At 40.4% G+C, this 288358-nt stretch overlaps 2 protein-coding genes across 2 annotated transcripts; one reads left to right on the top strand and one right to left on the bottom strand.

Annotated features, from left to right (window-relative positions):
- Positions 1-40092: 40092 nt before the first annotated feature.
- ANO3 (anoctamin 3) lies at positions 40093-208985 on the top strand. Its single transcript, XM_054390489.1, has 27 exons — positions 40093-40246; positions 137375-137587; positions 138539-138610; positions 145044-145180; positions 155851-156003; positions 156945-157045; positions 160770-160814; positions 164480-164611; positions 165963-166069; positions 167569-167624; positions 169944-170065; positions 171236-171370; positions 177839-177935; positions 180522-180582; positions 195667-195749; positions 197144-197284; positions 197634-197798; positions 199131-199167; positions 201100-201211; positions 202410-202467; positions 203465-203562; positions 203915-204060; positions 204168-204320; positions 205406-205553; positions 207000-207080; positions 207993-208098; positions 208803-208985. The coding sequence occupies exons 1-27, from the start codon at positions 40093-40095 to the stop codon at positions 208983-208985; spliced, it is 3096 nt and encodes a 1031-aa protein (XP_054246464.1).
- Positions 208986-218755: 9770 nt separating this feature from the next.
- On the bottom strand, positions 218756-232944 carry SLC5A12 (solute carrier family 5 member 12). The gene is made up of 15 exons (XM_054390488.1): positions 232588-232944; positions 230338-230403; positions 229278-229329; positions 227666-227733; positions 226516-226670; positions 225460-225600; positions 224500-224629; positions 224078-224166; positions 223610-223722; positions 222358-222425; positions 221946-222032; positions 220984-221162; positions 220291-220394; positions 219956-220077; positions 218756-218911 (listed from the first exon to the last, which is right to left on the bottom strand). The coding sequence occupies exons 1-15, from the start codon at positions 232942-232944 to the stop codon at positions 218756-218758; spliced, it is 1887 nt and encodes a 628-aa protein (XP_054246463.1).
- Between the last annotated feature and the right edge of the window lie 55414 nt (positions 232945-288358).

Below are 288358 nucleotides of genomic sequence, written 5' to 3' on the forward strand. Positions count from 1 at the left end.
AAATGGTGTAGAAAAAAGAGCTATTTTTGGTTCAAATGCTGTGTTTAGGAATGGTGTAAAAGGGGAGTTTGAATTGTATGAAGAACATTGTGCAGAATGTAAAGGCTGCATGCGTGGACAGTGTCTATGTTTTTATAGCTCTTTTCTTGTTAATGCTCTGCACAGTTTTAGAGTCTGCAAATTCCTTATCCACTTACATGAAGGGTTATGCTGGATTAAAATTATTAGCAGAGTTCTACCCCTTATCACCTTCTACAAGAACTCCAATTTGCCATATGTACTTAGTGGAAATGGTTTTACAGCCTAACACAAAGGAAAGGAATGCAGCCAGGTAACATTAAGTTATTTGGGTTGAACCCTCATTTCAAGACATCTAAACCACTTCTATTTTCCCAGTATTATGAAGGCTTAGTTAAGGTGATCATTTTTTTGGTTTTTAATTACGGAACCATTTCCTTTTCATTTGTATGTTTTAAAAAGCAACATGCAGTTTGACTGTAAAACTCAGTATTGTTCCCTCTGTCTTCCAAACAGAACAGGCAGATCTTTTGATCTGACTGATAATGGTGCAGAACAAGTAGTCTGACCTGAGTAATAAAGAACTGATCCAGCTGCAGGTCTTGTTCAATAGAAACTCTAAAGAAATGTCTGCAGCTGTTTCCATGAGAACCTGAAATAGATAACCTGCCTTCTGCTGCTGCTGAGGAGCATATGAAGTAAAGATTCTGTTAAGTCAGGACTGGTATTTTAGCTGAAAATTCACATAGCTGAACTAATGGACAATATCAGTTGCAGTAAGTTGTATCCTCATGTGTGAAAGTGAGTGAGAATTATATAACTGATAATGATTCAGAGAAGCAGAAAATATAACAGATGTGAAAACCTGACCCAAAACACAATGGATCAGTTTTGACAGTAACTTAATGGAATGAAACTATTCCTCACAGCAGTCTCAAATATATTCTGCATGCCTGAGGTAAACACAAACACCTGAGTTAAGCTCACATCTAGCCTTTGGAAAATGTGTGCAGTTCAGGTCTAGGGCTGAGGAATTCTAGCAGCCTCTGAAAACAAAAATGTGTGAGAGAGGAGAGAGACGGAGTGAGCAGGAACTGCAGTGGTCTGCTCAGCCTCTGTGCAAAGCCAGACAGCAGCTCTGGGCCTGATGAGCTCTATGTGACTAAGGGTTATTACGTCTTCTATGTGACCAAGGGTTATTATGTCTTCTGTGTGACTTGCAGAGCACTGTAACAAACTCCAGGATGTTGTCAAAGATGTTAAACTGGAAGCCATCTGCTAAAGGAAAAATAGAAGGAAGGGTTTTCAGAGGGATTTGTTCCCTGAAACAGTCCAGCTTTTTGGGAGCACATGTTACAGACTCATAAATCAGTATGAAGGGATCAATTACAGACAGAGATGTCTGTATGTGGTATGATGCTCACTCTGGGGTAGGGATCAAAACCCAGACCATTTCTGTGTGAATTGTTCCCTCATAGCTGTGTTGCATACTTATGACCCACCATAAATATTAAAAAGCTGGAAGGTGCTTCAAATCAGGTGGTGGAAGGAACTGCAAGTGAGATGATGAGCAATGAATTTTTTTCTTTTTCCACAGGAAAGATGAATGGGAGGCAGAGAGAAGCTGAAACTCTCAAAGCCTTGCATGAAGCTCATTTTTTATGGAGGGCTTGCAATTGGAGTTACCTTTCCAGCAGCTAACATATGGTTTCAAGTTTGCAGAACATCCTTTTTTAATGTAAGACATGAGGTGACAGCAGCTAAATCCAGCCAGCCAGCACCAGCAGCTTCGAGACACAGGTACCTCCAGGCTGTCCAGCACACCTGGGTGCCCCCAAACCCTCTGTAGCCCTTGGCAGGTCTCTTGTCACAGTTAATTTGTTCTGCACATTGCTGTTTCAAAGTCAGGTTCTGAATGCTCTGATTATTTTTTCTTCTCAGCATACTTTCCCCAAATAATCTGAGACAACAAATATAAACCACTTTGACAGTTCATTTGTCCTAGAAATCAATCAAGAAATCTCTAGTAACCTACACTAAATGTCCTAGCTCCTTACCAGGCTATAAATCTCTGCAGTGCCATTAATCCAAACAGACCACTTGTGTCAAGTCATCTGCTTTTCCTTTAAAAACACCACAGATATTTCCCACATTCTCCACATCTAGCAAAGCTCTTTAGCTTCATTAGAATCACATTCTTACCCCTCACTACTGATTTCAATGATCGTTTATAGCTCACCCTCTTGCAAAGGCAGAAAAGGGTTCTAAATGTAGATGGGAATTAGCAGAACTTGATATCAATTGCAGGTAATGTTGTACAAAGTTATTCTGAAGCCAACGAGAGACTGCAATTATTTACAGGAAATTATAAACTGATTGGGGCTGCAAAGTTGCTGTGAAAATTGTGTTGTGTTTGTTACAGTGTAAAAGCCCTTATGAAACAAACTCAGTAGCAGCCAGGCTTTTAGTGTTTTCACTTAGATCTCACTGGAAAATCTTAAACTGGAAAACATATGGAGTGTTCTGAAAGTGTGTATGTGGACAGCATGGAGATATGCAAGGACCTGCTGACAGAGTGTGCTCCTGTAGCATTGAGGCTTCTCTGAACTCTGGTCTGCACAGAGTGATTCTGTTCAAAACAGCTGCAGATAGATAGTTCAGCTTAAATTCCAGTTACATAGACTCACCACCTGAAAGGAGCTTGTAGTGAGGTAGGTATTGGTCTCTTCTCCCAGGTAATTGGTGATAGGATGAGAAGAATTGGCCTCAGGTTGTGCCAGGGGACGTTTAGGTTGGATATTAGGGAAAATTTCTTTGCTGAGATAGTGGCCAGGCCCAGGGAAGTGGTGGAGTCACCATCTCTGGAGGTGTTCAAAAACTGTGTAGACCATGGCAAACTTGGTAGTGTTAGGTTAATAGTTGGACTTGAGGACCTTAGAGGTCTTTTCCGACTTTTATGATGATTCTATGAGACATTTTTTTGTTCTCTCTCATTAAATAAGTACAAAATGAAAATAGGAAGGAAAGGAGGACAACAGTGTCTCTCTTTTTCAAATAATATACCATGTGAATGGACAAAAAGCTCAGATGGGACCAGAATAATTAAGTACAGATGTGCCTGGAAAGTAGATTTATGCAGATCCAGATAGAGCCTTGCCTTGAAATACAAGAAAGAGAAGAAAAGGAACATCCCACACACACTCTGCTATTTATTTTGATGCCTGATCCAGAGTATAAGCCTTGTATCAGGTCTCAGTAGAGCAGATAATGCCTAAACCCAGAAATGTGTAGAACTGTCCTTTGCAGCAGATAGTTGGTGATAAATTGCCTTGTCACTGGCTGGAGGCTTTCCAGGCAAAACTGTTCTGAAAGACACCCTGAGTGCAGAAGTTGTGGCACTTCCCTCTATGTATTGCACTCTGCTTTGCAGCCCTGTCCAGGACATTTTTCTCATGTGTTCTCCCTCTGGAGAAGAGCTCATGGAATTATTCATGAATTTATTTGATCGAATGGATTCAGTCTTCCCCTATTAGAGTCTGGCCTAGAGCCTTTAGAAAACATTGCTTGGGAGCTGAAAAACATTTTGATTCAAACTTTATTTAAAGAGAATTATAAAACTAGCCTAAAAATAAACTAGACTTTTAAAAAAAGTAAGAAAATAAAAGAAACCACATTATAAAATGAACATGGAAAATCTGCAGGAGTTCTCACAGACCATCCTTGGCAAAATCTTCTGGGTCCCAGCTGCTTCTTGGAGAGGACATAACTGGGACAAGCAACTGTTTGGGAAACCATTTGCCCAAAAGTCACCCTTTAAAAGGAAGAAGATGAACGTCAGCCAGGTTAAATGGGCATGAGGGAATTGTAGTTTGCTGGGTCTGGCACAAAGGAGAGGTGTCAGTGTGGGTCACAGGGTGTTAAGGGTTGGAAGGGACCTTCAGAGATCATGGAGTCCAACCCCCCTGCCAGAGCAGGACCATAGTATCCAGCACAGACCACAGGAATTCATCCAGATGACCCTGTTCCAGCACTCTGTGACCCTCACAGCAAAGAAGTTCCTCCTCATGTTGAGGTGGAACCTCCTATGTTGTAATTTACATCCATTGTCCCTTGTCCTGTCCTAGGATGCAACTGAGCAGAGCCTGTCCCCTCCCTCTTGACCCCCAGCCCTCAGATATTTATAAACATTTAGCAAATCCCCTCTCAGTCTTCTCCTCTAAACAGCCCCAGGGCTCTTCACATCTCCCCATAGGGCAGTGCTCCAGTCCCTTCATCATCCTTGTAGCCTTCTGTTGGACCCTCTCGAGCAGATCCCTGTCTCTTTAGAACTAGGGAGCCCAAAACTGGTTGCAATATTCCAGGTGTGGCCTCATCAGGGCAGAGTAGAGGAGGAGAAACCTCCCTTGATCTGCTGGACACACTCCTCTGAATGCACCCCAGGAGCCCATTGGCCTTCTTGGCCACAAGGGCACCTTGCTGATCCATGGAAAAGCTGTTATCCCCCAGGACTCCCAGGTTCTTCTCCACAGGGCTGCTCTGCCCACAGGGTCAGGGGGCTGTTGGCAGCAGCATAGGTGTGTGCAATGCCATATCCCCCACCTGCAGCCTGAGGAACCCAGCACTCCTGGTGGGGTTGTTGGTAACCCCCAGGTCCTAGAGCCTCTCAGACAAGGTGCTGAAGGGTACTGAGAAACTGGCAGGTGGCTATGAAGTTTGCATAGAATTCTAGCTTTATGGGTTATCTGTTGCACTGCTGATATGGATTGCAAATGTTTTGGTCTCTGGTTGCTGGCTAATTATGTCATTAATAAACTGTTTAAGTATTGGCTTAGTTTAAATTAGAAGAACTGAGCAGATTCTACCTGTCTTTCATGTTTGAGCTACAAGCCACCATTTCATAAATACTGATTTGCATATCTGTGTAAGGAGCCTCTTGCAAGTACCACTGAACATCCTAAGGTGGACAACAGGAACATTCTTGAATAACTGTTTCATTTTGAAGCTGATGTGAAATTAATGCAGAGCTTAAGGGAAGGGGGGAAATAGAAAAAAATTAAAATCTATTCAATAGGTTAAAAAGAAAAATCTCATCTCACATGAGCACCAGTCTGCTCTTCTTGCTGCTTGGAGGAATACCATTGAAATTCCACAAAACTCCCTCCAGACTTTTTAGTTTTTGGTAGAAAATTTGGTTTTACATCTCTGAAAATTCTCTAGTGAAGTTGTGTTGGAGTATGGGAGGCAATGGGCACTGCTGATGTCTGTGCACTGAACGGGAAAATTAAATTATCCTCTCATAAGTTGCTGTGCTCTGACTTCTGTAGAATATAGTTTATGAATGAAAGGGAATTGCTTTGTGACATTTGCACATGGTAAATCTGGCAAAGGTGAAATCTCCTACTCTGAATGACTGCTACTGGCCTTAGAAAAGCTTTAAATCAAATGGTTTAGGTATTGTCTCTGCTTGTGTTGAGGAGTAAATTGGGTTTGTGTTTTAGCTGGGTAACATGCAAGGTGAGGGACATGAGGAAGATTAGCCTTCAGTGGAGCAATGAGATCTCACCACCTTTGCTTGTGTTGAATCAGGCTGTCCTAGAGAAGGGAGGTCAGTGTCAGGCTCTGGCCTTTATCTCAAAGGTAATGTATGGACAGCAAAGTTATTTAAATCATATTGGAGAACAAAGTGCAGCAGTGAGGTTAAAATCAGCAGAAAAGGAAGGTCATTAGATCAGAAAGAGTAAACATGGAAATTTGATATGTAGTGTAAACCTGTTGGAAAATCAATTGCAAACTGCTTCCAACAAGGAACAAAACGATGCTTCTGCTGCTTTTAGTGAATCTCTCCTTTCCAAAGTGCACTGCTGTGGAGGCTGCAAACTCCCAACAGCAGGGTCCATCACTGCCTTCCTCCTACCAACCCAACACTTACCCTCTGAAAGGCAGCTTTACAAATGTTGGTGGAGAAACTCCTGGAGCCATATGATACCTCAGCAATAACACAACTGGGGTGTGTGTGGGGGAAAAAGTGCCTCTGTACCATGTTTGCTATTTTTTACCACCTCCCCAGTGGGGAAATATGTTTATTCATTTTGGTCTGTCTCCTGAATAACAAGCAGAAAAGTACTTTCTTTGCTGCTGAAGGCTATTGTACCTTTTTTCTCTGTGTTATGTCTAGACTTTAATTCCAGCTATCTCAGAGATGAAATTGGGAAAAAATGGGGTCTGCAGCATATACAGTTTGCAGCGTGTGCTGTCACTGCTTTCAAGGGCTGCATTTCAAGTGGAAGCTGCAGTGTTTGCTCTCCCCACAAAACTGGAGCAACTGCCTGTTGCTAGACTCTAATCCCAGTATGTAGAGATTCAGCCATTAATCTCCTATCAAGGTTAATTAAACTTTTGAAGGCAAAGGTTTGAAATGCAGACATGCTAGAGAGAAACACTTTTCCTCTAAGGATTAAATACAAGTCAGTAGCTGAAGCTCTTTTCAGCTCCCTGTTAATCCATGCCTTGTTCAGGTGATTTTTACTCAGCAAAATAAGACCTGAAGGGCTCAGGACAGACATTTGGTGAGCTGGGACCCTAACTCTAGCTGAAGCCCCATAAATTAACCAGAAGACGTCAGGCAGCAGAAAATGATCAAACAAAAATGTAACAATAAACTGTTTAACAATTCTAAGATAGCAATGAGGTAGGAATGAAAAGTCAGATAAAAATATGGAATATGACTTGAGAGATTCTGCATCATCTTTCAAAAACAAACTGAACACTTTTCCATTCAGGTTTGGTTTGGTTTGGTTTGGTTTGGTTTGGTTTGGTTTGGTTTGGTTTGGTTTGGTTTGGTTTTTTTGTCCCATAAATTGTTTGTCCAAATGGGGTAAATATTCATAAAAATCCATTTTTAACAACTCTATTGCACCAGCTTGGCCTTTGTAAAATGAAACTGTGGATTCAGCATTTGAAATATCAGAAGGAAAGGATATTAGCTAACTGGATGCTAACAGTTTCATTCAGATGTCTGCTTATCATACAAATAGTTTATTTGGATGCAAAGACATATTAGACTCCACTGATCAGGAAGTGAAAAATGGTAGCTGTTGCTTCATGCTTTTCCAGTGTATGTGATCAGAATTTCAGTGGCTTTTCTCTAGTACATCAGACAGCAACACTGCAATAAGCAGCAAAAAGGAGGAACACACAAACTGTGTATACAAAGGAGGCTTGATTTCCAGTGTAGTGGCTATTAGTGGTTGATGATGGGCTGCAGAACAGATGCCTTTAAATCAGCAGACCATTATGCACACATCTGGTAACAAGACAAAGCACCTAATTTCACCTACTGTACTCTTAATTTTACTCCTAGCATGCTGCTCACATGCAGATTTCAGTGTGACATTTAAAAGGAGGTCTCAGGTGGTTTATCAAGTACTTTACAACCCCTGATTTGCAAAAGGCCAACTACCTGATTTTACTTTTGAGTTCCAGAAAATAATACAGCTGATAGCCTTCTGTGGAACATGAATAGGTTTTCACTACATGTTAAATCTAAACTATTTCTTGACCTTTCCCTAATATCACACCTGTTATTTGCCTCTCTAAATGGTGCTCAAACCCTAAATATTATGTTGTGGTTTAAGCCCAGCCAATAATTAAGCACTGTGCCAGGAGGCCTGGAACTAGATGATCTTTGAGGTCCCTTCCAACCTTAATGATTCTATATAGTCTCTCTCTCCCTCCTCCCCAAGAAATGGGATAGGAAGAGAGTAAGGTGTAAGAAACCTCATGGGCTGAGATAAAGACAGTTTAATAGGACAGAAAAAGAAGGGGAAATAATAATAATAATAGAATACACAAAACAAGTGGTGCATAATACACAAGTGGTGACTGATGCCCAGCCGATCTCTGAGCTGTGGTATTTCCTGGCCAACTCCCCCCAGTTTATATACTGGGCATGATGCCTTATAGTCTTGGATATCCCTTTGTCTTGTTTGGGGCAGCTGCCTGGGCTGTGTCCCCTCCCAGCTCCTTGTGCACCCCCAGCCTCCAGGGGTAGGACAGAGTGAGAAGCTGAAAAGCCCTTGTGTTAGTGGAAGCACTGCTCAGCAACAACTAAACCTTCAGTGGGTTATCGGTGTTATTCTCATCCTAAATCCACAACACAGCACTGTACCAGCTACTAGGGGGAAAAGTAACTTTGTTCCAGCTGAAACCAGGGCACATTGGGATGTCACTTTTTTCACTATTCCTGAAGATGATGTAATCTACTTCTTGCTTTTTCATGGAGCTGTTGATAGGATGCACAATGAAGGCCCTCCATCAAGGATGTCAGCTGAGTACTGTATCAGATGCACATATCCCCTAGCAGATCACTGTTCTCTCTGTTCTAACCAGGCTGCAAAATGTTTCAGCTCCTGGACAGCACATCATTTATTCATACTAGAGCAAGTTATTTCTGAAGGCAACAGATGAAAGCAGAAGTTTGTTCCTTGACAAAGATGGGCTTTTGACTGGTGCAAGTACCTGAGAATAGGGAATAAAGCAATTCAGAGAGGCCCTTCTGATATTTCTGTCATTTCCTATTGAAGAGAACCACTCTGTGTTGCTATCTAGTCAATGTCGAGACAGTTTTGCTTTCTCTTCCTCCTCCATTTTCACTCACCAAAGCTTAATTCTCATGCCCTGCTCCACAGCAGCCTGCCACCACACCAGAATTGACTACTCTTGGCTGCCCATCACCAACATCGCCATCAGGGCAGCTGCACTGCCCAAACAGGATGGGTGCTTGTGTGTACCTCCCATATCAGTGCAGTTTGCCAAACCAGGGCTTTCTCCATGTGTCAGGGGTCCATGAGTACCTCTGATGGAAGGAACTTGGTTTACTGATACTTAACTTGCAGAGTGAGATTCTCAGTTCCTTGCAGTAGAACATCTTTCTGAGCAAGGTGAGCCTGTCCTGCTCACAGTCAGGAGCGCTCACGACTCCCCTGATCCCTTCAGTTGTACAGAACAAAAGCACTTACAGTATTTCCTCCTTGCTATGCCATTCATTTCTCCTGGACACAATAAAAATAAGGATATAAAGGAGATGGATTGTGTTTTACCTGCTCTGTCTATAAACACACCATCAGTCTGCAGGGGTTTTCCTTTGGTATCCATCACACTAAGCATGCAATGACAGGGCAGTGAACTGAACCAGTGAGAAAGGGTAGTGGCTCATTTATTAAATTAAGAAATAAACCATGAAGTTTTTCTTCCCTGGGAAGCCTAGAGTGGTGCTGGCTTCTAAAACTTGTTATTGGCACTGGCTCAGCAGATGGAATAAAGAAATACAGTGCCAAAAAGAATATGGGGGGGGAAAAAAACCCAACAAACTGAGAGCAAAATGTTTATATCAGTGGTTCTTTAAATAGAAAAGTAATGCCAGCTGCACTCTGCAATGTGTTTATAATTCACTAGTGCTTAAAGAAGACACATCAACCAGGGCTTTACGCACCAGAAACAATGCTAAACTGTAATTTTCTATATGATAGGCTATCCAATACAATATTTCTACTCCATCTCCAGTCCCAATTAAGGTAGCAGTCAACAGGAGATGGAAAGCAATTTTGTTCCTGACACATAAATAAATTTTAAAGTGATTCGATATGCTGATTAAGCTATTCATAACAAAAGAAATGCGTTCATTTCTTGTTAATTTTACCTTGAAGCACCAAAGTACATCCACTTGAGGATATAGAGAATTTGGGGTTTATTTATTGATATTGCAAGGCAGTGCTATAAATTCAATGGCTTTGGTACGAGGCATAAAATTCATCTGCAACACTCAAACTGCAAGCAGCTGTGGCTGCAGATTAAACTAAAGGACATACCTTTTGATTATCTCTATTGTCTTCTTTGGCAGTTCATGCCAGATCCAATAGATGCAGACAGCTTTGATGTGAATTCTAGAAATTGCAAGTCACTCACAGGCAAGAGTGATATTAGTTTAAAATATAAGTGGGCAGCAGCCCAGCATATTTTCAAGGAATCTTGGAAAATTTGGTCCTGAAGGTCCCATTGGATATCACAGAATGTTAGGGGTTGGAAGGGACCTCCAGAGGTCATTGAGTCCAACTCCCCTGCCAAAACAGGGTATCATTTGGTCCTGCCTGATCTGCAAAGCTGGGCCAATGTGAAAGCTGCTCAGCTTGTTCAAGGCATCATCCATTCTGAGTTTCCATAATGGAGATCGCAAAAGAGAGAAATTCCTCCTGGGGAAATGAGGAATCCTTGACATTTTGTGGATTTTTTTCCCCTTCCCTAATTGGAATATCTCTTGCTGCAATTTGTTTCATGCTTAACAGAATCACTGAATCACAGAAACATTCAGGTTGGAAAAGACCCTCAGGATCACCAAATCCAGCCGAGAACCCTCCTTTACAAGGTTCACCCCTAAACCATATCCCCAAGCACCACATCTAAATGACTTTTAAACACATCCAGGGTTGGTGACTCAGCCACCTCCCTGGGCAGCACATTCCAATATCTGACCACTCTTGCACTGAAGGTTTTCTTAATGTCCAGTCTAAACCTACCCAGTCATAGCTTGAGCCCATTACCTCTTGTTCTATCGCTCATTACCTGTGAGAAGAGACCAGCAGCAACCTCTCCAAAAGGTCCTTTCAGGGAGTTGTAGAAATCCCTAAGACTTTCAACAACACCTTGTGATACTGACAATATGCTTTCTCACAGAATATACAATACTCTGCATTTTCCCATCAAAAGAAGACTTCAGTTGACTGATTCCCATTCTACCAACACTAACACTTAATGTTGATTGCAGATTAGTGCAGAAATTGGGCTTACAGAGCTCCTACACCTACTCTGTTAGTATGATCACATAGGGTTTTGGTTTTGGATGCCAAGTTGACAATGTCTTTGGATGAATTAATTCTCATTCACTCAGAGAACTTTTTTTTGTTTTGGCATGCTATGCCCTGCAGTTTCCGTTCTACATCTTTGCTTTCTTCAAATTCATGAATGGTGTTTGGTTTCTAAGTACAACGCCCTGGATTCTGAAGGACTCTTCCACCTCAAACTGTGCTGGATCCTGTACCCATAAGCACAATGAAATTGAGACATACAGCTTGTAGGCTGAAATGAGTTTGCTGAGGTTTTATTTGCCACACATAGAGGTGAGTGAGTTCACTGCCTTGCTGGACCCAGAAAAAAGTATGAATCCTCTTAGGGAAGATTTGGACTCAGAGTACTGCCAAGGCTGGTTGATTCATGCCTGTTATGTACTGCAAGGAGGAAACATGTTCCTCACTGGTGCTCCTACCTATCTCACTGCAACTCCTTGGCTACCAGCCTGCATTCAGGACAGCTGCTAAGGATGGAAAAAAGGGAATGGGTGAAGAAGGAATGAGGCCTCCCTTTTCATTGGAAAATAAAATTGCCTTCTGTGAGAGGGAACAGCTGGCAGGAGGTTATAGCCGATGGTGGGGTGCAGCCAGATTTAGAGTTATGGCTCAGTTACAAATGTTTCTGTGAATTTATATTCTGCAGACAAGTTTTTATGGCTCTAATGAGAACCCATGTGCTCTACTCTGGAGCATTATTGTAATGTTAGCTAATAAAAATTGCATTGATGGTTCTTCCTCTTGCCTTGCCATGTGACTCTAGGATTTTTCTCTTTGTTTAGGCAGACACTCTGTCACTATGCTTGATGTTTGTAAGCCTCTTGCATTTCAGAGAAGAAATTGCTTCTGAAGAAGAAAGCAGCTCATTACCCATGGAATACAGCAAAACGAAAATTATATTTTTATGTCTCGAGGTGCTTTGTATCTTAATTGGCTTAGATACCACAGTCATATAAAATAAGCAATGCAGAAACAGTTCCAGCTACTTCTTTTAAGCTGTTTGCTTGCACTGGGCTTTCAGAAAGAAATGGAAGAATATGTCCTAATTCTACACAAACTTGTCTTATTTAAAATGTAATGGATGCTTATGAAGTTACACTTAATTAATATAAAAACAGATAAAAATATGCAGAGAGAAAAGTTAAATAAAGTTTAAGAAGTTGAGTAAAAAAGGAGTTAGAACTGGAGACTTTCAAGACCTACCTGGATGTGTTCCTGTGTGACCTGTACTAGGTTATATGGTTACATGGTCCTGCTCTGGCAGGTTGGGTTGGACTTGATGATCTCCAGAGGTCACTTTTAACCCCTAACATCCTGTGATCCATCTGGTGCCCCCAGCACAAGAGGGACATGGAACTGCTGAAGTGGGTCCAGAGGAGGGCCTCAAAGATGATCAGAGGGATGGAAAACCTCCTCTGTGGGACAGGCTGACAGAGTTGGGGCTGTTCAGCCTGGAGAAAAGGTGGCCAAGAGGAGACCTTAGAGCAGCCTTCCAGTACCTGAAGGGGATTACAACAAAGCTGGGAAGGGCCTTGTTGTGATAGGATGTGAGGCAATGGCTTTAAGCTTGAGCAGGGGAGATTTAGGCTGGAGATTAGGAAGAAATTGTTTACAGTGAAGGTGGTGAGACACTGGAACAGGTTGCCCAGGGAAAGTCATGGATGTGCCCTCCCTGGAGGTGTTCAAAGCCAGGTTAGATGAGGCCCTGAGCAACTTGGTCTAGTTGAAGTTGTCTCTGCCCATGGCAGGGGGGATGGAACTAAATGTTCTTTAAGGTCCCTTCCAACCTAAACTATTTTATGAATCTATGAAACTGAAATGTAATTTAACCTGAGCTGGAAAATACACACAATAACATTGGATGGAAATCTATTAAAGTGAAAAATCTGTAAATCCATCTGGTTATTTTAGTAACCTAATAAATTTCAGCACTTCTGTCTGAGAGTTTATGATGATTTAATATATCTGCCTTACCACATTTGCAGTCTAATTTAACAATGTAGCATCAATTTCTACAAATTATGTGTGTTGTAAACTGAACAATTCAAGAACTGGAACGCTTAAACAATGAATGGCATCAAGTTATTGTTTGATTTTGCTTTTCATAGACTTTCTTTTTTTTTCCTGAGACTGTGGGTTTCAAAACAATAGGAGAACTTTATACATGTATTTTTCAGTGTCTGATTAAAAATGTTATGATTTTTTTTTAAGAGAGAACAAGACTTTTGACAAGCAATATATTTTTTCTTGGTGAAGGACTCTCTCATAATAATATTTCTCTTCCAAATTACAGATTTGACACATCTTAAAAACAGACCACGAGATAGAAGAGCATAATAAATATCTCTTTATTTATGAGAGTGTCCTTTCAGTGAGTGACATCTGAACCTAGGGGGAGGTTATTTAAATTTCCTTGAGTGGTGAGCTGGGTAGTGCTATCAAAACCTACTTCTCTCTGTCAAATGTGATGTTTTTACCAATAATCTCTTCTATAACCATGCCAGTTTTCCCAGTTTCTTGGGAAGCATCTTCTTTGCAGAATCTGAATCTTCAAAGATTAAAGAAAACCACCTCAAAGAAAAAACATTGCTGAGAACAATTAATTGTTTCATTACATTAAACTGGAAGAAATTGTTATACACCCAGCACACAAAGGCATGTTTTATGTAAAGGAATTTTGTGTATAGAAAAGAGTTAGAATAGAAAACATCTGATTTATTAGTTTTTACTTGTGCTGTTGTGTGTATAGGTGAACTAAACTGGCTGGTTGATTCTCCTCTTTTCATAGAATCATAGAATGGTCCAGGCTGGAAGGGACCTCCACAAGTCATCCAGTCTGACCTCCCCACAGTCAGCAGGGACATCCCCCACTAGATCAGGTTGCCCAGGGCCTCATCAAGCCTTACCTTGAATATCTCCAGGGAAGGAGCCTCAACAACCTCCCCGGGCAACCTGTTCCCGTGTTGCACCACCCTCACAGTAAAGAACTTCTTCCTGATATCCAATCTAAATCTGCCCTCCTCTAGTTTGAAGCCATTGCCCTTCGTGCTGCCATTGCAGGCCTTAGCAAAGAGTCTCTCTCCATCCTTCCTGTAGCCCCCTTCAGGTACTGGCAGGCTGCTATTAGGTCTCCTTGGAGCCTCCTCTTCTCCAGGCTGAACAACTCCCTCAGCCTGTCCTCATAGCAGAGGTGCTCCAACCCCCTGATCATTTTCGTGCCCCTCCTCTGGACACACTCCATCAGGTCCATGTCCTACCTATATTGAAGGCTCCAGACCTCCACACAGTACTCCAGGTGAGGTCTCACCAGAGCAAATTGGCAGAATCACCTCTCTGGATCTGCTGGCAATTCATCTTTTGATGCAGCTGAGGATGTGATTTGCCTTCCATACCTCTACTTTTTACCTTGTTTCTTTAAGTAATTGCAGTCAGGATTGTTTCACTTTTATTGTCTAAACTTGCAGAGCCTGGTTGCTGAGTGATGTTTAGGTCATACTGAAAATAAGTAAAACTGCTGGGTGATCGGAAGTCTCTGATCAGCATAAAATTTTTACATTTATACAAGTACAGTGAATTTATATTTCATCAGGAAAGACATATTAGCAGTCTGGAACTGCACACAGAGGGGAAAATTTTATTTCAGGTTTGTATCCCAACAAGAAATAGCAATTAGTGGATGTCTTGTGAGACAGCATTTTTATCTTTGTATTTCCAAATCCCTGTTATTATATCAGAAATAGACAAATCAAAAGCTTACCCAGATAGGTAAATTAGGGAGTGAGTAAGAACTAATTAATTAACTTGCATACCAATCACACTGAAAGTGGCTTTACTCTCTGAAATGAAGGTAAGCCTTGTCTCAAGTGGCCTTCCACCAATAACTTTCATTCAAAAGTATAAAAGCCTCTTCATAATTTTGTATTGAAAAATCAAACAATGTTTCATTGAATGGAGACAGGACATCAAGTCATTGAGGAGTTCAAGTGTGCATTGTTAGGCTGGAGATAGAGAATTGAATCCTTTTCACTCTTCTGGAGGGTTAGATCGACTTCATGATAAGCCTGTAATGAAGTGCACTTCTCAGGAAGATGAAAAGCAGCAGTTTGCTAAGGAGAGTGAGTGGAGGAGCCTGACTCACAGGAGAAACATAGGGACTGGGAATTACAGTTCATGCAAAACAGCAGGTTAATATCACAGTGGAAGTGTATGAAATGAAGTGTTTCTCAAGCTCAGCTGAATGACTCATGCTGAATAAGCCTAAGCCAAATGATAGATTCTGATTTTATTCTCCTGCAGACACAGGGAAAAAAAATAATCTTGATTTTTGTAGTGTAGTAATTCACATGGAAAACATCTGCCCAATTCTGTCTTGATTTTGGTACTTGGTATTTGAGAAAACATAAAAACTACTGTATTTTCAGCTGTTTAATACCCAGTTGTGAGACAGGCTGCCTGTCACAATGTGTTCAGCAGAGGTATTTCAGCACCTGAGTCCTCAACACAGATGGAGTGAAGCACTGCTCAGGCTTTTTCCAGGTGGTTCTAGTCAACAGCAGATAACAGACTGAGCACATTCTACATCTGCCTTTGTTTTTCACTTATCCTTTTATTAGGATAGGATCTTCATCAAGGTTTAATGAACTATACAATTAAATAAAGCAACTGTGAAGTCTGTGGCCCACTTCCAAGGATCAAGATTAAAGTATTCAAGGTAGAAGTCTCTAAATTTCTAATTTCTTAGAGAGAAACACTTGTATTGTTGAATTGGAAATAACACATTTCTTCTGTGGGGATCTTTTTTCTTGTTTCTAATCTCAATGGTGTCTATGGCTTCATTTTTTCTTCCTAGAGCATCCTTATCTTTAACTGTTAGTCATCTGTAGTTCTTCTTATCCTACTTTATATTCAGGAAAGAAACTCTTTAAATGTCTTAGGAGATATATACATTTATTTTCCATCAGTTTATTCAATGATTATTCTCCTTATCTAGTGAAGTGGTATCAAAGCTATCAGCTAACTTAATTTTCCTAAAGTGTCAATTTTATTTAATACTGGTCTCCACTTGTGCTATACAGAAAGGACTGAGGGCACTCTCTTACATTTCTTGGGGCTTAGCTGTCATGCTGTCTCTAGCAGGAAAATGCTACTGGAAACAATTTCAGGCTCATGAATGGCAGGGATGTTAACAGAAGAGTGATAGAAAGTCCAAGTAGTCCTCCATGAATGGAGCATCTGAGAGGTGGTAGAAATGTGTATTGACTGATCTAATTTTGTAAAAGTGGTTTAAAAAAATACATTAATATATCTATTGTGTTATTCTGCTCCTGGAAAAAGTTCATACTGCAGAAATATGTTACTTGAGGAATTTTATTCTTTTTAAGAATGCCTGGATGAGATGATGTCCTATAATCATGCTTGATTCTCATTCACTCTTAAGCAGTAGATGCAGAGGAAAAGACATAAGTATTTAGGAGGGAAAAAGTGGTTTGGAGTAGAATTGAAGGAACTTTGCCCTCTCACCTTAGAAGGAAAAAGCAGTGAGCTGCCTTGCTATTTCTTCATATTGGTATTCTGGTGACCAAGCTGACATGTGGGAGCTTTTGCCTGCCTCAGCACAGACCTTGCTTTATATATGCATTCAGATTGTCCATCAAATCCCTTTAATCACTCTAAGCACAGAATAAGTATTGCATCCTCTGGACTAGGGATATCCTCTTTCCCTATAGCCTCATAAAAGATTTGAGAGAAGTGAAGACTGTGAATATTGAGTAATCTGCCTAATGTGTCCCTGACTGTTGGGACCCTGTGATGGCACTCACTTACAAACACAAAGACGACTTCTGAGGAATTTGAGAATCTGGACTGGATATGAATGTTGGTTTGTTTTTTTCTTTTTTTTTGCATTCTTGGAGCTACAAAGAACAGGTGCTTAATAACACAACTGAAAGAAAGGCTGTTTTTTAGTGTGGAGAAAGTACTGCTGCACTGGCACTACAACAGGACATTCCTTCAGGCTGAAGTCTTGCAGGAAAACAATCTACTAATACATGTTATAAAACTGATAATAAATGAATAGCAATTCTGCTCATTGGGGTGAGAAGGGAAGAAGTGAGATGAAATGCTTAGCAGGCATTTAAAGAACTTCATTCATGCCAGTGTCTTTGGGTTAAATGGGCAGAAAATAACTAACCAAGCAAATTGTATTTTTAAGCTGCTCTTAAATCAGTGTAAGGTTATGGACTCTTCAGAGGAGTGGCACTGGAAACATGTAACAGTGTTAGCAGAATGCCATGCTCTCCACAAAATATATCTGGGTAGTCTCGAAATTGCATTCAAAGAGTTCATTGGCAATTAATGTGAATGGAAATTTGTGCTTCATTAATGATATTTTGGGGGGAAATTGGAGCATGACAAACTGTCTAATAAATATCAATGTAATGACTTCTGGGTTTAGATACCAGACTAATGGGAAATGTGAGAAGGGAGACTGGGTTGTTATTCAAACTTTAGCCCATTTATTTAAACTCCAGATTGTTTTCAAGCATGATAATGCCTCAGAAGGTGATTAAGTTCTACTCATACTGAATTGTTTTCTACCCATACAGTCCAAAGTGCTTATGAACTTCATCACTGCCATTATCTTGGATACACAAATCCAGTCATTTGCATTTGTTGTATCAGAACCTGAACAATGTTGAAATAAATGTTCAAGCTTATATATGATGAAATTATTTTCACCAGTGCAACAAAGCACCTCCTAAAATACAGCCACCACAATTTCTGTCAAGTGGTACTGGTGTAGCACACAAGGTAAGCTGAGTTCAGTTCCCAATGAGTAACAGGTTCACTTTGTATTCAGGACATGGATTAAAATAATGTAAAAACTAGGGGGAAAGGGAGAGAAAAACTCCTAATCCTCTGTAGTTAATTTGATTTTTGAGATTACAGACCTTTATATTTTTCTTTTTACAGTGTTTCTTCAGGGCACAGATAAATTTCACAGATTTCATTGTGTTGGAAGGGACCCTCAAAAACCACTTTGTCCAGCTACCATGTAGGGGCACCTCCAGCTAGATCAAGCTGCCCACATTAAGTCATATGCCTCTGGAAAGCATCAAGTTGTTGTTTGCTTTACTGATTAGTTTATCCTAATTGCTTGATGATGCTTTATGGCATCAGTATTTATATATACTAAATTGACTGATGCTTTTGTATGTGTTGCTTTTCTTCCCTTCTAAAATAAGGACTTACCCAAAACATGCAATAGTGACTTTTTTTTCCCCTCTTAATCTAGAAATGCAAAGGTATTTCTATATGGATAACCAAAGTACAGGCTGTAAATAAGAGGAACATGTTTTGTCTGTTTCCCCTTTCCAGGCATTTGGGGATATTCAGAATAAATTTGTATTCCTTAGGCATTCCTCACTTGCCATGTCAAATGGAAACTGACCAAACCTAAAGGGAAAAAATATCTAGAAACTGCACTATAGGAATTAGATTTAGCAGGGATGTGTGGGTAACAGTCAGATTAGGGAGAAATAAAGAAAGAGTGCAATAAATTAGGTTTTATCCTTAAACTTCTTGAGCTTTCCTTCTAGGGAGCGAGATAAAGATCATTAGGTAATAAAGTTCAGATTCTGAACTTTCTGCTCTTTCCTGTGCTTCTTTATATCAAAGAAACTTAATTTTAATTAAGAATTTAGAAGTACAAGCCTTCTGTCATCTTCATGCAACTCACACAACATTATTTTCTACCTAGAGGAGCTAACATAAGATACAGCAAAACTATTCAGATCTTTGCAAAAATAGGGAAGAGATCATAGTGCATTCCTACAGAACATCTCAAGCCTAGCTAAACACCTAGTGCTTTTCACCTATTTCTTATCTCTCTTCAGGGGGAAAAAAAATGAAATGGCTGTGCCACAACGTGAATTAAGTAGTATTTTCTAATTTGTATCTTTTCCAGACATTTTTGTGTGATTGAAATTCAACTCATTGCTGCCTAGGGCACTTTTCCTTGCTTTTCCCTGTGAGCAGTTGTATTAAGCCTGTCTTGGCTCATTAGAATTACTGGTTAGGAAACTGAATTAAATATTTCTGGTTTGTATATAAATACTAAGTTCTTTATGTATTTTTTTCTTTTTGTGTTTGTTTTTTTTTTTTTAATATGAACAGATATCATGTGGTCTTCAAAAAATTCATTTTAAAAGTCTCTCATTTCCCATATTTTTTTAGCAGTGATGTGTGGACTTAAGGGACAACTGAAAGAGAACCCTTGCTAGACAGATCTGATGGCTTTTGCATACACATGTATGCCTAAGTCTCATCAGATGCAAGACGATGAGACAAATGTGCAACTAGGACAAAATGGATTTATTTAATGAACTGCAATTTAATCTCTCTCATTAAGAAGAGCAGCTGAAAGCCTGAATGTCAAGCCAGAATGGGGTAATGCTAATTGTGGGGGAGAATACTGAGTGGGTAAAATAAATCCTCCAGGAGGATACAAGAAAAGAGATTGCAGTGGGAGGTGTAGGAAAGAAATAGATGATGGAAAGGGAAAATCCAGTAGAAATGGTGCATGGTGGTGTTCTAGCAGTGTTATCTGTTGTGTTAATACTGATGCAGCAGCACAAAAGATGAGCATTTTTTTGAGTAACAGAGTGGGGAGAGGTCTAACTGGTGAATTAGAGCCATTGATGTAAAGAAGAGGTTGCCCTTTCTGCAATACATGTTCTAGTCTGTATGGGATTATTAGATGTATTAAGACAGCAATTCTGCTTGATTTTAGCTGCTCTTTTTTTTTTTTTTTTTTTTTTTCGTTTTAGAGAGATCATTCATTTGAAGAGTCTTCAGATGTTTCTGCAGACTGAGGAATCTCTAGTAGTTCACTGGAGAATTTAGGCTCATTCGACCATCTTATTCTAAAATTCTTTCTTTTCTCAGTTTTCATCTTTAAAAGTGAAATTAGTCTATTCACCTTATGATTCCTGTTATGAGAGGAATATGTTCCTGTTGTGAGAAGTATGACTCTGAGGAGAGTTCTGCCTAACAATGGCAATAATTAACTTAACCAAGAAAATGGTCATACCAAAAAGTCTTTCCATTGAAATCACTTCAAATGAGCACTTGGACTTTGCAGGTCAAACGAATCTCTCCTATGCTGACTGCAATGCAGTCATTGACTTAAAAGTTTGACTTGTTGGCACTTTCTGCAGTATCTTTCAGAATCAGAATAATTAACATGAAGTTTTCAAGTCTCACTTTGTCAAGAAAATGAATTTATATCCAACTGAATGTGTGATGCTTAGATAGGAATTTGAAAGTTTTATTAATGCATCAGGCAAAGTGTATTTCCTTATTCTGTCTGTAGTGCTGTGCACTCTGATAAGAGTGCTAGAAAGCCTGGAGAAAGAAGATTAATGGAACATAGAGCATCTCTTCCATAAAGTATTCATGCTACAGTGGAGGTGGTAAACTACAAAAATAGAAAGGCAATTGAAGATTCAAAGTTTTCTCTTCCTTACTGGTGCCAGGGGAAGGAAAGCTGTTTTATTTTTGATAATTCTGATGCATCTACACTGCCTAGGTACATTATCTCCAGGATAAAATACTAAATAACACTTGCTCTATCTTGTTTGCTGGCCAATGACTACTTTCCCCCCGCCCCTTTTCCCCCCCGCCCCTTTTCCCCCGTCCCTTTGCTTCCCTGTCAGTGGGTAACTCTGAAGAAAATTCTAAGGAAATACATCTTAAGATCTATCTGTCTTCCCATGCTATCTGTGCCAATGGCATCCTGGATTGCATCAGAACTAGTGTGGCCAGCAGGAGCAGGGAAGTCATTCTTCCCCTATACTCAACACTGGCTAGACCACACCTTGAGTACTGTGTTCAGTTCTGGGCTCCTCAATTTAAGAAGGACATTGAGATACTTGAACCTGTCCAGAGAAGGGCAATGAGGCTGGGGAGAGGTCTGGAGCACAAGCCCTGTGAGGAGAGGCTGAGGGAGCTAGGGGTGTTCAGCCTGGAGAAGCGGAGGCTCCAGGGAGACCTTATTGCTCTCTACAACTACCTGAAAGGAGGTTGTAGCCAGGAGGGGGTTGGTCTCTTCTCCCAGGCAATCAGTGGCAGGACAAGAGGACACAGTCTCAGGCTGTGCCAGGGGAAGTTTAGGCTGGAGGTGAGAAGAAAGTTCTTCACAGAAAGAGTAATTGGCCATTGGAATGTGCTGCCCAGGGAAGTGGTGGAGTCACCATCCCTGGAGGTGTTGCTTGGATGTGGCACTTGGAGCCATGGTTTAGTTGTCAGGAGGTGTTGGGTAATGGGTTGGACTTGATGATCTCAAAGGTCTTTTCCAACCTGGCTGAATCTGTGATTCTGTTGTGTGGGGTTATCTAAACCAGGACAGGGAGATACAGACAAGGGGAACAGGATAACAAATGACAGTATCCTGTGCCCTCCCCTTCGGACTCTCCAGCTCCCGAAGGACTTTTATCTCTGTGGTTTTATAATTAATCCTTAACCTACAACAGGGGTGGTTGTAAATAATGAAGATGCAGACTGCCAAATGACTCTTGCAGTAATGAATCCATGCTTCACACTGGAAAGCTGTTTTGTAAATTATTTATCTTCTCCCCATCAATTCTCTATGCATAAAATGGGGCAAGCTTGGCTCAGGTGAGGTCGTACCTCCAGTGTTGCAGGCTTTGCAGCAAGGGTGGTGCAATTTGTTCTCAACATTTTCACTCTCTCTTAGTCTGGCCCAGTGTTTCAGAGGTGTGGTGGGCTGAGATTCCCCCACAACATTAAATTGCCAGCTCAGTTGGATGCAAATGAAGCTGTATTTGCTAGCAAAACTACAGTCTAAAATGAAATGCAATGAATATGTACAAAATATACAATATTTACAGGTATTTACAATTGATAAACAGCACAAGAACCCTCCTGGACAAACCAGGGGAGCTAACAGCTTCCCCTTCCCCCCTCCCTACCCCCCTCCTGTACATGCCAGAGGAGAGAAAAGAGCAGAGAGTTGTTTGCTAAGATACTCAGCCACAACAAAGCAATGCAGCCAAGGTCAGCAAAGCCAAGCAGAAGCACAAGAGAGTGTCTCCCAGAGTGAGGAAGCCGAAAAGAGAGAAAGATATTTTACCAGTCTAAGTTTTATGTCTGGTTTTTGTCCAATGGGATTATTTAGAGCTTATCAATATTTTCCTTCTTACACCCAGGGGTGATTTATTTACATACTACTACTTTCTGTTCAAGATCTGTGGAAAATTTTCTAGGCACAGCCTGAAACTACCACAAGAGGAATTGTACTCAATTGCTTGAGGGCTAATGAAGCATGAGGAGTACAACTGCTGATACATCCAAGGTAAGGGAGTGAGAGGAGTTGCTTTCTCTAAGTGCATAAAGACACTGTGCTTGGCAGACTTGTCTTGCTCATTCCCTCTTTTTTTTTTTTTCTTTTCTTTTTTTTTTAATCCCTAGTCTATTCCTTTCTGCTTTTCAGTCTTTATTCTCTGTTCTGTTTGTTTTTTCCAGATCTTAAACCAAGGAAACCCACTTTCTAGGGGGAGGAGCAAAACCATCAAATGCTAATACTAAAGTTACAAAACTATGTTCAAACAATGAAATGGCTTTATTTGCTACTCATTGCTGTAACAAAGACAACTGCTGTGTCTCACTTGTCTAGGGGAAGGCAATTTATCTGTCTGTCATGATTTTCATCAAGTCAGACTGCTGTATCTTTAGAGTTATAAACTAATTAAAAATGTTCTCATTAGTCAGTCAGTTGTTAGGTAAGTGATAACATTTGTTATCTGTTTGGTACCTAAATGTAATTTCTGTTATTAAAATTGATCCTGTTGATTCCACTCTCATTAAAAACAAAACCACAAAATGGAAACAGCAGCTCTCAGCAGGGTTAAAGGATTAAGGTGATCTGAGCTTTATAATATTGCCTGTTAAAAAAAAAATTGCGGTGGTAAGGTAGCCTTTACTTAATGCTTCTTCCCTCTGGTGCCTATGAATTAATGTTAATTTTATAGTCCAGATGCTTATTACCCAGCTGATTTCTGCTCAGTATTGCTCACTCTACCATTTGCTTTTCTCACCCTTTCCTGTCCTCTTTCTCTGCAACTCCATGTTAGGTTTTGATAGCACAGAGCCCTGTGCTCGCCAGCCTGCTCACCTCTGATTTATCATGATGAGCTCCTAGCCTCTGCCTGCAGTTCTGAGCTCCTGATCCTACCTCAGATGAAAAGGGAGCTAAACCAGCAAATACACAACTCTTGGCCTCCCTTGGTCAGTGTGGTGATAACTGAGGGGTGAAACAAACCAACTGAGATGCCAGGTTCACAGGCAACAGGGTGCTCTGCTCATTCCTCTTCTGCTGTGTGTGATAATTTCCCTCTCACATACACTAACACCTCTCATACATAAATGACCTGTGGGAATTAGTGAAAAATAATTCTTTTAAAAAAAAAAATAATTTTTCTCTGAACATGAAAGCCTTCCTTGTTGTCTTGGACCTCTGTTTTCTAATGCTGCTGTTCACTCATTGCCATCCTCTGATGGGATATATGTGTTTGCTACTGATGTAATCTGTCACCTGTCATTAGGTTTTCCTTATTTGTGTTCATGTAATAAATTATTTGGTATTGTGAACGAGTTGTCTTTCTTTTCCCTGGCTTCTCAGTTTTTTTTTTTTTGCTCATCAAAATTTTGTCGAGTTGTTCAAAGCTGGGAAAGTTTCAGCAAAATTAACATATGAATCATGCATGTTCAGAGGCATGCTTGTGAGAGCCAAGGCCATGGCCATGCAGCCCCCTAAGCAGTGGGGATTTGATGTTTGGGACAGTGTGAGGCTCAGCTCTCAGCTCTTGGCTCTATGCTATGTAAAGCTCTGTGCTCACAGCATTCTCAAGGAGTCATTGTATTATCTCTGTGTTCTCTGGAAGATGTTTTCTGTTCTGTCCAAGCCCTTGGCAAGCTTAGTTTCTCAAATTTTCATTTGAGACATAAGGGCTGTGTGAATATTTAGCATCAATTAGCAAAACAATATTGTGTTTATTCCTTCTTTCACTCTTAAAGCTGTTCTGTCAGAGATGTGAATGTTCTTCCTTAATAAACCTGGTTTTAATATACCAGAAAAACAAATGAAAAAACTTGGCATGCTTCCCTTCTCTCTGTCTCAAAACAGTTTTATTTCAGGATATGCAGCTACTTTGTGGGGTTTGAACCTTCACTTTCAAATGCTGAGGAAGTACTTCGGAAGAAACCAACACGGCTGAGATGTGCAAAGTGTCTTGGTCCTGTCTTCCAAGTCAAAAAGTCACAATGGATATTAAGGAATTTATCCAACTAAAAATAGAAATTAAATAGCATTGTTCCCAGGAGTTATCAGCCAGGTTAAATGTGGGAATCTGGGAACAGGGCTTTATTGGTTCCTTCTTTGTTGGTTTGAGCTCCCTACCAGTAACAGCCAGGAAAACAGAATTCTGCCTCTCTGAGCAAACTGGCAGCATGCTCCAGCTCTGTCTTTACTTCTTTCCCTCTGGCTATGGATGCAGGGTTTTATACATCTCTTTTTAAAATACATGAACAAGATGATTTCCTGTCTTCATGCTTCAATAATGTTTGCTTTCTTAGCTGTACATACAGATTTGGGTTCTGAGGGAAACAGATGACTATCACTTTTTTTTTTTTTTTTTTTAAGCAAGTAAAACTTCAAAATGTTGCTGCCTTTCCCCCAGGGGTATAGCTGTTTGGCAAATGCAACATGAATACACTAATATCTTTGGCTGCTTTAGAAATGTCTTTTTACCTCCAATGAATAAATAGTTTGCCAAATGTTTATCCCAGTTGTACTTCTGGTAGTTTATGAATATTCTTTAAATTAGCAAAGTGCTACAGCAAGAAGAGTAGACAACATCTGATTTTCTTTTTTTTTTTTTCTTCTCAGTACTAACAATAAAGGAGGAGATAAGGAGGCAATATAGTTTGTAGGAAAATGCTCAGGGTAAGTCAAAACAACTTGATATAGAATCACAGAATGGGTTAGGTTAGAAGGGACCTCCAACAGTCATCCAGTACAACTTCCCTGCAGTCAACAGGGACATCCTCCACTAGATCAGGTTGCTCAGAGCCTTGTTAAGCCTGACCTTGAATATTTCCTAGCATGGGGCCTCAACTATCTCCCTGGGCAACCTGTTTCAGTGTTCCACCAGCCTCACAGTAAAGAACTTGTTGCTAAATCTGCTCTTCTCTAGTTTCAAACCATTGAAACTCCAGGCCTTTGGAAGAGGTCCCTCTGCAACCTTCTTGTACTGTAAGGTTGCTGGAAGGCTGCTCTTAGGTCTCCCCAGAGCCTTCTCTTCTCCATGCTGAACAACCCCAGTTTCCTCAGCCTGTCCTCATAGCAGAGGTGTTCTAGCCTCATGATAATTTTTGTGACCCTCCTCTGGAGCTGTTGCATTAGGTCCATGTCATTGCTGTGTTGAGGGCTCCAGAGCTGGACACAGTATTCCAAGTGATATCTTACATGAGCAAAGGGTCCAAATCACCTCTCTCCATCTGCTGGCTATGCTTCTTCTGATACAGCCAAGGATGCCATTGACCTTCTGAGCTGCAAGTGCACGTTGTTGGTTCATGTCCAGCTTCTCATTTTCCAGATCTTCCACATCCTTTCTGTAGAGCTCCTTTTTTTCACCTCATCCCCCAGCCTGTAGTTATAATGAGGATTGTTACAACCCAGGTGCAGGACCTTAAACTTGCTCTCATTGAATGTCAGAAGATTCACTTGGGCCCACCCCTCCAGCTTTTCTAGGTCCTTTAGGACAACACCCTGTCCCTCTTAGCATCTCAACAGCCCCACTAGCAGTTCTCATATGTCAACTGCTGTTACAGATAGGTGCCTTGCTGTATTCTTTTCTGAATATATACTGAAAGAAATGTGTCTGAAATTTTGTTTTACTTCTGCCACAAATGCTTACAAGTCTGACACAACAAGGAGTTTACATCGTGGATTCTTTGTCAGGTTAATTATGAGTGGATGCTGATCAGCTGCTTGCTGCTGCTCAGGTGCTGGGGAATAGGGAAACAAAACACTGTCCTTCAAATAAGCCTGCAGGAGGATGGTGAGACAAGCAAGAGGAGTAGAGCTTCAAAGTTCATATTTATGGGGAGTTTGAGAGTCTTCATGCTCTATGATTTCTTTCTCCATGATTTCATCTCTGCTCACATGACAACACAAAGGCAGGTAAGTAAATAATGCAAGGGCTGAAGACTTAATGAAACAATATTTCCTTATGTTCATTTTTATAATTTACTGCAGGATCTGTGTAAAATTTTTTCCTAAATCTGATTGTCACGTTTTCTTTTTCTGAATGCTTCTACTGCTACTGAGGCAGCCACTGAAATCTTGCTGTAGCCTCAGTTTCTTATTAGAACCCTTATCCAAAACTTCTTATCTCAAAACTCCTGGGTTAGAGAGGTGTAAAGAGAAATTGGTTGTGCTTCAGGGAAAAGATGCAGATCAAGAAACAGCCTGAAATAAAGGGCCAGTGAGGGTTGGGGTTATTTTGTTCATGTTGTTGGGGATTATTTTGTTGGTGGTGGTGGTTGGGGTTTTTTGTTTGGCTGGTTTTTGTTTTTCTTCTCTATTTTCTCTTTGTCTTTTTAACCAATACATGTGGTAACCTCCATTCAGTGACTGAAGTGAAGCACAGAATGCATGGTCAGACCCCATGGGCTGCACACTTTGTCTGACTATGCCAGAAATATTTTCACCTATCTTCCCAACTCAGTAGTATGCCTTGGAAGGGCATTTTAAACAAAATCCCCTCCACAATTTACTAAAACTGTAAGAAAGCTGTTAAGAAGCACGAAATATGGATTAACCATAGGTCAGTAGAATGACAGCTTGGTTGGAAAGAAAAGGAAAAAAATTTGTTCCAAAACCCACTGGTGGGATGTGAAATCACTCTAAGTGCAATTCTGAACCCTTTTAGATCAATGAGAGCTGCAGATTTTTATTTTTAGTTTTTTTAGTGAAAGACTCAATCTTGATTCTAGTAAAAAAGTTTAGGTCTATGCTACCCAGTATTCTTGTGAAATCTGTGCTTTGTTCTTTAAGAAAATAGATGTAATAGTTTGTATATGGGCCTCTGGATGTTCTTCATTATCTGCTCAATCCTTACTCAAGCAAAATTTATTTTTCTGAGTTTGCTGCAGTAATTGAAGTTTTAAAGGGAAGATTTTCCACAGGCTTCTGAGAATATTGGATAGATGTTTAAACAGCAGAAGAGATTTAAGGTTTGGATTGTAATAACATCTCCTGGTTTATTCAGTGCATAAAAGAGTCAAGGCACAAATGAATAGCTGATTGCAAGTGGGCTGTTCCACTAAGTATAGAAACTGAGTAATGCACAAATGAATGCTTGTCTATGGAAGTAACAATAAAACCATAAAATCACTTCCAATATTGGTTTTATATAATGAAAGTTTTAAGTGGGTGGCTCATAATATGAAAAATCTTAAATATTTTTGGAGAGAAACAGTTCAACAAACTTTACTGAACTACTACTTAATGTCTCATTTTTCTCCTTGTTAACAGAAGGGGGGGGGGTGGGGAAGAAGGCAGAATGTTTTATTTTATACTGGGGTAGCAGGATGCTGAATTTAATGGCTGTGATACTAAGTAAATGTGTGAGAACTGAGTGTGGTGTTCTCAACATCTGTGCAACAGGCAAAATCCAGAGAATCCTGACTTTGAGAAGGCTTCAAAAACTCAGACAGCTGCATTCTTACCTGGCTATTACTAATTTCTGCTGGGTTTTTGTGGGTTTTGGTTGTTGTTGTTTTTTTCTTTTTTAGTTGTAAAATATTTTCAGAAAGATAACAGAAATCTACAAAGATATCTTAAATGATGAGGTAGTATCTTGGTCGCAAAGGAAAGTCTACACTGAAAGTGTGTGGTGGGACAAGCTATTCCAACTGCTGCCAGTACTGATTTTATCCCAATGTTTTCATTCAAATGAAGACTGATATTACCTGCTGCAGTATTCTCCCTCTTTTTCCTTCAACTCCTAAATACTTCCTTTTCCCGCCCCCCCCTACTCTTTTTCTTCCCCTCTTGAATGTTTTTCACCTTGTTAACTGTTACTTGCAAGACTCATTCTTGTCCCACCAGTACCAGAAAAATAATTGCATTGAATTAAAAACCTCAACACTGTCATCTAGAGCTTTGTGTGTTGCACAGACACTCTATAGAAGTCCGCATCCAATATGTGATCTTCAGAACTGCTCCTGCTCTTATCTGGGAAGTTAATGTCTTCACTATGATTTTTTTACTTGGAAATCACAGCTACTGATAGCTGCTTGCACATCTTACATCTCTGAAAATTTGCTCCTTAATTTATTGTAAATTTGAGGAAAATACTCATAATTTGCATGCTCATTTTACGTGGTTTGGAAGGACTTAATTCTCTGCAATTCAAAAACAAAGCTGTAGTTCAGCTGCTGCAATTCTGTCTTGTTGGTTTGTTGTTTTTTTTTTTTTTTCTTCTCATCTGTGACACACTATTCCTGGAAAAGCAGTCAAACACTCTTTTGGGAATTGAACCAGTATCCTGTATCCCTGTGAACTGATTTTAATATCCTTGGTGGGGGTGTGGTTATCTAAACAAATTTTCAGTCTTACTGTGTAGTGTATCTGTATGGAAGCATGGTAAGAATCTTACACCTGAAGGTTGTTCTGTGCATTCAGCACTAACTGGGAACAGAGAGCAGCAAGATCAATTGGCAGCACAACTATTTGTCTGTTTATCTGTATTTCTCCTCCAGAGATGCCTGGTTTCAGGCATTAAAAAGAATTTACTACAAAAACAAACCCATAGTTTTGTGTAGCTAAGTTACTGCTTTTTTTTTTTTATTGTTGTAAGGAAGAAATTAATTCCACAAGTTTAAAAAAAAAATTCCTTCTGTAAAGAAATTAAACTGCAGAGACTCTGTCTTAAGAAGAATTATAAGTATTGTAGCAAATATACACACTTGTGACCATTACAAACTGTATCTCAAGTGAAACACATTAGAGCTAATAAAGCACACATGAGCACTTCTAAAACAAACCAGAAAGAAGTCACCATTTCCACTAGCCAGAAATATTCTTTGCTTACCACAGAGAATTCCTTTCAGAAGACAAGCGTGCCTGATCAGAAGGTTTGGGTGAAGAGACACCAGGATGAACTAATGTGCTGAAAGAAAGCAAATTTAAGTTCTGCACCTAATGCCAACATTTCAAACAGACAGATCTTGCTTTCAGGCCTGTTGCTGCTCTTTGGTTCATTTTAGTTATTTATGAGATAATTATATTCCACTTTGAGTGTGTAAAACAACAAACTACTCCCATGGCTCGAATAACTTAGTTTGGTTGCAGTTTAGCAGTCCCATGTATAGAGTGTGTGCTATCTGAGGCAGTAATTTGTTGTGTATTGTGTGGTTTTGACTAGCCCATAAAAAGGTTGTGCAGTCGTTCACAAATCCCTAGCTTATTTAGCCAATTCATGAACGGTTGCTGTTGTTTTCTGTAAGGCTGGATCACTGCAGCATGGCTGAAATGGGAACAAAAAGGGAGTTAAACAAATTTACCCAGAGAGATCTGTGGGTTCTCCACCCTTGTATGCATTTGAAAGCTTCCTGGGAATGATGCTGAGAAACTGACTCGAGGTGACCCTATCTGTGTAGGAATTGTTGGACCAAATGACCTCTGGAGATACCTTCCAGCCTGAAGTGTTTTGTGGTTCAGTGAAAGCAAACCATCCCAAACTGACAGCTGAAGTTTGGCTGTCTAGGACAGGGAAGAGAATTCCCAGAGCTGTTCTGTCCCCTTGAGTGCAAAATGGGGACAAGGCAACACAAGTGCTGTAGCTGTGCCTTGGCACCGGACAGGACGTGGGAGAAGTGGGATGTGCTGGAAGGAAGGCACAGACTGAGCTGCAGACCCTCTTCCAGCTGATTGGACATGGGCCTACTCTTGTAAGGATTTAAATTTCCCCTAGGAAAAACGTGCCACCAGATGATGACTTCTGTAATGAAGTCATGGTGGTTTCTTGATGAATCCATTGTTTTTGTAAGCTGAGAAATTTTATACAAGCTGTTTCATAATATACAAGATACTGTGTCTACCAGAATTACAAAACAGCATTTTCTTGCCTCAGCTGAGAATTGTATTTGGGATTCTCCCAGTGGAATCTGTTGTCAAGTCTTGTGAGAGGTCTCTTAGGACTTGAAGTATGATTACTACTTTAAATATAATTAGGAGCTATCATTTTTGCTAAGTACTTTCTAAAGGTGTCTATGTTCTTGCTGAAACTGCTAGGTTTTATCTGTAGTAAGAATCAAGTATTTAATTTGTCTTGGAATGCACCAGTATTATCTTTGAGTGGGACTCCCAAGATCTACTACACAAAGAGTAAATATTTTGCATGGGGAATCTGTCCCTAGGAGGATAATGAGGCCTTTAATACACTGAACTAAGACTCATTTAAAAAAAAAATCCATTTTCAAAAAATATTGATAGAATGTTTTCACTAAATAGTCTTTATGGTAAGGAAATGTTGCGCTTCAGCAGTCTGTCTTTTTTTTTTTTTTTGTCAAAACAGTTTAAATTATACCTTTTTGTCTCATGGTACATCTGTAGTGTCTGTACTTGATATGCAAAAGGAAGCTTTCAGATACCATGGTGATGAGTATAACGTGAAGTGATTGACAGGCTTTCTAAAACAGTAGTTGGCTCATGCATTGTTCTGAGCTAACAGAACCTCCTGAAATACTTGTACATCTGTCAGATTTTCAAATGAAATAAAAATATTGTTTCACAGTAAAATTACTTGCTGATTAAAAAAAAAAAAAACAAAAAACAACAAAACCCTGTGACTAAGATTTTTATAATGAGCCTCGTGATAGTGATAATGACAAAGAGCATATAAGAGAGGCTATGAAAGGGTGAAGTCAGGGTGGATGAGAGAGGCATGGGTGAGAGCCTCATTAAAAGTGTGACCTTCTCTAGGTGAACCTGGTTTGGCAGGGGGTGGACTTGATCATCTCCATAGGTCCCTTCCAACCCCTATCATGCTGTGATGCTGTGTAGAAGTGTTCCTTTTTCAAATAGCTGAATAATATTGATGGTAGAACTGAAGGCAGAATACAAACTATGGAGAGAAGGAGCTAAGTAACTTCATGGGTGAAAAAAACCCAAATAAATAGGTGAACTTTTGGAGAAAATTAAATTTTAATACGATTCCCTGCTATCTTCTAAAGGATGTGAAAGGGTCAGGGTGCGCTTCCTTGCACCACACGATTCTGATTATCTGTTCTCTTGTAGGAGTCAAGACAGGGTTATTCTTTGATATGTGATTATAAGATATGGTTCCTTGGTTATTATTTTACCCTGCCTCGTTCTGAAAACTGAATGTCAACCTATGACTTCAGGAGACTGGACTCGATGACTTGGGTGCTTTGTAACATCTTTCTTGGCTGACACTAACTTGTCAAACTCCACTTCCCCTTCTCTTGGCTTGAGAGATAAAGATGTAACTCTGAAACAGTTTTCAACAGTTGCAATGACCCTCTTGGGAGGTAACTTAGGTGTCTGAGTTTCAGAATCTGAAACTTAAGTTCCTTAGGCACTGGCTAGGTTTTTGAAGTCTCTCTGTTTCAAGTCTGTGATTGCCTAGGAGGCTGTTCTCACTGGATGGGGCTAGCTAGTTAGCTAAGCATATATGAAATGCCTTGGGCACTTGTCAATAAATATGACACAAGTCATAGCAGTTAGGTTTGCTTTGATTCTTTCCCTCCCAAGCTATTCAGTTTTGTGTTCCTGAAAGCTTTTTCCCTTTCTCATGCAAATGAGAAACCACATAACTGCAGCACATAATATATACTACTTTTGCTTCATAACCTTCTCTTCCTCTATAGCTCTTTGGCATGAAAAACGTTCTGTACCTTTTCACTGACAATAAAGGGGGTTGACACTGTCTGTAGGTGTCTTTTAGCTTCCTGTTCCTTCTGCTTACCTCTTATTTTCTGAAAAGCTATATGTCATTAAAATTTATTTTCTACCTTCTTTGCTTAACAAAGATCTCAGGTACACTCAACTTTGAAACCCTTGTGTCTTCTTTGATTTTACTTGTGCCCAAGGCATCTCTTTTTTCTTCTACAATTAGATAATTTATCTCCCTTCTGAGAACAAAAAGCATTCTATGAAAGGGAGTAATCAAGTTGATGGTTTCCTGATACGAGCAGTCCCTCAGTTGTTAGCTCTTCTGCAATTCATTTTCAGTATCCCCTAATACTAAGACTGAGTGAGAATGGAGGAATCTGGCCTTGTGTTTTGGGGTTGTTTTTTTTTTGGGGGTGGGGGTGGGTATTTTTTTTTTTCTTTTTTCAGCATGGGATCTGTGCCTGTGGTCAGAGTGATGCTCATCAAAGCCACAGAGACTATAGTGCAAGGGCAAAGTAAGGGGGTTTTGACTAGACTTTAGGACATCTGTGCATGGTACTAGGATGGTGTTGAAAACGTATTACTCTAACTACGCTCCCTTTTTAACTTCAAAAGAACCTTACCTTCAATGTAATTCTGGAAGTTAATATTAAAAAAGGGTATGTGCAATAAGGAGGAATAAAGGTGATTAGATCTGGCAGTTTTCCTGAGGCTTTTGATCTTTCCCTCACGCTTTTTCATTAAAATATTGAGCTCTAGCTGCCTGTCCAAAGCAGCTACTACAACATTGTTCCATGCTGAGAGTAAGGGAAAGCAGCACCAGTCTCAGGAAAACCCTGGGACACAGAGGCCTTGCCACCTCTCTTCGAAGTAGAATGTGGTTCTACAGTTGCAGCTCTGCTGTGGGCTCTGGAGGTGCTGCCCAGACCCTACTCTGTGTCCAAGCATGCTCTGGTGATGTTCCCCAGCCCCTGCCTGTGCCCAGTTTACAGTGGGAAGTACCAGTGCTAATGAGAGTGGGCTGCAGGCAGCAACACAGCCAGGAGACAGTCACAGTCGGGTTGGATGGGGCTCTGAGTAACCTGCTCTAGTAACCTGCTTACTACATGGCTGTTGAACTAGATGACCTTTAAAGGTCCCTTCCAACCTAGTGCAAAGAAGAATATTTGTCAAGTCTAAACTTAGGACTAAATCCCACTTTGTGCTCAAGTTTGAAATCATAAAACTCTGGCCAAAAGATTTCTTGAAATAATCATTGTCTATTGTTATCACCCAGCTAGTTGTGGAGATATTTGCCCCCACTTTTTTTTTTTTTTTTTTTTTTTTTTGCCAAGGTATAATATGTTTTAGTGGAGTTATTGAGTAATAGCACATTTAGTTAATTAACCATTCAGTGCTTTCTCTGAAGGAGAACCTGCTGTTAGCAGAACTGCTGTGCCATTTGCTTTGTGTACTTTCATTTGCAGAAGGATATCAACAGCAGAGGCAGCTAGGGTAATGAAGCATGAAAGAAAGGGACAAAATTGCTGGCACTACAATAGCTCTTTCAACACAACAGCTGGAAAAAAAAAAAAAAGGAAAGAAAGAAAGAAAAAAGGCTAATAGGGAATTGCTGTTCCTGTGCTTTGGGACTTATGACAACACCCCTGAAATACCAGGCCTGACTTTGACATTTACTTTTGGCTAACACTAAGTTCTCTTTCAATGGGTAGCTGTGACTAGTTCTGTAGAATTGTATGATGTCTTTCCTCACCTCCTTCATGTTGCCAAAAAAGGATTCAGACACAGGTACTGTAGGCTTTGCTGTTAGTAAGAGATAAAGCCACATGCTCTATGTTGATATATGCGTACATATATCTATATATATGTGTGTGTGTATATATATATAGGGGGAAAAACGTTTTCTTGAGGGTAAATTTCTTTCTGATCATTTTTATTCCCTTTCTCTTCAGCAACAAGCATCTATCCTATGATGCGAGTCAGACACCTAGTGTCTAGTCTGAATTAATTCACTGAGTCTGTAATTCATACACTAAACATGCTCACAGCTGTTGCAAAATTTTTAGATATGCTTTTCTTAAGGATTAAAAGTTACTTTGAGTAATCTCACAGGAAATGCAACTCTGGCTGATGCAAGAATTGACTGAATACAGTGAAAGTGGCATGATGTGGTAGTCTTAATCTCCCCTTTTTAAGCCTAAAATCATCACCCCTTGTTCTGTCATGACAGACACACTAAAATTGTCCTCACCATTCTTGTAGGCCCCTTTTGAAGTATTGAAAGGCTGCAGTAAGTTCTCCCTAGAGCTTTCTCTTCTCCAGACTAGACAACCCCAACTCTCTTGGCCCTTCCTCATAGCAGAGATGTTTCAGCCCTCTGATTAATTTTGTGACTGTGATTAATTAGTGCAGTCCTGGTGTGACGTTTCAACCATCACAGAGGCATCTGCAAAATCCAAAGCATCTCACTGTACAGATCAATATCTTCAATGGTATTTACATTTCCAAATCTACATTTAAAAACTTTTGGCTGAGTTTACTATTTATAACAATACACTGATTTTAAAACTGGTTTTATTAGAAGCTATGTTGAAGTATCATACAGTATCACAGTACGTTAGAGGTTGGAAGGGACCTCCAGAGATCATTGAGCCCAACCCCTCTGCCAAAGCAGAGTCACCCAGTGTTCCTTCACCCTCACTGTAAAGAAGTTTCTCCATATGTTGAGGTGAAATCTTCTATGTTCAAGCTTGTACCCACTGTTTCTTGACTTATTATTGCACACCACCAAAAAGAGCTTGGCCCCCTCCACTTGACACCTGCCCCTCAGATACTTGTAGACATTGATCAGATCCCCTCTCAGTCTTGTCTTCTCAAGATTAAGCAGCTCCAGGTCTCTCGTTAGTAGGAAAAAGAAAAACCAGGCATATATAATCTTTAAAGCCTTACCCTGTCAAGAATTGTAGAGGAAATTTGAGAGAAGGAATTGCTTTGTAAATAAGATGCATTTTGCTCTTAAACTTTGCCCCTGGTTTCCTCAGGGTTACCCTTTCTCTTTCCTTTCTTCATCTCTCAGTAAGGATGACTACAAGTAGATGGAGAAAGCTGCTGCAACATCTCATAAAATTCAAAAACTGTCTTGTTAGATGGTTAGGGAATGACTTGGAGAGGAACTTTCCTCTTTAATTGGGCGAGACCTTTTGCCTTTCCTATTGGCTTTCCAGCCTTTGCTTTAGGGTACAAGCAACATTGTATTGACAGGCACAGCACATTGCTTTAGCCACAGCAAGATTTTGTTACATGTTAGCAACTGCAAACCGATTTTATGCCTAACAAAGCAAAAGCCCTTCCAGTGCATCAGGGAAACCTATTGAAGTATCTGATGCCACAGTAAGCTCATCTAAACATGCATGGAGAGCTGGTGCTTATGGGCTGCCTTTCTCGTGTTGCCAGGTTTTGGGAAATAATTCTTTAGATGGCTCTGAAAAATACTTGTCAGACAAGTACTACTGGTGTAAGAGGTGATTTCTATGCCTACATTTATCTTTCCGATGTCAGTAGGTCTCCAGGAGTGGTGCCCCCTTTGCCCTTCTGAAAACCAAATAATTAATGGAATGGATTGTTTCAGAATGAAATAATAATCTGAAATTATTGCTATCTTATTGGTAACTCTGTCATGTCAAGTACCTCATCTTAAATCTCACTGTGATTAATAAACCAGCAATCCATTTTGCTGCATGTATTCAGCCCATTAAAAATGAAAGTGAAGTACATTTTAAATTGTATAGATGTTATTTGAGGGTCAAAATAAATGGCAGTAGTATGCTCCTAAGCTCAAAATTAAATATTATATGTTGCAGAGACTTAAAAATATGTTGCTTTGCACTGTAATGACAGAGCATTTCTGGTTTCAATTTTCTTGTGTGTTTATATATATATGAAAGTTATCTGTAAAGAAAATTTAAACCAATCTAACCTATCTTTAGATAATTTGTTCATACGTTTAGGAAGTCTAAAGATTAAACAGCTTTGATATTTTTGGATTGCAGGACATTAAGTCTGCCTCTATTAATCGAATTTCCTGAATTATTTTCCTGTTTTCACTTGGCAATATTTTGTGATGGAGTGTGCTGTCTGATTATTTCATTGTTTTGGTTTCTTCTTCCCCAGGGAGAATCATTGTCACTGTGTCTTACTATAGGATAAGTCTCAAGTCCTGCAAGTAATATCAAAAAGAGCAGTAAATTCTAAAGGAATTTTTAAATTACTATGGGGCAGTTAATGCAAAATTCAAAACTATTTCCTTTCAACAAGACTAAGAAAATGAAAGGTATAAAACCATGTTTTTGAGATTGATTAGTCAATATTGCTGGGAAAGCTATTGGCAAAATAGTGTTAATTCATCAGCAGAATGTAGCCAAAATTGCTTCACTCTTCTACCAGCTCAAAAATGATAGAGATTATGTAGTAAAATAATCAAATTCCACTTGTGCCTGCATTTGTTTAGCAGTCTGAGGTGCTCCGGGGTTGCCTACAGAAGATAAACATCATTTCCTTCCCTGCCACTCTCTATAACATGAATAACTGCTTCTGTTGAAATTTAAATGGATAATGCTTTAATTAATAGGAAAGATACCACCAAAAGGTGTACTAAATTATAAACATATTTTGCTATTTAGAAGCTGTCTTGATTTATTGCAGCATAACCTCTTTATGGTCTCTGTTTCTATTAGCTAAGGTAGGATTTGTTAAAATGCCAGAAGTAGAAATAAGATCCTACTTTTTAATATGAATTGGAAAATTCAGGTTGACGCCAAGCTCTTTTATTATTAGCATCCCAGTTTTTTTCAGAAAGCAGTATTTGTAGCAGGACTCTATGAATTCAGTTTAACTTGGTTTGGCATTGTAAAAGCTGAATGGTTTGTAATCTTTACATTTCTTATCTCTGAAAAGACTGTCAGTGCTATTAATGGTACTTTCAGGTACATTTCACAACATGCAAATTGACATTTGGGGGAGACAGCCATGTTTTCAAATATGGCAGGTATTTAGAAGCCTGAGTTAATGGAAAATCATTTAGAAATGTTCATAAGCATCTAATGACTAGATTTATTAAAAGTAAAGAGCAGCTTTATAGCAGTCAAATAGTTTAGATGGAGTATGGTGGAATGGCAGGTTCTGATGCTCTGGTTTGGTTACATGCTGCTGCAGCTGGAGGCACCTAAATGAAGTTCTGAAAGCCACGTATGTTCCCATGGTGTGTTCCCATGGTATGTTCCCTTGGTATCTTGCCAAAAGTGCCAGACTTCAATAGAGCAAGAAGGAAAACTAGGAGAACTCCAAACTGCTTGACAACTAAAGGTATGTTAACCCACAAAACAGATAAGATTCCCAGTTTTTAAGTTTATTTGAGAAGGAAGGGGGAAAGGCACCAAGTGGAGGTGCCAAATGAAACAGGGCTTAAGCTGCTCCCAGACTGGTTTAACTCACAGAGATGAGAGAGGCAGAGGTAGTATTTGCTTTAGCATAAGTGGAAGGGTCTACAATCACTTGCTGCCTTTTAGGTCTTCCCGAGATCATCACAAAAAGTATGGGTTATCATACACCATCAATAGAAAATTGCTTACCACAGAGCTGGAAAGTAAAAATAATAATTACATAAAATATACTTTACAGTACATTGTACTCTCCATCTTAAAGGATGACCCTTACTCTTCAGAAGAGCTGGTGGCATACACTGTATAGAGAATAGAACAGTTTGGGGATTGTCTGAATTGTCAAGGAGCAGCACCCTCTCCTTTGTGAAGCGTAAAGCTATAAAATTGAGGAGAGAAAACCAACCCCTTTGTACAAACTAAATAATAGTCATAGTCTGATAAAAGCTTAATATATCCTTGACTGAATTACATCTTCAGGGTTACATGAGAAAATTAATAGCAGCAATAGTAATGAGATACTTTTTTTTAAATTAAATCACACTGAGATTAATGTCACTGAAGAAACCTAAAACCTTCAGCTCAGGATCTGTACTGAAGGTAAAATTGCTCACAAACCCAGGACAAACTACAAGAACCCAGCTAAGGATAAAGTTCTTAGCACGGTGGGCATTTGAAGAATGATTCCCACCTGGGTAGCTGTGATGATTTGTCATTAAAGGATTGAGCTTCTGTTTGTTTTGATCCAGTCCTGATACAGGACTTAGTAAAAGCTTCATGCTTATTTATAAATGGTGAAGTGCAATATTAGATATGGATTTTGTTTGGGATACATTGATAGGTCTGCTACCTCCTGTAAAGCTTCCAACAAATCTAGCAGCCAGCATTGTCCTTTAGTGGAAATTTCCTTCAGAAGACCAAACCACCTTACTTTGGCCAGCAACAATGGCATAAGTAGACTGTACATACTTCAGAGGAACTGAAAGACTGGGCTATAAAAATAAGGATGTAATGTAAGTCTGTTTTGCTAATATTGCTTTTCCCTTGGTGTGAGCTGTGCTGGATTTGCCTTGCCAGCCACACAACATGGGTATCTAGCAGTAAGACAAGGTAGAATGGCCTTAATATGAGAGAGAGTGGGTTTAGACTGGCTCTTAGGAAGAAATTCCTCAGTATGGGGCTGGTGAGACTCTGGAGTAGGTTGCCTAGAATGGTTGTGGATGCCTTCTCCCTGGATGTGGCCACACTGGATGAGGCCTTAAGCAACCAAGTCAAGTTGTGAGGTGTTCCTACCTGTGGCAGGGAGGAGGACCTCTGAAGTCTTTTCCACCTTAAGCCATTCTGTGATTCTATGAACACTTTAAGTGTTATGACATTTTCACCAAGCTGTCTTTTTTTCCTGCCCTTGATGTACATTAATTGAAGTGAAATGAAACACAGACAACTGCTAAATAATGAGAATTCACTTCCATCAAGCTGAGTTTAGAGATTTTGGATTTGCCCTGCTCTTGTAGAGCAAGAGACTGCTTAGTTAAAGTTGCATGGTGCACAGATCTTTCCTGCGTCGTTTAGCCTTTCCTGCTGAGCAAGGAGATGCTTAGGAAGTGATAAGAGCTAATAGCAAACCATTGTGTCACCTTTCCTCTAGCAAAGGCTTGCTGATTTTCCTGGCAAAAACATCTCGTCTCGTACGTTTTCATAACGATAATTCCTGCTTCATCAGAGCAGCTCTGCTCTGAAGGGAAATCCAGAGCTGGCAGAGCACTGGCAAGGTTCCCAACGTAGCTCCCTCCCCGAGCATCTCCTGCCCCGCTCGGCCCCACGTCGGGCGTTCCGCAGCCCTGTCGTTTCCCAGCATCGCCAGTGGGTGACTCTCTTGGCACTGGTTATCGTCCTCCCGACGGGTTGGTGGGACGGAGCCAGGAAAGAAACGGAGCGTTTCTTGTCTTGAGTCCTGTTGAGGTTTACTGGTATCCAAGAAAAGGAAAAATATTATTTACAAACAAACCAACCAAACCAACCGATCAATAAAAAAAGCTTAAAGGATTAAACCACTTTCCTGAATATCACCAGCACTGGTTTCCCTAGAAAGAAACTTTTTAGACTGAAGACTCTAATAAATAGAGAAACTGAGAACCATTCCTGACTTGTTGTCAAGGAACGATGTAGCCTGTGGCCATTTATCTTGCTGCACACGTCCCAGACAAAGAGCTGAATGTTCCCGAGGAAGCAGAAGTGTGGCACCAGCAGCTTCCAGGGTGCAGCTGCCAGGCTGGGCACCGGGCTGGGTGTGGGATGCACTTGTTCCCATTGGCATTGCTTAGCTCCTCCCATCTGGACCAGTGGGTTGCAAAATGTGAATTAGACTCTTAAAAGAAAGTTAGTATGGCCACAACTCAGCAGGCATACAGATGTCTCCACTTACCCTTGCTATTTTTGTAGCAGCTACACAGAAATGCAGTAACATTTTTGTCACTACAGAACTTTTTGTAGAAGTAGTTTTGTACCTTAGAGAAGAGCTGCAATATTTAGCAAATGCTGCAGAGCTGAAAGAACAGCTTCATGGAAATACAGTTTCTGAGTCGTTGACTTAAACATTTTGCACTGTTACAGTTTGGGGATTTTTTTTTTTTTTTTTTCTTGATAGGAAGTTATTTTTCCCCAGCCTGGGGAAGCTGGAAGTGGCTGCTGCTTTTGTTCAGCTTTGTTTTTATCTTGAATTGTACTGAGAGGTACAATGTCAGCTGTCATAATTGAACTGGATAAGCTTTCTTCAGAGGAGATTGAGAGCAGAAAGGATTCCAAGGCCGATTTTAAGGAAGGCAAATTCAGTGAATCCTATGCTGACTATCATGGTTTTCAACTTCACTGCTCACATTCTGCACCAGCTGGTAAGCATGCACTTGTAGAAACTTTCCCTCAAATTTCTATTTATTTATGTGACATCTTGCAAGTGAACTGTGTAACCACTGAAGAAAACACAGGATTCATTGCTGTCACATGCATGCAATATATGAAGCCATTTCTATTTTATTTAAAGGCTAGAACATATATCTGGGAAAAAAAAATCCATTGTCTCCTGAACACTCTAGCACATAGGCTACTACTAGAAGAAGAGCCCAGGAGAAAGTTACCTTGGCATCATCTCAAAGTTGAGCTTTCCACAGAAGACATGGATTTGTGTTAAGTTAGAGCAGCCCCAGCAGCTGCTCTGATGTGAGACTTTGCAAAGTGTGTATATAAGCTGTCCTCTCTAGTGTTTAGCACTGGGGCTTCTCTTTTCTCCAGTATTTTTTGAATTATTATTATTACACAGGGGCTTGTAATGAAGGAGCTGCATATGCTGTAAGATTTTTGGTTGGGTGGGTTTTGCTTGCTTTTGTGTTGCTTGCTGTTGTTTGATTGTTCCTATGTTTTAGAGTTTTGGTAGTTGGTTGGGGGTTTTATGTGACCAGTGTGGCTCATTGAGTTTTTGTTGGTAGGAAGTGCATATAGCTATAGTAAGTCCCCCAAAGTGTCAATTAAATAGGCATTGTGAAATTTTAATTTCTCTGAAAATCCATAATCATGGGAAACACAGAATGTAGCTGCCCTGGATTGCCTCATATAACTAAGGAGACACATCTGCAGTTAATCAATGGATTCTCATTGATGCCCTTAAATTCTCCTAAAGTATTGGATGGTCATTCATCTAGGAAATGCCTTTTAAGAATGGCTCCTCTGATTTCTTGTGGAAATCAGTCTTTCACAACTCTCTGGGAATAATTTGATTTTGATCTCTTGCTTATGACCCCTGGAACAAAGCACAGAAAAGACAACTGGAGAATACCTGAATGTAAGTGACACTTTATCCTGTGAGAGTACAACCACCCTGCAGTGGAAGACTGCAACTTTCACTTGGCTGAAGTAGATGACTATGTAAATAAAACACTGATGCTTTGAACTCTGTAAGACAGTTTGGGGACTTATAAATTCAGCTCTTACACATTTAAATGGTTACAGGATTGGGATGCTATGCTATTTGTTCTTTTATAAAAAAGGCAGGTAACTTGTATTTTCCCTAGTTTCACTTCTTATAAAGCATTCACTAACTTTTGTAACCCAGAATTTTCTCAGTAGATGCAGGTTTGAAAGTTTCTCTTGTATGTTAGCAATTTTTTTCAACATCAGGAATCAGTATTTGTCTGTTTCCCTGAGATCCTATAACATAACTTTTAAATTGCTTCCCCAACCCCAGAGAATTGAAGAATTTATGTCTGTGTTAGGTGATTTGCTTTTCATTGTTCCCTAAATATCAGAGTAACCTGCTCTAGCCTAGCCAGTCAGTCAGGAGTAAAATGAACTTTCAGCATGAACATCATATTGCCTGTGGAATGATAGCATTCAGAGTTCTGCAGCAAAGAGATGACAAAAAATCAGACTCCTTGTTGAGGTGCTTCCATTTGGAAATGCATTTTCTTTTTAAAATAATCACATCTTGTAAGTGTTTGTTACACTCTTTACTATTTCTAAAGCAGGAACAGTGCTAGCAAGCATCTTTGAGAAGTGTTTCATCAGAGTTTGAAGGTTTACTTGTTTGGTGTTTTTGTACTACTGGAAGAACAAAATACTGAGGAAAATGTATCAGCATTTATTTTAGAGGGTTTATGAATTGTGACTTGAAGCAAATGCAATCTCATCATCTTCCTTCAAAATTTTTTCCTTGATATATTTATTTCACTAGTGTTTAAAGCAAGCAAGCTTTTAGTTTTCAGGGTTGGGTTGCCTTGGCTGGAGTCTGAATGGAACAGTGCAAGCAAGCCCTATTTGGCTTCCACATGCATTTCCTTAAAGGAACTTCTACTTGCTCAGCCATGACTGTTGGCAAAAATAGAGAGCTCTTGGTTATACCACAATGATGGACACTACTCCTCAGGGCACTGCACTGATATTTGCTAGGGTTGGCTCCCCTGTCCCACAGGACTCCACTCTCTACAACTGCAGCCTTGGGAATTTTACATGTTAGACTCAATGATTTTTACTGGGTTTTTTAGATTTTTTTTTTTTTAAAGAGAGTTTAAAGAACTCCTCTCTGAAGTTGCTCAAAACATCAGCAAATTGTAATGTAAGGTACATAAGTTATTGAAATGTAGGCAGTGTGAACCTACAAGAAAAGCAACAACAAAGATTATGTCCTTTTTCCTCTATTCAATCTGCTGTCCACATATTCTGAGAGCAGACCTTTCTTGTTTAAAACTTTTTGAGCTGTGCTTGTGCTATGGTTTTATAAATAAACCAGAGAACCCAATAGAGTTTTGTCACTTAAGAAAAACTTTTCTTGTGGCACTGATGTGTTAATTTTAAACATAACACCTAACGGTGCAACTAGAGAAAAGTGAATTGCTGAGAAAGTAAAATGGTGTCCTGAAATACAGTCTGATGGAGTGGAAAATAGAAATGTTGCTGGGACACAAGAATAACTATTTTTTTTTTCTTTAACCAAACTCATTGCAGTAGGATGTGAATGATAAATTACTTTCCTCCATCTCTCTTGTTAAATGAGAAGGTGTCATAAATAGCTTAACTCCTGATGTAAGTACCAATCCTGAGCCATACTTATGTGGGATCTGTAGAACTGTCAGAATATGTTGCAGAGGGTGATAATCCTGGAATAGCAACAAGAGTGTTGTTCAGTTAACAACACTGTTAACAGTTACAGAGTTTCCTTGTAGAGTGCCCTTTAATTCTTAGGGGGTTTATCACTTGCAGTGTAATATTAAGGCATTGTTTCAAAAAGATGAAATCCTGAAATGGATGACCAAGGGTGCCTGACAAATGCTCCATGAAAAGATCTGTGGCCAGTGTTGGTTTCCACAGCACTGGACTCCAGGTGAATGACTGAATGGAGGAGTGGGACTTACATACACAGGAGCTGATGTGGGGGTGATAGGTTTTTAGACATGCCAGAAAGCCTTTGAGAAAATAAAGCTTAATTTCATTAATCTGTTTCTTATCCTGCAAAGGAAATTTAATTCAATGTGGTATGAATAGAGTGTCACAGCTACAGCAATTTATCTTCAGGTCAGACATAGTATAGAAATATAGGACCTATTCTCTGTCTTATTTGTCAGAGTAGAATCATAGCCTGGCTTAGGTTGGAAGGGACCTTAGAGATCATCTACTCCAACCTCCCCACCATGGGCAGGGACACCTCTCAACCAGACTCAGCTGCCCAAAGCATCATCCAGCCCAGCCTTGAATGCCCTTAGGAAGCAAAGCTGGTCTGAGTATTGCAACTGTAAATACTTGTGTAGATTTCAACTTTGTTATCTCTGACACATGCTGTTCTGCTTCATCTCTTGTTAGTCTGGAAATGACCAAAATCCTTCAGCTACCATAATGGTCTTTTATCTCTTAATCTGTGTTTAACAGCTATAACACAAAGCAGTCAGAAACATTCTTCTATACGAATTCTCCTAATACATTCCTAAAGATGGTTTTGTTCAGCAACTCCTGGGCAAAGATAAAGAAAACTCTTAAAAACATATGCTAAAAAAAAATCATGAGACATCATAAAGGTCATGGTGGCATAACTGATGATGATGGGGTCAGAGTACAGCACTTGCTGTCCTGAAATTAGAGGTGCACTAAAACACATGGATTTGACTCTGACTTTTGGTAGAATGGCTAAAGAAACTTTGGGTTTGTCTTGCCTTTTTTTTTTTTTTTTTTTTTTTTGGTGACTATTTTACTGATGATTTTTTAGGGGAAAGGATATAGAAGCTATTTTCCAGAGAACAGTTGCTACGTTTCAGGAGTTGTTTTTACTGCTGATCCATTTATGATTTAGAGCTCCCCCATATGTTGTATGAGAACATAAAAGAAACAAAACGAAGTCTTAAACTCAGAGCAATTAAAAAGGGTTGCAAAAATTCCAAGGATATATTCCAGCAAAATGCAGGTTACAATTCAACTGAAGTCTTCAAATGAGCTCTGCAGGTTGCTGCGTTTCAATGCAGGACTTGACACAACTGCACTGAAGTAATTTTTGAGAGCGTTTACTTGAAGCAAACTGCAACAGATATCCCTGCACAAAGACCAGGTGGCATTTTTGTACTTCTCTGATTTCTCTTCTAAAACAAAAGGTCAAGAAATGGATTCCCCCCCCCCTGTCATTTCAAGAAGCAATTGAGAGACTCCTGTCAGGAAGATCAATATTCAGAACGAATCCTTCTACTGGTCATGTCACGTCAAGCCAAAACGTAGTTGAAAGCCACCAAGACACATAATTAATTTGATAACAGAGCAGTTCTTCAGCAGTTATTAGCAGTCTCCTAAGCTCAGTGCTACAATGTATTTCATTATTTTTGATGGATAACAATATCTTTAAATTCTAACTTCACCCTAGAGGCAGAATTTGTTGTGTCCAGATCGTGGAGGTTGTTGCAGGAGGAGAGAAAGCAGGAAAAAGGATATTTGTTTATATGTGGATGGAGGTTGGGATTCAAAGTTAGTTGAGTTGAGTTTTAGTCCTGGTAAGAGTCAGTCTTTGTGCTATTCATTCTAAAGATGTGCTGTGAACTACAACTGGAAGATCTTTCTTTTTTTCTTTTTGACACTACCCCTGTACCAAAATTTCATAAATAATACTCCAAATAAGCCTGTAGATAATGAATAACTCTGAGATTGCAGAGAGGCCTAACATATTGAGGCATCCACCTCTGCCCCTAGGGTCATGACTTCTATCCTCACACAGCTGCAATAAATGGAAACCAAGCTGGATATAGAAATTTAATTTTTCCCAGAGGCACCATTTCTTTTCTGTGCTCTTCCTTCTTTTAATGAGCTATTTACTTTCAATTCAAGAGTGGGGTAGGGCAACTAACTCAGAGTAAAGCCACTCTAATGATTTACAATCACAGATTTATTTCCCAGCTTCCCACAGTAGCAATAGGTGAAGTGTGCCTACATAAGGGATATGTTGCCATTGAAGATATTACTAAAACTTCCTCTGATTTGAAACGTGAAATAAATACTTGCAAAGCAGATCGATGCAGACTTGGTTACGAAGGTCAGAAAGTGGGGGAAAAGAGTCAGATCTGAATGATCTTCCTATAGCACAGTGTAAGTTACACCTGCAAAGCCTGAACACAGTAATGAAACACTTGTTTCTTAGTCTTTGAAAGTCCAACTCTATGCTTAGGTCTCCTTTTTCCCCATTGTATAAGCAATATTGACTGACAAGCATGTCTCTGGTATAAAATCAGATTGCAAGATGACTCTGTGTATGGGTGAGGAGGCCACTGAGGTACTTAGAGTTTCTTAAATTGAAGTCTGGGGATACATCTCTATCTGCTAGTAGAACAATGTGTGGTAAAAGGAAGGTCACAAACGTTGCAAGTAGACTGATGGCAATGTGTTGATAACTTTGATGCATAAAGGATGCTTCCCTGATGCAGAACACAATTGTATTCCATGCTTGGACACAGACTTTACTGTGTCTAGCCAGAATGCAATGAAAAAACATTCTGTTATTTAGTACCTGGTCTATAAGCTCTTGTTTACAATAACTTTCCTTTTCTTTTTTAATGTTAATAAACCAACCCATGTTTGGGTTTCTGTTACACCATCTTAAATTTATAGAAACTCTAGGAAATATTCTAGACCTTTGTGTTATTTGTATTTTAATATAGAATTGCTAGGGTTGGAAGGGATCTCAAGGATCATCTAGTTCCAACCCCCATGCCATGGGCAGGGACACCTCACACTACATCAGGTTGCCCAGAGCCACATCCAGCCTGGCCTTAAGAACCTCCAGGGATGAGGCTTCTATCACCTCCCTGGGCAACCTGCTCCAGTGTCTCACCACCTTTGTGGTGAAAAACTTCTTCCTAACCTCCAATCTGAATCTACCAATCTGAATATGACCTAAGTTAATTTGATTTTACAAAACAAACAAACTAACTTCCTGAAAACACAAATTCAGTAATATTTAGAAGTGACATGATGGGAGAGAGAGGATTATACACAGAGTTATCTATGCAGGCAGCTGAGTGTTATAAATAGAAAGAGTTTTGAGTGGTGCTGGAAGAGACAAGTGTGTTTTTTCCAAAAGTACATGGTGAGAAAGAATTTGGCTGCCTGTTAGTCTCAATCCTAAAATGTGCTGCTTTGCTGGTTAAATAATAAACTGTGATGGTATCTTTAGGAATTATGTATTTATATATGCAGAAGTATTAGTAATTATTTAGATCTTTATTGTTTTTGTGCTCCTGCCTTTCAAGAGGGTGGCATGGTGAAGTCACTTAGATCCAAATACATCAATCTCTTGAGCCAGCACAATTATGTCAAACCTCTCTGGCTATAGAGTTTTTGTGAAGAGAATCAGGCTTAGGTTTCTGTTTTAATGCTGTAAAAATTTAAGATGACTGTTTCTAAAATTCTTCTGCTCTTCTCAAAATGAAATAGAGAGCACTTCAGAACAGCATCCCAAATTCCATCATGTGTCTTTCAAGTAAGCAACAGCTTTCCTGATTTTACTGCTGTACTTCTGGTTTGCTCTGTAATGCAGTGTGCTTCATGAAAATTCATATTGCAGGCAGCTACTAATATTATTTCAGAAAGCTGCTAATGAGAAAGGCAGTGAAATGTTTAGTGAATGAATTCAAAGTTCAAAGAAACAGAATCAGATAGTCATAGATTCCTTGCTGTTGAAAAAGACCCCTAAGATCAAGTCAACCCAAACCAATACCACCATGCCTGCTAAAGCATGTCCTGAAGTGCCATGTCTACACTCTACACCTCCAGGGATGATGACACTACCACTTCCTTGGGTGGCATGTTCCAATGCCTGACCACTTTTTCAGTATGGAAATTTTTCCCAATATCCAACCTAAACCTCTCCTGGTGCAACTTGAGACTGTTCGCTCCCATCCTATTGCTTGCAAGAAGAGACTGATCTTACTCCAGCCTCCTTTCAGGTAGTCATAGAGAGTGAGAAGTTTTCCCCTCAGCCTCATCTTCAGGCTAAACAGCCCCAGTTCCCTCAGCTGCTCCTCACCAGAGCTGTTCTCCAGACCCTTCACCATTTTTTTTTTTTTTTGCCTTCTCTAGACCCACCCCACTGTGTTCATGTCCTTTTCATAGTGTGGGGCCCAAATGGATGCTCAAGATGAACTGTATCAGTCTTACCTGAGTCCTAAAGCTAACTTCTGCAGAGCCTTTTTATCAAATAATTTGAAACAAAATAATTTTCTTCTAACAAGGAAATTCTTTCTTACTTGCATCTACCTCCAAGGTTTGCTTCTGATAGTTGCTTAAATATTCTCTTCCTTAGTCTCCTCTTTTACTCCCATTCTTCCTTTGATAAGACACAACAGATAAATCATAGTGTATATGGTATTTGGACTATGAATCAGAGGTTAAAACTAATTTCCACTTTCCCTAGCTAGCTATTGAGAAAGGATTAAATATCAGAATTCCATGAAGTCACTAAAATGTCTAGAGTCAGTCCACACTGCAAGATTTTTCTCATCTTGGTAGATCTTGCCTTTTATATTCTGAATATTTTGACGTTGACACTCCAAAGCTGCTCCCACATCTCTTTCCATTCAAAAGTTTTCAGTTCTACAAGGAAGACTATAAAATATTCAAGGAAAACACCTTTGTATGTGCTTCCACAGTTTTTCCTTCACCCCAACAACCTTCTGCTGAACCTGAACAAGGAAATGAATGAATTATTTAAGTGAACCACCATCAAAATCTCACATTCCTATTGTCATAGATCTCCAGGTTCCTGCTGTCTGACATTATTTTGCCAAAGGATGAGGCGTTCAAGATCTGAACACTTTCTCTTCCACAATCTTCAGTAGGGGCACTCACTGCTGTTAGCTCAGCTTTAAAGAGACAAAAAATTTATGAATAGATGTTCTTGCTCTGTGGGCTTTGCCAAGTCAACAATATGTTGGGTTTTTTTTTTTTTTTTTTTCACTCAATGGTGCTTTGACAGACTAAAGACTGGGTTATGGTCATTCTTCCAGAAGAGCAATTTCTGATGTATATCAATCAAGAGTATAATTGTATTCATCTGTGGGTTTCCTAAAATTACTGTCTTGGAAAATGCATGGAGTCTGGAAGCTCTCTGAGAAAACAAAGGATGATGGAAAGGGTTGCCTAGTTTTGCTACAAGGCTTGAGCTGGCTGCTCTTAGTGGCTCTGAGGAACGTCTGGTATGAAGTGCCAATTGTCACTGCTCACTTCTATTGACCAGACTTGCTGTCATTTTAAAAATTAAACAGTAGTAAAAATAGCAAGTGTATGCTGGGAAAGCATTGCTGTTTGTTTTCTCTGTCAAGAAAAGACAAAAGATTGAGTCATTTAGGATTAAGGAACTCTCTGTCTCTGTATATTTATATGCCCTTTTAATTTTTGTTCATAAAAAAACCCCAAGGAGAACATAAATCTTCAGAAATCAAGGATGATCAGAACTAGGCTGAATGAAGTTTGTTCCAACTGTTGACATCTTATTCTTCTCAAGAGTGACTTGGCCTTGTTCTCTGCCTAATTTAACTCTTGATGTGACAACTGCAGGGGTTTGATTTGTCTGTTTTCCTGGATCTCTGGGAGAATGTGGGTTTGTACATGCTTTTCACACAGGATGCTCTACTGCCTTGTTCACTTACCTCAGGAAGGAAACAGCGAGGGCCATGCAAAGAAGTGCAGATAGGGGTCCTGTTGATAGACATTTTTGTCATTCTTGAAACTCACAACATTTAATACAATGTGGCTCTGGCATGCTCCAATCTTTTTTTTTTTTTTTTTTTTTTTCTTAAATAGTATCTCTTGCAGTAGGTTTAAATGTAATGACTCTGACTTTTAGTTTTAGAAAACCTTGCTTCCTAATGTTATAATTGTGATCTCCATATGCTTTCCTTCTGATTTTCTTTGCCTTGCTAAGAAAAGCAAAGCACAGAAGATTTGAGACCTCTGGGAAGGAAATGCTGTGGGTTTCTGTCTGTCAGAGGACTTACAGAAATTCCTGTACCAACAGGTCAAAATATACTTTTTTTTTTTTTTTTTTTGGTGTCCTGTTTCTGGCAGTGATCAGTATCTGCTATTTCAGAGGCAAGGAGAACAGGAAAACATCTTTTGGGCCATGTTTCCAGCATCTCCTCAAAGATATCATACCACCTGATCTGACTAAAAAGCACTGAAGTCCTGCAAGAAGATATAGCTTGGGGGAAAAAAACATTCTTCAGTGTCACAAATTCAGTTGTGAAGCTGTCACAGAGACTTCAGTTTAGTTGCTTGAGACAGAAGTTGCCAAAGCAGTTATTTCAAAATTGGGGTAAAGCATGCTAAAATGAGTCTGGGGACAAAATAAAGCCCAAACAATCCAGAGACTCTCTAGAACTCATCATCTTACGATTTTTACTGAAAACCCTTGTAATCTAGCAGTAGGAATTTGACTCGTCTTATTTTCACATTTAGGCACCAGTGTTGATTCCTTTCTAGGTATTTTTCAGGCTTTCACAAGATCTGTTACTTTCATTCTTCTTTGTAACCAGAACCTTTCTGCTCAAATTCCTAATTTTTTCCTTAGCCTTTTCACAAAGGTAGCTTTTCTCATCTGTCCATCAACACTTATGGTTTGCTTTCATCTTGCTTGGGACTTTTCACTTCACATGGCAAGTCTGTTTTTCACTTTTAGCAGCTGTTTTCTCACTCATTCCTTTACAGCTCCTGCTTTTATATCCATTCCCAATTATACCACTCTTTAAACACCAATCGTAATTTCCTTACTTAAAACCAATTGTATTACTTTCAGGTACTTTCAGTACTTTCACTTTTCTTACCCTACTCTTTTAACACTCTGTCTTGTCTCATTAATAAGACCCTTTGAGACTTCTTCTTCAGGTACCAATGGCATGATCCTGCTGATATTAATTATTGGGGTTGGACTCGATGATCTTCAGAGGTTGCTTCCAACCCCCAACATCCTGTGATTTCCATTTATTTCATGTTTTCCCCTTCTAGATTAATAAAAACAAACAAAAAATCCCCAATGCAAACAAACACCCCCTTCCTAACTTGTTAGTCTTTCCTTTACAAAAAATCTGCAAAACTATTTTAAATATAAATTTCTGTGGAGAAGGGAACTAAACTAAGGAGGGGAGTGCGAAGCTGATATTTCTAGCCATTTTTGTGAGGGCAGTTGACACAACTACACAAGAACTGACATGATCTACACCATCTATGTAAACTTGGATATCTCCAGTAGTGAGGAATTTTGTCCGGTATTAATTAGCAGTTGTTTGTTTTTTTTTAAAACTAGAATTAGTTATGAAAAGATTGAGTAGCCTCAATTAAAAAGACTCAAACACAAAAATTCTTCCCTTGGCACAGCTATGGGTTAGGGTTTTAAGCCCTTTTGGAGAAACAGATGCTGACAGATGTGCCCAAGACTATGCAGGAGCAAGTGAGCCATAAATTCTGTAGAGCTGCTTGTGGGTTTTCAGGAGGAAATAAAATAAAAATAAGTGAATAAAATTTGATTTTTTTTTTCTTCAGTTATATTATTACCTTGGCATGTCTTATAAAGCATACTGGGTGTAACTCAGCAAGAATAAAATTTAACATTTCCTACTTCTAAACAGGAAAGATATTTTTAAGGTATCAGTAATGTGTTTTCACAAGATGGCAAAAATATACATGGAATCAGGATAGGCTGTTAAGTCCAAAGAGAAGGCAAATATTGGAGTTTGAGTGCCATTTTGATTTCCAAGTGATAAGTGTGTTAGCCTTTATCTGTCCAATTTAAAAAGCAGGCACAGTAAGGGCAAGGTTTCCTGCTGCTGGAAGGCTGAGAGCAGCCATCCATTTGCAGACTTTTTTGCTTCAGCTGGGGGATTTACCTCCAATCTGCAGTGCAGACATATATAATTTTTCATCCTGTAGAATATTGCCAAAGGGAAATGCAACTGTGGTAATAAAAGCTGTCTTGTCTGAATCGTAGAGTGAAACTCTTGTGAGAAGTCATTTGGAGGAGGTGAAGAGGCATACAAAGAGTATTCCACTCTTTCTTCTTCATCAGAGAAAGCTTTTGGTGCAATAATGAGGTCTTTTACTCATATTGATATACTTAAAGCATTTTTCTGTTTGTTAAAAAAATACCATAAAGCAACTTCAGCTATTACAAAGGAACAGTTGAAATGAGTTTTAAAAAAATATTTTTATTTTATGGATTTTTTTTTTTTTTAATATAGAAATGCAGATTGATTTGTCTGGAGTCAAGTTTGTAGACAGCTCTGCAGAGATGAATTTGTAACTAATGGCTTAGAGAGAAAAAAAGGGTTTAGCTGTTTCTTCTGAAAAACTCAGAGCAAGAACTAAAGGAATCTCTTGGAGGTGCCAAGCTCACGGCAATGTGCTTTTTGAAGCATTTTATGTGGTGATTTGAGATCTTGTTAAAAGCTGGAACAACTCACAGTGCATATACATGTGTTGATTTCTTTGAGAACAGATTGGGAAGGTGACTGCTTGGCACAGTCACCATTGCTTTGTTCACTGCTGCTCGAGCCGTGGGCGCAATCCAGGCTACAGCATGGGAGACATAATCATACACCCTTGTGCTCCTCCTCTCCTTTTGAGGGGGTATTTAAAGATAAGGGATGTAAAACCCAGATGAATGTTACAGCTATGAAGCTGCAATGCCTTCCAAGCTGACTTGTTAGCTTTGTTCAAACTGCCTTCCTAAAGCTGGTTTGGTGATAGTGTCACAAATTTAATAATGCCATGAGGCAGTTTCTCTCTGCTGCTGCACAGGGCAGCAGGGCAAAAGTTTCCTCTGATTCATCCTTTATTCTAAAGTAGGGGGGGGAAGCCTTAAATATGCTGTTTGAACACAGGAGAGAACCCCCCATTTTGTTAGCTAATTAGCAAAGCTTCTGCAGGCTTGTTCTGCAATGTCAGCTTCTGTTAGTAAAGTTAGAGCAGCTTCTCAGTGCCAGGCTACCTGAGCAGAACCCTAACCAGAGATTTCCTTTACACGTTCAATTAATGTTAGGAAACAAGATCCATATAATGGCTAAAAACTTGAAATATATGTCATGAACCTGAAACAAATTTGTAGGTTTTGTCAGAACTTTCCAGCTGATAGTGTACTTTCCCCACAAGGCAATTACCAAGAAGCCAACTTCTTTCCTCTGTTCTCTAACAAAATTTCCAATATCAAAATCATCTCCAAATGTTCTTTGCTTCCTCACACTGAATATGACAATCAAACGTAAACAAAAGCTACTGTGTAGAGCTCTCTTAAGAAATCCAAACAGGTTTTGGAACATTTATAACAAATCAAGGGTTTGAGTGTTTACAGTCAAGCTGATAATTTTCTTCCCAGAGGGGAACACTACTATGGGCTCAAATTTTCCTCTTGTCAGGAAATGAAGTACATTTTGATATATTTTAGAACTTTAAGAAGCTCTCCGAAGGACTCGGATTCCAAGCAGGACTACAACTAACTCTTATTGATATTTGCATGGCAGGGGAGAAGACTTGGCTCCTGAAATCACTGCTGTGCATGTAGTCACCTTGGGCAGCATATTGCTAGCAGCACAGTGTAGTACCCAGGGCTGTCTAAAGCTCTTGCACTTCTCTGTGGCACTGTGTCACATATCTCAATGTTCCTATGAAAGGACTACTGAGCGGCCTGACTGCACAAAGTTCTTTGTTCTCCCCTGCTGCACTGGCACACACCAGCACAGGCTCTGACACTGCTTGTTTGAGAAACCCTGAGCCATGGGCTGCGTGCCTCTGTGTCAGCCTCGGGTAGCTGCAGCACAATATGAGTGTCACACAATAATTAATTATCAGAACCTGGTCTTTAAATATGGGTAGTTACACAAGAGGTCAAGAAGATTAACCAAGAAATCCTGAAGGCAAATCACAGAATCAATAAGGTTGGGAAAGACCTCAAGGATCATCAAAGTCCAACCTGTCACCCAAGACCTCATGACCACTAAACCATGTCACCAAGTGCCACGTCCAATCCCCTCTTGAACACCTCCAGGGATGGTGACTCCACCACCTTCCTGGGCAGCCCATTCCAATGGCCAACAAATCTCTCCATGAAGAACTTTCTCCTCACCTCCAGCCTAAACCTCCCCCGGCACAGCTTGAGACTGTGTCCTCTTGCTGATTGCCTGAATTTTGCCTTGGCCATGTTCTTACAGCACATGCTTAAGCTACAAATCTGATACCTGTGTCCTAAGGTGTGTGGCTGAAGTTAAACAATGTATAGTGGGAAGAGATGGAAGCTTAGGCACCTCAAGTTTGCCTTTTCTTTCATGAAGTCTTTGTTGTATGGAAACAAACAGTGTAAACTGCATCCTTTAATGGCAGAATAAGGACATTTCCTCAATAAAGCTTATTTTTACAAAAGTATAGAAACCCCCTCTCTGTTGGAGAAAAAGTAGTTAATGTGTTTTCAGGGAAGATAACTGGTTAAAAATTATCACTAACAAGGACTTCCACCAGTAGTGTGGGGTTTTTTGTGGTTCTTGACAGTGTAAATGCCTTTGCAATTCTAGCCTAGAAATAAGATGAGGTTTTGCAAGATACTTTGTAAGACAAGGGCATTTTAAAATTCTTCCCCAGCCTTTTGCAGATTGAACATACAACTCTAGGTTTGGCTTAAATAAGAAACCTTGATATAAATAAATCATTGGTGCCTTTAACACAGCAAGGATGTGGGGCTAATGGAGCAGGTCCAAAGGAGGGCCACAAAAATGATCAGGGGGTTGGAGCACCTCTGCTATGAGGACAGGCTGAGAGAGCTGGGGGTGGAGAAGAGAAGGTTCCAGGAACACCTAATAGCAGTCTTCCAGTACCTGAAGGGGGCACACAAGAAGGTTGCAGATGGACTGTTTGCAAAAGCCTGGAGTGATAGGATGAGGGGCAATGGTTTGAAATGAGAGGAGATTTATATTGGATATTAGCAAGAAGTTCTACACCATGAGGGTGGTGGAACACTGGAACAGGTTGCTTAGGGAGGTAGTTGAGGCCTCATGCCTGGAGATATTCAAGGTGAAGCTTGACAGGGCTCTGAGCAACCTGACCTATTGGAGGATGTCCCTGCTGACTGCAGGGGGGTTGGACTAGATGACCTTTAGAGGTCTCTTCCAACCCGAAACATTCTATGAGTCTATGATGTACATGTTTCATTTCAGAACTTATGTGCAATTTTCTCTTATTCAGTGATACTTTTACAGTGAGTAACAGAGCCCTTGGGTTTATTGGTGTTTGCCTGTGTGTTAACAAGGCTTGTTTCCTTGTATCACAGTATGGGGATCCTAAATGCACAGGAATTTTGTGGTAGTGCTGCAGTATGTGTCAGCAGTCTTTGAAAAATATTTGGAAATTCAACAGGACAGCAAAGCAAAGGACTTTCTGCTCCACAGAATTCACTCAGATGGCATTTATAGCAGAAACTGGACACTGCATACAGAGAAGAGAATTAATGACTAAGACATGGCAAGGTGTTTTGTCATCTTTACTGCTTCTAAACAGTTTAATCCACTTATTTAATTTGGGCACAGGTTAGTACTTACAAGGAAAATTATCAGACTTGCCTGTTGATGTAAGAATATCAACTAATTATCATAGAATTGACCAGGTGGGAAGAGACCTCCAAGATCATCCAGTCCAACCTATCACCCAGCCCTATCCAATCAACTAGAGCATGGCACTAAGTGCCTCATCCAGGCTTCTCTTGAACATCTGCAGGGATGGTGACTCCACCACCTCCGTGGGCAGCCCATTCCAATGGGCAATCACTCTCTCTGTCAAGAACTTCCTCCTAAACATTAAAAAGCAATTCCTTCAATCATTCCTTTGTGGAAGCTATTTATCATAGTATCTGGTTTCATATGTAGGATAGCTATTTACATGATGTATGTTCAAAACTACTACATTAGTAAGTTCTGTCCTTCTCTGACTAACCAGGTATAAGGTATAAAAGCTGATAACTTGGTGAGGAGAGTTGGTTTAGCTAAAAAAAAAAAAAACGGTAAGAGTTGGAAGATTTTGTTACTTCTGCAGCTATAAATTTGTGTGTGAGCACAGTTTTCCTTTTACATACTACAGAGAATCAAGGCTGCTGTGGTGCTACTGCTATTTCTGTATTCTAACATTACTTAGAAACCCTTACTAGATGTGATCACAGTTTTTCTTCCCTGATGATTAACTTTGGCACAGCATTCAAATAGCAGAGCTTCCCCAGAAACTGGGAGGCGTCGTGCCAACTACAGCTAAGAAACAACTGGACCTTAAGTCTTGATTTCCTTGTTTAGACTTCAGCCTTTCCCTTTGGCCTCTTTTGTGCTGTATCTGGGCTACTGATATGGTTGTTACTATTTTTCACATGTCTGACAGGAAAAACATGACTTGTGGAGGCCTTGTATTCAGCTTGCCATCCTGAGTCACCATCTGAAATGTTGAAATTCCTTTGACATTGATGTCTTCAAGGTTTGCTTCTTGTACCTGTAGGCACTTACGTGTCGTGAGTTGGTTTCCTTTGACATAATTTTATTTCCTGAAATCAGGCAGGCAGAGTAAGTGGTAGTGGCTGGGATGGTGTACAAAACAAGTGATGTTTGCATAATTTCTACTAACCAACCTATCAAGGGTGACTAATATTGAGAACAGGGTTTCAAATATTTTCTTGCCATGGTCTTGCAGTTGCACTGTGGATCATAGAATCAACCAGGTTGGAAGAGACCTCCAAGATCATCCAGTCCAAGTTATTGAGGTGGTTTCTGTACCTCCCCCTTCCCTCCCCCCCCCCCCCCGCCCCAATAGGACTTCTTTTCTTGCTTGCTTTTAATTCAACTCTGGTAAGTTTACTCAGAAGGTGAAGTTTTCCCCTGGCTGAACTTGGTAGCTCTGTGTGGACTTCTTAGGACAGAAGCAGGAGAGTGGTGAGAAAGCTCCTGCCTGTTGATGGGGAGGAAGTTCACCTTCAGCACTGTAAACAATGAATTCACAATCTCCATAACGAAATGAGCCTGTGATGTGTGTCACTGATAAATTCAGGAATCAACCATTAGAAATAAATCAGCATTGTGTCACTCAGCTAATGAAATACCTTGCTGTAAGTATCTCTTTATTTTTTAGATGGTCTTCTTTGATTTACTTTCCCAGAAATGGCTGTGCTAACGTGGTGGTCCTGAGACATTCAACCTTTGTTCTTCTCATGCAGTCTCTCTGCAGATCATAAAAATGATCAACACGGGCACATCTTCAGAGTTAATTTCTTTTCATCTTCTGTGTTCCTCTACCAATAACCTTCCTGACTCCTTTTCTACGTAATTAACATGATGGAAGATTTGTACCTTGAAATATGACAATACAGATCAATAAGTACTGGGTAAAATGTGCTTTGCCTGCTTTGTTTTCTGTTTGCAGTTTCATTGATTTATTCCCTTCTATGAACAGAGTGTTACAAGAAACAAAAGCTTGGCCTTTGCTTCCTTGAGCACTTGGAACAGGGAATTTCATACTCAGCTGATCTGTAGAACAAACCTGGTTTTCTCCAGAAGGCCACATTTGGAGTAGCCAGCTCTGCAATGTCCAAGCCAAGCAGAATCTGGGAGGGAGAAATTAAACTGCTATCCTCACTCAGAGATAGGCTATTGATTTTTGTATTAGAGGCTATTGGTTTTTGTATTAGAGGCTATTGGTTTTTGTATTAGAGGCTATTGATTTTTTTATTAAGTGATGTGTTAGTGGTCCCTGCTGTTCAGTGATTTCTCTGGAGTCCTTTGGGTTTGCTTTTTTTTTTTTTTTTTACATTTATTGAAGGGTAAAGGGCTGCTTCTAGTTTGGAGGAAGTTTTCTTTGTTAATTTGGAACTTAGCCTAGAGGAAATCTGAGGGAGATATCTCCACCAAATGGATGCAGTAATTTAAAGCTCTTTTAAAATGGTTTCCCTTGCTGTAGAGCCACAGAATCATTAGGGTTGACAAAGACCTCTGGGATCATTCAGTTCAGCCATCAACCCAACACCACCATGGCCATTAAACCATGTCCCAATGTTCCAAAGTGCACATCTACACATGTTTTTGAACACCTCCAGGAATGGTGGCTCCACCACTTCCCTAGGTGGCCTGTTCCAGTGCTAGACCACACTTTCATTACAGAAATTTTTCCTAATATCCTATCTAAACCTCCTATGACACAACTTGAGGCCATTTCCTCTCATCCTGTTGCTAGTTGGGAGTAGAAATCAACTTCCACCTCACTTCAATCTCCTTTTGAGTAGTTGTAGAGAGCAACAAGGTCTTTCCCCAGCCTCCTCTTGTCCAGACTAATATTATTCTTGCCCTAAATGTTCACATTCCAACTCCTGTCTTGCAATTCTCAGACTCCTTAGAAAGAATTTGAAACAGAGAAATTAAGTGATTGATAGTTCAACACACCCTCTTTAACATGAAGAATGAAAATGAACATTCATGCTTCAAAGGACAAATTTATTTTCTAGCAAAAAGTCTTTTGGGATCAAATCTAAATTTCTGCTGCAGTTGCATCTAATGTTTGTATAGCATTGTCAATAAGAGACAACTTCTTTAAATGTATACACATATGGTTTGTTTACCAATTTGTTTGGAAATTATTGATTCTGCATGTTCTGCAAAGATCAACCATTGGTCTGGTTTTAATTTTCAGCCTAAAATATAATGGCTTGCAATGTGTTACTGGATCAAAATGTGCCTGACCTCCTGTTTTGGGCAGTAAGGCAACAAGGTACACTCACTTCTATGACCTGCCTTTTATCTGTCATGTTGAAGTTTTGTATTCCTTCTCCACAATCACTGATGGTGTTCTGCAGGCAGAGAAAGAATGAGAAGGCTTCTTTACAGCTTCCAGGAATTTTTTTTATAGGGTCATGCCAAGAATGTGTTTGGTCAGGGCTGAGTAATGCTGAAGTACCAACCCAGGAGAATGCTGGTGGCATGGCACCATTAACATTCCTGGTTAGCTATTGCTGGCTCATGGTAATTTCTGAATTGTGCAAGGGATTTGCTGGGGGGACTGTGTCAGCCATTCAGCATGCCAGAGACTATTTTGATAGCTTTCTATGTTCCACATTGTTAATGACATCAGAACAAAGACCATCACATACTTCTGCCAGCAACTGTTTAATTTGCTGGTAGAGACATAGCCTCACAACCTTGGCAGAAAATGTCTTCATTCAACCAAAATGCCATTGCCAAGGATTCTTTCTTGTTGAGTTCCTAGTCTAGAAAGGATAGAGAAAGCAGTTGACTGGGGTTTGTACTCTGAAAGACTGTTGAAGGGACATTGCAAGTTTTGCCTCCTCTGCTACATTTTGTTCCACCTAGGTTTGAAGATGGATGTGTGGATGTGTATAATTTTTTTTTTTTTCAGATAATAGCTACTTTCCATAAGATATTTTAAGATACTCTACTCTTAAACCAAATACTTAAACAGTCCAGGAAGTTTGACTGCTAAATTCCAATTCTTACTGAGTAATGTTGTGTTTGTCTTACACTAAAGTCTTGCTTAGGGATGCTTCCATAGTATCTGGGGAAGGTTAGCCTTTTCATTTCCAGAATTTAAAATCTACTGTTTGTGTTAATGCATTCCTGCTTCACAATGGCTCAGATACCAGAGGGATTGAGTTAGAGCTCTTGTTCAAATCAGCCTTCACAGATTAAAATGGGTTTGCTTGCTCTCTCTCTACTGTCTCAGTCTTTGTTTAAAGTTATCTGGCAGTTTCCACTTCATAAACTTGAAGGATTTATTTGTTTAATCTGAAGGTAGAATCTGTTGATTATTCCACTTGTGCTCATTTTAGGGAATTGAATACTTTGTGCTAATCTCACTCTTGTGATGAAAGACCAAGCTGGGGATATTAAGATATTTCAGGGAAAAGCAGGGGAGGGGGCAAGTATTACCTGCTCTGGCAGCTGCTTATCTTCGTGATCTTCCTATGCATGCCCCACTGCACTACAGCTGAAAATGAGCCATCTCTGGGATCTCAAATTGGACATGAGCAGTTACCACTGCTCTGCCCTGCATGGTTTGCTCAGTGTTTCTCATGTTGATGTTGTTTTTTCTTAACACCAAGAATTTAAAAAAAAAAAAACATTCCTGCTTTTTGTCTCTGTCTTTTTAGAATTTTTGCGTGGAATAACTTATCTTTAAAAATCTGAAGATGAACGTTTTGGAGAAATCTTCCTCTTTTTTTTCTTCTTCCTTTCGTTAGGTTTGTGTGGAGGGTTTGGGGAGTTGTTTTGGTTTTGGAGGTTTTTTTTAATGATGCAATTATTTTATAGTACAAATATTAGCATATTTGCTTTGTAAGTCTCAGGTATCTGTTGCATAGAAATTATTTATTTTTGGATTCTTAACCTTGGCTTATTCCCTTCTTTAAACCTCAACCTCTCTCTCAATTTAGAATTATCACACAATTTATTTAGAAATATCACACAAGAATTATCATGCAATTTCAACTGTTATGGTAAACTTGCTTTTCAAGATGAAAGGACTATAATCTGTGAAGTTGCTCACATCTGCTTGAAATGGATCCCCAGCTGGCAAATCCCCAGATCCTCCTTCTCAAAAAAACTTGTCCAGATAGATTTCATAAGCCTTTACCTTTTCTGAATCTCTCCTTTTGAAGGATACTGAACCATTTCAATGGCCATAACTTATCAGTAAGTTAAAATGACTGTTAAAAGTTAATCCTCATTATATTAGGGTAATTTTTTAATTAGTTCTTCCCATCTTCACCTATATTTGATGCTGGTATATTTTGATCATACACCACAAGGAAGTTTGGAAAAAATACATGCAAACCTGTTAGCAAATGGGAAGGCTTTTACTGAAGCCATGTAGTACTTCACAGAGCAAAAAGACCTCAGTTCTCTTTTCTGTATGTGTTCTCCCAACTGAAATGAATACTGAAATGAACAAATACAACCACTTGGACAGCACTTAATTTTGGTATTTTTCTCATCCATCACTTCTGTTCCCAGGCTAACATGTTTATTTGAAGCACACATCTGTTCTGAACTGCACTGCTGCCTCCAGCTGTACATGACTACAGGTTGTGAGGGGCTAGTGCCAGTTCCTGTATTAAAGAAAACACAATTTATGAGGTGGTTTGTCTAGCTTACTATCAGTAGATCTTGATCATTCATCCCTGGAGGGCCTATGGTGGCCCAGAAAAATATCATTGGCAAAGGCAAAAGTGGTGCCAAGGATTAGGATGTTGGAGGGACACTGGTCCAAGAAGTGCAAGCTAGAAGTTTAATATCTTTGATACATCTTTGGTCCTATCACTAATGTAAAGTTTTCCCTGACTTTGGTTTGGCCTGAAGTTCTTTAAGTCACAGAGGTGTCTTTCACACAGAGGATTTTTCTGGCTCCCTTTTAGGATTAGAAAATAATACTTTGCATTTCCAGGATCTCCATCAGCCTTGACTGTGTTACCTTAATTTAATTTATACTATTAGATATTAAGTATTTACTAGAACTGTATTTTAGCCAAGCTTGAATAGTTTTGTGTCCAATGGCATTAAACGATGGATTCCATCACTTTAATATACACAAATGAGAACTGAAGGAGGGAGCAGTCCTTCATTCTGTGCTGATAAACCCAGTTTAGTTATGAAAAACCTCAGTTTTCTTCCTATGGCAACTTGGGATACAATGTTACAGCCATTTATCTGGAGGGGGAGAGGAAAAGCAAGAATAAAATTAATCCTCACGAAACTTCCAAGCTCTTTCTCAGGTGTAATTCTTTTTGTTATCTTTTGCTCTGAAGGTGAAACAGAAGAAAACTAGAATGATGATAGTTTGGGGCAGAATACAATGACCTATTTATTATTAGCATGCTCAGTATTGTTAGTGTTTTGGTTTTCAAAAAGGCATTTTGGGAGAAAGTCAGAATGTGGTTATATATTTAAGTCAAGTCTAAATGGATCTTTCTTCATGCTATAGTGGAGTTCCTCTCCTATGAGGACAGTCTGAGAGAGTTTGGGGTGGTACAGTTTGGAGAAGAGAAGGCTCCAAAGAGACCTTATTGTGGCCTTCCACTATCTCAAGGGGGCCCACAAGAAAGATGACTCAGGACTTTTTAGGTTGTTGGGTAGCAATAGGACTAGAGGGAACAGATCCAAGCTAGAGGAGGGGAGATTTCAATTAGACATTAGGAAGAAGTCCTTCACCATAAGGGTGCTGAGACACTGGAAGGGGTTGCCCAAAGAGGGGCTGGAAGCCCCAACCCTGGAATTTTTGAAGGCCAGGCTGGATGTGGCTCTGAGCAACCCACCTATGGCAAGGGGGGTTGGAACTAGATGATCCTTGAGGTCCCTTCCAATTCTGACAATTCTGTGATTCTATGGTAATATTTATTTGTTCATTTTTGTTTCTTATGGCTAAAAAAATAATGTGGTTCTAGACTTTTCCACATTGCGGTGGGTTTTCTCTAAAGAGATATATTTTCTTCAGTATAGCCCACCTTTATCTGTGTGCTACAGCCCTGGTGTTCACAGTATCACAATACAGTAGAGGTTGGAAGGGACCTCAAGAGATCATCAGGTCCAACCCCCCTGCCAGAGCAGCATCACTTAGAGTAGTCCACACAGGAATGCATCCAGGTGGGTTTGGAAAGTCTCTACAGAAGAAGACTCCACAACCCCCCTGGGGAGCCTGTTCCAGTGCTCTGTCACCCTCACTAGAAAGAAGTTTCTCCTCATGTTGAGGTGAAATCTTCTATGTCTCATTTGAACCCATTCTTCCTTGTCTTATCACTGTGCACCACTGAAAAGAGCCTGGCCCCCTCCACTTGCCACTCACCCCTCAGATATTGATAGACATTGATCAGATCCCCTCTCAGTCTTCTCTTCTCAAGACTAAACAGCCCCAGGGCTCTCAGTCTCTCTGAGAGAGCATCTCTAGGGGAGATGATCAAGTCCCCTAATCATCCTTGTGGCACTCTGTTGGATTCTCTCCAGCAGAGAGGCTGTGCAGCAATTTGAGCCAGTGTTAAGATCAGCTGTGGCTGATTAGCACATAGCACATTTGAGAAGATTGTCGGTCATCTGTAGTGCTCTGCTTGACTCCAATTTGCCTGGGACCAAGTTGATACATTTCTCAAAAGGACAAAGCAATGCTTGATCAAGCTACTTCTGTATGGCAGTAATTGGTTTTCTGGTTCATGTGAATTGATTTTTTTGAAATGCTGTCTTTAATATGTTATGCTCTCTTTTGTCTTTCAAATGCTATCTTAGTGACACAAATGGTATTTCAGGGTGCCTGTGCATCACAACAACTCAGTTTTATTGTTCAGAAGTCTCAGTTTTAAACTCTGGACTTTGTTACATATTTTTTTAAAGCATTTTCATGTGATTTTTATGCAGTTCTGCAGTTCTATAGCTTTTAATATTCCATTTGCTGTGTGGAATATATGCTTAGGGATATGGTTTAGTCAAAGACTCGTCAGTGTTAGGTTAATGATTGGATTTAATGGTATTAAAAGTCTTTTCCAATCTAGGCAATTCTGTGAATCTGTGAAGTAAATTTAATCAATTGTTTCAGTAGCAGCAGCCTTTCTCAACAAAAGGGATTTGAAAGCTGTGGTTTTACTAACAACTTTGCAGTTGCACTGTGTTGGGTACCAGTATGTCTCATGAAGTAACACAAAACATATTCTCAAAATTTGGAAAGGGATTGGAAAACTCTTTGTGGTGCAGGACTGATTTGCTCGATGGAAAGATAGATATTCTTTGGAAGTATTTTAGACATCAGAAAACCATTTTTCACTCTTTTTAAGAGTACAAATGTAAGTTTGTTTTTATTCCAGTGAGGCCCAAGGCAGTTAATTAGTATCTTTTGAGCCTATGCCTTTAAATTCTGAATTTCCTGCACATAGTATGAATTATCACAATTCATTTCCAGTTGTTATTTTTCTAAGAGTATTCTTTTTCTGAAAGAGCAGTTCACAGCTAAGGGACTTGAGGTTGAAGACTGTACCTTTAATTGACTGCCTTGAGAGTGTTCGTGTGGCTTTCTCTCTTGTGTTGTTTTGGAAACGTGAGAGTGACCTAAGAATGGATTGAGAGAGTACAGAAAGCTGCCTGGATGTCACCTCAGCTACAGCAGGACTGACCCAAAGTTTCTCTGCTGCCCCTACCCTTATTCCTTACCCAAGGAGAGACCTTGACTGGCTATCACTGACACTGAGCTATTTTCAGGCCCCTGAAGTCAATGACAGCAACCTGAAGGAACAAACACTGGAACCGGTTAGAAAACCTCTCCTGCTCAAGTTCCTCCTGACCCAGATGCCAGAATGAAATAACTAAGAATTTCTTGCTAGAGTATAACTGACCTTGGCTTGATAGATGTCATGTTTTAAAAGCCCAAGCCTGTCAACAGTTGATAAAATGCTGTCTCTGCCTTTAAAATAAACAGAAACTCTTCTGTGTTTAGTTCTTGAAGGGAAGAACTGAGTACAATTAACAGTTTATGCATTATATAAACCACATGTTAACCTTTTAAACCTTGGGGTCGCAGACTTTAAACAGTTTAGAAAATTTCTCAATAGAATTATCTGCTTTCTTTCCCAGCATGTAGAACACAGGGAGATAATTTTCTGAAGGGCACTGTTCTTGTTTTCTTGCACGCTTGAAACCTCAGCTCACCAAACCAAGCTTTTGTGCAGCTGCAAACACACAGGACCTTCACCTGCTTGTCAGAGTGGCTGCTCCAGCACTGCTTGGTACTTCCACACTCCCATGTTCCTGAGAGAGAGAGTCTTCTGCTGGGCTGGATCTCTCCATCTTGGGGAGCATGCTGCTTTTTGACTCGGGGTGAAGGTATGATCTGTTACAAACAATGCACAAGTGAATTTAAACCCTTCAATGGATTTTGGGTGAGACCCAACACACAGACATAATACAGCCAGAAATGGTTGGTGATGGGATGGAAAACATTAAAGAAATCCCCTGCCACCTGGTACTGTTGATAGTTTGTTGGCATGATGTGTTGCAGATGCCTGTAGACACTGCCTTTGAGAATAGATGTAAATGTTGGTCTCTGTCATTCTCATTACAAGATGTAAATATGCTTGCAAGGAAGGCTGTAAGAGTCTGACCAAGACCACTTATGTGCAGAGAAAAAGGCAGCAAGCTCTACTTTGAAGTAACCTGTAGCTATTACTTATTAAAAATTGCAGCTTTGGCAGTTAAATGTTGGCAGTGCTTGGTATATAGTACTGGTTAGTGCTGTTTTTCCAAATGAGATTATAAAACCTTCCATTTATATTGCTATACTTTCAGAAAGGACTATTCTGCATTAACAAAACAAAGAAAAAGGTGATGTCTCTGGCTAGTCCAAGCATAACTGCGTGGAGCAACCCAGAGTAAGAGTCTGAGTTTATAGGCCAGAGTGGAAGTCGTTTCTTTTTGATTGTGTGAGCTTTTATTATGATTGTACTAATTCATCAAAAAAAAAAAAAAAAAGAAACAGAGCTCTGAATAAGAAGGCAAACACATTTCCAAGTTCCAGTTTTATTAAGATCAATTGCTCCTTCTTACCTAGCCTTTGTGTTTATAGCAAAAGAATAATGTGTACAGAGGAATTTCAAATTCAGAACAACATGCTAGTTTCTGAAGTCAGAATTGCTTCATAAATTGAGTGCTTTCATTACTACTGATAGCAGGCTTAAAGTGCTCATTATTATTGTACAGCTGTATGGTGGGGAAGAGTTAATGTGGCTATTGTGATTTGTACCAAACCTACCTGACAAATGCCAAGCACCAGGTTCAGCAGCAAGCAGCTTTTAATCATTTCACCATGCTACATGCTTTGAAAGTACAAATAATTAATGTTGCAGATGCATTTTCCTCAATGAAGCACTTCCAGGGAGAGGTCAAATGTGTGGTACAGAGAAGCCAAACTAGAGGTTTACACTGCACCTTTCCCAAAACCACCTGCTGAATGATGTGCCTCTGCCTTGCATGAAGGGTAGTGCTGAGTTTAGGTTCAACTGCATGTGGAGGTGACAGTGAAATACTTTTAAGGACACCAATTAACTTGTGTGGAAACAGATCTATCCAGTGTACAGAAGCAGATTGGATGCAATGTCTAGTGCCTCAAGTCCAGGAAAGCAGCTTTCCTACGGGGCAAACATCTAGTGCATGCAAAAATGAAAGAATTACCATGCAGCCCAGAAGGCAAATTGTATCCTAGGCTGCATCAAGAGGAGTGTGGTCTGCAGGGTAAGAGAGGGGATTCTGTTCCTTTACTCTGCTCTTGTGAGAACCTAATAGTTCTGGTGTTCCCATCACAAGAAGGACACAGAACTGCTGGAGCAAGCCCAGAGGGGAGGCCACAAAGATCATTCACAGGCTACACCACCTCTGCTATGAGGATACACTGGGGGAGCTGGGCTGGGGGAGCTAGGGTTGTTCAGCCTGGAGAAGAGAAGACTATGGGGGGATCTTGTAGCTGCCTTCCATTACCTGAAGGGATCCTACAGGAAGGCTGCAGAGGGACTTTTCATAAGGCTGTCCAGCAACAGGATGAGGAGGAAAGGTTTGAAGCTGAGGGATAGTAGGTTTAGGCTGGATTTTAGGAAGAAGTTCTTCAGTACAGGGGTGGTGAGACTCTGGAATAGGCTGCCCAGCAAGGGTGTGGATGCCTCCTACCTGGGGGTGTTCATGACCAGTTTGAATGAAGCCTTGAGCAGTTGAGTCTAGTTGAGTAGCATCCCTGCCCCATGGTGGAGAGATTGGAGTAGAAGATCCCTAAGGTCCCTTCCAATCTAAGCCACTGTATGAATTACAAGAAAGTAGGAAATGAATTACAACAAAATAGGCAACAAAATGTTTGAGGTCTCTTTATTTGGCACTTATTTTGAACTTGGCATTTTTCATTATTTGATAAGGAAGAGAACTCTGTGTTGATGTTCATATGCATGTGTTCATGTACTTGTCTACAGCCAGTTATGCTGTCACTTATCAACTGGGGCAAAAAAATTATTCCCCTTCATGGATCTGTACCACAGACGTAACTTTGACACAGCTCCTAGCATTGTCAGACTGGATAGAAAATAGTTTTTCTTTCTGAAAAACAAACAAAGATTCAAAACACATAGGGTTGACTTACGAGCATTTAGGTCAATAAAAATAGTGTGGGGTTTTTAATTGTAAAAGTGTGTAATTACTTCTTTTACTGGGAGGGTGATGGAGCACTGGAACAGGATGCCCAGAGAGGTTGTGGAGCCTCCTCTAGAAATCTTCAAAAGCTACCTGGACACATTGCTATGTGACCTGTCCTAAGTGGCCCTGCTTTTCACAGGGGCTGGACTTGATGATGTCTGGAGGTCCTTTCCAAACCCTAGCATTCTATGAGCCTATGACAGTTGTAGTTAGAGGCTGTTTTCACTTCTCGAAACTAGTTGTGCACATTTTTTCTGCAGAAGTGAGCAATTCATTCTATTTGGTATTTCTTTGTAGCAGCTGATGAACTTCAGCATCTTGGAGTACTCTGTGTTCTTGAATTGTGGGCAGCAGTTTTTGCTGTGCTTTGCATTGTTTGAAACATTTTGTTAAGCCTCCAGGTTAATGTCTATTCACTTATGTCTGACAGTAACTGTCCTATGTAAGAGGACTGGAACATGGCTGAACAGGAATATTTGCTTGAATTTTTAGCTTGGATGGTCAAAATTTCTATTCACTGAACTGACTTTATGTAACAGAGATGAAGGTTCACTTAAAAAAAAAAAAAAACAAACAAACCAAAACACCAACCAAACACCTCAACAAAAAATAAGCAACAGAGCCCCAAAACTCAAATTCCTTAACAAGCTCTTTGTATGTTCAGCTCTTCCCTGACCACTGTGTTCACACAACTGGACTATCTCCTTACTAGTATTTTTAGGTGAACTCTTGTAGTCTTGGATAGAAAGTCATCCTTTTGAAACAGCAGCTCAGATGATCCAGAGGCATGTAGAGAAAATAGTACAATATGTCCTCCCACAATAATTTACTGGTACTTGTGATTCAACAGATCTGTTGGAAATGAAGCAAGCTTCATGGGAGCTGAGGGATGGCTCATGCAAATAGCACTGAAAAAACTAAGAAAAAAAGTCTTTAGTGATTTTTTATTGTGCTTGGAAGCAAAGAAGCCTCTGAACCTGGTATTTCCTCTAAGACTATTATGACCTCAGCCCAGTATCACTACAACTATTCCCATTTTTTTCCAATCCCATATAAGGGAAACAAGGGAAACCTAAGACCAGTAGCATTATGTAAGCTATCCAGGCTAAAATTCATTCCAAATGCTTTTCAATACAGCAAAGCATGCCTTTCATTTACTCAGTGACAATTAGAAGTGAAAGCTGAGTAGATGATTTAAAGACCATCTAAGCAATGTCCAAAAATGTTGTAAGCATTGATAGAATTTTTTTTTAACCCACTCTTAGCAGCTCCTCCAGGATTCTGCCTCCTTCATGTTACTCTCTAAAAATTCAAATATTTCATGTAGAGCTAACTGTGAAAAGGAGGAGGAACAACATTGTAAAATCCTGTGTAGTGGGATTTGTTTTTATTATTATTATTATTATTTTAGATGCTGTGCAAAAATCCTATTCCTCTTCAAGCATTTGCTTTGGAATGAAGAAACTGCTAAAGCAGAAAGATTTCCTCAGGAAAGGAGTGGCAGCAATCTGCATCCTTCATTCAAGCATAAAGGTGCCTGAAGTGTCTCAAAGAATATTAGAAATTTTCCTCCAAGTGAGCCTTGCACTGTGCCTGGCTAATAGTGGTTAACTGAATAGAGGGCTAGGATTTTGCATAACATCACAGAATTAAGATGGTGATGATGATGATAAGGACAACTCTACTCTTTTGATTGCTCAATTCATTCCGGTTTAATAGCAGCAATATTAACACAAAAGTAAAATTAATGAAAGCTCAATATTCATTCCTCTGGCAAGATGCCAAAGCCTTTGCAGAGCAGAACAATTGTGCTGTATCTTGTTGAACATTCTGGGCCTGGTTTTTTAACTTGAAGGCTTTACATTTACTTTTATCACTTCAATACAACATCATAAGAATATTATATGTAGCTCAATTATTTTTTCCCCTCTCTTTATAACCTCATTTAATGCTCTGCACTGTCCTATCCCTTGGGATTTCTTTAGATTGCTGAGTCAAACTGCAGAGCTGTTCCATTTCAGGTGCCTAGGTGAAGATACTGGCAAACCATGCAGTTTGTGTTAAAGATTTTCTCCCAAACTGTTGGAAACATTTAATGCATGCAAAATTACTGTAGAAATTCCACGGAATACATCTAAAACATAGTAAAGCTACCAGGTAGAAAAAAAAAAAAAAATCTGTTTTCATTATGAAAGTTTTTTCTACTAGTCAACTGATGCATGCATTTCAAACTTTTCCATTAGCTCACAGATCTTAAGGTAAAGAAGGCCTCTACTAGCAAAACCACATTGATGGAGACTAGGCATTTCCATGGCAAACAGTTGGTGTTCTATGGGGGGTTGAGTGCTGTTTAACGACTTTTTAAAACATAAATATGTATTTAAAACAACCCTAAGCCCCAAATAGGACCCAAAAGGTATGTTATCTTCAAAATAGCTTTGGAGGCAGGTCAAACCTTTAGGGTTTTTACTCTCTTGCTATCCCTATTTCTGCCTTTGAATGCAGGAGGGAATACGTTTACGGCAGAGATGTTCTCACTCCCCTGCCCTCCTGTTCCCTATGCTCACTCCCACCTGCAGCATGTTATGAACAAGTTCTCACCTGCAGTGAGCCCTTTGGTGAGCTGCTGCTTCATCTTGCAAACCCTACACACAACCTTCTTCCCCCCCCCCCTTTTTTTCTCTGCCAGTTTAATTTTCTGTTATGTTAGGTAACTGAAACAGCCCAGGGAGGAATTTGGTGGATGCCAGACCAAGAGCAGAGGATGCTTTTGGAACCAGCTGGAATGACTTACTGCTGCCAGAAGTGCACATAGCTTGTTCTCTTCCAGTCAGCATTCCCTCAGTTTGTGGCACATACTAGTGTTGACAGATTTTGGAGTTTCTCTCCTTAAGTTTGCAAGGAATGTTTTTCCTTTTCTTTCATTTTGTCTTATTTGGTTTTGGCTTTGCTTCTGAGGGTTTGTGGTTGTTTTGGGGGTGTTGGGGGGGTTTGGTTTTTTGTTTTGGGGTTTGTTGATTGGTTGGGTTTTTTTGTTTGGTTGGGTTTGTTTGGGGGTTTTTTGTTTGTTTTTTATCATTCTAGTGTAAAGTAAAATGATGATGCAGGTATAACAGAGTTTCTTTGGTAACCCCTAGTCTATACACAAAGGCACTCTTCTCCTCCCACTTTTTTCATACAATCCATAATCTCCAGATGGAACCCTGTGGTACATCAGTTCAAGTGGGTGGGCAGCCTGTGCATATCTGAGGGCTCTCAGTTTTGCCTGTGGAAGCTGGAATGCCTGCAGTGGGGGCTCTATTGTTCTCTCCACTATTTAGAGATTCATGCATCACACAATATTAAGAATGTTCCTGAACATTAACCATTTCTTGTCTTTTCCTACTCCACTGGGTTCAGAGCTCTCATATTTTCACTTCAGATTTTTCTACATACATGGCAGGCTAGAGCATTGCTTGAGCACTGGGCTATACTTGGCCCTTTTTACTGCCTCTTTCCATAAATGTGGGTTAATCAGGTGTGACTCTCAAGGAGTGGCAGGATCTGAGAGACACAACAGCAGAGATGGAAGCTTCTTCACAGAAATGTAGGAGCTCATATGACAAATTAACTGTCTTTATTAGAAACAGACAACTTTCAGAGAATCGAATTTCTAATCTCTTCTGGCATGAGGGAAGAGCTCTGCTTTTTCCTCAGTTTGTACAGAATGGTCACATAGCTCAGGAAAAAAAAAGCAGATTGTGTTTTTCTCTGTAGGAGAGAGAGATTTCTCCTTTTAAATGACAGAAATCTTTGACTCTCCCCAATTCTACAAAAGCTCTGTGTACTGCAGTACAATCAGAGCTGTAGGGGAGTTGATTTTGTAAGCAGCAGGCAGAGAGTGTAAGCGAATGTCTGTGTGCTCTGTATTCTGCTGTCATCCTGCCACCATGTTCCTTGCAGAGCCTGGATCAAATGTCACTTCAGTTCACCAAGGTCACAGAAAATTAATGTTAGAAGAGATTCCAGGCTTTGCTAAGCTGGTGTTTTACTTGTGGGGAAAAAAAAAAAAAAAAGGTCATTCAGGTTTGAATCTTGTCGGATAGGAAAGGAGGGTCATAAAAAAATGCTGTCACACTTTAAAAACAACTTACTGGGAAGGATCCAAAAGTGAAGAACCTCCATGGATGAGTCAGGTATGGTATTGTAGTCCCATGTGTCTGCTTTATGCTTTTGTGAGCTTTCACTGAGTTAATGGAAGCTTATATGCACACCACAGAGTTTTCAGCTTATGTAAAACAAGTAAGTGTGCTCAGATAAAGCAAAGATCCACCCTTCCTCACCCCAACACTGTGGCCAAATACCACAAGCAACAAATCAGATTCAGGAAAGAATATGACTTCATTACAGCAGACTATCTATTTTTTACAAGTACTTTCCTTACTGTGTGGTGAAATCTATCTGCAGCATTACAAAAAGTAAGCTAAATGTGCATGGGATCAGCACTTTGAGTTTGTATCACTGTTTAACTCAATTTAGGGACACACACAAGCCAGCCAGAATGTGTCTTCTCCATATGGGCAGTGTCATGCCAAAATTGGAAAGGAAAATCCTCTGCCTAGTAAGTTTGTAGATTAGATGCTGAATGTTTTAAATCTGAGTTTCCAGGCTTAAAAAATGAGGATATTTTGGGAAAAATCCCACAAAAATCAAGGTAACTTTTTCTTTTTTTGTTCCATAGTGTATAAAGGAGTGAGTCCAGAGGAGGGCCACAAGGGTGATGAAGGGGCTGGAGCACCTCTGCTATGAGGATAGGCTGAGGGAGCTGGGGTTGCTCAGCCTGGAGAAGAGAAGGCTCCAGGGAAACCTTAGAGCTGCCTTCCAATACCTGAAGAGAGCCTACAGGAAGGCTGGAGAGGGACTTTTCACAAGGGTGTCTAGAGACAGGACAAGGAGAAATGGTTTGAAGCTGAGGGACAGTAGGTTGAGACTGGATCTTAGGAAATTCTTCAGTACAAGGGGGGTTGGACTCTGGAGATAAGTTGCCCAGGGAGGTTGTGGATGCCTCCTCCCTGGGGCTGTTCAAGGCCAGGTTGGATGAGGCCTTGAGCAGCCAAGTCTGGTTGAGAAGCATCCCTTCCCATGGTGGGGAGGTTGGCGTAGATGATCCCTGAGGTCCCTTCTAGCATAAGCCATTCTGTGATACGTATGTGAACACCTCTGCTAGATCTGGAGCAACATACAGATCTGGTAGGTTATATTTCTATGTGGTAAGACCTACCAAGTTAGGGTTTATTTACTAGTAGCTAGCTGGCAGTCTTGTTTTTATAGTAGATAAATTTGTGAATGGCATGAAAAAATGCTAGGACTAATCTTACGCTGTTGCTAATGTGCCAGTGGCACTATGCCAGCTTTTAAATCAGCTGAGGATTATCCTGATGGTTTTGTGTTGTTCAGTGTTTGTTTCTGGTGTAGTTTAGAATCGACAGGCTCTGCAGAACCAAAGGCTAAATGTTTAAACACATGACTCAACAGGAGAAAAGGGATTTGTTGCATCCTTCAGATGAGACAGATGAATGCCTGAAGCTGTAACTTTGGCCCCATATTGTAAAATGCCATTAAAGGGCCACAAAGCTGGTGAAGGGTCTGGGGTACATGTTTTATGAGGAGCAACTAAGGGAACTGGGGTTGTTCAGCCTGGAGAAGAGGAGGCTGAGGGGGAGACCTCATTGTCCTCTACAGCTCTCTGAAAGGAGGTTGTAGTAAGGTGGTGCTGGTCTCTTCTCCCAAGTAATCAGTGATAGGATGAGAGGAAATTAGTTTAATCTCTAAGTCTGAGTCTAAGCCAGGGGAGGTTTAGTTTGGACATTAGGAAACCCTTCTTTACTGAGAGAGAGGTAAGGCATTGGAACAGGCTGCTCAGGAAAGTGGTGGAGTCAACATTCCCAGAGCTGTTCCAAAAAAGATGTAGATGTGGCCCTTTGGGAAGCAGTTTTGTGGTCATGGTGGTGTTGCATTAGCAGTTGGACTCAATGGTCTTAGAGGTCTTTCCCAAGCTTTATGATTCTCTTCCTATATTTATTAAGTGCAGTGAAATCCTGAGTACTACTTATGGTGAGGAACATCTCTTCCCACCACTAAAAAAAGGTGATGTATTTGGTGGTAAATAAAAGTTCATGTATTTGAAAGATGAAAACCTCTGAAGCTAATAAACTAAAAAAAAAAAAAAAATTAAAAAAAACTACATTTATTTAGGATATGGAAAAAATAAACATCAAAGACTAGACCAAAAAAATACTCTAGCTACCTTTTCTGATGTTGTTTGTCATTGAGAGTTAAGACTAGAAACTGAGTTGACACATGACTATTACAAAACCAATTTGTGTTTATTAAGTGCTGCATGTTTGGATTCATTTGCTTGTAGCTACTGATTTTGTTTGTACTGCAATTCAAACTTGATCAGTAACTGAGCATCTTTTAAAATGCTGATGAATACCCTGAGACAAAAATGATAACAGAGTCATTCTGGAGCAACATACAGATTAGTTTGCTCAGTCTGTTGCTAGCAGTCTGACTGCTTAACATTCATCTGTGAATCCATCACTTGACAAAAAGCAAAGCAGTGCCAGGGGGAAAAAAAGCAAATACAGACTAAACATGGTGAGGAACTTCCCATTTTCTGTTAGCACCAGAAACCTTGTTTCTCAAACCAAAGTCCTGCTCAGAAACCCAGATGAGTGTTATTGCAGGGGGGGGAAAAAAGTTGAGGACCAAAGAGAAAAGACAACTAAGCCATCCTGTGAAGTACTGTGTGCAACACCCTTGGTGTGCTGCATGGCCCTGGGTATGGCACCTGAAATACAACACAGCACACCCAGGAGTACCTGGGAAAGGGACAGAGCTGGAGAATTGCCTCTGTCACAGGGAGACAGAAAACAGCCAAAAGTGGTCACACTGGAAAAAGGAGTCATCAAGCTAAGACCAGGAAAACATGGCAAGCAGGGATCCATTATTTACTACTTTTATAACCCAGGGATTAGAAGATGCTCCATGACAGGATCAAATGTCCAGATGCAAGGAAAATTGAAACAGAGAAGGATATGCTTTATCTTGCTACTGCATGCTGTAGTGTTCAAGAGATCTGAAAGAATCTGTCAGGGGGACAGAAAACCTGAATGTTGGAGCTCTCTAGACCACCCTGCAGGAAGGCAGAGGGCCTTGCTAGTCAAACAATCTGTCTTCATCCAACCTTTTTCCTTGTACTCTTCTTGTGGTAACCCTGAATGGATGTCTCTCAGAAACATGGCATGAGCAACTTGTAGCTCTTTAACCTGAAGAAAAGTAGAGTGAGGAGGGATCCTATCAATGCATAGTTGTAAGTACTTCAAGGGTGGGTAGCAGGAGAATGGGGTCAGTGCTTTTTCAGTGGTGCCCAGTGATGGGATAAGAGGTAATGGGTACAAACTTGAACATGAAAAGTTCCATCTAAACATGAGAAGGAACTTTTTTATGTTGAGGGTGACAGAGTACTGGAACCAGCTGCCCAGAGAGGTGGTGGAGCCTCCATCTCTGGAGTCATTCAAAACCTGCTGGGACACTGTCCTGTGCAACCTGCTCTAGGAGATCCTGCTCTGGTAGGGGAGTTGGATTAGATCATCTTCAGAGGTCCTTTTCAACCCCTATCATTCTTTGATTGTGTGACACTGTGAAAGCCAACACTTCTGAGTCCAAAATTTGTGCCATATAGGAAACAGACAAAAGCAACTGGGAGTCTTCACTGTGTAGGAAAGGATTCTTTTTTAAAAGCATAGTAATGAAATTAATAGTGCATATAAAACCAAATCAGGTTTCATACTAGCTCTTCATGCTTTTATTTGATATTGCTCTTTTTAGAAGCAATGAGTTTATACAATGCCACTCAAAATCATGAGTACAGCTCTAATGAGTCCTCTTGTTCTGGGTTTGTCTGTGAAAATGAGATGGAGACATCATTAGAGCCATCAGTTAATTTTGACTGACATCACTGACGTTTGCAGTCTGAAGGACTAAAAAATCTGCATTTCCCATTGGAAAAATCTTCCTTTGGAGAAGCTGTAGGCTTGGCCCATGTGAGCTTTCTGACTTATGTTGTTGCTTACCCAATCTGCTGATGTTTTTGCTTCTCTTACAAAACCACAGGAAGACTTCCTACACCATTTTTCTTTTACACAAGAAATGAAATGGAAAAAAAAAGCTACCCACTTAAACAGGAGAGTATAGTTCTTATCAGGATAGACTTTATCATATGTATTTGTATTAAACCAATAAGAGCAGACCTTTAACAGGATCACACAGGAGGTTAGGGTTTGGAAGGGACCTCCAGAGATCATTGAGTCCAACCCCCAGATATTGCAAATCTTAACTGATAATCAGAATAATAAATTGCTGGGGTTGTTTAGCCTGGAGAAGAGGAGGCTCAGGGGAAACCTTATTGCCATCTACAATTACCAGAAGGGAGGTTGTAGCCAGGTGGGTGTTGGTCTCTTCTCCCAGGCAACCAGTGACAGAACGAGAGGACACAGTCTCAGGCTGCAGCAGAAGAGTAGGCTGGATGTTAGGAAGAAATTCTTCACAGAAAGAGAGATTTGCCATTGGAATGGGCTGCCCAGGGAGGTGGTAGAGTCACCATCCCTGGAAGTGTTTAAAAGAAGACTGGATGAGGCACTCAGTGCCATGGTTTAGTTGATTAGATGGTGTTGGGTGATAAGTTGGACTTGATGATGTCAAAGGTCTTTTCCAAGCTGGTTAATTCTGTGATTCTATGATTTAGTTTGACTGTATCAATGCTCAACACTTGGCATAAATATTCACGTTTTATGTCTGCTCCCTTTCTTATGAGATGAGCAATGATTAATATTCACAACTAATGGGACTGGGAGAGGTGAAATAATTTGCTTTATTGTATAGCATGTTCCTTGCAGAACCAGGAGAGGAACTCAGCCCATCTTCTAGAAAATAAACTAAAATAGCAAGCATATCTATTGGTTTTCATAGTCAGAATGAAGCAACTTCTCTGTTTACTGTAAATCATATTTACACATTCCTTTCTAGCCCCACAAATGCCATAACTGACCTTTAGAGGAACTGAAAGGCTCCTTATCTGCTAGAGCACCAGCTTGCACATCTGGGTTTTGCTGCATCAGCTGACAGTGGTTGCAGCATTAAATATGCTCACCAGACCCTCATTTTTTGTATTGGTGATGCTGTTTAAGATATCATTGCCACCTTAAACTCCATTTTGTGTTTGCTAAATAGAAATGAGCAAAGAACTCATCTTTAGAAACCAATTTCACTCTGCATTAGTTTTATTAATTATCTGGGAAATGAAATAGTTAATATCACCACAGTTCACTGCACTGGGATAAATTCTCTGCTCTGCCCTACAGACTGAATAGATTTTTAAGTTATAAATTAATATTAAAAAAAAAAGTAAAGCAAACTGCACAGAGTGCAAAAGTAATCAAAAACACTAACACAGCTGTACTCCTAAAATGCATCAAAGACTGTCTGCTGCTTCTTGTGGTACCTATTCCAACACTGTTACTCATTCAGAATATGAAATTAATGCAGGACCTCATGGATTTATTTTTTTTTTAATCTGAAATATTGTCAAGGAGCACTCTAAAGCTAGGTTGTTTTGTCTATCAGTTTATTTTTCTGTATTATATGTCTCTTCTGGAATTCTTTACTTTTTCAGCTTCAGAAATTCCTAGAAGGACTGAAAGCCTCTAGCAGTGTCATGTTAAAAGATTCTCTTTTAAGTCCTTAAGTTGATAAATATAACAGGAACTGTTGGAGTTACGTGGTGAAGTAGGATCATGCTGTCAGATCCTACCACTAAGAAACAGAAGTGAAAGAAATGATGAAAAAATGAGCTGTGGAGCAATTCAGCATTTAGAGTTTTCACTTTTATTTTTCCTGATTTTTTTTTTTTTTATTATCCTTTGTGTTCCCAAGGGCTATTGAGTCTCCTGTCAATTTGCTCTACTTTTAGGTGATCAGATGGTACTGTCACCAGAGGACATAAAAATAACTGCAGGTAGGTCTTATCAGTAGCAAAAACCAAGCAGCAACACGGGTCTAAGTTCAATTTTTAGCTTAATCTGCAGGTCTGCTGGAGTACAGAGCTGAAAAACTGAGTATTAGCTGAGCTTATGGCTAGAAAAAGGAGGAAAACAACAGCAAATGCACCTGGTGGGGCATTTCCATGTTCCTGATCCTTAGTTTACAAGCATTGAAGAACTTAAAACCCTTGGACTGCAGGGGAAGGCAGAATTAGGGATTTCTTAGGATGGATTTTGTTAGTCAATATGGAAAACGCTTTTGTATAATTCACTGAAAATCATCCAGTTTGAGATGCTAAACACAGGTTCTGTGTCAGTTTAGGTGGTGAGATTACTGTCTTGTGATGAAATCTGTGTGTGAGGTCAAAGGAAATCTGGTTGACTTATCTTCATTTCAAAATCAGTTTGATCTGTTTTGTTTTGGTTTTCTTTTTCTGAAGTATCCTCGGGTGTGGATGTTGCAGTCTGGTCACGCTCTTGTAGTTATTTGGTAATGCATGAGAATAAGAGACTGAGATGCTTTTAGAAAGTTAAAAAAGAGTTGAAATGATCCTTTGAAAAACAAAATGGCACATTTCTGAGTCTTCACAGAATGGCACTCAGGTGGTGTCACTGGGAAACAGCCTCTGTGCCTCACCCTTTGCTGAGGAAGGGAAATGCTCCCATTTAACAAGGGCTCCTTCCTGGTTGGTGCATACATTGTGTATGTTCTTTTCTGGCTTCAGGCTTTCTCATACACAAACCTAAAACTGTAGATCAGGAAGGATGAAAGTCATAATTAGCAATGTCTGTGGTCACATATGTGGCTGCATGGGTTCACTTCTCAAAAATGACACAGATAAACTTCTCTGGACAAAGGTCTGTATTTCAGAAAGGACTTCAGTCTGTGCCAACAAGAATTAGAAATTTCTATTAATTTACTATTGTGTGATGGGGGAGCACAAGCTCTGACTAGGTGTTAAGTGAAGTGATCTCTGCCCATTCAGCTACTATTAGACCATAGTAGACCAATTTCTTCCAGGTTCCATTTCTCAGAGGACGCTGTGAAAATCTGCCTTTTCCAGAAATGAGGGTGAAGATGGATAGCCATGGGCAGGTTTTTATTGACTGGTGGATAATTCTGCTCAAAATGTGTTCACCATCAATCTTTAATGCAAGCTGTTAAAGCCTAAATATCAAACTTCATTCAAATTAATCCAATGTATCAAATATATATATATATATATTTGAAAGCTAGAATTGCAATCCTTCCTTACCTCTGAATATTTACACATAGGTTCTTCTTGATCTGAAGTACCTGTTCTAGGTAACTTTAGTTAGTGAGTTAGTTATTGTAAGAAGCCTTTCATCTCTACCATTCTCTGCCCAAATACTGTGCAGTGATCCCCTCTTACCTGTCAGCAAGGCAGGAACTCAGGCAAGTCTTGTGCTATAACCTGAAGATGACTGAGATCCCTGGGGCTGTTTAGTCTCAAGAGGAGAAGACTGAGAGGAGATCTCATCAATGTCTATCAATATCTGAGGGGTGGGTGGCAAGTGGAGGGGGCCAGGCTCTTTTCAGTGGTGCACAGTAATAAGAAAACAAACAGTGGGTTCAAACTTGAACGTAGAAGATTTCACCTCAACATGAGGAGAAACTTCTTTCCAGTGAGGGTGACAGAGCACTGGAACAGGCTGCCCAGGGGGGTTGTGGAGTCTCCTTCTCTGGAGACTTTCAAACCCCACCTGGATGCATTCCTGTGCTGAATATCCTAAGTGTTCCTGCTCTGGCAGGGGGGTTGGACCTGATAATCTCTGGAGGTTCCTTCCAACCTCTCATATACTGTGATGGGTGCAGATTTTTTGTGTGTGTGTTGTGAAAAGAGGATCCTCAGTCCAGGAGATGCTTTGGTTTATGCTCTCTTTAATTAGCTACCTGCTCTTATTGCAGGCTGCTGTTGCAGTGGATTGGGATTATCTCTATCACAATGTTGCATTGCTCCAAAAATGTTTCCTGAGTTAGAGCAGAGCTGCTTTGCCAGAGCACTCCTTGGGAACTGGGATGCAGGGACAGGCAGAATTGGAAGAGTTTAGCTACAGAGCTGTGGACCTCTAAATGACTTTTGTTTTGTTTTCTTATCTCACTGCAAATTGAAGCAAAATCTCTGATGAAAAGATGGCATCTGGAAAGAAGTAGCAGCTTTTGCACTGTAAGAGTTTATACAAAGCTCTTTTAGTTTAGGGAATTTTAGAGAGTCTAAATCTGTCCCCAGGGAAGCCCTGGAGCTGCTCTGAACACATCAAGGACGAGTTTAAAGCTACAGTGGTTGATCATTTCCCCTAAATCATGTCTTCCATAACACTTGGTGCCCAAGGTGTAACCCAGACAAAAATGTTGTGTAAAAAAATCCTGTCAAAGATCTGTTTGGTAGGGTTGGAGAAGGAGTACCACTCTTATGCAACTACATTTTGCAGATGATGTTAGAAAATCTGTGTAATAGTTGAAATAATAATAATAATTCAGAATTATTCACTGGAATAATTCAGAATAATTAACTGGAATTCAGTTTATTTGATTTTGTGAATTTTTGAAGTTAATAGGAGACATAGAGGGTTTGTTGTGGGGTTGGGGGGGGGGATTTGTGGGGTTTTTTGTTTTTTTTCTTAAGGAAGAAACAAAAAGATCTGGAATAATTAAATCCAGAATCCCTTAACACACTGGATTTTTCTGAGATTTCTTTGGCAAATCAGGGCTAGTCTTCCATAGCAGAGGTCTGTGGCTATAAAATGTCAAGTTTTCTATCTGAGGCAAGGTAAAAATGAAATGATGGGGCTTGCCTTTGAATTACAGGGTTGGGGGGGAAGGAATAAATTCTCCAGCTAAATAGCAAGGTCTGTGTGATATTTCATAGAGTGAACCTGTGGGTTGGTTTTATTGTTTGTTTGGGGATTTTTTTGTTTGTGTTTTGTTTGATGTGTTTTGCTCAGTAAAGTAATTGCATAAAGAGGAAAAAACTGATTTGCGCTGATAAAACTGTACCAAAACAAACAATTAGAGCCCGTTCCCATCCTCGTTTGCTTTCTCTAGTTATAAATAAGCTCAGAGCTCCCTCTAGTGAGACTTCAAAATACAATTCTAGTTTGGTGGGGTTTTTTCTTTTGTACCAAGTTTTAAAATGAAATCAAGCATTTCATTAGATCATTAAGCAAAAAATGATTAAACCAATACATATTAATAATTTAAATAATTTAGGAGGGGCAAAAATGCAGGAGACATTTCCTCTGCAGTTCCCTGCTTCTCATTCCCCAAAATGTTGTAACTCATTCCCAGTCACAGTGTTTCTTGCTTTCCTCTTGACTGCTTCCATAAACTATTTATAAATGAGTTCCATAGCTCAGGTCCAGCTTGGGAATTATGAGCAATTTCTTTGACTCTTGTGGAGTACAGCATCTCAATGATTTGAGCCTGAACATTTGCCAGATGTGTTTTCTCATGAGTTTTCCATTATTTCCTGTCCCTGGTCATTATTAGCATGTGAAATGCCTTTCCTGTGATATTTTGGTGCTTCAAGGCCTGATCTCAGTAGGAATATGAAGAAGCACTGACAACTGTGAAGATGAAGAATGGTTAAGGAGTCCTTCAATTAGGTTAATTTTGGCTTTGCTTTGAGAAATGAGGGGGAAAGAAGGGTCAGATCATCAGCTGGTATAAATAAATGCTATTTTAGGCCCAAATCAGCTCTGTCTCAAGTCACTCAGTGGGAGCAGTATCCGGTCTGCTTATATCTAGTCTCTTTTTTTTGTTCTTTTCACTCTGGCAATGCTGAGAGAGCCCAAATAGTCAGACACTCACTATAATAGCAAAGGCTCATTCGTTTTGGATGACAAGTAACCAGTGCTCCAAAGTCCTCAGGAGCTAAATAGACAAGACCTAGAGGAAAGGAAAGAGGTAATATCCCATTTGATAGGGGAAAAAAACCAACCAACCAAACAAACAAACTTGGTACTATTTCTATGAAGGAAACAAAGGTTTTTCCATGCTGTTGGATACAGGGCCTGGCTATATGTTGCCCTGAGCTTCCTTACTTAAGATGATCCAGTCTGCTGGGAGGAAGGTACCCTCTGTTTGGACACAGTCCTCTGTCATTGTGCTTAAAAGTCTAACAGACCACAGCAGACTCTTGTTTTGCTGCCACAGAAACAGATGAACCAAGGTGTTCAATGACTGCATCTGACTTAGATGCTCTTCTCTGCTGAGAAGCATTCATTGGGTTTTATGCTACCAACAGTTTGTAGCCCTAGCTTAATCCTAAATCCAGACAAGCTGATTTCTAGCTGTCCTGACTGTGGGTTTTGATCATGCTGGCATTCATTAAGAAGGTTTTTCCTACTCAAAAACCTTGGTTCAGGCCTTTTTAGGAAAGTCCACAATTTAATTTCAGCTAGTAAATCACTGACACTGCATAAGCAAGCAGCTTCTAGAGTTCACTTGTAAAATAAAATACTGCCTGTGCCACATTAACTGTTTAAGGGTGACAGGAGATATCAAGAAGAGGTTCCGCTTGTACTCAGCACTGCTGAGACTGCACCTTTAATACCCAGTTCAGTTTCAGTCTCCTCACTGCAGGAAAGACATTGAGGTGCTGGTGCAGGTCCAGAGAAGGGGGTAACAAAGCTGGTGAAGGGTCTAGAGAACAGGTCTGGTGAGCAGCAGCTGAGGGAACTGGGGTCATTTACTTTGGAGAAAGGGAGGCTGCTTCTCTAGAGATAATCCAAACCCACCTGGATGTGTTCCTGTGTGACCTATTCAAGGTGATCCTGCTCTGTCAGGGGGTGTGGACTAGATGATCTTTTGAGGTCACTTCCAACCCCTAATATTCTGTGATTCTGTGAGGGGAGACCTTCTGGCTCTCTACAACCACCTGAAAAGAGGTTACAGTAAGGTGGGTGTTGTCTTGTTCTCCCAAGAAGGAAGAGGCAGAATGAGAAGAAATAGCCTTAAGTTGCACCAAGGGATATTTAGGTTGGATATTCAGAAAAATTTCTTCACTGAAAGGATTCTCAAGTATGGGAACAAGATGCCCAGGGAAGTGGTTGAATCATCATCCCTGAAGATCTTTAAAAGACTTGTGGAAGTGGTGGTTTGGTGACGTGGTTTACCCATGAACTTGGTAGTGTTGGGTTAATGGTTGGACTCTTAAAGGTTTTTTCCCAGCCTAAATGGTTCTATGAACCATTCATTCTCCCTGAATGTCACACCATTTTCTGTCTAGCTGATTGCAGAGCAGTAGCAATCACTTGGCCTTAAGGCAAGATGACTCTCCAACAGGAATAATTCATCCCTTCAAGCCAGTCTTGTTCATTTCTAAGGATTATTGGATTGAGTGAGAAGGTTTTAAAACTTACAGTGTTCCCTGGAAATTCATGCTGAAATAACTATTATATTCCTATTTGACTTCAATAATTTTCCTTTTAGTAGAATAGTGCTTCACATTTCTTCAGTTTCATACTTCTAGTTTATAGCTAGAGAATAGATTCAATTATCCATTTAGGTGTCTGCCTGTAGATGTAAGTTGGTTGCTAATGGATATTAGCAACCTCCTTAGTTTCAGTGTTTCTAAAAGGCAGCAAATCATGGAATCATAGAATGTTACAGGTTGGAAGGGATTTCCAGAGATCATCGAGTCCAAGCCCCCTGAAAAGTAGGACCATTTAGCTCAGGTCACACAGGAACATGTCCAGGTGGGTTTTGAAGATCTCTAGAGAAGGAGACTCCACAACCTTTCTGGGCAGCCTGTTCCAGTGTTCTGTTACCCTCACAGTAAAATTTCTTTTCTCAAGTTGAGATGGAATTTCCTATGATTGAATTTACATCCATTGTTCCTCCTCCTATGTGTGTATGGGAAGATTTACTGAAACCTAAGTTATCCAGATCAAGAATGGTACAGATGACAGGAAACACCATCCTTTTTCTGTTCTTTGACATCATCACTTTTGAGCATATCCCCTGGGCACATCCTCCAAACCCTGCAGATTCACACACTTCTCTAGCTGAAAAGATTCTCGTGGGATTTAACAGTTTCTTGTTCTACTTTGTACCACAGGTTTTATGGTTTGTCAGAACACCAGCAGTCCCACAGCTGCAGCACTCTTCCAGATAGGTCTATTTAAATTGATGCTCCTTATAGTAACCCTGCAGAAATAGCTCAGCTACTCAGGAAAATTTTCTGATGCTTTTGGCATGTACACAGCAGCATCCCTGCTTCAGCAAAGCAGCTGAGTAGGTCACAAGCTGGGGACAAGACAATGTAGAAGCTGTTGTAGCTCTCTGTGGTAGCAGAGGGGCAGCACCACAATACTAAGGCATTCACTGCTGTGTCTCAGAGCATACAGCAGAATATAAACCTCCCAAATTCCAGGTCTCCTATCTGCCAGTTGTTTTCTTTTACTGAAGATGTTGTAGGAGGTGATGGTTCATATAAATTATTATTTATCATATTATATCAGCTGAAATCACATAGAATCACAAAATTATTGAGGCTGGAAAAGACCTCTGAGATCATAGTCTCACAGTATATCAGAGGTTGGAATGGACCTCAAGAGATCACCAGGTCCAACCCCCCTGCCAGACCAGAATCACTTAGGGTAGTCCACACAGGAATGCATCCAGCTGGGTTTTGAAAGTCTCCAGAGAAGGAGACTCCACAACCCCCCTGGGCAGCCTGTTCCAGCGCTTTGTCATGCTCGCTGTTTTTCCTCCTGTTGAGGTGAAATCTTCTATGTTCAAGTTTGAGCCTGGCCCCCTCCACTTGACACCCACCCCTCAGATGTATATACACATTTATGAGATCCCCTCTCAGTCTTCTCTTCTCCAGACTAAACAGCCCCAGGGCTCTCAGTCTCTCTTCACAGGGGATATGCTCAAGTCCCTTAATCATCCTTGCGGCTCTCCTTTGGATTCTCTGTTTTCTGTCTCTCTTGAACTGGGGAACCCAAAACTGGACACAGTATTCCAGGTATGGTCTCACCAGGGCAGAGTAGAGAGGTAGAAGAACTTCCCTAGCCCTGCTGGACACACCTTTCTTGATGCATCCCAGGATCCCATTGGCTCTCTTGGCCACAAGAGCACATTGTTGTTCCACGGAGAACTTGCTGTCCACCAGCACTCCAAGGTTTTTCTCTGTGGAGCTGCTTTCCAGCGGGGCAGCCCCTAACCTGTACTGGTGCCTGTTGTTATTTCTCCCCAGATGTAGGACCTTGCACTTGTCCTTATCAAACTTCATGAGGTTTGCCTGCACTCAGCTCTCCAGCCTGTCCAGGTCACATTGGATAGCTGCAGAGCCTGACAGGTGTCAGCCAACCCCCCCCCCCCCCCCCCCCCCCCCCCCCAATCCCCTCACCCAGGTGGTTGATAAAGACACTGAACAAAACTGGACCCAGTATGGATCCCTGGGGGACACCACTTGCCACAGGCCTCCAAGCTGACTCTGTGCCACTGGTGCTGACCCTCTGAGCTCTGTTGTGGAGCCAGTATTCAATCCACCTCACTGACCAGCCATCTGTACCACATCTGAGCTTTTCCACAAGGATGTTATGGGAGGCAGTACCAAAAGCTTTACTGAAGTCAAGATATATGACATCCACTGCTCCTCCTTCATCTACCCACTTGGTCATAACTTTATAGAAGGCTATCAGATTAGTTAGGATCCTCAAGTCCAGCCTATGACCTAACACCACCACATCAGCTAAACCATGCCCCCAAGTGCCACATCTAATCTTTTCTTAAAGACCTCCAGTGATGGTGGCTCCACCACCTCCCTGGGCAGTCCATTCCAGTCCCTAATCAGCCTTTCTGTGAGGAAGTGCTTCCTAATACCTACCCTAAACCTCTCCTGGGGCAGCTTTGTCAAATATCTTCTCCTCTGGTCATGAGATTGTTCACCCTGAAAGGAGGACCTCGTGGTGCAAATAACTCAGAAAAATAACTGATTGGTCTGAAGGAAATCTCAAGCTCTGTGGGAAGCTGCAGTGTGCTTCCTCTTCCTGATGCATCTCCTACAATCTGCGTCTCAGACAAAGGCAGTGGTGTAAAAATGGCAAGTGCCTCACATTCACTCCAACAGACAGCTGTTGTAGGGAGATATCCCTGAGCATTTGCCTCCCACCACAGTGAGCATTGTTTTGCAAGTTTTCTTTCTCCAGTACCAACAGAAAGACAGAAATGCAAGGCAGGAAAACATTCAACCATCCAAGCCCACGTTCCTCGTCTACCTCCCCTTCTCCTCTGCTGCTCTTTGCCTGTGGCCACAGGCTCCTTTCTGCTACCTAACCAATTTCCCTTTGCTGCAGAATGATTCCTCAACACCAAGATTAAATGATTCATGTTATTATCATTTTTTCCTGCTACATGGCACCAGGGTGGTCCTCCCTTTTAAGCCCAGGGAAGAGGTCCAGATACACAATGTTTGTAGCAGAGATTGTCTATTTTTGTACATTCCTACCAGGATAGACAATTTACAGAGGTTATGTGGTGATTTTATTTTTTTGGGGGAGGGTAGAGGGGGAAGAAAAAAAAAATAAAATAAAAATAAAAATTCTAGAGCCATCATTCTTAAAGGAACAGTGAAACACTTCAGTTTTGCTCTTGACCATGCTAACAGTTTTTGCAACACTTAGCTCAGAACATGAATGCTTCTGTATGTTGAGCTTCTGCACCTTTTCTTTTTTTGTTCCTTTTCCATTAATTTTGTCATCAGCCCTCAGCCAAGCAAGCAAATGGATTTATATTCTTCCTCTTATCTGAATTTTACTTCTACCTCATATCTTATACAAAAACCTCTGAAGCTTAAAGCAATCAACTGCTCTTCAATGTGGTGTATTTCCTCTGCTCCTCACCTTCCTTACTGCAGATGGATGATTTGTTCTTGCTGTTGCTTATCATGGTAGAATTGTTATAGTCATAGAATAGGTTGGAAGGGACCTTTGAAGGACATCTGGTCTAACTCTTTTGCAGTAAGCAGGCATGTCTTCAACTAAATCAGGTTGCTAAGAGCTCCATTCAACCTGACCATGAACATTTCCAGGGATGGGGTTTCTTCCACTTCTCTGGGCTACCTGTGCCAGGGTTTCACTACCTTCACTGTAGAAAAATTCTTGCATCTAGTCTAAATTTACCCTCTTTTACTTTAAAACCATTATTCTTTGTCCTGCCACAACAAGCCTCCATCCTATTCTGACAGTATCTTTACAAGTGGTAGAAGTTTGGCCTGGTAAAGAAAAAAATCCCTCTTCTTTTTTCCAATATCCAGAACTTAGTGCCATTCCAAAATGACAAAAAACTTTCTCTTTATTATTTTTTTTTTTGTAATTGAATGACTAAGCAGCAGATGTCATCAGAACAAGTAAATTTCTGCTTGTTGTTACTGTTCACTCTTTAGATACTTAAAGTCTAGGTGGCATCATGGGCTGCATCAAAAGCAGCGTGGCCAGCAGATTGAGAGAGGTGATTCTGCCACTTTACTCTGCTCTGGTGAGACCTCACCTGGAGTACTGCATCCAGCTCAGGAACCCTGAACACAGCAACAATATGGGCCTGATGGAGCAGGTCCAGAGAAGGGCCACAAAGATGATCAAGGGGCTGGAGCACCTCTGCTATGAGGACAGAATGAGGGAGCTGGGGTTGCTCAGCCTGCAGAAGAGAAGACTCTGGGGATACCTAATAGCAGCCTTCCAGTACCTGAAGGGGGGTACAAGAAGGCTGCAGAGGGACTGTTTGCAAAGGCCTGCAGTGATAAGATGAGAGGCAATGATTAGAAATGAGGGAAGAGGAGATTTAGGTTGGATGTTAGGAACAAGTTCTGCACCATGAGGGTGGTAGAACACTGGAACAGGTTGCCCAGGGTGGTAATGAGGCCCCATCCCTGGAAATATTCAAGGTGAGGCTTAACAAGACTCTGACCAGCCTGATCTAGTGGATCATGTCCCAGCTGACTGCAGGGACATTGGACTAGATGACCTTCAGAGGTCTTTTCCAATCCAAACCGTTCTATGATTCTATCAGTTTAACAACCAAGCCTTATTCAGCTGAAAACAACCTGGTACTATTTACATTGGCCGGTGGATGTCACTGTTACAGTGCAAATGTAACTAAAAATAGCCATGGAGAACTTTGGTTATACCAATGTATTAAAACAAGAAAAAAAGGATTTGTGTTCCTTAATAAGCTGCTACTGCTGTGCAGCATTAAATCTAGGGCTAAGAAAAACCTAAGTATTAATTTATTCCACCTGTTGGTTGGGCTGGGATTAGTTAATGTGGTTGGTGTGTGGACCTTTGGTGCACATCCCCGTGACACCCACACCCTGCTGCTCAGGGCTTAAGGTGGGCTGGGTGCAGCTCTGGCAGTCTTCTTGTAACTCTATCATCGTGCTGTAACTGGAGGCATTTTTATCATAAACATCTAATCATGCAAAAGGAATCATTTCTATTCAGAAGCTACATTTACATTTAAAAAATAAGGTATTGCATGCTGGTTTAAAGTCTATTCCATAAATAACAGGCAACAACCTACCTTGTAAGGGTACAGTCTACTACATTTTTCAGAATCCATGGACTGCAGGGGCTTGGATTAGATGATCTTTGGAGGTCCCTTCCATCCCAAACTATTCTATGATTCCTCTAGGCTTTTAATGACTGTGAGGTTCGTGGCCATAAGGTTTCCAAGGTAAAATTCTCATCTGATTTTGGATTGAACTTTATTTGATTTGTAAGACTGTTAACAGCACAAATGTGGAAAAATATGGAGCTTTCCATTTAAGATATTGGTTGAAAGCCAAAATTGCTAATAATTTGGCCCTACATCTCTTAAATGATCAAACTGTAATAATTATGCTTCCTTTGCATAAACACCACAACCTTTGTCATCTGAGGTTGCAGCATGTCTTGTTTCAGTGACACCAGTTAACTGAGACAGAAACATAAGGTTTGCAGGTGACCTCAATGACATAGAAACAGGATTCTGGTCCTCTGAAGTAGTTGGTAAAGTGGCTGAAATCTCCTTACCTGCTGGTTTTCCCCATGTGCAAATAGGTTGGGGCAAGTAGAAAGTTTGCCAAGTTACTCTCTTTTTCTCTACGCATGCAGTGTCAGGGACCCACCTGGAGTGCTGCATCCAGTTCTGGTGCCCCCAGTACAAGAAGGACATGGAACTGCTGGAGCAGGTCCAGAGGAGGCCACGAAGATGATCAGAAGGCTAAAATGCCTTTTTTATGCAGAGAGGCTGCAGGAACTGGGGTTGTTCAGCCTGGAGAAGGGGAAGCTCCAGGGAGACCTGATAGAAGCCTTCCAGTATCTGAAGGGGCCTGCAGGAAAGCTGGGAAGGGACTTTTGGCAAGAGTTTGTAGTGATAACATGAGGGGCAATGGCTTTGAGCTGGAAGAGGGGAGTTTTAGACTGGATATTAGGAAGAAATTCTTTACAGTGAAGGTGATGAGGCAAATGGAACAGATTACCCAGGGAGGTTGTGGATGCCCCCTTCCTGGAGGTGTTCCAGGCCAGGTTGGACAGGGCTCTGAGCAACCTGGTCTAGCAGAAGATGTCCTTGTCTGTGACAAGGGGGTGGAAAGTCAGGGAGGTGGTTGAGGCCCCATTCCTGGAGGTGTTTAAGGCCAGGCTGGATGAGGCTCTGGCCAGCCTGATCTAGTGTGAGGTGTCCCTGCCCCTGGCAGGGGGGTTGGAACTAGATGATCCTTGTGGTCCCTTCCAACTCTGACTGATTCTATGATTCTATTCTATGATTCTAATTAGATGATCTCTAAGGTCCTTTTCAACCCAAACTATTCCATGATTCTATCCTTGAGTATCCTTCTGTACTGTTTTGGGAACTGAAGGATCTGGTTTAAGTGACACAGTGTACACTTGCAGTCTTACTGGAATTATGGTTGCCTTCCACTTCTAAAGGAATAAACAAGAGACAAAGGCTTCAATAATCATTTAAAATAAACATTTTGCCACTGTTCTCAAAGCTCCATACATCATTAAGCCATCAAGCTCTTCTGCAGCACTGGCAGTATGTGCGTTTTAGATAAACAGTGAAACAAGAAGCATGTGACAGTGAGGTGGAACTGGGGCTGGCTTTTTCATTTTGAGAAACTGCAGTCCTCAGATTTGGACAACATACTAAAGTGCTTTATGTTGCTGGGTTTCAGTTCTTAGAGGAAAGTGATATCTATTGATTTGAAGTGCAAAGCCTTTGCATGTATTTTAGAAGAAGTTAAATGAGCATGTGAAAACAATTTGCAGCTCTTGCCCTGGGTGCATTGAGACTGACAAACATTTTTTCTGCTCTTGACAGCTTACTTCATCTCTATAGTTCTAAATGATGCTGAGATAAGATACAGTACAGTCAGTCAGTTCACATTACTTCTGCAGCAGTAATAGCCAGGAACAGCCCTCACTTAAAGAGCAGTACAAACCGTTGGAAGGCACTGACCAGGCTGGTGAGATGTAGCACTTCAGAGAATGTGAAATCCAGATGCTACATACAACCAAGGAGTAGGTATGTACTTGTTTATTTTTCTTTTTTTTTTTTTTTTCCTATTTTCTCTTTGTGATGATCATGGAAATAGAACCGATTATTAATATCTCTTCATGCATGGCTAAATACAAATTTTTCAATAAAATGCATGCAAATAAACTGACAGCTCAAAAATGCTACTCTCTTAGAGATGAGCATTTAGAAAAGGTTTTAAATTTGCAAGAATATGTTTTCAGAGTAGTTAGCATGGATAACTTAACCAAAACCAATGAAGTACTATGGCATTAATCAGCATGATTCCACAGTAAGTAATCGAGATAATTCCATTCCACAATAATCATTAATATTTACATTGCAAAAACATTGCTGCTTAGGAAGATTTTGAATGGCTAGAATTCTACTTAATACAAATAGAAAAAGGAGACTTGGAAAGCTGCATCTGTGCATATGCTATTTTTACCTTAATTTAAAACCATTTTATTAAGCAAAATAAATGTAGTTCCGTTGTCTGCCATTCTACTTTGCCTGAAAATGGTCAGCCTTCTTTCAGACTCTTTAGAATCAGGGATCAAATAGCTATTAAACTGGTTTCGCATTCAGACCTTTTAAAAATGGATTTGGAAATAGGATTTGGAAATTAGGCTTTGGAATCATTAATTGTCCTACCAGATTAAAGGTAAATAACCTGTTATATTTAAATCGAAGATATTACATACAGTGCCTTCAGCTTTCTGTTAATTCAGGCCTGTAAGGCAGCATAAATGAATATAGCCAGTAGGATGAAGCACAGCAGAAAACTTGGCCTGAATTTAAACAGATGATAGATTCAGTTATTCTCTAGCTCTATTTCTGTATAACATTCTGTCACTCATGTTACAATGAAATTAAGATAGTTAACCATTCCTAACGAAGTAAAGATAAAAGCCTCACAAACTTTTATCCTAATCCTTTTAGAAATCCTTACACTCCTCCATCATCCCAATCCCACCCCAACAGTTAGTAACTATAAAGCAATAGAGTAACGAATTTGCCAATAGGTTTAGCAATCCAAACTGCAGAAAGTGGGTTTGGGAAGAAGCATCCATTATTGCTATTTCTCTGCTGAAGTTGGATGGAACTGAAACACTCTTTTCTCCTAGCACCCCCTCCCAGAGCCTGTGGGAACGCTCTTCTTACTTTACATCCTATCTGAAGTCTATAGGCTATATATAAATACATGTACACATCTAGATAAGACCTGTACGTCCTCCTTCATGTTCTCACCTCACTGGGAAATGAAGGTAATGAAAGTACATCGTCTTTCTCACATAGATGCCTTAGAGGCAAAAAGTGAGAGGAAGGGAGGCAGAGCAAATTTTTTACTTACTATTTGCCTTGTCTTAGAAACATCACGTTGAAAATGCTCTGTGGCTTTTCACCTACTGTAAAAGCTAAAAGGAAAATGCCCTTCTTCTGAGGAAAAAAATATTTCGTCTCTTGTGCTGATACTTGCACATTTTCACAGCTTCTCCAATTTCCATTTAGAAGCAGAAAAATTTAAAACAGAAAAACTTTCTTCAGAGAAGAAAACCTTTATTTCACTATAATAGCTTAGAAGATTATACTTAAAGGTATATGGAGCTCACTGCATTTGGGTGTTGTTTCTGTGGTCACACACTACTCATTTTTTCAATGTGTGACATCTTGGAATGCCAAATTTGCAGGATAAAAAAAAAAGCTAGAGAAATACAATACTGCCTGAAACTGAAAAGAAGAATGTTAATAGGAATAGAAGGCAGAGGAGGGAAAAAAATACAGCTAAAACCACCAAAACACAAGCAACCTGTTTGTTTTCTTTTTTTGCTTAACCCTAATTTACATTTTGGTTTTGCTGGTGTGTCTGGTGAGTAGTCCACGCAGTCCCAGTATTCATACTCTTATTATTCTTAGCACTTTATACACTTTCTTCCAAGAAATTTTTTCCGGGATTTGGCATATAACTACTCTTTGTCCAGGATACAAGTAATGTACAAATATTCTGCCTGTGGTAAGTTCACTTGGCTCTTGTAAGAGGTGTAGAAATAAATATATATTATATATATAAAATATATAATATCATATATAATAAATATATATTCCACTGGCAAGCCATGTTCTTACAGATTAATAGATTATTTGTGTGATTAAAGGAACCAAATGCAATCTAGATACCTTTTAAAATCAGTCCTTAAGAACATTCACAGCTGATTTGACTTGAGTTCTTTTAGCATAGACCCAATGACAGCAGTGTGGTGTTTGTAGGCAAGGAGAGCACTCCTCTTTATCTGCTTTCTGAGGGCTCATTTTCCCTCAGCTGTGCTGCACTACTGCATTACTTTGACTTTCTGGGTTGCAAATTCAACAAGACAGCATTTAAACTCCCAAATGTTTGTTCCTCACGATGTTTTAGAACAGAAATACATAAATTATCACTGCCAAATCATTACCAAATGAAAAGCGGTATGTGAGCACAAATACATTGCATTTGAAAATCTTCCCTCACTTTTCCAACAGTCTTAGGTATTTTGAACATCCATATAAAATACTCAGTTATGGAGCATGGCACTGTATTTTTGCTCTATGTCTTTTAAAGCCCACATTATTGCACTTGGATGTGGTGTTAAAGGACACTCAGATCAATCTTATAACCAAAGCATCTGCAATGTCACTATTGCTTGTCTTCCTGTTGTGTAAGGTAGGAACGTAGCATCTCTAGGCCAGATGGCACCTTGATAATTTCTCTGAAAACATTGTCTATAGCATCAGTGCTAGGAGACATGATTCTTGTGGGAGTTCACCTGGTATGGCAAAGCAGGCAGGTTCTGTGGTGGTGGAATGCAGAAGTCTGTGGGATGGGAAAACCCACTTCAGTATGTTTCTTCCCAAATGATGGGGAGGTGATTGATGCGTGGTACATATGTATGTGGGCTTGCAGCTCACATGTTCAGCATTGATCCACTCCCAAATGCTGCTGTCAGAGAAAATACATGCCATGTTTCTAGTGGGGAGCTGGAATGAGGACATAGTATTCAGCATAGAATCATAGAATCAAGAAGGCTGGAAGAGACCTCAAGGATCATCGAGTCCAACCTGTCACCCTAAACCTCATGACCATCTAAACCATGGCACCAAGTGCCACGTCCAATCCCCTCTTGAACACCTCCAGGGATGGTGACTCCACCACCTCCCTGGGCAGCACATTCCAATGGCCAACCACTCTCTCTGTGAAGAACTTTCTCCTCACCTCCAGCCTAAACCTCCCCTGGCGCAGCTTGAGACTGTGTCCTCTTGTTCTGGTGCTGGTTACCTGGGAGAAGAGACCAACCCCCTCCTGGCTACAACCTCCCTTCAGGTAGTTGTAGACAGCAATGAGGTCACCCCTGAGCCTCCTCTTCTCCAGGCTAAACAGTCCCAGCTCCCTCAGCCTCTCCTCATAGGGCTTGTGCTCAAGGCCTCTCACCAGCCTCGTTGCCCTTCTCTGGACATGCTCCAGCAATTCAACATCTTTCCTAAACTGAGGGGCCCAGAACTGGACACAGTACTCAAGGTGTGGCCTAACCAGTGCTGTGTACAGGGGTACAATGACCTCCCTGCTCCTGCTGGCCAAACTATGCCTGATGCAGGCCAGGATGTCATTGGCTTTCTTGGCCACCTGGGCACACTGCTGGCTCATGTTCAGGCGCCTGTCAACCAGTACCCCCAGGTCCCTTTCTGCCTGGCTGCTCTCCAGCCACTCTGACCCCAGCCTGTAGTTCTGCATGGGGTTGTTGTGGCCAAAGTGCAGCACCCGGCACTTGGATTTGTTGAATGCCATCCTGTTGGACTCTGCCCATCTGTCCAGCCTGCCAAGGTCCCTCTGCAGAGCCCTTCTACCTTCTAACAGATCAACACCTGCTCCCAGCTTGGTGTCATCTGCAAATTTACTGATGATGGACTCAATCCCCTCATCCAGATCATCAATAAAGATATTGAACAGGATGGGGCCCAGCACTGATCCCTGGGGGACACCACTAGTGACAGGCTGCCAGCTGGATGTGGCACCATTCACCACCACTCTCTGGGCTCGGCCCTCCAGCCAGTTCCTAACCCAGTGCAGAGTGCTGCTGTCCAAGCCACAGGCTGACAGCTTGGCCAGGAGTTTGCTGTGGGGGACAGTGTCAAAGGCCTTGCTGAAGTCCAGGTAGACTACATCCACAGCCTTTCCCACGTCCACCAGGCTGGTCACCTGATCATAGAAGGAGATCAGGTTGGTGAGGCAGGACCTGCCCTTCCTAAATCCATGTTGGCTGGGCCTGATTCCTTGGCTATCCTTCAGGTGCGCAGTGATTGCCCCCAAGACAATCTGCTCCATGATTTTCCCTGGCACTGAGGTCAGGCTGACAGGCCTGTAGTTCCCAGGTTCTTCTGTCAGTCCCTTCTTGTGGATGGGCATCACATTGGCCAGTTTCCAGTCTTCTGGGACCTCTCCAGTGAGCCAGGACTGGTGGAAAATGATGGAGAGAGGCTTGGCCAGCTCATCTGCCAGCTCTTTCAGCACCCTAGGATGAATCCCATCAGGTCCCATGGACTTGTGAATATCCAAGTGACTCAACAAGTCTCGAACTAATTCCACATGGATTTCAGGAGTACAACACTGCTCCTTGACCCCATCGACCAGCTCAGGAGGCCAGTTATCCTGAAGTCCTCCTGCCTTACTGTTGAAAATGGAGGCAAAGAAGGTATTTAGAATCTCAGCCTTCTCCTCACCCTTAGTTACAATGTTTCCCTCCACGTCCAATAAAGAGTGGAGGCTCCTCTTGCCCCTCTTTTTAGCATTAATATATTTATAAAAATGCTTTTTGTTGTCCTTCACAGAAGCGGCCAGTTTAATTTCTAACTGTGCTTTTGCCTCTCTAATTTTTCTTCTACATGATCTAGCAACATCCTTAAACATATCACTAGTTGCCTCCCCCCCTTTCCAAAGGCGATAAACCCTCTTTTATTCCCTTAAATCCTTCAGGAGCTGCTTGCTCATCCAGGCCGGTCGTCTTCCCCGCCGGCTCGTCTTACGGCATGTGGGAACTGCCAGTTCCTGTGCCTTTAGGAGCTCGTGTTTGAAGTAGGTCCAACCATCCTGGACCCCTTTGTTCTTAAGGGCTGTTACCCAGGGAACTTTCCGAATAAGTTGCCTGAACAACCTGAAGTTTGCCCTCCGAAAGTCCAAAGTGAGGGTTCTGTTACTGCTCCTCCCTATTTCCCTGCATATTGAAAACTCCACTATCTCATGGTCGCTGCACCCTAGACAGCCTCCAACCATCACATCTCCCCCCAGCCCTTCTCTATTTGAGAACAGCAGATCAAGCAGAGCCTTACCCCTGGTAGGTTCACCTAAGAGCTGCATCAGGAAGTTGTCATCCATGCACTCTAGGAACCTTCTGGACTGTCTCCTCTCTGCTGAATTAAGTTCCCAGCAGATGTCTGGTAGGTTAAAGTCCCCCACAAGGACAAGGTCTGATGATCTTGAGACAGCTTCCATCTGCTTATAGAATATCTCGTCGGCCTCCTCATCCTGGTTGGGTGGTCTATAACAGACTCCAACCAGGATGTCAGTTCTGTGCGGCCTCCCTCTGATTTTAACCCACAAGCATTCAACCCTTTGTTCTGCAACCTCAAGTTCTGAGGCATCAAAGGATTCCCTAATATACAGGGCTGCCCCTCCTCCTCTTCTCCCTTGCCTGTCTCTCCTAAAGAGCTTATAACCCCCCAGTGCAGTACTCCAATTGTGAGAATCGTCCCACCATGTTTCTGTGACAGCAACTACATCATAGTTCTCCTGGTGAACCAAGAGTTCCAGTTCCTCTTGTTTGTTGCCCATACTGCGTGCATTGCTGTACATGCACTTCAGCTGGGCTGCTGATTTCACCAGTTTGTGTGGTCCTCCCTCCTCTCTAGGGAGACTGGTTTCCACACCCACCCCCTTCAGACCTAGTTTAAAGCCCTCCCAATGAGTCCTGCCAAGCCCAGTGCCAGCACCCTCTTACCCTTTCTAGATAAATTCAACCCAACTTGGTCCAGCAGGTCAGGTGCAGTAAGAGTTGCCCCGTGATCAAAGAAGCCAAAATTCCACTGCTGGCACCATCTCCTAAGCCAACTGTTGATGGTGTGGGTTTTCCTGTTCCTCTCAGTGTACACCACTGCTGCTGAGGGAACTGAGCAGAACACCACTTGAGCTCCTGCCCCATCAATCAATTTCCCAAGGGCCTTAAATTCCTTTTTAATCTTCCTGGTGCTGCTCTTTTCAATTTCTTCACTTCCAGCCTGAATTACCACCAATGGGTAATAGTCAGAGGGCTGGATTAGTTTAGGTAACCTTTGGGTCATGTCCCTCACCCAGGCCCCAGGTAGGCAGCACACCTCCCTATGGGATGGGTCGGGACGACATATGGGTCCCTCTGTTCCCCTCAAGAGAGAGTCTCCAATAACTATAGCCTTTCTCTTTTTCTTTGTAGCACTGGTCCTTAAGGTTTGGGGGGGCTGCTTCGTCTTTGGCATCTCCTTGATTGGTTCCTCTACAATACTCTCATCCACATTGCCCTGAGCCTGCAGAGTCTCATAGGTATTGTTCAAGGGCAGCGGGGGAGGGGAAGAGGGTCGGGGTGCATTCCCTTTGCTTCTCCTGACAGGGACCTGTATCCATCCTCCACTGCTCCCCTCCACTGGAGGGGGGTTTCAAAGCCTGTTCCCACAGGCATGAGGCTTTGTAACCATGAAGGAGTCTGTAATGCAACAGGAAATAAAGCCAAAGCTGCATGTGAGCATGATGCTGAAGAGAGAAATTTCTGTGAAGATGCTAATTGAAACACCCTGTTGTGATTTCATTGATGGCACTGCAATGAATGGTCACCTGGGAAGAAATTCTCAGTAGCTATTTTTGCTTTGGAAAATGGCAGGTTGGCCAAGGAGGAATGCAGGCATGCTGTAGGCTTGTAGTGATAGGATGAGAAGGAATTGCTTCAAGCCTGAGGAGAGGAGGTTTAGACTGGAGATTAGGAAGGTATTCTTTTCAGTGAGGGTGGTGAGACACTGGAACAGGGAGGTCATCAATGATCCCTCCCTGGAGGTGTTCAAGGCCAGGCTGGATGAGACCCTGAGCAACCTGGGCTAGCAGGAGGTGTCCCTGCCCATGGCATAGGGGGTTAGAACTAGACGATCTTTAAGGTCCCTTCCAACCTAAAACATTCTATGAATCTATGAAATGATTAGGAGGAAAACACAAATCTATACAATACACGTTTAAATCAAATCGTCCCATTTGAAGTGGGCTACAGAGTCAACGCCCAAATGCTTTATATCAGTCAGAAAACAGAGTCAGTTCCATGCATGTAGGAAAATTCTCTCTCACCAGAGAGAAAGTCTCTAAAATTACCATAGAAATGAAACATTAAAATATGGAAATTGGTGAGATTTCACAGGCTAGTGTCTTAGCAACACAAAGTAAAATCATTATAGAAATGTTCAAATTTTTCATTCATCTGCTACACACTTTAGCATGCTCCATAATGTGCTTCCTAGACCTTCTCCATAGTGACTGGCAGCTTTATCAGAGCTGATGAAGGGCCTCCTCTTTGTCCAGTGTCCATGGCAAAATTCCCATTGTTTTCAGTAAGGTCAGAACATTTGTAAACAATCTTACTGCAAATATTGAAAAAGATTAATTTTGCATTGCAGATCTTCAACTAGTACAGAACTGCCCCCCTTGAAAGACATGGACTCAACAATTCTGTAAATATTAATCTTTTATGCTATTTAAAGCTATTATGTAGAAGTTCCCAGAAAATCAATAATTTTTGGATGCTGCTCTAAACATTTAGTGCCCTCAGACAACATTTTAAACTAAAGAATTATAATGTTCTGTAAAGTTTTCGTGCACATTGTTTGGAAACTGTATTTAAGCAAGAATTTTGGAATGTTTGAGAAGGGGCATCTCATTCTGAATTTATCCTCTGGGCCATTTAATATCATCTTGCTGTTTTGTACTTTGATGAGCTGCTTAAGCATATATTCAACAGAGCCCTTCAAAAACAAAGGGATTCAAATCATTCAACAAAATTATAAAATTATATTAATTTATGGTTCATTTGAATAACAATTCCAGATTTGGTTGTCTGTTTCCTGGTCTGAATTAGTCTGGTTCTGACTCCCTTGCATTTGCTATTTAATTATATCCTCTGTTATAATCTTTGAAGGTCATCTAATTCAACCTCCTCTTCTAAAGCTTTACCGTTGCCATCACTGAATTGGGTCAGACATAGCTTGCTGAGGGAAAATCTGGAAAACCTTCAAGGATGATATTTCACTACTTTGTGGGTCAGCTGCTTTGATGGTGAATTTCCTATGTTGTAAAAACTTAGTGTTCAATCTGAACCACATGTGCCACCATGTGTGGCTGCTGTGGCTAACCAGATCATTTAGCACTAAGTTTGCTGAAGTCTTAATGACAGTTTGGTGGTGTCGTCTTTGTAAAATGACTTTAAAGTAATGGTAGGCTGCTGGAACTCCTTAGTTTATTCTTCAGATTAATTTTCCATGTTTTTTCAGTTTGACACAGTAGACATTGTAGACCTCTAGCCGTCTTGAGAAGCCCTTTCATGGACCTTCTCCAGTTTTCCAACACCTTTCTTGAACTAAGAGGAAGTGAAGCAAGTAAGCTAGACACAAAATTGCAGGTGTAGCTATAGTCATGCCAAGTAAAAAAGATTAATAAGCCTTTGATCTGCTGGCTCCATTTCTCCTAAGGGTTGCCTTATTTGTGATGCAAGTGCACAGCTGGCTGGTGTTCAAGATGGTGTTTCCCATAACCTTCAGGTCCTTCCCATCAGAGCTGCTGCTCAGCCTGAATTGATGTATGGAGTTTTTTCAGGTGCAGAATCTTGCAGTCGCTGAACCTCATGAGTTTAATTTTCTTTCTGGGCAATAGTTAACAGCTGGCTAAAAGGATTTTTTGATGCCTGCATTTCTTAGGAAATAATTGGCATATGCCACTTACCACAAGCTAATTAGGTTTTAATGTAAGGTTACATTTCATGTGACCTTCTGAAAAGCACTATGGAAGTACAATATTGCATTTAAAAGATATCTCTCATAGTCTGATTTAGTAGGCAACTTCCTGATAGGAAGCAAATCTGGAGAATCAGTTCACTTGCTCTCATCAGGCAAAATTTTTACGGATCTCAAGTAATATAGATGTATAATGGTGAAGAGAGACCAAATCAGCAAATCTTATATCTAATCTCTAGTGACAAAGACTCTATCTCAGGAAAAAGGCATGTCTGTTTATCAGAGTTAATGTCAAAACCAAACACCTCCAGCCTGAGCAAGAACACAGTAAGATGTTGGGGTACATGCTCCTCAAGATTTCTGAATCTTGATTTTGGTTCTGTTGACTTGTAGAAATCATAGATACAAGGTTTAAGTCTAGTTCTGTTTGATGATGATCTCTTCACTAAGTCCAGAGTTTTGATCTATTTTAGAAAATGTTTATAAATGTTACAGAGCTGCAATGTGAGACTTAGCTTAATGTAAGTCATGATTTCAAAAGATATTTGTTAGCATGAGGGTAGATTTTTATTTTAATAAGCTTCAGGCCCAGCCTAGCTTGTGCTTATGAAGCTTAGGAATGTGCTGCCCAGGGAGGTGGTGGGGTCAACATCCCTGGAGGTATTTAAGAAAAGACTGGATGAGGCACTTAGTGCCATGGTATAGTTGATTAATTAGGGTTAGTTGATTGGTTGGACTTGATGATCATGGAGGTCTCTTCCACCCTGGCTGATTCTGTGATTCTATTTCCTACATATTTTAGCCAGCAATTCATAACTGTTCTGTTGTTTACTTTCTAAAAATATTCTTGAACTGGGTCCCTATTTATTGAAGAATTATCTTTCCAGATTCTCATATTATATTTTGCAAGTATCAAGCTTTCTCAGTTGACAACGTTGAAGGATTTAACTGAAATCACCTTTGTAGATACATCTTCTCCTTCTCTTCACAGACGTTAGCCCCAGCTGTTGTACCTGTTGATTCACATGTATGTGCAATCTACTGCTAAAAATAGAGCTTTATTATTAAGAAACAAGTAGAAAAACAACTAGTATTTGTCCTCAGAATTTAATTCTTATGCTGAGTTTCTGAGCACTACCTTAGCCTGGCTTTCTCTACCCTGTCTGTGCACTAATAGGGTATGATAGATATGTTCTGTAACTCTCCATGGGGACTTTGGAATGGAAATTAGATGGATGGCAGCTGACAGCCTCTTTTCCAAGAGTATGAGAGATAACTTCTTCAGGCTATATATACACTTATCAGCACCTTTTCTTCTCTTTTGCATATTGTAGATTATTATCACAAGAGAGCAGATAATGGTCCTGTTGTGTTTTCCTCTGGTAAGAAAGGAGGCATGATGTATGCTGCTCTTCTGCTTCACCTGCAAGTCAAAGGTGCCAGATGAGGTATCTCAGAAATAGTTCTGGCCTAAAACCTGACAAAGGTTTAGACCACTACAGTGAAAGAACTACTCTTGCTGTTTGAAAACTACATATGATTATTAATGACTAAGTTTAAGGTTTGTTTTATACTTAATTTTTCCCTGGTGACTCTCAGCTCCTGAGTATAGATTTGAGTTTAATCCCTACTTACCCGTTCTAGCATCTACATCGAAGCTTGAAAACAAAAAACAGGGAGTTGATTCTGACTCTTTTGGCTTGCTCCTGGTTTTCCATCATTTGTTGATCAACAAGGGCCAGCCTGGCTAGTCTCCACTTGCCTTATTCTGCCATGCAGAATAGCAGGAAAGATCTGTTCCCAGCAGTTTCCCTGAGATTGCAGGAGTGCAGAAGAATGCCTTATCTATTACCTTCAGTGTGCAGAAAGCCATCAGACCCTGACCAATGAGTAGGATAACACCTTCAGAGCACCATAGCTTCTGCATCTTTTCCTAAACTGACAACAAACCTTCTGCAAATGTTCCACACACAAACAAAATCTGGTCAGTTCTCCTGAGGAGGTAAGGTGATTTTTGTTTCCTTTATGGTAACAGTTGGATGTGTCAGCTGCATGTTATGTAAGAGTCATGTCTGGTGTACTCTAGGACAAAAAAATGCTGGTTAGGATGCAATTTTTGTTTTACCTGTCTAGCTATGGATGTGTTGGTTTATATACAGCTGGTTAGTGTCTTCTCATAGCAGAAAAACATCCTTATGCTCAAACCCAAGCGTGTATCCATTGTGGTGGTTTAACTAATCTGATACAGACAAAGTAGTACAATTTTGTAATGCAGACTGGCCTGTAGTAGGAATCTGGAAGGTGGAAATCATGTCAGTTTTTTAAGCAGATGGTATACTACAAATCCCTGTCAACTAGAGGAAAGTTCCAGCTTTGCTTTACTGTCAAAGGGAACCTCTAGTACATCTAGCACGCAAATGGAGACACAGACTTTGAAGAAATGATAGAGAGATTGCATGGGTTGCAACAGGAAATTTCATTGGCTTCTGTTGAACAAATAATGTGTGTATCCCTAAATGGGGAAGAGGAGATAGGTATTGCAAGACCAGGGCTGGAATACTGGAGTGACTGAATTTGGGAAGATTGAAAAAAAGAGACTGTTGGGGTAAAAAAATTAAAAGCAAAGCGTACTAAAAGGAGTTGGATGACACTATTGTGAAATTTACTCAGAATCCATGGAGAACAACTGAGCTGAAGACAGAGAAAGAAATTAAAGCCTTGTACATCTGAATTATTTTATCATCTGGAATGAGCCTCTTGGCATATACTGTGGAGGAAAGGGAAATCAACACAGACAGCTTAGAAATGGGCCACATCAGGCCTTGAATGTGCAATTTAGTGTGTTTTCACAAAAAGCTCTTTGCAGGATGATTAAAATTGTTAGGATTTACAATATAAGAAAAAAAACCTGCTGGTGATGCAGCATGTGTTTGTGGTGCAGTGACAAGGATGGTGGGGCTAGAATAGAAACAACTTCTAATGCCTAGATGTGAACATATCTAGCACTGTGTAGAGAAGGTGCAGTTCATCCTTAGCTTCTCATTGTCTAACCAGTAACACCTGATGCCTTTTAAAGAGAGACACGGCTTACTCCAAGGAGACAGGAATAACAAATCCAGCCCCGATGAGGCATTTTTGGGAAGCTGCAGACTCTTCTGCCTTGAGGGAAGGTGCTGTTCCTGCCAGTCCAGCTCTGTGGGCTCGGTGTGGTGAGAGCTTGACTGAATTTTGGGTGCACAGGATAAGGAAAGACATTGAGGTCCTGGAAACGTGTCCAGAGAAGAGCAACGAGGCTGATGAGGGGTTTGGAAGGCACGGCATAGGAGGAATGGCTGAGGGAGCTGAAGTTGTTCAGTCTGGAGCAGGGTGTGAGGAAAGAGCTTATTGCTCTACAAATCTCTAAAAGGAGACTGCAGGAAGGCCAGTGTTGGTCTCTTCACCCAAGTAACCAGTGACAGGATGAGATGAAATGGGTTTGAGCTGTGCCAGGGGAGGTTTAGATCTGACATTAGGAAAAACTTCTTTATTGAGAGTGGTGAGGCATTGGAACAGACTGTCTGAGGAGGTGGTGGATTTGCCATCCCTGGAGGTGTCCAAGAAGCTGTGGATGTGGCACTTCAGTATACAGTTTTAGTGGTCGTGGTAGTTGGGTTACGGTTGGACTTGATGATCTTAAAGGTTTTATCAGCCTTAATGACTCTACGAGTCTATGAATTCCCTTTCATCAAGGGTGGGGGAAGCCGCCGGCTCCGAGCCTGCCCCTCGGCATCCCGAACCCTGCGGTGCCGCCCCTCCCCGCCTGGCTACTGCCGCTGCCATTCCCTCGTTCTCCGCTGCGCGGCGGACCGGACCGGGCCGAGCCGGGCCGCGCCGCTCCGCCCGTTGCCAGAGCGACAGCGGCGCTGGGGGCTGCGGGCCGGGGCGGGCCGAGCTGGGCCGGGGCGGGCCAGGCCGCGCCGCTGGGTTCCCGCCCCGCGGCCGCTGCAGCCGGCGGGCTGGCGGCTGGCAAGCTGCCGTCCGCCAAGATGGTTCACCACTCGGGCTCCATTCAGTCCTTTCGGCAGCAGAAAGGTCAGTAGAAACCCATCTGCCCCTTCAGCAACCATCCCCACTGTGCAAGTGCCGGGGAGGGAGAGGACGCACACACCGCTTCTAGCGGGTGCGGGTCCCCGCTGCGGTGTCCGTGCGAGTACCGCCCAGGGGTGCCAGGTGCACCGCATGTGCGTGCCTACTCACATGCCCGCCTGTGTCCGCGTGTGGGGTGGCAGCTGGCTGCTGCTCGCAGGCGGCTGGATGCTCTCGTGTGTTTCACCGCTTCTCAAGTTATGAGGCTGCGGCTTAGGGGGAGGACACTCAGCGGAGCGAGGTCTGCGACCACCCCCCCGCGGGGCCGAGGGGATCCGGCCCCGGTTCCGTCTGCGTCCCTGGTCCCGGTCCTGCGGTGGTGAAGTTTCTCTTCCTAAGAAAGAAACGGTGCTGCTTTGTTGTTTCCAGTTGCGGCACAGGTGATTTCAGTAATGTCCACATGCTGTACAGGTCTTTCAGAGTGTGGTGCCGCTGTTTCTGGGTTTGATTCCGATCTTCGTATCGTGTTGTGATCCCAGTATAAATCTTGAGAAGCGGTAACAGCTTTAATTGTGAAAGGGGCTCTGGGGTTACAGTTGCATTTGGGTGCAATCCTTGAATCCGGTTGTTTATTTGTTTGAGGCTTTTAATTACTAAACAAAAGCTTTTGCTGGTCAACAAATGAAACCGTAATTTTCAGTTGTGGTTACACCTCTATAAAATCTTTCTTGTGTTCGTGAGAGATAAACACAGCGAATTTTTGTGTGTTTGGTGGGTTTTGTTTGAGTTGGTTTGTTTTTTTTTTTTTTTAATCTCCCCCCCCCCCCCCCCCCCTTGATTCTGGAGTTGATATTTTTACTACACTTTATTATTTTTTTTTTTTCTCTTTAATTCTACTTTGACAGGCAAAACAAAACCAAGATTTCTTTCATTAGGAACATCTCTCTCTGCTCTTCTCATTGTTATTGTTGTTAACAAACTCTTTTATCTTTTTTTTCCACCTTCTCCTTAGAGCACAGGATGCCATAAATTATGCTTTAATGTAGTATGCTTCATACATAAAGCATGGATTCACTTAATGGATTTTGCTTCATTCCAGTTCTTCTCTTTGAATGGTTAGTGGAAAATAAATAATTTAGAGCACTTATTCCATTCTGATAATTCCATAATAAATTTAGCTCTTTACTGTGGAGGTTTTGTGTTTGACGCCTGTCTTATGTGCTGTTTCAGACTGTAGAATGTGTGGTTTAGCCAGGTTCAATCAAAGTTAGTTGATTAGTATTAAAAAGAAATCTTTTTTTCAGCCATCATAGACATGCTTATGAAAGCATCAGGTGACCTGGAGCCACACTATTAATCCTTAGTTTTTCATAAGAAATGCTTCTTGTATTATAGCAGTGACTGGCAAGTCCCTGTTGAGGCCCTACAGGAGCAATTCAGCTGTTCTGTAATTATCTTTAAACAAACAGCCAAAACCTGAATTCTTGATGTTCAAGTGCAGGGACAAAGTTTTGTTTGAAACAAAGCCACACCATGTGATTTATGAAGTTGTTTGTTTGTGGTAGCCATAAAACTTCACAATAACCTAGTGGGTTTTGTCAGTTACTTATTAAGTAGCTTGTTGTTCTCCCTATTGCTGAAGAAATCTTGATTAAGGTATCTTCCCAGTTGTGAGGCTTTGGAAAAGGGGATGCTCTTATGGAACTATGGAGCCTGAACAGCATTGACTAGTATTGTGTCACTTTCCTAAGCATCTCCTGTGCAGTGTGATGTGTGCTAAATCCACCTGAATGAGTTCTTAACCTACAGCTTCTGGGGATGAGGGAGGACAGCATGAAATCTTGGGCAAAAGGCTACAGAGAATCTAAGCAAACCTAAATCATAATCAAGAACTCATTATCTAATCAGGAGGTATTTAAAAGAAGTTGGGAATCTGGTCCTCTGGAGTTCATAGTCATTGACGTCTCAGCAGCAATCTCATGTCGTTTTGTGCAGCTTTTTTCAAATTTGGCATTATATCATTCTCCTGCATTAAGATTTCAGTTACTGTTGTTTTGAACTTAATGTGGCTGAGGTTTTGACTAACTGCAGTGTTTGTTTTCTAGCTGCTCACAAACCAGTGCCCTAAATTCCCTTTTTTTTTTTTCACAGAATCTGTGGTAATCCTCGTGAAATGGCCAACTGCCCATCACAGCTGTGCCTTGTATGCTTCGCTTGCATTAAGACCAAGCTTCATTTCTTTGGGGGGATTGAAAGGGCATTATTTTTATGTGGCTTCTCAATCATGTAGGAAAGACATAAATCAACAAAGATAACAGTTCCTGAAAGCAAATAGAAATTAATGTTAACTTTTTCAGAAACAGAGGTTGTACCTATTGCCAGGTATCCTGATATTCAAGCTCCCTGCTGAAGAGAGGTAACTCTTAAGATGGGAGATAGAATAGGCTAGAAAGCATTTTGTTTCCTTACCTCTTCTGAGTGCTTTGTTCTAGCTGAGAAAACAGGTAGTAGTTTTGGTACCACTGTCTTTAGAAGGCTTGAAAGAGTAGCACCAAGTTCTCCTGTCTCTTGGTTGTCCAGGAACCTTCAACACGGAGGAGAAAAGGGGAAAACCAACATTTTTATTCCCTGGATTTGTCTCTGGTTAGAGTTTGGGGGAGGTGGTTTTAATTTTGTTTTTCCCCCTTGGCAGAGTGAGGCGGTGCTCACAGAATAATGTTCCACCATGGTTTTGTCTTGCTCTTTGTTCATGTTGCGTAAGCAGAGTGAAATCCTCAGTGTTCAAAAGCTGCAGCAGAGCTCAGTGTAGTGTTATTAAAAAAAAGACAGAGTTCTGAAAAATCAAATCACATTCTCTTCACCCCCACAATTTTTGTTTTTCTGCTCGTATCCAAAGGCATGCCTAACAAAAAGAGCATTGTCCTGGAGGTAGACTAATCTGTGTCTCTGCACAGTAGTGTGTTAGGTCTGTTGAGCCATCTGTGTAGTATTTTGTGACTATTTTTAACCTTTGCTTTGGCAGAAACGGTTTTTTTTTTTGGCAGAAATTACTTTCCTCTGTAATGTTCTCAAAGATAAAAAAATAAATATATACCTTCATACTTTTTACTCTGACAAAAGGTGATGTGACATATGGCCCCTGAAGGATTATGTCAGAGCCAAAAGGAAGAACTGCTGCTTATTTTCTAGTTTTATCTCAAATGTCCTTTAGAAAAAAATATTAATATACAATTTTGCTTAAAACTGCTAAGAAATAGATCCTTATGGAGGAAGGAGAAATGAGAGTAAGATAATATAGATAAGAACAAAGATTATTGCTGTAGAGAATTTGTAGCTTAATAATGCCAGGGAAAGACAGCTCATTAGGATTTGGTCTTTGATCTCAATCACAATTGAGTAACAGTCTTTTAAGTGCAGGGCATAGAAGTATACAGTAGCCTTATGGTAGGCTTTGTGCTTTCTGTAATGAGTATAGGACTGGTGCAAAGCAATTCCTTGTTTTATTAGGGAGCTCTGTTGAAAAAGTATGTCATTCAAAAGGAAAAGCAACCTAGTTAGCAGGAGGCTCATCTTCTAACAGGTGCTTGATGGGGAGTGGGTTTGAATGTTTCTGACCTGACAGAAGGTAAAACCTGTGCTTAGAGTGCAGGTCAAGGCAATTAGAATGCTTAAAACTTTAAATAGTTAAGATTTTAGTCCAGATGCACAGACTGCAATTTCCTGCATGCACTGCTGTGTTCTTTCATTGACTACTGTTATTCTTTTTAATACCCCTATCAAGCTTTTTAATGAAAGAATTCAAGGCTAGGAAACAAAAAAAATATGTTTGTGCCTTAAAACCGAGCTGCTTTGTGCATGGCATGTGAGTTTTAGGAACATGGACTGCAAATTAAAATCCAGTGGCTATCTTGTGGTGTGTAATGGGGCAGGAAGGAGTTCAGTAACTTCAGTAATCATTATCTCTTTGAGTGCTGATGTAGCTTCTGATATGGTTTATTGTGCAATTGTGTGACTTCTGAGTAAATCAAGAATCTCCTTAAAAGACACATTCTTAGATCTTCACTTCTGATCAGTGCCAAATATTTTGTTTCATTTCATATAGTACTCATCAGATGTTGTAGTGCGACTTGGATGGTTGGGTTGAGAATCTCTGAATAGCTACAGCTGTTCTCCTTTCATAGATTCATAGAATGGTTTAGGTTGAAAGGGACCTTGAAGATCATCTGCTTCCAACTAGACCCCCCGCTAGACCAGGCTGCTCACTGCCTCATTGAACCAGGCCTTGAACACCTCCAGGGAGAGGGCATCCACAACCCCCCCGGGCAAACCTATTCCAGTGTCTCACCACCCCCACTGTAAAGAATTTCTTCCTCATCTCCAGTCTAAATCTCCCATCCTCAAGTTTCAATCCATTCCCTCTTCTCCCATCTCTACTGTAAAAAGTCCCTTCCCTGCTTTTTTTGTAGGCCCCCTTCAGGTACTGGAGGGCTGCTATAAGGTCTTCCCAGAGCTTTCTCTTCTCCAGGCTGAACAGCCCCAACTCTTTCAGCTTGTCCTCATAGAGGAGATTCTCTAGCCCTCAGATCATCTTTGTGGCCCTCCTCTGGACTCACTCCAGCAGGTCCATGTCCCTCTTATGCTGGGGGCACCTAAACTGGAGGCAGTACTCCAGGTGGACACTTGTTGCTTCATTACCCTGGTATCCTTAAACTAAGCTTTGAGCTGCTGAGAGGACCACTGCAGTTGTAGAGCAGAGCTTTTTAGCTGCTGTTGTTTTACTCTGTTACGATCTTAATGACCTGAATTCTTTCTAAAACAACTTGTGAATTTAATTTGCATTTAAATTGTGAACTTAAATGAGGATTCCTAAAAGTCACATTTTTTTATATTGCTCTAGAGTTTTCAGTATTCAGAAGCTTGGGCTTGTAATTAAGATTCTGGTGGAGAATTCTCTAAGGGTATTCGATACTTCAGTGGCACCAGTGGGCCTAGTAAGCTTAATAAACCAAAGGGACTGCTGAAATTGCTAGAAGATGCAATTCTGTCACACAAAAATTCATGAGAGAGTGTGACTCTTCACTGTTGTTCTCCAGAGCAGAAAGGCCATGTTCCCATCTCAGTGTGAGTAAAAAAATTTCTAGGGCTCAGCTTTTTCATTTGCTTTCCAAGGAGAACTAACAAGTACAACAGATTTCAAAGCTGTCTTCATCTTGACTCTGAAACCAGGGAGTAATGTGGCTATTAATGCACTCCCTTAAATGACACCCTATTTGGATAGTGCCATTTCTGAAGTTCTTCCAGTGTACTGAAAAGCAAGGCTCAGTTTTTAATGAACTTTACCTGGTTTTGTTTGCTCTTCGTTTTGTTGTCTGGTACAGCTGCAGAATTTAAGATGCACTTCAGCTTTTTCAAGTAAACACTTTAGAAGGGCCCATAATATGTTTTTTATTCCAGTATATGGTGCTGTGGGTTGTAAATTCAATAAAATACAGAGCTTCTTTGAAAATAATCATTAAATATGGCATACTAAACCTTATATTATGCAGGTGCATGAGTGCTGCAGAAAAAAGTTAGTTTTTTTTTCTTCACTGAATGAGTATTTTAAATGAGAAAGCTGAGGAAATCAGGAGTTTTGGGTCTGTCACATAACTCTGCTAGCTGGTTACAGACAGTAATGTTGTGCTAAGATGTCTGGGCACTAGCTTCCTACATTCTGATTTAAGTATAGCTTGATATAGTATTATCTGTGGAAAAAACTTGTACCTGTTCCAAAGCTTTTCAGAACTTCCTCAGTAAGGACCTGTTAAAATAGTCAAGCCCTGCCAACGCTGGTTTTCTTTAGAACTCTCATTTAGCGTTTATATTTCATTGGGTATCACCACAAAAACTTCCAGTTCTCCCTTAATGTTTCAGATGGTTTACTGTGCTTTTTTGTCATTTTTTGAAATCTGCTAAATGAGGATGATTCATAGATTCATAGAATGGTTTGGGTTGGAAGGGACCTTGAAGGTCATCTAGTTCTAACCCCCCCTGCCATAGGCAGGGTCACCTTCTACTACACCAGGTTGCTCAAGGCCTCATCCAATCTGGCCATGAATGATAAATGAAGCATCTCTGCCAGTGTAAATTCTGTTGATTTTTCAGAATGGTAGTTTCAATGTGCCAGTTTCTGTTACAAAGTTGTGCAACATAATTAGCAGTAGTCAACATATGTTATGATTAAGGGTGTTTTACAGCTCCAACAACCATGAGAAATGGAAACATCATCTTAACAGTACCAAAAGCCCTGTGTTCCAAGCAATGCAACCAGCTATGTGATAGCAACTGGAAGAGTAGTGATGCCTTTGTGGTTTTTTTTCATCCAGTGGAAATTGAAGGAGAACCTAGCCATTCATATTTTAGATACACTGTGATAATAGTAATTAACTATGCTAAATTCAGAAGCTTGCTGAGCAGCATGAACAGCTCTTGTTTTCTGCTTGCACCTGTCTAAGGTGAAGAGTATGTCTCTGTTGTCTTGAGTTAAATGTGCCATGAGGTTTACAGAGAGCATCATATACGGGGTTAGCCAGGTTATAAATCTTAAATTCTCTTTATCCAGCTTGTTCTAGAATTAGTTCAGTTCTATATATCCTGAAGTCTGTGTTACAGAAGATTATTTATTGGAGCCAAGCGTAGCCCAGACCTAAGTGACAGTGTACAGCAAAGTGTTTTAACGACTGTGAGTCTCAATGAATGCAAATTCATCACTGTTTCCTTAGAATGATTCTGAGTCTGCCTCAATTTGGGCTATCATCTGGCTTGTGAGGGCTTGAAGCCAGTGTGATTACTTAAGTGAGGAATTGTTCATTTGTCTGACTGGTGAGGGCACAGTTTAATTTACAACCCATCTGACTGTTTTAAATGGGGCTTTGAAGAACCTGATATCTTAGTTATCTTTTTTGGTCATCTCTAATGTAGAAACATCAGACAAATAGTAACATTTGTCATGTAACTGATCTGCTTAAAGGTAGGGTCTTTTGAGGGGAAAAAAAAAAAAAAAAGAAAACCTACCATGAAAGGATGCTGAATTGATTTTCATCTGCAACTCAGGAGAAGGAAGCGTGGTTTGAAGAGCATCCTGTTTGAAGAGTATCTGCAAAAATTCCTTTTGAACAACAGATTGCCAGTGTTCATATGGGGTTTTGTTTTTTCTTTAGTAACAACATAGGACAAGAAGACGCCTGGGTTTCCTTGCTTCTTGGCTGTGATTCTTGCTGGATTTCTGTGTAGCTCAGGAAGGATACACAAAGGAAACTGGAGCTCTCGCAAATCTGCGTTAAAAAATTCATAAGTACATCACAGTTACTGAAGAGCTGTAGCTAGTCACGTATGCTCCAGATAGCTGCTGTGATGATGGCAAGCTCAAGCTTCAGAAAATGTTTGAAATGTTATATTCTCTTCACTCCTTGTCTGATTCAGTAGAATTACTCTTGCACAAAATATCACTCTTTACTTAACTTCACCAGTAGTGTGCCTTGCTAAGCTAGAAGGTCTGATCTATATAGTATCTGCATTCACCTTATCTTTCTGCTTCTTGATATCAGTGGAGTCAGTATTTTTGATGAATTAATCTTCCTGAACCATTATTCACATTTTTTGGCAGGGAAAGGACCCTTTTTATCTTTGGGCTATTTTGTGGCTGTCCATTAGCTTCCCTTTCTGTGTGGTTATTCTAAAAGTAACAATGAGTGTGAGAAAATAGCAACGAAAGAGCAAAGAGGATTAACCAGTGAAAGTGTTAGGAGAAGGCAGCCATCCTAAAAACTCCAAAAATTCCTGAATTGAGTTGAGACATTATAGGGAGCAATTTTTAAAGAAAAAACAAATCAAAACAAACCAAACAAAAAACCCAAACAAACAACCCACCCCCCCAAAAAAAAAAATCAACTAAACCCCCAAACAAACTAGTACTCAAAGGTTGAGTCAGGATGCAAAGATTCAGGAATGGTGGGTGGGTAGATAGATGGGTAGATGGATATAGACAGGTAAATATAGACAGACAAGGTAGATAGAGGACTAGGTAGGGAAAGCAGACTGAGCATATTGAGCAGCCTTTTATGTGTTACCAGTGCTGCTTAGCTGGTTATGCTGAAGTAGGTCTGTACACCAGGGATTTGCAGCTAGCTCAACAGAACACTTCACATAAAGCCATGTCAGCAGCACCAGCTTTGGCACCGAGTATTGATTTCAAAGTCACTTGCTAAAAGAAAGGGGACAAAGTAACTCATAGATGATATTCAAATGTCAAAGAAGGTGAGACTGTGAGTGTGTGAAAAATAGTAAATGTAAATGTGCATAGAGCCAAATGGCTCAGAGAGAAATTCAGACAGCACTTGAATGAAAAATATATGTCTGAATACTCTGCAGGGAAACCAAGAGGAAAACACAAGACCTGTGCATTGCCATTTGCTCTCACATGAAATGTTTGTGGCTTGGTATTGGCATTAATTCCTAAAACTGAAATGTGGTGAAATGTATTGCTGGATTTTGAACAGTCTCAGGGGAGAGGCCTAGGGATCTAAATTCCTCGTGTGGAAAAACTTCCCTTTTGTTGCTATGTTCAAAGATAGACATGAGATATTCATATGTATATTTTTATATATTGAAAATTTTACTTCTTATGTATATTATGCATTCAGTACACATTTGAACATATTTCTGAAGGCTGATTCTTTGCAGAGGATGGTTGTCATTTCAAAACTATTCAGATGAAGTTCCACTGAACACTGTCACACTTGAGGGGCTTTGAATCACTCACAGTCAAATTTTAAAAAGATTTTTCAAAGACATGGAGAGCTCTCTGTCAGGGCTTTTAGTACTGCTCAGGTATCTAATGACGCAGTAAATGGTAGGAGTTATGCACCTAATACTATTTGCAAGGTGTTAGTATTCACTGCACTCCAGGGCTTAAAAAGGCTGACCCTAAGTATCTAAAACTTCTTTGAAACAAATCTGTGCACCAGAAAATTAAATTAATTCTTAAAAATACTAATTTAGACCTGAATAGCTGTTCCTGGTTGACTCTTTTAGATCTGCATTCATTACGATGCAGTTCTGCCTACGCCCAGTCAGCCCAGAATTCTGACTTAGGCAAGCTGCATGCTTTGTCATAAGTTGTCTAGCCTGCTGAGGACAGTTGGTAGACAGGTAGATACCACTCAAGCAGCTGCAAACTAAAGAAGGTATAAAAGCCACAGATCCCTGGCAGCAGCTCTCTGCAGCACATCCCAGGCTGAGTGGTCCCTGCCTAGGCATATGGGAGACATCGTGGGATGCAGGGGGAGAGCATCTGAGGACTGAACTAGACTTGTTAGGGGAGAAAACAAATCAGGGGAAGAGGAATCCACATATTTTTAGGATCAACATTTAAAAATAACTACAAAACCTTTTTCTAACATGCAAAAGCAAGGATTTTTCAGATAAAATGTTGTGCTCTGCAATTTGCTTATGTTAGTGTACTATAAGCAGGTGGCATTGTCTGTTCAGCAGCCCCCAATGCACTGCTCTTGGTATTGTGAAGTGCCTTGGAATATAGGGTTCAGTAGAAAAGGAAGAGAAGGATTTTCAGAAGCACAAATAGTTGGTAGGAGTAAATGAATAATGCACAGGAGCTTAACCATGTTGCTATTAATAATTCACACTTTTAAGAAGCGCAGGACTTTGAAGTTGTTTTAGAAATCCAGCATCTAAATAAAATGGAAAAATGGAGTGGAATGTCAGCCTGTCACAAGAAAGCACTTATCATTACTGCTGTCCTTTCTGAAACGTGGTTGGACTCAAAGGTATTTCATGATGATTGATCTGGTAATTATCTTGAGCATATTTGGACATAAATAAAACTTTGCCATTAAGATTGCATGGATGTAGTCCACATGGAAGCCCCACATACTCCCAGTGATAACACCAGGGTTGCAGTGGATGTATCTGAGATTTTGGTTGGATTTGCTTTGAATAAAAAATACTACATCCTGTATCCCATTATCAAATGTAAGTTGTGGCTGTAGAGGAATTAAAAACATTGTATAGTCACTCTGCAAAATGATAAGGAGAACAGGCTCATGAGGCTAGAACAATACTTCAGATTTTGGCTCTCTGTGAAGAGAAATTCCCTGAGGTTTATCTCCTAGACTGTCAGAGTTTTTCCGCAGCTGAGGCATGAAGCAACTACCATTTTTCAGGATACCACTCTGAATTAAATATAATATGTTGTTAGGGATCAATCCCAACTTTCTATTATTTTAGGCAAGGAGCATCTCCAACTTTATTTTATATTGCAGTAAATCTAAAAATAAACATGAGATCAACCTGTATTCAATATCAGCAATAAAGAAAGCAAGATTTATGTTTGGAAGTGCTTGTACTTCAATGGAAACATTTCCTTCAAGATGAAAAATGATGCTTCATATCCTAATGACAAGGCTTTAGATCTATTTGTCTGTCTGACTGGACTGTTTTCCATCTCGGTCACCACTTGTAACTTGATGTCCAATTCTGGTGCAGTGGTTCTGGAGTGAATTTCCTGAAGGGCCAGAGGTTTGGGTTTTGAGGTGTTTAGGATTTCCTTGTAAATAAAGAGAAGTTTAGTGCCTAGCATCCAACAATAGTAATTCTGTAGTGGTTGTGGTTAGTCAATGATAGAAACAACTTTCTACTGTTTTGCTGTTTATTAAGACTTAATGATCACTTTGGTGAGCTGTGGAAATTAAATCTTCAGATCACATGTGACTTCCCCAGAGCTTTCTGATGCCATTTCTCACAAACATATTAGTTGGTCAGGTAAAGAACCTCTTTCATCTCTTGTGTCACTTCTGTATAGTTACTAGGAGTGCACTTCTAGCTCTTGGAGGATCTGAGTCCAAGTGAGATGTTCTCAAGGTCACATAAAAGCAAAGAAGGAAGTTGTGCATGTTACCTACTGCTGCCATCATCTGGTTCATACACAATCTAATAGAATTTATGAATTTCATCCCTATGGCCATCCATAGGTATTTGCTGTCAGACTTTTTTGCCTAGACAGAAGGAATTCTAGTTTCTCGAGGTGCTGGAATGAAAACAAAGCAAGGCAAGGAATCAAGAACTTGATTAAACTGGCTATTCAGCATTTTTTTCCCTTTAACAAGGAAAAAAGAGAGAGAAATGCCTTTAAAGCAACTATTCTTTTAACTTAGAAAAGCATTTTCATTTGAGCTAAATTCTATCTGAAGTTAGCAATGAGCACTCTACCCTTGCAGCTGATGTAATAATTTTTTTTTTTGAGAGTAAACTTGGATTACTTTAAAAGCCTTGTAATATAAGGAAAAAGGAATAATTATGTATGGCTACTGAAAACTACAATCAGCAAGATCAGTAGACATGAATTCTTGGCAAAATGCTATTAAAGTTCCAGGAAAAAGCGAGAGATTTGAGAAAAGAGAGAGAAGCAGCTAGAAACTGGATGGTTTCCAAGGTGAGTATTCAAACCAGTTTGTGCTGTCAACTTACCTGATTTCGTATTACAAATATATGGTAACTGTCTCTCATTACAAAGGGCAATCTTCTTCATAACACACTGAACAGTATAGAAACCCTTTTTTCTAAGCAATCATTATTTTTCATGTGGCTGTTCTGTTTTGTTCGATTGTTTGTTATCTTCTAGGCAGACACCCCTGTATAGCACAGCGGTTTCAAAACTCAGCCATTAAAAAAGAATATTGGAGCTGTTCATCAGAGTCTTCCTTTTTTTTTAGCATGTAGAACAATTAGTTCAAAAATACCACAATCAGTAGGTAAAAAAAAAAAAAAGGTAGCAGAAGAAATATTAATGTGATGCTTATCCATGAATTAGAGGGGAAAACAAAACAAAACAAAAAAAACCCCAAAATATGTTTCATGGTTTAGAGTATGTCAGTGGGAAGTGCTCCCCACCACCTCTCCAAACTCTGAAGCTGTGGCTGTTTCTAAAGTTTTCTGAAGAAAAAGTTAGGAAATAACATGGGTTTTTTTGTTTTTCACTTTTTAATTTATTTACTTTTCCAACTTTTAACTGTGAACACTTTTCTTTTCCACCCAGGGGCTCCCAGGAGAAATGAATTTTAAGGCATCAACTCAAAGTGCTATGCAGAGGTGGAATAATTAGGGTATCATGATTGTAATTTTCTTTCTGATTTTTTTTTTAATAATTATTCACTTGTTTGTACTTCAATCACTTTCTTTTTATGGGAGTTTTAATAGGCTGTTTTGAAAGCTGCATTAGTGTGACTGGTGGGAAGAGTTGATCAAATTTCAGGGCAATTCTGATCCTGTAAAAATTTGGATTTGCTGCTGTAGAGTCCCTGTTATGAGCATTTGTGACCAGTTCTGTTGGTTACCTTACCAATTCATGACAAGTAGCTAAAACCAGTAAAGTTACAGAGGGTTGCAAAGCCACCTCGCTTGGTGTCTGGCCAAGTGGGAAATGCTGTGAAGAAAATATCTTATAAATTGTGAATTTAAGATAAATCTCTTCTCTGGCACTCCTTGAATGCTCAGGTAATCACTGGAAGTATTGAGAGAAATAGATAACACCAGAGGGACTATATAGAGAGGAACCAAGGGAAAATTAGTGGGTTTGTTCTGTTACCTCTATTGAGGTCTGAAATGATAGATGCTTGAAGTGATGAAGTGGCAGAACGTGCTCCACCAAGGACAAGATTTCATAGATTTGTGGATTCATAGAGTGGTTTGAGTTGGAAGTGACCTTAAAGATCTTCTAATTCCAACCCCCCACCCTGCCATGGGCAGGGGCTCCTTTTGCTAGACCAGGTTGCTCAAGGTCTCATCCAATCTGGCCTTTCTCTGCTGTGCAAATACCTGGGTTTGTATTTTTTCCTAATTAGGTCATTCTTTGTGATGTGGATGTTTATGTCATTGAATTATTTGTAAGAGTTCAAGCTCTGCCCTTCCTGTCCTAGCTTGCAGGTAGCAGAGGACAAAAGGTTTTCCTGGTTTCCATTTTCCCATTCAACTTTCCAGTACTTTGTTAGAAGACTATGCTCTTATGAAGAGTGTATGAGAGGTGTCTATTACTTTTGTACTCATAAGAGCCCTTTCATGGCTTCAAAAGGGACAGGGGAAGATTAAGTGGCTGGAAAGAAGGTCGATATTTTGGTAGTTGCCTTTTGCTGTTGAGTAATTGAAGCTGTTTCTTCCTCTGCATTCATCTGGGGATCCTTGAGTGACACTGGGGCCTTGAAAGAGCCCATTTCTACATGGTTATGAGATTTTAGTTCATTTCCAGCACACTTGTTAAGATGCCAAATGTACATTTATATTTGATATGTCTGGTATATATGTCTGTACTTCAGAGAAAGAGAGCAGCTATCAGCCTGCCTCTTAAACCATCACTCTTACATTAATTATGTGAGCCTTAATATGCTATGAAGAAGCTGATCTTTTGCATCCGCCTCACTAAAATTTTCCATGAATATTCTAGGAAATGAGGGTGCTTTTAGCTTGTTTTAAGGATATATTCCTTAGAGTTTCATTTTTCAGATAAAATAGGTCGTATTTGTTTTCCTTGTCATCAATGCCATAGAGTCATAGAATGGTTTGGGTTGGAAGGGACCTCCAAAGGTCATCAAGTCCAGTCTCCCTGCAGTCAGCAGGGACATCCTCCACTAGTTCAGGTTGCTCAGAACCTTGTTGAGCCTGACTTTGAATATCTCCAGGCATGGGACTGCCTCCCCAGGCAACCTGTTCCAGTGTTCCACCACTCTCATGGTGCAGAACTTCTTCCTAACATCTAATCTAAATCTCCTCACATTTCAAACCATTGCCCCTCATCCTATCACTACAGGCTTTTGGAAACAGTCCCTCTGCAGCCTTCTTGTAGCTCCCTTTTAGGTATTAGAAGGCTACTATTAGATCTCCCTGAAGCCTTCTCCTCCAGGTGGAACACCCCCAGCTCCCTCAGCCTGTCCTCATAGCAGAGGTGCTCCAGCCCCCTGATCATCTTTGTGGCCCTCCTCTGGACCCTGCTCCACCAGTTCCATGTCCTTCTGTGTCGAGGGCTCCAGAGCTGGATGCAATACTCCAGGTGAGGTCTCACCAGAGCAGACTACAGCAAGAGACATCTCAGTGCCTCAGTAACATGTCCAACAAGTATGTAATCAAAACGAACAGCAACAGTGAGAAAGTGTTTCTAATGATAATGGACAAAGATTTTTCTGGCAGAAAAATGTATTTGGCTTAGTATCTGGAAACAAATTTTGAAACCAAAAGCTGAAGGATTGTGGAGACAGCTGGAATCACTACAGCAAGAAATGTTTAATCTGTTGGTTACAGTGCAAATACCAAGTAATATTATTTTTTATTTTATCTGAAATTGAATCTAGGCAGTTGGTCAGATGTAGTATTATGGTATTAATTCACAAGCAGGGCTGAAAATCCATTTGGTTAATTTGGGAAGTTTTAGATTTCTTTTTATGGTGGAAGTAAGAATGTAGTTCTAATTGCAAGCCAGTTTTACTTTGATAAGTGCTGGCCAAACTTCAAGTAGTAAGGCAAAATAATTGCTATTATGTAAAAGGAAAAAAAAAGAGAGAAAGAATAGAGCTGAGATTCTCCTTTTTCTTTTCTAGAATGTATTCCTCTTTCTTTTGCTATTTTACCAGAAGCAATGTAAAAGCAGAATAGTGAGTACAGCTGCAGAGCTTTTAACTGAAGGCAAGTAAGAATACAGAAATTTTACTGTATCAAGGGAATGTTTCTATTGAATTGCTTCACAACAAATGTTTTATAAGAAGCTGATTTTCCTCTTGTTCGTGGCAGTTGAATTCCAAAGCACTTTTAAAAGCAGTGAATACATAAAAGTTACTTCCCAAACTTCTTTATTCCTATTGTCTTTCCCTAATATAATCGCATCATTTTCCCTTTCCTTTTTTCACTCCCTTCTTTTCCCCATTGTCATTTAGGAAGGGAAATGTCCCAAATACCAGAGGCATAAAATAGAATAATTCCTGATTTTAAAAAATGATTAATTATTAACTAAAATAATAGTAATTAACAATTAAAATTAAAAATATTATCTTATTATTTATAATAATTGCTGATTTATTTTTAATTGGCTGCCATTTGATTTTGGCTTATTGGTATGTAGCTCTTCTTGTCCTTTTTGCTAAGGATTTCTCTTACTTCCTTTGCATCCTTTTATTCAAGCTATATAAATTAAGTGAAGCTGTCTCTTACAATTCAAACCCTGAAATCATCAGTGAAAGGAGGCATCTGTAAATAGAAATTATTAGGAAATGATGTTCAGGTTTTGTAAATCACAGTTTGTCAGTGCTTCATATGCTGATCCTTAGAACTGGTTGTCAGCTGAACATTGCTGTCCTCAGAATTATATCACCAAGCTTTGTGTTGAAGTGTAATTGAAAAGAGCCTTTGTACATTTTCACTCTTCTTCTCTGTTTAGGGATAATTTCTTTGAAAGAAACATATCAGCCTGGACAATTCATCTAGAAGTTCTGTTCCTGTTCGTTTTTTTTCCTTTATCTTACACTAACCTATTTGTGGTGGGAAACAAGGTTGCATAGAAAGAGGAGGCACTGGTGTGTATAGTCTTTGTTCTTATGATAATTTCCTATTAATTACCATTCTATGAACTGTGTTATAACCTCTGGAAGAACAAGAGGGTTTTTTTAAGTGGACCTCAAATACCAAGTAAATTTTGCATTGAAACTTTTTCAGATTGCTTCTCTCTCCATTTCTAGGTATGAAGCCTTGTGGGTTAATAGAAGTATTGATTTATGATCTGAACAGCTTCCAAGTATGTTTTGCCTTCAGAATACTTTCCATTATGTTTTATAAGACTGCAGCTGCAGTTCTTGAGCAGTGCTCAGAAACTGCTTTTTGATGTATATTTGAATTTAATATCTGTGAATTGTTCTGCCTATCCTGTACTCCAGAATGTTCCCAAAGGCAGCTTCTCTTCTAATGTTAAACATGATTTTTTTCTCCCATCTGCCCTACTGTTTTCATCACCTTTTGTAAACTAATGCATTCTCTGTTATTGAATATTCTACCCAACAGATAAACAGTATAGTAGCATCAACTGTGGTTAATTTTTTTCTTTTAGTGTTAAATAACTGTATAGCCACAGGAAAAAGAAAAGCCAATTTCCTTAGGCATTCGACATGGTGTGACATTCCAGCCATTTTGCTGTGCTCTCATCTTGTTATGAATTAATTCTCTTTGATGTGACAGCAATATACTGCAGAAAAATACATTTAATTCAAAAATTGCCAAGTAAGGAGAGGAACATAATCATTTTTCTTTTTTTTTTTTGGACCATAGTCCAAATTTTTCCTGATGTCAAATGTATTTTTTTGGGGGTTTCTCATGCCACACATCCACAGACTTCAGACCATGAAACAACCCTGATCCTGCACTGTTAAATTATTTTATGCAGGATGTTAAAATTGCAGAACTTTGAAAATATTTTGAGATAAAATTTTTGAGTGCTTTCCTGGTCCCCAGTTTGTGTATGACTCTATTAATAAGTTGATTTGAAAGGGGGCATAGAAGAAAGATGAGGACAATCTTTACCAGGACCTGTTGGAATAGAGCAAGGGGTGATTTTTTTTTTTTTTTTTTTTTTTTTTTTTTTGTTACAGTAAAGGAGGGGAGATTCACACTAGGTATAAGCAAAGTAATTTTTATAGTGGTGGTGACATACTGGCCCAGGTTGCCCAGGGAGGTGGCAGATGCCTCATCCCTGGAAGCATTCAAGGTGAGGCTGGATGGGGCTCTGAGCAACCTGCTGTAGTTGGAGATGTCCCTGCTTATTGTGAGGGGGTTGGACTCAATCACCTTTTAAAGGTCCCTTCCAACCCAAACCATTCTATGATTCTATAACTAAATGCATTCTGTGATACGGATCCTTGTGAGATCCTACAGTCTACTTAAAACAAATAACCTGTGGATAACTTGTTCTGCAGGTATTTTAAGCTAGACAGTGAGACAAAATCCTTATTTAAATATTATGTTTACTAAGAGAAACTGCACCCTTATTTTAAATTTGTATTTTGCAGTGGCCATAATATTATTTGATACAATCAGTGAAGCTAATACTCTTTAGCCTGAAGCAGTTTTGGAAAACATATTTTCTGACACATTTTCCATGCTCCTACCTGTAACAGTTGAGCTTGTGGCAATAACACATACTTAAAACCAGCCTTGTTGCCCTGTAGACCACATCTGGCTTTGAAGGTGGTCCTGTAGCTTCATGCTATACACAGCTTCCTTGCAACCCAAGAAAGATGGAATCAATTTATGTGAAAGACTTGTGCTAAGTGGGAGGTCAGACTATGCTCTTCTCTAAGAAAGAACTTGACATTTGTGTCTTATTCTTAATATGCTTGAGGGATTCAGCAGGATACTTCTTGTGGCCCTGGGCAACCTGATCTACTTGAAAGTGTCCCTGCCGTGACACAGGGGTTGACACTAGAGGATCCTTGAGGGCCTTTCCAACCTTGAGAGTTCTATAGTTCTATGATTCTTTTGTGGTTACAATCTAGTGTCAAAGATAAAAATCAGTCTTTGGAGTTGGATCCTGACATTGTGTGTGTATGTGTATGTGTGTGTTCAGTGGAAGGACTTTATCAAGAAAGACCTTTTGACACTAATTTCTTTTTTGTGTGTGTGTGTATTGTATGCTAAGACACATATCCTGCAGGATGCACAGTTCTGCATCCTCTCTGGATCCTGCTGCAGGTTACCTCTTTTCCTACCAAAGGCACTGAGCTGGTTGGAAGGAGAGGAGGAGATGCAGTATTATGCAAAGCATTTAGGTTTGAAAGAGAGAAATAAAAATTATGATCTATATGAGCAATTCTGTAATTTCATAAAGTTCTAAAACATTACTAAAAGACATTCTGTCTGTTGAATGACATTCATTAAAAGAAAAAATAACTTACAGTAATACTGAAAGCCAAATCAAGTGCAAAGAGGAATATAAAAGAGTTGCATAGTTCTGTACATTTTGCTTAATTGTGTTTGTTGAAAGGATATCATTTTCTCTTTAAATCACAGGCTTTGAAAAAGCACTGGGAATTTTTTTATTTCTTTTTCTCAGATATTTAACCTTTAGAGTTTTAAAGTGCTTTAGTAATGAGCTCAACTTTCCCCCTGTAATTTAGGAGAATTATAAAATTGCAGATTTTAAAAATAGCTCTGTACACCTCCACAGCACGTCTCAGGACACATGGAGCTGTCAATGTGGGCCTAATGTTCAGGTAGCTGACTGGAGTTTGGTACAAAGGTTGCTGAAGGAGACTTCTCATTTTGTCTTGCTCTAAGCAGCCTTTGTCACATGGTAAATCTCAGCAGTCGCTGAAAGCTAACAGAGAAATGAAGTCTCTCAAGAGAGACAGGGATCTGCTGGATAGAGTCCAATGGGGAGCCATGAGGATGATTAGGGGACATGAGCATCTCCCTTACAAAGAGACTGAGAGCCCTGGGACTGCTTAGTCTTGAGAAGAGAAGACAGAGAGGGGATCTGATCAATGTCTATCAATATCTGAGGGGTGGGTGTCAAGTGGAGGGAACCAATCTCTTTTTGGTGGTTCACAGTGATAAGACAAGGGACAATGGATACAAATTTGAACACAGAAGGTTTCACCTCAACATGAGGAGAAACTTCTTTTTGGTGAAGGTGAGTTAGCACTGGGACAGGCTGCCCAGAGAGGTTGTGGAGTCTCCTTCTCTGGAAACTTTCAAAACCCACCTGGATGTATTCCTGTGTGGATTACCTTAGGTGGTATTGCTTTTGGGGGTGAGGGGCTTGGACTCGATCTCAGGAGTTCCCTTCCAACCTCTAACATTCTGTGATCCTTCAGCCTCACAACTGTAGTGATATGCAGGCAAATTCTCAGGAGAACCATAATTGCACAGTGATGAAATCTATCTTCATCATGTGCTGGCAGTTCATATGTGGCCTATGAGAAACAAAATCACATCTCAGTTTGTTTCAGTGTGTGCAAAGGTGTAAGAACAAAAGCTCAATGTCCCTTTTATATAAGGCAGTGGGAGCTAAGGGGAATATTCTTTTCCAGGTGTCACAACTTGTTGATGCTTTGAGGTCTCTTCGCACATTAGTGCATGCCTCTGGTCTGCCTTTGTGTGCTTGTAACCTCAGGCACAAAGTCACCCAGTTGTGTGTTGTAGCAAACAGCAGACTTCATTTTGTTTGGGATTATTTTTCAGTTTTCACTGAAAAATGTATAGCTGATGTTAATAAATACCATGACAGAGTGTTAAGTAAATAAAATAACATGGATTAGTGAATGTGTACCTCGAATTCAGAAGAGATTTCTCCTTTGACTGCATGATTTGAGTTGGAAAGTTATCTTCCTGAAATGCCAAAAAACCAAGCTTTTCCCAGAATTTGTAAAACTGTTTATGATTGTAAGCATTCAGGAGTGCCAGTGCTATGTAAATATCAGCAATCCGGTGTCCAAACACAATACTCTAGTAAAAAAAAAAAAAAATAACATTAGTAGTCTGATATCCCTTAGGCTTCAGTCCTTGTGAGATCAATCAGTGATGATCCTGTCATGCAGAAGAGCTATGTTGTAGGTGTCAGCTGCTAGCTCACAGAAGGATGCTCTATAGTGCTTCCTTTGTTTCTTGTTTTGTTATTGTATAGGGTGGATGTTCACTGCAGCTCTCTACAAGCAGAGAGTGAGTTTCAAAATGCTATAGTAGTGCTGCATGGTTCGTGGTTATTTTCTGTATGCTGGATGTGAGCGACTGTGGCTGTTCTTGCAAACATATGGGCAAGCCTCCACATTTCACCCCTGCCTCATAGTATTTTAAGGCACCTTCTTTCTCAGGGTGTATTACCAGAGAGCAATCTCTGCATGGGCCCCAGGTACATTATCAGAGTACTACCTTACATGACACATTTAAATGATGACAGAAAAGCTGTAGAATGCTAAACTATGAGCATATGTGGCAAGTTGTAACTGGCGGTGGGTTTCATATGTGTGGAGACCTTGTCAGGATGTCTAAGCCGTCTGTCCTTTTGCATTCCTTGTGATGAGCACGGCAAATGCAGCACAGTGCCTGATGCAGAGCTCAGCAGTGTCTGGCTGGTGCTGTGGCCTCCTGACTTGTGGAGGGAAATCCAGCTTATGATACCTAGTCAGTGTCACAAACAACTGTCAATAGAGGAACGGTGTCAGGAGTTGTTTTTGGGTTGTTTTGGTTTGGCTTTTTTTCAGTTATTTCCTTCCCCTCAAAGGATTTTCCGATTTGGTTTAAGAGGACCTTTTAAAAACACATTTAAAAGATGGTTGAGATTTATCCCAGATCCACAGCACTAGGAGAGCAATGTGTCTGTGGTGTGTGAGACACTAAATGCAAGCTGCAGTCATTTGAGTAAGTTTCTTGTAAAGCTCTCATTCCAATGTAGATGATCTTTAGTGAAAGAGCAGATAATATTAATAGCAGTCATTTGTAAATACCTCTTTACACATGGCATCCATGACATATATTATCCAATTTCTTGCCAAAACAATGTACCAGCAATGTAGGAAGTGTCAGTGATTTAGTTCTGAGCGCTGTCTAATACCACATCTGAAACAGATGTATCTTACTTTGCTCAGAAGTGTGCTTAGCATACAAAGTATTCCTTCTGAGACATCAGGCAGCAGTCTGTCACTGCTTTAAACCAAGTGCATCAAAGAATTATATAGAAGGGCGAATATAACCATTGTTCAGGTACTAAGGAATCTGAACAGAACAGGAAAATGGGAGAGGAGAATGAGTTACATAATAGCAGCTCTGAGTCAAAGTAAAGGAAAAGTCTCCTCAGGGGTGATATTAACATTTACAACGGTAAGAACAGACTTTAAAGGTAGTCTGGCAGCGTGCCAAACAACAGCTCCCATTGTCTTTCTCCACAGCACGGCACTGACCTGTCTTCCACACAAGAGAAGTTGAAAAATGCATGCATAATTGGTTTTTAAAAGCCATCCAAAATATATTTCCTTTCCATGTGGAAATGGAGACGTCAGAGAGTAAATGAGATAAAAGGATGTATCCAGCCTTTCAAGTTTAACCCAGGCATTTCTCATTTCCAAGTATTCTTCTGGGCATACTCTTCCTCCATCTATCACTTCAGCAATAATAAAACAAAAACTAATAATACTGGAACTCACCGAGTCTCAAAATTCACAAATGATATGAAGTGTTTGTTTAAGCAACTTTGCATTGACTTCAGTTGTGATTGTGTCTTCTCCCAACAAGCACCCTATTATAATATGGTCTTTATCCCCCATGCTAATACCTGCAGACAGCTGCGTGCTGAGACTTCCTCAGATTCTGAATTCCTTTTGCCCTGTCCTTTTCTGTCTGCACATTCAAGTATTAATGCTGTCATGCCTTCAGTGTGTGCTTGACTGAGCAGAGCAACAGTGGGACTGGACTGCAAATATAACCAATATCAGGCACTTCACTTTTGGCTTGCAGAAGTTCTCAGAAACGAGCACAGCTCAAACCATGAAAGCTCATTGCTTTCTGGAGCATGTAAATAGTCTTTTAAAAACAAAATATATAAATTATTTGGACTCTGTCTCAATGGTCCACAGTGTTGATAGAGTAGACTTAAATGGTCTAGAATAATACAGCCAATTTCTAACAGGAGATCTTTGGCTTCTGTCTCTATTCAGATATTGCTGGAATAGTTGCCTCAGTGTCACAACATTTCTTTTATTTTTAAATTCTACATTCCAATGTTATCTTTAGTACTATAAGCCTCAACATTTCTCTCCTTTCACCACGTTGAAAACCCAGATACTGTAGAAGTCATGCTCAAATGGACACATAAATTTTGCACACCTAATTATTTTTCAGCAGGTATTTATTGTCTCAGTTTGTGCCATCAACTGTTTCACAGCCCAAGGGGACTGGAATGTATCTCAGGTTGATGAGGAATCTTTCTTTGGGAAGGTAAAAGTGGCTGCTGGAGGTTATGATCTCAGAAGAGTCAAAAATAGGAGCATATTTGCATTTTAATGGCATTTTCATTACACAGCCCAGTGGTTTGGCTGGGGCAGGCAGTGGAGGTGGGCTGCAGAGCAAGTACAGCATTTTGGACTGAACTGGTTTAGTGCTGCAGTCTCTGCAGTGGAGTAAGCAGCCCTCAGCAGAGAGGTAGAACAGAAAGTGATGCAACTGTTTTCAATTTGGAAAGACACCTTTTTTTTTTACCTAGAGTCCTTTATTATGGACCTGTTGAAGTGGGTCCAGAGTAGGCCATAAAAATGATCAGAGCTTGAGGGCCTGAGCATTCCTGCTATGAACATAGGCTGAATGTTTTGTGGTCTTTCAGCCTGGAGAAGAGAAGGCTCCAGGAAGACTGTTATGACCATTCAATCCTTATAGGAGGCATACCAGGTCAGGTTGTACAGGGGTCTGAGCAACCTGATGTAGTTGAAGATGGCCCTGCTCACTGCAGGGAGTTTGGATTAGATCAACTTCAAAGATCATTTTTATGATCTTAGTTCAGGGTCAGTTAAGCTTTTCATGTACAAGTAATCAGCCATTTCTAAAACTGCTGGTTTAGCTTTTAATGCAATTAGAAAGGACAGAGCAAGTAATAATTTTATTGTTTTTTCAAATAAGAACCATGTTGCTAAGCTTGTGCCCCAGTTACCTTTAACAGGTTTTACCACTAAATATTTTATAAAGGATGTTGCAGATTTGCCTTCCTCCAGACCAAACTTAAGTTGTAAGTAATCTTATGGTAAATAAATCATTTATTGTGTGTCTAGGCTTGAGGATTACTAATTCCAATCAGAACTAAATGTTAGCATTGTATGTTAAGGTGACTTTAATCAGAATTTCTGAGGGTGAAATTGACAGCTTTAAGTATGTGTGCCTTAACGAAAAAGAGATGAATGTAGGAGTAGGATTGTACTCTTTCATTAGTGCTATCTACTCAGATTCTCAGATTTCATACAGTGAGCTAACCCCCCCTGTTCACAGAGAAAAACAGTATAGGATGAATGAAGGTTTAATTCTTAATTCATTGATCACAGAATGTTAGGGGGTTGGAAGGAAACTCAAAAAATCATCCAGTCCAACCCCACTGCCAGAGCAGCATCACCTAGGGCAGGTGGCACAGGAACACATCCAGGTAAGCTTTGAATGCCTTCAGAGGAGGTGACTCCACAATGTCTCTGGGCATCCTGTTTCAGGTCTCTGTAATCCTCACAGGGAAAAAGCTTTTCCTTTTGCTCACGTGGAACCTCCTCTGCTCCAGCTTGCACTCATTACACCTTGTCCCATCATTGGACATCACTGAGCAGAGCCTGGCTCCATTCTCCCAACACTGTCCTTCACATCTTTATAAACATGAATGAGGTCACCCCTCAGGCTCCTCTTTTCCAAGCTAAAGAGCCCCAGCTCCCTTAGCCTTTCCTCAGAAGAGAGATGTTCCACTCCCTTCGTCATCTTAGTCATCCTTGATCATGCAATTAAATTGACAGTGACCTTTATTTTTCCACAGTAAATACTTTTCAATGTGTATAAGGGTTTTGCATACAGAAGGACTATAATTTTTTTCCATTCAGCAAAGATGGTCTATGAAGCTAGTGACAGATGTGCAAGAAATGTAGTTTTTCTGATGCTGAACCCTTATCTTCACTTGTCTGCACATCAGTAGTGGGTAATACAGTTTCAGCTTACAGGATCACAGGATGTTAGGGGTTGGAAGGGACTTCTGGAGATCTTCGAGCCCAAGCCCCCTGCCAGAGCAGGACCATAGGATCTAGCATAGCTCACAGGGGAATGCATCCAAACAGGTCTTGAAAGTCTCCAGAGGAGACTCTACAACCTCTTTGGGGAGGCTGTTCCAGTACTCTGTGACCCTTACAGTAAAGAGGTTGAACTTACATGTTTGTTTAAATATATTAAGAGTGATTTCAACACGATTCACTGTTTTGGTTCTCCTGTAACAGGTTTGAATTGATTTCCTTTAATTGAGTTTACTCTTCATACACTTGAAGTTTTTCTGCCATCCCTGAATAAACCATGGTGATTCCTGGTCTCAGCTCTGTACATATCTTGAGTATTTTTATTTTGTGTTCATTATCATAGCAACATTTAGAGGCACTTTGGAATGCATATGACCATGTAAATACATATTAAAAGTCTGCACAAAGAGCTTTGAAGCCATTTGTGTCACTTTTGTAGATAAGTACTTAGGGATTCTTAAATCCAGGGATTATTTCACTGCTTCATATGTTGAGCCATTAAATCCTCGTGTGAAATGTAGTATGAAGTTTTTGGTGATTATGGATTAGCTTATTATAGAGTTTAGCTGCAAACTCATTTGTCCTCATTGAAAGTAGAAGAATAAGTTAAATTTAAGTAAGAGTTACTTAGGCAAAGAGGCTGGCTGATCCTTAGCTGTGGAAGCATACAAGAAAATGAGAGGGCTGGAGCACCACTCCTACAAAGGCAGGCTGAAAGAATCAAGAGTGTTCAGCCTGGAGAAGAGAAGGCTCCAGGGAGACCTTACACCTGCATTTCAGTATCTGAAGAGGACCTACAGGAAGGCTGGGGAAGGACTCTTTAGAAGGGTTTGTAGTCATAGGATGAGGGACAGTGGTTTGAAACTGGAGCAGGGTAGATTTAGGTTGGACATAAGGAGGAAGTTCTGCAAAGTGATGGTGGAGGAATATTGGAACAGGCTGCCCAGGGATGTGGTTGAGGCCCCAACTCTGGAGGTCAGACTTGATGTCGTCCTGAGCAGCCCAATCTAGTTAGAGGTGTCCCTGCTTGCTGCAGGGGAGTGGGACAGGATGACCTTTGAGAGTCTCTTCCAACCCAATGCAATCTGTGAAGAAAGATCAAACTCCTCCGGACATATTTCTGTCATGTCTCAAAGTTTTCCTGAGAAGTTGGTCCACAGCTTCCTTCTGAAAGAGTTAAAGCCTCTAGTACAATTTTGTCTGCTGAGATATAAAGCTTGTGAAGCTGTGAATCCTCACAGAACTTTGTAAAAACTAGGTCAGCAATCATTTTGCTTGTATTGAGCCCTTGAAAGCACCATGTGAGCACATCTGCAGGGATGGGTTCCTCTGGCTTCTCCAGTCTTTTGTATGTCTTCAGTTCATCTTGACTAATGTGTTTTTTTTTTTTGTAGCTTTGGGTACTAGAGGCTGGAGAAGACCTTTCCTGAATCGTCTCTTGAAGGCAATTTGAAAATAATATCCTGATTTTAGCTTAACATGCAAGGCAAAGGGAAACAAGAAGATGGGATTCAGTGTTGAATGAAACCACGGAGTTTGCCCTTTTAAGTCAGAAACAGTTCTTAAAAGATTATAAAAGGTGTTAGGGAAATTACTGTCAGCATAAATTGTAAATAGCTGATTTTTTTTTATTTTTTTCGTATTGTTGTGTTAACTCTTGTTTAAACAGTTATTGGAACTCCTTGCATATGCTCTTATTATTTTTTTGTGGACTCTATGATGCTGCTCAGTTCAGAAATGCTTCTGCAGCTTTGATTGCAGATATTGTGTGGCATATCCTGTTGTATTTAATCAGCTCTCTTGTGCTTGTCTGCAAATGAACCTGCAAACTCAGAGGAGCATGATGCAAATGCTCCTGAAGGATGCTGAAGTCTGAGCCACTGCCAGCACACCTAAGCAGATAACCCTCAAGCCTCTTAAGAGAACTGCAGTGTATCCTGAGTGTGGCTATCATAGCATAGAGCTGAAAGGGTCCTCTTGAGATCACTCAGCTGTTCTTCATCCACAGGTTAGGATTACTATATTTATGTCAGAAGGATAGAGTTAAAAATTTTGTGGCTGAATAAGCATATAACAAACTGGACTGAAATCAGGGTAACCAGGTTGGAAGAAGGCTGAAGAACAGAATGACCTCGAAAGCTAAAATAACCAGAAACTAGCCACAGTAATTATGAGCAGTACTTCAAGACAGTAAAGTTCTTTCAGCTTTTGTAGATAATGCTTTGTTATGGTTGCTTTACATAAACCAGAGACAGATTTGGACCAACAACAAAATACAAGTTGTTCCCCAACTTAACCTATGGTGATTTTAATAGCGAAAAACCACACCTCTAGGAGAAAGAATTTAAATGAAAATGTAGGACCACCTTAGTATAATGAATGAGGTGATTGATGGAGCATGTGTGCAGAGATTTATGTGTGGTAAAATCATGTAACCAATCACACATAGTTTATTTGGGTTTTGCCCTTTGTATAACCTGCTGCCTGTGCATTTTATCACCTACCACTGGGCAAAGGAACTTGGTTTTGGGACTACATTGTTGTTTCCCATATATTTGCTTTTAACCTTTTCTAAAGAAGAAATAAAGAAGTTTGGGGTTTGTTAGTTTCCTCTTGGTGGTTTTTTGTGTTTTTTGTTTTTCAAGTTATCATAAAGTATATTTTAGGGCTAGCTAACCTTATTTGTTAAAAAGCTTTTCCTAGTGTGTAACTCAGTTTGTAATCACAGAATGTTAGAGATTGGAAGGGACCTTCAGAGATCATCCAGTCTAACCCCTCTGCCAAAGCAGGATCACATAGGGCAAGTCACACAGGAGCACATCCAGGAAGGTTTTGGAAGTCTCCAAAGAAAGAGACTCCACAACCTTTCTGGCCAGCCTGTTCCAGTGCTATGTCATCCTCACAGTAGTTTCTTCTCATGTTGAGGTGGAAACTCCTGTGTTCTAGCTTGTACCTGTTGTTCCTTGTCTTATCACTGGGCACCACTGAAAAGAGACTGGCACCTTCATCTTGACACCCAGTTTCATGGAATTTAAATATAAACTGAAGTATTCTGCAGGTTGATTTTTATTTTTTTTTTTTAAAGTAGTTGTTGTCCAAGTCTCTCCCAGAACTAAATTCCAGATGGACTGGTAGCCAAATCTGAGGAATGTCGTGTTGTTGCTACTCTATGGACTGATCATCTCTCTCTAACTCTGATTTGCTTGGCAGAGCGTGTAACCCTTTTAACCAAAGGTAGATCTCATACGGGTTTTATTTATGCATCATAGCCCTATTGACATTTTATTTTAGGGAAGCACACAAAATGATGTGGCTTCGTAGGGTACTATGCCTTTTGTCTTACCTGAACAGCTTTATTTTTGCAGCAGTTACAATGTGAATTAGGTCATAAACCCTAGTTTCTGACTTGTTGACTTCTAATCCAACCGACAGTGTCAGAATAGAGAATATGGATAAAGACATTTCACAATTCCTCTTGTCTCATAAAGGAGTTAGTTGCTATCAGACTTCCCCTTCTCAGGTGAAAAGGGAATGGATCCACTTGGATATGCAAGTGAGAGACAGCACCAACATCTTGAATTTTATGCCTTCTTGGGCTGTTCAGTTGTTTCCTCTTTCGTTTGGCTGGCAAATAATTATTATAACCTGGCTCAACCTCCTTGATACCTATTTATTTTCTTTCTTAAGCCCTGTCTTGCTCTATTAAAAGGCAGTAATGCAACTTCTTCCTTTTCCATAACCTCTATAAATTGTTGCTAAATCCACTCAGTTGTACTAGTGCAGCTCTCCCAAGGCTGCTGTGAGAAAGCTTTTTCTGAAGAATTCCAAGAATGAAGCCTGGGGAATAGGCTACTTTGCTGAGGACATGCAGCCTTCCAGAGATTTACTATGGTACTGGGTTTGGGGAGGAAAATAGAATATTTTTTTGGCTTTCTAATGTTTTCTGGCAGCTATGTTTATAACACCTTTGGAGATCTTCCAGTCTAGTCAGTAGCCTTCTGAAGCTTTGTAATTCTCATGTTCAATTTAGCACAAAATATTTTGATTTATTTGCATGAAAGTATTATTGATTAATCAGGCACCAATTTCTCTCTGTTACATATTGTTAAATTAGATAAGAAGAGATATTCATGGAGGTAAACTTTCTGGAAGGTATTGCAAAAAATCACTATTAAAAGTTCTTTACTCTTCTTAACTATGCTTTTAATGGAAAGTAGACCCCTTTGGCAAACAAATCTGAACTTTTCTTTACTTTAAAGCTCTCTTTCTCCCAGCTTTGTCAGGGAAGATCAAATGCATTGGCTGTTACCTGTGAATCAGACATTTAAAAATGTTTGAAGTGCATCTCACTAGCATGGTTAATAATGTGTTGTTGGTAGTGATCATGAGACAGTCTTAAAGTTTTATGTCAAATGAACAATATTCTGTAAAGTATTGAATTTGGCGTGAGGTCTGCCTTACTGATGGGGTAACTAAACCAAATTTTTAACTTCAGTTGGAATTTTTATAGACAAAAGAATTCAATTTTTCCTTTCCATTTTGACTCTCTTCAAAATGAATAAACTAAATTAAGTTTCATTAAAAGTCATTTCCTTGTGGAGAAGATGAGAAAATTAAGTCTTAAAGTAGCTCTCAATCAGATATAAAGAATAGATTTGGGGTCTGTATTAGAGGATCAAGGAAGTTGAGAGCTGGAACACCTCTGCTACAAAGATAGGCTGAGGGAGCTGGAGAAGACTTCAGAGCAGCCTTCCAGTACCTGAAGGGGGGATGCAAAGGGACTGTTTCCAAAGGCCTGTATTAATAGGGTGAAGGCCAATTGTTAGAGAAAAGGAGATCTAGATTGAATGTTAGCAGCAAGTTCTGCACTATGAGGGTGGTGGAACAGAGCAACAGGTTGCCCAGGGAGGTAATTGAGGCTCCACCCCTGGAGGTATTCAAGATGAGGCTCTAGAAGGCTCTGAGCAACCTGATCTAGTGGAGGATGTCCCTGTTGACTGCAGAGGAGTGGGATTGGATGACCATTGGAGGTCCCTTCCAACCCAAACCATTCCATGATTCTGTGAAAGTAGGGTGAAGTGTTAGAAGGTGAGGAGGTGAAAAACCTTCTGTTTTCAAAAGTTAGCTGAATTGTGTTGATTCCAGAGTATGTAATGTGCTTGTACTCGAGTGGGGATACTAACAGTTTTTGTGTGTACTTGGTAATCCATACCTTACAGGGACCTAAAATATTCAACTAAGAACTGTCAGGGCCAACAATTGGTTGTGTGTAATAGACACACATTTTTTTCCTTGTTCTGTGAGCATAAGGTATATGGGGAGTGCTTAGAGATTTCATGGCATTAATGTCTTTATTTCATTCAACCCCCCCAAAAAAAAAAACAAAACCCAAAAACCCACAAGAAAAAGATTTTTAATCATGTTTCAGTATAGCAGCCCTTAAACATTGGCATCTTACTGTGTTTTTTCTATCAATCTTGCAATGTGAGACAAATTTTCTACATTTTGTAGATAAGTATTTTGCAGATACATACAAAAGATAGAGAACAGAATGAAGATATAAACAGAGAAAAATGTAGATAGATAAAAAAAAGTGTTTATAAATACAAATGGAACATGTTTATACTTGCATTTTGATTTTATTTTTCTCATCCTGTGACTTAATTGTGTAATTTTTAGCAAGGTAAAGCTGTTTAAAGAACAGATCTCGTTTTAATTTTACAGCTGATCATTACAGGAATTCTCCCAATAGGAGCCATGTGGGAATAAGGCCAACCTCTTGCTATATTTAGAAGGAGAGTTTTGTACAGCTTGTAAGCAATTCTTTAGTTCCAACAGCTGAATTTCCTGCTGCTTCCACAGGGAAACAGGTCTTTGCCTCAGTGCTCTGAGAGTAAGCAGCATATGATGGAAGAAACATGATTTCTTATTCTCTGTAAAAACACTGTAGTAGGTCTGTGCTTGGGGTTGGTTTGTTTGCTGTTTACTCTGGAGTAGTTATGAGAAAAATAAGGCCATGACTGTTTGAAGAGAGTTTGCAGTCAACGTTGCAAAACAGAGAATCCTGTTTGCAAACATAGTTTGAACAGGAGGAAGAGAGACTGAGATCCCTGGGGCTATTCAGTCTTGAGAAGAGAAGACTGAGAGGGGATCTCATCAATGTGTATAAATATCTGAGGGGTGGGTGGCAAGTGGAGGGGGCCAGGCTCTTTTGGATGGTTCACAGTAATAAGACAAGGAACAACAGGTTCAAACTTGAACATAGAAGATTTCACCTCAACATGAGGAGAAACTTCTTTCCAGTGAGGGTGACAGAGCCCTTGAACAGGCTGCCCAGAGAGGTTGTGGAGTCTCCTTCTCTGAAGACGTTCAAAACCCACCTGGATGCATTCCTCTGCGGACTACCCTAAGTCATCCTGCTTTGGCAGGGGGGTTGGACCTGATGATCTCTGGAGGTCCCTTCCAACCTCTGGTATACTGTGATACTGTGAATGTCTTCAGATAATCCCACCAATTCCTTTCCCTGTCATTAGCAATCCTTCTGGACTGAAGGTTATTTCTCACATATCTAACTTTAGAGAAAAGAAAAAAACAAAAGCTAGCGCAAGTGCAGGCATTAAGGTTTCTTAGTTGTTTATGTTCTTTTCACAATATTTACAACTGCAAAAAGCTGAGGTAAAATCATGGTGTTTAATGGAAGCAGTCTTCAAGGGCATGATTGATGGTATAATTAAACCTCATATTATTTCATAAACATCCTCATGAATCACTGTTACTTGTGTAGTGGGATGAAATTGAAAAATACTATGACAATGACTTACTATCATTCAGGGTGTATTTTTTGGCTACCCTGGGAATTATACTCACCCAAGGCACTGGCTACATTGCCAGTAATAATGTTGGCTACATTTAATAGGAGTAATGTTGAAGATTTGTACTTAGACTTGGTGATCCTGAAGCTCTTTTCCAACTTAAATGACTCTTTGGTTCTTTGCTGACCTGTCCATAATGGAAAGGATGGTTAAGGTGATCTGAAAAAATACCTTTAGAAAATTTGGATTCATAAGCTTTCCTGACATACTGATAGTACTGAAGAGAAACAGGCTCCATCCTTGAAGATTTTTCTCCCATGATAATTATGTGTCTTGTTATTTTCCTTCTTGGGGAAAGCATTGGTTATTTTTCTCCATTTATGATGAGGCTTTTTAAGTGTTTGTTAATATGAGGATAGGCTGAGGGAGCTGGGGTTGTTCAGCCTAGAGAAGAGAAGGCTCTGGGGGGAGCTTAATGCTGCCTCCCAACACCTGAAGGGATCCTACAGGAAGGCTGGAGGGTGTCTAGACACACTTTCATAAGGGTATGTAGATACAATTTAAGCTGAGGGAGAGTAGGTTTAGACTGGATCTTAGGAAGAAGCTCTTCAGTATGAGGGTGGTGAGACTCTGGAACAGGCTGCCCAGGGAGGCTGTGTATGCCTCCTCCCTGAGAGTGTTCAAGGCCAGGTTGGATGAGAGGTACTTGAGAGGTATCCCTGCTCATGGTGGGGAGGTTGGAATAGATGATCTCTAAGGTTCCTTCTGACTTAAGCTATTCTTTGAATATAATAACAATACTTGATGCTGCTTTTGGAGGGTTTTGGTTGCTTGTTTGTTGGAGGTTTTTGTGTTTGTCTGTTTTGTTTTTTGTTTGTTTGTTTGGTTTTTTTCCCTAGGTTTTTTGTTTGTTTTATAATAGCATAAAACAAAGATGAGGTTATCCACTCTGTGCCTTTTATATAAAAAAAAGGAAACTCTGTGTATATTTCTGACTTACTCAAATATGGGCCTGGTATGTGAAACAGAATACCCCTTGTATTTATTGAGGTGTTACAAATAGATAAGAAAACCTCTGCTGTTACTGAATCAATTTATTATTTCTTCATTTACAAGTATCTTTTGGTTCAAATTTCTCAGAATTTAATAGACTAATTATCCTACATTGAGTTTTCTTTTGTAATTGTAGATGCCAATGAGTTTATTTTTTAGCAGTAAGTACTTGTTACATCCACTGAGTAGTATTGAAAACTAAATGCTCTTCAAAGCTGAACTGGCTTATACTTGATACTGTAAAATATCTCTTCACATTAAATGTCATGAAAACCATGGCAAGCTTTTCTTCATATCCATGTGACTGAAGATTCTAATTATGGTGATGCCATTGACAGAAACATTGGAGATTAACAATCCAGGAACCTGATAAATGTGTTTCATGAGTGATGTTTCCTTTTAATTAGTGACATATGGTAAGTGAAGCCAAAGGCTTTACTGAAGGTTTTTTTATACTTAAGAAGGTATTTTTATGTGATTATATGAGTAGTTGGTAAGACATCCATATTGTTGATTGTGGACATTAATATATTGCATTTTTCTGTAGAGTTGATGTTATGGGTCTGATTTATATAGTAGCTGCTCCTTGTTTATGCCAAGGTTCTTTTTGAAATGAACACTGGTCCAGCCTTGCTAAGGCTTAGGTTAACAATGCATAAGGAATAGCTGTCAAACTTCTCATCTAAAATTAGGAGCAAATGAAATATAATATTTGTTCTCTCTTAATAGTAAAGAAATTACCAGCTATATTTGTATGCCACAGAATGAAGCACAGAAGAATTTTCCCTTTATGTTTCTAATGGCCAAGGAGGCATGTGAGAACTGACTTCATTTAGAGTCTCTCTAGTTTGGCATAATGCTGAGCATGCATTAAATTGTGCATACTGATTTAATGATCAGAGAAGCTCATCATACTCTAGATCTGTCTTCCTGCCTGCTTTGCCAGGAAGCTATGAGAAGATGTAGTACAGCTGGCTATTCTGGCTTTCAGCCACTTAGGGATTTGCCTACATAACCGGAATCCCCAGCTTCCCCTTGGAAAGAATGCTTTCCAAGGCAGAAGTGCTAAAATAAAAGGCAGGATGTGATTAAATCATAAACTTTAACCATCTTTTTCTCCAATGTGAGAGATTTTAGTACTCACGCTATCTTCATTTCCATATTAACGCTAAGTGCCTGAGGAATATGTGTGTTTGCAACCCAGACAGCAACCGTATCCTGTGCTCTATCAAAAGAAGTGGGGCTCAGTGAAGCCCTGGGCAACCTGATCTAGTTGAGGATGTCCCTGCTGACTGTGGGGAGGCCAGGCTAGAAGACCTTTGGAGGTCCTTTCCAGCCTGGACCATTCTTAGGGAGGTCGTCAATGCCCCCTCCCTGGAGGTGTTCAAGGCCAGGTTGGGTGATGCCTTGAGTAACCTGGGCTGGTGGAAAAGATGTCTCTGCCCATGGCAGAGGGGTTGGAACTAGACTGTCTTCAAAGTCCCTTCCAACATAAACTAATCTAAGAATGTATGAATTTATGGATGTCTCGTTGGCAAAGAACCAATAAATGCAGTTTGGATCCAAACAAAAAAAAAAAAAAAAAAGTCTTCTTTTTTTCCCAAGTGTATGCTTCTGCATTTTTTGCAGATCTTTTATTGCAGATCCGAATATCCATGAACAAGCAAGTTCTGTCTAGTAGAGTTCTAGCTGGAAAGGTACAGATTTGAGAAAATACCCCTAGGGAGAAGAGAGGAAGGAATAAAGATAATTTCAGCAAATCAATGTAGTGACCTAGTTGATAATGTCAGCCACAACCTGTTTGTGTGCCAGAGCATGGTAAGCACTTGCATGCAACAGCAGATGCCACCAAAGCTTGCAGACGTGGATTGTGAGCACTCTAGCAGAGAATGAATGAACTTGTTAAACTGGAATCACAAAGGTGGATCATACTACTGGCGTAACCACAAATGTGCTGTGAGGTTACTTTACTGTGACTCACTCTCTCCAAGCAGAAGCAGCATGGTATTAAGGAATTTGTTTGAAATGACACAGAGGACTCTACAGTGAGAGAAAGCAAAAGGGGAATAATTTTCTTTTAATCTGAGGCAGTGCCTCGTGAAAGAATTATTCTCTTTTTTGATATGTATCACTTAAATTGCTGTTAAAATTGAACGACATTGTGCCATTATTGGCATTACTTTAAATTTCTTTGGTAATAAAGTGATTCATCCTGCTACACACAGTGACTCCCATATAGATAAGTGTAAGAAACATTCTTTTTGGCAACAGTAGTAATTATGTGGTGGGGTCCATAATTGCTGGCAGCGTCTCACTGCTTAAGGAGTCAGTTGTTAAAGCCTCACAGAACAATCAAGAAGTACATCTTTGTACATATTATGCTTTATTACCCATTCCTATGTCTAATGTAGACTTTGCTCCAATAAACACATCCATTTAGGCACAGCAGAGATGTCACGTAGCATTGCTCTCCTTTGGACTCAGCACCCTCGGTGCTGTACCCTGGTGCCACTGCATGCTCCTATGACACAGAGCATCCACTGCAGAATCATTAAGCAGCAGAGTCCTTTCTGTCCATATCTCTTTAAGGAGCTATGGCACCTTCTGAGGCAGCAGAAGCTTACCTCTGTCTACCTTTTCCTCCTACTAAATTAATACTTAGTCTGCCTGACCAAGAAGAGTTATGCTGTGATGCAGATCTGGACGAACTGTCCTCAGCAGACTAATGAAGTTCTACATTTCTTGGTAGAGCAAGACTTAATTCAAGACTTCATTTGAAGCAAAACATGTTCTGTGAGCTCAGGGAAGTTTTTTAATGAAAAGCCTTTTTAAACCTTAGCTACTATAGTTAAATATGGGGAGTATCCTCTTAATCAAAGGACCTTCTTTGTGGACTCATGTGTTGAGCTTTAGCTGAGAGAGAGAGACTTTGCTGAGTGTGACATCTTTCTACAAATGGCACAGGTTTTGATGGGGAAAATTGCTTGGAAGTTTGTGGCACTCCAAGCAGCAGAAATGTTTAGATTACTGATTTTATTCTAGCTCAGTCAAAGAGAGGTAATATATATCACTAAGAGGCTAAGATTTATAAGAACATTCTGCAGAGTAAATTGTGCTGTCAAGCAGAGAAATAGTGTGGTAAAACAGACTCTCTACAGTAATCTTCTGAGGATCTTTGACACCATGTGCAACAATCACAGAAGATCTGCTGAGCCTGTACAGGCAGGGGGCTTCAGCACTCTTCATAGCAAATCTCATGTATTTCACTCACCTTGGTATTGGAACTGTAGATATTTTGTGGGCTTTTGCCTTTTTTTTTTTTTTTATTTCTTTTTTTATTTGCTTTGTCACTGCCTAATATGGCAGAACTTATGTTCTTCTCTTGGCTTTTTCAGGTATGAACACGAGCAAGAGTGAGACAGTGAAAGAGCATCCATTAAAACCCTCCAGAAGATCTATGCCATGCCTAGCCCAGAGCCAAACACATCCTCAGAGTCTGAGCAAACATTCATCATTTCTGCAGCCAAATCGTGTGCAGCCACAGTCCCAGCCTCAGCCTCTAAGTGCAGGGACATCTACAGCTACAGTGGATGTAGTGTCAGAACGAGGTAGGAACTTTTTTGTTTTTCAGAGGATAATTCCAATGATGGGAATGAAAGGGATTGATGGGAACATCATCTTGAAGTCCTGTGGTGTGTTTAGAGATACTGTTTTAGCATCTCTTGTTAAATTAGAGAAGCATCTGATCAGCTTTGGTTTGTTTAGATAGCTACAGTTTGTTGGAGAGCCGTTTTTTGCATAAAGCAGCTTAGAAGAGCCATGTTACTGGGCTCTTGAGTGAATTGCTATAATATTTGAAGTGAGGCTTAAAGTATTTTTTATTTTATTTTTTCTGAATGACAGGATTATTTCTTCTCACTGGAAAAAAGACCAGAAAGTGCTCCTGTATGCTGGGGAAGAGCATGAAGATTTCTGTAGCCTGTTCTAGCAGTCAGAGAGAGAAAAAAAAAATATATTAGACTTTTGGCAAGAAATGTCTTTAAGTATGAGCATGTAGGAGCATTCATTCATGAATAGCAGAACTGGGGTAGAGTAGTGTGGAGAGAATGAGAGTAAAGGGAGTAAATTCTTAGAATTTTAGCTTGTGTTGGAAAAAGGAACTATTTTTATTTTAGGATTTCTATTTGAATGAATAGACATGCCTTAACAGGGACACTAGTTGGAGGGGGGTTGCATGCTGTTGCAATACATTATTGCCATCTGTGTATGCACCTTTGTAGAATAAATTAACTTGTCTGGCTTCTAAATTTTGATGAGTCCTTTCTTAATGTTGATAGGCACTAATTATTACTCCAGTAAGTTATTTCACTGAGTTAAGCTTCTCAGGAATAGAGTGCAAGTCTTCGTTAAAGTGATCTTGGTCTTTTACCATCAATGGAAAATGCTTTCCAAAATTCCAGCCTAAAATTTTTCATCTGAATCACTGACAGCTTTTAAAAATGTTTCTTTTACTCACAAAATTCGTGTGAAAGCTGATATGAATATTGCATTTATTGCAGCTAAAGTGATGGAGACTTTGGAAAACAACTTGATGAAGCTGTCTAATACAGAATACAGTGATACATTTATAGGTAAGCTTGTGCCTGAACTGAAATAATAATCAATGAATGATCTTCAGTTACTTAAATCACTGAAACCTGTGAAGCTATTCTGTATTTATAGAAGTGTGATTGGTTAGGATGTTCCTCTCCAAGAAAGGAAATGGTATTTAGAAATAAATCCCAGAAGTCAGTAGTAAGAATTGCTGTAGACAAAAATCAACACAATCAAAAAGGATTTGCCTTCTTATCAACAAATAGGTGAAGAGGATACAGCACTGTTGCATGCTTTAGTTGGTACTCTGTCACTTTGGAGTTTGCAAAATAGACTGATTAATGGGTATCACATTCTTAGTGAACCTTTTCAAACTGCTCTCCTGAAAACATGCAAAAATGCTGAATTAAGTGCATGTGGTGAATTTTTCACTAGGCAGCGTCACTGAACTGTGCATAAAAAAGCCAAATGGCTTTCTGCTCCTCCAGAATTGTGTCCCCAGACAAACTTACCTGTTGGTGAGAAGGGGATTAACAGGCATCAGATAAAAGATGTCCATGGGCAGGATCTCCTTTATTTCACTTGGCTCTAGAGGCTTTTATGCTGTGAAGCTGAGAGAGACTTCCTGCACGAACTGCCTTGCAAGCTGTTTTGCCCACCCTGTTTGCCTGCTCTGCTCCCCTTTGCTCTGGGTCTCCTGCCCTCCCTGGGGGTGTCCAAACAGCTCACATTGTTTGTAGTCACGCTGCCAGGTCCTGCCTGGGGCTGTGGACTCAAACCCCTGCCTGCCATTACCATGCCAAGACCATTTGCTAGGTCTCTTTCCGTTACTAAAATTACTGTCATTGGAGTTGCCAGGTTTGGCTTCCTTTTTTTGTGCTTGCTTTCAAACACTCTGAGCCAGATTTACAAAAGGGTTTGCTTACTGCAGTCCAACTAAAGCTCTTACAAGTCCTGTGTATCATGTACATAGCTAAGGCAAGAAGATTTTCAGCAGTTAGGTCATATTAGAAATCTAATCAGAGTAGGAGAAAGACTTGTGCATCTAATAGTCTGCTTGTGAACTCAAGAATCCAATTTGCTCATTCAAGCCCAAGTAAGCATATAAGTAGCTTTCTGCAGATCCTGCCATTAGAAATGGTTGAAGATCAGCATTCCACTCTTAATCTGAAATATTTTATTTCTAATAATACGTAAAAAACGAGTAATGGATAATATAATCACTTGAAATTGGCATTAAAGACTTAGATATAATGAGTAATTTTAAGTTGTTTGGCAGAAAAAAAGAGCAATAATGAGTAAGACAACACTAATTCATTTATTCTTTGCAAATTCTGTTGGGTTTTTTCCCTGAATTAAGCTGATGATGAGGGATTTATGCATAGTAATTTATCTTCCTTAGCATGGTTTGAAATTCTTTCTAGATAGGAACTTGATAATGAATGATGTAGTTCTTAATTTTGCTCCAGTGGTTACTTTGTTTTCTGAATGTGTCTTGAAACCAATCCCTACAAAGCTTATATATAAGAAACTCCCCTATTTATGTGCTATGCTACAATGTAGTCAGCTGAGGAAGACCTGAACCAAAACTAACCATCCACACAATATCCTAATAACTGCGTGATAAAATCCTTTCTCAGTGCCCAGTTACAGAAGTTATTGTAAGTGAATGTTGATTAAATGATTGTGTGATAAACCAAAACATACAGAATAACCTGTGCAGTACATACAATATTTGCATGAAAGGAGGGGCTGAAAAATCACAGAGAATATGACCTAAGAAAACCAGGTTCAGCCTCTGCATCAACAGCAATGTGATGTCTCCATTGTGACTTTTAGAGCAAGTTTTTTCAGGACATTATAGTCTTTAGGCAATGCCTCCATAGGTGAGGGCTGTCACATCTATTTTGACTGTGCTATGAGATAGGTGAAAATCTGCAGCAGGACAGTTTTTCCTATACTTGGTGTGTGAAGGAGTTGTCCAGCTGGTTCAAACCTGGAGAGCTGGCAGCATGGGTGAAGAAGCTAGTGCTCATTGAAACGTAGTAAGGATTAGAGGTTGGAAATGTTGAAGTACTTCAGGCATTTAATCTACCTGCACCAGTTCTGTACACCATCTTAACTCCTCTGAAGAGCAATAATACCTGTGTGACACCTTTTTGAAAGATGAATAATGTATGAATACACATATATAGGTAGCTGGAAATGCTTCTGTGTTACATATACAATACCCAGGGATACAGCAGAATAGAATAAGAGGACCTAAATATATTGTAGTGCAACTTACCCAGGTGTATAATGATATTCTCCTCCAGGTCATTTGTTGTTTCTAGGACTAAAATTAGGGCAAAAGGGGATTAATTTCTTGACCAATAATCTCATTCTTGCTAAAGCTTTGCAAGGGTTATCCCTAAATATGTAGAAGCTCAAAGGATTGAGTCAAGAGTCAACATATCAAAGTTTGTGAATCAAAAAAATATTTAGGAATGATGTTTATATTAATTTTCCTTTCCATAACTATGCCACGTTTGGATTGAGAGACATTTGCTATGCTACACTACTGTTACCTAAAATAGCTTGTTGAACTGCATGTTAAAGAGAAACTGGGACAAGTGGTTTTTATCCTTTAACTATCATAAAATTAAACTGCATTCTGGGCCCTTCAGAAAAGATATAAGGAGAAGCACTTAGGAAAACCCAAGATGCAAAGAGTGTATCTAGAAATCAATTTCTAAACTAAATGCTTCTGCATTCTTAGGTAAAAGTCTCCTGGGAATGGAAGTCTCTCCAACTTTTTATAACTTTTTATCCTACAAAGTGCTCTTAAGGCAAATCCTACTGTTGTGCATCAAACACATCAAAACAATGGCAGGAAGCCTATGTAGGTTTTTGTGATGTATTGAAGACTGAAGTCAGTCATCATGCCTCTGAATTACAAGACAGCAAAATAAAGTGACTACTAGGATTAAGAGATATTTCATCTGCTTGATTAATGCTTTTTAAAATCACTTTATACTTGAGTGTGGATCCAAGGTAAAAGCCTGAGTTTCCAGAGCAATATGAACTGCATTTGGGTTCTTTTCCTCCTATGGCTTCTTGCCTACACCCTCCCCCTCCCAAAGTCAAGCAGGCTGGTTGTGATGGTTGGCCTTAGAGCCCCTCCAAGAACTACGAGAGCAGGGAGAGCTAACAGTTGTTTTTGACAATAACAACCAAATGAGTTGTAGGCCAGGGAAAGCATGATGGGAAGTAAAACTGAAGTAAACAGTAGCTTTCCCACAGGGCAGAGGGAAAAGGCTTGAGGCAGCCAAGCTTTTCTCATGATGTTTTGTGGAGCTGCAGCCAAATAAAGATTCTGTGTTTGAATTTAGGGATGGATACTTATAATGCAAGTCAAATTGAAAGACTGTTAGTCCATATCGTTACCTTTGGGGTATGTTACATTAAAAGCATCCCTGGGCAGTACAGCTCCAGCCATGACATTGAGGGATGCTGTCTTGGTTTGGCTTGTGGCAATCCCAAATGGCTGTTAAAATGCAAACCCAAATAATAGAGATTGTGGAGGAAAATAGTGTTACTTTATAGAAAACCATTAGATAAAAATGTCCTGGGAGTTTAGAAACTGCACTTCTTGAGGAAAGACTTCAGGAGTTACATTACTGTATTGTGGAATGCATTGGTGGCACTAGGAACAATCAAACTCATCTCATTTAGGTTGTATAAGTTTACACGAGGGTAATTTTGGCTTGATGGGTGGGAAAATTACAGAAGAGATTCTCTTAAATGTGCTGGATACCTTATTACAGAAAAAGCACCTGGTCATAGAAAAATACAGAAATACAGTCAGTGTTATTAGTGGCAGAGCTTCATTTCTCTCAGCTTCTCTCAGCATCCTTTTCTGAAACCAACATATTTCGTTCTCTGTTCTTGAAATATTTTTAAACTAATCAAAAGAAATCTACCAAATTCAGCTTAAGAAACAAAACAAGCCTGCTAAAGCCCACACATAGAATCATAGAATGTTTTGGGTTGGAAAAGCCCTCCAAAGGTCATCTAGTCCAACCCCCCTACAGTGAGCAAGGACATCTTCCACTAGATAAGGTTGCTCAGAGCCTTATCCAGCCTGCTTTTGAATATCTCCAGGGATGGGGCCTCAACTACCTCCCTGGGCAACCTGTTGCAGTGTTCCACCACCCTCATAGTGCAGAAGTTGTTGCTGACATCCAATCTAAATCTTTGCTACTTTCAAACCATTGCCCCTCATCCTATCACTACAGGCCTTTGTAAGCAGTCCCTCTGCAATCTCTTGTAGGTCCCATTCAGGTACAAGAAGGCTGCTCTTAAGTCTCCCTGGAGCTTTCTCTTCTCTAGCCTGAACAACCCCAGCTCCCTCAGCCTGTCCTCATAGCTGAGGTGTTCCAGCCCCCTGATTGTTTTCATGGCCCAGGGGTTGGATTAGATGACTTTTGGAGGTCCCATCCAACCCAAACCATTCTCTGATTCCTGTTACTGGCTTCTCTTGCAAGCTCTTGATCTTTAGTAAAGCTCACCACATCTGGCCCTTATTCGAATCTGCCAGGTTGCTTTATTATCCTGTTTCCTACTTTGTATAGCTCCTACTTGAGAGCTTTTTCACAGTCTTTTTAGTGCATTTGGGGTTTTTTTGACCTGAGAATAGCCTGTATGTTAGGTTAAAACACTGTTTAAAATGAATAAACTCCCTTGAGTTCAGTGCTCTGTCAATTAAAAGAGGCTATTTTGTACGTTAAGAAATCCCTTCACAGATTTACTGAGGTTAATATCAGCATTAAGAAATTACCAAGAGCTCATTTTGAGTAATCTTTATGTAAGCAGCTAAATTACAGAAAAAGCAGCCTTTAGTAAAAGTTCCAGTTTTAATATTTCATCTCAGAAACGTTTAGGCTATGTGAGATAATTGTGGTTATTTTTTAGTTTGTTTTCCTGTAGAACTTACTGTGGAGAATTTAACTGAACAACTTAATGAAGGATACTTTGTTGTTGCAGATGAGCTTTTATGAATATAAAATTCAGGAAATTCAAGCTTGTGGTTCCCACAGCAACCATGACTTGTTCCTTGGCTTCTATTTAGGGTTTAGACTTACTGGGCTAAATGCTGTTCCCAGTCCCCCTGACTTTTCCCATGTTGATGTGAAAGCTGAGATGAGAACTTGGCTCAGGATTTGTGGGTAATTTTTTTTATCTGAATATGTTTCTATTTCCAATTTGTCCAAGATATGATTGTGTGGGAATAATTATTCCATCTTTTTAATCTTTAAAATATTTTATGCAAGACTAACCATTTTTCAACATTCATGAAATCTTACCTGGTCCAATTTTGTGAAGACGTTACTCTACTCCTCATTTTAGTCCTGGTGGGTGTATATGGTAAGTCTCATCATGATGTTTTAATGGAGAATGTGTAAGGAAATTCCATGTCTGGAAAATTTATCCCTTCTGACAGAGTGACTCGGAGACCTGAGTCCTCCTTACTTGCCTGCAGTGGGGAGGGAAGAAAGAAATGGATCTGTGTGACTGGATCTTAAGTAAGCTTTGAGGAAGGTCCTCTGTCACCTGCATCTGTTCTTGGAATATGCAGCAAAGTTTTTCAAATGCTTTTGTTGAGCAATTCAAAACAAATACAATGAAAAGGAGAACACTTTCTTCATAGTGTCAACTATCTTCTACCGCTATCAAGCACCCCTCTTCAAATGTGTTCTGAAGTGAGCACTGCAATCCCTTATTACACAAATTTTGAAGTACTCTCTCTAATGATGAGCAGCAGGTGTGAGGGGAATTGGCCACTTTGATTGCTTGTTTAAATTTAAAGCATCTGGTTCAGCATGAATCTGCCTATTTGCACATTTTGAGTCTCAGCCATTGTGAGTCAAGCACAAAAGCATGTGAATATTTATGTTATATTGCCTTGTCAGGAAAAGAATGTTGTGGGCTTTTTTGATTTCCATAGGACTTCTCCTAAGAATAGAACTCACTTTGAGTTTCAAACTAACAATTTCATGTCAAAAAACTTTTGCAGGAAAAGACAGAATATAAACTAAAGGGTGGGTGTCCTCAGGTTGGTCTAGACTCTTCAGTGGTGCCCAGGGACACGAAAAGGGGCAATGGCCACAACCTGGAATATAGGAAGTTCCACCTAAACATAAGGAAAAACTTCTTTACTTTAAGGATGATAGAATCCTGAAACAGGCTGCCTGGAGAGGTTGTGGAGGCTCCTTCTCTGGAGACTTTCAAAACCTACCTGGATGTGTTTGTGTAGAGCCTGATCAAGGTGAATCCACTCTAGCAGGAGGATGGGACTAGATGATCTTCAGAGGTTCCTGCCAACGTTCAAGTGGATACTTGAATATTTATCTGTGGCTGTAACAATGCTATTAGTTTCTCTCCACTGGTAGCTAAAATGAGCCCTCTGTTTTTTTTCTGCTTTTGCTTCAGCCCCAGGAAAGGACAAAGACACATACACAGATGATTCAGAACATGGAAATTACGATGCTCGTACAGATCAGTCTCTGCTCATACAAAACAAACTTACCAGGCAGAAAACAGAACCTCGGACTAAGTCATCTCTAAAGGTAAAGGACACAAAGCTTTATTAAATTGTATCAGTTGCCAGAATCTGTTTAAATAGTTTTTGTGATTTTTCAGGGATCAGACAGGTTGCCTCTTAAACAGGCATCTCATGGTTAAGACCTTTAGGTGGCTCCCATATTGTCATTTGACCTATTGATCAGTGAATGGAATTCTCTGTACCAAAAGCAACCAGAATTCTTTAGAATCATTTAGAATCAAGGGTTTATATTGACTTATGTAAGAGGCAGTAACCTTATTTCAGAGAATTGATATTGCACAAAATTTAGAACATAGAATTGCCAGCCTGGAGTGAAATTTATGTCAACTGAGAGGTCTCAAAAATTCTGAAAGAGTTTAGAAGAATAAAGTTCATGCAACAAAAAATCAGTCAGGAGTGATATAAAGTGTAGAATTCTCCCAAGCAAAATCCAAATGATAGTTAGAGACATTGAATGAAAGATAAAATTAACTTCTGTATAGAGGAGTGTAGGAGTATTTTCAGGAAGCTCGACTAAAGCACTGGAAAAGCCATCTCACCAGCTAAAACTGGCATGTTGTCTTGCTTAGTAATTACCTAATGACAATATTCATCACAATGCATTTTCTACAGCAGTTCGTCCACTAAAATGCCGAAAAGTTATGACAGATTTTCAGTTCAAAACATGTTGTTTGGGATTGTTGTTTTGTTCTTACTCTGAACTATAGGACCCTTAATTCTCTTTTCTATTAAGTGTAATTGCTTGTGAAAGTGTGGCAAACAACCTAACCTCAAGAATAGTTTTCTTCTTCAAGCACTGGAAGTAGTGGATTCTGCAGCACTTTTGGTGTTCTTTTGTTTTGGTTTGGTTTTGTTTTTTTTTGTTTTTTTTTTTTTTTACCAGTAATTTTCTGATTTATGATATTAAAAGAGGCATGGATAATCCCATGCTGCAAATCTAGAAATGCTTACATTGCTTCAAGGTTCTGTACAGAATAGCCTTTGGTGAGGCTGCTACACAGTTCTGTGATGGATGATGCCTGCGGCACTTTGTGATGTCAGCACTGAATGCATGTTTCACAGGAGTCGTGTAACTGTTGTAAAACTCATTCGCTTAGTCTGGCTGATCAGCATCACTGCGGAACTCTAGACCACAGGGAGCAGGTTGATGTGATCTCTGGGACTTCATTTCATGGGATGCTTTTAGAAAAATCTTTGATAGCAATAGGTAATTACCTTTAAACCTATCTAGAAGTTATCATATTTACAGATTGGAAATCTGTGACATGGAGAGCAGTGTAGGGGAAAGGAATCTGGGGGTCGTAGTAGACAGAAGGATGACCATGAGCCAGCAATGTACCCTTGAGGCCAAGAAGGCCAATGGCATCCTGGGATGGATTAGAAGGGCTGTAGTAAGTAGGTCAAGAGAGGTTCTCTTCCCCCTGTACTTTGCCCCCCTGAGGCCACATCTGGAATACTATGTCTAAGTTTTGGGCCCCTCAGTTCAAGAAGGACCTCAGGGATCTGCTTGAAAGAGTCCAGCACAGAGCCACAAAGATGGTGAAGGGAGTGCAACATCTCCTTTCTGAGGAAAGGCTGAGGGAGCTGGGGCTCTTCAGCTTGGAGAAGAGGAGACTGAGGGGTGACCTCATTCATGTTTATAAAGATGTGAAGGGCAGTGTTGGGAGAGTGGAGCCAGGCTCTGCTCAGTGAGGTCCAGTGATAGGACAAGGGACAACAGGTGAAAGCTGGAGCAGAGAAGGTTTTGCTTGAACACAAAGAAAACTTTTTCACTGTGAGGGTGACAGGCTGCCCAGAGAGATTGTGGAGTCTCCTTCACTGGAGACTTTCAAAACCCACCAGGATGCATTCTTGTGAGACCTACTCTAGGTGATCCTTCTCTGGAAGGGGGTTGGACTGGATGTTCTTTCAAGGTCCCTTACAACCCCTAATGTTCTGTGACTCAGTGAAAAGAAACCTCAATAATGATGGGGAGCTTTATATTTTAATCTAAATAATTGCAATGAGAACCTTTTTTTCTTTTTCTACAAGACCAACTGAACTAAGACAATTCATAATGGATATTCTCGTTTGATTTTGTTGATTAGGTAGACAGAACCTTTCATGTTAAATGGGGCCTAAAAAAAAAAAATCTACTAACAAATAATGTCTATCAAATAACAGGCATTTCATTGTGCTAAAGCAAAATATTTGTTTTTATTTTCATATAAAATGATCACTAGCTGTGTTTTCTCCAAGCCCTGCTGATATAATGTTTATAGGCAGCCAATAAGCTAACTAACTTTCCAAGTTTGTATTTGTATTAAGTTTAAACAAAAATGTCTTTTTAATGTCTCCATGTGTCCTGACCTACTGAACAAAGTGCTTTGGAGTTTAAAAGCAGTCTTCTGAAGTCACATATCTGGCTTTTAGCCCCAACAACTCCTTTTATCACAGCAATTACTTTGGAAACTTCCTTCTGCTTTTATAATGTTTTTGCAAATGAGGCAACCAAGCAGGATTCTCCTCCTGTTTACTGTTTGCCTGCCTCCACAGGAAAAAGGCAGAGGAGATTTAGATTAGTCTTGGATTAGAAAAGAAGGTTACTATTTTGCCTTTGGATTATTGTTCAAGTCTTTGTGGCAATTAGTGGGAGATATCTAAGGGAAACTTCTTCCCAAAATGGATGTAAAACTAGCATAAGGAGGCTTTTAATTCTCTTTGAGACTGTTGAAAGCACAGACGACTGCTCTGCAGCATTACAGCTGGTAAGTACTCTCATATATTTGGAAAAGAAACCCATGCATCATGATAAAAAAAAGTCTCCTCAGTCTGACCAGAGAATGAAAATGAGAAACACCACACTGTCAAAGTACAGGAGAAAAGCTTAGCCTTCCTCTCTGTGTGGTAACGATTCTCTTTTAGACCTCTTTTGGAAGAATTGTTTTGCACCTGAGAGACTCAAGGAAAAATTGCTAAATAAGTTCTTTGCAATTAATGCTTGGTACTATTATGTGTCTTAGTGATGAGTTACCTGAATACTTTAGCAATAACAAACTTGTCTTGCTGACATGATGAAAGCTGAATTGTTTAGTGTTTCAGATCCCCTGAATGGTATACTTTCCATAAATATGATTTGTGTTGCTGCAGTTTTAAAGCTTCAGAAACATCCAATAACTTGGATATAGCCTCTGGATGTCACCATTCATCTCGCTAGTCATCTACTTCTTTCCTTTCCTTGATTATGATTTATAACTCATGATCTCCTTTGTTGTAGGCAAGTGTCATTTCAGAATCCACAGGTTTCATATTGAAAATATGTGAGGCATTCAGACCCATTAAAAGCTGTTCTCATTATCCGTTGCTGCTGCCTTTTCATCATCACCAACTGCTGCTGAGATTGTGTAGAAAGTATGAGTTCTTGTATGTGATTCTGCCAAAGGCTCTCCTTTGGCAGAGGAATGATGCCAACAAGGGGCTGCTGAGCAACATATGGAATGAGTAGTATCTGCTATTGCTAGGGAAATGCAGGAAATGAGAAAGGTCTCTGACTGGAAAGTTAATATTTGAAATATCCTAGTTTCACTAAGGAAGGAGAGCAAGCTAAACAGACTTGAAATGTTACATAACTTGTAAGGAATTTTAAGTAAGATCTTAAATAATCAGTAGTCTAAAACATATGGAGAGCTGTGCCTGATCAGCTGGACATACTACTGAAAATTCATTACAAGCTGAGCAAAACTCAGTATGTTCAGTATAGATTATTGCAGTGATTATTAGGCAATAAATCTACCCTTGAAAACCTGAAATACGTTGTTTAGGCATTTTATTGGATTCTTTGTGATTTCAAACATGTCTCTTTCTCTCTCCTGCAAAGCAAATATTTCTTTTACAGAATTTCATGGTGACTGTTTTTTAATATCTGCAGAACAAAAATATTTTTTATTATTTATATTTTGCTTTCCACCCTTTTGCAGGAATTATTTTCTGATTTTATTTTTTCCTGTTCGATTCCACGACTTTCAGAGTCACCCAGATTTGTGCTATATGTTCTAATCCTGTCAATTTATCACTAGCTTCACATACATTATTTCACTCATCATCCTGCTCTTGTGTTCAGTGGAAGTCAGGCACTCATGATGAAAGAGAATGTTTGGCAACAAAAATGTTTTAGTGTACAAATAGGAACAAGATGTTATCAGCTGACAACTGTATACTGGAAAGGAGAATGGCAGAGAGAGTCTGACAGATAAGGAGTCATCCACAAATGCAGTCTAATAACCCAAAAGTAAATAAAGTTTAAAAGGAATGGTAACAGTGCAAGGCTCTCATCTGCTGTGAGGTTTTGTTTGAAAAGAAAAAGGACAAAGGAAAAAAGAAAAGCTCACAAAATAGTTCAGGAAATGCAGGGCACATAGTAAGCAGTTTTATCATAATGGTGGAGATTTTAAAAGATAAACCTGTGAAGAAATGTTTTCAGTAATGCTGTCAGTATGCTTCTTATTTAGGCCTTCCTATTAGACTTGAAGAGCAAACAGATCTGATTAAGTATCAATAAATGGGAAGCTTGGAAGCTTCCTCCTGTTTCCAAACATCCTCCATTGCTACTTCCTCTTATTGTAATATTGAACAGTCTTCCTTTCAAAATTTTGTAGATCACCTAAGCCTATTCCTCTCCTGAAGCAAAATGTAGAATCATAGAATCAGTCAGGGTTGGAAGGGACCACAAGGATCATCTAATTCCAACCCCCCTGCCATGGGCAGGGACACCTCACACAAAATATATGGCAGATGGAATATTTTCATACTATATGCAATATGCTGGTGGTAGCTCCACTGGCCAGTGGTAGGCAGGGCAGGAAGGGGCCACAAGTGGGGGTTATAAATGCCCCTCTGAAGCGGGGAGCCTGGGGGTGACCCACCCTGGGGCGGTGAAGACAATGGACATGGTGGCGATGGTGCTGATTTTGATGGGGTGGTTGTGTTTACACAGCAGGTTTCATGCTTTCAAAGGGGGCTTGCCTTCTTATTTCAAGCCTCCTGCTGGTTTTGGCCTGACAGAGTGGCCTTTGTGACAGTGGTGGTGGTGTTGATGATGAAGGTGGTGGTGGCCTCCAAAGTCCAACCTTCACCTGCTCACCAAGCCCACTGTGATGCTTTGTTCCCCTGGGAGATGGCAGTTAGTCATAGGAAAGGTTGAAGGTGTCTCCTGAAGTTCAAGGGATCAGTGATACTGGCTATTGTAATTCTAAAATGATGGTGTCAGGAGATCCCAACAAACCCAAGGTCATGCCAAACCAGACACTACATCATCCAGCAGCCATGGAGTGCCCAGCAGATCCCAGGCTCCTGACTGGCAACTTGAGCAGGTTGAGGTAGAGCCTGGGTCGTGGTGGTCCCAGTTTAGTGATGTCCAGTGACTGGACAAGGGGCAATGGCTGCAAGCTGGAGCAGAGGGGTTTTGCTTGAACATAAGGAAAAAGCTTTTTCCCTGTGAGGGTGACAGAGCCCTGGGACAGGCTACCAACAGAGATTGTGGAGTCTCCTTCACTGAAGGCTTTCAAAACCCACATGGATATGTTCTTGTGTGACCTATTCTAGGTGATCCTGCTCTGGCAGGAGGGTTGAACTAGATGATCTTCTGAGGGCCCTTCCAACCCCTAATATTCTGTGATTCTGTGAATGTGCTAAGCATCTTCTTACAAAATACAGTATTTTCCTGCTTACTCTGAATAAAATGAAAATGGGAGGAAAAAATCCTCTGTGAGGATGCTAACATAATTAAGAATTCTTTACTTTTCTCCTAAAAAAAAAAAAAAAAAGTTGAACTGCAGTTTTATTGGGAAGGTCAGGTATTTCTGGAAGTCTTCCTCACTCTTCAGAGCACATCCAGGTTTCTGCACAGTACAGTGTAGTATGTAGAGACATACATTAGCATGGGTAATTACAGCAGCCTGTTGCATTAACCAGGCTGTGTTGTCTTTGATGGACAAGATAGTTTGGATATCTTTGCATATGCAAATATGTCCCTAGTTTTCTTTCCTAGGTTATTTTATGGTTATTTGCAAAAGAAAAATAAAAAACAACAACAACAAAAAAAAAGAACATGTAATCAGTCTGCATTTTTGCAATTAAGTAATCAAAAGGATGAATGTAGTATATCTATTGCTGGCTTATTTGTTCTAAATCCCTTTAAATACAAAGAGATGACTGTTAACTTAGTTGTGAGGCAAGCAAATTTCTCATAAAGCACACCTTAGAGTAGTCTTAATTAGATTTTTAAAAAGTAAAAAATGAGTTGAGTACCATTTTAAAATATTTTACCAACTTTTTCACAGCTAGTTCCATGTAACTTAAGCAGTCTGTAATTTTTGGGGGGTCCTAGATTTGATTGTTTTCAACATCCCGAAACAAAGCAAGCATTAGTTGTGAATCTCACTTTTGTTTATAGCAATAAGCCCATTGTAGTTAGCATCAGAAATGTATTTATTTTCAGAAAATACTGGAAGGTAGGCATTGAGTCATGAGCTCTGAATGTGGACACTAACCACTGAAATGTTAGTGATGAAATGATGGCATCCTTCAGTGCGAATATTGCTGAAGATTTTAGTTGAGTTCATGGCAACAGTATTAGGGAGAATTAGTAATCAAAACAAATGAGGTGGTTTTCATGAATCAGTCTGCAATTGCTCTAATTAAAAGCATCTTAGTAAGTTCTAAGAAGAATAATAAATTATATTGGAAGAAAGCTTTCTTTCATGAGAAATAACCATTCTACTCAGTTGGAACAGGAAAGCTGTTCATACAGATTTTGCAGTTTTAGGTGGTTAGCACGCCCAAGAATTTCACACATGAGACTTAACCTCTGTCAAAATTCCTGCCCTAGTTCCTCAAATTGTTTCCATGGCTACTTCTGTCTTATACATGTTTTAATAGCCCTGAACTCATCCGTGATTATTTCTAAAACATCTCATTAAAAAACAAGACCTAAAGAGATACAGAAAATTGCTTTTTCTTCCCCATCTCTGATAGCTACTGTGTTTTGCATTGCAAGCTTCATTCTCCCGCTCTTATTCCTCCATTCCAAGATGGTTTTCCTTGCAAGGGTACAGGCTGATTTTAAGTATAGATGATATAGATGTAGATGATGGATATGTAGGTATAGGTAGGACATTCCATACAGTCCTATAAACTTGTTTACACGTCAGTTATTGTCAGCAGTAGGTTAGTGAACAAGTCATTGTTTCCATGACAAAGCAAAGTCTGTTACTTGTCTTTCATTCTTCCCCCAATGTTTTCTGTTTCTACTACTTTTCCCTATGTCTTTGTCTCTAACTACTGGTGAGGTGGTACTATTAGGAAGTGGTGATTCTTGGACTGAGTGCTTGAATTCAGTGGTTCCATTTCCAGTAGTAGCATCACTTTTTCTGCTAGTGGGATTCTTCCCTTTCCTTCTCTTCTTACAGTTTCCCGAGGGGGAAAAAAAAAAAAAAAAAACAACAAAAACAACAAGACATTTGAGTAAGGCTCTCATTAATATGTTGCTTCATTTTTGGTAATAATTAATTAAAATTATATATTTCTAGCATGTTTAGCTGTCAGAATCCATAATCTGTCTTAGGGAGGAAGTTAATTTTGTTTCAAACATCAACACCAAAAAGAGTTTGGGGAGAGAAATAGAGCAAATTTGGGATGCAAATTGTATGAGAAGGTGCTGTATGCATCCATTTTTTTGGATCCCAGATACTAGTCTACTGGTATATGTGCTTTCATTTATGTAATTTTACAAATCTAAATCCAAACTACACCACCCACATGGAGGAAAGTTGAACTTCATCCTGTCTGCTGTAGAGACAAAATAAACATATCGTGCTGTGGGGGCTTAATTCTGGTGTGCTGTCTCAGTTGGCGCTTACGTAAGTGAATGCTCCTGTTGTGAGAACTGATGTTATCTATATAAAACGTGAAACTTTCTGATATTCTCTTTATTAAGTAAACAGCAGTTGCTGAAGTCAGAAATTGAAACACAGACTCTTTGCTGCCTGAACTACCAATGTAGAAGCTGTTTCTGCCTGTTTGAGTACCTTGGGTCAGAATAACTGTCTTCAGGTGGAGTGCAGTGCGCTCCGTGCGTGCTGCCAGGCCAGCACTCATGTTATGCTTCTCTTGACCTTGTAATTTCTGGGAGTAGTAGATGAAACTATTTTTCAGATATCTTCTAAAGCTACTCACAAAGTCTGTCAGCAGCAAACTGCCAAGAAGAGATGACATTTAAACAGTTACTCTTACATGAATCTAAAATTTGCTTATTGGAAATGGTTTCACCTCTTCCAGAATATTTATTTCTGGTGGGCTGAAAATCTGCTAAAAGTTTGGTCTGCAGAGCAGATTAGTAGACTTGAAATCAGTGGAGCTGAAATAGATATAATTTCTGTGAACTGTGTTATTTAAATTAATTGGGGAGAGAAAGCCTGTAAAACAGCTGTTCCCACTTTGGAAGGAGAACACTGCTTATTAATTACAATCTGAAAAATAGTTTATTGAAAAACCTCTCCATGTTGGCTAAATCCTAAGTTCTTCTTGTACCACATTGTAATAGAAATGTGAACTCTTTGTTTTATAGCTTTGCTAAATATTTGCATTATACTTCTTCTTTTTTTTTTTTCCTTGGGCAAAAGCTTCTTTTTCCAGATTAACTTGAAAGCTTGTTTTGTCTTGTACAAACTGTAAACTTCAGTTGAGTGATAATGTCAATATTTTGAATTTTGTGCTGTTTCAAACTTGGAAGCAGTATGTCATGTTATTTTTTGTATTAATCACAGGCTATGAATCAGCCTAAAAATGTAGAGGATGAAGGGGACTAGAGAGAAAAACAAACACTGCTCAGTCCTTTTTATACACATTTTTTCAGGTGAAATGGGGAATCTTAAAAAGAATAGATGAGAGCAAGGGCTTTGCACAAAATATTTCTTCTGATGCTTTTTGTCTCCACTGTGTCAAGAAAAAGGTGAAAAAACGAATCAGGTGTTTCTTAGTCCAAACCAGCAGATAAATAATAAAGTGTGCTTCGCCTGAATGCTCATTGCACTGAGTGATTCACTGTCCTAGGTATAGCTAATGGCCAATATACCTTGACTGATAGGTTTATTTGAAATTACTGCTCCCTGTTCTCCATGCACATTGTGGAGCTCCTTCAGATCAACTGAAAAAAAAAACCCACTGACATCACCAGATAGCTTCTTTTACTGGCACAGATGTTCCTCCTAATGCAGATGGACTGCATTGCTTGAGAATTGCATTGAAGTGAAACTGCAGTGCCAGTAGCATTGAAATGAATCAGTCCCGAAATCAATAGAGTTTAGGTCAGGTTCACTGCACAATTTTGGTAAGTGGCTTCACTGTTGCACATCAGAACGTGTAGTGATAGCACTCTGAAAGTAAGTGGCCTGAGATGAGCAGATGGAAAGTTTCTCTCCAGTGTCAGCGTAACTCGTTATTTATTGAATATTACCCCCAAAGAATTCTGTTTGGTGCAGAGGCATCTGAGGGCATATTTACATGCTGGTGTTAATCTGAGAAAGAAAACATGTTTTTCCAAGACTGGGGAAAATCAGGTGGTATGTAACTGAAATAATAACCCAAAGAAAGGCAGAAGTGTATTACAAAAAGATAGATATCATTTGCAGAGTGCTTGTACAGAAATTGTATGAGCAGGTATTCTGTAAGAGAAGTTCCAGGTCTGTCTTTTGGGGTAATTTTGGCCAGGTTTTTTATATCTCACTTTGCCTGCTTCATGGACCACAAAAACAGCTCTAGTCTGCTTCTGTGAAGTACTTGTGCTGGAATTATTCACTGCTGAAGAGCAGATTCATTGCTTGTGTCTTGAGCCTGAAGAAATGTTTGGGTATTTGAAAACTTGCATATTCAAACTTGAACTTGCACACCCTTACTCGACTACCTCACCTTCAAACCTCTGCATCTTGTGTCTTTAGATCATTACCTCTATGATCTCAGTTTGCCTTTTCAAATTTCCAAGTCTTCATAGTCTGACGCTAGTTGATACAGTCACTGCCTGTTCTGAGTCATGCAAAACACAGAATGCAAAAATAGCTTGCAGCAGCAGCATGTAAAGCAGGGTTTTCCATATCAAGGTCAGAGAATCCCTGTTGTTTGCAAGCATGGTGGGAAGGAACTAGACAAGATTTAAACATTGCTATCACTACATTGAAAAAGCACTTCAGCAGGAATATCTGGTAAAACATTCCAATCAACAGAGCTTTTTACTTCTCTTTTGGAGAAAAATATAAGTGTGTGTGGGTTTTTAAGATTTGCCCAGATGTAGAGCTGAGAAACTTGGTTTAATCTACTTGTAGATTAAATATTACTGATTTCTGCTGGGAAGTAAGGATTAGCAGAAGTTTATATAATACCATACAAGGCTTTTCCACAGCTGAAAGAACTAGCAAGAACATGGGGTTTCTGGAGCTGTTTTATGTTGGTTTGCTCTAATTCCAAACTTTGAACGACTGGTGTATATGAGCTGCCTGTTCTTGTGACCTGTTCTTTATATATTCATCCTGGGGATATGTGGATATTTCCATGCTTTAGGGAATGCTGTGTTACATAGAATTCATGGTGGGGCTCTTCATATTTGTGAGTGCCACATTCAATGTATTTGTGTTTTATGTTCTCCAGGCTGATGCCATGGCGTCATCAGGCCTCTTCTTCAAAGATGGCAAAAAACGCATTGATTACATCTTGGTCTACAAAAAGTCAAGTCCACAGGTAGAAAAAAGAAGCACATTTGAGAAGAATTTGAGAGCAGAAGGGTTGATGTTAGAACGAGAGGTGAGTCTTGCAGCTTATATAATATAAAAATTATTAATAATATTGTCATGCTGTATCGGGTTTAAAATTGGTTCCTGACCTTCTTGCAAGCCTTTCCAGTCAAGCTTTGTTTAATGCTATTAAATGATTAATAGCAGTTGTTTGGGATTGTGTGTTTGACATGTTTTGGGAGGTGCATGCTTGTGCACATATGGGCATGCAACTTCCCCCCCCAAGTATGATCACTTTTAAATTGTAGCAGGTGTCATTCAGTAGGGAGGCAAAACTTCCATCTCATTACACTTGCAAACCAGAAAAAGCTTCAGTAACTGATGTGTGAGGTGTCCCTGCCCATGGCAGGGGGGTTGGAACTAGATGATCCTCGTGGTCCCTTCCAACCCTGATTGATTCTATGATATACAACCTCTGTGTCTTTCAGCAGAATGCATGATACTAAATGTCTCTGGTTTTAAAGAGGTAAAGATTTTCAATGTCAAATCAATCCATCTCTGATTTACATGGCTTAGTCTGCGTTGGGTTCTTTGAGCTAGAGTAGTGTGCAATTTAAGTGCTGCTGTTCAGGCTTCTGACTATTCTTGAATGCATTTTAAAAAAGGAAAAAAAATAAAGGTTTGTTATTCTAATAGTATTAAAAATGAAATTCAGTTCCCTCCTTCCATTTTTTTTTAATACTGAAATGTTTTAAAGCTGTGAGTATTAGAAGGGCTTTTGAAAATATTTGGGTTTAGTGGTGTGGATGTCATTCCGGTTTATTCCTATTACAGGGTTTAGTTCTTAATTTTCCTTTGTCTAGCTGAGTGTGCTTATAGTGTTTTCAGACTTGCATGACCACTTCAGGCCTAAAACCAGGATTTGACCCTGAAGAATGCTTTTAGAAAGGTGGTGAGTGCCTTAGAGGATTGAATCATTCTTATGTCCTTATTTCTCACCACTCTTTACAGCCAGCTGTTACAAACAGTGATATCATGTTTGTTAAAATTCACTGTCCGTGGGAGACACTGTGCAAATATGCAGAAAGGATGAACATCAGGATGCCTTTCAGGTATTGTGCAAACAATTTTAAGAAACTTGTCATTTAATGGTTTAATATTAAAACTTCATTACTTGCCTTAAGGCTTGTAGTAAATGAACTAAACAAAAGTGTCTTTTAAAGTTTTATTAAGAATAAGGACAAACGATCTTCCAAATGAAATTCACTGAACTTAACTCTTTACTTGACACAAATCACATATTCCTCCATGAATATTGTAAAAATATTCACAACAAGGCTAAAGTGCAGTTTTTGCTGAGTTACAGCCAGGTATGCTTAAACTTAATTTAATGAGGTGATGTGGAGAGAGGAGAAGCAAATAATAGACACCTTTTTTTTTTTTTCTCTTTTGCCTGTGGTTTTCAAGCTTCCCTTCCAAGTGAGCAGGTGGCTTTAGAAAATAGTATTAATAGTTCACATGTTGTTTTGGATGTCGTTGGCAGAGCTTCATGTATTCTCTGTCTGAGCTCAAATATTCTCCATGATTTCAGGGTATTTCTGAGCTCTTACTCAAAGGCAAGTGAAATGACAGAAATAGTTGGTATCTTCTGTGTCTCCAATATAGCACAAATTGGCATACTTTGAAGAAAATGAGATACCTTTATTTCTTGGCCCTCTAACTTTCCTTTTATTGAATGATGAACTAAGTGGAGTTCCTTGTCTATGTACTGAACAAATTCTATCATATGATCTTGCAAGAAATGTTTGTTATTTATTTGTAGGATAAGTTAATATCTCCTGCAATAATAGAGAAGTTTTAAAAGAAGTAAATGTCTTTTTAAAAATCAATTGATAGTCTTCTTCCAGAGAGAGAAGAGCATATAGTGTGCTTTCAATGTCATCAGGAGTTAAAGCAGTAACTGGATGTCAGAGCTGTATGACTCATGGGAAATCATAGAATGGTTTGGGTTGGAAGGGACCTCCAAAGGTCATCAAGTCCAGTCTCCCTGCAGTCAGCAGGGACATCCTCCACTAGATCAGGTTGCTTAGAGCCTTGTCGAGCCTGACCTTGAATATCTCTATATCTCTACTACCTCCCTGGGCAACCTGTTCCAGTGTTCCACCACTCTCATGGTGCAGAACTTCTTCCTAACATCCAATTTAAATCTCCTTAAATTTCAAACCATTGCCCCTCATCCTATCACTGCAGGCCTTTGCAGACAGTCCCTCTGCAGCCTTCTTGGAACCTTCTCTTCTCCAGGCTGAACAACCCCATCTCCCTCAGCCTGTCCTCGTAGCAGAGGTGCTTCATGGCCCTTCTCTGGACCTGCTCCACCAGTTCCATGTCATTGCTGTGCTGAGGGCTCCAGACCTGGACACAGTACTTCAGGTGAAGTCTTACCACAGCAGAGTAAAGTGGCAGAGTCACCTCTCAGTCTGCTGGCCACGCATCTTTTGATGCAGCCCAGGATGCCATTGGCATCTCACCTGAATTGCCAAGTGTTCCATGTTTTACATCCCTCCTGATTTCAGCTGTCAAAATGTGTCTCTCTTGCATTGGTCTTAAGCCAGAAACAGTCATCGTAAAGCATCCTTTGCTCAAAAGACTCTTCAAATATCCAGTTCTATGCTGAGTTTCCATATCCTGTGAAGCCTTCAAAGTCCTTTCCATATAAAACCCAGTTTTCTGTGGCAGTCACCTTCCATGTGTTCGAGCCTCTCTAGTTTGAATAACACTTGTCAGCATTTTAAATATAGAAGTGTTTGCATATGTTTATACACACTCATAGACAATGTAAATTCCCATGCAAAAATAGTTCTTTCTTGCTTTTGATACTTCAGGTAACAAAATTTAAGATTTAGGAGTGGTTTGAATTCTTCATCATTTTCATAACTTCACAGGTCAGTAGAGCTCTTCAGAAAAAAAAAAGGGGGGCTGACTTTTCAATACTAGTATACTACTTTATTTGGAAGGCATTAAAAATTGTGTGTGTTTATTAAGTGACACATAAATATATTCTCCTTTTTTCTTTTTTTTTTTTTTTTGGTTGGTTGGTTTTGGTTTTGGCTTTTCTCCAAAGTGTCTGATCCATGTTTCTGTGGTTCTAGACTTCCTTTTATCCCACTCAGTTCAGTATACCAAAGGTACATAAAAAGCTAAGTTTTGCTGTAGAATGAAACATGTACATTTGGTAAGAGAAGCAGCCCACAGCCAACCTCTACCTCCATAATAGTTCTGTGAGAAATAGGAACTTGATCACCTTTTCTTTCCTCTTTAAAAAGATTTTAATAGGAATTTACTTGGCATTGCAATCTAAAACTTTTGTGAGTATTTCAAAAAGGCTGTTTCTTTAGTTTCTGTGCTTAAAAAAAAAAAAATAAGAGTGAACTCAGTTACATAATGAAGACAAAGTGGATGTAGCAGAATAGACCAAAGCAAATCTGGAGCAGTGTTTCGTGATGCCTCCTCTCTTTCCAGAGGCTGTGGATTATAGACTTTCTGAGGCTGAATTCAAGTCTTCATCTTTGCTTATATTAGCCCCTGATGTCTTTTCTTGGAATCAGAAAAAGCCATCTGCACTTCCATAACAACATCCTGTGACCAGATATTTCATAATTTAATTAAGTGTTCTGAGCAATTTTCTTTTAAGTCTTGAGCTATCTATTGGTTTCCTGATGTAACTATTTTCTCCATTTAGGGGAGAGAGGAAGTTCAAATCATAGAATCCTCCCACAATTACAATGAACTAATTGTTACCTCCCAAGCAGTAGCAGGTAGTCCTGCAAGGAGCAGGGAAATGGACTTGGTGATGCCTATGGGTCTCTTCCCACTTGAGTTATTCTGATTCTAAGAGCAGGTTGTTTCTCTTAGCTTTTATATGATTTATCAGTGGTTACTGACTGCCCATTTTTGATACAGAATGGCAGAGGAGAGCTAACCTTCCCTACAGACCTGTAACACAAGTACACTCTTGTCCTCTCGCTCCGTGCTGTAAAATTCCAGCATTCAGCTACAGTCACTTAAATATACCCTGGGCAATACATGAAGAATTAAAGTCCTCCTTTTTAGGTTCATTTTGCTTCAGCAAGTAACCAAACAGAATCAACAGACTTATTACACAGATAAAAAAGTATTTCTCTCTGTTGCTGAAATGTAAAAATACCTTTTTCTTACCTGAGGGACCACCCAGACCCCTGTTTTAGCATGGAGTTAGAGCTAGATATGTTGGCAGATACATGGCATATATCATACATGTATTACAGGAGGAATCTCAGTGTTTGAGTTACAGAAGCAAGTTGTTCTAGCATTTCAAAAGCCTCTGTGGTAATCACTGTTGTCTTGTGTATGGCCTTAAGTGCTTATGGCATTGGATGCATTAGAATGGAGAAGGCATTTAATACCCTGGTAATTCTTCTAAAGTGAGTTGCATGAAATAAAAGCTAAGCAAGACCACATGAAATGAATACTAGCACCCCACTGAACCCTTTACTGAACCCTTTCTGATGTGTGTTTTAAGAATGAATTATTAAGTAGCTATTACTGTCATTAGCTACAAGCCTAAAATTTAATTTTGACACAGGAATGGGTTTTGGACTTCAAAATATGGCAAATTACAGCATTTTAATGACTTATTCTATGTAAGGTGCCTTTTTCAACGTTTTGGGGTTTTTCCCACCTTTCTGCCTATGAAAATGCATGCTTTAAAAAAATGTCCAGTGTTCTTTTGTAATGTATATGTCCTTTTCAACTGTCTCCTACTTGATTATTCTCAGCTGATTTTTGCTGTTCTTTCAGGAAAAAATGTTATTACACTGACTGGAGGAGCAAAACCATGGGCAGGTTGGTGGGTGATGTGTAGCTTCTAATTTTGTCAGATAGCCACCCTGCTAAAGAAAATCCATTTGCAGTTGTAAATTTATCCAGGAAAACTGGAAAATTAGATTATTTTCCTGAAAACTGAAAATATGTTAGTTCAAAGTGTTAAAATATTCATCTGTAACAAGATGCAGTACTTAAAGCTTTGCCAGTTCTCATTTTAGTAATGCAGAAGTGTTTATGCCAGGGGAAAAAAAAAAAAAAAGTCTTATCCTGGCAGCAAAGATCTAATACTTGGAGCTATCTCCACAGTTAATGTCTGCTGTTACCAAGGCATATTTCTTTAGCATGAGAGATGCTTTTGAGTATTATGTGTCAGGTTCTGGTAGTCAACTACTTCCTTTAGATATGCAAACATGACTTCCCTCATTTGTGTCCTGGTGATCAGGACTAAGGCAACACCACACACCAAAGGCTGTTTTGAATTTCTGTTTGCTAGCTGACAGAATAGCTTGTACACTGCAGTGAAAGCTGTTTAACTTTCTGGGAGGCAGGTGCATGCAAAACTCACCTGCAGCTTTTGCTGCTGTTGCTGCTTCTGCCAGGCAGAAGGGTACAAGAGGCCACAGCAGTGGGCGAAAGGAGCATGAGGGAGCTGGGGACACGGTGAGCTGTGATTTCTCCCCATTGCTCTAGTCAGATGTAGTGATGTCTATGGAAAAGATATGAACATTTTTACTTGAGGGAAAGCTCCTGGAATAATTACCTATCACAGGTTTTGTCAGGGTGGATCTTATGATGAGGTTACATTTGATTTGGGTTCTCCTGTTGTTATTTTAGATGACGAAGAGCTCTCATTATTTCTCAGGAATGATTTAAGTAGTCTGATGATATCAGTTTGCAAGATAATCAGCTGGCAAAAATAGAGCACTGTTGAACAGTAAAGTGAGAAAACTTTGAACACATCAGCAGATAAAATCCACAGAAATAAAGCAATCTGTAACATAAATTTACAACTGCACTTTTTCCTCTTCCCAGTCATTCACATGCTTGCTCCATTTTGGTGTGCATTATGAAAAATGCTAGTGATGTGCTTCGTAATGGAAAGCAAAATCAACAAGCTTTACTGCGAAACTGTCTCCTTTCATCTGTAATCCATCTGGCACATCTTAGACATGAAATACATTTATTTTCCTTATTGAGAAGGACAGATGTCTGAAACATGCAACCAAAGTTGCACAGTACCTGTGAACCAAGTAATAAACACTTCTTGTGCCAGATTGATGATTTTTTTTTTTTTCATTTGAAACAAATGCATTTACTTGTGATTTACTTTGGGAGAAGTTGGGGATGAATGCTTCTTGGAATATCTTTTTTCTGGCGCTTTATTTTTATGGCATTCCATGCACAAAGGAATAGTATGGAAGGGAAAAAAAAGGGAAAAAAGAAAAAAAAAAAAAGGGAAGCCACATTTGATGATGAAAGCTAACTCTGAAATTGCTGGCGTACACAACTCATTTTAACTTCTACTCCTGTCATTGTTGCTTTACAACTTACAGCTTTTCAAACTTAACAGCTTCTCTGTCATTTAGCAAATCTCATTAATACTTCTAAGTTAAGTGATGTTTACAAGAGCTACAGTGAAGAGCTATATAAAAATTCTTCAATCAGGAAGGTAAGAGCTTAGGGCTGTAGAGTTTTTGTAATTTGAGAACATGAGAGAAGACTGCTGTGACATGTACAGTTCTGAATTTATTGATATGGTTATATAGTAGATGTATATATCTATAAATGTCCTTTTAAAAGTCTACAAAAGATTATTAGGAGCATGAAAGGACAGAAGATAAATTACTGGTATACTTGCTTTCTTAAATCTGGTATCTCTGTTTCAACTTTATGACATAGTCCTGTACTTTGGCTTACAGTGCTCAGTGTCAAAGAGTGGTGTCTATCAAGTGCAAAACCAGTGACAGACAAAGTGAGCACCAATAGCTTGGCAATATATAGCAAGAGGAAAATTTTGAGAATTTAAAATGTAAATGTAAAATTCTGATCCCACATTTGGCTTAGATTTCTGACACTCTGTCAAACTGAGGTAGAACTGGTTTTGCTGATGTTGGCAGGAAGAGGTACACTTTTACAAAGCTTGCTTTGCTTCCTGAGAGCAACTTATTGTGTCATCACTTATTACTCTTAATTATCAAATGGATAGCTGTGCTTCAGTCTAGCACAGGCAATAAACTATTCACCCTAGCTGAACCTGATTCACCAGCTGATCTTGTGGAGGATGTCTCTGCTCACTGCAGGGAGGTTGAACTAGATGACCTTTGGAGGTCTCTTCCAACCCTACCATTCTCTGATTTATATATCATGCATACATATTCATAGAATCATAGAATAGTTTGGGTTGGGAGGGACCTCCAAAGGTCATCGAATCCCAACTGCCCTGCAGTCAGCAGGGGCATCCTCCACTAGATCAGGTTGCTCAGAGCCTTCTCAAGCCTTGCCCTGAATATCTCCAGGGATGGGGCCTCAACTGCCTTCCAGGGCAACTGGTTGCAGTGTTCCAGCACTCCTGATCATTTTTGTGGCCCTCCTCTGGACCCACTCCATCAGGTCCATGTCCTTGCTGTGCTGAGGGTTCCAGAGCTGGACGCAGAACTCCAGGTGAGGTCTCACCAGAGCAGAGCAAAGTGGCAATCACCTCCCTTGAGTAATGCTGAAATCCTGGTGAAAAAAATATCATTTAAGGAATGTTTATGGTAAAATTTAGACCTTTTCTGGATCACTGATGTAGCACGTGTTTAATATGAGACCTACTGCTCAAATTCTCATACTTCATTGCAGTTCAGTATGAAACAAATAAAGGTCAGCAAGGAGTGCAGAGTTGAAGTGTTAAGGAGGTAACTATATTTGTTTGAAAATTAACTGCACTTCACTAGGTTTACCCCCATATAAACTACGTCCTGAGACTATTTAGGCAAGCTGCCAGTAGAAGGAAGCCCTTTATTTTACCAGCACATCATCTGATCAGGAGTACAAAAATTATGTCCAGTTTCTATTTTATAATGTCACTTTTTAGGGAACTGCAGAAGCCATACCTAGGTTTTTTTGTCTAAATACTGTTTAACCATATCTGTATAGAATATCCTCTACTTCTTTGGTAGTTAGCTATAGTAGTTTGCAAGGCAATATCAGCCCTTGGATTTTGAGGAATTGCAGGGGAGGGCTTTATTGAAATCAGAAAACCATAAAAATTTTCTCCTGAGCAGCATTGTGTTTACTGACAAATTTTAATGTTCAAGTTGCCAGGCAAAGGAGGGAGGAGGAGCTACACTTGCCTTGCCCAGTGAGGTTGGAGAAAGTAAGTAGATACTCAAGATTCCTTCTTGAGTAGAGCATAAGCATCCACGGTTCTGCCAGAGGAGCTACCTTGGAAAATACCCCAGCCTCATCTCAAATCATAATCCCACTAATTTTTAGGATGAGTTATGCTCAAGTGAAGTGTGCAAGATCATTCATAAATACTGTTAATTTTGCTCCTTAATGCTTTATTTTCTTTTAGTTATTTGGTGTGGAGATTTCCTGCTTTCATTTCATTTCTAGAATGATGTCACTAAATGTGCAGTGTGGGAAACAGAAGTAACAACCAGATGAGAGGATGTAAATCTGATTCCTTACTGTCTCAGTTTGCAGAGGAATATGAGAGAGCTGAAAAGTTGGTTGCCCAGGAACCCAATGAAGCTTGATAAGGAGGCCCTACCTGATCTGGAAGAAACAGATTGCTACACAGCACCCTTTAGCCGAGCACGTATACACCAGTAAGTTCTGGAATGGGAAAAGCAGCACCAGAGACCACAGGGATTTTTTGTTTTCTCACTTCTAAGCAAATGCCATAGAGGCAGCCGTTAGCAGATGGTCACTGGCAAATACCCAGCATCATATTTGATATTTTCTCTGGGCTTTCTCTTAAAATCCAAAATCTATTCTCTGTTACTTGCTATATGCTGGTCACTCAGATGTATAGGCAGAAATTCAGCTGAAAAATGAAAACTGCCTTCTTGCTTTGGAAGTTTTTCTTTGCATTACGTTACAAAATGCCAATACTTGCTCAAGTTTGCTTTGCTTAATTGCACATTTTACTTAGGCAAAAGTTGAAACAGTTGTTGAAATTGGGAACACTTGGATCAAGCTAAAATCAGTGATGATTTCTTTTTTTTTCTTTCTTATCAGATCTCCATTTTAAGAATGTTTCTATCTCTCAAAATATAAATATATATGCAGCAAATGAAAACTATATCTGTTCAAATCAGTGTGTTGATGGTGATGAGCTATATATTTGTTCAGGACCCAAGAAGTTAGGTTTTAAAATTCATGCTGTTTCTTAGTCTTTTGTGGTAATAATTTTAGAACAGAAATGTTCACTATAAGCAGAAATATAAATTAGACTAAATAGAATATTTTTTCTTTGCAGTAAAGAATCTGTATGCTTCTAACTGTACATTGGAAGGACAGAATAATTACCTTGTAATCTCAGCTAGGGTTTTTTTTTTGTTAACTAATTGACTATATTACATTGGATTAATCACCTGGTTTTGGTGTTATTTCTCAACTAACTCGGCTGATGTCATCAACTGTTAATAGTGTCACTTTGGGCACAGCTAAGTAGGCAAAAGCTCTGCATGTCACATCTCTTGTGGCTGGAATCCAGAGCCATCTGGGAAAGGATGCTTTATTTAGCTGCATCCTAGGATTCTCTAATGGAAAGTGGTTGTGGAGCTGCTACTCAAGTGTCCAGTGCATGGAGATGTTTTTTTTTTCTAAATAGTGGTTCCAGTAGTTCCATGACAGAGCTGTCTACTAATTCATAAGCAGCTGGAATCTGGGAACATCCACTCCTTCTGAAGATCTTTGTTTAATTATTTACATCCAAAACAGATATCACTTAGGTGGTAAAGTATTTTAGAATTTAGTTTTACTTTGTCTGGTTTTCCAGCAATCTGTGCTGATGATAAACGTGTTAGGCCTGAGAAGATGCTCTAGGGATGTAAAAATCTTACAACTTGTGCAGTAACCAGGGAGGGTAGAGATCAGATCACTGTAAGAACACTACAGCAGCTATTTTTCAACACCCCTGCATTGAACATTAAAAGACATTCATTCTTTTAATAGTTTTACAATAAACAACAAGGACAGCTTCTTCAGCAATTCCACCAGAAGCAGAATTGTGCATCACATGCTGCAGAGAACTAAGTATGAAGATGGAAAATCCAAGATGGGTGAGAAAACTGGTTTGGGGTTTTTTGTTTTGTTTTGTTGTTTGGGGTTTTTTTTGTGTTGTGGTTTTTGTGTGTGTGTGTTGGGGGGGGGGTTTGTTTTGTTTTGTTTAGGTTTTTTTCCTAAAATGAAGCCATACAAATGTTTACTTTTATAAAGCTATATATTGTCTGGAAAAATAACATTTGAGTAAACTCAATTAATGTGGTAATTCCCTTGAAATCTTTTTAATTTAGCCAGTAACAGAGGGGAAGGAATGTCACAGCAATGCTTTTTTTTTTTTAATATCTCAGTAACAATTGGCAATATTTTTCACCTAAAACTTATTCCTTAAAATAAATTGGAGATGTTATGTTGTGAGTAAGAACCACAGTCAAGATAACATAAATTTCAGAAAACCATGGAATGTTTTCAAGGACTGGTCCTAGAGATTCTGCTACTACCCAGCAGTTCCAGTCTGTCTGAATCAATATGAGCTTAACTTCCATGCAGCTCAGAAACAGCTGACCTGAAGACTAAATTTGGTTTATATCCTCACTCCTTTATACTATTAATTTTTAGAAGGTCTAACTATTTATTTTCCTTTGCAACAATCAGGGGTTGTATGTATGATTTCCTGCTTCTGTGAGAATTAAAATGAAGAATTAAATGTAGAGAGATATTTTTAAACCTTATACATATGGAGATGATAGAAAGTACAGAAAGTTGCTGCTTGAGTTCCTGACTAAAATCAGGAGTAAGAAAACCTTAGAAAACAAGAGGTCAAATCTGATGCTTTGAAATTGATGATGGCAAATTTCATCTGAAGATTAGTTTAGCATAACTTGTATATTTGGACAAATCTGAAATCATAAGTATTTATTTCTCAGGGAAACTCTGGGCTATGAGCGTGCTCTTACAGACAACTGAAATATTTTATTATAATTAGTAATGGTTGTTATTGTTTTGGGTTTTTTTTATAATGTGTTTCCAAAGTACAACAAATCTGGTTTTGGGAAGACACTAGGAACTGATCCAAAATGCTGTAGCCAGCATGGTGCAGAGCACTGCTCTGATATAGAGTCCCTCAGCTCACTTACATTTCAAAATAAATGGTTAACTTTTGAGCCTGCAGGGGTTTTGCTGCCTGGAGGATTGTCTGTCCAGACCATTTTCTGTGTTTATCAGATCATCTGATCACCCATAAAATCTGTATCATCTGCTCTGATGAGTACAACATGAGTGTAACTATCTTCTCACCCTTGATCTCTCACTTGCACCTGACTGTTAGAGAAAAGTTGCAGACAGTGGCCCTCAGAAAGTAGTTTGAAAGAGCCAGAAATCTCAGGGTGTCAGCAAGACCTGCACAGCTGGTGGGATTATTGATTATTGTCATATTTCGCATCAGTTTAAGCACCTGATATTAAGTTATATTCCCAGTATGTAACTTGAAAATTCACACTGCTTGAAATCAAGTGTGTACAAAAATGGATATTAGAATTAAAGCTTTTTTCTTTTTTAGGTATTAATAGGTTACTAAATAATGGAACATATGAGGCAGCATTTCCACCACATGAGGTAACCTGGTTAATTTTGTATTTCTATTTAAATTACAGCATTAATGTTTTGAGATCCTACTTTATTTTTAATTTTGTCTTGCAAACTTTTAATTTCACTATGTAATCTATTAAGACTCTCTTTTTTTTATGGCTTACTTTAATACTGACTTTTGAAACTTTTCTCATATAATTTAGTATAATAACTTCCTGGAGCACTTTCTTCATGAACTAGAATGTTATAATTCTTCTTTTATGAACTGGACATTGCCTGTGGAGTTCCTAATGAGAATATAATTTGTTCCAAATTATTCCCATTTGTTGTATTAAATGATTTTTGTCTGCCACCTACAAAATATTCTGTTTTTCTAATTACTTTTGCACCTGATCACTGTTAAGGAGACTGGTTAATTATTTCCTAATTAGTCTTTTCTGAATGGTTCTGGATCACTTCTACTGGACAGTATGTTTTTCAAAAGGTTAAAGTCTACCACAGACAGGAAACCCCTGTAGTAAATGAAAAATGTGTTTGACTTCAGAGGTTTTTCAGGCAATCTTTGAGTGCTGAAAAGAAAGAAGCAAGCCACACATCTTCAGTCATTTTATATGCCCATTAGCAGCATGGTAATTGCAGCTGCAAACTCTGTGATTGCTCAGGCTGAGTATTGTAACTTGGTCTCATGTTTCAGGGGACTGACCTGAGCTTTACAAATCGCTGAGAGTAATTTTTTTATTTTTTTTTTAAATGACATTAATAATTAAATACTGGGAATATAGAGGAGGAGTATTTTAGATAAATAATTGATCATCATTGTTAACACTTTGGCTGTGCTTTAATAACCTCAGGGGACAGCTGCAGGAAAATCTTGGGAAGCTTTCTGTGGCTGTCAAAACTATGCTGTCATATCTATATTATGTATATGTTCCTTTGCTATAGCATAAGCTACTGTTCCAAAGTCATATTTTTAAGCCACTTTTAACCTTAATTGCTACTTGATTGGTGCTAAGGGCTAATGGTTGAACACTCAGCGTTATTTGTTTTATTTTATTTCTTTATCACTCAAGCAAATGAATGAAAATTCAGCCTCAGTGGGAATGTTGAGACTTTAACTCTTGTGGAGAAAGAAGCAGGGGAGAAAAAGAAAGGTTTAAAAATATGCAATACTGGGTGATGCTTTATGCATTGCAGTCTTTTATCCTGAGGACTATGAAAAGAAGTTGATGTTCTGTTCCTAGAAGTGACCAAGCTCACACTCTGTGTTAGTGTTTTTGCTATGTCTCTTTGCTAAGTGTAATGAGAAATGTGTAGAACTGGACTCTTTGCTGTGCTTAGCTTTGTTCTTAACTCATTCTTAAATGAGAGGGTCAACAGATTGCAACAAGGAAATGGTTTTCATTCAGTTGCAAGGAATGCTTAAGGTTTTGAATGAATGATAAAAATTGAAATGAGTAAATACATGGGTCTACCAGGGTCAAGAATCTGTCTGATGGCTAACTGTGAAGTACTGCTCTGGGGAACTCTGCTCTCCTCCCAAGGAATTATTTGGCTTGCTTGCAGTTATTTGACAAAAGATTTTCTTTATCATGACTGAGTGGTGGGATTATTTTGGGGGAAAAAAATTCAACTAAAGGAGATGTTCTGCTTCAGAATTGGATTGAAAATACAGATATAAGAGGTTCTGCTTAGGATGGTTCTAGCAGATCTAAAAAATTCAAAAATTCCACCACAGACACGAGGCTATTTCAGGCCATCAGGTCACCTGATGAATGTTAGCTGTGGCCTGGAAGGACTCCTTTTGTGTCAGACTGAGTCTCTGTTTTGCTTTTAATACTTCTGAGAGTCCCATGTAGCTTCAAAATAATGCCAAGTCTGTTGTTTCCCATCATCTTAGAAAATAGCACAGAAACCCCTATAGTTTTAAACAACTTAAGGTCCTAGAAAATGTCTAGGAGAAAATTAAGTGGACATACCAGAAATAGCTAAAATTTCTAGGAAAGGAAAAAAGATTTCACAAACGTTTCAGGAAACATTTTGAAATGGATGAAAGCATACTAGGGAAATAGAAACACTGTGCTCAGTTCTCTATAGTCTTATATTACAGTAGTTCTGTCTTTAAGTCTTTGAGAAACAGGCCTTGGCAGCAGCATTTATAACCATATCTCTTCTGTCAAGCTTACCTGTTAGCTCCAGGCGTCATCTCCTAGAGGTGTCCATAATAATAGACCTATTTATTTAAAATAGTCAACATTTATATTAAAAATACCTATTAGAAATAGGTGAAAAATGCCTGTATTTTCCCTAGTGGTCTGTAATGTACTTTTGTTTGTTGGTGTTTTTCAGGGAAGCCACAAAAGCAGACATCCCATCAAAACACACGGAGCTCAGAATCATAGACACCTCTTATATGAGCGCTGGGCACGGTGGGGAATGTGGTACAAATACCAACCTCTTGATTTAATCAGGTATTAGTACTTTGAAGAGTAGTTTGTTTCTGTGATACAAACAGCCTGGTAACAGTCTGTTAACCCCACTAACTAAATTCCTTGTGTATTCCTGTCATATGTAGCTACCTAATATTATCAGATAAGCTGGAAGCGCTCAGTCGCTTTTTTGGGGGAGTCTTTTGTGCAGGGCTGTTAATTTTCAGTGAAGCTGCCTAAAAGGCACATAGATCCAGCTGCTTTAGAATTTGAAGTGTGAAACTTAAAAGACTGCTGTTGATCAGAGACACTTGCCCCTAATGAGAGCACATTTGAGAGCAGAGACTGTCATCTACAAGGACAGTCAGAGTTACCAGATTCAGCGGAGTCAAAATGCAAGCCAATTATTTACATATCCATGTGGGTTTAAATAAATTTTTGTTTATACATCTTGTAATAAATGTTGTAGATTACCAACTGTAAAGCAGAGAAATGTATGAAATTGAATAATGGTAACGTTTGTGTTTCATACTTTCCTCATCCTTGGCATTGAATGCCGAGAATTCATTTTCCTTGCTGTCAGTTTTTATTCGTGATCTGACACTCACAACCCACTATTGTTCCACTAAAGGCTGTGGAGCTAAGCATGTGCCAAGGGACAATTCTGTGCTGATCAAATAGTATTATCCTTGACTGACTTTCTGATCACTGCTAGTTCATCTTTTCTAGCAGCTTACACTCAGTTTTTGAAGAATTAAAGCTCAGTCTTCAACTTGTGTTTTCAATCCATCGTTTTCTCTGTTATTAGTTTGAAATATGTCGTGTTACATTATTATCTATCAGAAATGGAATACTTAGGTCATACCAACTTACTTTACCCCTTTGCAGAATTTTTTTGTCTGTTTATATAAATATTTATGTGTACAAATAAGACGTCCTGCAATTAATGTTGAAACTAGTGCATCTACTTAGTCACTGAAAGGACATGAAAATTACAGAGCACTTCAGCTACAGCCTTTTAAAATACATATTCTGCAATTACTGTCACTGGAATACTATGCTAGCCTGAAATAAAACCTTCTGGTAAGCTGACCATAATTTTACTGTAAACTTGCAATGGTAATTAATCATCAGAGTTATTCTGCTTCTGTGAAGATGGAGGTCTCCCCAGATTTTTACTTTAAACAATGTATGTCTTTCCTTTTCATGTAGGCGATATTTTGGTGAAAAAATTGGACTGTATTTTGCCTGGTTGGGGTGGTATACTGGCATGCTTATTCCTGCTGCCCTGGTTGGGCTCTTTGTTTTCCTTTATGGATTATTCACAATGGATTCCAGCCAAGTAAGGTAAAGTCTCATTTAAATATATAATAGTCTGTTGAAAATTAAGAACAGTCTGGTACATCTCAGATCATTATTAAATTATAAACACTTTCCAAATATGATAATCATGTAAAAACAGCCAAATACCACATTTTGCTCTTCAGGCAAGTGTATGTCTGCTTTGCATCAGGCAGGGTGTGTATTCTCACAGCAAGTGCTCTGCCCACTCATCTGCTGCAATTCCCCATTCTGTCTGTAAGGAAACACAGCAAAGACCAATTCTTATGTAATGGGTACTGCAGTGGTTGACATTCTAGTCAAGGGTAATGGGTGAAAAAAAGTCAGAAATCCTCCCTCTTTATCTCCATTTGGCCTATAATTTCCAGAGTGTAGTACAATTGCTTAACTTTCATTTACTTTTGCCCTATGCCTTTGTTCTCTGTATTAATAGTGGCAAACTTTGAGTCTAACAAAATTCTTAACTCTGTCAGAGTAGACTGTAGCCAGGAGCCCCAGTTGTGGGGAGATTACAACCATGGGAGATGAACCTAGTTTTCAAGTTTCTCATTGTTGTGATTTTGCTCTGAAAGGGGTTTAGGTCAATTTAGAAATAGTGATGCAGATGCTTGAGTTAGGGGCTACCTGTGTTTTTAGGAACTGTTTCAGAGGATGCACTTATTACAACTTGTTACAGAGTTTTTCATTAGATGTCATCAGGCACAACAGTATCAATGCTCTTACAATTGCAGGTGTTTCTCCAAGCAGTTGGATGCTTAGGCTGTAAGTAGATTTCATAGGAAGTGCTGGTTTTTGGGCTTTGATAGGACTGTTCTGCATTTTCACAGTGAGTTGTTATATTCTGCAGTGTTGTAATTAATGCTTTTTTTTTTTTTTAGCCTTGCTTTTGTGCAGCAAACTCCTAAGAGACTTTACAGCTTCAAACTGCATTAAATGCAATTAATGTATCAGCCAGGAAACTAAGCTATCTTTAAGATGTTGTTCTCTATATTAGTGTTTTGGTTTTGCACAGTTAATGTCTGTCAAATGCAATGGAGGTGATGTAGAGGATCGGCCTGTTCTTAGAGCACAGGGACTGTAGAACTGGGAATCATATTCTTCACATGTACAACGACAGAGCTTCAGCAAGGGAGGGGAACAAAGGGCCACAATCTACTGTTGTCAGGATATAGCTTAATATTTTAGTCACTCCTTGTGGCAGAGAAAGATATGGCATTGACATTCCTCAAGAGAAAGGGCAGAATTTCTAAGTTAATTTTTCAAACTGTAAGCTATTATGTGCTTGTATATGTGTCAGACACCTCCCAAGAAGTCTTGGTGATGTGACTCCTACTTAGTTCTGTTAGCAGAGAGACTTAATTATCTTGCTTGCTTGCAGAAGGTTGCAGGGTACGTTGCAGGAGTGCAGAGGGAGGTTAACTGAGAAATGGCTGACAACTGTAGCGTGCTCCAAGAAAACCAAAATCCAAGCTGTGACCTAACACTGTCGTGCCAGTGCAGTGCTGTGACCACGTTAGGAAGCCCTGCTGTGAGACGTGGATTCAAGAACACAGCTCAACTAACTCAAGCTGATTTTGACTGGCTTGATAAAATGTAAATGTTTTCTGTATCACCTTGTGTACTCAGGCACTTCTAAAGGCCAGTGATAACAGATGCTGCTCCTTGCCATATTTGCTTACCTAGCCTGGAAAGGGTTAGTGAGGGTTAGACAGCAGCCTCCTACCTAGAGCAAACAGGAGTCATCTGTTAGCAGGCAGGCAGACAGACTGTACAACCTAAATGTTCTTATTCTGAGACTGTGAGGTTATTTATCTGGTGTTTTTGCAGTCACTTAAAGAAAACTGCTAAATAAACAGCCATAACCAGTTTAAAAGACATCATTTGATGTGGAGCATGGCAGCTACTGCAGTATGCAAATGCAGCATTCAGCAGCCATCAGGAAAAAACAGATCAACTAGAGTACATTATTCTGACAAAAGCAAGACACAGGAAACCCAGTGGCAGTTAGGAATTTGTACCTAGTGCCAGGGCAGTATGGCAATGTCACAACTGCCACATTGCCCCAGATTCAGTTTTACTCAGTGTAATACTACTTCATCTAAAACAGGTTTCATCCTCTTAATGTCTGTTATTAGGATCAGCAGATCTTAGGAAGCATGGATCTACAGTATGGTAAATTCAGTCAAAACCCCTGGTTTTCATCTGTCCTGTGTCCCATAACATTTGAACATAGGGACTGAAATCAGTTTTGGTGAAACTGCTTTCTTCAGGGGATATCCCTTCACTTCTCAGACTCCGGGAGCTGCTGTGAGCCCCCTCTGGTGACTGCAGCCAGAAAAGGATTTTTTTCCTCTTTTTCCTTTGAGATCGAGCACAGTTTCAGCAGAGAAGGAATACCCTATAGAGTCTATCACAGCTTGTGATGCCAGCCTTAGGTTTGATAGGGTGATAATTCAAGTGTTATGCAGAATGATGTCCCATCCAGAAGATACTTTGTCTTGCTTACGGTGTGTACCAGTGCCAGCCTCTGCTCTGTGTTCAGTCTGTCCTGATACTAGCTGGTTTTTTTATCTGCTTGTGTTTAAATTTATATAAATATTTATAGCTCAGCCTCTGCCAGGACCTCATCTCAGCCTGGCACAAGGCTGTCCATCCTTGCTCCCTGTGTAAAGGAAAGATGCTTTGTACCTGGGACTGTCACAAGCTAGTTGGAAACGGAACATAGCTTCCTTTTGGTGATACCTTTCCTTCTTTCCCAGGGCAAGTGCCCTCCCTTACACTGCCTCTTGCCCCTTGTCATAGTCTCTCCCTCCCTCCTTTCTTCAGTTACAGTTCAAGGGAAACAATAAACTTTCAGGCCTGGTTGAATCATTCAGTGACTCAAATGCGTTATACAGGGAGGGGAAGGTGAAATAAGATGGGAAGACAAAAACCCTGAATGCAAGTTATCATTTCAGGGACTAGACACTATTATAAGCAAATACACATGTATGTCCCTTGTTTAGAAACAGAAACATTTCCATTTTACCTGCTTAGAAATTATTTTTTTTTTTTTTTTTGCTAACACAAAACAATTGCATGAGATGGGCAGTGATACTGGAAGCACATTGGAATGAAGGATTTTTGAGTGCGTGATTTTGGAATAAATCTTGGCAAGATTGTGGTTGCCAGGATCCAGCACTGAGGTCACCCAGGGTACTGAGACTGTAGTGTCAGCAGCTTGTCACAGAGTTTAGATGTGAGATGAAAGTAACCAAGAGAAAAAGCCAGAGAATCTCTGTGTAAAAATCTCCATAGTAGCTTCCAGAGTATTTGTAAGACTCGGGCATGCAGAAACAAAACTGTGAAATGTGAATTTGTTTTTCCTGTTTCTTACACTTTCTAATATATTTTCATCCATTTGCCTTCCCTCAGCTAAGCTGGGGAAATTGTGAAATGTTAGATAAATAACCATATGAGTTCTTTTCTTTGCAACTGCTGGAGGGGGGTCCAGAGGAAGCCAAGAAGATGATCAGAGGGCTGGAGCACCTCTGCTTTGAGGACAGGCTGAGAGAGCTGGGGGTGTTCAGCCTGGAGAAGGGTCCAAGGAGACCTAATAGTGGCCTTCCAGTACCTGAAGGGGATACAACAAAGCCAAGAAGGGACTTTTTACAAGGGCTTGCTGTCATAGCATGAGAAGGAATGACTTGAGGAGGGTAGATTCAGAGCAGAATTCTTTACAGAAGAGTAGTGAGACACTGGAACAGGTTGTCCAGGGAGGTTGTGGATACCCCCTCCCTGGAGGTGTTTCAGGCCAGGTTGAAAGAGGCATTGAGGATGCATTGAGCAACCTGGTCTAGCAGAAGGTGTCCCTGCTTCTGGAAGTACTTTGTACATTGTAAAAATGACTGTTGAAACCACTACTTTTATCTCCCTTCCTTTTCTCCCATGTAACACTTAATAAAAAAGTGATTGAATTTCCACTAATTTTATTGCTTTCATGTTTAGCTGTCTGCATAAAATTAGTATTTTTGATATGGCTACTGCCAGTGTATCCAAAAAAAAAAATCTAGTTTCTAGTAGTTTTCATGAAAATTTGTAACACTTTTAAGTTAACTACCTACAAACTGTTTCTTTTCAATTTATGGACATGGATGACTTTCAGTTAACCAACTGATATTCCTCACAGTGTGCGTGGGGAGACACTGGAACAGGTTGCCCAGGGAAGTTGTGGAAGTCCTCTCCCTGAGGGTGTTCAAAGCTAGATTAGATGAGGTCTTGAGCAACCTGGTCTAGTGGAAGAAGTCACTGCCCATGGCAGGGGGGTTGGAACCACATAATCTTTAAGGTCCTTTCCAACCTACACCACTTTATGAATCTATGAAACAAATGATGTGCCACATCTATTTCCTATCTTTTCTTCTCAAGTTAGATGTCAAGCTATTACATGTTGATTAATCTATGTGAAATAAATCTGATGGCTTTAAAGAGTTGGGTTCGGTGGGTTTGTATCTACCATCACCACTGCTGTAAGCTGTCCCTTTGTTGTCAGTCAAATAGGAAGGCCAGGTGTGAACACAGAATAGCTGGAGGTGTCTGTGCTCCATGTGCTGCAGTCAGATTTCAGATATGGAAGTGAGGGCAGTACAGAGAAGCTTATTTTGTTGTGTTTCCCTGAAGATTTGAGTCGCAGTAGCAGTTAACATAGCACCTGTCACAAACGCTCGTGTAACAAATGTTACTGCCTCGGAGAGTAATGCTGAAGCTTGTGACCTGTCACTGTCAGTATAATTGTGTCAAACTTCAGATGTTATTAAAAACAAACCGAGATTTTTAACTCAAGGTTTATAATGCAGAAAACCTAGCATGTATAATGTTCATTTTCTGATGTGGCACACTAGACCATTTCTGTTACTCTGCAGCTCTGAAATGACTGGCTGTGCTCATTCTGGATTAAAGGTTACTTAGGACAATTTGTCAGATCCATATTATGCTGTAGGGTTTCAGTGAATTAGAGATTGTAATATTATGTGAAGTGTGACTGAAGACTATGGAAGTGGCACCTAGGCAACCAGAATCCTTTCTGTTTACTGTTATGTTGGAAGGGTTTTAACAGATGCACTCATTTGGAAATAAGCATGATCTTCCATACAGTATTAGACCTGTAAATTCAGCTTTTATGAGTCAGTGAAAGAGCAATGTTTATTAAAACAAACTAGAAGGGCTTTCTAGGCATTTGTTTTTAGACTGCTACTTTCCTGGTATGTCACAGGATCATTTCAGACATGTCAACTTTGCTAAAGGATGGGGAAAGGCGAGTGCTGAGGTTCTTTGAAAAGCTTCTTCACTGCAGTTAAAATTTGCCTTAAAATTAATTTTTGCCATTCTGATCATTCTCTTTTGCCTTTATCAAGACACTTGCTGATGTACTATGTTTTGAATATCGATGGTCCCACTAAAGACAGTGACGTCATTGGGGCTGTTCAGTCAGGAGAACTGTGGGGAGATCTGTAGCAGCCTTCCAGTACCTGAAGGGGGCATGCAAGAAAGCTGGGACGGGACTTTTGACAAGGGCTTGTAGTGACAGGATGAGGGGCAATGTCTTTAAGCTTGAGGAGGGGAGATTTAGACTGGATATTAGAAAGAAAGTCTTTACAGCGAAGGTGGTGAGACACTGGAACAGGTTGCCCAGGGAGGTTGTGGATGCCCCTTCCCTGGAGGTGTTTCAGGACAGGTTGGATGAAGCCTTGAGGAAGCTGGTCTGCTGGCCATGCCAGTGGGTTTGGATTTAGATGCTTTTTAAGGTCCCTTCCACCCTAAACCATTCTGTGAATCTATGAATCATATTCCTAAATCTTAGATCCTTAAACGTCAGAACGTCCCCTGAATGTATTTTTCCCCCAAATAGGATATTAAAGTGTGGGTTTTTTTTTTAATTAATGCTATATGTAAGTTCTTCTGTAGGAAATAAAAACACATAGGCTTGAAATACTACTGCCAGAAATGCCCATCAGTGGGTTTTTACATGGTGCCAACTGATCTGAATGTCTGTGTAATCATCTGATGGAGTGGACCTTCAGCTGATGTAAACTGGGAAAAGCTGAATGAAATCAGTGTAGTTATACCAGTGATGTCCATCCTCTTTGGTGTCTTCTACGATGGTTAGAAAAATATGCAGTCAGTGGATTGGAAGGTGATACATAATATTTTGTTCTTTTTCTTTGTGATATTTGGGAGAAAATGGGATATTGACAAGTATGAGAAGCCTAGTATGATGCCCAAAAATATGACATACTGCGCAGGGCCCATACTTTTCAGGCTATTGATTTGGGACTAGGCTTTTCAAGACAAACCTTCACTTTTATTTTATTGAGCCAGTTTTGTGGTGTAGGCATACTGTTAACAAGTAGAAACCACAAGTGGCATAACCTCAGAATTACTGTGTGAATGCTAAAAGCCCTTTTGTAAACTTTATTTTCCTGTCTGGTCCCGAAGCAAAGAGATCTGCGAGGCCAATGAAACCATCATGTGCCCTATGTGTGAACGCAATTGCACGCTACAAAAACTCAATGAAAGCTGCATATATGCCAAGGTAATTCTTTTCTTATTGCTATTAAGATAATTTTTGTCTAAAGATCCACTTGCATTGTGTAATGGCTACCCTTGTTTCAGCAGATCCCTGCAAAACATTTTGTTTCCCTACTGAGGGTTTTTTCAGCCATGGTAATTCATGTTTTTAATAAGGGAAATGATCAGAGATCATTCTAAAATTTGTTTTTCTTTCTGTGGGCATTTCTTTCCTAAATCCTTATTCTTTTTATCAACTTATAATGTCCCTCGAGTAATATTTTATTTGAAAGGTTTTTTCCTACTTTCCCCTATGATTAACATTTTACTCTGTTTCCTTTGCTTACAATTACTTTGTAAATCGACTTTCTGCTGCTCCTCAAGGAATTCTCCAGCGTAATGTGCCTGTGATGTGCTTTGGTCTGTCAAACCAATGCAAAGAATTTTACACAACTAAATATTTTGCTTCAAGAAGCTATCTTTTAAACTTAAATAACCACAGGTATATCTGCACCTCTGTATATGTGAAGTGTTCCCAAGTGAGCAATCTATTTTCATGTGCTCAATGTTCATAATGCTGGAAATACAACCTTGGCATTTTTCTTCCAATGGCAAAGAAAAAGTTAAATAATAAGAATTAAAACCAAAAGCTCAGTGAGGTTTCTTGGAACTGAGATTCTGACTGTAATGCCTTCACTCACCATTTTGTCTCTAAGGAAAAGCTCACTGCAGCATCAGTCATTATCCTCTTTCTAGGAAATGTCTGGTTTCCCACAGGGATTATGATCCTGCTGGGTGCTACCATGCTGCTTAAGCTGAACAGTGCATACCCAAACATGTGTCAGCACTTCCACTGTATTTCACCCAAATTAGGGAATAAAAACAATCTGTAATGTTAGAAAACTATGGTCTGATTTCAAATCAAATGTTCCTTTGTACTTTCTGAAACAGTAATACAAGTGAAACTAACATATTTAAAAATAAGACATCAGATCTGCTTTCTGGGAAAAGGAAATGGCATTTCCTGCTTGCTTTCTTCTTCCTGAGATGGAATTTGTCAGCATTTCCCTCTGATTTTGTCATTTTGGGAACATAACTAACTTCTCTGTCTTCCCGCCACAGAACCACAGAGCTGATATGCAAAGGAATCTATTCCTCATTCGTTCCAACACCAGCACCCTTATTGTGAAATAAGTGCTTTAGTTCTTTTTCACATAGCTCATTGTATATGAGTAGCTAAGCATTGAGTTCATTAGGAAAAGTGAGTTCCTTTAAGTGAAGTTTATCTCCCCAGACATGCTTGTGTCGTGGGACCTGCCTCCTTTACATAGCCCTTTTACTCATATTTCATGTTACTTGAGCAGATCTCAGGATTTCTTTCTTATACATCTGCCAAGTTTCCCTTTAGAGGAGCACTTCAGACAGAACAAACTAAAGCTGGAAAAAATCATATACTTCAAATATTTCTTTTGCCAAGTTTTCTGGCGACAAAATACAAAAGATGCCTTTTTCCTTCTTGCTACTGCCCATTTCTCTCATCCCCTCCCTCTTTATTCCGTTTCCATTTAAAAATGCCACACTGGAGTGAAGGTTATAATTTAAGGGAAAGGCAGATAATACCTGAGTTGTAATCTGAAATGCCAAATGCCCAAGCTGTCATTCTCATCCACTTTAAGTGGGCTCTTTGATCCGTGGATGATTAGTGTGGTGCCCTAGGGCTCTTTGGGCTTGTCCTGCATTCAGTACACCTTGCCCTTAGGCCCTGTGGCAGGGTGTTGATCCAGGGTGGATTTAAGTACCTGAAGTCTTGTATGACGATGACAACATCAGTCAGGCATGCTGATGGACCAGCACTGGATCCAACAATAATTCACTTCTGCTTAGAGGCTTCTGGTCAGCACAGAGCCTCTGACTATGCATTTAGCATTTAAGACAGTTAAACCTTAATTCTGAGTGTGCTGCTGAAAGACTTTCACTCAAACACTTTTTATAAAGATAAAGCTAGATGAGGAGCCAAATATGTATTTTCTACTTCTAGCAACATTAATTCTGCAGGATTATATTTGGTTGATTGGTTCATTTCTGTTTCCTGTTCCCTTGGAAAGATGCACTTTCAGTGAGCAGAATATCCAAAGTCATCTCCTCACACAGGCCTACATGCAAACCTGAAAATATAAATCAGATTTATTGTGTTGCTTTTGTTCACCTCTCACATTTTCAGTGTCATGCCCATTATTTTTATTTTTTGTTTATGGAAGCAAAAGAAACAGACAAAAACATAGAAAATGCTGAGGTTGACTTTGTCCCACTATGGGAAGAGCTCTGGAGGAATTTTCAGGCTGTTTGGAGATGGACAGCTCTTTAGTGTCTTTGAAACAAATAGACTGAAGATGCATGGTATGATAGTCTGCAAAACCAGAATTCAGCTTATGCTGAAAGGCAGAGAGGCACAAAGCTTGGAAAAAGAAACATGCAAGTAGGACTTCTGGTTAGAATGCTTAGCTTTTAGTTCCTGCTACCAGTTATGTATGTGGACTGGGATTCTTGTGGGCAAAAGATCTGATTTGCCTGGCAATAATACTTGTTGCTTCTGGATTTTTCTTCTATTCAGGTTACACATCTGTTTGACAATGGAGGGACTGTCTTCTTTGCTATTTTCATGGCAATTTGGGGTAAGTCCCTTTTTAATTTTCTTTGTAGTTCACATGACCCTTTTAGATGATTATTGGGTAAAGGGAGATTTACAGCTCTTGATAAGGATTATGATTTTGTCACACAAACTTCTTTTTTCCTGTTTTTAACTTCAATTTCTACATTAGTAGTGAGTGAAAATAATACCTTTTATCGTTAATGTAATGACTGTCTTAGTGTTTTAAATGCCTTCAAGCCTGCATTTTATGTCCTGCAGACAGAAGTCTTTTTAAAGGCAAAGGTGTAGGTTAATTTACTGATCTGCAGTCAACGTAAAAAATCATGTCTTGTAGTGAATTCTCATAGAATAAAAGAGAATGTTTTTTGTGGGAGCTAATTAGAGGGAGGTATAGGAAGGGTTTGATGTTAAGTGCTTATAGCAATTTAAATGCATATGTTCAAATTCTCAGTCTGAATATCTCACTGCGTTCACCGTGACCTCACAGGCATCGTGTCATGCGGCACAAAGCCAAGCAGTGTGGTACACACAGAGGCCACTGTTGAACAAGGCCCTAGACCTGGGTTGAGGCAATGCCAGCCACAAATATAGGCTGGGTGAGGAGTAGCTCAAGAGCAGTCTTGAGGACAAGGACTTGGGGGTACCAGTTGATGAAGAACTCGACATGAGCCAGCAATGTGTGCTTGCAGCCCAGAAGACCAAACGTGTCCTGGGATGTATCTAAAGAAATGTGACCAGCAGGACGAGGGAAGTGATTCTGCCCCTCTACTCTGCTCTTGTGAAACCCCACCTGGAGTACTGCACCCAGTTCTGGTGCCCCCAGCATAAGAGGGACATGGAACTGCTGGAGCAGGTCCAGAGGAGGCCACAAAGGTATTCAGAAGGCTGGAGAACTTGCCCTGTGGGGACAGGCTGAGAATTGGGCTCTTCTGCCTGGAGAAGAGAAGGCTCTGGGGAGACCTACAGCAGCCTTCAAGTATCTGAAGGGAGCCTACAAGAAAGCTGGGAAGGGACTTTTTACAAGGGCTTGTAGTAACAGGACAAGAGGGAATGGATTGAAGCTTGAGGAGGGTAGATACAGACTGGAGATTAGAAAGAAATTCTTTACAGTGAGGGTGGTGAGACACTGGAACAGGTTGCCCAGGGAGGTTGTGAATGTCCTGTCCCTGGAGGTGCTCAAGGCCAGGTTGAATGAGGCCTCGAGCAACCTGGTCTCATAGGTGTCCCTGCCTATTGCAGGGGGGTTGGAACTAGATCATCTTCAAGATCCCTTTCAACCCAAACCATTCCACAAATCTGTGAATCTGTGACCAGGTGTTATGAAGCACACTCTTGCTTCTCTGAAAGGTCAGTGTTATAGTGCTGTACAAAACAGATGTAATGGCTTCAGCATGAAATGCTTGATGGAATTAGCTTTCACTGCAGTTAATAGTGTTTGCTGCTGGAAAGTAGGAAAGGCTGGTTTTAAAACAAGAGAAAATTGATTCTACCAATGTAAATGTTTGTCTGTGTAAACTCTGAGAAAATAACACCAGTTTGCATGCATAAAACTGTCTGAATTCAGGACAGAGTTTGGCAGTTTTAAAGACCAGCTTTATTTATGTAATAGCTATGAGTAAGCATTAGTGATTCTAACTTGAAGGATGAACAAATATCACAATTTTTGGAAGCTGGTCTGGTGAAAGCAAAAAAAATTCAATATACAAACAGTAGCAAAATATTGAAGAAGTACATAGACAACACCAGCACATGCACAAACATGCAAAAATCATAATCAGATTATTGAAAATGAACATAATATAACTGAAGGCCACACTTTGATTGCTTCTTTCAGTGATATTTCTGCACTGGCTCTTAATCTTGCTGTTACTAACAATTAGTGTCAGAAATTCCTAAAATACATTGCACTTGGCCATGTGGTCACCAGACAACACTCGTGGCTTCTTAGCATTTCTTCATCTCTGTCTTTGAGTTCTCCTTAGAGAGAGCTCTTTCCATTCTCAGATGGGGTCAGGATGGAATTTTGCTTGTATGATACTGCTCTACCATTATCAGGAAAGATGGCTAAGGAAGATGAAAGCTGAACATTTCATTTTTCTTTTTTCAAGCAGCAGAATGATAATCTCACCTAACATAGGTGAATGTGTCTCAGATTTTCAGGCTGCTATCCAACGTGCTGTGTTAGGAACCAGGCTCTGATTTTGATGGGAAATGTGCTGTTTTCATAACCGAGCACTTCAATTCTTTAGTCTTTTAAATACTTCAAAATAAATACCTGGTTTACTCCTCTGCAATGTGACTGCCATTGTTTCTTTCTGGAGTGTGTTTGAATGTAGTTTACTCATGTACCAAACAAGTCTGCATTGCAGTGTTCACAACCAGTTAGTGAGGTAAACTCCATCACCATGATCCATTGATCCATAGTCTCCACACTTAAGGTGTTAACAGAACCATAGTAAGAAGCATGTATCCTGTGTGAGTAGTTAGTCTGCAATTCACCTTGTTTATTCTGTGCCTTCACATCTGTGTTTTTCATGTTCTTTCTATTTAGACATGGCTGGCAACTTCAATTATTTGCATTATACTGCAATAATTTTACTCTTTTTCTGGCCAAAACCAGACCATTCTTTTGAGCATGTGTATACATAGCTCACATAATTCCTTTCCTTTCATGTTAAGTTTGCTTTTTTTTCTGTGCAACCAATGCCAAATACAGATCTAGACTGCAATGCAAACAGATCACTTTGACAGAGGAATAGAAGTTTGTCTTCTTATTTTTCCTTCAATAGCAACTTTAACTCTGTGTCCTCACGGTCAAAGATTAAATGTAGTCCATGTTACATGGTAGTTCCATTCTCCCCAGTAAATTCAACCTTTGAGTAATCCAAGTAAATTTAAGGTTTTTTTGTTGTATTCACTAAGAAAAGTACAAATATGGAGTGGGTAAAATAACGCCCTGAGTTATTTATCAGAAATTATATTTGGACTAGTTCACCTCAAGGTAATAAACTGTAGGACTGTTTTTTTTACTGATGCTAAAATATCGTTGCCATCCTAGTCACATTTTGCTCTGTTAGAGTGTCTGCATTCTTCACCAAACTTGCTGTGGTGGGTTGAAAATTCCTCCCCAACATTAAAACTACCACACTTGCACATGGCAGAATTTTACCTGGGTGCTAAGTGTCTCTATAATTTCTAAGAAAGCAATGATAATACCCTTCCAGGAAGACCACAGGTCAATCACTTAATTACAAAGCAGAAAAGTGATGCTTTGCTGCTGGGCCCTGCCTGTTGAATATTTTTTCCCCTTGCTTTCCAAGGCATTGTTTGCACAGTAATGGCTGCAAGATAAATGAAAGCATGTAGGAAACAGGTGAGAAAGTCATCTGAAGCAAACATTACAGTGAAGGGTAGGATGATGTCATGTCAGCCATAGGAATGCCAGCAGATGGGCACCTTGTGTTGTCTTCCTCTGCCTTGACTCCTCTGCTGGTTTTGTCATCTGATGCATATCCAAACGTCGTATCATATGGTCCCAGTGAGTTGTCTAAGTGGAGAACTGAAAGGGTAATACAAATACTTTGTATGTATTGTTTGAAAGATTCTTACCTCCATACACTGGCTACCTCATGGTTTAATTTAGCAGTCCCTCACAGCTAAATCCAGTTTCTTACATAAAAGAGAGCAAAAGTTGAAGGCTTTGATTCATGATCTTCTGAAGATAGCATGTGCTACACCCATTCAGCACTACATGGGTGGTCAGCTTGCAAAGCTAATTCCTAATCTGATGTTCTGGCTCCTTTCAGCACTCGTATTTAATCCAGAAAAGGCAAATTGCCAGAGTTTTATTTTGCTTGATTTTATGTGAGAGAAAAAAAAATAAAAAAAGAAAAAAGAAGGGGAAAAACATGTGTTTAGCCTCTCAGTGTTTGTTTAAACATTTTAAGATTAAGTCCAGGAGAATGATATAAATGTTTGGAGACTGTGTGATTACACTTCAATACAAATTACATGTATTTATGGGGAAGACAAAAGCAATGTTTATTTTTTTAAACCTCTTGAAATGTTTTTACTCCTAAACCCAGATATCCTTTCATCTCTCATTCTGTAACTGTAGTTCGATCAGTAAGGAGTTTAGCCTTTTCCAGCTAGTTAAAGTTTGGGAGAGCTTTTGAGCTATAGTTTTGAACTCACCTGCAGTTCTTTGAAGAGGTTCACTCATACTAGATATTTATTTCCTGCTGTTTCAGAGGTTAAAAAAATAACTTGTGAGGAGGAGACACATAGAGTTAAGGGGAGTATTAAGTGTCAAGCTACAATTTAAAAATAACAAAGTGCTGTTAGTTGAAAACTAGTTTGACAGGAGCTAATGATGTAATTCCTAACAGTTCAATAAGGGCAGATTATTTAAGCAGCTCTGTGCAGGAGTATAAAAATGTCCTCATGCAAACCCCTTCTGCTATTCCTTACCTGGATCGTTCCTCGTATCGTCATACAGCCGTCTGTGGGAAAATGACTCAGACCTTTTCTTACCACATATAAAGTATCCAATCAGACCAATTAATATAGATCCCAAAATGAATCCTACAATGACACCACCTATTACACCTCCTTTGTTGGTTTTGTCTAGGAGAGAGAGAAAAGACAAAGAGGCCACTGAATGAGAATAATACATCTGTAAGATTGGATACTTCACTCTCTCTTCATAGCAGTCTAAGGCTTTGTGGAGTGAGACCAAGGATCACAGAATCATAGAATGCGAGGGGTTGGAAACCCCCCTGCAAACCAGGACCACTTAGGGCAGGTCACACGGGAATACATCCAGGCAGGTTTTGAAGATCTCTACAGAAGGAGACTCCACAACCTCTCTGGGAAGCCTGTTCCAGTTTCCGCCACTCTATTTTATTTTCTCATGTTGAGATGGAATTTCCTGTAATTGAGTTTACAACCATTGGCCCTCATCCTATGGCTGAGTAGTGCTGAAAAGAGACTGGCTTCATCCTCCTGACAGCCACCCTTCAGATATTTGTAGATGTTGGATCAAGGTTCTCAAGCACTTTGCAGGCTGTGACTAAACAGCTTCTCTGCATAAACTTTCTGCCTTTGTAAAAGAAGGCAATAACTGAGCTTAGAAAAAGAGAAGGCTGAATGAGTTCTAGTCAAGTAAAAGGGTTCCAAGTTTAATTGCAGAATCAAGCACTATATTTTGTTTGAAGATATAAGCACTAATCACTCTGGGAATGCAATTGTTTGTAAGTATTTAAGCCAATTTCAAGCAATTAAGTTTTAGAGTGCCCATTTTTCAGTACTCAAGGTACAAAATCCAGTAATGCTTTCTGCACCTATTCGGTTAGCAGAATAAACCACATTCCTCCAACGTTTTCCTCAGATTTCTTAAAACTTTTCTTCAAAGTATTCTGTTTTTCTTGGAAGTGAACTTGCTCTCCCACCTCCCTTCCTTCTCAGTCTTGTTATCTGAAACGGGGTACATTGTAATTATTAGATCTGTGATGGGAAAGATGAAAGGCTGATGCTCCTTCAGTTCTTAGTACAAACTGTGCTCTTTTGAATATGATGGATAAGCCTTTCAGTCCTGTGTTAAAAGCTTGAAAGCTAATTAATAGCAAAAAATTACTGTCTTTAATTTTCCCTTTTATTTTCCATGAAGACCTGATTCAGATCAGAAGGATAGAAAAAGTGCCATGACAGTTTTATGCTCCATTGTTTTCCCACGCATACTCAACTTGGTAATTAAATGCATAATGAGTAATTCACTTGGAATTATTTGTAAGAAGTCATCTTTCATCACAAAAGTTTCTGAACTTATTTAAGTTGACAGGTTCTATGATTTAATTGTTATTTCTACACATCTGCTTTGAAGCTCCACTCCAATGAGAATGGGCAGTACCTGTCATGAGGTTCCCCCACTCATGGAAGTGTTGATCAAACAAGTTACCAGCAAATAATTTAAAAAAAAAAACTTTTATTCTGAATTAAGAGGTCACCTCTTGATTCACAAATCTTACAAAGCCTTCTCTTCCGAGGAAGGTTTGATTTTTTTTTCAGCATTATGATTTTATAAGCTAGTTGTTGATACTTACCTTTATTGGCCTCTTTTGAATGAGGTAATGCAGTAGAAAGGTCGCTGAAATTGTGATTCAGCTCTGTTGCCTGCTGAGTGGAATTGAAGTTTGGTGTAGGAGTGTCCTGGTTTGCCATGGGTGATGTCAGAGCCAAACCAGTGGGGAACAATGTGGTAGGGTTGATTGAAGAGTTATCACTGGGAAGCAGTGCAGCAGAAGGTGTGCTGTAGGTGACTGTGGAGTTGCTCGGTGTTGCTGTGGAAGTAGAAGTGACTGCAGCAGTTTTGGTCTCTCCAGAAAAGTCCCTTAGTGTTGTAAAGGTTGCCAAAGGCACTGGAATTCTGTTGAAGTTTGTGGCAGAACTTCTTCCATCTTTTGATACCATCATGACATTTGAAGATGAAGTGGTGCCATCAGCGGACCTCGGGATTGTGCTGTTTGGCCAACTGCTCATCGCTGTTCTTTCTGTTACTTTTTCTTTGGCATTGGTGGTTATTGGTACAACATGACTGATGACAGGGTTTATGGCAGTAGTTGCAGGCAGAACTGCTCTCTGTAGAGGTGTTTGCACTGTAGGCTGATAGTTATCTGTAATCAAGCTATTTCCATTATTTGTTAAATTTACTTCTGTGCCCTCAGGATTGCTTTTGTTCCATTGCAGCTTTACAAGCAGAAAAATGAAAATCATTCCACAGGAGGGCTGCATGGTGTTGACTTCAAAGTTTGTATTTTTATATACAGAACCTGTAAGAAATTCACAGCTGTCTGTTATTTTATTTTGGACAGCAAAGCTAGTCAGTTAAGATCCAAATAAGCTGGTAAAAGAAAGTTAGTGTTACACTATAAAAATCTCACTAGTCTGTCACATGTTGATGCTGAAAACTTTGTCCCTCTGTGTTAATGACCTAAAGAATAACCTAAAATAATGCTGATCATCAACAAAATCTTTTTGTACAAGAAAATTCTATAGTTCTGTAAACAGACCTCATTCTCAGAGGGGAATAATTCAAAACCACTTTGCTATAGAATAAGGTAATGATTCATATTTGGATGGCATGCTCAAGACAATGTTTTCTGGTCAGGCAGAAACTTCAAGAGCATGCTAAAGAGTCCTGCTCCACTACAAAGAAATATAATTGCTACAGTTAGCCCTGAAAGATGATGTGCAGTGATGTACAGAGCAATGAGTGTCATAAGAGAAGCAAATTGAAAACTAAATCTGTCCAGGGCTTATTGATGACACTGAATTTATGTGGAAACATCTTTTCCTATAGGGAGCTGGAATCAGTATATTAGTCATTAATTTTTCAACAGCTAGATTGAGAAGGGTGAGAAAAACTCATCTTGAAGTGACATGAGTGTAGTAGATATGCTGTGCAGTATACCCAGGGAGTTTTGGCAGGGGTGTGTGTTCTTTCTGTGTATGAGGTTGAGATCATGCAGTTGGTAACTCCCACACATAACCTTTCATGTGACAGCACAATAAAAAGTGTAAGTAGTTACATCTTCAGCATCATTGATTAATTAGGTGTCCATGTATATGTGTGCTTTACCATCTTAGGAAAGGAGATACATACCTGGAAAAAGGCCTTAAATCAGGTGGTCAAATAAGTGTTTCAGGAAGCTATGAACAGATTATTAATAAAAATTAAAAAAAAAAACCACCCAACCAAAAACTTCTCACATTATGATTCACTGTGATTCACATTACTCAGTACCAGCTCAGCAAAAATCAGTGCAGTAGGCGTAGCCTGAAGTGAGCAGAAATAACACTGGTATGTGATTAGGCTGCAGTTCATTTACCTAGATTGAGCTCTATTTCTTTCAGCATGAAGAAGGAGGGGTTTACATAGGAGGAACACCCCCACCACGTTTCTTCAGTGGATTTTGCATTTTGCATTTGTTTTTGTGCTGCTAGAGTAAAATTTCTTCTGAGACTTGTGACAACTGGATAGGAAAAAAGCCCCCCAAAAAGCATAAAATTTCTCCTTGGTGTATAGCTTTATGAAGAGATATGGTCATTACTGAAGGGATTCACCAAGATGTGAATGCAGTTTCCCATAACAATGACCCTCCAGTGTGAACCCTAGCTGGGCTGGGTGGGCACTGGTTGTGTCTTTACTGGGAAACGTTGCCCATTTGCAAGGGAATTGTAGAGGTGCTGAGAACTTGATACTGAGAACCTCTTCACGCATTTTGAAGGATTTACTCTGAGTTTTCCATAATCTTTTCCCTTTGACTGAAGACCCTTCGAGACACAGCCTATGTTTTTCTCCTGAAGCACATTGCTTAGCTTACTGACAGGAGTGCCAAGTGGTGTAAGCCAAAGAGATGATCAGAAGAGGTTAAAAGCACTCTTGATGAGGATTAAATTTCTAACATAGCCACAACCACTCTGAGGAGTGTCATACAGACTTCCCTATTCTAACTGAAGTAAACTGGAAGAAGGCTAATAAAATCCTTGTCGTTCTGTTATTAATAAAGACTTCAGTTGCTTTACAGCAGAAAGTATTCAATATGAAGCTACTAGTGAGCACAGACAGACATCAGCACACCTTCACTCTAGGTGAAGCCCAAGTCCCATTCAAACCTCCTGGATCTATGGACTTCACCATGAAGGTGGCATTGATGTTACATCTGGCTTTCTGTTTTCCTTAAACTGCCCATATTTGCACTGAATATTTCTTCAATAGAGAAACTTTTAAAAAAGGCCCAGTAAATTCTTATATGGTGATTTTCATATCAATATATATATACAGTGGTATCCTAAGTATTTAAAAATAGTTTGTTTGGGGTTTTTTTTTGGCATGATAAAGTAACTGCAATATGTATTTCAGCCCAACACCTGCCAGTGATAGGTGCAATGTCTGCCAAACTTCTCAGCTCTCAAGAAAAAAAAAATCATTTAGCTTCTTCTCATGGGTTGATAATATAATTTTCAGAACTGTAAATTCAAAGCACATTCATTTACATGTCATTAAACCTTGCACTGTTTCCCTCCTTTACAGTGAGTAGAAAATGTGTTAACTTATGTCATAAACAGTGACATGATGAGCAAATTAGTAACGAAACATCTTTGTTTCTTGTGGTCTGGAGTAACGTTCATATTTGCCAAGTTTTAACACTTAATGTGCTTTTTAGACCTCGTAAAGCATTTTTTTTAACCTTTACATCAGTGATCCAAAAAATAGGTGGAATATGATAGTGCCACCTACATATTGAAGTTTTGCTCCCATGGCATTTTGCACTAAAATTCACATTGCTCCCTAAGGATGAGACACTTCTAAATTTAATGAACAATGAATATTAATTTTTAAAGCTTAAATATGTTTTACTCTTTGTACTAAGAAAATAATTTGTAGGGGTTTAGTGAATTCTAAAGAGGAATATAAATTATTCATATTCTGTAATTAATTTTCCCCCTTCATTACTAGCTAGCAATCTGACAAAGTGTTAATTGCACTGGTCTCAAGTGTTTATTTCCTCTGCAATTTTGGTATAACTAAAGTCAGCAGAAGCAGTAACAATGTAGCAATAGCTTTCCTTAAAGAAATTTGATATTAAGTGTTGTACATGGAATACTTCCCTTCACCACCAACACCCCTCCCAGCATTTAATGTGGGCCCTGAACAGACTCTGTGATAAAGTTCTTCATTTGTTTGATAAGGACCCTAAAGACTCACTGAGGACAAGTATGAAACTGTCCTGGTTGCTGCTTCTCTGCTTTAACGTTTGAATCACAAAATGTTTTTCTTTCTATTGTTTTCTCAGAGACACACTCTAAGCAGAATTTGGCTACACCAGCACCGATTGCTTTCTCAAACACTATGTAAAAGAACACTGCAATTAATAATCAGATCCACTAATAAGCATAAACCCCCTCTCAGACTTACCTTTGAGCTCTACAAAACATGCAAGAACCTGCTGAAACGCAGCTGTGGCCCCGAGTGCAATTAGTCTGGTGAGAAGAGGTGAGCAGAGGTCCAATCGATGTGGCAGTGTGAGAGCAGTCAGGAACACACCGTCCGGGCGAGGTGAGGTGGGGCAGCCCTTCACCCGCCTCTGGAACCAGCCCAGCCGACTCCGCTGCTCTCAGGACAGAGCTCTGTCATTACAGAGGCCACAGCAATTGCAGTGTTTATGGTAAAGTGGCTAGGCAGTGCTTGTTGCACAATCCTTGGAAAGTCTTTGAACTGGTGTCTCAGAGGGATGACTGTTTTCTGTATACTACAGAAAGTATTGTTCCAGGTACTATGCAGCTGTTAATTTAACAGAAGGTAGTTTCTGATTATCTGGAATTTTGTGTCCTGTTCTGGGACACAGAACTTCTTGAAAGAGTCCAGCACAAAGCCGCAAAGATGATGGAGTGGAAAGGCTGAGGGAGCTGGGGCTCTGTAGCTTGGAGAAGAGGGGACTGAGGGGTGGCCTCATTCATGTTGATAAAGATGTGCAGGGCAGTGTTGGGAGGACAGAGCCAGGCTCTGTTCAGTAATGTCCAATGATAGGAAAAGGGGCAATAGGTGCAAGCTGGAGCAGAGGAGGTTCCATGTGAACATAAGGAAAGATGTTTTCACTGTAGGGGTGGCAGAGCCCTGGAGCAGACTGCCCAGAGAGGTTGTGGGGTCTCCTTCACTGAAGACTTTCAAAACCAGCCTGAACACATTCCTGTGTGACCTGCCCTAGGTGATCCTGCTCTGACAGGGTGGTTGGACTAGATGAGCTTTTGAGGTCCTTTCCAACCCCCATGGCTCTGTGTGATCACAGAGTTTCCCATGGCGCACTTTGAGCTGAAAACTGGAAAGGGCATGTCTCCTACAAAACACAGCAGCAAAATTACTTCTGTTAGGAAAAAACAAGCTGCTAGAAATGGGTCTGAGCCTATCACAAAATATGTTCACAGTTGCAATATTTAAGGCAACATATCCAAATTTTTGAATGTATCAGATGTCATTAATTTGTACTTTGGAATACATAACCAGCTAGCGATCTGAATGTTACTTCTCTTACTCCTCACTTCAGGTTTTAACCAAAACAATACTGGGTTAGAGTAAGAATGAGGAAGTCAGGCATGTAATAGGATATATGAAATGATCTTAGCCAGCACGTGATTTTTTTTTTTTTTTTTTACTTTAATTCTTTATGTATATTTATTTTAGGCTGGTATGTAGTGAAGAGCAACTCAGAAATGTTTCAGTACTGTGTGACTGTTGGAGTGGAATACCATGATGTTGTTATGTTTCCACTTTAAATTTTGAAGGAATCAAGTGTAAATACTATTTCATAACTTACTCCTGAGGTAAATGTTGAGGATATGAATTATGCAGGAGGGTTTTGTATTGGAGCAACTAGTGGTGCTTTCTGCAAAATACTGCTATGGATAAGGTTTACTGTGACATGGATCAAGTTCTACCCTTTTGAACACCCCTTTTGGTGAAGCAAATTATCTGTGTGGCATGAGGTGGTGTCCCCTCCCTTCGTGCCCCCCAACCTTGGAGTGTTGTACTTGTTTTCAGATGATGACACAAACTAGTCAAATGTTGTCCAGCAGTTTATCACTATCAAAAGAGAGGCTCAAGATAGGAAAGAAGAATGATAGAAAAGGTATAGAAATATAAACAAAGATGCCTTTACAGATTGCACCACCATGGAGGGTCCAACAGTGCCTTGTGGATCTGGTGTTTCCTTCTCTGTTGTTGCTTGGAATGAGGAATCCTCCTCTGTTGTTCCTGATGACTCAGTGGTGGGAGAGAGTTCCAGAAAGAGGAGTCTTCTTTTCTAGCTCCTGATGGTACCATTTTTAAACAGTCCAAGTCGCAGTATCTCTTCCCAGTTCCAGGAAACTTCTTTTATATGTATGCTGGGCATGGTGTCAGGCAATGGTAGGTGCAGTCCGATTCGATGCAGGCTCAGTGTGCAGAGAGGGCCATTTCAGGGGTCACGTCACACAAGACCCTCCTCAAAGTCAATGCCAAGTCAGTAGGCACAGAAAACCACAAGACCTGTCTTAGCTGGTTGTTCACAGCTGCAACACATCCATCAGCATCACTCTGGTGCAAAACAGGAAACCTCCCAAACACTGTTTGAGGCATAAGTCCCTTCTTTAGCTGGTTGCCCAGCTACCTCTGATGCAACCAAATGGCCTCCTGCAGCTGGGATGGACTGTGAGAGGAGGGAGGACAGAGGTTTGGTTTTCTTTGGAAAGTATCCTCCTCTGCAGTGTGTATCAACAAGCTTCCAAGGCATATTTGTTGCTGTGTCTGGGTGGACAAGCACCTAACAAACCGACCATGAGATCTGAAAAAAAAAAAAGCCCCATAGATGTGTGTTCACTTTTGGATCCTATGTAAGATTGACCAAATGACCAGTGATATACTAGGGTCAGAATTACGCTCCACATCAGCATGAACACATTAGGGTGCTGTAAAGCCTTTCTGATAGTTTTTTTTTCAGAAGAAAAGTTATTGTAATAGATACATAATATTTGAAAATTGCAAGACTTTAAATATATAGGCTGCAGTTCTGTTAAAATGCATCTATTACAGTGGTATGAAAGTCATACTCCTCAACACTGGGCTTGGGAAGGTCCACTCACTCTCTTTTATTTGTTAGTAGCTTAATTCATGTAAGGAAAAGTAAAAACTGTTTACCTGAGTAACTGAACATGGAAGATGTTCTCTTTGTGACCAAGTTCTTGGCTAAGTGTGATGCACCTGCCTTGTGGTGCCAGTGCTGACCTGCTGTTCCTGGAAGGCAAACCTCCAGCAGTGAAACCTGAGTGCAAACAGACTTGGAGCTGTGGCCATATGGAGCCAAGAGTACACCAGGAGCAGGAGATGAGACTTCACCCATAGTCCATTAAGAGACAGTTTCAGTTCTGAGGAGTACATCTCAGGAGCAGGTGTGGTACCAAATCTGTAGGACTGGTTTTATTGCATAGCATCACTGTAAAGGAGTCCAGCTTAATATTACTGAAGAAGTAATTGAGTCGAGTGTCGAGAAGGGGCCTGGCTGACCATGGAGAGGCAGTGGAATCAGTTTCCTAGCTCCTTACTGAAAATCCTCTTTGCAATAATTTCTTAAGGAATAATTACACCAGACACAATGACTCTTTTCAGAGATCCAGAAGAGATGTAATCATGTTATAGTCTTGTGTTCTCTGGGTTCTTCATCTGGGTTTCTTTCTTTCCCTGCTCTCTTCTTTCTATAGCGTTTAAGAGCAGTCATTCATCATTTCTTCTCCTTTACAATGTCAAACTTTTGTTTTACTTAAGGTTGTATCAGCACACAACCAATCAATCTTGTCTGTCTTAACCATCAAACATCACCCTACTTGCCTTCTGAAAGATTAAGAACTGTGTAAAGCACATGCCCAGAGGTTGTAGTTTTGCATCAGTGGGAGTACTGACAATGTATCACAGGCTCACAGTTTATTAGTAAATATAAGGAAACTTAAACAGGAATTGAAAGAAACTTTTGGAAGTGTACAAAGGGCAGAACTGCAGACTGGATTGCAGAGCACTGAATGACAAATCCCAAAATGAGTGGGTTTGTACCAAAATGCTGGACAAAAGGAGGAAGTACACCATGCATTATGGGATTTAAAGTTCAGAACAGCAATTGGAGCTATAAAATGAGAAGCGGTGTCCCCAGGCACAAAGCAGGGGAGGCACCAGAAAGTGATTTCTATAGGAAACTGGAGGTTTGTGTGTGACCCTCTAAACTGTAAATTATCCAGAACTCCTTAGCAGCAGGATTAGGCAGAGAGAAACACTGCCACGTGAAAGCAGTGTTCGAACATGAACGTTCTCATCATGCTGTTCAAATGAGTGGATTAGTCATTGAGGCTTGTTTTTCTACACAAGTGACTGATAAAAGTCAAGGCCTAGCAGTTTCAGAGCTGAGATTAGGGTAAGCAGTGAGTCAGTAACTGCCTCACAACTAGGACTGGAAGGGCTTGATTGCTTGGGGAGCAATCAGAGATGGGGGGCATTAGCAGTGCAATAGAGAAACATAAAGGCAAGGCTGGAAGGATCCAGGCTTTCTGCAGAACTGGAAAAATACTCAAATTCCGAACTACTAATTTTTTTTTTCACTGTCTATGTGATCTCATTTTATTCAGCTTGAATCTTGACCACCTCACTTTTTTTCCCAGCTATACCAGCTTTGTACTAGAGTGGCTTCACTAACAAAATGTTTCTTTAAGCAATTCTTCCTAATCTATTTGTGAAATCATAATCAGATCCTCAACATACTTCGTGAGTTTGGCAGGTCCCGTGAATAGATAACACTGGGCATGTATAGGTTTATTTCTCCAAGGAAAGAATTAGGCTATATATTTTTTGAATAAAATTAAAAGTGAAACAATGATCCAAAAGGGATGGCATATCTGTCTGGATAGAGCAGACAGCAAAAGAAAAGATTCTTAGCTAAACCTCATAAATCTAAATCTATTGCTAAATCTTGCAATTTTAAAAGTGGTTATTCTTATGTTATCTATTGTTTTAATTTCTATGGCAAAACCAGCCAGAAGGTGGCTAATGAAAGTTCCCATGTTACATATTGCTGATTCTCTTGAGGTCTGCATGGCCTTCTTTCTCTCCCTCTCTCTCTCCCTCTCTCTCTCCCTCTCTCTCTCCCTCTCTCTCTCCCTCTCTCTCTCCCTCTCTCTCTCCCTCTCTCTCTCCCTCTCTCTCTCCCTCTCTCTCTCCCTCTCTCTCTCCCTCTCTCTCTCCCTCTCTCTCTCCCTCTCTCTCTCCGTCTGTCTTTGTCTGTCTGTCTGTCTCTCTGTCTGTCTGTCTCTCTGTCTGTCTCTCTGTCTGTCTGTCTGTCTCTCTGTCTGTCTGTCTCTCTGTCTGTCTGTCTCTCTGTCTGTCTGTCTGTCTGTCTCTCTGTCTGTCTCTCTCTCTGTCTCTCTCTCTGCCTCTCTCTCTGTCTGCCTCTCTCTCTGTCTGCCTCTCTCTCTGTCTGCCTCTCTCTCTGTCTTTCCTTCCCATAGTTAAAATGCAGTTGGTGATTTTCCACAGCTACAGTCTTCCTTGAGTTTTGGAAGAGACGGAGAGCTGTATTAACCTATGACTGGGACCTGATAGACTGGGAAGATGAAGAGGTAAGGCTAAACAGAAATAAACCTGTAAATCTTGCCATCAGCAGGATTTAAAGTGTAAATATCAATGCAGATTGTAGGAATTTGTCATTCAGATTGTATTTGTATTTTAGAATGGGAGTTGCAGACTAAATGAGTATACTTGAGACTGTACAAAGATTCCTTGCCTTCTGCCACTACCATTATGATTCTAAATATAATTCTACATTTATTAAAAGTATCTTTTGAGAAACTGAGTGGGAATACTGCCCATACAGAAGAGAGAAGCTAATACTTTCATCTTTGACTATTTTGTTCTTTTCCAATCAAACTGATTCTCTGATACTACTAATGCTTTACAATTCTATGGTTACTTCCACTGGAAATCTGTAATCCTACCTAAAACCAGGAAAAAGGCAAAGGCACAAAAATTAGATTTTATATCCTTCAACATTCTGCTATCAGCATTAGCAATTGTACAATGATTTTATTACCTTCATAAATCACTAGTGACCATAGCTGTAATTTATATGGGTGATTAAATTGCAGTTTAAGTCAATAGTGACTTGCTATTACTTGGTCTATAGCTTTCCATAAATGTGTAGATACAAGCTTGTGGCCTTTAATAAGTGGTTTCCTATCACAAAAAACACTATTATAATTGACGTTAATTTATGGTTTTCTTATCAGTTTCTGCAGGAAAAAACAGTGCTTAATTCAGTATTATGACCCATGATCCTTTTAATACCCTCACAGAGCAGAGAGGAGGCTCTTAGGACTTCTGTTCTGTGTTGGGATCTGGCACTATTTCCAGGGATTTTCAAAAGAGTAATTTGGATATTTCTCATAGTCACAGAATGGTCTGGGTTGGAAGAGGTGTCAAGTTGCTCTGAGCCTTGTCAATGCTGATCTTGAATGTCCCCAGAGATGTGGCCTCAAATGCCTCCTTGGGCAAGCTGTTCCAGTGTTCCAGCACCCTCATGGGAAAGAACTTGTTCCTAACATCCAATCTAAATCTCCTCTTCTCTAATTTCAAACCATTGCCCCTTGTCCTATCGCTGCAGGCCTTTGCAAACAGTCCCTCTGCAGCCTTCTTGTAGCCCCCTTCAGGTACTGGAAGGCTGCTATTAGGTCTCCCTGAAGCCCTCTCTCTTGCAGGCTGAACACCCCCAGCTCCCTCAGCCTGCCCTCATAGCAGAGGTGCTCCAGCCCCCTGATCATCTTCATGGCCCTCCTCTGGACCCACTTCATCAAGTCCAAGTACCTCCTATATTTGAGTTGAAGCATTATACAAATGAATTTGTATCCATATAAATTTCCTGCCTTCTAACACATATATGTCTGGGGTTTGATACTTCAATTTCAAGATCAAATTTAAAAAAGTAGTATAACAAGTGGAATCTGCTCTGTCATTCCAGGAAGAGTTGCGGCCCCAGTTTGAAGCTAAATATTCCCAAGTGGAAAGAGTAAATCCCATCACAGGAAAACCAGAACCTTTTCAGCCTTTCCCTGATAAGCTCAGTCGACTGATGGTGTCTGTCTCAGGAATATTCTTCATGGTAATGCTTAATAATATTGGAATTATTGTAGCCTTTAATCATATTCTGATATTAATAGTAATGCAAGTCATTCATTAAGATTAGGGGATTTATGTAGGCAAAACTGTCTCAGTTTTACTTCCTGTTTATGGATCTCTTTCTTTTAAAGTACCTGAGATAGTTATATTGTAAAAGAACAGCAAAGAAATGCTTTAATTTATCAATCATGTTTTTGTTCCTTCAAAGTCTGGTCACCAAAGCAAATGGCAATCTTTACTAAAACACTTGTTAATTTATTCATTCAGCAGAAATTCTTTCAGATAGGGTTTATTTTGTTCTAATATATCTCTTCATAAATACTTCCCTATAGATCTCACTGGTCCTTACTGCAGTGTTTGCAGTCGTGGTGTACCGTCTGGTAGCCATGGAGCAGTTTGCTTCTTTCAAGTGGTATTTCATCAAGAAGTATTGGCAGTTTGCAACATCTGGCACTGGAGTCTGCATCAATTTTATGATCATCATGTCACTCAATGTTGTAAGTCCTGTTCTTTGAAAGAAGGGATTCATGCGAAGGAGTAATTTTGTACACGGTTACTGTATAGCAGGTGTATACATGTTCTTGCTTATTCTTACAGCAGTGCCTAAAGCTAGTGTTTCAGGGGTTAATCCTCTTCTAATACTATTTCATGGCTTTTCTCTAATGCTTATTTAATTTGTCACTACACATCTTTGCTTATGTCACCAGATCACAGTGGTACAGACTACTGCTTTCTACATTTGCCCTTCTATCTTTTTTTTTTAGTAATACCTTTTACAAAGCATCTCTCCCCTAAATGGAACTGCATCGTTTTCTTGGCTGACAAATTTCTATTTTTATTGTTGTTGTTGTTTGTTTTTTTAATTGATAAAATTGTTTTCCTTTCTTACGTAAAATGCAGTAAATGAAGCTATTAAATCAGTGCTGCACAGTCACGGTGATACATGAATTCAGTTTAAGCTTTTCCTGTCATGTAGCAGCACAGGTTTAATCATTTGCTGTGCTAGCACAAAGTACATGAACATAATAAACTCTGGTCCTTCAATTACAATATAATTTATCACTTTTCTATTCCTGTGCAAGCAGAAACAGGTAAAAAGGAATAATAGCACAGCAAGCAATGGCTGTGAGTTCTGTTAAGAAGGCTGTGCACTTACTGCAATCAGAAAGCATTCTCCAAAAGAGACTGTCATGTATTATATGTGATAATTCTAAATCAATAAAAAGTACATTCAAGTGAACAAGCACTCCACAGCTGTTGAAAATAGCCCGCTATTGATAGTAATAAATACTGAAGGAAATATTTTTCACAGTTGGTTACTACCTTGGTCTAAGTGTTATTTAAAATGGAGATAGTCAATATATAAACAGATAAGGCCATTTTCAGCAGGAGGCTGATATCCTCATCACTATGCACTTTCATGCAAGGGACAATTGTATTATTTAAAGGCTTTTGCCTACTTTCAGATCACATAGTTTTGTTTCTGAAGGCAAAGGATAAGCTTCTAACTCTTTGTTAAAAGAGCTGTTGATGTCTGAACACTTCTCTTGAACTATTTCCTCTTGATTTAGCTTTATTGTGTATTTAATGTATGCACTTAGATACATTTACATGGGTAAAGAAAAATGGAACTAAAGTAATTCAATGAAGTCTTTGTATGAAATTATGCATCCACATCTGGCCTCAAAAATCACACTCCCTTCTCTGTCCAGAAATATTGTTGTAGGACATCAGAACACTTATGCTTGTCATGCTTGTTCCCATTCTGGATTTGACATCACAACAGACAGGATCAGCTATACTTAAACCATCTCTTCTTTCTGTTTTAGGTGTATGAAAAGGTTGCCTATCTACTGACAGACTTAGGTATGTAGGTCTTTACAGGTGGTATGGTTCTTGCTAGCTTTGGCATATACCTTTACATTTCTGAAAAACAGGGGCTTGAAAACTTCATCTATGCATAGTTTGATTCTGGAATTTCCCTAAAACATGAGAAGAATCACAGAAAGAAATTATAGGATTATTTCATTGAGGAAATAATAGAAAAGAAGGGACTTTGTTCTTATACTTCTCCCTTTTTAATGTTTTATTGTATAAATTGAAAACCTGTCATCCTGTAATGGAACAAAAGTCAAAACATATCCTTTCTTAGTATGCTAAACCAGGTTTTCTCCCATTTTTCCCAAATGCTTGGGGTTTTGTTTGTTTGTTGTTTTTGTTTGTTTAGGGGGGCGTTTGATCTTTTGTTTGTTTGTTTGTTTTTACAATTCTTTAATTTTCACTTTCTTGTGGAAAAAAATAAGATAAAATTACATGATCCAAGATAGAAATGTTGTCATAAATTTGAAAGTAGCTCTAATTCTGCCACGTTAAAAAAAATTATATTGGAGCTTCAGTAGGAGCTGGGGTTGTTCAGTTTAGAGAAGAGAAGACTCCATAGCTGCCTTCCAATACCTGATGGGATCCTACAAGAAGGCTTGAGAGGGACTTTTCATCAGGGTGTCTAGTGTCAGGACAAGGAGGAATGGTTTTAAGCTGACGGGAAGCAGGTTGAGGCTGGCTTTTAGGAAGAAGTTCTTCAAGGCCAGGTTGGATGAGACCTTGAGCAGCCAAGTCTAGCTGAGGGGCATCCCTGCCCATGGCAAGGAGGTTGCAGTAGGTGATCTCTAAAGTCCCTTCCAACCTAAGCCATTCTCTGATTCTAGTTTTGTTTCAGTCATAGAAGTCAAGCTTCCTAGCTTATAGAAAACAAGAAAGCAAAGACATCATAGAAGACCTGCTACGTGAATGTATTACTTTAAGTGTTTCTTCTTACTTGCTTTCTTTTAGTCCGCGTCAAAATTACAGAGTTGGTAATTGTCACAGTTTTAAAGCAAACTCACTACTTAAATTTAACAGCGCCCTCTTCTGGTGTAACTATGCAAGAGCATGCATTGCCCAAGATGCTAAAGGGTTTGTACTGCTTCAGGTAACACGGGGCTGAGCAGGTTAGAAAGATTCCCAATGTAGGCTCAACTTATTTAATTGCTTTCTAAAATATTTTTAATTTTTTTTTTCAGATCAAACGGATTTGTATTCCTACTTAACTTTTAAAAGATATTATATTGTTGTAGACTAGAGAATGAGAAAGAAAATAATGATTTTGTTTAAGTATACAAGCTGATTTTTCCCAAAATACATGGAAAAGTTTTGGTGTGCTTTGCTTTGCTTTGCTTTTTGGTTTGTTTTATTTTATTTTGTTTTGATTTATTTTATTTTTATTTTGTTTTGATTTCTTTCATTTTTATTTTGGGTTTATTTATTTCATTTTTATTTTGGGTTTATTTCTTTCATTTTTATTTTGGGTTTATTTCTTTCATTTTTATTTTGGGTTTATTTATTTTATTTGTATTTTATTTCAATTATTTCATTTCATTTTGTTTTGTTTTATTTCGTTTTGTTTCTTTTTATTTTATTTCATTTTATTTTATTTTAAACATGCTTCTTCAATTGAGCATAATGCAGCATCAGGTGTTTGAGGTAGGTAGCACACTTCACTTCCTAAGGTGTTTTACACCAAGGAGAAGGATGACACATTAACTTCTTGGAAAATTGTTCATATGTAAAGCTAGTATCCTGTACATTTGTATCCTAATTTATTCCTCATTAGACCAAAGTAATTAGTTAGTGCAAATTTTAACTGAAAAATCAATGCAGTTTAGAATTCCAGCTCATGTACATGCTTTACATCTTTTACCAGTGGCCTCTACTCCAGGATTGATACATCCATCAAATAATGCATATTGTGTCTTTCAACAGAGCACCCTAGAACAGAGTCTGAATGGGAAAACAGCTTTGCCTTGAAAATGTTCCTCTTCCAGTTCGTCAACTTGAACAGCTCCATCTTCTACATTGCCTTTTTTCTTGGCAGGTAAGTTACCTTTGCCACCTGCACTCAGAGGAAATTTTACATGGGGTTCATAATCCTTGCTTATTTTATAGGTTCAAAGAAAATACAGGGACAGTCAGACCTGTAAGATGTAGATGCAAGTCAGTTTCCAAGGATAATTGATAATACTAAATTAATATTTTTAACTGTATGTGAGGACTGGACCTTTGAAATCTTTACTCACGAAAAAGTCTATCTTTACTAAACAAGAATTCACAACCTTTGGGAATACAGCCACTTCCTAAATGTGGGTCTGTATTTAGCCTTGCACTAATAGGCTTGGTTCAGTTTTTCTTGTTTATTTCCCTTTGGTTACATTTCCCAGGATCCATTTCTATAAATAGTAAAGATTGTCTGCCAGATCTTATACAAGAGTAGGAAGCAGAAACCCTAAGTTCAATTTTTTTGTGTATCTTTAACTCAGAGCATGAGATACTGGACGGGTCTGACCTTGCTCCATCTTCACTTCAATTTTGTTGTGATCAGACCTATTGCTCCTGCAGGTCCAGCAGAGTGTAAAATTTTGTAATAGAATTTCAGTTCAAGATTGTTTGGAGAGAAAAAAACCTTCTGAGAAAGACTGTTGGTAATACCTGCTTGTTAGATCCAGTGATGTTATTTACCATCCAGCTTCTAAACTACTTTGTATATTGCTGCCTCCCATACCTAGTAGAATCAGGCATGGATTTTTTTTTTTTCCCTCTCTCACTTGTATGTTTCACTGAGGTCATTAAGAATTTTGGTCCAAATCATTGTGCAAGAATTAGTTAGATCTGCAAAAAGCATCTAGTCATGATGAGTTTGGAAATAATTTTATGCTTGTCTGAAAGTTCAAGCCAGCTCATGCTTCACATGGGCAAGCAGACTCCTGTGCTGCAGTAAATTCCTGTGTATTGCAATGCCTCAGCTTCTTAGAAGTAGATTAGAGAGTCCGAATAGCTAACAGCTAACATCCTGAAGCCAGGATTTTTGTTCTGGACATAATAAAAAGTTAGGATCTCTTGCAAAATGATGGTCTTTGTTTGCATTCTGAAACTTCCATATCCTACAGATACCAGATTTAAGCCTGTGTAATTTAATGTTTGTGTTTCATGGATTTGCTCAGTGGATGTTGTGAAATCACTACTGACACAAGATGTTCTTGGAATGTCTACTGACAAACAGAAATCTTATTTTCCAGATTTGCAGGCCGCCCAGGAAAGTACAACAAGCTTTTTAATAGATGGAGACTCGAAGAGGTAAGCAAATCCTCCTGTGGGTTCCTGTGAAATTTCCTTGAGTGAAAAGGAAGTGGCTGAAGGACATGAATTACACCCAGTTTGAAAGATTTATTATTCCATCTAAGTGCAGTGAAAAGTAAACTCTTATTTATAGCAAAGGGTAGGAAACAGGAGGTGTGTTTTTCCTTCTACATTCTCCACTGTGCTGAGTGACTCTGCCTAAGACATGCAGTTCTTCCTGCCTCTCTCTTTGGGAGAAGCAAACAGCGATAGACCTTCACCTCACAGGATCAGCTAAATCCTGCATGGTTGGAATCTCCAGTGTATGTGGAACTTTTGGATGGGGGCCATATATATAAAGCCATCGGCTTCTTAAGTTTCTACTAACACAGGAAAGATGTGGACCTATTGGAGCAGGTCTGGAGAAGGTCACCAAAATGATCCAGGGGCTGGAACACCTCTCCTGTGAACTCAGGCCAAGAGAATTGGAACTAGTTAGCTGAATGTGTATCTTCTCTCTGAAAAACATGTTTCTTCCACTGAACCTTGGTAGCCATAGAGTAAAATACCAGAATTTTGTAGTCCATGGTCTAGAAAAGTTTCTGTAATTACTAAACATTTTAATAAAGCAATTTGTATAGTAAAGATACTGGTACCAGAGATTCAGCTACTGAGTCTCTGGGCTTAGGATATTGCAAATTAATATATTGTTCCATTCTTTTGAAATAAATGCATATGTATTGTTCTAAGGGAAATGGACTTATGTGTCTAGCACACATAACCCTTAGGCAACACAATCCATTTCTCCAGGAAGTAACATGTGTAAAGGTTGTTCAACTACATTATGTATTAATATTTCTGCTACTAATATTTCTTTTAATATTTCTGTAGCTGAAAGTTAGTGGTTTTTCACCAAACACAGCTGAGTATTTTTCATTCAGCCACCCTCTGAACAAATGAAACTGAAAGGACTTCTCTGATTTTACCTATTGATCTTTTCCAATTTCATTTTCAGTGTCATCCTAGTGGCTGCTTGATAGATCTGTGCTTGCAAATGGGAGTTATTATGGTTTTAAAACAAATGTGGAACAACTTCATGGAACTAGGCTACCCGTAAGTTCAGATGTTAACATCTGTTTTACTGATAGTGGTTACATAGTAGGAGGAAGAACAGTTTTATGTTTGGAGAATTATTTCACTTTTTGCTTCTCACATACTGCAACTTTATTCTCAAGGGAAACACTAACTGCTTCTCTCAGGGCATGTTTACTATCTAAATTCCTTATTGTAATGAAGAATTTTAAGAACTTTTGGAAGTTCTTTTAATTCTATCTCATGTGATATTGTAAGTATTTCCAGAAAATGCATAAATAAACGTTCAAAATAGGCCAAATTACTTAAAACCAGCAAGTATTGTAAAATCTTGAGCAAGTACAGTCAATAACACTCTGTTAATCTCCTAAAGTTTATTACAGAATTGGTGGTCAAGGCGCAAAATGAAGAGAGGAGGCCAATTAATGGAACAAAAAATTTCTCTGCCTCAGTGGGAAAAAGATTGGAATCTGCAGCCAATGAATCTCCATGGTTTAATGGATGAATATTTGGAGATGGGTGAGCAAATTCAGGGAGGCATCAGTTTCCTTAAGAAATTGGAACTCTGTTGCATGTTAAAAGATCTTTCGCCTTTCCAGTTTCTAACCATAGAAATTCCCATCCAGTTTTACAGTTTGGCTTTACCACCATCTTTGTTGCTGCCTTCCCACTGGCACCTCTCCTGGCACTGCTCAACAATATCATAGAAATAAGGTTAGATGCATACAAGTTTGTCACACAGTGGCGAAGACCCATGCCTGCAAGAGCCACAGATATAGGTGAGGCAACCTAATGACTGTCACTGGCAGGTATCATCTCTCTGTTTCCTTCTTCAATGCAGCTTAACATCAAAAGTTAAATTAATAATGTAACCTACAGATCTCAGAGACGACAGCTCTCCTGTTAAGCAACAAAAGGATTTTCAATTGCTTAGCTAAAGGGTGTCATCAAATTTGCTTTCCTCCTCAAATTTGCTTTCCTCCTCAAATTTGCTTTCCTCCTCAAATTTGCTTTCCTCCTCAAATTTGCTTTCCTCCTCAAATTTGCTTTCCATTTCCAATAATAGCATTTGAACGTTTTAAACCAGGCTAAAATAGTATTTCAGGTGTCTGATCTGTGGAACTTTGGATCTAGAATGTTATCCAAAATCAACTGAATTTAGAAATTAAATCTTGGGATTACATTCAGTTTTGTTTTAAAACTGTATAAAATAAAATAAGAAATCTCTCAGAGTCAACCAGGTTGGAAAAGACCTGGAGATCATCAAGTCCAGCCTATTACCTAATACCTAATACCTCCTGACAACTAAACCATGGCTGCAAGTGCCACATCCAATCTTTTTTTGAGCAGCTCCAGGGACGGTGAATCCACCACCTCCCTGGGCAGCACATTCCCCTGGCCAATTACTCTTTCTGTGAAGAACTTTCTCCTCACCTCAAGCCTAAACTTCCCCTGGTGCAGCTTGAGACTGTGTCCTCTTGTTCTGCTGCTGGTTGCCTGGCAGAAGAGACCAACCCCCACCTGGCTACAACGTCCTTTCAGGTAGTTGTAGAGAGCAATAAGGTCTCCCCTGAGCCTCCTCCAGGCTAAAATGTCCTATGTGGTCTTTACAACCAAAGGTTATGGTTATACCTTTACTGCTTGGCTATTTCTTCTCAGCAGGGAGTACCCTCCTGTGAAGGGTGGTGAAGCCAGTGGTAACAGGAATGTGGGGACATGGCTTAATCTTGCCTAGCTTTTCTGAATGAATAATTCTTTGTCAATGAGAAATGTAAACTCTGTGCCTAATAATGACTTTAATATCACTTTATGACTGAATATGACTGTAAAAAAACTAATGACTTGTCATTTCTCTTGTTTCTAGGCATCTGGTATGGGATTCTGGAAGGAATTGGAGTTCTGGCTGTCATCACCAATGCCTTCGTTATTGCCATTACTTCAGATTACATTCCACGCTTTGTCTATGCATACAAATATGGTCCTTGTACAGATCAAGGTTACAGACAAGAAAAGTAATTAATGATATTCTTTATATATATACATGTATATTTCAGTGTAAGCACACTTTTCTTGCTCCTTTCTGTGTTAAGATACTTAATATATATCAGTAGCATCTTACCTTTTACATCTATGCAAGCCATCCCCACGACTTTGCAAACTAATCCCACAGTTCTCTAAGTGGAAAATCTTCTCTTCCCTTCTGAATACAAGCAGCAAAGTTCAATGGACAGTGTAGCAGTTTTCATGCTTTGTCTAGATAAGCTTTTCTTCTTTTCTACTCATTCACTCTCAAACTTCACTACCTGTTTGTTGTTTGCTTGCAGCCAAGCTCCAGCATGAATGGTTTTGACACTATTTAGAATAAGAGAATGTCCACAGAGAATGTAGCTTACTCTCAAGCAAGGTATCTTGCCTATCTTTGCACCATCAGGCTTGTTTCCTGTACTTAGACAGCAGTGTCTCTGAACTGAGAGTCCACTGTTCTCTGTCTCATTTCCCACTGATTATCATGACCTTTTACATGATATAAATGGACCACAGTACTCATGGGCATCTGTCCTTCCTTCCCTCATTGCTCCATTTCTAATGATTCAAAATAGAGATTTACTCTTCTTGTAAAAAAAAAAAAAAGAAAAGAATGAGGCAGGATAGAATGAAAAGAACATTAGTGCTTATGTGCACTACCAGTGCCTTTAATAGAGAACTATGTAATTCGGTTTCTTCTTTTGCCAGTAGTGGTTTGAGGTGTCACAGCAAACCTGCAAGTTCAGGAGGTATAATAGAATCCCTGGTATATCTCTTTTAAAGGCCCTTCTGAAGGCCCTTTGTTAAATTACAAGCCAGATTTCCCAGAGCATGGCATGTTCTACATGTCTGCAATTTTCCAGGAACAGACAAAGGTTTCACTCCTACAGTCATAATTCAATGTATTTATGTGGTTTCTGTCATTAACCCTTCATACATTGTTGCCTTTAAGATGGCTGATACATATGCACTGTTCATTTTACCGCTGGTGAAAATTCTGCTTTGATTCAACTCTTCAAACTGTCATTTTTTGGTGTGTTCTGCCTGATTAGCAGCAGATTCTGCCAGGATTTTAAACTACTTTCCTCTCTGCTCCTTTAGCCATTTTCTATGTCAAGTCATTGCAGGAGACAGTGAAGAAAAAAGAAAAGTATCTTACTGCTTTTTTTGTTTATATCTGCTGGTATACAAGATGCAGAACCATTAAAGTGGATGAAAACAGATTTTTAAATAGTGTTGCCATTGAAATAGCTGTTATTTATTTCTTTCCAATACAGCTTTGCTTAGATGCTTAAAATTTTAGAGTTGCTTTTTCCTTTATAAGCAAATAGAATAACTAGTATGCTTTACAATATGTGATAGCAGAATATGGTTGCATACAGGATCTATGCTATATATGAAGAAAGCCCTGATCCCCTGTCTTTTGCTTTCAGATGCTTAAAAGGATATGTCAACAGCAGCTTGTCAGTTTTTGATCTGAGTGAACTTGGGATGGGATACTCAGGTTACTGCCGGTAAGTTTTGATGCTCTGCCTTCTTGTAATGAAAGCATAGACATTAAATTGAGAGTCAGAGCTTAAATTACTAGCAGAATGGAGGTGGGGAGGGGTGCCTGTAAAAGCTTTGGAGTTTGAATTTGTTCATCATGGAAGTCTCAAGGTACCAATGTTGTGTGGGAGGATGCAGTACTAACACATCGGAAACCTGCGTTCTGAATTTTTCCAGGACTCTTCCAAGCTATATTTTTCTTGCCTCTAGAAATCTTTTATGTCATTTTGAAGTTTCCCCACCTGCCAAGAAGAGTACAAATTCTCATTTCACTTTTGTTAAGTATTCTGAGGTCTATTAATTAAAATACACAGTTAAAACGTTGGTTGTGTAGAAATCCCAAACAAGAGGAATACAAGAAATTCAGCCCCATAAAATTAAATACAGTGTTGCAGGACTCTGCACTCCTGCTTTCAAATTTAGTTTTGCAATGAGGGTCAGTTACAGAATCATGCTGCATTTATGCAAAATCTATCTGAAGAACTTCAAATCCTTACAAGAAAGGAGAAGAACCAATTTGGAGTCGACTTGATGAAGCCCTGGCAACATGATCTAGTTGGAGCTCACTGCAGGGGGGCTGGACAAGATGATATTTGAAGGTCCTTTCCAACCTGATGCAATCTGTGAATCTGAATTTAACACTTCAAGGTGTCAGCTTTGTAACAACAAAATAAATTCTTTGCCCTGGTTTTATTAGCAGCCCTATTTAATTGCCTGTATTGTGGATTATTCTTCCCCTTCGCTGTTTAATTCCTCATATATGTTTTCCCTTCACTTTTTCTCCTTTTAGCCAGACCTGGGATAAACTAGAGAGCTTTGCACCGTGTTCAGGTTTTTGAGCACAGCCTTAACTTCCAGAGCTTTGCTTTTCTTTGCAGGTATAGAGATTACAGAGCTCCACCATGGAGCTCAACTCCATATGAATTCACTTTGCAGTTCTGGCATGTCCTGGCAGCACGGCTGGCCTTCATCATTGTATTTGAGGTTAGTCATGGGAAGGAATAATTCCTTTCTACCTCTTTAAAGCTCAAGTTGATTTTTTACAGTACTCTTATAAATATATGGTCAGTATCACCAACTGTTTGTTCATTACTGTCCAGAGAGAGAATAAAAAATATTTCCCTCCCCAAACTGTTGTGTTCCTTTACAGTCATCTTATGCATCATGTTGATTCACAATCAAATCTTGGGATTTATTGGGGGAAAAAAAAAAAAGAAATGCAGCTTATGTGTACATTAAGTGCAGTTATTAAAAGCTAAAATCTGTGTCAGGGAAATTATTCTAGCCTAATATAAAAGAAGAAACTTGTGTACTAACTTTAAAGAACATATTTCATACTGTCCAGGGAATCCTGGTTGGTTACTTTGATTACAAACTCTTAACAAAGACTGCTTGTAGGTAGTGTTTGCTGTTGGTATTCCAACCAACGTATCCTGCAATCAGATCTTCATTTAGGTCACTAGCTATATCCTTAGCTTGACTTTTCAGAAGTCTTCACCATTTTCACATTTCTGATAGACTGCTAATTTGCACCCATATGTGTGTGTGTATATTTTAAAAAGTGTTGCTTTTAAGTCATGAACTGAATCTCAGTTCTAGTTTTTCATGGACTTTTAGGCCCTAAAATGTGGTCCTAAGAATGAATATTTATGCATCTTTAAAGCAATTATTTTTGTTCTTCTTTTCAGCACCTTGTTTTTGGAATAAAATCTTTCATTGCCTACCTGATTCCAGACATGCCCAAAGACTTGTGTGACAGAATGAGGAGAGAGAAATACTTAGTGCAGGAAATGATGTATGAGGCTGAACTGGAGCATTTACAGAGAGAAAGGAAAAAGAATGGGAAGCAGTATCACCATGAATGGCCTTAGTCACTACCATGCTGCAACAAAAACTCTGTTTGGAAACTGAAGTTACAAAGTGAAGCCAGAGTCTGGCGTCGGCGCGTGAGATTCACAGTGTATATATGTTCTTGCTTGGCAGTACAGTTGCAGGCTTTGGTGGGAACTGGAAAATAGATGCTTCCAATGAAGAAAATGAAAAGCCTTACTTGTGACTGGTCTGTGGTGAGCACCAAGGAGCATTGGCACTCAGGAATGTGCAGACAGATGAAAAGTTTGGACACTCTGGTTTATACAAAGGAATGAATGCTGTTTGTGAATGAATTTTCATGCTGTTTGTGAAGACACTAACAGCATAGGGAAAATAAAATATTACCTGTGAGCTTATACAATAAGGGCATGACTAAACCCAACTTACGTGATATCCACTACTACTACAGCTTCTGATTGCTCAGCTCCATCTGTAATGCCTCTGAAGAAAAGAGCAATTGTTGCCTTTGTGGCCATAACTTGATATCAATGATCTTTCAGGCTTACTGTTTCGTCAGGTTTGTCCTAGTCTCTTGTTGAGATTGTGGATGTGGTCCTACCCTAAAAATGGGGTCTATGGCTGCTTAATATATACTATGCAGTTGAAGATTTGCACATCAGCGTCATTAATTTATCCTTCTAGTTGAAAACCAAAAATTCTAAATTCAAAGAGAAAACAGCAGCACTAAGAGAACACCTCACAGTGCCCACATTGCAGCTACATTTGAAAATGACGTGGCTGTTGAGGTGTCTTTCCACTTTGGTGTGCAGAAAGGCCACCTCCACATGCTTCCAGGATGAAAGGACTGTCATTTTCATGCTCTGATGTAGCATGCAGGTGTCTAACTGTGTTACTGTTCCCTTTGACCTGTCTGGGCAATGATTCCATGACTTCACAGAATGCTAAGTTGAAATATTCTCATAGGGTGACTTTGTCCTAGATATACAATTAACTCTTTATAGTATGCAAGCTTATGCAGATAGATATCAGACATCCAGCATAGCATTGTGACTCGCTTGTTCAGGGAAAGAGAAGCAGAGCACTTTATAACAATGCTCTTTTTATTGTAACAGTAAATGTTCCAGTAATGTGCACTTCTTTTGTTGGCCTAAATAAGTCAAAGCATGGGAGTTAGATGCAGGCAGGTATGTATAAAGGTTGTATATAAATTCACACACATGCAGTGGTTACTTTTAGATTTTTATTATTATGCCTTCTTACAGTTTGGGGGGGGATGCTTTTTTGGATAAAGTCAGTATAAAAAGTAGATGTTCATGTAAAGAACCAAATTTCAGTTTTTATGTGCATACTTCAGTGTTGCTTATGGTTATAGTCACATTTTGGTGATGAAATTGTCTATTACTGATGTTTTGTGATGCAGGGAAAGGTAAGCACTTAAATTAAGCAAGTGTGCAGCGTTCCTTTGCAGAGAAGGGAGTGGAGAAACCGCTTCAATCTTCCTGTTTCTCTTGCACAATTTTAAATAATGCTTCTCTATATCAGATGATATAGAGAACCAAGGATTCAACGAAGCACAGTAACTATAGAAGCTGCAAATCTGAACGTTACTTTTAGGGATAAACATGCAGCAAAATCACTGCTGGCAGATATGAAAAGATCTGAATTGTTACTATTTAAAATACCCTATTGAATCAGAAAGTGTGATTCCAGTATTCACTTTCATGTATTAGCACAAACATTTTATTTTATTATGTCATATAACATTTTAAGAGTCAAGGGCCCATCAAAGTGGATGAGTATGATCTGTTTTATCCAGGGGGCCCAACATCAGACCTTAAGTTCTTTGGTCATTTTACTATATTCATGAGATTTCTTCATTAATTCCAGCTCATTGTGACCAGACAAGGCAACCATAACAATATCTGCATTATTGCACAGAGGAAGAAAGAAATTGGAAGGTATGGTCTAATCAGATATATTAGCAGTTAGTGCTGTCATAAAGGGCTGGTGGAACTCAGCATTCCATAATTTGGAAAGACTTTTTTGGTTCTTTCATATTCTGGGTTGTGCATTAAGTTTCTCAAAGAGCCCTTATCAGAAATAATTAATGCCCTCTCCTCAGTACTTACAGAATCACAGCATTTGATTTAATTTCTTGTTTCTCTGTTTCATGCTGTGCAATACCAAGCACCAACTGACATTATTAGCCCTGTGTCACAGTTTCTGTATCTGTGCCATGTAGTGATAGCACTTTAGTTCTTCTAAAAAAAGGTCACAGATGAGCTCTCTTTTTTAATCTTTTCTCTAAGACCAAAATGCCTTGGCTGGCCCAAGGTATAAAAAGATTCAGGATATAAAATTAGGCAAAAATTAGAAATAATGCTGGATTATTTTATACCTTCCTGTTTCTGCTGTGGATATTAGCACCTGCCAATACATACTTAGGCAAATTCCAATTGGACTAAAAAAAAATAAAAAGAAGAAGAAGAAATAAAACCTTTTTGTATTTGAGATTTAAATATATATATTATTAATGATCTTAAGCACTGGTGTATCAGAGTATATATTGAAGGCAAATATGTAGAGCTGACGTGGTGCATTTTACACACTGGAAAAGCACAAGAGGTTTATGGAGAAACACTATGTGTGTTCCTTTATTTTTTGGAGGACATCAACAATGCCTAAAGGTTTTGCCATTTGCTTAAGCTGAGAAAACTTTTTGCTGGCCTTTGTTTGGTGTGCTGTTTGCATCGACTGCACGTTGTTTCACTGAAGTTCAAGGCACACACTGTCCTCAGGAATAATGCATTTGATGAATGGTGAATGATCTTTTCATATTCTGAGTATTGTCTTTCCAAACAGATGACCAGTATGAATAGGCTGTGCATGCAAACTGCCTTTGTGAAATCTGACAAAGCTTTAGAACTTCCATTTGTGCAAAAACCGCTTTTAGATCGTTGCAGATCTAACCTATGATGACAACTTCTGCCCTATGCATGCGCCCTTAGAGAGACTGCATGAGCAAGTGAATATTTTGAAACACAAAGGATTTGTCCAAAATGTCTTAATTCTTCCTAACCCAATCCCATGTCTTGATTCAGACAAAAGAAATTTCCATTTCAGAAACAGCACAAAGCCCACCTCCATTATCCACATCTCATTTGGAATGATTTTTTTTTTTTTCATTCTGAATTTGTGCCTAATGTGTGAGATATGAATTCTGGTAATTAAATAAAGGAGGGGGGGAAGAGTTCTGCTTCAATAGCCATCCTAATGAGAGGTTCCTTCTTAGACCTCACGTTCTGGCTCTGTCTAGAGGGATACATTGAGAGCTCCATGCTCACAACTGAGCACCAACAGAGCTGCCTGAAGACTGAGCATGGGCTCCCTGTTGCCCTGTGATTCAGATTCCTTACCAGAAAGACAATGTAGTGATCAGGCATTTGGAAACAAGGCAAACCCCGTGGTGACTGCTTTTTTTCCACACTTTTTCCCCCTATTCCTTTTTGTGGAAGGATTTACAGAGAAAATTTAGATGAACACTGAAGTTGATATTGATGATGGCAAGGCTAAAATTTCCATGGTGATGATGGAGGTTAAGTGGGATTTTGTCAGATGTTTTTTCCTTCATTACTTCAAACCCACATTGCCTGTTCTGTGCCCTTTTCCACAACATGTCTTAAATTGTGTTCTGAGGATCAGTTAGGCTCAGTTGTGTTCTCTGGAAAGCTCAAAAGAAAACTGATTGCAGGGCCCAGTGAAAATAAGTTAATAGTGTATAACTTAATGCATAAATTCATAAATCTTCTGAGGTTTCCTTCCTAGAAAGTTCTGCAGAAGGAAAAATATCTTGGGAAACACAGCTTTAGGATGAGTCTTAATATGGGGAAGGTGAGAACTTTGGTGATGTTTTATTCTTAATGTGCCATTAAAATGTTCATTCTAATGTAAGTAGTGCACATCTGCTGGCTCCTTGCTGCAGCTTCTTCCACTGCAGACTCCACGTGGGAGTGGTGCCAGAGAGAATTCCTGGAGTCCAGTGGCATCACCTGCTAAGGTCCATCATGAGACTTAGTATCTTTTGCAACAAATCTTTAATTCAGGGGCAAATCAGTACACAGATTTAAAAGCATCATATAGATTCATAGATTCATAGAATAGTTTAGGTTGGAAGGGACCTTAAAGATCATCTGGTTGCAACCCCCCTGCCATGGGCAGTGACATCTTCCACTAGACCAGGTTGTTCAAGGCCTCATCTAATCTAGCTTTGAACACCCTCAGGGAGGGGACTTCCACAACCTCCCTGGACAACCTGTTCCAGTGTCTCCCCACCCACGCTGTAGGGAATATCAGATGGTTAACTGAAAGTCATCCATGTCCATAAATTGAAAAGAAACAGTTTGTAGGTAATTAACTTCCAACTGTTACAAATTTTCATGAAAACTACTAGAAACTAGATTTTTTTTTTAAAGATACACTGGCAATAGCCTTATCAAAAATACTCATTTTATGCAGACAGCTAAACATGAAGGCAATAAAATTAGTGGAAATTCAATCACTTTTCTTATTAAGTGTTACACTGGAGAAAAGGAAGGGAGATAAAAGTAGTTGTTTCAACAGTCACTTACAATGTACAAAGTACTTCCAGAAACATTTTATTTTTTTGTAATCCTTGTAAACTACTGATGCTGCTTATTTGGGGCTAAAGGTTGAAATAAATACACAGCCAGCCTTTCATAATCATGTTTATTTGGTGTTAAGGCTGACATTATGAAGTTCAACAGAATGCCACTTTTAGACAGCCTGGTTGTTTTGTTGGTTCCAATGCATACTTGGACTAAAATGCATGCAGTGACACTTTCAAAAAGTGTTTAAGTGAATTTGCAAACCTAAATTCCTGTGGTGAAAAAAAATAGGAGCTTGAGAAGATCCCCAGGTCTTTTCATACCCAACTTCATGCTCACAAAGCCTGTGTTCTGCTCTGGGGGGATGCAACAAGCCAGCATGTGGAGGCTGAATTATGAGCCTTCACTTTAAATCTTTTCTCCAGACTTCTGACAGGAAGGGTTTGAAGATGGAGCATGGTGACAGCCCTCCTAATCCTTTTTCTCTTCTGGCTCATTCTCCTCAGTGTTTTCATTCAGCGATGCCTTTTTGCTGATGGTCCAATTTCCGGAGCGGTTCCGTAACTGCAGAATTTTTTTGCAGGCTCTCTCTGGATGTCCCTAACTGAGAAGCCAAAGCAGAAAGTGCACCAATATGAGTTTGGCTGGTGCTTTTTGTAAGTTGGTAAGCACTGGAAGGAGCAGTGCAAGGAAGCACAAGGTGCAGCTAACGTGTGCCACTAGGCCACCCATTTGTGGACCTGTCCCTTCAGCTACCTTTTGCACTCCCTAGTTCCCTCCCTGCAAGCACACATGCAGCCCCAGTGCCCCACATGGTCCTAGCATTTTCCAATTTATATAATAGACTTACAGTGACAATTCTGCTCTAATACTGACATACCAGGAATTGGTATTTGCATAAGCATGATAGCACAGCACTCCCACAATAGCACAAAGTTAGAATGGCACAACAAGAAACTGTAGAGAAATTGCTTCACTATTCCATGTTATACAGGAACTTCTTTAATCCAGGACTGCAATTTAGTCTTGAAATATTAATGGTGTATTCCTTCCTCACTGCACTGGAAATTGCTTTGTGTTAGTTCTGTTGGCTCCTTCCAACTTTTTGCCATAACCTCTATTATGTTCTATGTTCTCTGTCGTTTTCTTTCATATTGCCATGAGCTGGTTGTTGGAATACTACTGGCTGAGAAATTATGATTAAACCCAATGCAGTCTAAAGCTAATGAGATTCTAAACACTGAGGAAATAATGTGTTTTTTTTTTCTGTTAATATTAAAAAAAATTAGATCAGCTTTTTATTTTGTGTTCTTTTTAGGTAACTCAGAGTTTTGTATTGAAAAATCTTCCAAGCTGTTGGCTCTGATTTTTACCTAGAGTAGTATCACTGAAATTTCAGTTCTGTGAAATAATCTCATGTAAAATCTAACTGAATAACATAGTTCAATCTTTTTTTTTTTTTACTCTGGTAGTCCTGGCTAACTTGCAATATCATGATAGTAAGAGATTTCTTAAAAGTGTGTATATATTTGAAATTTCTGTAATATTTAAATACAACTTGGTTTCTAAGTAAGGAATAAGAAGAAAATTTCAACTATTTTTTCTATTCATGAATCCACACTTTGTAAGTAATATTTGAAATAGGATTACAGTACCACAGAGCGTTTCAGAGAAATTGAATTTTATGCACTAAGAACTAGAAGTTCCTCTGGCCTGTGTCAGCTTTTGGGTTCTTTTGTGTTTTAAGATTACTTTTACCCCAGAACTAAAAGAATTCACTGAGGGGGGAAAAATAAAAAAGTTGTTGATCTGATAAACTATTGTAAGACACTTTTGGCATAAATTTTGTCTTGGAGATGCTGTTTACTTTATCAAGGTTTACATGTACAAATGCAACTACTTACTGTATCATACACATTTGAATATTGCATTTTTTTTCAGTAATAAACTTGGATATCTTTGAAAGAGGCTTTGAGCTTCATTATTCCAAATGCTCAGAGTTAATTAAAAAGAAAATTGTACACTTGAAAAGTGAGTGCTCATCAGCCTTCAAACCAGAGGATTGTAAAGAAGTATCACAGTATATCAGGGGTTGGAAAGGACCTCCAGAGATCATCAGGTCCAACCCCCCCTGCCAGAGCAGGATCACTTAGGGTAGTCTGCACTGGGTTTTGAAAGTCTCCGAGAAGGAGACTCCACAACCCCCCTGGGCAGCCTGTTCCAGTGCTCCATCACCCTCACTTTAAAGAAGTTTCTCCTCATGTTGAGGTGAAATCTTCTCTGTTCAAGTTTGAACCCATTGTTCCTTGTCTTATCATTGTGAACCACCAAAAAGAGCCTGGCCCCCTCCACTTGGCACCCACCCCTCAGATATTGATAGACATTGATCAGATCCCCTCTCAGTCTTCTCTTCTCCAGACTAAACAGCCCCAGGGCTCTCAGGCTCTCTTCACAGGGGAGATGCTCAAGTCCCCTAAGCATCCTCCTGGCTCTCTGCTGGACTCTCTCCAGCTGGTAATAGAAGACTTTAACCTGGTGCAGACACTTTTAACTTTTAACAATTAAATCCTCCTCACTCACTGTAGTCTCATGGCACATCTAGTCTCACTTTTCAAATTTTCAATCATTTCTGGTCTGCTGCTTTCACTAGTGACTCACAGTTTCTTAAACTCGTAGATTTGTAGAATGGTTTAGGTTGGAAGGGACCTCGACGATCATCTAGTTCCAACCCTCCCACCATGGGCAGGGAAACCTTCCTCTAGATCAGGTTGCTTAAGGCCTCATCCACCCTGCCCTCCAACACCTCCACGGAGTGGGCATTCATTACCTCCCTGGGCAGCCTGTTCCAGTGTCTGACCATTTTAAAGCTCTTGGTTTAGAATTTAAAGGTTTTGAAACTCTTGGGTTAGAGTTAATAGGTTCCTTATTTACTAACCTCATTATTTCAAATCAAATGCACAGGTTAGCTCTTCTCTGGAAGGATCAGTGGCTCAGGACATAAAGCAAATGAGAAGATAAGGTGATAGCTGTAAACAACACTGAGAGGAATATTCAATCAGAATGGTAAGTTTTCAGAATTCCAATTTTGGTAGTCCACATCCTTAAATCTTGGTAGAATAAGGAATTACTGATTAATGATTTTAGCTGTCATACCTAAGTCCACCTGTTGGACTTAGTAAATCTTTTGGAATGACTGCCTTCCTTAAAGATACAGAAAAAAAATTTAGGCTCAACATGCAGCTTTAGTTGACCCTAAGATAGCCCAGGAATGGGACACTAAAGTCTTCAGGATATTTCTTCTTTCTCTTTTGAGACAATGCAGTTCTAGCCAGCCTAACACACTTTTTTTTTTTTTCTTTTCCCCATATTAAATGGACAAATGAGGAATATCTCTTGTCCTTTTGCAAAGGACTTGGAAAAATACTGAGACTAGTGAATGCAGTGCAAAGGTGTTGGTCAACTAGTGAAAAAATACTGAAAAATGCAAACTATGCATTTTCCAGCATGCAGAGATGAGGATGCTGCAGTGAGCGTCTGAAGAAATATTCAGGGCACACCTGGCTGTTTTCACTGTCAGATGCCTCTGAATCAGAGAGGGATTTATCATCAACCATCTATGTAGCTTCACATTGGTGTTCTGAACCACTTCCACTGTGAAATTATTTTACACCCTTAAGCATGATAAATTAGGCTCTGTTAATATAATCATCTGAGTGATACTGCGTGTGGCCATGAGGTATAAATGGTACAACAGTGTTATTTACTGAGTTTCCATCTCTGCCTTGCTAGCCCTACCAAGGGTGGAAGCATGAAAGGAAAGTGAGTCACAGGAGACAAGAGGCTGCCAGCCAGACTCAGCTGTGCACTTTTATGAGATTATAAAAATGGTGTGAAAGGAATTAACACAAATACTGACTTGCCTCTTGGTTTGTTGACAAACTGTCCCGCACAAGCAAGGCACTGTCATTTACAGACTGCTATTTCTCTTCTCTGGTTGGATATCCTGGGACCATTCCCAGAGTCAGAACATGAACACAGACAAGGGAGGTAACTTCAAAGACCAAGCTGACCTAGATCTGCATCACAAAGATGGTTGCTGATAAAGCAAAAGCAACAGCTGCAATCTTCAAAGCAGTACGAGCTAAATGTATCAGCTGGGTCCATAAGTGAATTGTCTTTGACACAGTCTGTTTCATTGATACAGTCTGTTTCAATCAGTTCTGAGTTGTGTTTAAAAAACAAATACATTCATCAAAAAAAACCTACATCCAGAAGTCTGTCAATGTGAGAGGTAGTCTGTGGAGTCTGATTTACAACAGGCAAGTTTTAAAGGAAATGTGTTTCACTGAAACAGAGCACTTAGGGGACTAGGTACTTTCTTCCAAGATACTTTACCAGACAGATTATTTTGATCAGTTGATCAGATTATTTGATCCTTTTTCAAAATTCAGCATGGATTGTCAGTTAGGAGACATCATCATCAAATACTGGTTTATTTTCTTTATTGCATAAAGGTAGTAGATGGATCTGTTTGAGCTGGAAGGATAAATGTCTTTCCAAGACTAACATGGATAAAGAACTATCCTCAATTAGAAGTAAAATTTGTTACTGTCTTTTATAGCTTTCACAATAAGACATTATAAAGAAATCTGTTCCACAGAGGAAGCAAGATGGTTAACTCAGTCACTAAAAGACCAGTCTGGTCTATACAATGTTCCTCTGAGGAGGCTTTTTATGCTACTTAGGAATAGGCAGAGACTAGCTCAGCCTGATCTCCCTCCTCTCATCTCCATCAGAGGGTAACTCACAGTCTCACCTTAGTGAGAGACCTCAGAAAGTTATCTGAAGCCTTTACCTCAAGTTCACCTTTGACATTTCCCTTCAATGACCAGTGATTGAACAGAACACGTGATAAGGATGTGTTGCAGCTAGTTCTGAGCATGGCTTCCAGGACAAGATTCATGAAACATTTCTTCTGAAGATGCAGTGCTTCCAAACTCCCCTCACCTGGTGATTTCCTAGGTCTGTCATGAAACTCATCAATACAAATCTGCCCTTTATTGCTATAGAGATCAGTTGTTCCCTCTTGGTCCCCCACAAGCTGGTAAATGCAATAAAAACAGCTCTTCATTTCTGAAGCTGGAGAAATACAGCTGGATGAAATGTCTCTTGTCCCTCAGCTTCTAGAGGTGAGATTCTCTGGTCATATTAGTATAGGATTTTTCCTCAGGATTGTAACCAGGGAACTGGCATTTGTGGTCTCTGTTGATATTTTTGAGGGTGTCATCTCTTCCAGTTTTATTTGCAATAACATTAGGCAGATTTTTTTCAAAGTCAACCTGAAAAAAAAAACAAAACAGAAAAAATACTGTAGTAGTTTGAAACCTGTATTCACTGTTGGGTTTTGCTGTTACTTAAAGGGTATCTTGTTGCATTTTGAAATCTTGACTTCCTTTCTTATAAACCCAAGGAGTTAGTTCACTACCTAACTAGCTCTCAGACCCACAGACAGGCTCACCACAGTGTGTCCTCTCTATACATAACTACTGATTTTCTCATTTCCCCATGGAAAGTCTTTGCCAAAAGCAGCAAAAAACCTTTCTTCTAACTCCTCTGTTCATGTGAAAGGCTTGAAATGCACTCTTGGTGCTTTCCCAATTCCTTACATTTTGTGTTTCATTTGCATATTTATTTGTATTTTAGTGGAATTTTTTTTTTGTCCTGCCTTGCACTTGCCTCAGTGGTTTCACACAGCAACTCCATGATTCATGCTGTTATTCTACACTTGAAACAAATGCAAGGCAATAAATGCACTTATGATTTTTTTTTTTTCTAACTGCTTTTATTGAGATTTTTTTTTTCTTTTTCCTCCAGAAAAGTTCTGGACGAATCACAGATCACAGAATGTTAAGGGTTGGAAGTAACCTGGAAGGAACCTCCAGAGATCCTTGAGTCTAACCCCACTGCCAAAGCAGGATCACCCAGGGCAGGCCACAGAGAAACGTATCCAGGTAGGTTTAGAAAGTCTCCAGAGGAGGAGACTGTGCTGGGTGAGAGGAGGTAGTAACTCAGTGAACTCCTCTCTGGGGGTGTAAAGTGCAATTTTGTCCCTGCTTGGCTGCTGGAGCAGGGAGGGCAGAGAGAGGGCAGCCTCATGGGCCATCCCCAGTGCTGTTTGTCTCAGAGACCCCAAGTCCCTGTGTGCTGCACGCAGAGGAAATGGGTAACTTATTGCTGCCCAAGTGATCAGAGCTTGGCTGAGCTTTTGCTAGCCTGCAGTGCCTGTGCAGCACCCCTCACATGACTTGAAGCAGTGCTTGCTGGTAGCTGCCATAGCCTTGGGGATGGAGGTGCACAGACACCCCCTGGGCTCCAGGACTCACCTCCTGCCTGTCGTGTCGCACGCCGCACCACAGGGAGGTCTTGAGGCTTTCTGACCAAAAGCAGAACAGGTTGCAGACTGGCTTAATTAACCCTGGTGGGATATCTTCACCTTTACTAGGTCCTGAAAGGAGAAAATTGTGGCACTAAAGTCTGCAGAAGGCTAGGTGTGAGGCTTGGAAGCCTCAGAGCATGAGGTGAGAAGGAGTGAGACAGGAGCTTGCTGCCCTCTTCTGAGTCTGTATCTTATGAGCTGCTGCTTGTATGTTTTTTAAAGCTCTTTGAACAGCTGAGTCAAATTCTTACGCAAAAGCATATTTGTATATAGGACACCAACCTGTTATAAAGCTTATCAACAACCCTGTGATGGCACAGCCTAGGCAGCCAATGGCACTGAAGTACAGGTAGGACAGGGAGTACCAGGTGTCTGCCAGCAAAGGCCTGTGAAGAGGTAAGAAAAGCAGCCAGTGGTGACCAACAGGTATGTTTAGGTTGTCTCTTGACTGTGTCATCAAGGCACAGCCTGTGCTGCAGCTGTCCTAATCACCATCAATTCTATATCTAATGAATTTCATTAACAGCAGGAAGTCTGTCTCGAGGAAACACTAGGAGTATACCAGCAGCTTGGTTTATGCAGTCAGTATTATCTTCAGGGTTTATGACACTGTAAAAATAGACTAGAAATATAATCAAACTGGGCAAGATCAGTGCTACTGGCCATACCCAGGTACTAGTTAGAGCTGCTTCGATGCTTGTATCTCCTGTGGTACTCTTGAGAGCTTTAAAGGAACCAGAACAGTGGATTTCACCTGAAATCCATTCAGGATGCAAGAATGCTCTAGCAGGAGGGTTGGACTAGATGATCTTCAGAGGTCACTTCCAATCCCTACCATTCTCTGACATGTGAGGTGGCAGTGGCCCCTGCTGCCAGCCCACTCAGCAGTTACTGGCACACCCCAGGCACAGGCTGCAGGCTGGGGCTGTGTGCTGTGCCAAGACACAGGTGAAGTGGCAAGGACAGGGACAATACCTGTCTGGAGCTGCCGTGGTAGCCACCGTGGTCAGCACCTCGGTGCTGTTAGCCAGTGTGCAGTTGAGAGTCGACAGCTCTAAGGGAATGGACTTTGTTGGGGGTGCAGGGTAAATGAATGATCCAGTGCCAGTCCAAAATGCTAAGGTGATTCCAGCTAAGAGGCCTCCAACGGCACCCTGGGCAGGTAGGGAAAGATGCTGTTAAAGGTGATGCATGGGAAGTGCTTCTCTGCTGTTGTGAATGAGGCAGAAGTGGGTGAGGACTGCCTCCAGCCTTTGTCAGTATAAATGGGTTCTGTTCCCTCTTGAACAAGTATACAGCATGGTTGTGTATTACCCTCCAGTAACCAGAGTTGGAACAAAATTGTGATTATCAAAACTGCAATAGAGGGCTTTTATTTATTTATTTCCCTCCAGTAATAAAAGTTGAAGCAAAATTGTGATTATCAAAACTGCCATAGAGGTTTTTTTATTTATTTCCCTCCAGTAAATAAGAGTTGAAGCAAAACTGTGATAATCAAAACTGCAGTAGAGAGTTTAGTTTTACTTCTGGGTAAATATGATGGGACCACTCAGGGGGCAATATGAAATGAACCCATTTTGTGTTTTGCCTGAGTTTGTTAAGGAGGAGCAATTGAAACTATTTTGTGTCCAAAAGTGAGTATAGGCTTTCTTTTTAATGAAAGATAAGAAAGGCAGAAATAAAACTAACTAAAACAAACCAAACCAAAACACTCATGTGGATCTAATCACCAGCTCTTCCATGGCTGGGTACAGTTAAAGTCAAATGGGATAAATTCACAGTGAAAAAAAGACCCTAAACAAATCTTGGATTCCTCAAGGCTCTAAATATGAAAAGCAGCCCAAAGACAACAAAAAAACCAAACCATTTTTGAGACTAAGTTTTAAGTAAACAACACCAAGACATTTTCTTTTAGATAGGGATTTTTTTTCTCTTACCTTCCAGTTAGCCCAAGGAAACACAATGCCCAAGGTAAATAATCCCAGCATGGGCCCCCCACACATCCCATGGATAGAGAGGGAAGCCTGTGGATGCAGAGAAGAGACAGGAGCTTAGTGCAGCTGCTGAAGGGAGCGTCACAGTTCTGGATTCAGTCGGCAATTTTCACTGGGGAATGTGGTGGAGGCAGAAGGAACCAACGGTGATTTTGGTGCACAATTAAAGAGAGAATCATCCTTGGTGTCATTTCCCAGCAATGAGTAATTGGCAAAGGAGCTGGGGTTTTAATGATTTATTCTCTTTCCCTGTAAAGTGTCCACAGGAATTGTTCAGGTAATCTAGCAGTCCCCAGGCATCATTTGTCCCCAGCATTATTTGTTCAGTTCATTGTGTTTCTGAAGCAAGAGATACCTGCACAACTCCTCCCAGCAGAGATGCTGCTGCAGCCATTGAAGTGCACAGGACTCCATATAGTATACCTGGGAAAGGTCAGGCAGTGAGGTTGTCAGTGCTGGTTAATAATAGCATTGATTTCTAATTGATCTAGTGACCAGGCACCTTGGAAAAAAATCTGCACTTTGGGTTTTGATGTCCAAAGTGGACCATTACGCACCCAGCAGTGTCTTGGCAGGCAGTCCTGTGGTAGTTTTGGTTGCTTGGTTTTATTTATGAAGCAGAACTTAGCAATGAAACTCATTTGGAAGTTATTCCTCATGTAGAAATATTTCTGCTTGTGCCTTTTAAAGTAATCTGGTGAATCAGTTGGCAAACAACGTGGCTTTCTTCCTTTGACATCAGGTTTAACTTTGTGGCAGACAAAACTCTGCATGTAGAAGTCTTGAGTAAAGCCAACCAATCCTCATCTTGTGTGCCAGAGGTAAAAAATTACCCTTTTAGGTCCTGAGTGCAAACTCTAAGTAGTAAGTGGAAAAGCAAGACCAGAGAAGGGTGGAGACAGTGACAAAGACGGGGGGGGGGGGGGGGGGGGGGGGGAAGTATTGTTTTGACTCTTCTGTAATATTTACAAACATTAGTAAATGGTTATGATACTATTATAGTACTTACAAAAGGGTTGTGATGTCACCTGTGAAAAGTATCTTAAAAATACTCCAACCACTCTGGCTGCCTGGTGCATTTGCAATCTGCTTTTCATTTGTCTTTTGTATGTTTTGATTTTCCTCTGAAAAGCTGAAAAAAAAATCTCCTTCTGCACTACTCTAAGCTTGACTAGAAATGGCTTGTCAGACTGCTATAAAATAATAACATTTAGAAATGCTGCTGTAATATAGCAATAACTACACTGATATTCTCTGTGTGTAGTAAAGAAGATCCCAGAGTGTTCCCCAGTAGTTTGCAGTAAACAAACCTTTTCCAAGGATTTTAAGCAGTGGTTGTTGATGCCAGTCTGTATTTGTTTCTGTACCATGCAGTGCTTAATTGTATTGACATTCTTCTCAGGAGTTTACAAAGGGTTGCACTCCCATGAAGGTTTCCAAAGCATAAGTGTGCTTCTAGACAGTGCCCTTCAGCACTCAGAACTGTGAGAGTCTGACACTGAGTATATAAAATCTTGCCCAATTTTCTCCTTAGGAATAGCAGATGGGGGGGAAGGACAGTTTTGCTGTTAAAGAAACAGCCATTGAACCCCTTCCAGGTTACCTACATAAGCCTTTGCTGATCCAGGTGCTCATCCTCTCAGAGAGGTTTGGGAAACCTTTCTTGACCAGGTCTTCAAAGGTAACAGTTGCTAAAGCATTGATGCTGGCAGCTACTGTGCTGTAGAGGGGGAGAAGAATGTTAAGTAGCCAGGAAGCAATATAATCTCAAATAAAGTTGTATTTATAAGGAAATGCTTCCCCTTGTCCAGCACTAATACTCTTCAGAACTGTAAATTTGGTAGCCTTCCTCACACACAGGGCTGATGCTGGTGAGGTTTCTGTTCCATGTGCAACAGGTAGAAGCTCTGCTTCATGCTGGCACAGAACAAACTAGAAGCTCATCCTAACTGACCCTTCAGTTTACCAGTTTGCAAAGACCTTCGAAGTACAGACATGTTCCATAATAAAATTATTGCTGCCTTCCAAGTCAGAGGATGTGCACACAGCTGAAATGTCGTTTCAGAGCCACAGACCTTAGTGTCCCGCTGAACGCACAGGCAACAAACAGTCCTGGGACTCCTGGCATCGAAGAAAAAATATCCATAACAAAGTAGGGCATGAGCTGGGATAGAAGGATCACAGAAACAACACAAAGCAATTAGTTAAGAATTTCCTGCATGTGGAAGAGAAGTAGCTGGTTCTGAGCATGTTGCTAGATTGAGATTTAGTTACAGCTTAACAAGGAGTGTCAGTGAAGGGGATGTCACTTGGTAGAAGTGGTCAGTTAGATTAATACTGCAGGAGTGCAAGAATAGAGATGTTCTAGCCCTGATTTAGCAACCACCCAGAGTGCCCAAGTGCTGAGAGGACATAAAGCATCCCAGAAAACTTAATCTCTAGCCTTGCTATGTCTGGGACCAAAGCAGCTCCTAGTTATAATACTGGGTATCAGTACCTGATCAGGTGCTGAAATGAAAGCAGCAGTCCAAGGGTCACAACTCCTGTAATGAGAGTACATCACCAAACCACAAAATACTGCACACCCCAGGACTGTCCAAAGTCCCAGTAAATTCAGGTAAAGTGCCCTAGAAGGAAGGAGAGAAATTCTGCTTAGCACAAGATGTATATGGAGCAGCTCTTACAAGGTGGTGGGGCTTGAAGGTCTCTCGTGACTTGCTGCTAGTGATGTTCTTGCTGTTGTGCCTTCTGAACAGAGGCTAAATTTCAACAGAATAAATTGATATAATCCATCATAACCTCCAGAAAAAATGAGTATGATTGCAGGTCAAAAAACAGGTAACTGTTTGAAGGAGAGAAAAAATATGACTTTTATACTTGAGCCCAGTGGGCAAGCAGTCAGCCTGGGTGTAAGAAAAAAAATCTGTTTAGTAAAATGTGCATAGCTCTGCACATACTAATGCTGAGCTTGAGGGAGGTAGCAAGCTGGAGTCCTATGTGTTTGTATTGTGCAGTTCCACCAATTTCTTGTTATACTGTAGAATTTTAATAAATTATTTATGGGGGTGATTTTATTCAGATCTTATCTGATACTCCAGTCCCCCTTCAAATCAATAGCTGCTTGAATACAATGCCAGACAAATACAATTCTAATCAATACATTTTTTCACAAAGCTGTAGGCAGCACAACTTCTGTGTGGACATCTTTTTCGTACTCTGCTTCTGAGGGCAGCCTCACCCCAAATGAGTAAACTGCACAAGGTAGATAGGTACCCATTTTTCTTTCTGCATTTACTAAATCCATTTAGAGCCGGAGGGACTAAAACAGTCAGGACAAAATTAGTTTCCTATGACCCGATGGAATCCCAGTATTTACTGAACATAACTGACAGACTGTTTGTGTAATTCCTTGGCAGTGTGTGTGATTGCTCCAAGAGGTTAGTGACAGGTAACTTACATCTTAGCATGCCTTTCTGATTTGCAAGAAATGCATCTCTGTATTGTGGACTGATTAACTCCATAGATGCCAAGCCATGTAAATGTTCCCCCAATAACAATTGTCCAGAAGGTATGTCGCCTCAAAGGATCAATGTCAAAGCTAGAAGAGAGTAGGAGAAGCAATTATTTTCATTTATTTGCACACTTTTAAGTCAGGGTAAATGCAAATCATGTAGATTCAGTCAGAGGACCAATTAATTGAGCTAAATCACATTTTAAGGGGTTTTATACTCAGATTTCAGCTCCGTGGCACATTGCAGCAACAGCCCTGCAAACCATTCTGCCTGGGACCTCAAACTCTGCAAGGAACAAGGGCAACTGCTGAACTCTAAAAATCCTCCACACTCTTAGTTACATCATCATGCTGTGTTATTTCCTTTGCAAGAAATTGCTTCCACTGCAGCCTTATCTTTTATTAACAATGAAATTTCATTACTCAGTAATTCTGGGCAGTACAAGTACATCTTTCTCTATTGCATCTGTCGTCTTTGCAGTTCTGCTAATCTTGGGAGTAGAACAGATAAAATTTGACCTTGCTGCTAGATTCTGTCAGTGACTTGCCTTAATCAATTAACTTTTCAGTCAAGGCCATAAACAGCCAAAGAAAGGTCAATTTGCTGTCCCAGTGCACTGGTGCATCATTGCTAGCTGCTGTGGTGAGTGTACCTAAAATGAAGCACCAGTTTTATGAACAGCAAATGAAAAACATGTACTATATATATTGGAAGCAATAATTGGGTTGTCTTTGTAGCTAAAGGAAGAAAAATGGCAAAGTTCCTTTTCATTTCAGTAGGGTTTTAATTTCTTCAAAGAGGGTAACAGAAAGAGAAGTTGAGCTTTGCTGGAGGCCAGCTGCATTCCCCCAAACTGAAGAAACAGGGAAAGGTCTTCTCTGCCACTGAGGCTGTTCATTGGTATTGTGATAACGACTCTGAGTATTTTTTGGCTTAGTGAGGGTAGGGTTTCTGAACAAGAACCACACAAAAAGAAAAGGTTTGCACCATTTGTTACTTACTCAAATATGTTCAGTCGTGATCCTTCATAGGCAGTTTCCCAGACCTTAGCTGATCCACCACTCAGCGTAGTTCCTCGAATCAAAACAGTCACAAAGCCAGCCACCATGACAATCATTTGAAATGCATCTGTCCAGACAACAGCTTTTAGTCCTCCCTAGAACAAACAGAAACTCTGTGTTCTCATCTTTCCTCTTGCTCAAGTACAGTAAAAGGTAGGAAGCCCCTTTATTTCAGGAGCTGTATGCATAGTGTCTAACAAATCAGGACTCCTTTAAACTTTGTGTTCTCCCATGAAGGTTGTGTTTTTACAGGTCAGGAAATGACACAGGGCCTAAATGGTTTGTCTGCAGTCATATGAGAATGTTTGACCTCCAGTTAAATGCTTGGTGTGGAACAAAAGCTTGGGGAATACAAGCTGGCTGCTTTGTACTTCCCATAGACTGAACAATTCTCAGAGCCAAGCAGCCCACAGTTAGCCTAACAGAAAAATAACACCACAAAATTTGCAGCTCACCTTTCTTCCATGGCTGCATTCATATCAGATCAAATCCATGCTAGAGCAACACACACACTAAGTGTTTTTGACAAGGTTGGAATGATACGTTGAAAAATTCATTAGTGGTAATAAAAAATGAGAAATGAGGTTGTGTCCTGAGCCTCAGGGCTCTGCCACTTCCAGTGTGAGGTCTGATCTGGAGTCTTATATTGCTTCCACTCAGAAGCAAAGCTCTCTATGATCTGCTGATTGTCCTTCCTTGGTTTTATCACTTTGTTCTTGGTCTGGGGTGACACCAGAGGCACATTTTTCATCACAGTGTTTTTAAGTCTATAACTTGTTATAGATAAGAGGAATCATCTTCTCAGAAGTTCTAGTATGCCACAGGAATGTTATCACCTCCTTATCTGCACTCTGCCTCAAGCTGTGTGGTTAAAACCTTGAGACATACAGCAGAGCATTTGAGAAAAATATTTTTATCTCCCTACAGACTTGCTTATACTGGAGTCTAAAAGAAATGTATCTGTGTTCTCCTGCTTTAAACTTCAGTCCTTTGGACTGCATGGTGAAACCACCCTTCCACAGCAGCCTGTCATGTATAAAAGATGGTTAACAGTCTGTGCTCCAGCTGTTCACTTCTATCTGCTACATACCAGTGTGCAATAGAAAGTGCAGACAAATCCTGTTGCAACTACAGAGCCCCAGAGATCAAATCCAGTGACTGTGGAAGCAAAGAAAACCACATGGTTAGCAAAATGGGGGTGGGTGGTGTGGGCAGTAAGGGAAAAGCTGTCATCCTTTCACCTTAGAAGGGTGAGAAGAATTACTCATGTTAAACTTCAGTGTCTGTTAGGAGCTTTGCTGGGTTGTTCAGGTTTCTTAATGCTATTGGATGCTGGTTTGCATTGTTGTCTCCTTGCAAATTGGATTTAATTAGCTTTCTGGCTTGCAGAAGTAATACATAGGAAGAGTAATTTATAAGCAATGCTCTCCTTCTGTTCCTAGTCCAGAATTTTCTCCTGGGAAATCAAGTTCTTCAGAGATTTTCAAAGAATCCTAAGGGGGGGAAAAAAAACCAAACCCAGCCTCAAACTAAATTCATTCCCTACAACTAGGAACAGTTTAACACTCAAATGTGCTGCATTAAGGCAATTTTGCATGCTCATTTTTCTTCACAAAATTAATTCACACAAATTTTGGTTTTCTTTATATTGAAGTGAGGCTGAAAGGACTGTAGCTGTTCAGCCTGGAGAAGAGGAGGCTTATTGCTCTCTGTAACTCTCTGAAAGAACATTGTAGTGAAGTGAGTGTTGGTCTCTTCTCCAAAGTAACAAGCCACAGGACAAGAGTAAATGGCCTTAAATTGCATCAGGGGAAGTTTAGATTGGATATAGGGAAAAATTTTGTTATTGAAACAGTGGAACAGGCTGCCCAGGGAGGTGGACATTCTTAGAGGCATTCAAAAACCATGCAGGTGTGGCACTTCAGGACATGGCCTGGTGGTGGGCTTGGAAGTGTTGGGTTGATGCTTTGACCTGATGATCTTAGAGATCTTTTTAAACCTTAATGGCTTGATGATTCTAAGTCTCTCCCAGGAGGTACAGCTTGTGAGGGCCTGTCTGTCAGTGAAGGTTTCTTATTAGCAAAGTTAGTATGGTCTAATTGTTCATGGACATGAACTGCCAGTTAATGTTCAGTTAAGCCCCAGAGGAAGGGAGCTCAGCACTGTGTGAGAGGTGGGGCTGGGCACACTGGATGCCATAAGCAATGAAATGAGCTTCCCAATCTCTTCCTAATCGATTTTGGTGAAATCAGGAGCTGCAAATCTGGTTTGTGAAGATGATTTCAAAGTGTTTGTACAGAGAGCAGCACAGCATTCAGCTGCAGCGAATGGAGTTATGCCCATGGGAACCTGGACACAGGGGACAGAGAAGGGGGAACCAAAGTACAGAATGTGGTCTTGGATCATCAGCCTGCACTGTGAACTTTGTCAGGACATTGAGAAATTGTTCATTGCTAATGCCTTTGGATGGTTGCTGAGTGCAAAGGAGAGCAGAACAGCAAACACTGGGCTCCTGCAAATGTTATGGTGTGAGAGAGAGCTGAGGAGTCAGGAACACAGAGCTGTGAGGTGCAGGCAAAAACCTGCCTGCAGAACTCCTGAGGAATTATTATTTTTAGACTTCTTTGTTTTCCTCCCTGTATTCTGATTGCCTTATGGTGTGGATATTTGGGGTAGCCTTGTAGTGCAGCATGGGAACTCACCTTGGTTAAGAGCCAGGGATGGAGCATAAACCACTATTCCTGTGTAAAGGACCTGAAGGAATAAAGGTTCATGAAAAACACAAAACAACATGTATTTGACAGCTCAGTGATAAGGCTTCTATTTAGAGTGAGGCTCAGAGCAACATTCCAGATCTAGAGATCTCTTTAGATCAGCTTGTATTGTACATGGGTTTCTGTTTCAGCCTTTACAAAAGAAAAATCTTTGGTTTAATTATTTTCTGCTGGGAGGACCATTATGTCTTGGGGTTACATATTTCACCCCTTGCTGTGATGACTGGATGACTAAAGTATCCCTGCCAAATGTCAAGAGGGAGCTCTCAGGACAACACAAAGAGCAATGCAGAGATAAGGTGGATTGATTATGGAAATTAAACTTCCTTTGTCCCATTCATTCCCTTTCAAAGTAGCTGACTCAATGTCCTTCATGCATATGTTCTGTCAACACTGAGGGAAAAACAAAGCCTGGAAGTCAATTAGCATTCAGATCTATTGCTATATATATTTCTTATGTAGAAAGAGATGTCTTCCAATATCCCATCAAATCCCATCTTTCCATCAAAAATACATAACTACTGTCATTTTTTGAGATGGTCCCTGCCGGGGCTGGAGCAACCTGGGCATCTCCTCAGGAGATTCAATGTGCAAAGGCTTTCAAATGAGACACCCCAGTGTCATCAATGGGGTAACTGGTGAATTAAGTGTACCCAGTGCACCTCATCTAGCTTCTTAGGAAGGGCTGAGTCCACTGATTTGCAGAGAGACTTCAAGTGAACATAATGAGACCAAGAATTTGAGAAGCTGTGAGTTCAGCACAGCATCCAAGTGTCAGGCATCAAGAATGCATTTTTAATCCTAAAGAGGAGAAAGCTACAAAGTTAGGAAAACAGCTGTGCTTTCTTCTTGATATACACAGTCCAAGTGAAGAAAATAAGGAAGAGTACTCCTTAAAACATCTCACTATAAAAAATGTACAGTCAGAGATCCATCTGAACACCTGTTGGGTGGAATCAGCACAAGCAAAGAGCGAATGTCTTCTTACCGTCTGCAGGACATAGATCAATGTTGCAGCAAGGCGAACAATCTTGTTAAATCTTAACTCCAAATACTAGGAAAAAGAGGAATTTCAGTAAATTGCACGCATAGCATCCATGACACAGCTATTAACCTTCTGTTTGCCCTGAGTAACAGCTTGTTGTGCAAGGAAAATTACTGGCAACTGGCACTACTGCCATGAGTAACGAACAGGAGAGCAGGAGTGTTATCATGCAGAGAGAACTACATTGGAAGACATTCTCTTAGCAGTAGAATGGACTTGAAGTTACATTTTGGGTCACAGTACTCAGTATCTGCTTGTACTGGGAATAACTGAAAGAGCCCAGTGGCTACAAGGAAAATAAATGTAAACTTCACATGGAAGTATATTCCAGCCATATGAAGAGGAAACTCAAGGTTGTCTCTGGGAGAAATAGCACAGTTTGCCTCCTGTAGTGACAAAAGTGATGGTGGGGCAGATGGAGAAGCAGCAATTGAGTGCCACAGTGCTTGAGCTAAGCTGACTTCCTCACTTGGTCTGCCTCAGCCTGAGGCCAAATCATCAATATGGAGAGGCAAGTGGGCTCCTCATAGACTTCTATGTGGACGTAGAAAAGTGTTCCAAGTTACCACACAACTTATGTGTTATATGGTATATATGTGTTATATGGTATATATGTGTTTATAGAAAGAGATCCTGGAGTCTTTCTATAGAGTTGACCAAAAAAAAGTTAAATCTCTGTTGTTAACCCTGTGGTAGCCCCCCACAGTGGGCTGGACCTCTTCATGTGCCATATTTCTTTGTGCTCCCCAGCACTCAGGAGGCACAGACTCCACAAGTCTCCTCTCTTTTACAAATCTCTAGCCATAGTACTTCCAAAGCAGTTTCTTTCTTATTAATTTTGTTCATCACAGTATGCTAAGGGTTGGGAGGGACCTCTGGAGATCATCAATTCCAACCCCTCTGCCAAGGCAAGTTCACCTAGAGAACCTGCATATTCATCTTTCTTGTGTCTCTTGCCTGCTAAGCCCAACATTCTGCCATACAAATAAAGAGCTAACTTATGGAATGTCACTCATTTCTAAACATAATTCTTGGAGTCAGCAGAGTCATGTTCCCAGCAAGCTTGAAGGGGCTCTCTGGCTACAGTGGTACCTTTCTTAGATAGTTCAGATGAGAAAAGTAATTCATTCTCTGATCTTGCCCCAAAGCAAGCTAGAAAATGCAGTTACTTGTGACAAGGGACATAGTCACTCAATCTGAACTTTTTCCAACCTGTAACTGAAATATTTCCAAATACCCAGGCAGAGCTGTTTGACCCAAGCCTCTCCTTGGGTTTGGGCTTTCTGTTACCAGGAAGCTTCTCCCAAACTAACATTTTTCTTGCAGTTCATGCTTAGTTGAAGCTGCTCATAAACAGGAGCAACCAAATTTTGCAGCAGTTGATTAAAGTGACTAAAAGGTTGTCACCAAATGTTCAGTAGCTGCCCAATGGGTGCACAGACAATGAGGGCTGCACACTGTGCCCCTAGCAACAACATCACAAGGACTGCTGATTCTTTGTGTTTCTTTTTTAACTACTAAATTGTCATATGAAGACAATAATGTATTCCAGGAGAAATGCCAGCCAAAAACTCTAGAAAATTCAGAGGCCATTTGTGTTATTTCTTAGAGAATCTCTGGATTCATTCTCCAGCCCTGACTCTTTTTTTTTTTTTTTTTTTTTTTTTTTTTTTTTTTTGGAATGAGATCTCCCATCACCTTTTTTCTTTATGCCTTATTCCCACCTCACCTTTTTGATTATCAAATATCCATGTTTATAATAAATATGACTAAACTGCCAGATCTAAACCAAGTTTGAATTGGATGCTCTTGAACTTTGTTCTTAAGGTCTGCCTTTAAGATCTGCTCTTTAAATGGACTGGAATAGTTACTTATAAGATCAGAAGCATTAGGATATGCTTTAAATATCTTCCAGCTGCAAGTTAATTTGGTGCTGGTGTGTAAAACTTCATCCTGTTTTTGCCATATATGCATAGCAGAGGCTCTGACCTCAGTTTTTGCTTTCAGCTTCTGCAATAGAAATAACTACTTAGAACAACACAACCTGTTCCTGAACATAATTCCTGTGTTGACACTCACGTTCCGTAAAACACGGCAGAAACTCCTCTGCCAGAGATTTTTCTCTCAGCTTGTCTATTTTCCTGATATTGACTTGTGCTAGAATAATGCCTTTTTGAAATCATTTTGACTTACCTCATAAGTGCTTGTAATGCCAGATCTGTAAAACACAGGTAGAAAAAGTTCGGCAGTGAAAATGATGACAAGCGCGTAGGAAAGGAAGAACAGCACAAAGGATGCCCCATAGCGATAGACTTCAGAGGGTGTCCCCAGGACTGTTACTGCTGACATGAAGCTTGATGTCAGAGAGAAAGCTATTGGTCCACATGTCATCTGCCTACCACCCACCAAAAATTCCTTTGAAGTTTTCTTCTTCCTCTCTTTGACAGCGAAAAAGACTCCAATGCTAGCACACACTAAAAAGAGTGCCGCAAAAACAGCATAGTCCCAAGCCGTAAACGTTTTGACTTCTGGGGCTACGAAGTTTGACATAGCACCAGCTGGAAAATTCTCTGGTGGAAGAATCTGGTTCTCTAGAGCTGTTGCTCTGAACAGACTAACTCAGTTGACAGCAAAGTTGAAGCTTATCTGTAGCTCATCAATTGCAAATAATAGACTGTTCACCTAGGAGATTTGGGTGTGGGTGTATGTGGGGGTGTAGGTGTGTATCTGTGGGTGTGTATCTGTGGGTGTGTATGTGAATCCAGCTCAATTCTAAGGACAAAAACAAAAAAGAGGGAAGGATGAGCTGGGAAGGTGCTGAATGCTCTTAGACCCTCGTGCTGCCAGTGCTTCTGACAGGCAGGCTGGAGTTGGGGGGATCTAGCTGTGAAATCTGTAGTACGCTCCCTTTTTATCTGTGAGGTTTTAATTTAGGGTTAAACATTAGCCTGACACATTGACTTGATTTCACTCTCTTCCAGCCTCTCAGTATTTTACAAAATTGATTGAGAAGAGCAAAGAAAGCAATAAAGGACAGTGAACTGAAGGAAAGCTCAGTGTGGGAGCTGTGACATCACTGGTGAGTTTATTTTCAGATGGGCAATGCCCTTGGATGGTTAAAAGCTAAAACTGAAAATCAAGCATAGGGTTCAGAATTGTTTTTTAGCATTCTAAGTGTGCTTCTTGATAGACCATCTGGAAATTAAGGCTGCCCTGAAGAACTGAAACCTTTAATGGTTAAAAGTAACTGTGCTGCTTTCAACCCTACCGTGGCCCAGGCTTGGTGTGTTTGGGAGCCCAGGATACCTCCAGAGGAGCAGAGGTGTGGTTTGTGCTATGCTGTTTGAGGATGATCTTCAGTTAGAAACTAATTTTTCAGTGACCACTGCTAACAGCACTTTTACTTATAGCTCACATGTATAAATAAATAAAGCTGCCCATGGGCTCAGTGCATAGCAATTGGGGTTGAATTCCAGGAAGCTTTTTCCAACAGCAAAAATTCCTAGTGGCCTAAATGTAAGCCTGCAGAGACCTTTGTAAACATTTCTTGAAATTAGGAATGGTCTTTCTAGGAGAAAAGTATCTTTTGATTCTAGTATTTTAAACAGACAGTAGCAGATTTGCATTTTTATGATGCTAAAGCCCTCTGATACACTTTCAGCAGAGCTTCCTGGTGGTGCTCAGAATACCCAAATTCTTTTAGGAAGTGTCTATCATGTGTTCAGTTAATAATCAGCAGATGACAACTGGGCTCTTTGGCAACTACCCAACCAGGAGGGAGTTCTCCTAGTGACTTGGGGCAACATCATTAGATGTGATGAAAATAGAAGACAAAAAATAGTGAAACTGGTCTTGGGTAAGGTGGTTGAGAAGTGAAAGGATTGGAATAACCCTCAGAGAAATAGGTGTGTGCATCCACATTAAGATACCACTCATGCAATTAACACCTGCATGGTCAGATGGTCTCTTTGAGACACCTGATAGGGCCTGAATTAATGGGACCAGAATCTGGCAGATGAAGTGGACCTGTGGGAGGTCCTTTCTCTGAGCAGCTTCTTCCAATTACTTGTTAGTATTAAGGAGAGCCATGATGAGACTTCTTTATATAGATATCTAGGGTCAAACACAAAACTGGGTGGGGGGATTGGGGCAAAATGTGGATTGCCCCCTAAGATGTTGGTGTGATGAAGTGATTTTCCCTTTGTCATAGAGATTTGCTCACAAGAAAGAATAAAACCATTCCTTACATCTCTAGAGGGAAAGGCAGAGAACTCTACCCTGAGTTCTGCTACTTTATTTGCTAGATACAAACATCATTTTTCCTTGATTTATGAGAGCTTTCCCTTTGAAGTAAATGCCAGTTGGGAATGACTGAAGTCATCCCTTTCTGAGGCCAGACCAATACCATCCAATCTGATGCAAGATGATCAGACCATGAATATTTTCCCTGCCTTCAGCTGAGTTAGTCTGCTGAATATTTTTGTCATGAGTGACAGATCCAGAACCTGACCCTTGATCACAGCCTGATTGATTGTTAGTGCCAACAAGAGGTAAAAATGAGTTTTGATTTCCTGAAATGGCTTTAAAAATTTTTGTAGCTTCTGCACTCATTTTGGTGCTTCAGATTAATACTTGAGTCTTAGATTTTGCCATAGGAGTCATGCTGGAAGATAATATCAAATCATATATAAAACTGGATATCAGTTTGTTCATGCTGCTCCAAATACTTCTATCTATATATTGAAAATACCCCTGATTTAAGAGAAAAAAATTACAATCTCCTCATGTATGCATACTTTGTGTATTATTCATAAAGAGCAACAGCCTCTCTTTATAGCATTGTGAAAAACAGATATTGTAGATACTTCTCTAAGCAATTCCCTTCTGACACCTGTGAGGAAGTTCTTTTATTTAGTATATGCTGGTTTCCATTAAAGAACCTTTAACCCACAGCTGCCAGGTAAATGTCTGAGCAGCACCCAAGTATCTGAAATATATTTTTATTTCCTAATAATGCAAATAATAAAATCAAATCTGTGACTGGTTTCTTTTGCTATGTAGTAGACAGGAGGTTTACTGTGCCCTGTTACATGACTGAATCATTTTCCAGCTTCCTTCTCAATATTTTTCAGTGTAAGGCTGTGAAAAATTCATAGAAATAGACAGTGGAGGATTTAAGTCACATTTAATTAGGTGGGGCTGAAAGAGTAACTTTTTTTTTTTTTTTGAGGAGAAGTAGGTTTCTGAAGCACAAAATACACTGAAAACCAAAGATGTATCCTTCAGAAGTCCCTGTTAAACTTAGTATCATTCTTTGAGGGTGGACTTTGTCTTTTCTTAAGAGGCTTCTCTGTAATGATTATCTTTCCTCAGAAAGACACGCTCAGTTATCTATACAAAGATGATTATAAGCCAGCAGCCTGGGGAACTGGAGGTATTGCTTATCCTTTCAAAATCAGTTCCCGGGGACACCGAGTCCTCCCAAGGGGTTGCTCTTCCCCGGCAGCACCAAGTCACGTCAGGGCAGCCGGCAGGGACCGCAGCGCCGGTGGAGTCTCACCCCACCTGTCGACTGGATTTTGCATCTTGAGATGCAAAGCTTGCAGAGTTACTTGCAAACCCAGTCGCTGTGCCGAGCTGGGGCTTTGTTTCATATCCAGTTAAGGAGGAAAATACCTGTCTGGCACTGAGAATTAGATTCTCCTCTACAAAGACAGTGAGCTGAGAAAAAAGTGTTGGTGTGAAACATTAGATTTTGGATAATTGCATTCTCAAAAACTCCACGACTTAAATTCCTGCATTGGTTATCATTTACAAACATGAAGTGCAGTGAAAGAGGTTCCTCTCTACCATGTGGTTGCACTTCCCAAGGACATGAGCCCCCTTCACAGCTCCACAACTGCTCCTCTATGGCACCATGCCAGCCACCCAGCACACGGAGCAGCATCCTGGCTGGATATTTTTGTAGGGAGGGAAAAATAGTGCATAGGGAAGTAGTTTGCTACTTACCTACCTTGGGTAATGATTAATTTTCCAGAAATGGCAAAGATATCGTGTAAAATGATGTTTTGATTCAAATATCAGTTAAAAGAAATGATCAAGTATTGCAGTCAGGACCATAACCTGTGCAACCCCTGCAATACCTCCGTGACAGATAGGAGCTGGCTGGAGGTGCTGAGATGGCTGGTCCTGACCTGGTTGTGAAACAGAGTCAGAAAGGCTGCTGCACTCCTGGTGTGGACCCCAAGGAGATAAGACTGTCCTTTGGCTCAGCTCTGTTTTGCACTTAGACACTGTGGACAGCTTTCCAGCCTGTTTTGGAGCACTCCCCAGTTATCATCGTGGGACACTTTACCTGTGGCATGTCTCATACTTGCTCTGTTCTGATGTCTGCCACTGCTGCAAGTCCCCAAGTTTCAGAGGAAGCTTCCAGAATCAGATTTTCCATTTTTCCCTCTGGTTTTGCAAATGGAAGTGTCTATGTGAAAGAGAAGGAACACACATAAGGGTGAGCCTGGCAGGGAGAAGGGAAAGAGATGGATGGAGGGAAGGCAGGGCAGGGCTGTGCTGGGGACATTTGTACTGCATTGGCTGTTTTGGATTCTTACAGGGAAAAGCAGAATGTTGCTAATATGAAAAAAATATAACTTTCTTCTACTTGGCTCACAGGTAGAACTGGCTTTGTAATTTAAGGCTGTGAAGCTGGATTTTTCATTTACTGCCTGAGAAGAGAGAGATGTACAGACTGACAGAGGGAGGAGATGTCTCAATCCCAGCATATCTCTTCAAAAGGCAGCAGTCAAGGACTGAACAAAACAGCAGCATTACATTCTAGTTTCTTTTAAAAGAAGGATAAGGTGCAGCAAAAGTAAGACCTCTTGTATGCGGATCAAAAAGCACTTCAGGAACTCTACAGCAGCTGGGAAAGAAAAAGGGAGTTGAGGTCTCCCTGCAGGTGATTTAAGGATAAAGTAGCACAGAGTGCACTTTGAGAGGATGAAAAAGTATTGTGTGTTTCATTGCTTCTGTGCTGTTAAAAGCTCCATAAACCAAAATCATCTGTGTTGGCTTTCAATTGTTAATAAGAAGTAGAAATACTGCCTCAGCCCTGGAAGAAGCATTTGGAAGCAGTTCCACAGCAAGCTTAGGGAAGGAAAGATGATGTGTACCTAACAGGATGGTTGTTAATGGTCCATACAGGAGGTCTGTGCTGCTCATGCACAGTTTTAGTGAGCGTTCCTACTTACAGGAAAGCTGAGGATCACAACTTTCACTTACCCACATGTTACTCTACTAAAAGGGAAGGAGAAAGTCAGGCAGTCCCTGAGGAATGAAGCTGTAACACTAAATTGGCCTGGCATCTTTCCCCAGACTACAAGTTTCATGCATTCCAATGACCTTGTCTTTTAAAAGTACCTTTTCCCACGTCATAGAAAACCCAAATCAAAGGAAAACCTTTTTCAGTAGGACTTGGAGTACAATCATCTTTCCATAATTATTTTTTTATTGGTTGGTTTATTCATTGTATCATTTTTGCTTTTCTTTCTTAATGCAGTTCAAAGAGATCTCTCCATCTCATTTTGCCTATAGAATTTCACTCTCCTTATTTACTGGGATCCTTACCTTGCTATACAGCACAGCACAATATTACCACACTGCAAAAAGGTTTTGTTTGTTTTTCTGCAAAGGGAATAACCCCTCTTGAACTGTTAAACTACTCAGATACTGCTTGCTATTCTTGTACTCCCCAAATTACTGTCTGCTGTTGTTTTAAAATAAAATGGCTTAAAATAAATTAAAATAATCAAAGATCAAGAGGTAGTCGTAGTTCAAAAAGGCCAGAAAATCAGTAATTAAACAGAAATTTGCCTGTAACTATTTCTCTAGAAAGAATGGGGTTTGGAAGAGCTGGACTGCTTTAGTTTTGCCTCTAATGTATGGGGTGAGTAGGAAAGGAGTGAGACTGGGGCTTTTCTATAAGTCTTAGACCTGACAGACCTTCTCTCCTGACTTGTATCTGAGGGCCTAAAGCTCTTACTGCTCTTCTAAATTCTTGTGATTAATTTAAACCCAGGTGTGTGCATTTTTATATGGACCTTTACTTGGGCTGTCTTTAAGGCTGGAGAAAGCTCTTCTTATCCATCCCTCAAGGGCCAAAAAGCAGAGAGAGGGGGAGAAAAAAATGTCTGGAGGGTACCAAAAATTAATATGACATAAAGCAAGCATTAGGAGTTGGAGGACATTTATTTAGCTTAATGGAAAACAGACTTTGCCCCTAGAGAGTGGATAGGCAGGGAGTTCATGTGTGCTGCCACATTAGGCTGTTTCTGTCAGAGCTGAGTGTGTCAGAGCTCTGCACCTCATGTGAAGCTGGACGTGAGATGTGCTGCCCCAGTAATTACTTTGGAACCAAGCAAGGGAACGTCATAACAGCATGAATGGCTGTAAAAAAGGCTCTGGAATTTGCTTATGTGAACAATTACTCCTACATCTGTTGGCTCTTTTGGATAAACTGCTCAGCTTTTCCCTGCTGTTGACTCCCGTAGAGCAGGGGCACTCCTGTTCTGCTTGTTTTGGGGAACTGGAGGTGTCACTTGGGAATAATTTGAGGAAACTTGTGCTTTGCTTGTCTGGGGGTGCAGGCAGGGGAAGCAGATTGCATTTTCGATGCAGACTCCAGAGAGCATCTCTGAACAGGTATCAGAAGGACTTCAGCTTGTGGTGGCACCTGGTGAACCTGGAAGGATAAGCTAAAGAAATGTCTCAGGTTCACCCCAACTCTTGTGAACTGTAGCAAAGGGGGAAAAAGCTCAGCTGGAGGCACACAACAGCCTTTTGTACTTCTTTTAGAAGTATATAGATCACAGCTCCCTGCTCAAAAGTGAGCATCTTCCTGATGCCTAGGAGAAACATTTGCAGGATGCCAAGGCTGCACCCACAGCCCATTGACAGTCACTCAGCCGATGGGCACCAGCACATAGAGTCAGCAGGGGTTTGGCTTGGCATCTCCAAATCCCACAGATGAGAGTTTGGACTGGGATCACACACTGTGGAAAAAATCCTAATTTAAATTAAAACCAGTTATAGCAAAAATTAGGGCTGCATTCTGCTGCCTGCTGAAGCTTTTCTCTCATAATGGGGGGGGGAATGAGATAGATCAAGTTGGTGCTTAGGTGGCAGCTTGAATCACAAAAGTTTTGCTTTGTCATCTATTGGCAATCTATCGGTAGGTGTGGTTGTGTCTGTGTCTTATTACATAAAAAGTGTTTGTCTCATGGTTACCTGGTTCCCCTCCCTCCATTTCATGCCTCTTTTTGTGGACATAAATTAGGGGGACCATGGAGATTTGGGGAGTGTTTCTTCCTTATAAGTTGGACTTGATCTCTGAGGTCTTTTCCAACCTGGTTGATTCTGTGATTCTTCCATCCATAATGTTGGCTTTCTTCTAGATTGTTTGTTGTTTTGGGTTGTTTGGGGTTTTTTTTTTGCCTTGTATATCAAAATGTTTCGGGGTGGCTCTCAGCATAAGCTGCAGGGAGTTGAATGTTATTTTTATTCATTCTGAGTCATTTACTGTTTTGAAAACTCTGAGTACACATGTTGAACAGTTTTGGAAAGCTAGCCTCTGAAGTTAAACAGGGAAAAGGAAAATATAGTTATAGTAGAATGTGGTCTATGAATAGTAGTAAATTAGACATTGAAATTAAGGACATTGGAAGTAAACTTGGGTTCAGCAACAAGTTCTGGATCTAGATGTTTGCTCTGTATAAAGACCTAGTATGGAAAAACTGCAGATTATATTGTTCAGAAGAGATGAGAGGTTTTCCTTACATGATACATGGAGCATTTTAAACACATCTTTTAAGATACAAAACCTCTCCTTTATTTTATGCAATCTAAACAGGGCATCTCTCTGTTGCATCTTTGTTCTTCGGTGCCTTCGTGGACTGAGATTAAATTAGAGATTAAATAAATCTTGCTGGTCTCCTGCAGGCTTGAGGATAGATCAATTTCTCTGCTTTTATTTTATGTTCCTCTTCAATCTAGGACAGGGAAACTGACAGTTTCAGGGTAGGTCACTTAGTCTGGGGAGTCTGATAACTTTCCTGCCAAGGAATTTTTGGACATTGGGATGACAGGAATTGTTTTTCAGGCTTCTGGTTTCACAACTCACCACGTTGCTTCTCCCTCTTGAGCTTACTGCACCCAGTACAGAGTAGCAGTGTGCAGAATTTTTGGATAATCTGTTGACTACTGTTGTTTGGGTTTTTTCCCCTGCTGTTTCAAAGTCTGATGGTTTAGGCTTGGGAATTTTTTTTTTTTGCTTTGATTTTTTTTTTTTAATTAACATTTTTGTTGTTTTCTTTTTGGTGGTGTTTTCCACCGTCACATCTGCAGAACAGTAACTCTATTGCTTTCTGTTTGGAGGAGTGAAGGGAAAAATAGAAGAGAGGCAGCTGTCTCTTTTGGTTTTATTTTTCAAGTAGGGTTTGTCTGTGGGTGAAGACTTTGGAAACAGGGCTTCCGATCCGATGCCTCACTCCTGCCGACTGGCTGCCTAGCTCTGGATTAGTAATTCAGTCTTTTGCCATCCTTTCCCACTAAACAGGAAAATAAAAAGGACCAGATGCTTCACTCAAGATGTAGGAAGAGGCATGACTAATCAGCCTTCTAATAGGTAGCCAAAGGTTACTACATCTAATGGTGCCACACGTGGAAACACTTTCAGACAGGTCCAGATCCCACTTACAACACAAAAATATCCCTGCGGCTGTATCCCTCCTCCTTTCCTCAGCTCCATCAGTGACAGACATTTGGAATTACAACCCAAACACTCCTTACAGGCTGTAAATCTTTTGATTTGCAACTGTAGGACAAGCTGTAGGACACTTTGCTCTCAAAATGTTATCTAATCTGGTAATTTAATTATGCTAATACAAATGAGCACTCACAGGAGTGCTGTTCCTCCCTGCGTTAAACATTTGTGAATTCATTTTGCAACAGGCATAGTTCCTTATCATTTTTCTCCAGAAGGCTGAGTGACTAGGCACAGCTCCCTAACACAGAAACAGCTGATAACTGGTGTCTCTGGAGGAGAAATGAGATAGGGACAATCTGGAAATGATAATATATGGAATATAGCTGTATTTGAAGGCTTGGATTAATCTTGATTTAAAACAAACAGCTGAGAATGTGCCGGTTCTTCTCTTTGGGACTATGAGGGAAATGTGGAAGGTCTGCTTTTATATGGACCTGATGGAGATTTAGGCAGTGGGATTAAGCATCCTGCTTGCAAGTGAGTAGTATAAGGAGCAGTAGCAAGACTATCACTCTCGCACTTTGCTTTCATATTTGCATCACAAATTTCTTAGGGGTTGGCTAACTTAGAAGAAAGGACATAAAGAGTAAATGTAACTGTTGAGTAAAGGCCATCATCATCGGGATAAAACATCTATTTCAGCACAATTTTGCTGTTCCTGCTTCATACACAGAGTGTGAAAAGTCACTGTGCTGCTGAGCAGCATCTTTGAGAGGCAAGCCATGGTTCGTGTGTCGAGCCTTGTTTGTGGTGTAAGAGCATGGCTGGATTCTGAAGGTGAGCATTCTATATTAGCAATCATTTGGTGGCATGAATTAGAAGCTTTAATTGCTCTGTTTTCCGGATCAAGGCAAAGAATTAGCAATTGTCTGGCAGTAAGAAGCACACTCTTGATGTAATGAATGAGTTGGTACATGCTTGAGAGCATGTCTGTTTAGCTCCTCATTTGTGCTTGATTTACATGAATGTTAACAGCATCTAGATGTGTAACCACTGGAAAATGTATTCCAAATGCTTAACCTTTTGTAACTTGCACTGTTGTGTTCACCTCCCACCCACTTCCCCACCCTCCCTTGGACTGTATTTCTCCTGAGCAGTCTGATTTTTGTTTTGCTTTAAAGTAACAAGGTTTCACTGTCATTTCTTCTTCTCTCTCTCTTTTCTGTAAGATTACCTTTAAGGTAGTCTTCAATAAGTGATGTTTTGGCAGGGACTCAGCCCCCAAAAGTCTTATATGATGCCCATATAAGTGAAAATGCAGAAAAATAACTGCAGGTAGGAGAAGATTGCACTTGTGTTAGGCTGAACACAGCCAGCTCAGCTGCAAGGGGGGCCTCAGATGGACAGAGAGTCCCTTCTGCCACAAAAGCCATAGATCAGAATGTCATTAAAACAAAGCAATCTGCAGATCTCATTTAATCTGCTGTCTTACTGTTCTATCTACATCTTTCTTATCAGTAATGAAATTGGTGTGTCATTGACCCTTATCAGGATTAGAGAAGGAAACTAGAGCCTCCAGAGTCTCCTGCTCACAAGGTTTCACCAAAAAAAAAAAAAAAAAAAAAAAAAAAAAAAAAAGCCCTCAAATTCTTTCTCAGGGAACTCAGTAGTGCCTTTAATCCTGCAAAACTCTTTCCATATGGGATCCCTTGGGATGGTGAGCGTGCCTATGTCATTTTTGTGAATATACATCACTTGTGTGAGGCCATTTGTAAAACAAAACAGAAGGTGGTTCAAGGCAAGAGCAAATCCCTGAGAGGGCTGTGATTAAAATCCTGTACAGGGTAGACTATGGGGGGAAAAAATCTGCTTCAATGCTTGTTAAATTTGTAGGGTCTTGGTCTAGGTATTTTTTTTTCTTAAGAGAGGTTAATAAGTTTTAGGGCAATGTCACTCTAAAAGGACCAGCCATGAGCTATGCTTTATGAAACTACTTGCTTATACCTTGTACTGGGATCAGCTCACATCTCTGCTCTTTCTTTAGAACTCTGGGTCATCACAAATAACTAAGGGTGGAAAGTGTGTGCATGTGGTGTGTAAGATGCCCTGCCAGGCAGGTTCCAACATATTTCTTGGTGAGCACTTGGTGGTTTGCAATAAACAAACAAAAGAAGGAAGGTGGGGTGGGGGGGCAAAATGGACATACTTTGTAATACACGAGTGCAAGCAATGTCTGCTATTAACAGAGGTGTAAAATGTAATGTCTCCTGAGAAATCTTTGTCAAAAGCTTCATCATAAGAGAATTTAATCATAGGCATGCTCCTTGTCGTTGCTGAAGGTTATAAGTAAGATTTGTGATCTTACCGTACTAGAAAAATAGGAGACGTAGAAACACTTCAAAAGAATTTTTTTTGGCAGACTTCTTCCCTGAATAATCAGACAGCTGCTGGTGTGTCAGGTAGATGCAGATATCATAGAATGGCTTAGGTTGGAAAGGACCTCAGAGCTCATCTACTCCAACCTCCCCACCACGGACAGGGACACCTCTCAACCAGACTCAGCTGCTCAGGGCCTCATCCAACCTGGCCTGCTTTTAAATACCATACTCTCATCAGAGTAGCCTTTGTTCTGCAGACTATAGGACATTTGTGGCTCTGGGATTCATATACTCTAAAGGCTGCAAGATGCCTAATTCTGATGAATATGAATGCTGAAATCTGCTAATTTTTATGCCTTTGACCAAAGTACCTAAAACTCACCGTTAGAGGTTGAGCATTTAGATGCCAGAACTGGATTCTTCACTTGCAGCCCACTTGCTGAAATGGTTTAATCATTTTAATTATTGATCTCAACATGGAGCAAAAAGAAGTAGAATTTGTCTCACTACATGTAGACACACATCATATAAAAAGATGTCTTCCTGTGCTAGTGCAAACAGTTCATAATTCTTGGATTTTTTCCAACTACAATCCTAGCTAGAACACTCCTTGCATGTGAACTGCTTGACTGAAAGAAATCCAAACTTAAAACTATGTGGGTTTGAATTTTTTTTCCAATTTAATGTGCAAGGTAACATACTGCAAACATTAGCTTCAGAATCATCAGGAGGAATGCACTGCTCTTCAGCTTCCAAGGTGCTCCTGCAGATCTATTCCATAAAGAATGGTTGCCCTCTCAGGATCTAATCCGACTCAGACATGATGCATTCACACACAGGAAACCTGACTGGGTGGCCATAGCTGTTTGTGGTGATCTTGTTATTTACATGTTTATCTTCTTCATTACCACATTCAAACTGTTTCTGTTATGGCTGTAGCAAGGAATTTGCAAATCTTAACAAACATTGCATGTAGCTATTCATCAATACTTCCAGTTTCTGCAGCAGAAACTGAGAGTTTCACAAATACATGGAAGATCCTAGGGAGCTCAGCAACAGGCTGAAGCCTTCTCTTCACACACACCCAGAGCTCAGGCCACTGAAACAGGCAGCTTTCCCTCATGCTGTGGAGAAAATACTTAACCCCTTGTAGCAGTGTTCCATAAGGTGCAGAAGTCATTCCTCACACTCCAGATGGTCCTGGCTGCTTGTGTCTTCTTCAGGTACAGCAGCAGAAATTCATTTTTCTGTCCTCTGTTCTAACCACTCCTTGGGCAGACAAAATAACCCAGCAGGAAATAAGACACCATGCTGAAAAATTGTCTGCCTTTTACAGTCCTCTGTCTGGAAAATAAATTGGGTAGAAAGAAAATCAGTAAATCAGGAACAGTGGGGACTTTAAGAAATGAAGTTAATGTTAATTTAGTTAGGAGACTACAGAAATGATCTTTCCCTCTCCGCTATTTTTTTTTTCCCTGTGGTGTATTAAATGATTTTTTTTTCAACTGACATCCCTCCACTCCTCATCTGGAAAACAGAAAATCAAAAGAAACAGGGAAAAAAAAATATTGCCACAGATGTGGAAATCTTAGCATGGGGGTGGTGTGACTTGTTTTTTTCAATTGCATTCAGCCCTTGTGTACATGTGCTGATGCAGACAGGTATGTGTGTGCCATAGCTTTAGGAGCAGGTCACTTTTCCTGCACTCCAGCCATTTGTGTTACTGTTCTCAATCTGTCTGAGTCTTGCAGATGAGAGCTGCAAATACAGTTTATTCCTGCCCACCAGGGCTTTGGTTCTCCTGCTGCAGAGGAGCAAGTAAATCCTGTTAAGGCTGATGGAGATTTATTGAGGCTTGTTGGGGGCGGAAATTTGAGTTCCTGCTTGCTACATGGATCTTAAAGAAGGGCTGAAGAATGGACATAACATGCAAGGATGACTAAAGGGATTATTGTGGTTTCCTTAAGCACAAAAGGTAAACTTCATTATAGTAGTTTGCTCCAAAGCTACAGCAGAGCATCTCTTGAACGTTGTCACATTAAAGCAGCCTGGGTAAAGCCTTGGTTTTCTTTTAAGGGAGAAGACAGAGTGAAGTGCTTTGTTGTCTCAAGAGGAATTGGGGATGTCATCTGATGCTCTGCAAGAGAGATTTCATCTAATTACAGCAGATAAGAAGCAATGGTGTCCTGGGTTAAAAACAATATAATGTTTAGAAAGAAGGTTTCATAATAACACATTTATAAAACTGATCAGCCAGGAGATGATTTTCTCCTGTAGCTGCCTCTTACAGCTATATCACTCAACTCATTTATCTTTCTGTCCAAGTTTTACTGAATCTGAAACAAACTGGGGTCTTTTTTCCCCTCCTCAAAGAAATAATAACTGAGTTTATGAGATAGGAGTTTGTGCTTTTAATAGCTTCCAAACCCCTGATCTTATTTCAGGAGTGATTTTGCTGACCTTTCACTAGGGAACACCAGGACACCCACTGCCATGATTTTCTTGGAGGCAGAAAGCACTGCCCCACCTCACTGGGGATGGTGGAACCTCAAATTAATGGTTTTCACTGTTTAATCTGGTTTCAAGTCTCCAGCAACAAAAGCAGCATGCTAAATTTGCAGCATTTTCAACAAATAAAAATACTTTGAGCAGTGGTTATTTAATTAAAACTTGGGACACTGTGTTCACTGCAAAACTGCCTTATGACACTGTAGAAATGCCCTTGCTTACCAGCAACTCTTGCATGTGTCTGGAGAACAGGATAACCTCAGAAAAATATTAGGAGGTGGACAAATCTTGGTTAATCAGCAAGTTTCGAAGCATCTCCATCATGGGTTTTGAAAGGAGGTGAAGAAGGAAAAATTTGGAGGCAAAGAAAACCACCAAACTTTCCCAGCTCATCTGAGGTTTTGGGACATTTTGTTGGCTATAAATGTGGTACCAATATTTCAATAATTGCTGGGGAGTGGAGGGCCCATTTGAAACACTTCAAACCAGCAATTTAACATCTGTAACTTATGAAAAGCATGGGAGTCATACTTAGGGCAAATCAAAAGCGTAGGTATGCTGCAGTAATGGTGTGGCAGAAGATAAATGCTCCTTAGGAAAGAAATCTTCTGTGCTGTTTTGTTTGGATTGGTACCCACACTGTGGTACAAAAGTTTTGTAATTAACATTGCATTTCAAAACAAGTCAGATAAGATTTCAGCAGGAGAGACTTTCTGTAGTGTGAACAGCAGATTAGGGATAGAATGCCACAGAACCAAACCACAGCTGTCTCTTGTTCTAGCCTAGGTGGTGACATTCCTGTTTGCTTGGAAAATTCTTCCTTTAGTTTTTTGAGGGCTGCAAATGTTGTTTGAGATTAGAAAGCACACTGTAATGGGAATATGCTGTGATCCTTCTGTACTCTCCATTTGGAAAGCTAACCATTTCTCTCTGTATGCTTTATGGGCTTGTCTTTAAATAGAAGGCAAACTGTAGGCACAAAGGTTTGCCTGTAGCTAGTTTAGCACAGTGAGAGTTGTGGCTTGTGGGATTCTTAATTACATGAACTAAATGGGAACCATGTCTGCTTCGTCATCACATGGCTTCCACCATGCATCAAACTGTGAGCTGCTGGGAATATTCTCATGCCACCAGCTTTGTAGGGTGTCAGGTAGTGATAGGACTAGGGGGGATGGAAAAAAACATAGAATGGGTAGATTCAGATTGGATGCTAGGAAGAAATTCTTCACCATGAGGGTGGTGAGACACTGGCACAGGTTGCCCAGGGAGGTGGTGTAAGCCTCATTCCTGGAGGTTTTTAAGGCGAGGCTGAATGTGACTCTGGGCAACCTGATGTAGTGTGAGGTGTCCCTGCCCATGGCAGGGGGGTTGGAACTAGATGATCCTTGAGATCCCTTCTAACCCTAACAATTCTGATTTGATGATTGAGCTCCTGCTCCAAACCGCTTTAACAGAATCACAAATATCATATGGCTTAGAGAATAATGACAGCTTGAAGGTCCCTGAGCAGCCTCTGAATAAATCCAGCACGCTTTTCGGTTCGTGAAGTAGCGTATTGCTCTCTGTTGTGAGGGTTACAACGCGTCGCAGGAGGGCTGGAGCAGCAGCGTTTGGTGCTCGAACAGGAGAGCGCCGGCGGCAGGAGCGTCGCTAGGTGCCACTAGCGCTGACCTGCCGCAGGAAGCTGCAGAGGGGGTTTCCCTCCCCAGCCCACCTTTTCCCTCTCCTCTCTCTTTTGGTGATAGGTGTGTATCTGGTTTTCACCATCCTCCTGTGGGGCCTCAGCGTAAGAGAGCCTTTATCTCCTCTGAGGTCTTCCAGAGTCATTGCCAAGCACGATCTTAATAAATCCCTTTTCTCGCCGTAGCAGGCGGGGATGATAGAGCCTCTGTGGCACGATGCTCTAAACACACGTCTGGGACTGCTGCAAGCTTGTTCACAGCCGCTCCAGATTTTGAGTCTATGTATAGTGCCTTGGATCTGGAGCACGGGAATACTGTCAGGGCTTGGGGAACATTTGGTCCTAATTCAAAAACAATTCAGGCTGCCTGTAAAGGCTTGCTTGGAATATCCCAGCGCTGGGAGACTGGATGCTGGCAGCCCCATCGGTTATCTACATTGTCGAATCATGGACAAAGTGCATTCTGCTTCAAAACTGGCTCATTGTGTTGTAAACTGGCTAAAGCCCAGAATGCACTGTCTATCAGATGAGCTTGTTCAAAATGGAAAGTTATTTCCAGTTTACATTCTTGGGGGATTCATTTTTAATTTGCAATTTCTTTATTTTATTTTTCTTCCCTTCTGGAAAGGGTTCTGTCCCTCAGCTGTTGTTGTTCACTGCCTGTTTCTTGCTGACCACAGCTGTTCAAAACCAGGACTTCAGTTAGTCTTTCTTGATCATTACCAGACTACCTCTCTGTTTGGAGCTGACTTCTGTCCCGGCTGAAAGCTCATCTTGTCTCAAATATTTCCTCAAAGCTAGAAGTTGGCCGAAAGTGTCTATGACAAAACATGGTCTCTAAAATCTTTCACCTCCCCAAATAGTCTGTGTTTCTGTATCCTTCTCTTCCTCCTTGCAAAACTCCAAGGCCTTCAGAAATGCACTATGGTCCTCTCTGGTGCTTCTACAAAAGATTACTGAAAGGACTATTTTCCTGACCATTGCTTGGTAGACTGAGAGGATGCCATCAGCTCTTTTATACCAAGTGCCTCTCTGCTGCTTTGGGTCTGTCATGTCTCTGTTGCTGACTGCTGCTGTTTTGCCAAAAGGATAGGTCCATGCTATTTTCTGTAGAGACCTGAAATATCTCACATGAACTTGCAAGGCATTTTACTCCATGTCCAACAGCCATCTCTGCTGTGACAATTGAAAAGAAAAAATAATGAAGATTTTTTTTTTAAATAAAATCAACTGTGATCAAGCAGATAACAAGTTGTGATCACTGACAGCCTCTGACATTTCTGACTCTTGCCTTGTGTTCTCCCATCTATTCTTTGCGTTTGCCTGTTGCCTTGCTCCCAGACAGCATGAGGTGTGAGATGGGACATGCTCTGGATGATTTATATGCTCAGTGTGCAGCACTATGGAGTTGGAGCCTGTAGGACTTGTTAAGAAAATGACCTTATTGGGTGCAAAGAAAGAAGTCAATAAAAATATTGGGGTTTGATATTGCAAATATTTGCTTTTTGAAGTTGAACACTTGGCTTTTGAATGGAAAATTGGCAATGGCAGATATAGTGCAGGTGAGTCTGGTTTGTGGTTCTGTCAAAAAGAGTAAGCGAAGTCAAATACCAAATATGAACACCTATATATCATAAGAAGGACATGGAACTGTTGGAGTGAATCCAGAGAAGGGCCACAAAGATGATCCAAGGACTGGATCACCTCTGTTTTGAGGACAGGCTGAGGGAGCTGGAGTTGTTGAGCTTGGAGAAGAGAAGACTCTGGGAGGACCTCAGAGCTGCCTTCCAACACCTGAAGGGATCCTACAGGAAGGCTGCAGAGGGAGCTTTCATGAGGGTGGCTAGAGACAGGACAAGGGGGGACAGTTTGAAGCTGAGGGAGGGCAGGTTTATACTGGATCTTAGAAAGAAGTTCTTCAGTATGAGAGTGGTGAGACTCTGGAATAGGTTGCTCAGGGATTTTGTGGATGCCTCCTCCCTTGGGGTGTTCACAGCCAGGCTGGATGAGGCCTTGAGCAGCTGAGTCTAGTTGAGAGATGTCCCTGCCCATGGTGGGGAGGTTGGAGCAGATGATCTCTGAGGTCCCTTCCAACCCAAGCCACTGTATGATTCTGTGATATATCTTTAGATATCTATATAGGTATACATATGTGTAATGTTATTACCTAATCATTGAAAGTTATATCAGGAGCAACTCAATGCATTGCCATATCATAGCAGAAGAAATAAATTAATTTCAGTGACTAAGTGCAGCTGGCAGATTGCTCAGAACAGCAGCAAGGTTGGCCAGCAGCAAGTAGGAGGCACAGTGTGTCCCAGCTATGTGTTTATTGCAGAAATTGCAGTCAGACTTCTCCAATGCAAACTCCCAGAGCCTTTGACAGAGCTAACAACAAAACATTTCTCTTGAATGCTGTCAGATGGAGCTCTTTCCAGAGTGCCTCAGCATTGATTTCCCAGGGGTAAACAAAAGGAACCAAATTTGGGGATCTGCAATATTTTGGATTGATGGTGATGTTTAGAAGCGGAGTGGTGGGGGGTGGGAGGAATGTCCCCTGTGCCCTTCCACTTCCCACTGCAGTGACAAGTGCTTTGGCAATGGAAAAACTTGGGATCTTGTTTCCAAGCAAATGAGATATTGATGACTAAAGTACTCTGGAAGTACACAGAGAGTTTGTAATAGGAAATGCAGTGAGGAATATGTTTGTAATGATAAAGAAACTATCCAAAAATGCCTTAATGGTAGAGGATCCATTTCAGCTGGACAGGTTTCTGGCACTTTGCTAGAGGTCTGCAATTAGTCTGAGAACGCTCGTAAAGCATTGTTGGGAAATCCAACTACCCCAAGCCAAGGAAGGATTTTGTCTGCAGGAGTCTCATTCATGGAGGCAGGTTGCAGAATCCCAGCGTGGCAGAGGGGGTGGGACTAGATGATCTATAAGTTCCCTTCCAACCTAAAGCATTCTGTGAATTCTGTGAATGGATCATGGGTGGGTTTCAATAGATATGCCATTCCCTGCCCTCAGGGATCTTCTGAGCAGCTATTTGGTACCAAACAGATGGCTTTCCTAATCAATATAACAAACAATAGAGAGGGATGGCCTGAAAAAATATAAATAAATAAAAGCTCAAACAAAACAAAACAAAACAAAAGCCTGATGGTGTATGTGTTGGTTTCTAATGGCAGGCTTCAACTTAACTGCTCCATCAGATCTAGTGAGACTGGTGACAGTTGCTAACCTCTGCTTGGTAATCAGACACAGCCCATGAGGACATGAAATACCTCCTGCAAGTTGGTCAGGAGGAGATTTTATGATCTTGACGTGAAGGTAAAGTTTAACTTAATTTTTTCTGTGCAGGTGGCATTGAACCACTGGATGGATGACACTGCTCTTGAGTCAAAGCCAGGTCCTGCATGTGCACATAGCTACAGTTTCCAAGGAGAAGGACTTCCAGTTTTTCCAATGAACCTGTTCAACTCAGGAGGCGACTTTGCTTTTTCAGATTTATCAGTCCACAGTAATTTTGGCTTATCACAAATGAGGGGAGTTGTAGGTTCTTAGAACAACTAAGTCATGTGGGATGAAATGTTGGTGACACCTACCCTGTGATCACAAAAACATGAGTTTCCACACCTGTGAAAGGCCCACAGACTCCTTTGAAAGTTTTGTTAGGCAGTTTCCAGCAAATAACAGCAGATTTTTCACTCATAATCTTCAAACTTCTGTAATTTAACTGTATGTCCATAACCTCTACATGCATGTGTTGGATGCAAGCATGCACAGCCACCTGCATTTGGCTCTTTTCTGGCAATGTTAGGAATGCTTTGATCTGTGCAGGCAGTTTGGTTTCTAATTTGTCAAATAATCTGACTTTCTAGCCATCAGTCTCAGAGGTTTTACTAAGCTGCTCTTCCCTCAGCATGTACAATGTGGCAGCATCCTCTCAGCAGCAGAGCTGCTTGGACACTGGATCACAACAGCTAAGAAACAGCTGGAGGGGGCAAGTGGAAGCATCTGATTTCTCTCATGTTTGTCTTGGCATTTTAGAGCTGTCTGTGCTTTTCCAGACATGAGTATTCATTAATACCAAAGAAAGGAAATAAGTCATTTATGTTAAAATAGAGAATGAATGCAGAAATGAATATCTTTGGCTAACTGTAAATGTAGAGTAGCTGGGAGCCTTGTGTGGGTTGAACAGAAGACCATTAACAGAAAGGGAAGTGTCTGCACGTCAGACTATCACTAAAATAAACCAGGAAAGCACTTCACTTCTAAAGTCTTTACCCTTTCAGTCTGCTGCTGCCATCCTATTTGAAAAGGTTTCAAAAATAATTCTGCAGAAAAATTAGACCTGAAAATGTTCCCCCTTCCCTCCACCATGGTCCAAGCCATTTTCTTTCTCTTGTTCATGAGGAGCTGTCATGAGTGAGCTGTAGGAATGTGTTCAGAAGGCACACACAGCCTGGAGTATCCTATGGAAAAAATTTCTTCTGTCATCATCAAGAGGGAAGGGGCTTTGACCCTGACAGCTGTTATTGATAGGTCCTTTAAAAGGTCCCTTCTTGTTCCATTCCTCTCTCTTTCTCATATGGAAGGTTGGGGAGTGTGGGCTTGGTTCAATGACAGACAGGACTGGCACCCCCCATCCCCACCCCCAAGGGGCTTTTTCTGTGCTTTGAATTTCTGACTAGAGAGGTCTGCAATTATTGATCTTCAGGCAGAAAACACAGCTGGGCTGCCCAGCTCACCTGTGACCACTGTACCTGCCCCATTCAGATCTGGACCAGCTTGTGAAAGAAAAAGAACAAGTGTCCCTCAGCTTTGCATCTCAGCCCTTTGCCATACCTCTCTATTTCGTGACAGCTGCCTACTTCAGTGATGCCAGAGCATGTCCTTGAGGCTACTGATGCCTTGGCTAGGGGAAAGCCATTTCATGAGACTGCAGTGTGCAGCACATGGGTGACCTCTGCCTCTCGTGGACCTGGGGAGGAGCAGCAGCAGAGGGGTACTTCTAGGGATATAAATCTCCCTTTGGGTACAGTGGTCACATATGGCAGCCTGACTGCTGCCAGTTATGCTGTGGGGTTTTCAGGCACATTGGGAGTAGCACTGTTAAGTTAAAACCATAGTTAAACCCACACCAGCCTGGTGTTAAGGCATAAGATGGGATCTGGCACAAGTCCAGCGAGCTGCCAACCCTTCATGACAGTGCCTCATGCAAACCAATTGGCCAGCTGACCCAAGCAAAGACATTTCAGGACCCAGGAGATGGTCGATGGTTTGGAGAGAGGACCACAGCCTGGCTCAGCCTTGCCAGACCTTTCAGCCACACAGCATTTCAGACTGAGAGAGTTTGGGGGATTTCCTGACTGAGGGTAGGATAAGACTTGCACTGCTTGCAGTTGCTGCCTGTGTCAAACTGCTTTGCTCTAGCTGATTGCTCTGTGCAACTTCTTTTTTCTCTCAAGTATTTGTGAACTATTTGGGGGTTTTAGTTTATGCTTAGATCCTAGCTTAATCAGTACATAAAATCAGAGGTCTTTATTCAAGCAAATGCACCCTGATAGCTGTAAAACAAGTCTCTGACTAAGGACTGTGTAAAGAAAGAGCAAGAAGCCATTGCTAAATCCTCCTGCTTAATATTACCATTTCTCTTCTTAATTGTCTGTTATTGTAACAAATTGACTCCTGCAGATTTTTAGTTTACAAGCTATCTAGAAAATGATGAGTAGTTCATGCTAGTAAAACATACTCAAACAATATCTTCTAGTTTTATATGGCTGAAAGACTTACAATGTCAACAGTCCCAAAATCTTTCATTTACTAGAATGTAAAAGTAGCTTTGAGTTACTAATAACTACCTCCATATGTTTTTGCATGCTAGGAACGTGAGTGTATGGGCTAGCCATCACATCTCAGTTGCTGAATGCAGCAATCCCAAAGATCTGGAGATGTTTTTTTCAATGAACAATGGTTTCTATTGTTTCTCATTTTATGATCTTAAGGGTCTTTTCCAACCTGTGTGACCGTTGAGTCATTTTGTTGTTGGTTTATGCAAAGTTCCAGGAGTTTCCCTTAATAAAAGGAATTGCCAGATCTCTGCTGAGCTTTCTGAAAAGCATCTATTGAGGTGTGGATACCCCAAACCATTGAGTTTACAGCTTGTGAACCTCCCTAGAGGGCTAACCTAGCAGAGACACTGTACTGTCTCTGGTATTCAATTCTGTCCCATCACAACACTGTAGTCCTAGGCTTGTTCAGCTAGCTTGGGTTTCCCCATGTGGTAGCAATTTATTGTACTGATTTTTCTGTTTCTTCCAAAGAGTTCAAGGAAGAATCTGTTTTCTCCAGAAGAAAGTCAAAATTAGCAATTGATGTTCACTTCCTTGCCACTTTTCCAGTGCTTGCTCAGAGCCCAAATGATTGTCCTCTTGCTGTTTGATGTCAAGTCCTGTTGAATCCTGGTGGGAGTTTATATAAACTCTGAAGGACAAAGATGAACACTGGGCATATGTAATTACACTCTTAAAAACACATTATAAACCAGAATGGGAATCATCAATCTTCTTTCCTTCAGAAGGAGGTAATACCCACTGAAAATGGAAATATGCACTTGCCAGACTTTCCAGTCTTCAAAAAAAGAAAAAAACCACAAAAAACCCCCTACAGATCCTGTTAAAACCTCTTCCAATTTGCATGAAATCTTTACTTTTCTACATATTCAGCTTCAGATAAACTTCACATTACTGACTCTTGAAAGGGCCCCCTGAAGCAAGTGATTTGTACCCATAGTATTATCTGACAACAACAGCAGCAAAGTTGGCCAAGTCAATGTTTACCAGATGTTCAGTGCATTGACACTTGCCAAAGTATGTCCTGTAATTGAGACTTTTTCCTCAGCTTACAGCTTTTCCTGCTGTTACCAGATTGCTTCCAACAGTCAAAAGGGGGATGCTGCAGAGAAGCCAGCAGGACCATTATTTACCCAGGAGCCTGATGAGACTGAAAGAAGATAGCAGAGTAGGTTTCTTAAGAGGAATGAGTAATAATGTGGTAAATAATAAAAGTATGTTGGGGGAGGGGGGAAGGGAAGAAAAAAGAGGAAGAAAAGGAGAAGGAAAAAGAGAAAGAAAAGGAGAAGGAAAAGGAGAAGGAAAAAGAGAAAGAAAAGGAGAAGGAAAAGAGAAAGAAAAGGAGAAAGAAAAGGAGAAGGAAAAAGAGAAAGAAAAGGAGAAAGAAAAGGAGAAGGAAAAAGAGAAAGAAAAGGAAAAGGAAAAAGAGAAAGAAAAGGAGAAAGGAGAAGGAAAAAGAGAAAGAAAAGGAGAAAGAAAAGGAGAAAGAAAAGGAGAAGGAAAAAGAGAAAGAAAAGGAGAAAGAAAAAGAGAAAGAAAAGGAGAAAGACAAGGAGAAAGAAAAAGAGGAAGAAAAAGAGAAAGAAAAGGAGAAGGAAAAAGAGAAAGAAAAGGAGAAAGAAAAGGAGAAGGAAAAAGAGAAAGAAAAGGAGAAAGAAAAGGAGAAGGAAAAAGAGAAAGAAAAGGAGAAAGAAAAGGAGAAGGAAAAAGAGAAAGAAAAGGAGAAAGAAAAAGAGAAAGAAAAGGAGAAAGAAAAGGAGAAAGAAAAAGAGGAAGGAAAAAGAGGAAGAAAAGGAGAAAGAAAAAGAGAAAGAAAAGGAGAAAGAAAAGGAGAAAGAAAAAGAGAAAGAAAAGGAGAAAGAAAAAGAGGAAGAAAAAGAGAAATAAAAGGAGAAAGAAAAAGAGAAGTTTAATTTACTTCTGTTTTACCTGTGCTCAGTTTTTATGCCTCTGCTTTCTCACATTTGGAAGAGGTGGGAATCTGGAAGGGTTTGGAAAGTGATGTGAGCTCATCATATGAAAAATACTGATTGATTTCTACTGTGACGTGAGTAGGGCTCTGGTATGTTTCCTCTGTGGCTTACTCGCCCTCTCTACAAATGTTTTCCTCTCCCTTTTAAGCAGGTGAAGACAGTAATGCACATAGAATCAGCGATGAAGGCAGGCTGGTGGACCAGGTACATTTAATTTCTTAGGTAGAATGTGAATGAAACTGCCTTGATTGAGCAAGACACTAAACCATGGCAGAAGTAAGAGGGAGATGAAGAACACTTTGGGGAATACTAAGCAAGCTGGAGCCAGGAGCAAGCCCTGCTTTTTGTTAAGAATTATGTGACTAGGTAAGTGTGAATCTAGACACTGGGACTTCATTAGACCTGCAAAGGGGAACCCACCTGGGAGCATCAGCATGTGGAGCTTGATGTGGGAAGGGAACCAGCTCTAGACTTGGGCCCCAGTCCTGGTGTGATGTCCTCTGCAGAGAAGTGGGGGAGGGAGGTAACTGTGATGTAGATTTATTACTGAGGAACGGACAGACAGCACAGGGAGTGTCAAAGCATCTCTAGACAAGAGTATTCCCCCTGCTCCAAAATAGCTTGTTGGTTGTGCCTTTAAAGTAAACAAATCCCAAAAGACAAAAAAAAAAGTCCAAACCTCTTTAGTTCCATGATACTTGTTTAGCTCTCAACATACTTCCTTCTACTTGTTTTGGAAGGTCATCTGCTGCACAATGCCTTTTTCAAGAGTAGGATGTGTTTTGCTTTCCCTCTTTTTGTAATGAGGAAAAAAAGGGGGGAAAAAAAGGGGGAAAAAAATTTAGTTTTATAGCTGCAAGGAAACTAGAATTTATCCCCAACCTTCTTCACAAGATGGGATCAGAAATCACTCAAGCACAGATCGGCTGAAAAGGGATAAATTAAAGCTAAATTGCTCTGCATAGACTAATAAATAAAATAAATGGCCATCATCCCAGATGAAATACTCAGATAAGTATTTCCAAAAGCACATCTACTTGGCATTTGCTGCTGTGCTGCAGCTCCAAAAGAGATTCATTAGGTTGGAAACAATGTTCACTATCTCTTTAGCTTTTTAATTCTCATGATCACAGATTAATCCTGTTCAGAATGCACACTCTCTCTTTCCTGAAGTGTCTTGGTGTGGTCCCTATTCACCCAGAAAAGCTGAGCCACCAGGGTTCTTTGGAAAGGTAAGGCTGAAAATGTAGGTCTTACCAAAGCCTTACTGAGCTTTGCAGGGTTTTCTCAGAGCTGTGCTTCTGATGTCTGCTTTTATAGTGGTGCTCAAGACTTTCTGAGCAAACTGCGTGTGCCCTGGAGCTTCTAAGAGGCAATATCTATGAAACTATCTCCCTGCTGAAGAATATATTCCTATGGAAGTTAGCTGGCAAGAGAAAATTCCTGCAGAAATTGCCATTTGAGTGAAAGCAAATAAACAGCTGGGGAAACAACTTTTTCTCTCAGCCATCTGAGCAAGCTACTACAAATTTGCTGCCAATTTGCTACATGTAGCAGGCTGTGTGCTAAAATTCACAGGGGTGGGTTTCAGTTAAATAAATAAGTGAAGTTTGTTATTGTGCCTACAATTTCTTGTATCTGGATTTTTACCTGGAAATCCCATCAAGTTCTTGGCTACTGTCTGCCTTAATTGCTCCAAAATAAAAGCAAAACCCCACAGGGTTTTTGCTCACTCTGAAATCAGTTTGTGCTGCCTGAAGCAGCTCCTCTGAAACCTGGTGGAAAAAACATTTGAAGCAAGTAAGAAATAAACTCACAAGCAATGAGGTTAAATTGAGTTCAGTAATTAACAGTGAACTGTGGACAAGATTAGTACTCCAGTGAAGATGGTGAGGATGATTAAAACTGAAATAAGAATTAGTATTTTATTTGTCAAATTTTAATTTTTTAATTTTTTTTTTTTTTAGGAAGCCAAATAATTTACAAGACCTAATAATTGAAAGTGCCTAGAGTTAACTGTCTGATCAGGTAAGCTATGAAAAATCCAGATAGATCAGAAGAAGAGGCCAAGAGGAGACCTCATTGGCTCTTTGCAGATACCTGAAAGGAGGTTGGAGCCAGGTGGGGGTTGGTCTCTTCTACCTAGTATCAGATGACAAAATGAGAGGGAATGGCCTGAAATTGTGCCAGGGGAGGTTTAAGTTGAAGATTAGGAAAAAAATTCTTTATTCAAAGAGTGGTCAGGCATTGGAACCGGCTGCCCAAGGAAATGGTAGAGTCCCTATCCCTGGAGGTGTTCAAAAAAAGTGCAGACATGGCACTTTGGGAGCTGGTTGAGTGGGCATGGTGGTGTTAGGTTGATGGTTGGACTCAATGATCTTGGAGGTGGTTTTCCAACCAAAATGATTCTGTGTCCTCAACTCCATCTGATGAAAAATCATTTGTTTCTTTGATGACCCACCCCAGTATGTAGTGGCTGTTCCTCTTCTGGGCTTTTCTTGTCTCCTCTTAGCTTAGCTGAGTAATATGAAATGTGCCCTTTTGCTGTACATTGACTTTAGTTACCTGGAATTCGTTGGGCTGTGTGAGTGGGACACCTGGAATATTTCACCTTCCAGGGGAAATATTTCCAGGGGAAATATTTCAAGTGTTCTCCAAGCAAATTAATTTTTGGAGTAAACAGTTTGAAATGTGCTGGTAGGACTATACATTGTCTTAAATCTATGCTGAAGAAAGAGAGCATAAAGTGAATAGAGACCCAGTATGAATACACTACAGAAAACCTAAAGATTAAATTAAATACTCTTTTCTTTTCTTTTTTTTTTTTATTTTCTCCCTAAAACATTCCTCAAGAAGTGAATCGCTTCTCCTTGGTGAACCTTCTGTACCCTGTGTTCTCCATGCAGTTCTGGCAGTGGCTTCACATCATACAACTGCTTTTCCCCTCCAGATCTGTGTCCAGTTTAGCTGCTGTGCAGTGCATTGCCCAGACCTTGCAATAGCAGGTCACAGTGAAGGTCCTCTGAAAACACTGTCCTGCTGCCTAACATTTCTTCTGCTAAAGTTGCTTACTGAGCCAAATCACTTCTCTTGAAGTCTTTTATGTTAGGGAGGCCTTCAGGATGTCAAGAATGCAAAATTTCCTTTCCTTTCTCAGATATTTAACCAGTTCTCCTTTTTTGTTTCTTTTAATACTTTCAGTCTATAACTTTAGTTTATTCCCTTTCAAATTTCAGCAATGCTCTCCTTTGTGAAGTTAGATCATGTCTAAAAAAGAAGAAATTCCTGACCTTATAAAAAAAAAAAAAAAACCCTCCAACATCCCCCTAAGATTAAAAACCAAAACCACAAAACCAAAAAGCAAACAAACCACAAATGAAAACTTTCCCCACCCTTTCCTGCTTCTTTGGAGCTGTGTTGCATCCAGTGGCTGAAGGTTTTCATTTCTGTTAAGTAACTGCTTGGTTGCATCACATTGCATCCTCAGAGAAGAAAGTGAGGATGTTGGTAAATGCCTCCCCTTGAAGCTGTTCCAAGAGTGTGATTCTGGCTGTTTTGATTATGTGAGTTCTTCCTACCATCCTTCAGGCAATGTGATGATCCAAAGACGTGCCAGAATATCCCCAGAATTATTTTTGCCTATTTTAAATACTAAAGGAACAGGAAAATAAAAGCTGGACAGAACCAAATCAATAAACAATGACTACTTCAGATCCATTCTCTTTGGGAATGTCTATAAAAGATCAGATCTGCCTGCAATGCATTAAAGTATCCATTGCCCAAGTGATCTGCAGGTCCTAGCTCATTGTGGTGGGACCCCTGATTAGCCTGGGCAAGGGAAATTCTTTATTTATTTATTTTCTATTCAGCCTTTTGCAATATGAATAGGGAAATTTATTTTCTTCTTTGCAGGAAATATGAATGAGGGGGGGAAAAAAAGAAATTCTTATTCATTCTGATATGCTCAAGCCCAGTATTGGCCAAAAGCTGCCCTAGGGGGCGTAACCATCAGATTAATTCCCTATGCCTGCCTCTACAGACAAAAAGTTAACTCAAGCTGTACCTCCTGCACTAACCTCTAAGTGTTTCACTTTCACCAGAGGAACCGCTGATGTTTCTCTACATGGTGGAATTTCTGTGCCCTAAAACTCACTGCTAGGAGAAAAAGTCTTATGAGGAGCAGCTGTGGGAACTGTGAGTATTTAATCTGGAGAAAAGGAGGCTCAGGGGAGATCTTATTGCTCTCTATAACTACCTGAAAGGAGGTCGTAGTGGCATGGGGGTCAGGCTCTTCTCCTAAGTAACTCACAACAGGACAAGAGCAAATGGCCTCAGGTTGCATCAGGGGAGGTTTATGTTGAATATTAGGAATTTTTTTTTTGCTGCAACAGTGGTCAGGCATTGGAACAAGCTGCCCAGGGAGGTGGTGGAGTCACCATTCCTGGATATATTAAAAAAACCCCAAAAGGTGTGGTTGTGCCCTTTGGGCCATGGTTTAATGGCCTTGGTGGTGTTGAGTTGACAGTTGGACTCGATGCTCTAGGAGGATTTTTCCAACCTTGATGATTCCATGGTTCTCTGATTTCCCTGGCCACAGTTTGCAATCTCACCTCACCAACACATGTTGAAGGGAGGTTTGGTGAGGAGCTGGCTGGTGACTGTTGCTGGAGCTTGAGTGGGACTGCACCTTCTCCTGGTTTTCTCAGCTGGGGGCTGCAGCAGGCAGGATGTTCCCTGCAGAATAGTAGGGACAGGACTACTTGGCTTGGAGATCTCTGACATCTGCACAGAAGGGAAATATTTTTTCCCTCTGGCTGCACTCTTGACTTTGTGCTGGTTAACTACTCTTTGGTGAAGTTTCACAATGGAAATACCTCAAGGGTTGGTTAAATGCACAGTTAGCACAATTGCACTCTCCTTGTTGCTGAAAAATTAAGAGGAATTTCTCTCGATTTATTTTTTTTTAATTTAACATCTATAGAATTTTCTTTCTTTTTTTTTTAATAACTTGAGCTTAACTCCCTAAATTAAATCAATTTAAATCAATCTGTAAAAACTTCTGTTTTATATATAAAGTCGAAATAAGTTTTTAACACCTATTTATTCTTTCCAAAGCATCTTTTATACTTCACAGTAATTCAAGAAGTCACTATAATTTTCCTTTACTTGGATGGAAAACTCTTTTGTTTGTTTTTTTTTTTTGAGCACAGCAAAGAAATCTGAAGAGAAATTGAACAAATTCCTGCTTCTCAAAGACGTCACAAGCACAGTAGGGCATTACTGACAACCATGCTTCATTTTTTTCTTCCTTTTCTTTTGGATGCTTTAGAGCTTTCCTGGGGTAGAAACAAGAAGGAAAATATTTCCTGGACTATTTTCTGTTTGTCTGGACTTCTAATTTAATACAAAACAAAAAAAGGCAGCACTAAACATAAACAAGTATGGTTAAAATCTTCAAAGGTCAAAAAAAAAATCCCAAACCCAGGCAGTGAACTATTATCAGAAGTTAGATGGTTCTCAGTATTAAATGTGCTGTGATTGCTACAGGGCTCAGGATTGGGTTTGGAACAGAGACCATCCAAGCACATCCACACTTTCTGAAGACTATTTATTGCTCCATCACCATGTTCATCTCCAATTCAATAGGGTCTTATTCCAGATGAAAACTACGCTCCCCAAGAAAGCTATAAATATCTGAGGGGTGGCTGTCAAGTGGAGGGCACCAATCTCTTCTCGGTGGTGTGCAATAATAAGACAAGGAACAAGAGGTACAAGCTTGAACATGGAAGATTTCACCTCAGCATGAGGAGAAACTTCTTTCCAGTGAGGGTGGTGGAGCACTGGAACAGGCTGCCCAGAGTGGTTGTGGGGTTTCCTTCCCTGGAGACTTTCAAAACCCATCTGGATGCATTCCTGTGTGGACTACCCTTTTTCAGGGTTGGGTTGGACCTGATGATCTCAGGAGGTCCCTTCCAATCTCTAATGTACTGTGATGCTGTGGTACTTTAAGAGCAATTCACAATGAGCTCAAACAGGCTGCATAACAGCTCTCTTTTTCCTTTTTCATTGCAGTTTTTCCTTCCTAATTTTCACACCTTATTTTTATAACTCATAACAAAACTTGCTTCTTGTTTCTAAAATAATTTTTCCATTACTGGAGCCTGGTAATGTCCAAAAAAAAAATTAAAATTTGCTGCAATAACTGTAAAGGACTTGTTCTATTAAGAGCATTTAAATGAAGGAAAAGACATGCTCAGTGAAAGGGCTGCCTGGTGAGGGATCTGTCACTGATATCCACAGAGTACTTCATTGTGTTTTGTTCATGCTTAGGAGATATAATGTGGAATTCAGAGCACTTGGGGACCTCCTCAAGTTCCAGCACACCCCTCTCCTGCCTTGAGTTTGCACAGCATTCATCTGGGTGGGAAGGTTTAATCACCTTCCCCACAGGGATGCTGCCATATGCCTGTGTCTCTGCAGTCGTTCACACAGAGCTTTCAGATCTGGAAAATTCATCTTCCACTGAGCTGTGCATTTTAGCATCCTGGTGTGACAACAAAAATAAGATATTGTGTGTGTGCAGGGAGGTGTGAAGGCAGAGATGAGAATGTGGCTTGCTCAGAGATTTGGCTGGCTGAACAGTGGCCAGGTTTACTTTATTTTTCTATCAAACTGTTGATTCTGGGTGTGCCCCATCCAACAGCAAATCAGTGCATGGGGCAGGCAACTCAGCACATTAAAAGAGGTTTGCTGATTTCCCCCAAAAAAAGAAATCACTGTATTTGCACAAGGGGCTAGGAGGATGCCTAGGAGGTAGCAGTGGAAACAGAGATGAAATGCAGCCCTGTGTATCCTGGTGTCTCTTCAATATTGTTGGGCTGTTGTCACCAAGCATCATCTAAGCAAGCCCTGCAGGAATGATGCCAAGTATTTTGCTATGTCATTTTGCCATGACAAAGGTGTTTTCTTGGTAACACTTTGTTAGATATATATATATAGCTCACACCAAAGGCTCTTTGAGAGATTTCCAAAGGCAGTGGGAGAGTATGGAAGCAAAGTGAATGCCAGGAAAAATTAACTCTTCTTGAAACCCTATATGTGGTAGTGCTGTATTCCAGCACTTAAACCTGTATTTTCACTTAGCAGTCTGGAGCTACCTAACCAGACATCTGGATGGGTGGTTAGTCTTTGGCCTGTGTGCTGTTTGAGCATCCAGGCTCCACTGCTAGGTAATGCCAAGGGAAACATTTTTTGCCTTTGACTGTGCCATGTATTATTTACATCCACCAGCATCCTGGGACAGTGGGACACAGTTTGCCACTGCAGCAATGAGCTCTGAGAGCTTGGCTTGTGTGGGATTCTGGTGAAGTAAGCAATGCTGAAACTTGATTTTACTCAGGTTTGTTTGCTAGTTTGTACCTAAAAATGCTCCTGAAGCCAGTGTCAGGAACATGCTTGCCCTACAAGACTCTAGCTACACTCACAAACACCTTCAGAGGATTTTAAGCAAAACATATAAATATTTTACAGTCTTTACATAAACCCTACACAAGGGTCTCATTCTGAATAACATGAAGGGAAATGCACATGCCTTTTGTGCCTCTCTGTAAAGACTCTGTACCTAGAGACCTGCAGGCTGTTGACTTGCTCTGGCACTGAAAAACACAAATGTTCTTCTTTGTCTAAGGCAAAGCCACACAATGCAGTGAGGCTTCCTACTTCAGTTGAACTTACCTACATTTTGCACTTTTCTCCTTCAAAAACATACTGAAGCTCTTTTTTTTTTTTTTTTTTGTGTGTAGCTGGCATCAAGTGTGTCACTGGAAATACTACAGCAAAGATCTACAGCAGTTCTGCTTCTATTCCTCTTTCCTAGTAATCCAAGTTTAGCATTCCAACTCACTTTATTACAACTCCTTGCATCATTATTCAGAATATTTGTTATGGCTACAGCCTTTCTTCCACAGCTTCACTTGAAGTTTATCTTACAGTTAAATCTATTACTTGCCAGGATTGTATTAAAACTGCTCAGAGACTTGGCTGACAGTAATTTAATTAGTTGTTAGACCATTAATAACTCATTCTGCTTATGTTTTTGTATAAGTGTCTTGAGTTTCAGAAACACCTCCAAAATTTTCAGAGCTATAACTGGTCCATAGGGAAGCTTTGTGAATGCTTTTTCCTAGCCTGTTCTTTAGATGTGTGAAATCAAATTGAGAACCCAAACTTCACCACCCAGGACTGGAAATGGTGTGCTTAAAATTTGTTTACATTGCTGCTGAGGTAGAAGAGGAGCAGATCTGCAGGGTGAGACAATGGGTGCTGAGGACATGATGTCAAAGAAGGTTTGCCCTTGGCAGAGGATTTATTCTGCTCCATTTCTGCGTCCCACTGAGTTTGCCATGCTGTTACTTTACTCATCTAGATGGTGCTCTTGTTAAGATCTCCAGGGACTAGCAGATGTTACTGCTGCCACAGCCTAACATTACATGGTGAGGCTGGGCTGTAGGGAAAGGAGGGGATGCCCCATGACTTGTGGCCAGGACAGAGGGGGAGTGCCTGCAAGGCTGCAACCTCCCAAATCCTCCTGCCCTGGGCAGCTGGAGTGAGGCTGGGGTCCAGCTGGAGTGTGAATGGGTGTTCATGGATTTGAGTTCTTTACTGATACTTCAGCTGCTTACAAAGTTTCTGGGTTTACCTCATCCTGTATAGCAAACCAGATCTGGGATTATTCTGGCTGTTCTCAAACCCACCAAAAGAGTCAGGAGCGTGCTTGGCTGCACACAACTGCAGGATGGGAGACAGCTGCATGGCCTCCTAGAAGGTTCTAGCCTTCTTTTGATTTGGGTTTTTTCCCCCTTTTTTATTATTTTCTAACCTGCAATATCTAGTTTCATCTTCTCAGTGTTACCTTGATAATGACTACCCCTTGCCATGCATGATGCTGTTCTCCTCACCTCCCTCTGCACTGCATGCACAGCCACATCTCTACCCAAGCAAAATTTTTTTGCTTGAGACTCCCACCAGCCAAGAAGCCTTACAGCCACTGCTGCTGAAGAGCAATCACCTTTGGGTAGTAGTCAACTGGCCCTGGTGGGTTGTACTAATTAAAGTTTGCATTTTGTTTTTTCAGAAGGAGAGGATGAACACATTTTATGCAAAAGGTAGATGAAATGACATCCCAACTGTTATCTCCTGTCATGAAGCCCAAGTGTGCACACTCAGCAGTTTTTCCATGCCTGAACTGGAATGTCTTCATCTAAGGTAAATTGTTTCCACATACACTGTTGTCTGTTTAGCATTCATTCAGCCAGAGGAGTTTAGGTAATGAATTTTACAATATGTGGGTGAAAGGTAACACCTCAAATATCTGGAGCAAATTATTAGTTTTTTAAGACTCCCTGCCTGATGTGAAGCTGGAGTTATTTTAATGTCTCAAAGATCCATTTTATAGTAAATATTGTAAATAATCCTGTTAACAAGTAGCTGAAATTTAGTCCAGCTCCTCTTGTTCCTTTCTTTTAAACAACAATATTCATAACTATGGGTCAAAGTCCACGGATTAGATTTTTTTATCCCCATCCCCCCACCCCAAGCATGGATTTCCCTTCTTCATTTCATGAAGAGTTTAGAACCAGATATTTTTTTCCTTTCAGCTTACCAAGGGATTAATAATACAAAACTTGGCAAGGAAATTGCTGTCTGTGAACTGGAGTGAATAGCACTTGATGGAAGCCAGATAGAACAGTGCCTTGTGTAAGCTGGGCCTTTTGCAGCATGAAGGACAGAGGAACACTTCAGTGTCCTGTGCAAATAAAGAGGAAACAACTTTAATTTGCAGGCACAAAGGATGGGGGTGGAGGGGGTGTTTCCTCCTCCTTTAGGTAAGGCATCTTTAACACTCTAAAAATAGGATTTAAAATAGTTGCAGTCTGGAAAAAAAAATCAATTGAAAGAGCACAAAATTTGGAGTTTTCTTTTGATTGACTTTTTTTTTTTTCCTTGTTGTTTGATTTTTTTTATTTGTTTGGTTTTTTGGTTGGTTGGTTTTGGTTTTTTGTTTTATTTTGGGTTTATCATTTTCTTTGTTTGGGGTTGGCTTGTTTGGCTTTTGTTTGGGGGGGGTTAGGTGTTTTTGCTTGGTTGGGAGTTTGTAGGGTTTTTTTGTTTGGGTTTGGTTTGGATTATTTTCTGTGGGTTTGGTTTTTGTTTTTTTTTTTTTCCTATGACTTCCAAATGCTTGCTCTGGGCTGAGATGATGCAAATCTCTGTGGCCACCATCCCCTTTTGAATGAAAATGAAGTTAGCAGTGGCAGCACATCAGCAGCTGACAAAATCCAGAGGTAGACAAGTTCTAGAAGGACCCAACTCATCCCTTTCTTGCAGTCTGGAGAGGGGAGTGGGTATTGAAGCTGTCACCATGCTTTATATCAAAATGACAGTGTGAAGAGTGAGGTCAAATCATGACTTTGAGCTTCCTTGCCTTCTGTTTCCCTGGAAATGCAATCCCAAAGTGGAGCTGTTGCTGCCTTCCTCAGGCATGCTGCTCAGAAATGTGTCTTTGTATTCCCAAATGCTTCCTCAGCTGGGTTGTGAGAGGGTTGCCTGTTACACTGTTGTTCAGCTAATAGCTCTTTAAGCTAAACTTTGACATTATATGGTGCAGCACAGGAGGTTCCACCTCGGCATGAGGAGGAACTTCTTCGCCGTGAGGGCCATGGAGCACTGGAGCAGGCTGCCCAGGGAGATTGTGGAGTCTCCATCTCTGGAGACTTTCAGGACCCATCTGGATGTGTTGCTGTGTGACCTGTGCTAGATTCTATGGTCCTGCCTTGGCAGAGGGGTTGGACTTGATGACCTTCAGAGGTCTCTTCCAACCCCTAACATCCTGTGAGCCTGTGATTTTCCCTCTATTATATCACTTTTTAAATTCCAGTTACCAAAGTATCTGTAATTCCTTGGCTGTACAGGAATGATGTGCACAATCATTGGCGTCTGATCCAAGGAGCTCAAGCTCTGCTTTATAGAACATTCATTTGTACAGGCCAATACCTGTAAAATCTCTTTCTTCATCCTCAAGATGGGGAATGGATCAGGAACTTAGCTCTGGAGGAAGCCTTGGGTTTACATTTTCCTGGTGTGTAAATTCATCTCAGCACAGCAAACTGTGCATCACAAAGTGCTTGGGGGGTGAGTATGAGAACCACTATACAAAGCCTCCAAAGGATGATGTTAAATCACTGCCTAGAAAGCAAAGATGTGGCTGTGTAAAAATGGTTTGGTGCCTTTCCATGAGCACATGGCTCAAACCCTTTTGAACAGAAGCTGCCAGCTGTGTGTTTTACTGATAGAACCCAACTCTCTGAATGCATTAGCTTGCTTGCCCAGCTAAGGACAATCTCCTTCATTCATGTGCACAATAAGTAGTAAAATCAGCCAGACCAAAAAAAAAAAAAAAAAAAAAAAAAAAAAAGGCAAAACCCAAAACAGGAGGCATGTTCCAGCTCTATCACTTCATAAAGCACAGATATCCACAAATGAAGAAAAAGGAATGCACAAGGGTTTTTTTTACAGGCTTTGGAGAATTTTGCTGTAATTTGCCAACAGATTTTGCAGGTTTGTGTTCACAAACACTCATCTGTTCACTGAAACACGTAGGCACTTTGGCAACAGGTACATCACACCATGCACATCTTCCACTGAACTTTTTGGGTGCTGTCCTTAATAAATGTTAGCAGCAGCTGCATCTGTGGCTAACTGCTGCTCTGTCTGAATATTCTAGATGGCATGGTGTCATGTTTTAGGCTTTAATCACTTTTTTTCCTACAAATAAGTCAAATATATGCTTCATGTTGCAATAAAACAGAAACAACAAACAGCCCTTGATTGTACTCATAGAGGAATAAATGGGAGGATATTGTTTAAGATCTGGAACACTGGACCGTGACATGAGGACAGGCTGAGGGAGCTGCGGTTGGGCAGCCTGCAGAAGAGAAGACTCCAGGGACACCTAATAGCAGCCTACCAGTATCTGAAGGGGGCTTACAAGAAGGCTGCAGGGGGACTGTTTGCAAAGGCCTGCAGTGATAGGTCGAGGGGCAACGGTTTGAAGTTAGAGGAGATTCAGGTTGGATGTTAGGAGGATGTTCTTTGCCATGAGGATGGTGGAACACTGCAGTGTGGTTGCCCAGGGAGATATTTGAGGCCCCATTCCTGGACATATTCAAGGTCAGGCTCCACAGCTTTTTCTTGCATGCCCTCACAATCATATTTCTTCTTAAAGTCTCTGATAAAAGTCTCTTAAATCACTTGGGGGGGACTGTATTAGCTTCCCTGATTATCACTTTTCCCTCCTTTGCCTCAATCTGTTAAAAATTGCCACCAACTCCATGTGGACATACCATCCCCATACCAATGCATACCAATGATCAGTTGGACTGGATGATCTTGGAGGTCTCTTCCAACCTGGTTGATTCCATGATTCTAGGATTCTCCTTTATTAACCCCAGCTTTAAACTGGCATTTCCCTGTCATGTTGGTACAACTGGTTTCTCACTCTCAGGACCTCTGGTAGGTTTCTCAACTGTGCCATTACAGTAAGCATGACACAAAAGACTCTAAATCACCTCTCAGGTTCCCAATCAGTTTTGAACACAGGCATTTGCTTGGCACCCAGCAGAGCTTCAGCTGCTGCTTCATGGCAGACCAATGCCAGAGTGGCAGAGCAGAATCAGGCATTGTCACCTCCTCATACTACAGCTTGTGCAGAGTGGTACTGCAGTCTCTAGACACAACATGCTCTAGTCTTACTATTTTTAGTTTACAATCCTTAACGACTTTCATGGGAGAGTAAGGATTGCCCTTTGTCTTCTTTTGTAGCCTTCATTTTAAAGCATTTTTTGCCTGAGAACAGCCTCAGGCCAACCAGGAGAATGTGCTCTGTAAAGCCTAGCAGTTGCCCAACAAGTTGCCACCACACAGCAATACTGAGACCTCGAGTTCTGAACCTCAGAAGTCAGTGTTTCCAGTTGCAGAATATCGCAGTCCTGGCCCTTGGCCAGCAGCCCTCGCTTGGGCTGTTTTCATTTGTGCTGAATGTCTCAAGAATATCAGGGTGTTTATTCCAGGGCTTGGGATTTGTCTGAGTGAGCAAGGCCTGCTGCTGGGGCTGCATTGAGGTTAAGCTTGTCTTTAGTTTGCATTCTATAATTAATAGAGAAGGAATCTGATAATGAAAGAGGGAAAAGGAGATAGGAGCGAGCGGCTCAGTGTTCACATGGATTAGATGTTTGCTCTGGCAAAGTTCACCAGCATGATGTCTACTTACATCACAGGTGTTTTCCCAAAGCATCTCAGCTGCCCAGACAAGATGTAATGGCAGCAACCCCACCACGTGCTCCCTCTTGCTGGACTAGGGCCAACATTTTGCTTAACCACAAGATAACTCATTCAGAAAAAAAAACAAAAACAAAAACAAAACAAAACAAGAAAACCAACCACTATGCACTGTTGCACTCTCAGTTGCTTTCAATTAGAAAAGTGATTCTTGGGGCTGGGATTATTCTGATTTAGGCTGTCAGAGTTCATTCTGGCATCACAGAAAACATAATCCTGAAGCTCAAGTCCAAGGTAGAGAGAGAAGATCCAGAGTCTGCTCTGAGCTTTGAATGAGTCACTTTTGTCTTCAGTTCTCACTTGCAGAACCACAGCTGAGCTCCTGCCTCTCTCATCCTGTTTAGATCAGACCTGCTGGGAGTGTGACCTTCTGGGCTAGGGGACATCTTTGTCAGAGCCTGCTGCTGCTGCTCAGCATTCATATTGTTTGGGTCTGACTGACCACTGCAATAACAATCCCAAATAGAAAGATTAACAAACAGCAAGTAAAGCTGAGGGCAGGCATGGGAGTTGTTGCTGTAAATGTCTCTGGAATCCTTGCACACAAATTTGTATGGAAGCTTGTATTATGCTGGGAGTGGTATCTGTAAGCTGTAGGAGAAACATGAATGCACTGAGATAGTAATAAGGTTGCTGTATTTTAGCTGAAATAAGCACTTTTTGGTTTGCTTGTTGCTCAGGAAGCTGGACACAAAGTCAAAGCCTCTCCTCTGCTGCTGAATGGGCCCATTTGCAAATGCCTGACACCTCAGTGATTGTTTTCTGAATCGATTCCAGAAGTCCCATCCATCAACAGGACGTGCTTGTGCTTGAGGGTCTGGTTTGATTAGTGCTGGTGGGCTGGGTTAGTGATGATAGCACAGTTTGTCAATTATCTGCAACTCCAAATCTGATGTTGAAACACTCTTGCCTGAGTCCCGTTTTCTGTGAAATGTTCACAGCCCAGTATCTTTAATTTTAAAACATGTTTACTGCCAAGGCAGGGATGGTTTGGGGCCCAAGCTTTTCTGAAGCATGCAGGAAATCACATGGGCTGTTAAGAACCAAGACTGACAGACAGAAGGCTTTTGTAGAAAGTCCATGTGAATGTTTTCAGGGGGTTGGATTATTGAAAAAACATTGTTATATGCTGTGATCCTCAAAGAGGATATTAGGCAATGAAAATTAATTACTGCCACCATTTTTACTGTTTAGCCTGTGTTTATGTATAATAAACTCACCCAAGTCATATAGAGAGCAAAGACATCATTTAGCAGGAGTTTATTTGAACACAAGAGTTCCTGGCAGTTTATACAGGGGGTGATGGGAAGCTGCTGACATTAGTTGAAGGGTTTCATTTGCTCCATAGGAGCTCTGCTGTTGCAGGTAGGCTACACAATGCAAATTCTGCCAGCAGCTCTGTGCCCCAAGCCTGAACAAGGTCAAGGAGACCTTTGTAGGGTATAATTAAGCAAAGCTGCTCTACCCAGCAGCAGAGCTGGGATGAATCCAACCAAGTAACACCAACCAAGCAGCTCTTGACCACGCTCTGTGGTCTATAAAAAGTCATTAGGAGTTACCCTCCTCTGTTTTTGATGATCTTAGAAGTCTGTACAGTTAATTAGGCCCTGAAACTGAAAATATATGTGAAATTTTACCCTGGGAAGTTGCCCTGCTGGCTTCAGAGGGATGGTTTTGATAGGAAAGATGATAGCAGTGCACATGCTTACATTATTAGGACTTCCAGCTCTAATGAATAATGCATGGCAGCCCTGTACTGATATTAAATTCCATGTCATTACTTGTTCATTGCATTATGGATAACTTAATTGCAGTGTCAAGGGCAAAGAGTGGTTTGATGTTAGTGTCAGCCCTTTGAATTCTGCTTTGCAACCCTAAAAAGCTGAGGTTTATATGTAAGCAGCAGAAGAAAGGACAGACTAAAAACTCCTGCATACATGCCACAATAATATTTTGTGTGTTCCTGGAGATCTAGCAGTTAGGTCAGCAACTTCCATCCCCTGTATCTTTGCAGAACCCAATTGATGTTGTTTGAAAGGGATCTACAAGGTTGATGAGGCAGCACAACTTTGTCTTGAAATGGAGAGAAAAAAGAAAAACAAAGGATGGCATGTAAGCATGCTTCTCACTTTAAAGTGACTAAAAGCAGCAACTCTGCACAGAAAACTCTAGTAAATTCTCCTGCAGTATTACAAAGTGTCAGTCAAAGGCATCTAGCAAGTAGGAGGACAAGGCAGCTGTGGGAGCTCTTCTCACTAGGCATGAAACAAGTGAAGAGCTGTAGAGCTGGCAGCACGGGGTCTATGTGCAGTCATCAGCTTAGCTGCTGCTGGGGAAATATCCTCTGTGCTTTGGCACCTGGCCCCTGAGGTTGCTGGCCAAGTGTGAGACGATTTACCACTGGAGTGAGGCTGTTTGCCAGGCGGATGAGCCCCTCCAAACTGAGCTCAGACTTTCTGACGTCTCTTACTTCGGGCTGTGCTGAGCTAAGAGCTGCAACTGGGACCTCATCAGAAGATCCAGCAATGGGAAATGGAATATGGAGAGCATAGCTGGTACCCAGGGAGAGGCATGCATTGCCCAGGCATCTGCTCAACCTGACTCATGCTCAGGAGTGTGACATGGTATGTGCAGCACTTGTGGTGCCTTCTGTACTCCTGTGTGCTTAACCCCAAACTAATTTCTGACTAATCTGCAAGGTGATTGAAGGTGTAATATATTCTTTGTGGTGCTGGGGGAAAAAAAAAACCTCTTCACATGGAGTGTAAATCATAGAATGCTAGGTTGGAAGAGACCACAAGAATCATCTGGTTCAACCTTTCTAGGTAAAAGTATAGTTTAAATGAGAATGCCCAGCACCCAGTCAAGTTGAGTCTTAAAACTGTCCAATGTAGGGGAACCTACCTCTTTTCCTGGGAGATGATTCCAATGTCTAACTGTTCTCATGGTGATACATTTTCTTCTGGATTCCTTAGGAGTGACTTGTACCCACTACCCCTTGTCTTTTCCTTGTGACTCCTTGTGAAAAGGGAGTCTCCATCTTCTTGGTAGCCACCCTTTATGCCCTGGGCCATGGTAATAAGGTCTCCCCTAAGCCTTTCCTTAAGGCTGAACAAACCCAGTTCTTTCAGCCTTTCTTCTCAGGGCAGGGCATCCAGTCCTCAGATCATTAATGCAATGTCCTGTGTGCACATATATGTGGATAGAGACATACAAAACTTGGGAGACTGCTGCATGTTCCACAATGACTTGTTAGGGTAATTAGACTTAGTTAATGGTTGGGCTCAGTGATTGTGTCAGTGTGAGCTGAAATTCCGCCCCCCCCCCCTCCCCCCCACTGACAATAACCAAGCTAGCCCAGTCTGGAAGCAAATGAAAGCTGTATTTACAAAGCAGAATCTACAATCTACGATGAAATGCAGAACCAGGGGAAAAGGGAAAATAAAAGCAATCTCCCTTCCTTTTAAAGAAAGTCCTTTGGAACCAGACACATAATCACACCTTTTATTTTTAAAGCTCTACCTTGTTTGAAATGAGCATGCAAAACCAGCTGCATGATGCTCATTTTCTCTTTCCGAAAGGGAGAGTTGGCACTCCTGGGATTTCAGCCTGTGGTAAGGCTATTAGAATGCTGAGGTTTAAATCACAAAGCCACTAATATGCTCCGATCTGCTAGGCAGCTTTACTGTCCCAGTGGATGGCTAGCAGCTCACAACTGGGAATTAACATGATAGGCTTCTTCTGTTCTTCCCATCATTTATGTATGCCTTCTTTTGTTAGTCCTATCACTTGTGAAAGCAGCAGGTAGTACTCTCCATGTTCTGAGCCAGGATTTGGATCTGGGCATGGGTTTTAGTCCTCAGCACTCCTAGAAGCCTGCAAAGCATGCCTCTGTAAACCCTTGCTCCCACCTTATAGTATACTGCAGGTGTGCAATAGAAACATAGAATCATAGAATCAGTCAGGGTTGGAAGGGACCACAAGGATCAGCCAGTTCCAACCCCCCTGCCATGGGCAGGGACACCTCATACTACATCAGGCTGGCCAGAGCCTCATCCAGCCTGGCTGCAAACACCTCCAGGGACGGGGCCTCAACCACCTCCCTGGACAACCCATTCCAGGCTCTCACCACTCTCATGGGGAAGAACTTCCTCAGGTCCAGCCTGAATCTCCCCAATTGCAGCTTTATTCCATTCCCCCTAGTCCTATCACTACCTGATAGCCTAAAAAGTCCCTCCCCAGCTTTCTTGTAGCCGCCTTCAGATATTGAAAGGCCACAAGAAGGTCACCTCGGAGCCTTCTTTTCTCCAGACTGAACAGCCCTAACTCTTTCAGTCTGACCTCATAGGAGAGGACATGCCAGTGGAGGTTGCTTCTGCTGTCCTTCCAGAAAGAAGGAAGAGACAGATTTGATGAGGTGAGCTGTAGAGGAGTGGTACTCCTCCTCCCAGGGAAACAGCAGCAGAGGGGCTGATATTGCTTCAGTGCTAGAGGGGCCACGGGGAAACAGCCTTCACCTTGTGCCAAGGGAAAATAAATGACTCTCTTGTTCTGAACTACCTTTGCTGCCCCCTGAGGAGGAAGGTTTTATGGCTAGCCTGAAGGGATAAGCTTTCACCCCAACGAGGGAACTGCCATGAATCTCTCTATCTGGAGTGTGGGTGGCTGCAGCAGAGAAAGAGCCACGTGTTCCTGCGTGCCACACGTCGGCAGCGTGGGGTTTATAGTTCAAAACAATCTGTAATGTAAGCTTTTGTCTTCAGATTTGGAAAAGCATTCACACCACTGTAATCACAGGAAACTAATCTGAGTTACATTATCTTGGGCTGTGACTGAATCTGACCCCAGTGTGTTTTGCCTCCAAGCAGGAAAGGCGTAGGAATGATTAAGTACTGAATAGTTCTTATGAATTATGTTTAAAATGGAGCATGCTGCTTCCCCATATGACTTACATGCTTTGTTTTGCAGGCATAGCACTCATTCTCCATGACAAATGTGGCTTGTCACTGCCACTGTGAAGCAAGCTGTCTGTGATGCTAAACATGAGTTGATTAATTACCTTAGGTTTTTTATTAACAAGAAATAAATGGGAGCTAACTGAATATCTTCTGGTTGGGGATGCTAACAAGATTTTGGTTTACACTATATATATCTAGATAAATAGATAGATAGATAGGAAGATAGATATAGATATATAGTGTGTGTACCTGTATATATGTATGTCTATACAAGTCTCTAACCTCCTCAGACAGCAGGATGCAGGTGGCTTTATTTTGAATCCCAAGAACTGGATGTATGTCCTGAATGGCAGCAGATTTCAAGAGGAGATGATTGCTAAGGGTAGAAGATTGCACTGGAAATACAATCAGGGAGTCAGAACACATTCATGAGAAGCAGGCTGTCTAACCCACAGCAGCAGATCTGTAGCTTTCCAAGTGACAGGTATGACTTCATGGGTTTTCCACATATCCCTCTGAAACCCAAACAAGCCCAGAGGGCTGCTAATGAAACTGATCCTGTTTTCCTGGAAAAGCTTGTTCCAGGAGCACTTAGTGCTGCTGACATTGATGTCAGGAGGATCATGAAGTAGGAAATGTTTATTTCTAAGCATAATTGAGTCCTGTGTGCAGAAGAAGGACTGGAAAGGTGTTAGGATATGGTCTGTTCTTAGACTAGGAAAAATGGGCTAGTGGGACCCAGACCTTTTGAGTTTCATGGGAGACCAATCTCACAGGAAAGACATCTCCTGTATCTCAGAGATTCATAGAATGGTTTAGGTTGGAAGGGACCTTGAAGATCATCTAGTTCAACCCCCACTGCCATGGGCAGGAATGCCTTCCACGAGACCAGCTCGCTCAAGGCCACATCCAGTCTGGCTTTCAACACCTCCAGGGAGAGAGCATTCATGACCTCCCTGGGCAACCTGTTCCAGTGCCTCACCACCCTCACCAGAAAGAATCTCTTCCTAATATCCAGTCTAAATCTCCCCTCCTCAAGCTTAAATCTGACCCTTCTTGTCCTATCACTACAAACCCTTCTAAAATGTCCCTCCCCAGCCTTCTTGCAGTCCCCCTTAGGTACTGGAAGGCCACTCTAAGGTCTCCTCATTGCCTTCTTTTCTCCAGGCTGAACAGCCCCAACTTCTCTAGCCTGTCCCCGTAGTGGAGATGCTCCAGCCCTCTGATTATCTTTGTGGCCCTCCTCTGGACCCAGCAGTTCCAAGTCCCTCTTGTGCTGGAGGCACCAGAACTGGACGCAGCACTCCAGGTGGGGTCTCATGAGAGCAGAGTAGCAAGGGGAAAACCACCATCTTTAGTAGCTAGAAAAACCCCAGAGGAACTACAGAGATTTGGCAGAAAAGGTAGGTAAGATACAGACAGGCATGTTAGGACTGTAAAGCAGTGCTGGGTGCTGGAGATGGGGGGGGAAAGGAATCAGAAAGTGAGTATATAATTCCTGCACACCTCACCTCTCTCCCTTTGCATAATGCCTCAGTGAGTGTTCACTGTACTGGAAATTGTCAGTATCTCAAGGGTTAATTGCCTTTCTCCTCCTCCTCACTGGTAAAACATGCAGTCAGAGGCAAAAGGCAGGTTGTTCAGATTCCCCCAATAACAAGGAACATCACACAATGAACTTCAGCAAAGTTCACTGAGCACTGATGAAGTTCAGTGTAAACCATTGTTTTCCAAAGAGCTCCAGGAGGATCTTAAATAAATACAGTCATCAGTGGGACTTACATCCTGTTTTCAGGGTTTGCAGCCCTGCCACTTAAATGAAGTCTGTCCATCTGAACCAGCTGCTAAGAAACATGTTAAGACCAAGCCCTAGGACTAAAGCAATTTGATTTCTTTTTCAGCCATCCTTTTCTGCGTGTTTTTTGGTCATGAAGTATTGTCCCTGCAGCATTTAAGTGTGCCCAGGAGACTGAAGTAACCAAGGTGAAATCAAACCAGACAAAGCTGCAGGCTGAAGCAAATCCATGGTAGTAGTTCTGTTCCTTTCCACAAAGCCAATCAATCTGATACTGAATAAAACACTTCCACAGCATTGTTTTGTTCTGGTTTGTTTTGTTCTGGTTTGGTTTGTTTTGTTCTGGTTTATTTTGTTGTGCTTTGCTTTGCTTTGCTTTGCTTTGCTTTGCTCTGCTTTGCTCTGCTTTGCTTTGCTTTGCTTTGCTTTGTTTTTCCCCAGGTGAGGACAAATTCTACAGCTGAGATGACATTGAAGAGTGGACTTGCATTATCATCAGTATTTTATTTTAAAGAGAACTTTTGCAAGTATCTTTTAAGCCTGATTCATTTTGGCAGTGCTTTTAAGACTGTCTATGCAAAAACACCTGAAAAAAAGATTCAGCTTATGTTCCATATTTTTAGGTGCAACTATATCATCTCAACAGCCAGGAATCTCTGTGCAAGAAATCTAAAGGAAGTACAGAAATACTGAGAAATTAAAAAGTTGTTGTTGTGGGTTTTTTTTTTCTTAGCACCAAAGAATAGCTTGATAATCAAGTTATATTTAAAGGCAAATTTAAAAAACAAACAAGCAAACAGAAAACAAACAAAACCCAAACAAGCACCAAAGAAAAACCAAAAGAAAAAACAAACAAAATAATTTCCTTTACAGAAACAAGGACAATCAAAAGAAACCTCAGATGGCTTTGTTATGCTTTTTATGGTCTAGTAAGTCTGTGATTGGTTCCTGTTGTTTTGTAGCAAGAAGGGAATCAGTGTTTGACTGATCAAACGAGAAGGACTGGAAAGGTTCTTTGGCAGAGATCAGCCTACACAGGAACTTGGCCTGTGTACAGTGAAAATACACTACAGATGTATAAATTACACAGGCTGGGGCAGCCTTGGTCAAAACCTTCTATACTGGAGTCATGTGGGATAGAAAGTCTAGACATCATCCACTGACTTACTTCATCTAAAATCAGGCAACCTAGAAACTGCCTGAACCCACATCTGCACAAGCACACACAGACCATTTAGTAACCAGTTACAGTAACTAGATGTTCAAACAGGGAACCACCAAAGGATTTTGACCAGTTGGCTCTGTTGGGAAGGCTTACTTCTCATTTTAGTTCAAATTAGAGCTCTTAAAGCCAGCCAAAGAGCCAAAGCCAGCCTGTGTTTTATTACAGACAGTAGCTTGTAATCAACTGTAGATTGTTGCAGTCCTGCAGGTTCACAGCTGAAAACAAACTGCATCAAACAAGAATCCAAATTCCTAATTATTGGCACAAAAGGGTGAATCAAAATAATTTGATTTATTGAAGAATTGTAGCTAAGGGCAGAGGTTTTGCTGCTGGGATACAGACATGGTAATGTATGCTGGAGCTCAGTATGAGTTCCTGCAAAGTCAGCCTGGGAAAAAAAAACACACTTAAGGATACAGGGGCTGTTTTACTGGGAAAATACTTCAAATGTTGTGAAGCTTTAGTGTTCAGATGGTTAATGCATCCTCAAATGAAGTGTTTGTTCAACTGGAAACGAAACAGATGTGAGAGGGTTTTTCACAGAAGATACTGAGGGTTTAGACTTTGATTTGAATTGTTTCATAGTATGAAAACCCAACATAGAGAGTAGCTTAAAGCATCCACTATGAGAAAACTTAGATGTGGTTTTTCCAGTGTATGTCTTTTCAAGATGAAGTCCAGGTTTTCAAATCAAGCAGTTGGAAAATAAGCAACACACAAGTGGAAATCATCATTTTCCAGTCAGTTTCCAGAAAATCATCATTTTCCTGTCCCCACTGCAGGTACCAGTCTATGTGGCACTGTCAGCAGTACTGGGCTATTCAGCAGCATTGACATTGCCATCATGCCCTCTGCCACACTGGCTTCTCCTCGTGTCCTCTGATGAGCACCCACTGTGAGCCAGCTGGAATCACTGCACTGTGCTGGTCAGTTCCTGGGCTTTTCCTGCACTCATCAGGACAGGACAAGGACAGGACAAGGGGCAATGGATGGAAGCTGAGGCATAGCAAGTGAAAATGAGGAAGAATTTTTTCACTGTGGGGGTGATGGAACACTGGAATAGGCTGCCCAAGGGTGTTGTGGAGTCTCCCTCTCTGGAGATATTCAAGACCCGTCTGGATGTGTTCCTGTGTGATCTGAGATAGGTGATCCTCCTCTGGCAGGGGGATAGGACTGGATGATCTTTTGAGGTCCCTTCCAGCCCCTAACGTTCTGTGATCAAAGTGAGCTAGATGAGCTCAGCAAGAGCCTGGACCACACTCTCCATCAGCCCTCTGGCTCACAGAGACCAGCTCCACATTCCAAGGGATAACCATGGCATATAATTTTTTCCACGAGTTGATGAACCTTCATTTCTGAATTGTTTCAGTCTTTGGCCCATGGTGTTTTACTGAGAGGGTGTTCAAGCACTTTTCTTCTTCAGTGGCCCATTTCCATCTAGTTTCAGTCCATTTGCTATAGGTATGTGTGTGCATATAGCTGTTTAGCTTAAAATGGGTCTCATATGTTCCCAATGATTAGCTTGTAGTGTGTTTATGGAAAGTAAATATATTGCTTCTCAGGCTTTATTTGAGTAGGCTTAGTGCAGCAAGTTTCTTCCACTCTCTCTTATAAGACAGATTTTTCTATTTTTGTGCTTGTCTTTTGGTTTTTAATTTGAAATCATTTTGCTCTAACAGGAAATTTCTGCTAGCTCACTTTAAGATACAATCCAATACTTTAACAATCATACTAATATTTATTTCTGTCCAAAACATCTTGGTTGAAATACACTGGGCTCCACTCAGATTCTTCCACAACTGCATTAGAGTGGTTTAGTCATCCTGCTCTGCCACTCAATTTGCTGAGCTCCAAGCTCAAGGCAGAAATTCTTGCTCTCTTTTCCAGAGTGCATGTTTTTGCCAGATTTCATCCTCCTTCCATTTCTATGTGTAAGCTACAAATTCTTCTTTATCCTCCCAGACTTAGGACTCCCATCATATTCTGCTAATATCCTCTCGGTCTTTGTGCCAAAATCACTGAGGCAAGTATTAAGTCAGTTCCAAGAACAGTCCTTGAAAAAGTCAGTAAGTTATCTTGTTGAATATTATTTTACCACAATACAAGCACTTATGGACATGCTGCTACTGCCCCTTAGCAACACTTAAGTATTTCTGGAAAGAGAATTAATTAATGTATCTTGAGTTATTACAAAGCTTGTTGACTACCTCGGGGGTGAGGTTTTACCTCTAAAATCATAAATCAGCATTTCCTTAAAATAGTAAATGATAAAATCCCAACAATATACTGTGGAGGGGGAGGGGTGAGATAGCTGAGACAGGGTGACCATGCTGGAGACATAAACAAGCCAAGAAGAACATCAATCATCAGTGAAAATGTTCCTTGTAGTTGCAATCTGCCATCCTCCTGGGTTTGTTTAGATCCCACAATACTTAATCTTTTCATTGTGAATCTCAAAACTTTTCCAGTTTTCCAGCTCTCCTTAGTGCATGCAAAAGGTCTGTCAGGGACCATGGAAAACTGCAGTCTTTTGATCTTCTCATAGGGTTTGAGTTTCAGTTTTCAGGTCACCTGAAACTTCTAACACAGTTTAATATCTAACATTGAATTCTTGAGAATTTCAGCTGCTTGCCTGACACTGAAAGTGTCTTCCTTCTTCTTCCTCTTTTTATTCTGAACTGAAATACACAGTAAAAGGAAATCATCTTGAAGACTTTCTTCATACATTTAATAAGTTAGTGGTCATCCTTCCTCCCTCTGAAATCAAAGGGTTACAGCAATGTCCTTTGCAAAAATTGATCTGTGATAGAGATCTGTAGAGGCAATGAATAAATCATTAAGAAGTAAGAGGTGCTTTAGTTTTTATCAGAAAATCATTAGTGTACTTTAGAGTCTTAAAGACACACATTAGTCTGGCTAAATGGCTCAACACAACATAAAGACCTAGCCCAAATCTGAGGTGCTATGCCTGCTTTTAAAAAAATACAGCAACATGTGAGCTGCAGATCACAGAATCACAGAATGTTAGGGGTTGGAAGGGACTTCTAGAGATCATCAAGTCCAAAGCAGGATCACTCAGGGCAGGCCACACAGGAACACACCCAGGCAGGTTTTGAATGTCTCCAGAGAGGGAGACTCCACAACCTCTCTGGACAGCCTGTTCCAGTGCTCAGTCACCCTCACAATAAAGAAGTTTCTCTCACATTGAGGTGGAACCTCCTGTGCTGTAGCTTGTGCCTGTTGTCCCTTGTCCTAACACTGGGCACCCCCCAAAGGAGCCTGGCACCTTCACCTTGGCACTCATTGCCTCAGATATTTATAGACATTGGTAAGATCCCTTCTCAGCTTTGTCTTCTCCAGACTAAACAGCCCCAGGGCTCTCAGGCTTTTCTCAGAGATGTTCAAGACCCCATGTAGGTCTCTGTTGGACTCTCTCCAGCAGATCCCTGTCTCTGTTGAACTGGGGAGCCCAAAACTGGGCACAGCATTCCAGGTGTGGTCTCACCAGGGGAGAGTCAGGGGGATATCCTATCTCTTTCTAAAGGGCAAGCTGCCTCTAGCAATCCTTTGTGTTTCAAGTCACTATTTAAATCTTGCTTATGATTTTGTTTTCTGGCAAGTTAGTATTAGATTAAAATCTGCATAAACTGTGTCATGCCACTGGGCAGATGGATATCAAACCTAGTGTGTTCTGATTTCTGGAGCTTGCTTTGCTGACAGCCAGCAACCATTACTGTAACACGTGTGGGATTGTGGAATAGTCATTATTGGCACCAAAAGATGCCTTTGTAAATCACCAGACCTTCACATTATGCTTTCTTTAACTCATGTTTTAATGTTCTAGATGGCTAGAACAGCTGTAGCAGTTTTATTGTAGTGATCTGAAAAGTGAGTAAATTGAGATGGCTGGGTTGGATTTTCATTTGGTTTTAAGATAATGGGCTCTTGGCCAGACATTTTTTTTACCTGCAATGTGTGAAGAAAATGGCTAAAGAAAGCAGCCCAGACAGAAAATATGATCTCTTGTGAAATTGTTCATAAGGTGTTTTAAGAGAGGTTCTAGTCCCCTAGTCATCCTTGTAGCCCTTTGTTGTACCCCCTCAAGCAGTCCCCTGTCCTTCTTGAACAGCCAGCCCAGAACTAGACACAGTACTCCAGATGAGGCCTCACCAGGGCAGAGTAAAGGGGGAGGAGAACCTCCCTCGACTTGCTTACCACATTCTTTTGATGAACCCCAGGATGCCATTGGCCTTCTTGGCCACAGGAGCACATTGCTGCCTCATGGTTGTCCTGTAGTCCACCAGAACTCCCAAGTCTTTTCCCACAGAGCTGCAAAGCCCCCAACCTGTACTAGTACATGGGATTATTCCTCCCCAGGTGCAATTCCCTACACTTCCCCCTGCTGAATTGCATCTCTTCTGCTTGATTTCTCCTGCACCATCAGTTCCCTGTTGCAGTGAACGCCAAGGTGAAAATTTCATTGCCATTTCACTCACTGATTATATATAGTGATTAGCATAACAGTTTGATCAAATGCTGTTGGCTTCTACTGGACCTTTTGATGATGAGGAAACTGTTCTGGATCAGATCTGCCTGAGGCCAGTGTGACACCAGCAGTGCCTTCACAGCCTGAAGGGCTACCACCAAATCACTCATCTTCATTAAAAGCCAGATAATGTTTTCTTTCTGTCTGACTTTTCACCAAGCAAAAAGCTTAGCTGTGGCATGTTAGAAATACAATGAATGCAATTTAGTTCAGCCCCTGTGATTAAATGTAATTCACTTCAGGAGAAGCTTACACTGGTTAATTGCTCCAATCTGAATGGTAATCAGTTCCTCCTGGCTGAAGCAAACAAGGGCAAATCTCATGCTCTGCCTCAGAAAGAACAGAAGAAAGGTTGTGAAGTTCATCTCACCTTGGATGTGATTGCATAAGTAAGTCTTGCTCTCATGGCAACTTTTAATATCCTTTGATAGAAAATTCAGAAATTAATTTCTTGTTTGGCAAGGGAAATGGATGCACTTGTGCAGTACATATAAGAAAGAACCAACCAAGGGAAGGTAATAGGAGTTTAATAGCTGAGCAGTAATTGAATGATAAGAGTTGCTTTTCATTTCATAATATTGAGAAGTTTGTGCTTAACTTGAGTACTTTCCTGAGCTTAAAGCCTCAGGTAACTGACTTCCTGAAGGATGGGCCAGAGTTATAAACAAAGAGATCATTTACAGGCTCCTGAAATTCTATTCCACTAGCAACAGATGGTAAACACAATTATTATAAAATAAAAAAAAAGGATATTTTTACAAGTATATTCAATACTGCCTCTTTAATTTTGTACAGAGCTGCCTCACATGTCAGACTTTCCAAAGGAAAGAGGGAGGCTGGATCAGCAAGTTAGCTAGGCAAGCATTCTGTAGCTATATATGGATTTAAAAGGAAACTTAAGCCACATGAGGCTTGCATAGCAATATTTCACAGCTAGGAATTAGCAAGAACTAACTCAGCTTCTTGCTATGAATTAATGCAACCAGAGATTCAAAGCAGAACTCTTCTCTTCCAAAGGAAACTGACCTTGAGCTGGGTACCTCTGTTGCCCCACAGCCAGGTACATGGGCCCTGCCCCTGCCCTGCTCTGCCATTTCAGCATTCCCAGCTCCATTGAGAAGAGACCTGCATGTTCTATATCACTGGAACAGACTGCCCAGGGTGGTGGTGGAGTCACCATCATAGATTCATAGAAACAGTCAGGGTTGGAAGGGACCACAAGGATCATCCAGTTCCAAGCCCACTGCCATGGGCAGGGACACCTCACACTACGTCAGGCTGGCCAGAGCCTCATCCAGCCTGGCTGCAAACACCTCCAGGGATGGGGCCTCAACCACCTCCCTGGACAACCCATTCCAGGCTCTCACCACTCTCATGGGGAAGAACTTCTTCCTCATGTCTAGTCTGAATCTCCTCACTTCCAGCTTTATTCCATTCCTCCCAGTCCTATCACTACCTGATAGCCTAAAGAGTCCCTCCCCAGCTTTCTTGTAGCCTCTTTCAGATACTGGAAGGCCACAAGAAGGTGACCTCAGAGCCTTCTCTTCTCCAGACTGAACAGTCCCAAGTCTCTCAGTCTGTCCACATAGCAGAGGTGCTCCAGCCCTCTGCTCATCCTGGTGGCCCTTCTCTGGACACCCTCCAGCATGTCCACATCCCTCTTGTAATAGAGGCTCCAGAACTGGACGCAGTACTGCAGGTGGGGTCTCACCAGAGCTGAGCAGAGGGGGAGAATCACCTCCCTGGACCTGCTGGCCACACTTCTCTTGCTGCAGCCCAGGCTCTGGTTGGCTTTCTGGGCTGCAAGTGCACACTGACAGCTCATATTGAGCTTCTCCTCCACCAGCACCCCCAAGTCCCTCTCCTCAGGGCTGTTTTCCAGCCAGTCCCTGCCCAGCCTGGATTTGTGGTTGGGATTGCCTCGACCCAGCTGCAGGACCTTGCACTTGGTCTTGTTGAACCACATGAGGTTGACTTATGCCCATCTCTCCAGCCTGTCAAGGTCCCTCTTGACAGGCCATCCCTGGAGGCATTCAAGAAGCATGTAGACATGGCACTTCAGGACATGGTCTAGTGACTGTGGTGGGGTCAGGTAGATGGCTGGACTCAATGATCTTTGCCTTTCCTACCTGAAACAATTCTGTGACTCCCTGGGAGCCATGGTTGCTTTGCTGACCAGCTCTGCCGAGCACTGATTGTACGTTTGGAAAGTAACAGCTCTAAAAGAGACCGGCTGCATTCTGCAGACCACAGACTGTTTAGACACATAATTAATGGAGTCTTGCACTTATGGAAACTTGGCCTTTCTGCTTGGGATGGCTTTAGCTAAGGGTGTGTTCTTGCTGCTTTTTTAAAGGAAGGAATGGTTTGTTATTTATTGCTGAGGGAAAGGGCGAGCGCTATGAATATTGTCATGCTGACAGTGAAAGCCTTTGCCCAGTTTGCTGGGGTGGTTTTTTTTCCCTCTTTCCCTTGAAATGCTTCTTCTCTTTCCATAAACAGATGCAAACAGGCCAAACATTTCCTGCAAAATAAGGCAGTGTGTTCAAAGTAGCAAGAGCAGGGTTATCTAGTTGATGAAAAAAGTGTAGTTATTGTATGTCTGCACATGTCAAAGCATAAAAATTTTACCCAGATGAGAAATTTCTGTGTCAAGTGTTTGCCTGCAGCCAGTTTTATGCTGCGCTGTATAAAGATGACAGACACTCAGGCACGGACTGACAAAGTAGAAATATTTTGACTCTCCAGCTATTCCATATAATGCCATTTTTTTTTCTCTGAGACTTGCAGCTACAAAGCCCTTTTGTGAGTATCAGTTGCAGAGTGGTGCTGCCCTGCTCAGAGAGTGAGAGCAGTGCAGGAGATGGGATGCTCTTTGGGGGCCTGACCAACAGCACTGAGTCTGCACACACCAGAAGCCTAAGAACAGAATAAGTTTGGGGATATATATCTTTGAAGGCTTTTTTTTTTTTGGCCAAACGTCTGCTATTGGGCAGGGTCACTCTACCCCTAGCATTCTGAACAATGCATACCAACATTCAGGGCAAACTGAGTTCAAGCCCCTTAAACAGCTGGCCTTTAAAGCAAAAATGCTTTGCAATCCCTGACTAGTCAAAACTGCCACAAGTGAGTCAGAGAGACAGGCTGGGAAAACCGAACCTGAGTGTTTCTCACTGCTATAAGAAGAATGATATGATCTCAACCTGATATTTTTCATTCTTTTTTTTTTTTTTTTCCTTTTTTTGTGCTGGATGTTTGCTGGAGGTCTGCCCTTTGTAGCTGATGCTTTAAACAGAGGATTACATTACCTAGAAGTTTTTCCCTTAATCTGAAGAATATGGCAAACAGTCTAGCCTTGATTCCTTCAGTTTATCCTTGCTTCCCATCCTAGGAGCACTGAAAGTGTGAAACTGATAGCAGCTACCTAGAGCTGTAAAAATATGACAGTACCTGCAAGAAAGAAAACAAGACTAAACTGTTACAGGCATGTTTGTGAGCCCATTACACTAAGCTTGTGAGCCTATAGTGAATTATATTATGTAACCAGAGCTCTGCAGCTTTATTTCCTAGTCACAGGAGCTGAAAGCCACAATACAGTGACTCAAAATATTGCTTAGAAAGAAAGAATCCTTTCAGGAAATATAATATTTCAGACTAAGCTCTTAAATAAGATACAACAACTAGTAGTTTCCTAAAAGAAAAGCAAACACCTAGGAAGGGAAGGGGGGAGAACCACAGCAAAAAAAAAAAAAAGAGCAGCAGAAAGTTTCTCATCTATTGGAGAAATAAAGAAAAGAATATTTCCCTTTTTAGGCTTAAGAAAAATAGTTTGGAAGTCTATCTGAAAATGAGCTCTTTTCAAACTTAGCATTTAATTTGTGTGCTTTTCTGGGCAGATATTATAATCTTTTGGTTCTTTGTCCAGAACTTTTTGCTGCAAGGTATTATTTATAAGCAGAGCCTAGTGAAAAGTAAATCATAAACATCAGCAGGAGATAGTAAGGCTTGTAACCAACATCACTGTTCTCACACATTCACATTCCTGGTGCTTCAGTGTATGCAGGGCTTAAATTGGTTTAGACTTCATGCTGTCTTTTGGGCTAGGTAATGGTAAGGCTGTGGTTGTGCCAAGGCAAAATCCATGACAGGAGGGGATTGTGCACACAGTTATGAGAGGACTGCAGCATCAGAAGCTCAGTGGAAAAGACAAGCAGCACAGGTAAAGCAGAAATGGCTAGCTCCTCAGAGAAAGAAATCCTACTGAGTTGTATTTACAGGTTTCCCAGACACCATGCTTTTCAAATCCAAGAAAAGCACTGTGACTGAGTCACCTTATTCCAATGCAGAGGATTACTCTAACCCCAGCACCTCTTGCACTATTCCATTTGTAATGCTCAATGATTCTCTTCTCATTTTCCTTACAAGTGGAAAGCATCAGAAAAATAATCCTGTCCAGCCTCCTCTGCTGTGTTGGAAAAAGCACACATGCCTGCTTGCAGAAGTGCTTTCAGCCAGTTTGGAGCAGAGGGATGGTTTTGCAGTCATTACCTGCTAGAGCTCATGTTAACAATTGCCTTGGTCTTCTCAGGTTATTTTATTTCAAACATCTTAAAAGACAGAATGCTGGGGGGTTGACTGAAAAGGGGCTTGGGGGGGTTTCATGTTTTCAGTAGCATGATTCTGACTCAGTGAGTTATGTGGGGATTTGATTTTCCTCTGGGCTCCTTGGAAACCTTCTATAAATGGTTTAAACTTACCAGGCTGATTCCTTTAGTCTGCCTGGTTCCTCGGTGTGTGCTTTCCATAAAGGCTACCTTGGGTTTTTATCACCTCATCATTGCTCCTGGTTCACTGATAGCAGCTGGTGATAAAGGAAATCTCCTTGAAAACTCAAGTTCCCCTACTCCCTCAGTTCCACTGGGATACAAACTGCTCAGATCTTTCTCTTCCACAGTGGTTGCCACTAAAGAAAGAATGAACAGATGGAAGACAACATGCTTAACCTTGTCCTTGTTATCATCCCCACAGGAGGATGTCTTCACCAGTTCCAGGCTAGCTTTATACATTTTGCCCCATACTGAACTTTGCTTTAAGTCTGAAAGGTGTTTCTGCATGCATTAATGTGAAGGTGACTGTGGTAGCTGGTGCAGCTACAGGAGCTTGCTGTGAGCCAGCCAGCTCAGTAATTAATTGCTAATGCTGTAGCCTGTGGAGTCCAGACCTCATAGAATTGTTGAGGTTGGAAAAGACCTCTAAGATCATCAAGTCCAGCCATCAACACAATGCTACCATGCCCACTAAACCAGTGCCATGTCTACATGGTTTTTTAACACCTCCAAGGATGGTGGCTCCACCACCTCCCTGGGCAGCCCTTTCCTGTGCCTGACCACTCTTCCAGTAAAGACATTTTTCCTACTGTCCAATCTAAACCTCCCCTGCTGCGACTTGAGGCTGTTTCCTCTCATCCACTGCAATCTGCAGCATCATGGGTGAAGGTAGGTAAATAGCAGGACCCTCCTGAGCTGAGACCTGGCCACAAAGAGCTGCTGTCAGTACTCCCAGGGTAATACCATTCTAGAAGCTGTGCCTGTGCAAGGTAACCCAGTGCTTTATGATTGCTGGCACAGGCAGTGGCAGTAATCCCACAGATTTCCCCAGCACAGAGCCTGAATCTCTGATTTATCAGCTAATGGCTTTCAGTCTGCAAGGTTATCCTTCCCATAACTCCCCTGAGGACTGGGATTATACCTTCAGCAAGCAATTTGGTAGAAGGAATGAACTCTTAATGGAAGTATTTTTGATTCTGAATCAATGTGCTTCTTCCCTGACACCCATCCAGTTCTCAGACATCACTGGATTCATGCCACCACCACCATCATTTCCAAATCCAATTACATGTTTCAATTAGGGCAGCACTCAGGATTGCAGACAGAATGTATAAGCAATTACAAGACAGCTTCCCACTGCTGTCTAGGAAGAGCAAGTGTCCAAGAAAAATACAGCAAGAAGAGTACAGCTTGATGTTTGTTAGCTCCTATCTTAGAACAGTCACAAGGTTGATATGTAGCACGCAGCTGCACCTAAATAATGATGAGATTCATCCAAGTGAGGTCCTTTCTTCTTCTGGAGTCATATGGTAACTGCCCTGGAACAGATATTGTTATTAAGGAGAATTAAAATATAATCATTGAAGCAAGATAAGCAAGTGAAGGGGCAAGATCTGTGCATCATATGCTAAATGTAGTGCAGGGAGGAAAGGACCTAGCAATTCAGAGAAAATATAAGATAGTGAAAATAATGAATCTCATCCCACTTGTGATTGGAAACCACTGTGTTGGTTTTTTTTTTTTTTCTTGGATAAATGCAGAGGGGAATGGAGAAAGAAGATCTGTTCAGGGCCTGTAGCAGTAAACCTTATCTTTGTGAGCACTGACACAGTGCTGAGAAGGACTGGAGCACTGAACTCCCCTGCCATGGAACAGGCATGGAGCACTGAGCTTTCTAGGCTGCATTGTGATGCCTAATGGGCAGTTCTGAAACCACAGACTTTCAGCACCTCTATTTTCTGTCTGTTGCACAGACATTTATGGAAAGAGAATTTGTTGGGAACGAAAAAAAAAAGCAAACCTAATTTGTTGGCATCTCTTGCACAGGTAACACTGGTGTGGGGAAACAGATCTCTTGGCTGGTCACTGTCTGGGTGGTGGTGGTGGTGGTGGTGGTAGGAGCCTCCTAGCAACAGCATCTTCAGCTGGATCAGCTGGTTAGACTCTCCAGGCTGTTATCCTGCTGCATGCTTATACCCAGCTGGGCTGTGGTCCCATGGGAACACTCTGGCAAAAGCAGGAGCTGTTTCTGTTGATGATCAGAAGGGGCAAACTAAGGATCTC

Source organism: Indicator indicator, chromosome 21, assembly GCF_027791375.1.
Source record: "Indicator indicator isolate 239-I01 chromosome 21, UM_Iind_1.1, whole genome shotgun sequence".
Classification (NCBI taxonomy): Eukaryota; Metazoa; Chordata; class Aves; order Piciformes; family Indicatoridae; genus Indicator; species Indicator indicator.

Coding starts and splice junctions, on each gene's coding strand:
- SLC5A12 (XM_054390488.1), bottom strand. CDS start 232,944: ATGTCAAACTTCGTAGCCCCAGAAGTCAAAACGTTTACGGCTTGGGAC. Junction 229,330..230,337: donor TGATCTATGTCCTGCAGACG/GTAAGAAGACAT, acceptor TTATTCCTTCAG/GTCCTTTACACAGGAATAGT. Junction 224,630..225,459: donor TCAGAAAGGCATGCTAAGAT/GTAAGTTACCTG, acceptor CCTTCCTTCTAG/GGCACTTTACCTGAATTTAC.
- ANO3 (XM_054390489.1), top strand. CDS start 40,093: ATGTCAGCTGTCATAATTGAACTGGATAAGCTTTCTTCAGAGGAGATT. Junction 180,583..195,666: donor TATTTTCATGGCAATTTGGG/GTAAGTCCCTTT, acceptor GATTTTCCACAG/CTACAGTCTTCCTTGAGTTT. Junction 207,081..207,992: donor GGATACTCAGGTTACTGCCG/GTAAGTTTTGAT, acceptor TTTTCTTTGCAG/GTATAGAGATTACAGAGCTC.